Here is a 288,358-nt window from a genome sequence, read left to right on the forward strand (position 1 = left end):
TGGATGGATGTGGGGGCTGAAGACAGCTTGTATATTGAATATTATATAAAACACAAATTCCTCTATTTCAGATGCAATGGTTCAGATCAATGCCAAGAAGAAGAGACTGGGAGAAGAAATAAGAAGGATGTGGGTTTTGCTTTTAAGGAAAGAAGAGGTTGGAATACATTTAAAGAAGAACAGAGGAAGGATCAAATTTAGATTTATGAGCAGTGCTACACATATTGAGAAGGAACCCTTAGATTAAAAGCTGAAAAGGAAAAAGTTATGCAGTGCAACAAACTGCACCTTGATGGGGGTGTGAACCTAAACTGTGCCTTTAAGCTGTCTGATAATAACTGTAATCAACATGCTCACCAAAGGGCAGTATTTGGTTCTGCATTTTTATTTCATTGTATTACAGTTCAGATGTAGAAATTAAAAAATAGCCTTCTCTTTTGAAGATGAAAAAATCATATTCCTTATTTTCTGAACCATACAGATGCTCTATTTTTGCTACATTTGCATCAAGCTTTGCATATAAAAAAATAATTATTTCCATGACTCATCTTGAAGGAAAAAATATTCTCAGTACAACTTACACCTGCTTTCTCTCACAGTTTTTGGGCTATAAAAAATTGGCCCACCTTAAGCAAAATTCTTGAGTTCTGGGCTGGGTTGTTGCTTACTAGTAAACTAAACAAGAGTTTTGTGTATTTACCACTCCTAAATATTAGGCTGAGGGACTTCAGCTTGAATATTCAAAAAAGCTGATAAATCTTTCAATGCTTCTGCTTTCCATCCTGCAGGCAATAGTATTTACTCATCCTTGTAAAGTGTTTTGAGGTCTTATATCTATGACAGTGCGAGTGGTAGTTATGCAGAGAGAACAAAAGGCGTGGAAGCACTATATTTCATTTTTAGAAAAATAATGGATTCTGACTTTATTTGCATAGCCATATAATTTATTTCTTTACACATTGTCTGCCAGAGATCCCTGTATAATATTGTCAAATAATGATCTAAAGACACTATGGATTATTATTTTGGTATATATGCAATGTTCAATGTAAAGTGGTTTCATGCAGAGAACTGAAATGAGACACAGATGATTCATTTACACATTTATTTACTATTCTGCTTATTCTGTCAGACTGAAATGGAGAACAATGCATTTATTTTACAGACATTTGACATAAACTAAACAGGTATTTTGATGTTGAACAATTGTACAGACTACAACATGCATATTAATATGTTGATTGGTGCAGAAATATTTAGTTGATCAGCAAAATCTAGTATAATGAAAAATAATAATCACATTTCCTTTTTTATGAAGTTAAAATGCAGCTGATATGGAGACATTGATACAAATACCATTAAATGTGAGAAGTTATTATTCTAATGGGATAACATGGTTAGCTGAAAAAGCTATTGTCAAACAGTCTTATCTACAGAAAGAAATTAAATAAAATGTTTCTAACAGATACAATAATAATGAAACGAAGTATGTTTGATGCAATTACCATTGCAAAATGCCCTATATTTCCCTACCCCACCCCCAAATACAAACAATGAAAGAAGCAAAAGCAGCATATTCTCCCACAAAATGTCTGGGGCATTTTGTAAAGGCAGATGAATGACATTAGACAAGATTTATCACATATGCTTGTATCTCCTAGTGACAGTTCTTTTAAAGAAAGATATGCTGTTAACATAGCATTTTATGATGAAATGCTGCGAATTCTGTAAAATTGAACAATAGTGAAGACACTGCTATTGCGCCAAGAGAACCTGAAAAAATACTGTTGTGCTTTTTTTCTTGCAGCATTCAGAGCATTCACAGAGGAATACAAAGTAAAGTTCATTAAACTCAATAGAACTAATAATAGTCATGCTACTGTACCTACGAAACTAACACAGTAATAACTTATGAATTACTACATATTTTTAGTTGTTATTTACAGTGTTCTTAAAGCAATAGGCTATGTAGTCAACTCTCAGGTTCTTTGTACACTAATCCCCCCATGTTTCAGTTTATCAGCATGGCTACCTTTTATCTTTTGAAAGAGTTACATAGCTAAAACTCTGAATAATTCTTTGTAAATTTAGAGGTATAAATCCAGAACTCTGCATCCTAGCAGAAGTGCCCATGATTGTCCCCAACTACTTTTTTTTTCCTATTTTTGTTTTGCAACATGTGTTAGAAACTGTTCTTTTTGCCTAAAGCTATAATATATTCCTCCATCCTTCGGTTTTATACAGGCAGAATTCTCACTGGCTTTGTGCTTAAGGGCTTCAAGAACAGGCATAAATGTTTCATATTCTGAACTTCCACTGAGAGATGCTATCTGAGCAAAACTTAGAGCCAAAATATCAGTATAAAACAGCTGTTCCTCACCTTGCAATTGTTAGAGAAGTAAAATAAGGAATAGGCTTTTTGGTTTTTTGCATTACTTTTTACGAGATTTTTCCTAGAGATCAGAGCAACTAAGCACATGAAGATCAAAAATCGCTCACCCGCCCCCAGTTTAAATCAGTTTCAGCAGATGATCCAAATGGAAAGATTGTAGATGGGCAAAAAAAATTCAAGCTGGGTATATATCCTCCATCACTGCTTAGCCATGTGCACCACTGTTTGCTCTTATTCATATTGGTATGGATTAAAAGTCACTTTGTTGAGTGAAATAGAGCTACTTGCAGTCAGTTTAATCATTCCTGATTTAATGATTTTTGGAGTGAGACTGGAATTAGGGCTGTCTGCGAAGTCTTAATCAAATGTAGCACCAACTTTAGAGTAAATTGACTGTAGTAATATGAAACACTCAAGAGTGAGGTCCAAGTTGCAAACCACAAGTATCCAAGGATTATCAAGAGCTTCTTGTTTAGCTGATTCCACCTGGACTACGTTGGATAATAGATTGGGGACAATTTCATCTTTATAAATGGACATATGTTGTTCTTTCTGTGCCGCATTGCTGATGGCAATAGCACAGTTAAGGACTAGATGTACTGGAAGTAGTAGCTGTGCTAGAGATAGGCTATGTCTACATTAGCAGGTAGTACAACACAATAGAAGCAGATCTGTTGAGGAAAACAGTTTCTGCTGAGGATGGGACATATACACTGTATGTTTCAGGGATACTGTTCTGGACTAGCTTAGTCTGGTCCCAAGTCCTGAGTGCTCAGTACTGGTTGTAGCACATGAGATACCTTCATGGAACAAGTCTGCTAGTCTAGTTTCTTCCAAAATTAATCTAGTTTGCGTAGTCCAAGGTTACTCTGTGATGTGAACCAAATCACAGAAAGTGGGGATGACTGAGAGATTCACTTGAAAAGAACTTTCCTGATTCCTGCTAAGATGCCAGTGTAGACATAGCCATAGACTTCCAGATTTAGAAACATATAGATACAGATGTTTGAACAGCCCAGCCCCTTTGACAATGAATTATTTTTGCTGTACTACTGATAGTCTCTCGTTACGAAATACTTAATGAAAGTACTTCAGGTTCATTTTGCTACAATAAATTTGAAAGATAATGTAACACAAGACACAGCTTTTAAGTTTTCTTATATAGCAAAATTTTCCTTCTAGTAAGTGTGCTTTGTTCTTGCTGAAGTTAAAAATGGATTTAAATGCTAATTTGAGGCCAAAATTTAACGTAATGAAATTAATTACCCAGACTGCTCTTAGGTTCAAGTTTTATATTAAGCACAGTCAATGTCCAGTGTAATGGTGTCACCATTGTGTTTGGTTCATAGGTTTAATCAGGAAAATCTTATCTTCTGAATTAAAAGTTAGTTAATACCATGTTCTTTAGCTACTTTTAACTAAAAAGAGCAGTACTACTCCTGCTACTTCCTAATTCTACAATGGGATCCATCTGGATCTGTGTTAGACATCATAAAAGAGAGTTAAATAGCAATCAACAAAAATATAGGTCTATACATAGGGTACCACTGCTGTTTTGGAAGAAATCTCAATTGCAGCTAAAGGGTAATATTGCTTAAATATCATAACACATTTCCAAACAGTATTATTTAAACCTGCAACAGGAGAAATACAAAGACAAGTTATGTTACTCCATGTGTAGATGTTATATGGTATGTAATTACTGAACAAGAAACCATCACCTGATAGAAAAAAATGTCATCAATGCCTGCCAGTCATCTAACCTTTCTTAATTAAGGAAACTGATAGAGCAGCTGGGAAAGATTTGGCTCTCACCCGATGTGTTTTAGAATATGAAAGCATTTCAGCTGGAGTTTAAACTGAGTACTGCTAAATAATAACAATTTATTGGACAAGAGACAAATATCCATACTTCTACTGATGGCTCTCTCAGTAGCATTTAACAGTCAAATAGAAACTGCTTTTAACAAAGCTCTTGCGAAAACACTGAACAAATGCACTGAAACATCTTACAGGATGACAGAGACACTGGAGGAGTCACAGCATTTCAAAATCAGAAAACTTGTGAAGTTGTGAGATGGTATGGCTGCAACAATAACACAGAAATGACTCTCGGTTCTTCTAGCTCCTCAGTTCAAATGCCAGAGTTAGTAACTATCTGGCCATTTACACCAGACTATCAAAATAATTTCCTGATAAACAAGACACCTGTATCATCTTGTTTGGTGGGCTGCCTTCTAACTGCTCCCAAGTGGCAGAGGAGGTTGGTGTTTCAGAAGGCAAGGGGAAGAGATCCAAAGATCAACAATGACGGGAGCATACAGTATCTTGTTTTTCAGGAAACTATTCTGGAGAACAATTACAGATCAGATGCTCCTGTAGCAGACAAGTAGGTAGTAACATCACTGAGCATCTCTGGAGAGACCTGTTGGATCTTTGGAAAAAGCAGATGCAGTAGGGCAGGAATTATATCTTTGCAACTGGTATTTTTGCCTCATTAAGTGTGAACAAGGACTACACTATACATGTTTTATTATATCTCTAGTTTATACAGTATATATATATGTTTATAGTGCCTTGTTTACTTGCAGTTTTTCCTGCCTTTCTTCCCCCTTTGCTGTATTTGCATTTCCTGCTGAATCTGTGCTGGCTACTATGAAAAAACACATTTCTTGCATTTTTTGCTTTTAAAATGTTTTCTGCATGATCAAAATAATAAATTTTGTTTTCTGTCCAAATGATTCCAAAATTACATGAATGAAAAAATAGTCTGTTCAGCCTTGTACATTTTCACCAGGTTAACCTCCAACTACTGTATTTGCAAAAGCACCTGAAAAAAAACAACAGGCCTTTGTACCGAACTGCTGTTTAAAAGGAAGGGGTTGAAGGACTTAATTAAATAATTAAAGGGAACAGAAACCTCAGTGTTCAAGAGGCTTTACTTGCCATATTCCATGGCATTTTCTTAAGAATTCTGATTCTTGTATTCAGGGATTTTCCATGTCCAATTTAGCCTGTTTCTAGATATAACTGATTTCTGTGTATTTTTTCACTATATAATTCTGAGTCTAGTTGGAAGGAACCTTGTTTCAGACTGGTCTAAAGAAATATAAGCAAGCTTCGGCTGCATGTACGAGAATAGGCCTACTTTTAAAACAAGCAGTTGTTTTTCACTTACAGGAGTAAGCAAGGAATAAAAATATAATACCAGATGTTATCTATTATGAAAAGACTCAAGAAACCAATTGTCATTTTGATCTATGTATGTTATAATCAAAAATACTATTTTCTATATGCACTTTTGGTTATGTAATATTGTATTAAAAAGAAACAGCTCTTCAAGTCAGTTGCTGTAGTGTTGGATCAGATATCACCTCTTTAACATCATTAATGTTTGAATTTTGAGACCAATTTTGAAGTGAGGACACAGTGCATTAGATTGCTGCATTCGCACAGAGGCTCCTATGTTGTAGACAAGCATTAAAAGGCCTTTTGTGTTTTTATTTAAAAAAGTGTATTTTATATAAATTCTGTAGTGCAATAACTTCCTACTCCATGTTACATTCTTTACATTATATGATTCCCCTGTAAACAGCTTTCCTGTATGTACTTACTTTGCAGTTTGTGCGATACATTATTCCCCCCCACCCTCTATTTGGAGTAATGTGACTATTTACTCAAAAATTCTTCTGATTATTATGTGAAAATCATTTAAATGTGTACATTTGGTTTCATCACTGAAAATTAATTAAAACTTTGATTCAGGATTCTGTTAGTTAGTATAAAATATAAAAAATAGATTGTTTAATTTCAAAGTTACCTCCCTGAACAATTCTCATTTTCCAGTGATACAAAGAGTCAGACTCCTCTCGGGTGCACAGGGGAGCAGCTTCATCTTAAGACTCCTTAAGTTGTTTTGAAATTCCAGAACTTTTTGGCTCCAGAACTCAAAAAAGTCTCCCCTTCCTGTACTGAAGGGATGAATGGGTCCAAAATGGCTTTGAGATTTTAGAAAAACAGAAAAATATTTTCAAGTAGTTTTGCATAATTTACCACATAGCAATTCAAATTCATTATGAACAAAGTGATTCTGGTCTGCACTTCTTATACATGCTATACTGGAATAAAAGCTAGGTCCAGTCCTGCACCTCTGCTCAAGTAAATATTTTGATTAGGAGTTATGCATGAGCTAGATATTCAGGAGTGGATCCTATGTGTTCAGTGAAGACTGGCAACATCAACTATCCAAACCTGTGATTCAGCATAGTCAAAACTATGCAACAAATCAATCAAATTATAACAAAAGCACTTCTAAAGCTTGATGCTTTTGCCTCCAAGATTTCTAAAATTACAATATCTGTTAATAAAGAAAATTGCATTTGTTTTGCTTGTACAATTTCAAAATATCTATGCTTCTCTGAAATCATTTAAAATAGAGCAGTCAATAAGGGTCTGGTCTTCACTTACCTGACTAATACAGTTAAAGCTCCTGTTGGCTTTACTGGGAGAAAGTCCTGCTGACCTCATTTACCTTTCATTCAGTCCCGATTTCTGGCAAACTCCCATCGGAGGAATTTGTCTGCACAAGGACTGAGGTTTTGATTTTACCACTACTGAATTTTTAGTGTTTTAAATGGGGCAGAATCCAGTTTGCATGAAGTACTGATTTAGCTCGAGAGCTTTAGGAATCAAATCTCTGCTCCTGCAATGAATTCCCTGTGGCTGGACTCCTGCCTTTCTACAAAGTGCCACAGATCTGAGAGGGCTTTTAGAAAGAGCAAGGGTCAGCTGGAGCAAGAGCACATAGTAGGAACAGGAAAGAAACCTCATTCTTGCCAGGACAACACAATTATCTTGAATGGGAGTTTTCTGTGGATCCAAAATATAGGATCAGGTCCCATTTGGACTTTATTTGGTCTTCATTAGTTCACTAGGATCTAAAGGCAGATCAAATAGGCCCATGTGATTTCATAAAGCTGCACATAGAAAATACAGACCAACACTTTAGGCATATAAAAATTCACTGGCATTTAGTTTGAGTCACTGAAAATATCTAGCAAGAAAAAATAAAAATCAATATAGAAGATTAATGACTATAAAATACTGAAGAGCTAAGTTTTGGAACAGTGAGACATAACATGATTGAAAAATGTTAAGCAGAATGTCATAGGTAAAATCATATGTAGCAACAAGTTGCAATGAACTGCAACTAAAGACAAAAAAAAATTTTTTTTTTGAGAATTAATGACCAGACATTGTTCTGAAGAAATAACCTTATACTTCCAATGTTTCAGATAGCTAAAGAAACACCTCAGTGTCATCTGGTAACAAAAAACCACCCTTAGAAAAAAATCCTTTTTTTAGACTAAGGGATTATGTTGTGCTCATTATTTGGTTCAGCCACTGGAATCCACGTTTTGGGGCTTTTCAAACTTGCCTCTTTTCTATGGGCCAGACTTGAGCAATGTCTGTGGAATCAGCCCTGCCATTTCAAGCAGAAGTCAATGTTGCTATAAAAATAACTGTTCTTTTACTTTAAATGCATTATGCACCTGGTTTTTTACTCATTTCAGTGACAGAAAATGACACATAAGTGTAAATTATCCTAGGTCCACTGTGGGGAGTAGAGACATAGTGTTATAAACCAGTGTTGGTCTAAAGTGTTTTTAAGGCTTCTGTTACTGTTGTCTCACAGACTTTACAATGCTTATTACAGTTCTGATCTGGAAGCAGCATTTTCTCAGTCTCATGCATGGGGAACTGTGAGGCAGCAAGCCTGTGGAGCAGCGGGGAACTGATACTAGAATTTCTGAACACCTCGTCAGCCTTTCAACCTCTGGCCATCAGCTGGGAGACTGGACTACTGCTCTTACAAAGCTGTTGTAAGGCAGTATCCAATTTTGACAGAAATCAGAGGACAGTAAATATATATATATATATATACATATATTCTGTTTTTCTAAAAGAAAGGCCATTTTATAGGGCATGCTTGTGTAGTTGCATATTTTTGCCTATGACTGGGATTAATGAATTGGATAAACCTTTTATGAGTCAAGAAATTAAAAAAGATTTCTAGGAATTTTTTTTTTTATAGCACAGGAAGCTACTGGTGCTAGGTATAAAATTAATAGCTTTGTTCAGACAGTGGTTAGATGGGTACTTAGTACTGAAGGCTTTGGTTCAGCATCTTTCTTTCACAGAGCTGATATATGGCTGGAGAGTATCAGAGAAACGGAAGATACTTTTGCAGGGGTATGTGGAGCTACTGACATTTCCTTATATTTGAGTATTCTTCCTTCACTAATACAAGGGTGGAATGGCCTCGGCTTTCAGAATAGCTTGGAATATGGGTTGAGGCAAAGTTGCTGAGTCAGGTAATATCTTCTACCAGTCCAGAAGTTTGAGTTGAGAAACACAAGCTTCTGGGCACTGAAGACCTGGGACAAATCTTAGTATGTGCCTGAAGGACTGTCTGTTTTTTCCAACTATATCAGTTGTGATAATAAAAGGTATTACCTCTCCGTACAAAAGCTTTCCTCTTTTATGTCTTTACACTGTAATGGCTACAACAACGCTACCATTATTGACATATGGGCACTGCATGTAAAGAAAAGGGGATTTATAGCTGGAGAGGAAGGAGAGTTATCAAGAATTCACAAAGATCATGTAGAAGCAAATATTGTTAAGTCATAGGAAAAAAAGAATGTGGGGAATATTTCTTTTAATATCAAGTTAAAAGAAATATATTAGAAGAGAGATTTTTTGAACATGTCTATATAGCCATTTGGCACTATTTATGGCCACAGAAATAAGTCTGTTTTTTTTTTTTTATTTATTTTAAAATGGAACATTTTTCCTTGTTATGAAATGTTGGCAGTATTCTATAAAAATATCGAATGCTTCAAGTTCTGGTCATTAAGTCTTTGCTTTTCCTCACAGGATCATTAATTAAACTGACAAATGCAATAAGTAAAGTTATGCAAATAAAAAAGAAAACCCTACTGTGATTTACAGCACAGATAAATTAAAGTACTGTAGTCCCTTATTTAACAGATATACCCATGAGCTTTTTAACAGAAAGCAAGTATGTGAGATGCTTTAAGTAGAAGTTGCAATTTTGCAACATAAGTCTGTACAAAACCTCCAGGCAGCATGCTGTGAAGGAAGTACCTGTGTCCCAGGAAACTCTTTTTCCATAAATCCTTGTTAACAGTAGCTTTCCCCCCAACCCCAAACTATTTACAAATATATGCATTTTGCAAGCTCAAAGCACCTTGTTTCACATCATTATGAATGCATGCATTGACATTTCATCCTTTCATGTGCAAATTCTAAAATTCATTGTAACCAAGAAAACAAAAAAGTTAAAAGAGTTCAAAATCTGTCTACAATCATAAGTGAAAGGATCAAGAATGTCAGATGTTGCAGAACACGGGCTCCAAATAGAGCTCTCTTTATTTTATTCACTGTTCTTGGGTCATTTTTTTCCTGTTTTTTAAATTTGTTACAAAAGAAGTCTTTTTAAATTAAACAGTATTTAAACTAAACAACTCTTCATGCCATGCAAAAATAATATTTTATGCACTTTTTTTGAGGCTTCCCACATTTTAGTTCATAGGCATTGCTAACTGTGGTTTAAGAAAAAGTATTTTTATTGCTTTTGTAACTAGTCACATGCTAGTTTCACGTGTGGGACAGTAACCAGTTTCTCCTGGATTTGAATGAATTTCTGGGGCAAACAAATGGTTTTCCATTTTGTGACCTTCTTGGTTACTGTCTTTCTTTACCTCACCCACAGCATGGTAAATGTCTTGAGTACAGTTGTGACTCATGCTTTTGGGTGAAGAAGAGCTGACCTGTGGCTCCTCTGTTAAATGGCTGCCATCACTGTGTTTATCTCCATAGCAATTTGTCTTGATATCCGTTTGCTTTTCGTGTTTTATACCATGTAACTCCATAAACTCTTCTTCTTCTCCAGTGTCTATTTCAGTGAAGCTCCTCCTCTCTTTTGAAGGGAAAGTGAAAACCTTTTGTTTGGGAAACAGAGGGGATGATTTCTTAGAAGGTCCCTGACAAAGCACTGATGCATCAGCACCAAGTAAAGGTCGTTCTCCTTGGGGTGAATTTTCTTCTAGAAGAATGGTGCTGATGTGCTGAGGGGTGGACTGTGCAAAGTCTGCTCCTGCCGTTACTGGCAAAGGCCTTGCAGTGCTTGGTGGAGTTTGTGGAGCACTACCTCGATTGTCTTTGAAATTAACTTTAAGGGATCTAGATTTTAATGGATTGCTACCTTTCAGAGAACTTTTGGGGCTTTCCATGGCAGTGTCGAAATGCAAGTTACCATGTAAAACAGTTTGGGATCCACTGCCATCACTGATTACAGCTCTGTCAATTGGATTACAGTCAAAGGTGATATCAGTTGGAGAAAACATTTTATCTTTTGTGAATGGTATAAACTGAGAACTTTTTATTCTTTGGTTATCTTCTACGTTAACAGAATCAGATGGAAATCTCATTTGCAAGTGATGAGAGCCAGGGAACAGAGAAAGTGGGGACCTCTCTGTTTCTGTGAAGTCAGTTGCACAGCTGGCAAAACTATCGATACTAGATGTGCTTCTCATGTCTGTTATTATGTCTGTAGGTCCAGCTGGCAATTGATCTCTCTGACCTGTAACTTCTTCCATTTCTATTTCTTCTTCATACACAGGTGGTTTTTCTGACTGGTCTTGGTAACCAGCATTAAGATTAGGCTGAGACTGAGTTTTAGTAATTTCATTATACAACATCTCCAGTTTCTGGGCGCTCAGGTGTTGTGGGCTGGAGGATGCTGCGGCATTGTTTAATTGCTCATGAGAGTCTTGTTGACTAACTTCTTGGTATTTGTTCTCATAAGACTTGTTTGAGCTTGTTTCAGACATTGTCCTTCTGGCCCATTTCCACCGGCTTGGGGACAGGTGGTTGTCATCGGGTGTCTCCTTTGGATTGGCTGGTTCTCCAGGCTTACCTGAATCTACTGCTACATCAATCATTTCCATACTGCGAGCAAAGGCATCTTTCAGGTTCATGGAGACAATACTGCCATTTCTTTTAGCTCGCTCTAGTGCTTCTCTCCTTTTAATCGCCTTCTCCTGTCGTTTCTGCTCCTTGTAAAACTCTGAGAAATTATTCACAATAATTGGTATGGGCAGAGCTATGACCAGCACTCCAGCAATACAGCACAGTCCTCCAACTATTTTTCCTAATAAAGTCTTAGGATAAATGTCACCATATCCCACAGTAGTCATAGTGATTGTGGCCCACCAAAATGATGCAGGGATACTGGTAAATTTTGTAGCATCCTCATCCTTTTCAGCAAAGAATACAAGACTTGAAAATATCATTATTCCCATGGCTAAAAATAATATCAACAAGCCCAATTCATTGTAACTCCGTCTGAGAGTAAAACCTAAAGATTGAAGGCCTGTTGAATGTCTGGCGAGTTTAAGAATCCTTAGTATCCTCATAATACGAAATATCTGAACTACACGTCTGACGTTTTGGAACTGCAGTACACTTTTATTGGACTCCGTGAGGAAAATGGTGACATAATACGGCAAAATTGCCAGTAAATCAATAACATTTAATGGGCCTTTGAAGAACTTCCACTTGTTTGGTGAGGATAGAAAGCGCAAAAGGTACTCCATGGTAAACCAAGCAATACACACAGCTTCAACATGTGCTAGCTGAGGGTTGTCATTTGGCTGCCCAAATTCATCTATTTCTTGAAGCTCTGGCAGTGTGTTAAGAGACAAAGCAATAGTGGACAGTACGATGAACAGAATGGATACGATGGCCAAAATCTGTAAAACAAAATAAACAATGGTCTGATTAGAAAACTGTCCTGGACACTGATACAAGTGTAGTTGGGACCTTTCGTATTTTGAAGTATCCCAAACAGCAACTATCTCTCCTACCAGTGCTGCTTCCTATGTGAGTCTTTATTACGGGAATAAGGTGCATTTATTTCTCCTGCTAAGTGAATCATGGACCAACTCATTCTCCACACAGCCCAATGAGAAGACATGCTCTGGTGAATATGTTCTACTTAGGGCATTATACATCTCTTTAAAGCTTCTGCTACCCACAACAGAAAAAGAAACCAATCTTAGTAAAGTGTTTGCTAAGATGAGGAAGGAGAATGATGGTAATAACACTGCACACGTGGGCAGGGCTGAACAATGAAATTTTTTAATGGCCTGTAGCTAGAACAAAAGTCAGACAAAAGGAAATGCTATTGTAGAGCAATGACTACCTTCCAAACTGTGAAAGTTGGTTATATCAGGTTTCACTGTAAGGCTTGAAGCTTAAATGAAGTATGCAAATAAAGTACTCCTCTTTACTGAAATTACTGTGAAATAACTAATGCATGCCTGAGTTCTCTAATATACTCAATAATATAATTACACTTTCAAAATTCAAAGAACAAATAAACACATACTATGCATGGCATAGATCTGAACTGTAGAGCTTGCATCTTCTGTCAGTCAAACTAATTGCCTCCTCATTTTAGCCCGCATCAGAAAGTAAATAATAGTATAGGAAAAGCTGTATAATGCAAAGACACAATTACACAACAAACATTGTTCTGAGAAAATAAAATCATGACAACATATCTGCCTGGTTGTCATCAGTTGAACTGGTTTTAAATTAGGAAATACTGACTTTCCAAAATCTTTCATAGGAAATTTATTTTATGCCTCAATGTTCACCAGAAAATAAAAGATCCCATTTGAAAAAGAGATGAGTTGATATATAGCACCCCTTCTTATGCTGTGTGACAACAGTAAAACTCCATGCAAGACAGGTCATTTTATAGGTCTTGAATACATAACCTTCTTGTCCAGAATTGCTACCCAGGGAGTTGTAGTGACAATAACTCTCTATCTGTCTGTTCAGGCCATTTCTTCACACACAAATCTAAACACTGCCAGCTGTTTTAATAAAGTGCACAGAGTAGCAGGCCTGAAATTTTTAGTGTGTTAGGTATATCAACTACAAGCGTGAGTGTATTACTGGTGAAAAAATTTCAGAGCAAAGGAAAGTATTTTGGCTTCTTCTAATGTAAGAATGTGAAGCTTTTATTTGCCTGGGACTTAGGTGTGTAATTAAAGGTGTGCATCATTCCAAACACAGTCTGTTTTAATTACTGCAATTGATTAGATTTTACACGTCATTAGGCAAAAAATGGTAGGTGATTACTAGAAAGAACAATAGCAACTATGAGAAGAAGAAGAAGAAGAAAATAAAGAGATTCCCTGTTCTAAGTCTACATAAAGAACACTTTGCAGATAGTATTATGCTGGTAAATCCTCATAAAACAGATGCAGCTTATACTAGTGGAAGTGTGGTGTTTATAAGAAAGGCCTGTAGCAATCTGCTAGGCTAGCTGACTAACTTGATCACACAAAAAATCCAACTCTTGTTAAACTTCAAAAATATTTCCTTATAAATTGCCAAATATTTCTAAAAGAATGTCCTCCCCTATGTGCTGAGTATGAGACCTTTGATCCTATTCCTGATGAAATGAATAGCAAAACTTCCCTTGAGTTAATGATGCAATTGTAATACGCTGCAATAGGGTTCAAGTAGCTCCTTGCAGTTCTGCAACAACTATCATTGCAAAAACATTTCTGAGATAACTGACATGCCAGTGGAACTGTTGTATAAAGCAGAGAAGTACACGTTAGGTTCACAGTCAAGTTTAGCTGCTCAGGGAAAGTTCAGCTGAACCATGTCTAACAGCCTATGTAGGATATTTGATTAATTTACAAAAAACTATATTAGCAATGTTGCTTCCTTAATTTTTGGTCCAGAGTAGGATCTAGAACATTTAAGCAACAAGCAGTAATACAGGCTGGCTACTCTTCAAATCTCTCAGCTCTGTAGGCATTGAATTTTATCAGGCAGTTACATATTCTTCTCTTTCTGCACCTAAAATGATTAAATATTTTTAAAATAAATTACTCTGGTAAACTTTGGTCTGACTTTAGAAAAACAAAGCAGACAAAATAGCCATTGTTCAACTTTTTAAATAGTAAACAGACAACAGTTTCTGCAGAACTGAAATAAGTCCCTGGGCTGTAGCTGACATAATATGGCAAAATCGCCATACTGGCAATTTTCAATTGAATTGCCAGTATGGTAATTTTGCCATATTATGTTTCCATTCCTGATCCTGTAGCTACCTGTTCCCAGGTAGCTGTAGCTACCCACATACTCTCTGAAGTGCTTGCTTTTGGGAAATAGGTGTTTAGCTCTAGATTTGGACAGATAGATACCTGAAGTTGGTCTAAGTTCCTCAGAGAAACCTGGGAGTTACTGACTGCTGTAACCAGCAGGCCATGCTGTGTCTTCCATAGAAGTGTTTTAACCTGTCTTCCTGAAGTTGATCTGCTGGGCAGCCAGTAATGCAAGAATTATGAAGCCAGATAGAAACAGCAGAAAGAGCATGATGCTTGTTTGACAGCCAGGTTATGCAGATAGGCAAGAGTCCATAAATTTAGGAACGGTAACAGCCCTTTAAGCAGGAAGAAGAATCCTAGGACTCCATCTTCACTTCCAAGCTCAGTGTCCAGACTTCAAATTAGCATCTAGCCATGTCTTTCCATTATGAAGCCATGATTTGCATTTCTGGCTGTCTAGTGACTCAGCTACAAGGTGCAGGGTACTTTTAACCCAGTGCTTCATAACTGGGACCTTGGAAATGATAATTCATTCTCTTTTGGCCTAAGTAGAATGTAAAATACACATATCTTGTTTCTGAGTTGTCTGGTTTAACACAGGGGGAAAGATGTGCTTTACAATCTCCTGTTCCACTTTACTACCTTCCTCAGAAGAAGGCAGGAACACAGAATTTCCCTATTTATCTCTAATGTTTTCTATACTGTCAACTGAAGGAATAGATACCTAGCATAAACTGACTGGACTACCCTCAGATGTGTGCTCTAAACAGTCAATGGGGCAAGTTTGGGCTGATGGGACTGACTCACTCATTTTTTAGTGACTAGTGTGTCCATTAGGCTTTCAAATGGCACTGACTCACTTTCATCCCTACTCATGTTTTCTATTTGGTCTGCATGGTAAAAATCAACCATCATGTTTTGCATCACTTATGGGAGAGAAGAAAAAGGAGTAAAAGGAACAGAAGCCAATACTTGCTTTTGAATGCCTTTTGTAGGAGAGAAATACATAATAATAGGGACAAGATTGTCCCTATGCGGATACTGTCTTCCTCTATCTATGGATAGAGATCATTCTGCCAGTGCTAATTGTCTGGCAACCACACTTAGTCTGTATCAGGATTAAAACAATCTTGAATATTCACTTAGACTGAAAGTGAGTGAGCAGACACAAGTCAAGAAAATGTTGTTGCAAAAAGAAAATGGAAACATGCAGAGGCTATATTACGGCCTCTGTATTATAGGTACTTTTCTGGCTGGCCTTGTAAAAGTGTATTTAAATTCATGAAAATTTTCATCTATCCCAGGTAATATGCCCACAAATATGGCAGATATGTTCATAGGCTTGATGCGAAGCTTGTGGAAATCAGTTTAAATCAGCTGCACCCTTTATTATCAACAGTCTTCAGCTTGTGGTGTTGTCTGCAACTGAACCAAATGAAGGTTTTAGCTCAATAGCCACCTTGCACATCTGCCTAGATCTGTATGTGTCCTGTTGTTGACGTCTGGGGCTATCTAAAAGAGAAACTGTTTGGAACAGTAAAGGCAGCACTACAAATTGAGTTCAACAGTGCAAGGACAAGCACATTTTTACATTTGTACAAACTGGACAAGTACAAGGACATTTTATCAGACAATCATAGCACTTAACAGTGCAGCAACATGGCACTGCCTTCAGCAGCTGCCACCACTGTTCCTTGTTAGACTCTGCAGAACGATGTCATGAGGCAGCATCTCCTTCTCTGGTCTCTTCACTGCCTCCCTTCATTATCTCCTTGGGATGTCCTGGTTATGAGCATCACCTCTTGCTTTTGCCCCATGGTTCTGCCTTGTGCTGCTCTGCAGGGGACAGCATTCAGCCCATGCTTGCTTGCTGGCAGTTCTGCACTCCAGATGTGTATGTGTGTCACAGTTCATATCATGGACAATCTGGCACACTTAGAATCTGTTACTTTGAATCTGAGGTTTCAACAGGTAACACTGAAAATGTTCATCAAACAGACAAGACAATTTGCTACTGATAGCAGAATATGGCCCTTATGAGCTAATGCCCTTCAAAATTGCCCAACAAAAGGTCTTTGGCCAGGGGACATTAAGAAGGGAGAAGAGTAGGGAAAAACCCTACTTGTATTTGATCCAAATAGGAATGTAATGGCAATCCTTAAGCATGCAAATTCTAACCAATTTTCATAGATCTATAACACTGAAAATTATGTAAGAATAGATGTATAGTACATCTCTGCAAATACTCCATTTCTTAAATAATGGAAGAATTTGTTGCTAGTTACAAAAATTAGACTTATATGCCAATTTAAGCTTATCCTAAAAGTATTACTGAGAAATAAACATGACATCACCCTTCAGTCAGACTATGTGCTTGGCCAGGCTATGTACCCCCTTCCCCCCGCTCCCTTTATCACTATCAGAATTGAGTCAGTGCTTGCAATAGTGAAGACAGAATTACACCATACAGTTCGAAAGACCTTTATATCATTCAGCCATAAACTTTCAAAATGGGCATCTCTTGTAATTATGTTACAGTGCCTGCAAACCATCATTACAAATGGAAATTTGCCACTGTTAACGGCCCTTCTTCCCTTCCAGATTACACTTTGCATCTCTTTTTACTTCTCTAGCATAATCTCTGACTGCAGACTCCTGGTACAGGTCTAACAGCTCAACATAGCATAAAATATGTAGTTTTTGAAAAATAAGATGAAGGAGAGGGGAGTAATTTAACAGAATAACATAAATTTAATCCAGTTTACAGCTTTATTGCAACTGCCCTTTCAGGAACACATGTGATAATGGCTCTGACAGTATGTGTAGTCACTGAACAGCTTCTTTCCGCTACTCTTGATCTCTTTTCTTGATGACATTATTTAGAATTCTGACCTTTCATTTCCACTTTTCCCTAGATCATTACTATTAATTTTTTTAAGGACTCTATTTGAATTTTCTGCACTGATCTTTCAGAGATACTTATTAAGCCTGACATTAACCTTCATGTGTGAAGGCTAAGCTCTTCATGTTGTACTTATCTGGGGCCTAAGTGGTGCACAGATTTTCCTTTTTGTCTTTTTGCACTGGGATGAATATCACCTTAAAAGCTTAGCGTAGAAATGCTCATTTAGGGTTTTTTCACTAACTTAATGACTAGCTCCACAGATACTCCCTATCTTGTCCTTAAAGAAATTGTGCAGACTTGCTAGACATAAGAAGTGGCCATCTATTCTCTTCTCCCTCTCTCATCAGTAGATGAGTAGCCACTGCTCCATCTTCAGCTCAGCTTGACAGACCCAAGTTCCCGTTAAGCTAGTGAACTCAAGTACTTCTGGATGTTTATTCAGGGAACCATGAAGTCCAGTGGGGGCTCCACCCAAGGAGTCACTTCTTAAATGGCCTATGTCCAGGGGTGTGCTGTCATATCAAGATCACTTAGATTGGGAGCCAATGTGTCGGAGTGAAGTTGGAGGCAGGTAGTCCAAGGGACTGCCTTTGCTTCTGCAAAGCAAGGTCTTTCAGGTCTGTGTCTGAGGAGACTGAGGGGAGGTGATGATGTGCTGCATACCAAGAAAAACATGGATGGGATGCTACTGATGATAGCAGTCAAGCAGAAGGAGGAAATAACAGGCAGCTTAGGAACTGGCTGAGATTTCACCACCAGGTCACCCAAACTTCTTCCAGCACAGCTACATCTGAGCTAGGTACCTTAAAATTAGCTCCTGTTGGTCTGCCTGAGCTGAGAGACTACTACTATCCTTCACTTCAGAACTTCTGTCACGAAACCTTTGTGCATAACAGATATCCTTCCTGCTTTACAGCCCTGCACAAACTCCATTTTTTTCACAAAACCTTCCCATGTCTACTCATCTACTTTTAACTGACCTTCCTGTCTTGTAGACTAATATTTGCCTAAAAAGACCTGGATCCTCGGGAGGCAGGGTAAACCTGTTTAGGATAGGACCCTACATCCCTTGAGAGCAGCCTGGCATACCTATAGTTTAAAAGTAACAGTAATGAGATACATCTCTCCTGCACTCTATGGTAGGTGAATTACTGCCTTTTGTATTTATGCCAGTACGATAACAGCAATAGAATACATCTCTCCTGCACTGTGGTGGACACACTGCATTTACTTAATGTCTTGATTATTCATTTAGGGAAGGATGATCTTGGGATTTAAACTATCTAGACTTTCAGCCTCAAGATTCAGTAGATTGTGGGTTGGAGCATCCGCTTGTAGCCAGAGTAGTTTGGTATAAGGCATTATTCCTGCGGATAATAAGAACCCTGAGAATGTGCACTGAGTCTGTAGGAAGTTGAACACAGGGGCCATTATAATCTGTCAGTGGGATGTTAGTACATACTAGAAAATCAAGTACAACATCCCTAAAATTTATAGGACATATTTACCAAATATTGTGACCAGAGAGTGATGACACAGATCTTGGAGTCTGGACATATTGGAGACAAGTGCTAAGCAATGGATTGTGACTGTGACTATTAGATGCATCTTCATTGGTCAGCACATGCCTGAAGAAACCTTCTGTAAGTAATTATCAGCAAGAGATGAGGATGATACTGGGGGATCTTGTTAGCCTGAGTGAAGAGGCGAGACCTTAAGTAATGACAGAATAAGGTAGTCTTTGTGGCCTCAGAGGAGGCACATTTATTCAGTTCAGGCTGAATGGAGACAACCCTGAATGAAGTTTATTTAGCACAAAACTAATCTGTGTTACATTGGACTTGTTAACATGGATTAAAATCCCTATCAAGTCAATTCTAATGTTTTTTTGTTGAATGGCAAAAGGCTATCTCAGCTGGAGACATGAAATCAATTATTTCATGATCAGTAGCAAACTGCTTATTAATACCTAATGTAGAAGAAATGGCGGGACAGTCTAATAACCCTTCAAAATCAGTGGAAGTGAATGGGAATTGCTTCAGTTATTTCACTAGAATTTGGAAAAGCCCATGAATCTGTCTGTCACATTATTGATAGAAGTGGAGCTAGTACTAGCTCGTAATTATAATGTAACTAGTTTAATCAATTCAGTCACTTAATATAATGTAGTTTACAGTGAAAAATGAAAATAGTATATTTAGCTAACACTTTATTTTTTGTATAAGTATGGAATGGGTTTAATTACACATTACGATAAACACAAAAGTTAGCTTCAAGAGTCATGTGAAAGCCTTTATGTAAAAGATACTTTCTTGTCTGTCAGAAAAATAACATCTGACCTGCCTAAATGTTATTTTCAGTTCAAACAATTCCTCAGAGTTTATGAGAAAAATCTTCCATATTTATCATACAGTAAATGAGTTGTCTTTAATAAAATTCCTGTCTGTCCTCATTCAGAAGTTTCCTAAACTTTTTGATGATCACACTTGGCGTGTTATGTTTAGGTTGTGTTTTGTACCGTCCATCTGATTTTCAGAAGGAGGGAAAGATGATTATTATTACTGCCAAGAATGTACAGGACTCTTCAAAATTTCCATGTAAGCCATGGTGAAGAGCTTACAATTCCACCTATTTTGCAGAATAGACTGTAGGTAAGATCTGTTCTGCATTCCTTGCACGTACAAAATAAAAACGACATTATCAGGAAATTCAGTTTATTTTTTTAAAAAATCAGGCTATTTCCAGCTAATAATTATGCTCTTAGTCAAATACGAACTAGTTCAGATTAAAAGAGAGCAGCAGTGGCAGCTTTAGCCTGTGATGTCGCCTGGAAACCTCGCCATTGCGTCAGGCGGTGAAGGGCGCCGGCCGGGGGGGGGGCCGCGGAGCTGTCCGCCGGCGCGGTGCTGAAGGAGACACGTTGGACAAGGGTTGATCTATCATGACGCACTCACATAGTTCTGTTATCATCTCAAACAGATGAAGATATGAAGTTAAATAAATGAGGATATGAAAAGACAAACCTTTTATAAAGATAATACTGCCACAATAAAGATAATACTGCCATATTACTTTTTTTTTTCTGAGACAGAATACCATTAAAGTAGGCTGGAAAAGATCTCCAGAGGTCAGAGATTTATATTTACTGATTGCCATTAAATACGTTATTAAAAATGGCTAGCAAAATATAGTGGAGATAAACAATCAGGAACAATGAAAATTAAACAAAAACAATTGTTAAGCTCTAACTACTTATAATATGGGCTGTTGAATAGGTATAATGAGAATCAACGCACCTGATGCACAGATTCGTTTTGACGTTATTGGTTTTGATATCATGACCTGTTGTTCCTTTTTATCATTCAGCTTAAAACAGAAAGCTGGATGCAGCTGACTTCAAAAAGTACTATGAAAAAAAGTTGAAATTCATTTTCTTGGTTCTGACTGTTCATATTTTCTATTAATTTTAATGGTTGTTTACAGCTGAGATCTCAGATTATTAACCTGGACTGTGCACTCGAGTCTAATTTGCTGGCATTCATGTTAAGATTATCGTTAAACTATTCTCATTCTATCATCTTTGCCTATCATTGACTGAGAATGTCTTTTAGAAATATAATACAATGAGTAAGGATGACCTCCCACCTGAAGCCTACTGTTAGCTATCAAAGAGATTTGCTACTCAGCCTTATTTTAAATTATGACAAGCACAAAAGTCAGACATCATAATCCTCACTGACACTTTTAAAATAACTTTCCTGTCTTGGCTTCATGTCAATTTCCAGATATATTTCAGAACTGCAGCACTATATAAAACATCTACATCAACATATAGTTTTATGTGTAGAGCTTATGCCAATATTTCCCACACTTGTGGAATCAGAGAAATTGTTAGAGAAATGAATATAGTTTGTTGCTTTCTCTTATGCAAACAAATCATGTGTAGTTACAGGCCTGCTTATCTTATACTATCTATCTTCCGATAGATATGTTTAGATATATCTTATGTTTATGCTATTTAAAATATTAGCTATAGTTCCAGCAGAAATATATGGACCATTCCTATCACATCACATGATTTAGAATGCTATCAAATTCTAGCAGACATTGCATTATTAGTTACACTCATTTTATGCTTCAAAGATTTTGTCCATAACCAAGGGAACTATGGACTTACTTAAAATAAATAAGAAAAATAAATAAAAAAGAGATAAATTGAAGACAATAGATAGACCTGCTTATCAGACTTTTAGTTCTTTGCATTTCCTGGAGGAAAATTAATCCTGTGCAATGGGAGACATCACCATCTACACATCTTCTATTTATAACCCAGAGGGCACAATTCACAATGGAGTTTTCAGCTCTTTGAGTTAATAAAATGTATTATAAATACATCTAAAAAAAGAGCATTGATTTAACTTTAGGGCCAATTCCTGATATATAGTATTTTTATTTTATGCCTAAACCATTATTGTTCTAAACCATTAAGTGATACTCAATTCCATACAATTAATATTTTCAATCTTTTTGGTATGTTTTATTAAAAAGATGTTTTACAATAGCTTTAATTATTCTATTAAGGACAAAACAACCCTACAAAAGCATTCTGATAGCATAGTCATCAAATAATATGATGATCACTCGATAATCCCTTCATAGCTTCCCTATGGAACTCCTCAAACTCCTAATGACATTTTAAAGTACTTTTTCTGTCTATGGTTCACTGCATATTGCTTTTGATTAAGTTTTTAATTCTACAATATCTTTTCTTAAATAAAGCCCTTAGTTAAATACAGTGCTAGGAAATGTTAATTCTAAAGGATGGGAAAATGTGCAGCAGCTTAACTAAGATATTAGTCTAAATTCAATCACTAAAGAAACAAAATTGGTTTGGCCAGATGTAGATGTACTGTAAAAATTCCCCACCAGTTTCAGTACCATAAAGACATTTTATTCAGAGGCAAAAATGACAGCTACAGCAAGGGGAGGAGAAGAAACCAAGTAGTTATTAAGCCAAAGTATTCTGCAAACATAAAGTAAAAGGTAACATTCATAGGCTATGTCTACACTGCAGACTGAGGTGAAATGTAGCCATGTTTAGACTAGTTCTAAATAAACCAGCAATACCAAAGTAGTGCCAGCATGGAAGTTGTCTTTCTTACATATAATATTTAAGCAGCTTAAGTATCAGCATCATCAGAAATCAAACAGAGAACTCAAGTAAGTGCTGTCTGGAATAACACTATAGCAGAAAGCAGTTTGCCCTCTATAAACATGAATAAACTCATGGAATTCAACCTTTGATTAACCCCACCATGGTCCAAAGCAGCTGAAGAGCTGATTAAATTAGCTGGTGAGAGTTAGCCTAACACAAATCACCTGCGGAAGCTGGATGATAGATCTTTTGTAATATTCTTGCGTTACCCTTGTCCCTCTTGGAAAGGATGTAGTTCAAGAAAAATGGGTTTTGCCACTGGTGGCCAAAATGACACTTCAGAGCAATAGGCAGCTTTGTAGAAACAGGATATTTTAAGTAAAGCCTAAACCAGCCACAGATTCAGAGAGCCTCTGACAGTGCAATAAATATTCCTGCACTTCCTGATCCTATCCAATAACATAAGCAGGGTACAGTCAGATCTTATTGCTATTACTGGTAGTGAATTGAGTATTTATTACCTTTTAATCTTTCAATCTCAACAGTTCCTGGAACTCCAAATATTCAGGAAAACATGGAGTCAGATTCTTTGTAAGCTTATGCACAGGATAGCCAACCTTTATTCAGAACTTGGAGCTTTGGACTGGAGTGCTCCTGTTTTGGACTTCTTTTAACCCCAGGGATGCACTGCTGGTAGAGCTTCCAGGACAAGACTAATGGGATGAATCTGGAAACAGATCTCTGTATTTTGAGTAGACTTCCTTACCCTCTTTTTCAAGCTTGTCTTTGATGTGCTGGAATATTTGTTTTCTCCAGTGACTTTGAAAGCTATGCTGCTAGGATTTTTATTTCCTGCTATGACTATGTAGCCAAAATTTGCAAAGGTAGGCATTATTTCAAAAACAGTCCTTTGGCCTGTTTGAGTATAAGCAATGAGGTAAGTATTCTAGTCTCAGAAAAGCTTTCTAGAACCATACAGAGCTGGTTCTTACAGCAACCAGCACGACAGTCAGGGATGATAGAGCCCAAATGATGTCTGGTAGCACAGGAAAGACTGACTTACTCCCTAAACTATTCACATTCTCTTATATAGGCTGAATGTACCTGAGGCTGCAGGAAGTTAGTATTAAGTTAGTGCTATGTATTTGTGATTCTTTTGTAGGGTCTGTAGAGGCTTTACTGGATAATCACACTCTGTTCTTACACTAGTCAATGTTTTGATTTTGCTAATTGTAAAATTATGTTTGAAACTAGACAATTTAGTTAAGCCAGTTAGAACTTGGTATTTTGCAAATGTGTAATAAACATTTCCGAGATAAAAAATGACCTAGACATGGGATAAAATGCAAGGATTGGCTCTGTGATGAACCATAATATGAGCAACAGAGTTCAGATCCAGGATTTTGGTTAGAAACTTTTCCTTAAGTTAGATATCTCTCCAGAATTACTTCTGTAACTTCATCTATAATACTCCAGTTTTGAGCCTTTGCTGAGGTGTGATGTGCTCTGTAACACATTCACAGTGCACCTGTGTCCTTCAAACAAATTTAAATGTCCTCAGATCACATTTAGAAAAGTCAAATCATAACTGAATGAAGATCTGATGCACAAAATATATTATCTATTATTAAAATATTACATACATAATATTAAAAGGTACTGTTCGTCCTGCTGTGAGCTCAAATGAACAACATACTAGATAAAAGATGCCTATAAATTATGTGAACCTTCCTAATTTAGGTCCATATTTTAGACTCAGTTTTTAGCAGGAACATCTTGAACAGTTCAAGAAATGTCCATTCTCTCCTAAACTGTGGAGTGACCAGAAGCAGGACTGAATGTACAGTAGTCTATAGAAAGGACTGGTCTTGTCTGGTTGCTTATAAATGACTATTATGTTTCAAGAACTCCTAGTCTGCCTGTGTTACAGGGCCTGTTTTTTGTCTCAGCAAATCAAAGGAAATTTTGCTATTGTCTTCAACCAGAGTGAACACGTGGATCTTGAATCTACTGGTAAGCTTTATCAGGAGTGTGCTGATCACCAAAGGAAAAAGGCTGCCTATGTAAAGAAAAGCAGATTTTGGACCTCAGTAGTGGAGTGAGGAAGTAAAGGAAAGAAGTCTTACAAGCCTTAACGCAGTGTTTCACAAAATGATTTAAAGATATTTTCCTATTTTAACCAGTAGATGTCTCTGTTTTATCATGCAGCTGTTGATAATGACGTAACGTTCCTATTGTAACAATATATATTTAGTAAAAAACATTTTTTTCTCTCATGGAATGAGTATATATGAATGTAATAATGCCTATTTAACACTCTTTGCATTGCCCGCAGATTTCCTGACCAACTGCAGCCCCTGAAAACTTCAGTGAGAGCTCCAGTTACTCTGCACCTTTGAAAATCATCCTTATGGAAGTATCCCATAGGATTTTAAAAGTACTAGAAGAGAAACTGATAGGGTTCCATGGGCATTTATCTTAAAATTCAATAACTTAATACAGCATTCTTTGTCACATGGAAAGGCATTCTGAAGCAGCTTACAGAGCAGTAGGGAAATACTCAATTTCTGCTCAATGCCTCAGGAAAATTCCATGATGTGATAGATCTCTGCTCCATCAATGTGTAAAATAGCATCATTTCTGTATCTATATCTATCAAGAGTAATAATGTAGAAGATTTTAAACATTTAAACCCAACTGAAATATATCAATGTGATGCAGTTCTGTTCAGACATTGGTATTTTCCTCATCATTTCAGAAACACAGAAGAAGATATTTATAAATAGCCATGCTAAAATCTTTACAGAAGAGATCAGCATTTTTTGAATTATATTCAAAATACATTATTTTAAATAGATATAAAAGTAAGCTATATTGTTTCAGACATTATTACCTCTCGAATTTCAGTAATTGCCTAAGAATGTCATAGATGTCTATGAATTGTTTCATGGTTTTATCCTTGCCTGTCCTATGGCAATAGTCCATAAATTTGATATCAGGACCTAGTTTCTTCATTCTGTTTTCCTGGGGATCTTTACGTTGGGGGCCCTGGTTTAGCCCATCAGAGAGACAAAAGCCAATGGCAAATCTAAGCTGGATCTGCACTGACTGCAGCAGAACTTTTTGACTGCGGGTTGTTCCATGCAGGCCATGTGCCTCCTCAGTTGAAATCCCTGCAGAAACTGTTAGGATTTATGATTGTGCCTCTAAATAATGAAATTGCATAAGCATATTACCTTACAGGAGAAAAATGCTCCCTAGTTTAGGTGAGAGCTGTGCCCACAGGAACAAAATCAATGTGTTGGGGCTTATTTTTTTGCCATTGAGACCCAGGTCTGTATCGGAAGCAGAATTTCTCCAGATGGAGACAGCTCTGCATCACGGAAAAATGATGTGTTGCTGAATTCTCCTGTGTGATCACGATTTTACACAGCCGTAGGTCAGCTGCTTTTTAGTCCCATTTACACTCCAAATGCACTGTGATGAGAGGGGTGAAAGGCCATTTCTTGATAACCACACAAGACAAGGAAGTGTCATCAGTCTCGTGTCATCAGTCCTATGCCATTAGTCCCGTGTCATTAGTCCCAATTCCTCACAGTATGGCCATTTCTAGGAGCCAAGCACAATATGAAGCATTAGCAGGGAATATAACGCTAAGGCCTGAAATGACTTATTACAGGCACAACTGTTCCCCAGATGCATGGGCAACGAGGAGTTGATTGCAGAGAGGGAAATCAATGTTGAGTAGCTGCAAAAGAAGGACCAAAACATCTGCTGAATCTTCCTGATTGCCAGTCTTACTGCCAGGCCACAGAAACACCAGAGAGTGCAGCTATGCAGCAGAATATCTACATCTCAATCAAGCTCAAGCCAAGAAATGAACATGAAAACAAATTTTTCAGGTGCTACAGTTGTAATGCAGCTATTTGAAGCAAAACTATGTACAATAAAATTCATCCTCAAAAAATCCTTGAACATGGAACAAATACATTATACTCTGGCTATGCCTCAAGAAGTATCTTTCATAGGTGACAATTTCATAATGTATATATCTTTTCTTTTAACTGCCAGCATCTGGCAATTTATGATAAACACTTAGAATGGTTCATTGGAATGGAGGCCTTAGGGGTATTTACACTGCTTATCTCTACACAGAAATTATGCAGAGGCCTACTTCCACTTCCTGAAAGCTCTATGAAAAAAAACACCGGCAGCACCAAGAGAAAACAAAGAATTTACTGTAAGGATAGTGGGATCCTATATTTTGCAACATCTTTATGATGGGAGAGAGAACTGCTTGAGAAAGCCATAAAGACAGAATTTGTGTATTTAGAAGTACTAATTAAAACATAGCAAATCTTTCTGAAAAATCTTTTACTGTGGATAAAAATATCACAAAACCATGTGACTTCTAGTAGCTGATAGAGAATCATAGCAGTACTCAAGATTCACCGTGTAAAAGCGCAAGGAATATATGTAATATCACTATATACTGTTATGTGTGATTTCTCTGAGATATAAACATACAGTTGTATTCTTTCTAAAGGATTATTTATTACTGCTCTTGCAGATCATGATTACTTCTGCTTTTTTCTGGGTCCTTCATACCCAATGATTTTTCTGTAAATAAAGTAATGAGGAACACATTTATGGGAAAATACCTGTTTGACTATACCTGTAAGAAAACAGACATTGATATATTTCACTGCTACTAATAGAGACATGGCAACAGCACTGCAGCTGTGGTTTGTTTTTTGCAAAATGATTTATCTTACTAGTCATGGAAGTGCATATTCCTATAATTGTCCCATGCTCTTTTGAAGGATAAGAGGTGGGAGGGAGGTGATTTGTTGCCTTCAGTACAATAAGCTTAACATTATGACAGAAAAGTTAATGTTACTCTGAAAGCAAATAAATGGCAATGCTGCTTTGCTGTCATACCAGATGCAGAAATCCATGTGATGTGGAGTTTAAGGAGTCAAAGCATGGCAGTAACTGAGGTGCTATTCAAAATTTGGGATCTGAGTTGTAAACTGACAGCATCTAAGAAAACACTCCTCGTTTCTGAGCTCCTGTGTATCTTTACCTGACAGACCCCATAATATCTCAGCTGCTTCCTTAATTGTAATATTTCAAGATGAATCTAGTTTGATATGAGACTGCGATCATTTAGAAATACAGGGTATATTAAGTCACAGTGATTCAGGGAAAAATAACATCCCGCATCAGCCAGGTTAGGTAACATCATGGTCTGTGTGTACATTTATGCTCAAATAACTGAGCTCCCCTTTTCCTTTCCAAATCATCGTTCTCTTCCAGGCTCTTACTGGAGGCAGGTAATCACCCCTCTCTGAGATTAAACCAACGTTCTCAAAGATATACTCAGGAGAGCAGTATGGCCAAAACACTGAAGTCTAAAGCAGGTACAAGGATGTTTAGACCAGTTTCACACAGACTCCTCCTCTGCACAGACCCCTTTTGCTGGAGGGGCCCCCACTGACACTTGCACTTCCAGAGCACTTTGGGCTGAGCCACAGCAGACATCTTCTTCCATGCCACAAACACAGTTTCTAATGTACATATTATAGCTTGACTCTGACACTGAAGCTGATTTATGAGAGAGAGCACTCATAGCAACTGTGTGATGTTACTGTGCATATTTAATGCATCAGTTGGGGGATGCATACTATATGTAACTCAACAAGATAAAAAGCAATTTCTATGGATTTTTATCAGCAGGAGGCTTGTTTCAGAGCAGCATGGTTTGGATAAGAAATTCCCCTAAAGGCATGAGAAATCATAAAAGAGGAGTACAGTTTCCAAATCTCTCTCAGTGGAAATCAGAGATCCAAACAGTAAAATGGTGCCAGTAGAGAAAGTGAGTAACAGATGCACTTTCAATTTCTGATCCTTCTTCTTACACTTAGTCTTTCAATACAAGGAACAGCATTGCTAATACAAAAAGATGCAAAAAAAATTATATTAAAAGTGTTAAACATAAGCAATGTTAGTAGGGTCACTGACTAGCTGGACAGCAAATCTGGAAGCTGGGATGAATGAGATATGTTTTATTTATTTATTTATTTCCACATCAGAGGAAAAGATGGCTTGACTGAAATATCTTCTCAAATAGAAAAATCCACAGTCCCCTCTCCAGTACAAACTATTGTTCTTTTATTAAATTTCATTTAGTTCTAATTCTGTAGTTGGAAAGAAAAGCAATATTTATTTTGGAGTACCCAATTACTTTTGAATTTGACAAATGACTTAAATTATTTGCTTATCAGATTTAGTTTAAGAATGCACTGTATATTTTTTTCCAGAGGCCCCTGCATTTGCTAAACAGATTCATCAATTCTGTATTAATGTGTAAGTCAGTCTTGGTAAGAATTACTAAAGCAGAAGCATCATATTAACCTCTTGGTACCAGAAGTTGGGATTAGCATATTATCACTTAAGCAACATAAACTTTGGTCCATTGGTCACAAGAGATTAAACGGTAGTATGTTGTGCCTGCTGTGAATGAATTTACTATACCTGGTCATAGGTATGTTCTGCAGAGCACAAATCCTCATCCAGATTCACAGAATTCAGCTGAAATATCCCCACTAGCATCAGTGAGCTTTGGCTGATAAAGTAGCTATTAGGAATCAAAATCCTACCTGAATCTTAATCAGTCCTAAAGAGTGAGACCATAGCTGTTTCTTAAGTTTCCTTTCTGTGTACTCTGTACAGTAAGTACTGGCTCTTGCACCAGGTGCTAAATTTCAAGTTATTTAGATGCACTGAAGCATGGAAATTAGAGAAAGATAGACCTACTAAGGCACGTGGTACACTGCTCTGACATTGCCACAGGAATTATATGCCTTTTGTTGACGGACAATGCTGGAATTGGCTAAAAATAGCTCAAACAAGAATATATTTTTGTGGCTGCAACATTCCCACCATAACAGATACTTTTCTGACCAAAAATTTTTGCATCGAGTTATCCTTCAAAATCTGATTGCCACAGTAACTTTAGCTCTAGCAGCCGCATCGCTTTAAAGTAAAATCTTGTAAAAACACTTTAAAAGGTAATTTGGTAGAATTATAGGGCCAGATTTTGAGCTAGCAGTACAGTTTGTTTAAATGACTTTGAACAGGTCTTTGTCAGTGAGGTACTGGGCCTCAAACAGTTATCATTTATTTTTCTTGAAATAGTATTTAGATGTCACAAGGTAGAAAAGAATCAGCAAATACGTCAGCATAGACATCTTATATAAAACATCTACATTTTCTGTGATTTATTAAACATGTCACAAGTTTCATGGGAACAAAGTTATGGAAAGAATTAGTTATTCTTTATTATTGTAGCCTTAAGCTTTGATGACCTGTGAGTTATCAGAACCTACAGTTAGGTTCTGGAATTGAAAAACAGGTCCCAGAAGTTAGCTTTTCTAGATAAGGGAGGTTTAATTTTCAAGAGAGTCAAAAGCAAAGAGCTCCTGGGGAGGACTGGAATATCATGTTTAATGCCTCATTTTCTGAAATATTGTGTAAAACCTTTATGTAATGAGCACAGTAAGTAGTAACGGAAAGATGGGAAGGTGGGAACACTACCTTTGCTGGTCAAAGCTTAGTATATGATCTACTGTCTATGCTTTTTATATGCATACCTTCAGAGGGAATACCTTTATGAATTCTCAGCAGTGTGTACCACTAAGTGCCTCTTTACATGTTTATGAAAGATAATTTATTATTTTCAATGACCATTTAGATTTATGTATGGTTTATATATGTAAGGCCTCTTTGCAACTATCAGAATGGTAACAAAATGGCCTTAGATTAAATGAAAATTATGTTATCACATTAATAATCACTTTCGTTTCCTCACAATGAAATAAATGCAATCATCAAAGATAAAGGAAAAGCTTGAGATGGATAAAACACTGGTCCACAGTTTGCTCAGCTCAGTTGGTGGAGGTGAGTTATGCTGATTCTGTTCACTTTTTCACACATCTCTAAAAAATAGTGGATAACATTTCCAGCAAACGGTTGACTGTTCCTTCCCTTCCCTCCTGAAAGGCACTTGTTTGCAGAAATTCTGCCAAAATTATGAAAACATGAATAATGCATTTATTTTATATACATTCCATGGGAGAAAGAAGCTATAAGTAGCCCATTTGAAGAAAAGCCTATTAACAAACTGGAAATGAAAAAACTCCACCCTTTTCCTCTGCTCTGATACCTGCACTAGCCAGCCAAGCTGGAAGATTGACATTATTAGTTATTCCTAATGGTGCATCTTTTCACTGCATAGATCATTAAAATTCCTATTAATCAGTTTATAAGCTACCGCTTCAGAAATGTGCAGGCAGACATAATCTGTGTGTGCATGTGAGTATCTATCTTAACTACAGTATCTATAGACGCAGACACCTTAATGACCTTAATGCAATCAGGAAAGGAACTTCTGAATCCTTTCAATATAAATGCCTTATTAATGGCTTTTACAGCTGATCTGCAGAATGCTGAGTGGAAACATATGAGAACAGCTGATATTACGCTGATAGACAAGAGGTCAAATACCTACAGAGGCATGTATGTTACTGCTGAAAGCTTAAGCAATTGCTTGCATACATGGTTATTTATAGTGTTGAGTAGTGAACCAAGGGTTTTGGTAGCTGATCCACCTCTCAGATACATAAAGCAAACTGAATGCCAAACTGAGGGGACAACAGATGCCCATAAAGCTTGTCTGGTTCAGAGATGTCATTTGAATAAAGTTTATTAAATATTAATGGCCACTTAAGCAGATTTCCTCCGCTACTTTCTCTCTGGAACATTCACCAAATCCCAAATGATCTGGGCTGCATTACCGTCCATGAAATATGCTGCTGCTACTTCAAGGTCTAGAGAAGGTAACATCTCAAGCCAAGTTCTTCCATGAAGAACTATCTTCTTTATATAACCTCACAACTGTGGAAGTTAACTCTCACTTGGAGCAGGAAGGACTATCCTCAGCAGCTGTAGAACAGGAAAGGCTGGTCTTAACAATCAAGACATCATGTGAAAAATGAAACTAGCTCCTGATCATCAGAGATACTGGTTAGATAGACGTTTTAGCTCATGCATTGCTTCCATTGGTTTCCCTGTAGCACATTTTTAGGGTTGATTATCCTACTTGAAAAATGGTTCTTGGAGGCAAACATAAGCTGCTTGGTTATTAACAAAAAAATGATAAAATATCGTGCTAGTTTATGAATAGAAGTAAAATGACTTTGCTTGGTCCAGGGGTTCTTAAATGTAGAACATTTAGCTGCCACAAATGATGCATAAATAGTGCCTGGGAAGCCAATAGCTTTCTTCTGAGTAGAAATTCAACTGGAAACTGCTGCTGCTGCTGCTCCCACCATTACCATAGAGATGGTACATGAGAAAAGTAAAGTTGGGAACTGCTGGAAGCCTTTGTGTTTTGCAATGCATGAAACTATGCAATTCAGAACAATGGGCAGTATCTTTCCAAAACACATTCAGAAGTCTATGCAGTGTAGAAACAAGAACATATAGCTAGCCACTTCTCATAGCAGATTTTATGGTAACCACTAGTAACAAGTGGTTAATACATTCCCCCAGTGTGAGCTTAATTTTGAAAGACATCTGTTTGCAACTGTATGTGAAAATATTTTGCAGTGATAGGGAGCATTTGAATCACAAGAAAGAGGATGGAGTATTGGCTGTGACTACCTGCAATTACCATTTCAATTCTGTATTACAAAGATTTTACTCCAGATCTACACAGCTATTCATATATTCATGTGTGTACAGATGAGGAGGACAAAGATATCCGCTCAGACTACTTACCTCTCATAGTCTATCAAAGATACTTAGAGTAATCCAAGAAGCATGAAATGTACATCTAAAACATCAGAATAGTGTCTTGAGATTACAGATTCTGCAGCAAAGTCACCAAATCTCAGATTTAGTCTTACACAAAACTGCCATCTACAAATCCCTAGATTTCATGAGAGCAGCAGATGGTGAAAATACATTTCTAACGCATTTCTGTTCTATGCAGTGGGATGAATTCTTTTTGCCCTTCTCATAAGTGTCCTTCCAGAATGATTCTAATATTATTTCCAAAACCCAAAACTAGTTATAGAGTTTTTTTCTTCATTTTCTTTTTGTTTTGAAGTGATGAACAAGTAAAGCACCACCTGTCAGTATTTATGTATACATATATGTATACACACACATACACACACACATATATATGTATTTATGTACACTTATACAGAGAAAGAGCCCCATTAAAGACTTTCGAATTTCTATTATTGAAAGAAAAAGGCGTAATTTAGTAGCATTTAGAGTTTTGGGCTACATTGTTGGCATGGTGCTAAATGCAATTTACTAAGCCCTTCATGCAATGTTTTATTATGCAAAAAATTGCAGATGTGCCAAAAGTAACAAAGCGGATTGGTCCAGAAGATTTAATGAATTTATGTCAGCTATGGGAGCTTGAGTCAAACATCACATTCCTGGAGCTTAATTTGGATTCCTAGTGCTTTTTAAAGTAATTAAGAGCACCCAGTTAGCAGATAGATTGGATCTGGGCTGGAAATTTCCAAAATATTGGAAATTTTCCAATACTCTATTGGAAAATACAGTTTTGTTACATGTCTTTTCTGCATTGTGTCAAGTTGGGTTCCCTTCTTTTTTATTGAATATTGTGTTGCCCAAGTACGTATGCTATTAGTGCTCAGACCTGCACTTTCAGTTTCTTCAATGTTCCCAGTCCCCACTGTTTTCTGCAAGAATCCCACCTATGGGAGAATGGCAAGAAGTAAAAACAGCTCAAAAATAACAGTGAAAATGCATCTCTTCCATGTTAAAAATTCAGTCTCTAGGGATTTCAGGTAGATATTTACATAATAGATATATATACACTGTGATTCTTTGTTTAGCCAATAACGATGAAATACGTAGAACCCTTCCCCCACCCCCAGAATCTTTCGTGTTTTTTTGAAAAATCACAGTATTTCCTCCTTTGCTCACTAGGCTGATCTCATATCACCAGTCCTCTGTGTGAGGAAAATACAGCTGAAATACCCTAACACTTTCGGTTCTTCTCCTAATTCAGTAATACAGAAATATTTTTAATATCATATTATAGTGTGACATACCCATTTAGAAAGTCAAAACATTATTAGAATTGAGAGAAAGAAGAAAGGAAGAAAATCATTACTAGATCTCACCACTGTTTTTTACAGAAAATCAAAGTAAAAGGGTCTTGGGACGGTTGTATCTTATATTTAGCCACCTCATATTGGTATGTCAAAATTAGGAGTATCTACAGTGTTTTGAATGATGCCCCGAGGTACTTCCCCAGTCCTTTAACATTCATCATGTATCATAAATACTGATAACTAGAACAGGTGGGTAAACAGTTACTGAGGAAAATTTTGAGTGAAATGAAAGAAATATTTTCTCTACACATCTTCTTTTGCTTTAATGGTAAAAAATAATTTCTTTGGAAACTGTACATGTCCCAGATATCCATTCCCATGTGAATTTTTTCATTCAGAGGGAAAGCTTTTTAAAAAAATTCCAAACAGTAAATCTCTGACCATCTCCATTGGATACTAAAAATTAAGCCTTAAGTACCTTCACAAAACAATGACATACTCCTGGAGGTATATGCACTGAATCATTGACTGTGGAGATCTGAATCACATGTTGGAATGGCCAAAGTTTGCCTTCCCAATTTAACTACCACTTTGCCTCAACTTAAGTGGATGAATCTGGGCATGAAAGTTTAATAGATCCATCAGAATGGCCATGTGTTTCAGTGCACAACAAAGTATTACACAAATCTTTAAAAAGAAGACTGGTTCAGTATATCCAGCACATTACATTCTAGGGCATTTGCACATGCTCAGGCATGGAGGTACCACCACAGTCACAAAGGAGTGTCTGTCTTCTCTCTATAGCAAATTTAGGATGATCTCATTTTGAAAACACTTTTTAATTAGTCCATCACAATTAAGGGTGTGAAGTTTAGGTGGAATGAATCTGAATTCTGATGTCCATGACATTCCCAATTGTTCAAATATTCATTATTGCATATGATATATAAAAAGAATATGTTAAATAATAAGCACAGAACATTAACCTTCTCTTAGCTTGTAGATGATCCACAGGGGAAGAATATAATTAATCTTTCTAATTGCAAGGAGATCTCGTATTATTCAATGGGGTACCCACAGGCTAGATATGTGTAATCAATTCAATTGCCACATTCTCCCTAAAGTAAAGTTGAAAAAACGCTCACTTAGCTATGTCAGAACTAAGATTTTACAGAACCACAGAATGGATGAAGCTGGAAGGACCTCTGGAGATCATCTTGTCCAAACTCCCTACTCAAAGCAGAGTCAGCTAGAGCAGGTCCTTTGCTGGACCTGCTCTGCATGTCCAAGTCTCTCTTGTACTGAGGATGCCAGAATTGGACCCAGGACTCCAGATGTGTCTCACCAGGGCTGAGTAGAGGGGAAGGATCACATCACTTGACCTGCTGACAATGATCTACCTAATGCAGTCCAAGAAGCTGTTGGCCTTATTTGCTGCAAGGGCGTACTGCTGGCTCATGTCCCGCTCACAGTCCACCAGGATCCCCAGGTCCTTTTCAGCAAAGCTGCTTTCCAGCTGTTTGGCCCCCAGCCTGTCTTGGTGCATGGGGTTATTCCTCCCCAGGTGCAGAGCCTTGCATTCACCTTTGCTGAACTTCATGAGGTTCCTCTCTACCCATTTCTCCAGGCTGTTGAGGTACCTCTGAATGGCAGCACAATCATGTGGTGGATCAACCACTCTTTCCAATTTTGTATCATCTGCAAACTTGTTGAAGGTCTACTCTGTCCCATCATCCAGGTCATTTAGGAAGGTGTTAAACAATATTGGGCCAAGTATCAACACCTGGAGTACACCACTAGTGACTGGCCTCCAGCTAGGCTTTGTGCTGCTGATCACAACCCTCTGAGCCTGGCAGTTCAGCCAATTTTCAGTCCACCTCATTGTCCATTTATTTAGTCTTTATTTCATTAGTCTGTCTATGAAAATGTTATAAGAAAAGCTTGTGTTGAAAGCTTTGCTGAAGTGAAGGTAAACAAACAACTCCTGCACTCCCCTTATCTACCAAGCTAGTCATCTCAGTGTTGAAGGCTGTCAGGTTGGACAGGCATGATTCCCCATTCATAAATCCATGCTGACTCCTCCCAATCACATACTCATCCTTAATATGTTTGAAAATGCTTTCCAGTATGATTTGTTCCATCACCTTCCCAGGGACTGAGGTGAGGCGAATCAGCCTGTAGCTTCTCCTCCTTTTCCTTCTTGAAGATAGGGGTGAGATTTGCTTTCTTCCAGTCCTCAGGAACTTTCCACTCTCACCATGACCTTTCAAAGACTATTGAGAGGGGCCTGGCAATTGGCCAGCTCCCTCAGCACTTGTGGGTGCATCTCATTAGGCCCCTCTTCTCGCCAGGGCCCTATTCCATGAGATTCTTCCAGGCAGATCCAAGAAGAGGCCAAAGTCTGCTCTCCTGAAGTCCAGGGCTGTGATCCTGTTATTTGCCTTGTTCCTGCCTCTGAGGATCCTGAACTCCACCATTTCATGGTCACTGCAGCCAAGGCTGCCCCCAGCCTTCACATCGATGACCAGTTCTTCCTTATTTGTAAATATGAGGTCCAGCACAGTGTCTCTCCTTGTCAGCTACTCGATCACCTGTGTCAGGAAGTAGTCATCGATGCCCTCCAGAAATCTCGATTGCTTATGTCTTACTGTGCTGTCCTTCCAGCAGATGCTGGGTGGTTTTCTCTTTTCCACAGAAAAGATTTAGCACTACCAGGCCAGGTCTGAACTGGAGGTATGCCCATGTCTACTACAGTAGAGCTAAAACAAGTGTGGCAAAGATACCTGCCTTCTGTGCTGGCTCCAGCTGCAGCTTGAGTACTTCTGATGTGAACTACACAATCCTATACTAGCATGTACTTGGTTGGAAAAGCCATAGTTTTTCCTACCAGCAGAGACTTGCATGTAGAACTCTTAAGCATTACACTGAAGATGCAGGGCTAGCAACCCCATGCTACACACAGCAACTTTGGAGGATTGGTTCTTTGGTAAACTTAAACCCATGCTACCATGTCTCCAATGTTATTATCTCTGAACTAACCATATTAAAACTAGCAATATCCATACATGTTGCGATCATTTCCACTACTTTTCAAAATTCCCTCAAAAGCAGGTAAAAGCTGGAAAATGGGATCATAAATAAATAACACATGGAAAGCAGTTACCATTTTTTTTTGTTTTTATTATAGTGCTGAAAAACTTCCACTCTGAAGAGCAGTTTTATGCTCCATGTAGAAGAACATCTTGTTATCACAAAGTACTGAGGGTCATACCTTACGACTTGCTAGATATGGCAGAAATCATTTTTAGATTTAGAAAGAAAAAAGCCATAGCATAATTATCATAACTATAAATTGTATCTGAAGATGACTTTTTTTTTGTCAAGTAATAATAAAGTTAGGAATTCAGATGCACTTTGAAAGAAAAAAAAATTACCAGATGAGACAAATAGGTATTGAAAGGATTTCCTGGAACTGAGAAAGGCCACAATGACAATAACAATGAAATAGAACTATAATACAAAAGACTACTCAGGATATATCTAGCTTTTGAAATTTTCTGAGACTGTTTTATATTTTTCCATGATGCACTAGGCTGAGTGCTAACAAAATTCTTTTTGTTACTGACACCTTTCACTCACTGTAGTTATCTCAAAACTGATGAGAAGAATATATTACATCAGACAATGAAAAGTATATTTACTAACATATATATTCCAAAGATTTGTTCTGAGCTTTTCTAAGTTTAAACAAGAGACTGAAGTCCTACCATAAAAAAAAAGAATCCCTTGCATGCTTACTTTTCTTAAGTTTTCTTGATATGGTGGGAAGTAAATCACAGATGGACAAACCTCAAAAAGATTTTGAGGCCATATTCAGAAGAACACTGAGAAAGTTACCAGCCACCTGAAAATCTACTTAATGCAAACTTTTCCAGTATGCAGACCTGCAGCAGGGCTCAAACTGCTTTTTCAGTAAGGTTGCCTGAGTGGGGAAGGTGCAAAAGGAAGAAATTTGGTACCAGGCTTCTGCACCGTCACAGACAGCTTTTCCATTTTCGTCCTGCTGTCCAGCAATAGTGGCTAATGCCAGCGGATAACAGCTATTAATGGAGCCTGGGCTGTGCAGAGGGCTTGACTGCAGTTGCTAAAGGGCAGAGAAGATCATGAGCTGGGAACAGATGAGGTTCAAAAGAGAAAACACTCAGAAGAGATGTGCTGGGGCAGAGTGGGACATCTTTGAACAATATGTTAATTTTCTTTGAGATACAGGCAAAAGTGACCTGCTGGAAAAATGGACTTGATTAAAGTACACTCTGAAGCAGCATTAAAAGCTGCCTGCTTACCACTGTGTTCACTAAACAGCTCCTTTAAGCAATTTCTGGTCAGAAAAATAAATATATGGCATTTCTCAACTGTCATTGGTGGAGTATGTTATTTTCCTACAGCATTTGGACTTATAAATGAGCTTGCTTGCCATTGGCTGGAACATACACTTCATTTTATGAGCCTTTGAATATATTTACATTGCAGGACTGTCATTCTACAGCATAAACCTAGAGCCCCAAGGTCATTAATCATCTGATATGAAAGATACAGAGTTACTGGAATAGAACATTGTCACCAGACAAATTACAGTATATTTCTGACCTTGTATCTTAAATATTTATCATTGATGTAAGTAGATTTGTGGGACTGCTCATTTTCAGAACTTGAAAAAAGCTGCAATGAAGAGAAATTTGCCACTTGTTCTATGGATAAACAGAACACTTGAAGAGCCATCAGTCCAGCACCTTCCGAAAACAATAAATTCACTTTCAAAAGGAAAAACTCTTTCACCTTCAGTTGTAGATTTAATTTATCATCATTGTAGACATATGTTTGGGCCAAGTGTTGATTTAAAAGCAAATTCTTAGTGACACAATTTGGCAGTCAAAAACGTAAAAAATCATCTTTACAAAATATAATTCTGTTCTTCCCTTGGAAATCTATGTCATTATGCTCACATCCATTTCCAGACTTTATTAAGGAGTGAGGTAGAGAAATCCCATCAAATCAATTAGAACTATTCTGAGGACAGATCTGTCAGAGTCTTCATTCATCCTGATTCTGACTCTGTTTCACACATCTCAATGAAAATACCCTCACTGGGCCACTTCTGTTGCTTCTCTCAAGAGCTAGACGTGTCTCTCAGTTTCATGTCCTAAAGTACACGTCAGTTATGAAAGGCAATTACATCAGGAGACAAAGCAGAGCAGAAGTCAGTGCCCATGGCAAGGGAGTAGTAAAAGGAAATTTGGAAAGGATAACACTTTTTGCAAGGGATGGCCTGCAAGAAAGCCAAGACTAAGCTGAGGAAAGAGTCACGTGAATCCTGTGAGATTTTCTCTCTCCATCTTCTACTCTCCCTGAGTGGAATGGCACAAAGCATCCTCATGGGCTTGGTGGCTATTCAGACTACTATTTGAGGCACACTGTTAACATTTTGCAAAAGAGACATGCTTAGAAAAGCTTTCTTGTTAGCATTAAAAGGTTGAGCACAATTGTTTAAGGCTTTTACACATACAGACACAGACACAGGTTCTGCTCTCAATTACATTGGAGGTTGCAGCACAGAGGCTGTGGATATTACCAGAAGAACTTGGTCCCTTGTAATAATTTGTTTGTACAATGAGATGAAACAGCTTTTGTTAAGTGAGAGCTGCTTGTGCTCAACACCTCTGAAAAATATGGGTCCATAATATGTCACATCAAGCCATGCTAAAAGAATGCAGATAGGAGAACAGGATGGGAAGGGGGAAGAGTACCAGAAAGTGGTGTTGGGCAGTCAGTGAACAAGGTGAGAAGGGCAGAGTGTGTGTGCATGTCTGTCTGGGTGACTTGGTGAGACTAGTGATGAGACCAGGAGCAAGAACTGGAGGGCACAAATATTTGGCATTTCTTTTAGGTCAGAGGGTTAAAATATCAAACAGCTAATTGCTTTCTAAAACTTTTTGTTTTTAATTCTATTCTCAGTTGTGATTAAAAGCCCAAATAAACACCCCTAATTGGGAATTTATCTTTATGCCTTTGCCTAAAGAGAGGGTCTCTCTATGCATCAGCACTGTGCATGCACAGCTCACAGTCCTGCAATGGCAGCTGGCAATTTTGCAAGACCTGTGCACAGGTGGCATTTAATACAACCCCACATTCCTATGTAGCTCTGGAATGAAAGTTTTACTGGCTACAAATATAACAATGCAGGAGAGAGAAATTGCAATGGCGTATTAATACACACACCAAAAGAGACATTTACTGTGACTTATGCGTAACTGATAGAAGCACATTCTGTTTTGACAACCCAGACAAATCAAATGTATCTTCCTAAGTCACATAGCTTGTGATTCAAAGGCACAATTGCATAATGTAATATTAACACTATCAAAGTAGTATTATAGGGAGGATGGACATGCACAGTCAATACGAGACAATTACTTAGTTTCACAGAACATCTTTGCCACTCAATAGCACGTAATTTAATGGGTTCAAAACTCTCTTCCAGGCCTGCACTAAGCACAAATGCAGCAGAAACTAGTTGTCAGCCTGATAAGTTGTTTTTAACTTCTTATAGAATCAGGTCATAGCCAACTTGCTTTGAAGTCAGTGCATGAAACATGGGCAACTGACCAAACTCCCATTGACCATACCATGGCTAGGATCTCTCCAAATGGGAATCTGATTTCAGCAGGATCTGGACCAGGCTCTTAGATGGCAAAAAGATCATTGTCTAAAACAGAGAGAGAGGATCGCATGTGTACTATGAACTGCATACTGTGAATAGTGGGATAATGCACTGGATGATGATGATTTATCAGATAATAATTTGAAGAAGGTGTTTCAGTTGTTGCAGAAACATCATCCTCTATAATGTAGCATACAAATTCCCACCTTGATGCCTCTTGAGTACTCCCTTTGATTGTTCCCTATAATGCTGAGTATTATTCACAAACCCTAGCACATTAGTTCATCTGCTTTTGTATGTGTTTGTGTAAAAAAGCAACCAGTAAGTTATATATACTGTGCTCTGACATCAGCAAAACTCTTGTCCTCCTGTGCTCTCTTCTCCTTTGCTTTATTACGACTTTAAGGTGCTATACTCCATAACAATGTTAACCTCTTCAGATCAGCAGCTTACCATTTCCTTTGTCATGTAAAACTCCATGCATATTCCTGGAGCTGTACAAATGATAAATAAAAATCACCTAGTCCATAGTAGGTGTGCAGTAGAAACTCCCTATGCTAAATTTTCTCAAATCATAATCTGATCCTAGTTACTCATTATTGATAACAGCCAGTGATTAAGCCAAAACCTAGATAAGCTTTGTAGAAGGACATATTTTATGCAGTTGAAATTAAATCACAAATAACTCCATTTACAGGTTTGGGATAACTGAAAATTTTATTCATACAAAAAACTTGCTTTACTTCTCTTGTTTTACCTCTACACTTTTAGGTTCTGGCTTTTGAACTGTTTTTATTCATACTCATGTCTGTGTTTATTTTAATAGCCTAGGATCTAATGCATGACATTCAATTAAGTAATAATCTATTAAAGCCTAAAAATGATTCTCTTCTAAAATGCTCTTGAAGAAACATCAGACAGGTTGTCATCCTGTACTAGGAAAGAATGAGTAAGGGCTAAAAGTGGCTTCACATCCTTACTATATATAGAAATCCTATTACAATTAACCTTAACTGTCCTTTGCTTCCCTGTAGTAGTTTCCTCTCTGTGTCCTCCGTACCTCCACAGGTAAACACAGTAAGATGTCAGGGTTTGTCTATGACTACAGAAAGCAGAGGAAATCCCAGCCCACTTTCAGTACACAGTTAATTTCCCAGCAAAAGTATACTATCCTCATCACCTTTGTTTCACAGTTTGTATGTGCAGTAACAGTTCTCTATGCTATACCTGTTTTCCCATTTTGTCAATTGAGCTATTGTTCAGAGCATTTTCCATTAACAGACACTATATTTGGAATACAAAATCTTCAGAAAGGACTTGGGCAACATTAACACCTTCAGAAATTAAATCTGTGAAGAATTTATGGCCTGCATAAGGAATGAAGGTAGATTTTAGTGAAGGAATGACAGCACATGCCACAGATGGATAATAGTTATAATAATCATCAGTGCATCTAATCACATTTTTAACAGTTCTTTAAAAACCTTCTTTGTTGCCAAAATTTTTTCTTCCCCTCACTGTAAGTGCAGAGCCTGTCCCTTTCCTTCCCAAGATTAATGGTCATTTAACTGCTCATGGCTGAGCAAGGATCATTAAAGCAATATTCTCTAATCATCCACAACATTGCCAGTCTCTCCTTATTCTAAGCATATAATTTTGTGGAAACAGGATCAGAGATTAATTGAGTCAATTAGCAGATAGATTTGCAGACAGTTTGGGGGAACTGAAATTTCCCACTTACTGTATTGATTTGTGTGCAAAATGGCATCTAATTTTCTACACTTCTAGGACTGGCAGGCATCCACTCTCTTCCTATTCCATCTTAATGGCCAAGGAAACGTCATGTGATCTTTGCCAAAAAAATACATTTTTCTTACCTTCCTTCTGAATCTAGTCATTCTATTTCGGTACTTTGGGGTTTGTTTAATATATTTTTCAAAAATCAAGATATGAAACTAAAATATATGTGTGGCCAATCTTAATTCTAAGACATTAGCTGTAAATCAGCAGGTTCTGTTGGTTTTCCAACTGGCAATAGGCCAAGTTCTATATTAAGTGATACCCTGTGATTTTCTGGTGAATCATTGCTTTTCTCAGAAGAGGATTAACTAACATAAAATTCCCCAGAATGTATATATACTCCAGAAGTTTTATCTTATATACAAGATTATCCCTCAAAGAAAATATGCTGTTCTTTTTCCAAGTTTCCCTCTGCTATCTCTCTCCAGAACTGCTCTCTGTTATTGTTTATTTCAAGGCAGAACTCACAATTGATGGACAGCTTTCTGCCATCAGCAGGGATCGAGACGTGGTACTGGGTTTCTAAGCATCCAGGAAAGCACAACTACCACCTCCTTGGAGTGCTTAGATATATGTAAGAAGAATTTCATGAAGCTAAACTGCCACTCTAAGGGTGAAAACTGCAGCAGAGAAAGTCCTTTCTGTCTGATCTATTGTCTTCCATCCTAATAGTGCTTAGTACTTCCCAATCATTAATGGTAGAAAGCTCTCATTACATCTTTACAGGATGTAGCAGAAATCAATCATTTAATCTGTACGTCTGTTTGTGAAAATAAATGATTGGGGGAGGTTTCGCTTGGCAGACTAAAAAGTTCTGTGGTTAGCTCCAAAAGCAGTGTGGCTGCGTGTTCAAGGGGTTGATCCTCCTAGACTGGGTGGGGCCTTCATCCTACTGAACCTCTTCCTCTTGGCCAGTGCTTCCACAGCTGAGTGAGAGTGGTCGTTGCAGAAGTTCAGGGATCCACAAGCACAGCTGGCACCTCAGCATCATCCTTGGTTTGAACTGGAAATCACGCCCTGAAAGTGCTGGCAAGCTGGCACAGCAGCATGTTAAACTGGTCCTGCTGAACTCTGTGGCCTCCTTTATTGTCTCCTCCCTTCTTCAGCCACATGTCCAAGACACCCTGCTTGCTGCTTGTCATGCCAGGCAAGCCCTGCTGTTTGCTTTCTCTCTCCATCAGGAATCTGCTGCTCTTTTTCCCCTCCTCTGAGGTCCTGTCGCCTTTTCCTGGTGGAATTCATGGGCTCCCCTTGGCACTAATGTTACCACCATCTGACATATAAGGAATAGTTGCTACCTCCCTCTATTTTAATTCTTGCCTTTGCTCTCCTCACTTCCTCTACTCTCCCACATGCTTTATGGATAATGCCCTGGCTTGCTTTGCTGTCACCTAACCAGCCACTGCAGGAAAGCTGAAGGACCCTTCTCCAGCTCTCCATAATACAGCCACGGCTGTCCAGGGACTCTGTTTCGTTTGGCAAGGTGAGACCTTGTCACACCAGGGAAGACTCAGTGCAGGCCCATCACAGCCAAACGATGTTCTGCTCTTACGCAGGCAGAAGGTGTACACTTACTGATGACTGTCTGCGTTTCTGCAAACTCGTTTGAAGCTGAAATCTCAGGAAAATGACTTTTGACACAGCTCTTCCTGTAGGCAGCAGAATATTGTGAAAACCAGCTTCTTATGTAAATGAGTAAAGCAGTAGGCGTTCATGTGTGAAGAAGCACCACACTACTCTGTTTGTTCCTGTCTTAAAATAGATGCTAGTGAAGAAGAAAGCAAGGAAGGAGAAGAACAAACTTCAGAGGCTGAACCAGACAGCATTTGAGTCACTGAGAAGTGGCTGACTGATTTGAATGAACTTTCATTGGGATGGAGGAACCTCCACTACAAAATTGAAACACACCTCCTAAGCAATTCAGCATAATCATCTGCTACAGCTAGCAACAGACACTACATTTCGTTAAGTGACCAAACTCCACTTACACCAGGGCAGATTCTTTCTTCCCACCGTTCCTACTAGGATGATGTTCTGTCAGAACATTACAGCTCTGATGGAAATGTTCTAATCGCCAGTCTAAATTCACTAACAACCAGTTCATACCGACTTGTTCTTGTGCCAATATGGTCTGTTAGTTAAAGTAATGGTTTCCCTCCCTGGCATTTACTGTTCTTCTGTACTTACAGACAGTCTTCAATTTGGAAGGTCAAGCCAGCCTTTTTAATGCTAAGCAAGTCCTTTAGTCTCTTGCAATAAAATAGCCTATTTCTCTGATTATAATGGTTACCCTTCTTTGCCCTTATTTCAATTATTCTTACTTGAGAAAGGAATCACATCCTCAGCATCCAACTTTTTTGTCCTGTTCAGGTATCTGGACTCTGAACAGAAATTTAGAGTTTTAATTTTCTTGTTTAGTAAGGTTCCTTAACAGCCTTATTATCCACCTCCTCAGTTTTCCATTGGCAGGTACTACTATGCAGCAGAGCTGAGAAAGAACAGAGCTAATTGCTTGAAAGACAGAAAACACAAATAAAGCAAGATAATGTGAGTTGGTTCATTAGTGAGTTTCCCCCTCATTTCCAAAGTGCAATTCAAGGCTCTAGGCTGGTTGTGCACGTAAGTCTTTCACTCCTGAGTATTACTGAGTGGAGGTGGTGGGAAATGTGCTATTGTAAGAAAGCACAGCTTTCATTTGCTTAGTGGGTATAACAGATTCTCAGCTACTTTGCATAATCAGATTTGCTTCTTTAGCTAAATCATGGTATCATGTTAGCTTGAAAAAATATGTGCAACCTTGTTTCTAACCCCAGCAGTTTTCTGTCCTTTTCTCATCTGCTACAAAATATTACATGCTTGTGCTTTTCATTTCAGACCTTGGATAGGAAAACATCTTCTGTGCTGGTATCTTTGAAAGCAGCATCTGTAGCTTACTCTGTTTTGTCTCCTGTTATTGGTGCTTATTATCGCCTGTCCTTTTGCCCCATGCCAGGCAGATATTCTTGAAGGGTGATAAAGCACTGTAAGAGCAGCAGTAGGGAAATGGGAAACTTTCATTTAGATGACTAACTCTGAGTCAGGTGCAGCAAAAGTTACAGTGCAGATTGACCCTGAAGTTGCCATAGGACAGATAGGTGACTAGCCACCTATTAAAAATTGCCATTTTAAATTAAATATTTAATGAATGAATTTAAGAAATACTTATGTTTAAGCCTCTGACTTTCCCAAAAGAGAATCAGCTATTGTATGAAGAAGCTATCTGAAGCCTTAACACTGTATTGAACAACAACAAAAAGCAAGCCTCTTCAAAAATTATATATCTTGTAATGGAAATAAGTGTTCTAATCATTGTAAGCTCCCATGCCCATGTTATGTTTATCAAAACACAAACAAAAAAGTTAAGTTTGCTTTTCAGCAAAGCTCATTATTTTACATAGGATTAAAGGTTCTAAGGATCAGGAATGCTAAATTCTATTTTGTATAATATTAATGTCGCAGTATACATCCAATATTACAAGCAATGAGGAGAAGATCCTTTAGTAAAAAAATTTCAGTGTATGAATAAGTGTTCCAAATGAAGTGCAAATTCCCCTCAGCAGCCCCTTTAAAATACTCACACCTTCCAAAACACTAGCAAAGTCCATAAGCCTCAGAGGTTTATAGCTGTCTCTTGAAGGGTTATTCATCTTTTATCTCTAAGTTAATCTTTGCCATTGTGTCTCAATGTTAATGGAGCCCCAATTGAGTAAAGCGCTTGAGCACATATCTGGTGTGAGTCAGATGCATAAGTCCCTCTGGAATCAACGACATGTAACCTTTTCTCCGAAGTGAAATCCACTGAAGAGTTTTACGCAGTTGGACTGTGTGTGAGAGTGAATATTAGTGAGCATTAGTGGTTAATTAGAGCACATGGCCAGACCCTTTTGGTTCAGGTGCAGAAAGCACCTGCAGTTGGATTTAGGTAGACATTAGTCACAGGAATCCAAAATGATTAAAAAAATACACTGCTTAACAAACCACGTGAAGGTGACTAAAACCTCAGTTTCTTCCTTTCCAAATGAAAGCCTCTTTGGAGAAACCGCATATGGGCAGCATGACCCTGTGTGAACTGCTCCACGCTAAGCTGCCTCTAAAGAAACTAGACAGACCGAAGTCTGAGACCTCCAATCCAAAGTCGGATCTGAACTTCAGGATAAGTGTTGCAACACGCCCTGCAGTCCCGCCTCTCTGGCTGTCCAGATCGAGACCTACTGGAGTTTTATTTCTGGTGGAAATGAGGCCACAGGAGAGGTGTGAGGTAGTGGGAGGCAAGGCTGCATGCATCCCGTTCTCACCCTGGTACACAGTCAGGATGCAGCTGGGACGCACACCCAAACCTGAGAGCAGGGGAGTGCTTTTGCATCCCACGGCTGAGTTGTTGTCTGAGGTCCCCGGCTGCTAGGCAGCTTTTCTTTAGTCTAACAAGAGACATCTCCTCTGAGATACAAGCCATTTAGAGGAGCAGAGGTACATCACCAAGTGAGAACTCCCTTTTTAAGGGCCTCCTGTTTACAAACTGATGAAATGGTTTGGGGTAGCTTGTCATAGCACTGATTTTCTAAACTTAAACAGCTACTTAATAACTCAAGTAATTTAAAATTCAACTGCACTTATTCACCCATCTTAAAAAATATACTACTAAACACACTGCTATGTAAATGAGAGGACTAATTAACATATTGGACCACAGACAGCCATTCTCCTAAGAGCTGTGTATTTAGATACAAATGATTACTCAGTAATGAAACAGCAGCAGTAATGATGAAGCCAGTAATGATGAAGCCATTTCCTCAGTTCTAATTACATGGGTTCCAAAAAGGTGTAAGCTATGTTCCTTGAAAAGCTAATTATTGTAGCAAGAGCACTTTCTGCATTACAAATAACGTAATCCCTACAGCAATAACTGAGCTGAAGTAAATGTGACAATGTTCTTCCCACAGGGATAAACATTTGCTCCAGAATTGTTAACCTTTCAAGTACTGGGAAAGCTTACTCTGCCTCCTGAAAATAAATACATTTTAATAAGCAGTCCGGATTTTTCAAGGTTCTTGTCCTCTCTCTGTGTAGTTATTCATTACAATGACCTTTTTAATCCCTTCTAGTTCTTCCAGAAGACATGGCTTTTGATTTTCTACCTATAGTTATTTATTACCTTTAAAGCACTTTAATAAATATTAATATGCTTTATAAAGGGGATTTTAAAAATGAAGTCAAATGTACTAAAACTGCAACAGACACTGGTATGAATAGAAGTTCTTCATATAACACTGATGCAGTAATAACAATTAATAAAATACAAGTGAAGTACATTGCTGTGTTACAGTCTATTGACTAAAAGTAAAGGAAATGCTCACAGAAAGCTCAAAGGCTCACCAAAGCTGAAACAGAATCAGACCAAGAAATAAATATTGTTCAAAGAGGTATGGCAGGGTATAAAGAGGAATCCGGCACCTGTGGTCTAAGCCCTCTATTTAGAGACACATTGCACAAGACTGGGCAAATTGTAAGACAAGTGAACAAACTGTTACTTTCCAAATGCTGCTCAAAGGTGAGATGCTTCATCTGGTAGACATGTTTCAGGTCATATGGAAGACACTGACAAACGAAAGTCTACAGAAAGCAAAGAAGGAATTAGATAACGTTACTAAAATGAGGCATAATAGATTTTTTTATAAAGATATCCTCCATCTTTCAGCTCACAGGCCCTAGCCCAGGCACTCAAGGGACTGGATGAAGTGCCACTATGTAAACAGTGCTGTCGGCTAAGAAATAGCCCAGCAGCTTCTTCCAAAGGGTGAGGTAGGTTATATATACCTTACCACCACGCTTGAATACTTTAAAGAGGTGCCAGCCAGGCAAAAGGGTGAAATGCAGTCACCACAGAGAGGAAGAGAAACATTTTCTAGTGGTGCGAGCTCGGCATGGAAAATAAACTATGTTCACCCTTTACACTAGCTGCCATCCACCAGGGCGTCTAAGGGTTATTCTGATTCCCCCCAACACTCTTTCTCTGTCGTTTTGGCAATGCCAGATGACGTCTCTCCATTTCCCAGACTGCAGAGCACAGATATTCATAGATATTCTTTTATCTACGTCACAGAGATGTCGAAAGCACTAATTAATAAAAGTGTTTAGCAAATATTTTGAAGGTGAGGAGCACAAGGGTCCCTAATTCACCCTGATAGCTACAGCTGTTTTTGTCTGATCAGTTTGTATTGCAAAATGTGAGTTGGACTGCTCTAAAATAAACAAAACTGCTCATCTGCAGCTTTGCTTCCTGAGATACTCTCTATATTCTTCATCTTCCTCACCTCTTCCTGAGACTAGCAGCAACACAGGTGGAAATGGAGGGAAGAGGCAAAGTCTCTGTGGCTTCAGGAGACACTGCCAGTGCCTCTAATTTCATCCTCACATCCTACAGTTAGGGAGATAAGTGTACTTCATCTCCCATGTACCTACGTGGAGATGCCTACACATCCTAGCAAGGTCAAGGAGAATTGTCAAGCTCAGTTGTTTATAAGCAGGGAGCTGCATCTGGGGATTTTCCTCTTTCTAATATCTGCTTCCTTTGTTTCTCAGCCTTGCATTTGGAAGAAACCTAACAATCTTGGATCTAAGTATGACAGTCATAGATACTGTCTTGTACCTTAAAGGGCTAGCTTATCTTAACTTGTCAACAGATGAGTGTAACTAGTTTAAGACAAATCTGAACACAACCAGAGGAGGGGTATTTTCTATAAGCAAGTATGCTATAGATTTAAGCTAATACTGAAGCTTCTTGTGACAAATGCACACCATCCCACTGCAGATAAGGGAAGGGGAAGGAGCAAGATGGTCCTCCTGTTTGTTAAAGAACACATTCCCATGGCAAAGCACAGTCATCCAAAGTAGCTCTACTGTATGAGTTACCCACTAAACAGTGGCCATAATACATTGCAAAGGGGTAAGTTCTAATAGGACCAGAATGGTAACTGGCTTTAAATATTTAAGTTTCAACCAACAGATTGATGAAGATAGCTTATATTCATTGGAAGTGAAGATTTTATAGTATCTAATTTGAGTACTTAACATTGTAAAGAGGATTGATAGAACTAATCCAAACTCTTCACATACAATTAAAGAACATGAAAATGAGAGGACATAGGATTTATAAATTATGAAATTATGAATAAGATGACAGCTTTATGCCTAGGGTAATAAGCACAAGAAATACTTAATGAGTCCTTCAACCAAAGCAATACTGAGAAAGGACCAGCTAAGTTTCAAACAAAAAGGACCAAAGGGTATGAGGGACACATAATAGGATAATGAAAACTGTAGAGAAACAAGAGCTCGGTGATCTCTTGTTCCTTTATGTCCTTACGGGTCCATTTGAGTAATCTGACATAACTGCCCATGATAAAGAAAAGAAGCAGCAGTTTGCTGAGAGTTTATAGCCTTTTCATAACATTGGCATAGCATTTTGTTTTGTTTACTATAGCAATTAGACAAATGTAAATCTTGAACTGAGACGGATAAGAAACTGAAACTTTCATTTAGTTTTCTCTTTTATGACCTAATTCCTATTTCTTAACTGAAAATTAATAAAAAAATAAAGAAAATAGAACACTTTAATTGCTTCACAATGCATTCAGTGCAGAAGAAAGCATATCTCCTGGTCTAGGTAATAGCTTTCTGGGAACTAATGAATACTCAAGATTCAGTCTGGTAATAATCCAGCATAGGAATATGGCAAGGAAAGAAAATACTAAGGGCAATGTGGAAATCAGGGACCTGAGACAAAAGCAGAGGGAATTTTAAAAGTGATGAATACGTTAGTGGAATGGCAGATGCAGGCCCCCTGTAGGAACAAACTCTCACTGGTCAAATTTCAAAATGTATTTTAAAAACACTTTACTTAAAACAATGAGTCTATGAGTAAAAACATACTTTGATGTGTTTGAAGCTTCACTTAACAAGCTGTTTAGTTAAGACACTGCAAGCTTTTAGGAGACGAGGTCTATGAGCGACAGTCCAGCCTCATCATTCAAGCCTTTGTCACTGACAGGCCCTGACTACAGAAATGCCTTATACTTCAATTTAGCCTGAAGGATGTTGTCTAGGGCAGAACGTGAAAGCATATATCCTCAGCATTGCGCGCCACAGCAAACATGTCAAGCCTGGCCACGGTGCTTTACACTGCTCCCGGAGAAATGCAGAACCACGCTGAAGGTCACCTTCAAGGCATCTCAAGCTGAAATTGAGTATTTAAAAGACTGACTAAGGCACAAGGACCTTTGATGACAAATCCTTTCTTCTGGTGCAAAGGAATAATATGGCTAAAGGTCTTCTCTACACAGAATAGGGCTGGCACATTCAGACATTAAGATGAAAGAGTATCAGACACCTCCAACTCCAAATAGAAATCACGTTTCTTTCACTTTGGCTTCTTCTCTGGGTATTAATGCCTTTTAGTTAATGTATATAAGTTTTCAAAACAAAACTCAACAGTACTCACTTCTATCCCTTGGGAAAGGATAGGAGAACAAACACTGCCTGTCAGGTATTAGGTACACTGCCTAATTCAAGATAATAAGGTATTTCAATACAATGATAAACATAGTCTGAAAACCTACAGACAGCAGTTTAAGATTTAAAACTCTTGGAAGAAAATAATGTACAAATGTATTGGGATAGAGGAGAAGTGCAGAGAGGGAAGAAAAAGAGTGAAAGAAGGGATTAAGGCAAGCATTTTTAAATAGCTTCCCTGTCCTTCTCCAACCTTGTGCTTTCTCCATTCATTAGCCTTTATTTTAATTGATGAAAGAAGCATTTGTTTGAGCAGAACATAGAATGGGAGAAGCAAAAAAATGTGTCCTTGATTTATACTCTCAGTTGCAAAAGATCACCTACTCCTGTCTTCTGTTTTTCAGTGTCAATTACCAAGAATAAGTGGGTAGTTTTTTGCCCTCTGGTTGGACTCTTCTATTAAAAATGGTTTATTCATTTCTTAATGCAGAGCCAGGTATCTCTGAACACTGAGCAATTCCGTATTATTCTTCAATGTATTTTATTACTAGAGCAAGGCAGATTGGTGGTCCTACATTACATGCCAGCAAAGTCTACAAATCCAGTGACAATTAGTCCACATGAATCCTGAAATGAATCCAGCCACCTCTTGAAGAAGACCAAAAAAGCAGTTATTATCAGAAGAAAATAGGAAGACTCTGTAGACTGCTACACGGCAGAGTGCCTAAGCTGCTCAAGCAGCTCTCCTGCAGTGAAGGTTAAGATGGGGCTCATCTTGGTGGGATAGCTAAGAGGAAAGGAAATCATAATGATCCTACAACCCCTTTTCCATGGTACTTACAGGAGGACCAGCCTTGGTAATTAAGGAGAAGGCAATTATCCCCACCCAGAGCTACTGGTGGAATTCTGTGAGAGCCAAATTCCTTCCAAAAACCCAGCTTCTGCATGGCCATCCAACAGCGTGCCCAGCTGCTGAGACCTCCAAACCTGTGGAATGGAGCTTTTAGCAGAAGATCGTAACATGCTTTAATCCTCTGCTATGAGAGTGGGTAAGATGATCTTGGAGTTTAGCCAATGCTAACTTCGAAACTGATATTATTATTATCAATAGGGAAATGACAGGGAATGCACACAAGATTTATTGTAGGTCATTAATTCACTTACATGTTACTAGGTACAAAGGTACTCAACACTTTTTAGGAAAAGACCAGTATCTCACTATTTGGGAAGATCTATGGCATTACACTGCATCTCTGAAGACTGCCAGATGAAAATCTAAAGTGATGAATATTCCCCAACAAGAATTTATCACCTTAGAGCAACAGTTACTCAACAAGAAATGATGAAAAGAGAGGAAATTATACCAATTCATGAAGTAACTTCTTTGGAGGAACTTGTGATTTTTCAGAGGTTTAGACAGGGATCCTGCAAAAATTCTAACTTCTAATTCCTACCAGATTATGATAAAAATCAGATAGATGAAAGCTTTCCACAATGGCTGTAATGCAAGAACAGCTTCTCTTCTGATGATCTCACATTTTAACTTCAAGTTAATACTATACAAGACAGAAAAAAGGTTTCCACCAGACTTAAGTAACCTTTCATTATACTTTTAGGTTGAATGAGATGAGGGTCTAGTTGTAGCAGAGATTTAAATCCATTCTGGCTAACATTAACCAGGTTTGCTAAATCTTTCAGCCCAAAGCTTTCAGAAAAGTATCAGCAGAACTGAGGGGGAACAAAGGCAATAGAAATAGTTCATTCACATAATTTTTAAGTGTTTTGTTTTTTGCTTGAGATGCTGGAAAAACATGAAAAGTTCTGGAAGGAGAAAGAATGGATTGTGGTATTGCTGGAAAATAATTATTTCTGTTATTATACCATATTATATTTTTATATATATAATAATTATATTTCCCCCTTGCAATTTTAGCATATAAATACTTTCTATTATAGCAGCCACTTCTCTGCCAAGAACTTTTCCTCAGATAACTGAGCTGATCATTTCAGAGTGGTATTCATCTGGACATTTTCTACTCTTTGGCTTTTTTGGAAGAGCCAACAAGCCACAGAAGCAGCTGCAGCACAGATCCTTCGGCCCCATTGCCTTTCCAGCCCAGCCTGCCCTCGGTGCCATGCTGCCTCCACCTCTGCTCGCTCCCGGCTCGTCAGCCACCGCTGCCGTCTCCCCAGGAAAACCCCGCAGCATCCCCACTAGCACCAGCTGCTGGGGAACCACGCACATTCAGGCAATCTGTTCCACTACCAGAGATGATGATTCATTTAAAAGCACAGGAGTGAGAGTCAATTAGTATTATATTAGTGGTGACATTAAAGTGAAAGTCTTCTGGAGAGGGAACACTAGGAGAGAGAGACATTTTTGTCTGATGTTTTGCAGTTTCTGAGACTATTTCTAGATAAAAATAAGTGATTCACTCTAAGCATTTTTGTCACTGTTATTTAAAGGGAATTATCATGCCTTGGCATTAGCTCTGAGGTGTACTTCACAATGTTTATTATAATAAATCTATACGTTCCTCTTGGAACTTATAGATCCATAGAAAGGGCAAGCAGATGGAGGTCCATGTGCTGCTTTGTGGTATGTCCAGTATTACCTACTGTAACTACCAGTTACGTACTGTACCTACTACTGAAATCCTGAAGCTTTAAATGTCTCCTTTGTCTTACAAAATCTTGCAAGATTAAGGTCAACATTTAGAAATCAACATCCAATGTGAAGCATCCTATGAGGGCCAAGTGAAAGATAAAAGAATTGGCCCAAGTCCTCAAAGATGGACTTTAAGTATATTTCTCTTTGGTTACAACAATTTGTAAAATTTCAAGTTACAGGTGTTTTTCTGTACCTTGGTTACTACTTCATAGGACAATAATATATTATTTAACATGAAAAAAATGACATGATTCACTTGATCATTTCAGAGCATGTGGGATTTGCACTCAAATTATCTCTAATGCACTGTGACAACAAATACTTGTTTCATTTTTTAAAAACTTCTGCATCTTAGAGTTGGGGTACACTGTAAATGACCTGGGTGGAAATGCACAAAGAAGCAGAAAATTTCAGGAGAATCTCTAAGAGAATTTTCATTGGTATCCCTTACAAATGCAATTGTGAGTGGGAGACATAACTTGCTCACACATGTTTGTAAACATCACAAGGCCCTTATCTACATCCTTCTGTGCCTAAATATTTTTATGTATTAAACTTAAGCATTTTACAAATAAATCTGGTCTAAATACATTGGTCAGATTTCTTGTTTGCCAAAAAATGCAGCAATGGGACTCTTGAAATACTCAGTTTCCAGTGACTGTCATTGATATTTAGGTTTCTAATTCACTTGGGCTTAGCGGAAAATCTACATCCTCTTTCTAAGTCCTCCAGAGATAACAGAAAATGTTGCTTAAGGAAGTTTTATCATCAGTTCATTAGAGCCTTGTGACTGAGGGTCTTAAGTTGAATATGTGATGTATTTTACCCTTAAAAAGACTACCCCAATATTAACAGAATTTTCTAAACATCTTTAAGGAATATCACTTCTGGAACTATTATCTCTTTATTGAAGGCAAAGCCCAAGAGTGTTTAAAATGAGGCCAATTTTGTGACATTAAGAAAGATCAGTATCAGCTATATTAAGGGTAAGACTATGATGCTAGTAATATACTATATTAGCTACTTGAGAAGGAATAATAGAATTAACAAGGCTTCCTCTTCACTGAGCCTAATTATGTCAATATAATATAATTTGATTAAAGTTCCTATTTTTTAATCTTATGAGCCAGAGACTGGCTGAGTGAATAGAATTTGGAAGAAAAAATTTCAGTGTGATATATGTGTCATAAAGGGGATACATTGAAGCCAACAGGAGCTTCATAAAAGGCTAAACTGAAAAGTATGATCCAACTTTGAATGAAGATCCTGTCCCTCTTCACTAGTAAACATGAGCTGGATTCTGCCATGCAGCAGGGAATAACATTGAGAGTATTACAGAAATCATGAAAAAGAAGTAGAGCAAAGAATCAGTCACTTACTAAATGTTCATTTCAGTTTTCGTTTAAGCATGAACACGATTAAGACATAATTATCAGAAGAAACAACTAGAAATGGAAAACAGATTTTGAAACCCCTCAGCACTCTCCTGCCCTCCCCGCACCAAAAAATGCTCTGGGACTGGAAGTCAGCTATAAGCAAAAGTTACAAATTAGAACTGATTTTTATCAAGTGAATGTTCATTAAGATATACTGGAGAAATCACCAGAATAACTCCATCCCCAGAATACACATTTCAGCAAAATGCCGGAGGTCTAATACAATGCAGAAGTGTATGAGTTTGTAAGTCCTTTGTGGATTTTCTTATGTCTTTCACAAAGGTTCAGATATAATTTGGTGGAACTGCAAAAGCCAAAAGTAATCTGCAAGTCTAACATTTTGAAGGCAGTAAAGTCCATAGAGTATATCATTTTCAAACTTGAAAGCATAAATACCATATTTTCAATCCTCCATTAAAAGTACTGATTTCAGAGATACAAAACACTTTCATCTTGCCCTTGAAGTTAAGAGGCCTCAGCAGCTCTGAAATTCAGAAGAGGGGATTTTGTCTTGGGCTTTCAGAAGCTGAAGTATACAAATAGTGAACATTTTAAATGTAGATTCAGAAAAAGATCTTAGCATGGCTGGAGTTGAAACCCATTTATTTTAAATCCCATTTCAGAAACACTGTTCTCTCATTTCAAGAGAGAACATAAGACTGTTCTCTCATTTAGAAAAAAAGGGGATTTAGAAGCGAGTATATCATGGATATTCCACAGGAACAGTTACGGAAAGTTTTCCAGGTAGGTCAGCTTTTGGGCCTCACAGTCTTGAAACTGCTGCTTTGAACAGCAAAGATAACCAAATGTTTCAGGATGTTTGATGTAAAGATGCAATTTTTGATATGAGTCAAATATATAGGAATCTCAGCTTTCATTAGCTTTTTAACCTTCACAGTTGCAAAGAACAGCTTGGAAATGTGACAGTTGGAGCCTGATTCAGTGACCTAAGCACAGCCATCCAGATGCCCTACAGGACCCTGACTGGCCTCTAGCTACTGCTCCAGAAGGGCACAGGTCTTCTGTTGCTCCAGTGTCACATCTGCGAGACTCATGCAGATGCTCTGGATCCCTGAGGGCATCTCAAATGATATGAGACGTCTATATGTAGGCAACCGAATGGAGTCCTCTGTGTGACAATAATACAAGCAAGGAGATCCAGAGCAGATTCCTCAAATCCCTGATCATTTTAAAATTGTTATAATTACGGGAAGCTCACCAGTGATTTCAGAATTCTTCAGCTGGCAATACTGGAATGTGCAAAGTGATTTTTCAAATGTCTGCAATTAATTAAGTAGTGGAAGTATTCAGCAGTCTTCCCTCTGATGAGTGCTTATGGAGAGGACAGTATTTTGGTGCAATCCTTCCACTAGCAGGCTGCTTGGGAAACTGCAGTATTTCATGAAAATTTTGGACTGACTGCTTCAAAACCTTGACAATATGTTTAGTCTGCATAAATGAGGCAAAACATATTTTGTTTTGTTCAGCATGCTCTGAACTTTCACAGTTACATAATTATCTGCTCAGATGGTCCCACAGTCTTATTTTGACTGAAAGGGAAATTGGAAATGTTGATAAAATAAACCCAGACTGGAAGCTTGGCAGCTCTGCCATTTGTTAGAGAGAAAGAGACCCGGGTTCAGGACTTTTTTTAGCATGGGATATTTATCACTGCAAACCTTTCACTGACACAGTGAGAGCTAGCTACTGTGAGGATATAAGAAATAGTTGGGTTATGCTTTTCTGGCATTCTCCTGAAAATAGACATTATGAGAGGGCTGAGTTGCGTCCTGTGGGGTATTCTGAGACACTGGCATTTCATGTTGCCCAGCATCTGAATCAAAATCTTCAATCTGACTTTTGAAATAAAATATCCCAGAGTGTTTCATTACAAAACTTTAAACTCTCAAAAAGTCTCATTTTCCCTTTCCTGGTACACCTTGTATGTAAAATGATGATGATAGATTTCCTATGTAAAGCACTTAGACACTGCTAATGCTACGGGCTGTTTAAGAGACAGGTATGATATGAGTCAAAATAAACAGATAAAAATAAAATAGAACCAAAATATTCAGATGATTTCCTGTCAAATATTTTGACAAACTCAATCCATGCCCATGAAATCGATTTCAGTGTTGTCCTCTGGGGACCTGTTCTGCTGGGAATCCTCTGCAAATTACCAGCACTCGCTTTTTCTGCACAAGCCCATACGTTAAGGTATGGTTGTAAAGGAAACAAAAGCTTTTCCTCTCCAGCTCTTTGTCTTAAGACCAGGTTACTGCAAAAGTGTCTCGTTTCATATCAGCCAAAACAAATATGGTCTACGAGTACAACCGCTTTGCCTCTGTAGCCATTTATACCCTGGCAAAGAGTGCACTCTGCCTCTAAAACTCTGGTTGTAAAAGCATTATCTTACATCTGTTGTCCCCAGGTCTAAATGACATCACAGCGTCCAAGGCAGCTGGGGCTCACACCATTAATTTTTTATGTGTTCACCTATGTGTCTAGTCCTGCTTCTTACAGTTTCACTGATGGTCTCTTGGCAGACAATTTATTCACAGGAAAAATCCAAACCGCCTGCTACTGAAGCAGCAATACTGAGGTAGGCTTCAGGCAAGTTTACAAGGGAATGCAAACACTGTGTTTTTCCTTGCAAATATACAGTGGTAAAACTGCTTAATATTAATAGAAGTAGGAAGTGCAATTCGATACCAAATTCTTAACTCTCAGAATTCCTGAAGAAATGTATTGCTTTTGATTCCTTTTATCTTAAATTTCACAGTGGAACTTTCCTGCTTACTCCAAATTTTGCCCATTTAATATTTTCTTCCTGACATGCTTATCACAGAGGTGGAATAAAACTGCCAGGGCCCTGAGGGGTGCTCCAAGCCCTTCCTGCCCCTGCCCACCCCCAGCCTCCATCTCAGTCCAGCCCGGGGCGATGACGGCTGCAGCGGTGTTGGCTCCAGCCCTGCCACAGGTCCTGCCCCTCAGGACTGACTCTGGCTTTGACAAAACCAGGCACATTTTGTGCTTTAGAGTGCACTTATCATCCCACAGTACCTGCCAGTAGCTTCCACCCTTCCACAAACCATTATTTTATAGACCTGTGCATTTAATATTAATCTGAAGCATCATGAAAATTCTATTTTATTTGCTCTTAAAAGATTTTCAGAAATCAAAATTGGAGTATTTTCCAACGTGTGCATCTAGAACCATACAGTTTCTTTACCAATGGTCAAAATTAACCTCGAAGACTAGAATGGAAGCATTTTAGTATGAAGAATTCTGTGCTGAGAAAGCATTAACTACTTCATGCTGCTCAATACCTATATTCCTTTTCCAGTATCACAACTAGAACAGTAGGACCATACTTCCTTGCAGATATCCAGTGCTTGGAGGATCATAATTTCAGTGGACTAAGAAGCCCAAGAAATATTTATCTGGTCCAGCGCAACCTGCAAACTGGCCTTAGTGACTTTTTTTATAAACTAAGATGTTCCACAGATCTAGATGAGGTGCTTCTGGATTAAAAGCTGAAGGAGATGATCTTTTTACTACATGGGGCTGGTTTTAAGGAATAAAGGCTCAGCGAAGTGTGTACCCTACATCATGTGAAGCAGTTACTGACACGAGGCTGCACACTCAGGCTGGGAACATAGGTGCCCCAGGACATTTTGGTGCAGTTGAAGGAAATACAGGCTGTTTCCATAGTATAGCAAATTTCTCTGCAACCAGTACCGCCTACAATTACCAGATCCACCAGCCCTCTGGTAGACTTGTCTGAGACCCCAAGCAGGAGTCAGGAAAAGTTAATGGGCCTTAAGATGCTTCAAATGAAGTTTTTTGGGCTCAGATTTGCTTCACTGGCAAGTCCCTGATCAAAGCTCTTTCTCACACAAATGTAGTACCTCAAGGAGTCTCTGCTGGGGCAGTGCCCATCCTCCCCTTTATCCTCGGCCAGCTTTATGCTCTTAGGGGACATCATTAATCTGGAGAATGAGGCTCTGTCCACTCTGAGAAGCTTTTCTGTCAGTGGGACATAGACACCAGGGCTGCAGGAACACACTGGGCCAGGCCTTCGCAGAGCACTGCCTTCTTCTCTGAACAGGAAAGAGTTAGCTTTAAAATGCAATCTGTCTCGATACTGCATAATGCTCTTGATAAACACGACTTCTTCCAAGTTTTTAGAGCCTGGGGCAGTCAGCAAGGCCCCAGCTGATAAGTGTTACTTGAATGAAAAGGCATTTTTTTGTTATGCTCCTGGCAATTAAATAATGATGTGCACAAATCTCTGGCAGCCAGATCCTACAGATTTTCAAATACAGTTTTCAAATGGCAAGATAAAAATAGGTCAAATCACTGATTTTCGGCCCAGAATCATATCCCACTAGGATAAAGCTCATTTGCTTATAACTCTTCCGTGACACTGGAAAATTTTCTGTTTGATTTTGAAAAGGGTATTAGAAAAAAAAACACAAATTCATGAGCTGAAGTACAATATAGACATATAGACTCTGATATATGGCATGACTGATGAGCCATTGTGTATTGTAATAATGCCTCAGGGCCTCGGAAGGAATAAGGTCCCCTGGTGTCACAGGCAGTGAGCATGTAGAGAAACAACCGCATCATCTCAAAGATTTTGCAGTCAGAAAAGGAGTTTTTCAATAAAATCACTGTTTCACATCTTGATGAGTTGGGCCTAAGAAGTGCCTCAGGTGGGGTGAGAGAGGAATAACTTATAACTTAGGTTCTAGTGTTATAATTACATTATAAATGCCAATCATGACACAGAATGTTATGCAGGGAACTTCTAACATATACCCAGTTGCTGGAACTGGAAAAACTCTTCTTGATGAGCAGTTCAAATTCTTTAGCAGTTTTAAACTTTTAATATTAATCATAATGTTAATGTTAATAACTTTCACGTTAATATCAGCATTCTGTATTTTAGGGATCTAAATACAGCAATTTCCTGGGGCTCTGACAATGTGAGATATTAGTCTTTCCTAACTGGTGTACTGAATGTGACTTTCTCTGGGAGCAGTATGAATCATGGATTTAATGTATGTACTTTCTTTAGTGTAAAATCTCTCCATGGTTTACAACCTGTCTTCTTAGACTCATGATCCACATTTAATGTGGTTATAATAAGGAGTTATGCAATATCTCTTATGGTGGCACACTATGATACCAAGGGAAAGGGTAGTTACATGTTACAGGGGAAAGGCAGTAGTTCCTCTTTGTAACATGATATTAATGAAAATGAAAAGCAAATGCCATCTCTACAGCACTGTCATTTTAAATTTCGGAGCCATGAGCTTTCTAGTACAATGAAGAATAAACATCCTTTAATAGGCAAAGCATAACACACAGATCTTGCTGATACATTTTTAAAGTGGTTAAAAGGAGTGGTCAGCAACTTTGAAAATGCAAAATCATTTAAAACAATAATTTAAACAGAAGTGCTTCGCTCATTTGTTTAAAATTTCCATTCCTAAGAAATCATGTCTCATTTCCCAGATTAGAAAAGATATACATTTCCCATGGTGAAAACTGGGAAAAAGATGACCAAATCTCTGCCTTACATAAAAGGCTATTGCCTATCTCAGGGAAGAGCAGACAGTATACTTACTACAATAATGTGCTGTTCTCAAAGAGGGGAAAGGAACTCATCTGTGGCATGCATAACATGCCTGTGGAAAACAGTAATCCCTTTTAATGCATAATCTTCAGAAAAATGGTTTAGAGTTAAGGAGGGAGACCTAAATTTAACCAGAATGGGGAAATTAATCAATTTTGGATAAGTTTAGGTCTTCCTTCATGTAATCTAGTAGCAGGATGGTGAGACAGCAGTCTTACGAAAGGACATGGACTACTCAGGTAATGAGTTTGTGACCACAACTTGACCTCAAATGCCATCTACATAAGTGACATTCACTCCTGGACGCTGGTTTCTGTAACACCAAAATTAATACAACAAATCTCAGCTCCAACGTTCCCTTCACAGATCTTAACCCAGGGTGGTGTAGGGCTTCTCACCTTTCGTTTCCGGGGTGGGCCACCCCTTCCCCAGTGCCGTGCCTGTGCTGCAGGGCATCAGTGGGGCTCATGGCCTGCATGCCTGCCCCAGAAGTGGCCAGAGGGCCCTCAGTGATCCTCAGCACAGAATGACCATTGACCCATTACATGACCCTGCCACAAAAAGCCTATGGCCACCAGCTCTGGAACCACACGGCCTCCTCCCTATTTGTTCCAAGTAGAGAGGAGTGTCTCCGTCCTGCCATATCCTTTTTTTTTTCCAGAATCTGACCCATCTTCACTGAGTATTTATGGCAATAATAAGAGCAGACATCAGCGGCTTTGTCCAGATGCTTTCTGGATGACAAACATACAGGACTCCCACCGACAGGAGAGGCTGTTCTCAGTAGTCTAGAGTAGAGGTGCAGCTCCTCAGCTAGTGTCAAGAACACTAACCAAGAAGGTCTCAAATCCCAGGCCCCACAGCCGGGATGACTAGCAGCATTTCAGGGGCCCCTGCACAAAGCTCTATGTCAGAGGACTGAGCAGTACAGGGAGTGCACTCATTGCTCTGGTGAACATATGGACAAAATCTAGATAACAGTCTAGATTTGCTGGGGCAGGACGCACACTAATTAATGCCAGGAATACATTTATTACTGTGTAGGTACACAAGATGGCATTCTAGTATCCTGGCTATGCTCCAAGACTCCTAAGGTCTGTGGGTGATTACAATACACAGAGCACTGCGATCCTAACCGCAGGTGTTATAAATTATCCTGTTGTATAGTTAGATTAATATTTTCTCTATGTTTTATATTCTATGTATAATTATATGAAAAAATTTTATCTTATACAAGCATTTTATTTGTACAAAGACAGAAGGAAAGAATCAGAAAATCAGTATCGAGAATGAAGTTATTTTTCATATCATTAATTTTTCCACATTTATCTATCACCAGATTTAATCTATTAGTTATATCTATTAGTTATAGTCTATTAGCTATGAGTTATTTTAACACATTCAATACATCAGATCATATAGTAGAGGCATTTTTATTATCAGAAAAACTTAACCTACTTTATTTTTTATCTATTTCATGTAGCTCCAAATGTATATATATTTAATAATTAAAATTATCCATATTTTAGCTTTCCTGGATAAGTTTATACACTGCACAGATGTAGCTGTTTCTTTAGTTCTCTCAAAGTAAAATAATCTAAGCAAGGAAGCTGAAAAACACTTTTACTTCAAAATAGGGGTGAGTCAAGTTAGATATTTGAAATATTATTTTAGTGTTATCAAAACCTGAATCTAGATCTGGATTTTTGAAAAAGATCAAACCTGAACAAACCTGATCTACCTAAAATCCTGATCTAGAACTGAGTTTTGAGTTCTGAGCCAGTTTCTAGAAATCTCTATTCCTCATTGCCAGAAGTCAATCACAGATTTCCCTTTCTTTTAAAATGGTCTTTTTTGAGACAGAGAGAGAGAGAGAGGGGGGGGGGAAGCACAAAGTGCTTTTCTTCCTTTCTTCCTACAAAATCACTACAGACATTTCAAAAAATAGTTTAGGTGGAACTACATTAGCATGCAAAGCTTTTTTTTATCATAATCATTATCCTTTCCATAAAATACAGTGCTTTGTATCCTTCTGAGTCATACTATGTGAAGTTTGCAGGACATAATAGTGCTACATCAGTCATAACCTCAATACAAACCTAGGAATTCAGTTTGATCTAAATTGCCTAGTCTAATAACATAGCCAGTGGCATTTTGCCTGAGCTACACCAGGAAATATGTATTCTTTATGATTCAATAACAAACTGTTTTTTCCTCTTCTTTTGTCACTGATGGGGTAAAGTCCTCGACAAATAGTCTAGAAAGCAGTCTCCAAAGTACTTCTACGATGGAGTTTGGACAGATGTATCTGTGGAATAAATTCAAGATCTAGTGAAAAGCTTACAAATCCAGTAGATTTCTGGCTTCATATAAAAATCTTTCTGTTCGTAGATGAGGTCCAGTATACCTTCAAAAATATGGAGGCTTTGTCTGTAGGCAGAAAATGTTTATGAAGGGAGGGCCTGAGAGAACATGATCTGGAGAAATAAGGCAAGTTGGAGAAAGTAGGAGGTCTTGGATAATGAGATAGCTGACCACCTAACTGAGGAATGAAGCTGAAAATACAAATGTTCAGCTTGAAGTCAGCCACCAATTATGAATGGTTTGAGCTTTACTATATTTTCTCAACTAAGGCATTGGTCTGTTTCACGTGAATCCCTATCAAAGTCTCCTTAAGCAGCTGGGGGGGTCTAAAATGATCAAAAGAAGCCCAACAATGAGAAACAAGGACTCTCTATCCCATTAAAAGTATACAGTGCCTTCATTTCTACCCTGTGACTTAATACATCTTTGAACATATCACCCTTGGCTTTTCCAATGCTGATTTTAAGTTTTAATTTAATCTAGATTTCATTAAACTTTTAAAGCAATTGACTGCAAATATTCTTACTATCAATAGTAAAAGAAGTAAAACATATTTGAACCGGTGATAACGGGGTCCTGTTATGTTATGCCATGCAACAACAGAGAATAGTAAACAATGTGTTCTATGAACTATCTATGGATCTACGCCATCTCTATCACATTAATCACTTGCTTTGAGCAAAGAGGTTGTTTTTACCTCTTCCTTCCACTGCAAAAAGTAACAATTCTTATAGTGTGTTTTCCTGTTGCAACTAATTTTTAATGTCACTATACTACTGCCATCAGAAGTGCTCTGGGGGTGCCATTAGCCTGATGCTGCTAAGAAATCTTGATCAGTCTCCCTTATTTCAAATTATACAATTGATTAATGCTCAGAAAAACAGGCATTCTTTGTTTTCCAAAACTTTTTATGAGAAGGCACTTTGCTACCAATACATGAGACCTGGGTGTACTGAAATGAATGGGAATCCTGGCTAAATAAGGAGTATTAGCTGGCTCAAAATGTCTCTGCAGTGTCTGCAAAGCAGACTCCTTGTACCTACAGAGTCTCTTTGAATGCCATTACCCCAACGAATGAGCTAACAAAACATGGCTCTGCAAAACCAAAGGCAAGCCTGGTAAAGCAGGATGTTTTGGGGCAGAGCAGCCGTGTGCTGCATGAGCGCCCCAGCACTCACAGCTGTTGGAATAGGTTTTCAGGCTTTAATCATAAGCTTAATGCCTGCTTCCTCTGGAAGATCACTGGGACTTTGCATGATTTCATCCAAAACCAGAAACACCTAACCCAAACACCTCTTTAGTTAGAGGTATAATAACTTTCTTACATGTTCTTTTAGGCAGACAAAATGGAAGTTTCAGCTCATGGGCTTTGGAAGGAAGCACAACCACCTGTGGAGAAGAGCAAATCCAGGGAGAAGTGGCCCCTCCAGCTATTAAGCCCAACTGGTCTTCTAGCCCAGTAAATGCTTGGTGACTGGCACATTATTGCTACTAGATTCCTAGCAAAAAAACAAAGCCAAAACCAACAACAAAAAACAACTGCTCACTGTTAAATCACATTTTGTCTTGGGACAGCTTATTCTGGGATATTACAGGCACGAAGCCTACATGAATGCATTACATGATGATGGAAAAGTGGTGGTACTGTGGCTAAAGATGTGGCACAAAGTTTTTTGGGAAAAATGATACCTTTTATTAGATCAAGTTTGAAAAAAAGGACAAGTATTTGAGTGCAAAAATCCTTTTTCTGATGGCTTGACCTTCTTTTCAGCATCTAAGAACTGCTGGGAAGTATCTGCCTAAGGATGATCACTGTTTCTCAGCATTTGATCATCTTGTCCTGTACCAGTTGTGGTCATATGATAGTTATTTCTACAGAACATTTAGCAATGCATCATATTTTAAAGATAAATATAAGAATAAACTTTTAATGAAAAGATACAATCTTACAAACTTTTTACAGCTTACAAGCCCTACATCTGCATACATGTTTGAAGAACAGTATGTTTGTCATCTTCAACCTGAGAAAATTGGCATTGATAGGAGCTGGGGTCTGAAACGCTGATCCTGAAGTACTGTATATCTTGCAGAATTAAACCTTAAGATCCAGAAAAACTAGTGAATAAAAGAAAAAAATCATTCACAGCCAAAGGGAGTTTTGCCATTTATCCTGATACTACCAAGACTTCAACCAGATTGCCACTGTTCTTATTAGGTCTAAAGGATATTTTTTTAATGCTCCATTCTTGTCTTATCTCAGTTAGTGGTACTGAAGGATCATGAAGAGAATAAAAGAAGAAAAGTGGGAAGATAGTCTTTTTTGGAACGGGTCAATGATGAGTTTGGGTCAACTGTCATAATGAATGATGTCATGTATATCTCACTTAGCAACATAACACAAATAAAAATACTGTTCCACTGAGTGCAAAATACTGCAAATTGTGTAGATAAAGAGTTTTTAATGACTAAGTTCACTTGGTGCAGAGTCTTAGAAATGTTCCAGTAAATGTTGTTTACATCATGAAAAGTGCACATTAAGTACAGCACAGTTTACCATTCTGTAATCGCTCACTGCACTTACTGGAACACTATTAGAGAAGAATTTTGAAGAGATGCAAATCCTGTTGTAATTACTTCACATGAAAGAGAAAATTTATATCAACATCCAGTAAAAAGGGATATTTTTGCAACAAAGTAATATTAAAGGAAGTGGCCTAGAATTTCTTTTGTCCTGTGTTTGAATATAATAAGCTACTATTTAATTCCAGGTTAAATCTGGAATTGTAGCTACACAAAAACTGAAATGTTTCATTTTGCTTGACCTTCAATTCGCTGTTATAGAGCTATTGATAAACACTTATTGCACTTTTTTCAGTAGGAAAAAACCTCCACATACATACAAACAGATGCATTTTGGTAAGAATAAGAAACATGGAGAATAAAAGTCAAATTTTGAGTCTCTTCACTATGGCAGTACTCTTTAGCTAGTAATGGTTCTGTCAATTTTACACATCTTGTTGCACCCGGACTATGATAGTGTAGTGTGTCCAAATCTGCTTCCTTTGGAAATCAGGAACATTTTATTGTGACTTCAAATGGATCCATGACATCTTCCATTCTGCAAATGTTATGTGCATCCTGTATACAGCGTGGTTTGTATAACTTTAATACATTGTTTCAGTAGAGTTTCTGCTGATGAAATCTATTGTAAAAATCCATTAATTTCAGCAATGGCATGGTCAAAGTTCTAATTATACCCTTGACTATTATACAGTGACTTTATAATTGCACAGTGATAAATATAGCAGCAGCATCTGAAATGTTTGATTTAGACAGATGTAAACCATTTTGTTCTCATTTCTATTTCTTAGCTTTATAATATATGGTGTAAAATGTAAAAAATATGAACAAATTGATTTTGAAACAGAAAATGTTCCATTACTAGAAGGTTAAAAAGCGGGGGTTTTTTTTGATAAATGTATATTTTTCAATAGAAAGATGTTCTGTCTGCAATATCCTAATCAGCTCCAGTGGTAGATAAAAAACACAAAAATTGCATGGCAATTTTGCTCAGTACCAATGGAAAATTTATGTATTTATTTTTCTTTTTTATATTCGCTATTATAATGTTTACAAGTTTTCCAAACTCATCTCATAAAATTAGTTTGCTCAATCATAAAAATATAATATAGTACTCTAATTTATTTACTGTATTCAGCAGATCAAAGACTAGTACTCTTGATTTTTTCTGTGGGAATTTAGCATGGTGTGATTGTTTTACAGTTTCTAGAATACTGAAGTAAATCAGATCAAATATTTAATCCTAGTTATATTTCTCCCAGTAAAATATCTGCAAGTTTATCAGTGTCTTTGTCTTGGTTCATTATCACAAGCCCCATCTTGTGTTTCAATGTTTAAAATTCTTTCCAATGTCCTGGCTCTTCTGATCCTGGTTTTCAAAATTTGCTGTTAGTCTATTTTCAGGTAACCTTGTTATCTAGTGATCACAGGTTGCCTTGGTATGAATTTTCTCCATTTCCCTGCCAAGCGTGTTTATCCTTAGGCAACACTTCACCAGTGTTCATTGCCACTTTGTCAGAAATTTGCAAATGCCCATTCAAGCACTAAAAAGACTGAAGTCCAAAGACTAAAATTTTGAATGAAAGTTTCTCAACTAACTTAAAGTTAGCAGTACTGTGCCTACCCTGGCTACACAAAAGAAACTGAGAATTAACACTCTTTTAATTGCTAATGTGTTTAGACGTTTTCTAACTGTCCGTTCACAGCCTGTGAAAGGAGCTGCAGCTCCACTCCGTCCCCTTGGCCACTGCTGACTGCAGACTCATCCACCCTTCGAAGTCAATCAGCTAACAGAGTAACTAACAGCAGTGCCCATAAGCCCCAGTAACTTTGCAACAGTACACTAGTGCCATTTATTTTGGACCTTGAAATGATGAGCAATATACACACCAGCTTGAAATGTCTCCATTCGAGAGCAGACAATCTAAGCCATAAAAGCAATTTTTGTATATCAAAATGTCTGTGCGGAGAGCCATGGCTGCAGCACGGATGTCACCTCTATGCCTCTGGGTGACTTGGCCATCACCACAATCCTCTTAAGAGCAAACTCAAATGTTAATTCATTTTATACTGGACTGTTGTAAAGTCCAGTAGGTTCAGAAAATACAACTTTGTATTGATTTTCTATTCATTTTAAAAGGCTGTATCAGGAGTATTAGCATTATACCTTCTTTAAGCCAATGACATACTAGTTTTTATAGACTGCTTCTACCCCTAACATAAAGAGCAAGATCACATAAAGAGCACGACCATTAGTTCTACGCTACAGAAGAGATTGTAGTCAATATTTTGACTGGGCCTGTGAGAATAACACAAATGAGATTATACAAAAAGCAAAGATGTCTCTTGTCAAAGAAGTAGTTTTGTAAAGCAATCCTCAGCAAGTTAAATCCTTCTGGAAGAAAAAGAAGTTGCAAGAATTGGCTGGGGTGAATGCTTAGCAGCATTCATAAATTAGCTGACGCTTAAAAATGTTACTCATTATGCTCTATTTATCAGCTTGTAAAGGCTCTCATTTTAATTTATAATAACATTCCTCCTCAGTCATCACCCTCTGCCTCCTTTCATTAGATTAAAAAACTCAGTTTTGTATGCCCTGTCCTTCCACAGGGAAGCAGAAATTTATTTTTCTCATCACCCTTTTAACTACAATATTAATTACAATTTTTACATGTGCATTCTTGCCAAGATCCTGCTGACTTTTAGTAGCATAATAATTTATTGGACAACTCCCCACCTCTCGTGGTGGGTAATCCAAGGATGTGCTCATAAACAGTGAACTGCATCTTGATTTTTCTTCCTGACAATGTGGAATATTGAAACCAATTTCTAAGATAAAAATGCCATCCAGTTTGATTCATCAAGCGGAATAAAGACCTCTTGCTGAGAAAGCGGATCCATGAATGCGGGTTAACTGTGACCTGTGCTCCTCTACAGTCCTTGGAACATCTGGCCATATGGGCTGTAAGCAGATTAATCCAGTGCTTTGCACTCTCCTCCTTTAAACAGCTTAAAGGTTGCTGTTTAAATAGCACGGCATGCAATTTTTTAAAAAAAGATCAGCAAATATCTAAAATAACTGGGACCAGATGAACAACCCCTCTCCACAGGAAATTTTCAAGGGACATGAAGAAGCATATATTTGAAAATTACTTGATTTGGTTGTGTTTTTTAATTTTAACTTGACATATCTAAATTTAATCTTTCCCAAAGTTGTCAAATCCTATCTAGCTTACATGATTGAACAAGACATACAACTTCCACTATTCCTGTTTCTGACAGTAGCAATAGACACTTTTAAAGTCTGGCTAACCAGAGAGCTACGGGAAGGTGGGACCTGCAGTAACACCAGCTTGCTCAGATGAAAGCTTTATGTAAAGATGAAGCATTTCTTATAGGATGCTGGTATCAATGTGATGACTTGTAAGTTCAGCTATAGCTTCGAAAAGCTGCAGAGTCCACCCTCCCAGCACTGGCCACCCAGCTGAGGCGTGTTAGTGCCCAGAGCTACGTAAGCATCTCACTTGACATGTCCTTTGCAGAGCAGGGATAACAGGCATTTGCTGATGCTTCTAGCTGCAGGAGCAACCACAACCAGATCTTACTGACAGTCAAAAGGTGATGTGGAGAACACTGATGAGAGATATCTTGACCACTTATTTCACTATGGTACAATAAATATTTGGTCAAATAACTTCTATTTTAATTCAACTTTCTTAAAATTTGTGTTTTCTTCTTTTTCCACTGAAAATGGCAAGGTACCCAGAGGTGGAATCTTGATCATTTCTGAAAACAGGGAAAGAACATACATTTTATTTCTTTTAAAATTAAAGGTCTCCTACAGAAATAATTATTTTATAAGCAAGCCAGGTTGGGGGTAAGGTCCAATAAATATGAAGTCAATACCAGTCACTTCTTATCTCCATCCCAGTTTCTGCGATTTTATTTGGTAAATGGAGGAGCTATAAAAGCCCTCACCAGACCATCAGTTTGTGTGACACTGTACTTTCAGGTTGTGCATTGCATCTGCTTTCATGTTTTGCTATTGATTTTTCCCAGGCATTTCATCTCCCCCCCCCCCCCCTTTTTTTTTCATCTTTATTATACTAGCAATTTAGTTTCAGATGTCTACATTTTATGTGTGTAGCTGAATCAGTCCTGGCCTTAGCATCTAGAGGCAGCACTGTAATGTCTCCGAATGGGTTTGAGGAAGTTGTCTTCTTCACAGATGGTGGTGATCATTTCTGCTCTGCAGAGAGGGTGAAGTCTTATCTTCATTTGCATAGCTACTAACTTTAACGTTGTCCATAAAGATTATTTTTGAGACTAAATCCTGTCAGTTGCCAGCAACTCTGCTGATACACTTTGTTACAGTACTGGAAAACAGCTTGTAAAGTTAGAAACCTTATTAACATGCAGAGCAGCATATCACCTATTACTCTGCATTCCTAGCTAATGAGGAAATTATTAGCAGACAGCACTAAATTAAGAAAAGGAATGATACTTTGATTTAGTTATTGAACTGGCTCTATTACGGAAGACTCTGTCATTGAGCTGACAATCCCTGCTCCTCATTCTGTTGTGCATTTCCTAACAGGGGACCTGAATGAGAGCTGAGTGCCAAAGTGTCCATCTAAAGCTGATTACTGGAGCATTACCGCAGCTAAGGCAGTGTTTTAGGGACTAGATCTCTCCTCTTGCTGAGGTTGCCTGCAATGTGTATACCAAAAAGCCAGCTTGCATCAGAGAACTTGCTGCAGTTCAGAAACTTTTGGCCTGATCCTGCTGATGGTGATGCTGCTCCAGTCACTTCAGGTCAGATGAGTTTGTGATCCTTGTCTGTTGATAATTAACTTTTCACAAAATTAACTTCGTGAAATATTAGAGAATCAAGCAATTCTTTCTTTCAAATAAAACATGCACTATTGACATACGAATTCTCTCGTTCCTTACAATTTGATTATGATTATTCCTAGAGCCTAATGGAAAATATTTTTCCTGACCTTTAAAACTTTTAAAAATTTACATTTTTCCCATTCCATTTGGGTTAAAAATAAACCATTTCCAATGAAAGTCTAAATGTCAGGACGACCTAAGTGTTTGGGATTTTCATCTAAAATGGAAAATAATCTCAGCCGAACTTCCTTTGACTCCCAATTGTGCCAGGGACTTCTATTTTACCAGCTCAGCTGGGATTCATGACTACTAGATTACTGACTCCATATCTTTTGCTGTGCCCTAGTAACTATTCAATTATTTAAACATGGAATAGCTCCAACAGATGCTATTGCAAGAGACACACTCTGTAATGGAGCAGCCAGGGCATTCATCTGGGACATGGAAAACCAAGGGTCAAGTCCTCGTGCCACAGAGTTTTAGAATCTCTCTACAAAGAATAATAGGAGAACAACTATACCACTGGCTCAGGATATAACGGGGAACATAAGTTCAAATGCCTATTCTGAATCCTATATCCTATCCCTGGAATGGAATTAATTCTCTCTCTTGTTATTGGGAAAATATTTCATCTGTTGAATTCTGGCAGACGCAAGCTCTTAGATCTTGAATGGCTACATCCTTAGAAGCATTGCAGATCTCCAAATTCAGTAATGCAAAGGTCTGGTTGGCAATGTTAGAGACGTTCTTTTAATTATGGTATTTAAAACAGGCATTTTATGGCAATACAGAAGTTTTACTGAAATGATAAGGTATTAAAGCAAAGTTCGAAGTGGTTGCCAATAGTTCATTTTTCCAGCAGCTTAGAAGGAGGCTCCACAGGGCAAGTCAAAGAGGGAATTGCCTTGGAGCTGGGTCTCAAACCCAACATTTTGTTGGGGAAGGGACTCCTCAGTGGATACAAGTCAAGTCCAGCAGAGGTCCACGTAGGTTGGTGGAGCTTTGTGGCTTGACAGCTGTTGTGAACCCAGCACATAATCTCTTGTCAACTAAAATCAACACCCTTGAAAGTCTGCCTTAGTAGAAGTAACTTTGATCAATGTGATAGTGAGGGAAAGGTATTTGCCTCTAGCTCATGATGTAACTGCTACCATATTTCCAAGGTTGCTAGGAGACAAATTATTTTGTGGTGTAACTCCCCTCACTTTGACAGAGTTGCATCACATTGATATTAGATCTGTAGGCTTCCTATGGCTCTCCTAAAATGGGTTGGAGGAACGACAGCGGTGCTGGATTGAACTGGCCCTGCTCCCACTCCTGCCCATACAGCAGCCCTGACTGCAGCAGAAGCCGTGGGCAGCACTCAGAAGTTACGGGCCATCTGTGCAGCTGTTTCCTGCCCTGGCGCAATAGGGCTGCACCAGCCTTGCCACATCTGAGGACCTCGAAATCTGCATGAATTTAGCAGAGCAGGTGGATGGAAAGCATGGGCTTATTCCATAAGAAAAGCAGTGATGCACAACAGTTGGTCCTGATTTCTTCTTTTTGAAATTCAGTGATTTTGTGGTATGAATGATTTTCTGAGTTCTGCTAAGATAATGTCTTTGAACAAAGTGATATGCTACAATAATTTATATAACACTGTAAATTACATATTTCGACTGTCTATCCATTTTATGTCTGTGCCCACTGACTTCTCTCATAAAACAGTGAAATAAAACTTCACCCTCTTTTCAGATGCATCTCCAGCTGCCTGACTGATTTCTTAAAAGCGAGCAAAAGTAGCGTAGGTGACAGGCAAGACAGGCCAGCTTAGGCACTCCCAAATCATATTTACCTTCCATCACTGCCTTTTCTTCTCTGATTCATCTATAATGAATATCCTCCTCCTTTCATTAGATTCGGTTACTGTTTCTTTGTACACAGTAACATAATCCATGTGGTTTAAAAGCGCAATCATCTCCCTACCTCTATTCCTTTCCCCTTACCATTAGTATAATTAAGATGAAAGTTTGCCCATGAGACCTACAGATAGAGCTCCCAGTAATAAGGTGTCAGAGGAGGTTAAAAGTGAGAGAGACCTTTAAGGAAGAAAGAAACGTACCACAACAGCTGTTCAGCCAATGTGCCTGAGTTTTGTGGGGTCAGAGGAGCTGCTGCCACACAGTTGCATGGAAAGAACCGAATGGGATGCTCAAAAACAGAGTGAGTGCATTTGACTAGGCAGGACGCCTTCCCTGAGCCACCTTTTGCCTGTTGCTTCCAGACATGGAAGTAGGGCCATCTTCTACAGGCCACATCGCAGTGGACTCTCTAGTACTACCGCTGCTGCCAACAATTTTCAGGCCAGCACTACAGCAATTACGTGACTTCCTTACCATCCTCAAAAAGATCACTGCAAGGTATCCAGGTGCCGTAAGAAAGGTGGAAAATGATTTTGGCAAGAGGCAAATATATGACTTCTATGCTCTTTAAAATAAACCATTCACCCCCCATAGTGACTTCTCTTTTCCAGGATTATTTTTACAGCTATGGATTTCTCTCATTTCTTCCCCAAGTGAGTCTTCAAAGTAAGATTTTAGTTCTAAGACATATGGAAATCAAACAAATCAAGATTCATATAAGCTAGTGTCCTCTGGTTAACCTGTCATGTGTGGAAAGCAGCTTAATCGTCAGATTCTGGAGCACATCCAGTCTATAAAAACACATGGACTCAGAGGAACTGACTGGGAGACAGACTGAGCCACAATTGGCAGGAGGTGTTGCAGCTGCTCAGCAACACCCGCAAAGAAACCTGGGCATAGCAAAAACTTTCCAAGTCTGTGGTGTGCATCTCCCTCAGGTGCTGGTTTGGTTAGGTTCTGCTTGTAAAGGAGAAAGCCTTACAATAAAAAGAGCAACTCTGTGTGCTCTGGAGATGACGAATTGTCATAGCCTGTTGAACTGGCTTTAATTAATGGTAAAGTGCAACCTTCAGGTCTTGTCTCTGACACTGAGGGTTAGACATGGCAGAAGAGCACTTGAACACATGCTCTGGTGTTTGTTTTTGTCAAAAGTGCTCTTTTTTATATTGGAGGGAAAGAGAAAGCTTCTGACTGATTTTTTTTCAATTTCCTTTTGTTTCTACAACAAAATCCAATATGAACAGTGAGCATCATTTTAAAATTATTTAATAGCAACATACTATACCAAAGTAATGAAGTGCTCCCTTCTTGGCATAATACTGCCTGCTATTTGACTGTATTTTATAGGGTAATAGCTGCCACTGCGCTGTTGTTATAAATGAAACAATATTCTCTTCTGCTTGTAACAGATAGAGGGGACAACACTCCCTCACTCTATTTCTACTGTGCCAGAACAAACCAAAATGCTGCTGTGCATGTCAGAGGAACACGCCAGAGATGAGGCTACGAAATCCTTCGTAATACAGCAGTACATGAGTCCTCTGAACCCGTCCTGCTCTGCACCCTGGCGTGGAAGTGGGGCGCAGATCAGAGCTCACAGCCCAGGCAATACAGAGCGCGCCAGATAAGAGCACTTGAAAGCCAAGAGCACTGGCACCACGAGTGAGATCGGCTCTGCCAGCTGTGCAGCTTGTCAGGGGATCTTGCCCGAGATGCGGGCAGTCAGGCACCGGAGTGGGAGCCAGGGGCCAAACAATGTGAGCCAAAGCTGGGAGTCAAAACCACTACCGGGGATGCACCGGTCCAGAAAGCCAGGAGGAAGCAAGGACTGGACATCCTGTCTGCAGACGGGACCAGGGCTAGGATCAAAGAACAGGAATGGGGGGGAAGGATGAGGAACAAGGACCCAGCATCAAGACTGGTACTCAGCGACAGCCAAGAGAAACTGAACAGATAAAACCTGTCCTGGGGATGGCATCCTCTGCCAACTGAGTGGGGCAAACAATTTAGCATGTTGGACTTAGCAGACCTTTTAGCTCAGAGTTGTGCTGCCAGGCTATTAGCTCAAGCAGAGCCTGACACAGGCTGATACCTGGCCTGGAGCATGTGCTACTTTAGCAGAGCGCTAATGTGGTAGCGAGGGAGGAGGAATAGATCTTGAACAACTTAGTTTTCCTCTGCTAACTCTGCCCTTGCATACAGATAGTTGGAACTTGCAATGTTTTGGCCGAAAATTCCGATTTTTTTGGAATGCTAAAGCATGTTTTCATAAAGAGTAATTACCTCATGAGTTTAGGAACACAATCAGAAAACTGGAAGGAGGCCGAGGGTAAAACGCAAACGGCCAGAGGGTTCTGTAAACACACAGATCTGGCTGGACTTGGGCTGTGAACAAGCCAGCCAACACCGCCACGACCTCCAGTTTCTGCTGTCCTTTCCGCAGTTGTTCAGTATGGTTAGCATGACCACTTGTCCCATCTTAAATGAAGCTTCAATGCAATGAGGCCTTAAATGAGGCCATATCACAATTAGCTTTCAGAAGAATAAACTGGTGTTTATTTTGGTGGACAACATCATACAAACAGATTAGGACCACTCTTAAAAGAACTCACTCAGACACACCTACATTTGTCCTCTCTTGACATCTAACAAAGCTCTCAGACCCCTTTCAACCCTGGTCCCATTAAAAATATTATCTTGCAGGAGGAACACAGGAAAAGAAAGATGCCTCCTAAAGTTCATTACAGAAATCCTGCATAAAACGCCACATTTTGTTTTTATGTAGGATTTTAATGTAGCGGAAAATGGCTGAATTACATAAGCTCTACTATAATATTTTTCACATTGCATGGAAACACAAGTACAAAACAGCACATTTGTTATTCATGACATGAATCTCCATAAAACCCCAGCCTTGTAAAATGTAATGTCAGGAAAAATCTGATTAAATGGTGCTGCCCTCCCTCAGGGAAAACCTAGTTCAATTAGAAGAAATTGTGTTAGTCTGCATTTCCTACGCCATTTCATCTTATTTATCATTTCAATAACTTTCCTCATGTTAGACTAAAAAGGATGCAAAAGTCAGGGAGTGGCAGGTGAACATATTATTTAAAAATATATGTATTTATTATACTTATTTCTTCAGAATTAATACTATCCAGTTCTCTAGTTTCGGAGCTTAAGTATGTTATTTGAGTTTAGTTCTGTCATCTTGACATTTATAATGATCTAAATATAATGCTAAGTCATTCTCTGGCTTACTTGGAGCTAACTGCTTTGACTAGCGGTAATACATTTGGTCAAGAATAGCCCTTGGATTGGGAGGCTCAAGGCTACTTTGAAACTACATTTAAGTTGTCTCAAGTAGTAAGCAAGGAATGTGGCTCTTAATTAATAAAAGTCTTGGTGATTCTTCACATTAATTTGCATCAGTACTCATAACTTTGATTTATGAAGACAGTTGCTGCATTTTGAGTGATTAGATGATTACTAAGAAGATATTTTAAGATTATCAGCTATAACAGATATTTTGTCTTTTCCTGCCTGTTATTTGAGTTTGTGTCTATTACACAGCTGTGAATTTCAGTGATTATGTTCTTATTATTCAAGTGAATATCATTGCTACTCTGTTAGTCAACATACAACAATGGCCTTAAAAAACACTAGCTTGACAGTTGACTCCTTAAAGTAATGAGGTTCATGGTTTATTTTCTATTGCATATGTTAGACTGCATGGAAATATGTTGCACTGTATGACGCCTATGACATCTGCTATGGTTAACAGATATCAATGAGGCTGCACATCTGATTCAATTCACTGGGCCCATTGCAAAATTGTGAAGGCTAACTCAAGGAAACTCTCATCAACCACTTCACTTCCTACCTGCTGAAGGAAGCCAGGGAAAGATAGCGGAGCAGCTCAGTCAGTCATCATATGAGTGCAACAGTCTCATTTAGTCTGCCCTTCCCAATTACATGGTGCTTTCTACTTCAAACTTTGTCCGTTTTACTGCTGATCTTTTTGGTTGCCTTCCATGTAGTATGATCAACCAACTGTAGAGGGACAAGGCCCAGCATTACTTATATTTATGTAAGATCTGCTCTGCAGCTTTAGGTGAGAATTTAGGTGAGAATAAACAACTCAGGGCAGTGATTTTGATTACTGGAATTGTTTCTTGATTTGATGAATTTTTGATAGATTTTCAGTTTCTTCTCATGCCTTTTTGAACACCAGGGAAGGACCTTATGAAATAGACATCTTTTTAAAAGGTTGAGATGTAGTTTAATCAAACAATTCTCTTTCCAGATGATTTTTCAATAAATAGAAAACTGAAAAAAAAAAAAGAGACTAATATAACACACTCACTTTTTCTATCCACAGATTGGTAAACCTAGGAATTCAGTAAGAAAACAAAAGAAATTTATCATTCCTCATTTCTGGGTTTTGCAAAATTAAATTAATCACACACAAAATATGGTGTTTAACAGGATATCACAATGCAAAGTGCAGAGTATTAATCCTTATACTTTCAATAATACTGTTTGTTCAAGCTTTGATTAAGTGGAGTGTAATAAGAACATTGTCATTCTAGATGTTGAGTACCACAGATGAAACTTAACCTAAGGGAAACTTTAAGGACTAGAAAAAGCAATTTTTTGCTGAAAGCACATCCAGATTCAGTGTCAAAATGGATAAATGGAAAAAGTCCATAGCTAAGTGATGAAAAATAAAAAAAAGAAACAGAAGAATTTCAGGACGGGTGCAAACCCATTTCTACATCGAAGGTGTCTAATAATGATGTGGCAAAGTCAGAAGCATTTAACCCATTTGTTCTGTTTCCACAAAGAAGCAGAATGAAGTATTGCAGGAGCATGTTGAAGTACTTTCTAGTACTTTCCAGAATAGTATCAAACAGCACGTATAGGGGTTAAATATTTTTCAATCATTAGCCCTGGAAAACTTGCATCCAGCAGTCTTTGTAGAGATGTTTAAGAGATATAAGCTTAACCACAGCAATTTTAAAGATATATCCAAAGCCTGGAAGTGAGCCTAAGTGAGTAATATTCAGTGGATGACCTGAGCATCTATACAGATATAAATCCTGGAAAAAAATTAATATGGACTTCAACAGATAAGGAATTAAATGATAGGGAATCAATAAAGCTAGTCAGCATGGCTGTATATCAAACAAGTGCAGCACATGACCAGAGGAGGATTAGAGGAGTATTTTGTTACATTTTTAAAGCAAACAATGAAGGAGGAAATAGTTATTTTGGGTGGAGGAGGAGTTAACTCACTTCAAATATAGGAGATGGGAAATATGTTGTTCAGTTGTGGGAAAGCAGCACAGTTATGGGGATAGCAAGGAACTATTTGAAACATTGGAATAGGCATTGCTGAACAGTGCAACCAAGTGATGAAACATTTTCCTCATGGCAGGTTTGCAACTGAAGATCCTTATTTCTTCTGGAACTCCGTAGGGTTTTTGAAGATCACAGCGCTCATCTGCCTTTGATCAAAACTGTTACTCAGTACTCAGTGACCTACAGTTTGCTTAAAATGCTGATTCTATAACTAGGCAGTACCTCAACTCCAAAAAAACACTGTTTTTATATCTCATTAGCAAGTTATTTGGCATGATAGGAAAGAATCAGTAGATCAAAGACTTGGTGCTGAGGCTCCTGCATCCTTGCTAGCTGTAGTTCAGGGAATTTATTTTGAACTAGAGTTTTTCTGGTTCCTTGGACTGAAGCCCCCACCATGCAGATGGCCCAAAGCTGTTCAAAGGCCCAGTCACTGTTTTGTATTCTCCTCTTGGAGCTAGCATGCATTTGGTGAGCACCTGGTGGGGAGCTTCCAGTTTAGTTTCCTCCACAAGAAATCTAGTTTATGTGTACCAAAATTGTTTTGCAAACCAAACCAAAACATACTGAATGGAGACAATAAGGGGATTTGCATCAAAACAATCAAAGCCCTACTACTGATGTAAATATTCACCCAGAACAACAGAATCAGGCCAAAGAGTTCCTTGCTCTGCCACCATCCAGGTCTCATCTGCACTGGTTCAGACCAAACCCTCCTCTATGTTTAAGATGGAAAATTCATAATGCAAACAAATTGCTGCAAGAAAAAAAAAAAACCTTACATCACTGTATCTCACTACTAAAGTTCTCCAGAGGATTAACACTCATTTTGCCAGTGTTAGAAAGTTACAGTTAGCACCTTGTCAGCTGGTAGGCTGATTAAGCAGTTGTGAAGGTGTCACATCTTATTCCTCAGGTAATCTAAATGAAGGGGAGAGCAAAAGCTACAAATCATTTTCGATGGCAGACAGCTACAGTACTTGAGTTGGGTCACTGCTGGAATGCTTTACCAGCTGAGAAAAAAACAGCAGAGTATGAAAGAATAAAAAGCAGGAACTTATGCAACTTCTTCAGGGCTAAAACGATATCTCATATCTAGGGGCTCTTGGCATCAAGTATCCTTAGTTACCCATGGAAACTAGGCTTGCGTGAGTCAAAATGCACAGCTGAATAAAGGTAAATACAATTGAAATCTTTTATTTGAACTGATGCAGAAAATCATCTTCCAGTGTGCTCTTTTTTGGAAAACTGAAAAGAATATTTAAGAACTGTAATAATTTTGGGCCATTTACGATGAAAGTAAGGGAAATAAAGAAATTCTGGACTGCTTTCATAACAAGATTCAATTGCCTTTCAAACACCGAGGAGTGTGTAGTCATGCAATCCATTCATGCTGCCAATATGCTCTGTAAATCAGGTTGAACAACAATGATCAGGGCATCTCCCTGGCGAATGGGAGACTCCTGTTCAAATTTTGTCTCACCAATTCAGAGCAGTAATTGGAATTTAGATCTCTCCTTCCCGAAGACAAGGCTCCAGCCATCAGACCATATGTGTAGCATAGGCAACAAGTAATCTCCCTCAGTCCTTCTGGACGAAGCTGCCTAATTTTGGCTAAATCATTGCCAATCAAGCTAAACCGAGTCTCCATTATAATGGGGAGAAAGAATAATGGTAAGTCTGTAGTTTGTGTCCTACTAGGGAGGGGCCACCACATTTCCAGTTCAAACTAGAAGGTTTTGATTCATTTTGCTAACAGCTTTTAATGAAAATAAGCTTCCAGCGATGAAAACAAAGCTTTTGTTTTAGGGAATGTTTATTGTTTCTTCCACATCCTCTGACTTGTCTGTAAGGGACATGGATGCAGCTTCTTCACCCGCATTTCTGTAAGAAAAACAGGTTCATGACCTTTCTGGAAGTACATCAGATACATGCATGCAAAATAGAATATGCAAATTACAAATTGTACATCTATAAGATAACTGCTTGATAAAGACGGGGAAGCCTCCTCAGAAGAATGCAACACGCTTGGGTAAATTATGCTGAGTTGTAGTAATTTATATAGAAATGCCTATGTAGGTGTGTACATATAGATACACACACGCACGAATCACAATCCCAGTTCTACCAAGGTGAATATGCAAATCTGATCTTATTACTCACAGTTATGTTAATAAAACCAAACTAAAGAAATTCATGTCGTTTCACATTTTCTATCTTCTGTGCATCTTGAATAGTCTCAAAACTCAAGTGACTTTTCATACTTGCACCATTGGCTCCCAAGTGAGAGACATCCTTTCACCCTTCCACCTCAGTAGTTCTCATTTCCCCTTGCATGTCCTTGGCACCTTGCTATGTCTTGGCACATGAGGAGCATATTATATTGGACAATTTGTCAGTCCTATGGGCAAAAAGTTCTAACACAGAAAAATCTTCCAAAAGTCTGTTCTGTAGCTTGAAAGCAACTTTCTGGATGAGGAATGAAGACTTCTTTTGTATGTGCTAGCACCTTCCATTTTAGACTCTGTAAATCATGATATATTTATTACTGATAAAGGTCAAATCACCCTGTGGATACTATATCTAAAGAAAATAACCTTAGGTGTGACCTAGCCTTGATATTTCACATTTAGTACCATATTCTTTTTATACTCAATGATCTGACATATTTTTCTTCAACTATATGGAATTTAATGCTACAAGTATTGCCAAGTTATTTTAAAGAGATTTATAAAGACAGCTCATAACATCCTCAGAGGCTGAAAACCTGTTATACCCGCAGGAGGGAAAAAAAAGAGAGCCTGAAAACCATTTTCTGGAAGGGACTAATGGCTAAGAGCATAAGGAGAACCTGAGTACAATTTCGACGATATTTACAAGAATGTATTTTTCATTTAGCTCTTGGAAAAGGCTCTCACATGGGTCAAATGTGTCCTGGCAATTTGTCAGGAAAATGCAATTTGAGTTTGAAGCACTTTATATTAAGGTTTCCAGAGTCTCAGTTTTGGCCTAAAGCGGAAGGTTTCATTTCAGTAACTGCAGATCTGATTAGATACTTCCTTTCTTAAAACAGTAATGTCTCTGACTTGGTGACTACAATCCCAAAGTGATATAAAAATCAGCTGCTGAATGTCAATACTAGAGCAGCTACCTTCTAAGCAGTGTAGGAACATAATCACGAGGACAGCATGACGCAGAACAACGGGTGAAAAACAGTGCTTTCTGGATATCTGCCTTGTCTACATTCAAGAAAGGATAGAAGAAAAAGTAAAGATGAGAGAATCACTCATTAAACACAGACTTTTACTCTGTGACCCCTCATTGTGGCCTAGGCCATTTTGCTCAGTTTTGGATTAGTCTCTGATGGCATCTGAGCATGAATAACCTACGCCAGCTGCTCAGAAGAGCTCCCCACTGAACAGACTGTACTAAGTAATGACCAGAAACAGCTAACAAAGCTGGTGGCACATTGGGCTGGATTAAATCCAGAAGCATTTAAATGCTGACAGGAGAATCTTAAAAAAATCCTCCTCGCAGAGATGATCAAACTCTTTACAAGCTGCCTGACAGTTGGTGGTACAACTACTAGCCCTGTATACACATTTGCTTGCGAAACAGCTGCTTTACAGTCACAGGGAGGATGTTGTCCAGGGAGTAGACAAGACTACTTACTCTCTACTCAGAGTAATTTTGGGGAACTCTTCTGAACAACACAGACTGTTGATGTACATCGATGACAGCATGAAGAATTTCCTACATAAACTCATAGCTGTATTTTACAAGCATCCAACACAAATTAGGCGCCATTGGTTTTTTTCTAAGTCAAAAGAAATATAACGTAAACCTGGTTTGAAGAAAGAGCAGCTAATAAAATATAGTGTCTATTCAGACAGAACAGCATGTGACTTATGTTTCTTTTTGGTTTCAGCAACAAGAGCAAATGAGGATAAAGTCTCCATGAGACTTTATATGTTTTAATTTCCATGTAACAATCTTTATCAAATTGAAAATAATTTTTCACCACCTTTGAAAATTATAGCTGTCTGTCTAAACCTCAGATAATCAAGTCCTTAGGAAAAAAATAACAATGCAGTAGGCAGGACATAAAACTGTTATATAGCTAAGGACAACACATTTAAAATGCTATTGTTTAGGATAAAGACAATCTTTGTTAAAAAGGAAGAAATATGTCTCTGCATGTTGCTATCCTACTGGTGAAGAAAAGAAACATTACTCCAAGTTTCAATCAGGCACTGCTAGTAAATATATCATTCCATGAAATATTGCAATTACATAGAACAATGACTTTCATAAAAGTCATTTTAGATTGGTCAATTTTAGTAATTTATACCTTCCATCACCATAAACAAATGAGATGAAGAACTCATTTTGTGGTTGCTAGATGAAAGAAGATACAAGACTACAGAAAGTAATTGCCTGGATCAATATTTTATTTATTTTTTCCTCATCTATAAAATGGGCCTGTTGGTGCATGTGTAAAAACACTAAAAGGGAACAACACGGCGCTTTGACTACCCAATGCTGACAAATGCTGTGTTATAAAAGGATTCTATAAATATCTATATACTTCCAAGTGGTTAACTGATAACGTACCAATAGAAAGCGCTAAGAATAAGCTGCAGATTTTCTGTGTTTTGTCAAATCAATAAAACTCCTGCTTGCACCCTGCAAATGGCTTCTTATTTGCAGTCCTCTACCTGGAACTCTTCTTATGCACTGTATAGAAATTAAAAGCTTGCCCAAGCTCACCCACAGGTCACACTTAGAAAACAAAGGCCTTCTATGGGTTCCTGAAAGTTCAACAGCTCAACTTCTAATCAATACACTGCTTAAGGTCAGGAATTCTTTAAAGCTTGTTGAGCTGTTGAGATGCAGGGAGTCACTCAAACAGAAAAGAATTAATATGTAATAAAAAAATTAAGATTTCTCATAGAATGAAGGAGGATTAATGCAAGATTTGTGGAAAGACCTAGAAATTTGTCCTTAATAACACTCTCATGTGAGTATCACTTTCCACAGTACTGATATCTTTCTAGGCTTAATGCAGTCTAACACGCCTGTTTTGAACGAAATAGACCAACATCACAGAACTGATTAGAGAGGAAAGAAAGAAAAATATTATATCATTCAGATAAAACTACAGAGACAATTACATAGATAGAATGCAGAAAAGCCAGTTGATGAATATCGGATAACTGGTCTGAGAAATTCTACAATATTTTTGAAAACTTTTTGACATTTATCTGCCCAGCTTAGAGACCTAGCTGAGTCACTCACAAATATATTTCTGAATATATTCTTCAATGTGTTCCATGACATTTTAAGTAAAATGTACAATGAATATATTTGTCCATTTCTTACATAACTCGAGTAATTAACCAAAACTGGGACTTGGCCAGCATATGGCAGCTAACAAATTTACTCTTACAAAAAATGTCATGGCATTTTTAATGACCCAAGAATTATAATACAGTTTCCACTCAATACTTCCCGGACTCATGGCAGGAGGCTAATTGAACCCACACAGAGAGAACATGGCCTAGTGAATGAACGCAAGTATTGTCCATGATTAGTTCTTGGTAATGTCCATCCAAGTTGCAATACAACTACCTTAATGTGTGAGAGTTGGTGGGACCTCAGCACGAAGTGGCAGCAAGAAACATGTGCCAGAATAGGAAATACCAAATGTGGAAGCTAGGTATGCCTGCACACTCATACACCCTTCCTTACTGGAAGAATTTCATAAATGTAAAGATAACATGCAGTAAAAGCTTAGGAAATACTAGAATTAATGTTTTCTACTTAACATTTGTCCTTAACTTATTCTTCTTCCCTCAAGCATTATAATAGTTTTTAATGACTTGAGCACATACTATTTTTTCCATATGCTTCATATCTCAGTCAATGCATGCATTAAATAGCACTTCATGTTCTGTTTTCTCCTTGTTCAATATATTGTGTACACTTAAGTAGAGAAACTCCCTTTTGAATATACAAGACATCCTCCTGGGTTGTTCTGGGGTACTCACAGAACCACCTGTTGATTTGCAAACTTAATTTATGAATTTTCTCAATCTGTACAGTGAAGGGATAGATATCAGCACCATTTTACAGTTGTGGAATGGAGGCAAATAGAGATTAAAGTTAAAAGTACCTACTTTAAAAAGGTAAAAGGTTTAGTAACTTGTTTGGAGATACCCTAGGACCGATGTTTCAGCACAGACAACATTGGTACAGTGACTAATATATTCTGTGAACAGCTCCATTAAGTTCAGCTGTGGCTAGCATTGTCCATGCTTCTCCAAATTAGAGCTATGCTGTTCTCAGGCACTCACTGACATACAGAGGAACCCACACTTAGTGACTGTGCAAAGTCTGGTTTATGTGACTAGAGCAGCAATGCATAGGAAGCAGTGGGAACTAAGGAAAGAAGCCTATTTCCTTGGACCAGAGTTGTCTTAAGCATGAGAGTATCCTATCTCCTCTAGCAGTCCCCTGTCCCATACACAGCCCATCTCATAGCTTTTCTGATGACAGAAACAGTGATACACAAACAGCAGACTTCTTAAAGACACTTAGTACTCCATTTGAGTACCTGGCACTAACACTCCCTTATGATGGTCCAAGATGATCCACTTTGAGATATCATGAAATTTGGAGCACTAGTTTGAAAAAACTGCAAACTCTTTTTCATTAAAAAATAAAATAAAAGGACTTTGAACAAAGTATTCTAAATCGTGTAATAGATACAATTAATACAGCACCTGACTATCTGATTAAGTGGACAGTGCATAGAGGAAGGGAACAATCTAATTTATGCAACTACTTTTCAAAGTGGCAGTCATCTGCACTAAGGGGATATGTGTAAGTAAGGGATACGTGGTTCATACATCTATTTTGACAGATCTCATTAGATTCCTAATATGATCTCCCACATGTGTGGAAGCAAGCCTCACTCAGGTGGATTCATTAATTCAGAGAATCTGAACTGACATGTTCACCTCAAAATTTATGAAGACATGAACCAGCTGATGTTTACCAGTGACCCCTAGAAATTTCCCGATTTCAAAAGCAAAAACTTTTTAAACTTTCTCATCTAAGCTGAGTATAACATAAAGGTTATCTTTTAAAATAACTTAGAATTGTTGATAACTGCTAGCAGCGTGGTTTTCTGTCTCACAAAGCATCAGTAGAACTGTTTCCTGAGCCTCATCCTTCCCTAACATTAACAGCATAAATCAAAATATAAGCTCAAGAATCACATTCACAGTCTTGGTACTGCAGCTTAACCTAATTTTTTATGTGATACCTTCCTGGGAACATTATGTTTTTCTAAATATACTGGCAGCTTATTAGACCTATCAGGTAAATGAGCTTCTTTTACCCTATGAGATGAATATTGTTCTGGAAGTAAATCAGTAGAAAGCCTTGTATAGACACCAGTGAAGATACTAGAGTACTGCTCTTTTTTTTCTGCTGCAGCATTTTATTCTGAAATCAATGCAACAACTTTCATAGCTAATGGACTGTGCTGGTAAGCATCCCTCCGTTGCTGCAAAAATCTGCACTTAAGTCACTCCAAATAGGGCTGGTAAGAGCAAGCGAGGTAGTATGTTTGTCAAAGGCAACTCTTATTCCAATTGAGACTGTATTCTGGTGCTGACAGCTGAAGGCTAACATTCTGATTAATCCATTTTCCTTTCATTATAAACACTTCCTTTTTCCCCTGAAGGTTTACCCAATCACTCTAGAAAACCGACGGCCCTTGGCAATACTGATTATTCTGATAATATGCAAGAGGGCTTGACTTCTAATTTCTCCCTGAATTTTCAGACCTGTCTGGACTGTGCTGAATGAGGGAGAAAAAGCACATGGTTTCAGCAAGCCAATGACTGATGTATTTACAATGATGGGCAGTTCTATTTTATTATCTGTTTTTTAGGTCTCTGCACATGCAAACAAATAACTTAAGTGGGAGTTTGGCATGTGTAATGAATTTAGAAAGGCTTCCAAAATAGGAATAGGATGTGTGGGTAGCAACAGTGTGATAAATAGCCAGCTTTTTTTAAAAAACTATCTGCAGAGAAAGAACAGAGATAGGAATGAGCAAACCAAATTTGGATCCAGATTCATTTCCAGTCACCAGCAGAATGAAGATATTCCAATGTAAAGTTTATTTCTGACTTCTGTACACCAAAAAGCTGGACGTACACCTTACATACTGATAGAAAGTTTCCACTCTTTCCTCTGAATTTAAGAGGCATTTTTTAGAATATTTCATTTGAATTTTAATTATTCACTGCAGGACACAGGAAGGCAGACTCCTATTCTGCAAATGGCAGGTGGGTGTAGAATTTGTAAAGGGAAACTCTAGAAGTGCTGCTAAATCTTCCCTGAATTATAATCATATTTTGTTAATATTTACTAATATCTAGATTACTGTCTTTTTCTGGGGCTTGTTCTCTTGGTTTTTGCTGCTGAAAAAACACTGTGCAGTGAAACCGTTTGTTAATCCTGGAAATACATTCTTGAGGAAAATAAATTCGGGCAAATGCTGATTATCAGAAGAAAATAAGAAGCGACATAAATTGGCTTGAGACAGAGTAGGAGACAGAATTATAATCTCCGATATGCTGAGCACAGACTATAATTACTGGGCTGTTGGGCAAAAAGAATACTTCCATCTCTAGTACTCTTCAGACTCCAGCTGTTTTTCCACAGGCTTTACAAGCACAAGAAAACCCATGCTCCGTTTTTCACAGAAATAAGAGTTTCCTTCAGCCAGAAATGAATGGAATCAGGGACTTTGTCTGGCTGGAAAAATCTGAAAAGTCTGTCTCTCCTATTGATTTGACTGGTATTTGGGTTTGATTTGGACACTGAACAACAGCAAACAATTCTATTATTCACATTGCTTTAGTGAACAACAATTAGATCTGATTAAGGAAATGCCTCCCTTGTTTAATGCCGTAATAGCTAGGGAGGTGAGATCAATGCTAACCATGTCAAACTAGCATTTTTCTGCTGATAAATGATGTTAAGAGGCAGGGGCAAAAAGGCATGTTAACGTAGCTGATCCGATCACAGGCCTTGGTGAAGCTCCCTGCACTGTGTCACACAGATGTGCCCCCCAAGTTGCATTCTGACACTCATGTGCACTTACTCTCCAAGCAATACCTTTCTCCAAAAGCAACTTCATTCATTTTGGTAAAATATTCCACAATGTGAGTCAATCTTTTGCACTCTGTCCCTTAACGAGATAGCTGCTTAAAGCAAGAATTTGATTATTTGGAACTAAGACTTTTTGCCAAGAGTGTATGATTCTGCTCATTTACATAACAAATTGGCATGTCCAATCTAAGGACACATTATCACACCCACTGAGCAGTTTTCTTTTAAGTCTACTATGAACTACTTGGTAATATTTTTAAAATAATGATGCTGTGAAATAGAATAGGCTTTAATTTTACACAGGCCAGAGGGACATCTGAAATCTCTCTAAAGTCAATGCTTTGCACAAACATATATTGGTTTCAATATAGCTTATGGAAATATAGCCTCATATGAACTTTGGTTAACAGACAGATGGGAATATTTGGGATCTGCACATTTGGGGTCTATCTGCCAAAATACAAATTACAATGAGGAGTGTGGCAACTGCTCACAAGGAGTTTAGGAAGCAGGGATTATCTTTCCCAGTTATATATCCTTGGGAAGGCTGGAAAAAGCACTAATGTGCTGTCTAGACATTTATACAGGAAGCTGATTTCATTTGTATGAAAGTGAGTTATATAAACTAATTATCCTGTGTCTTACATGAAACATCTTTGACTGTCATATATTATATTGAGATGAACATATTAAGAGGCATAAGCTCTATACAGCAAAGCCTGAAAAGTCACATATAACTTAGTTTTCATAAATAAGAGCGGCACAACAGTCTTTCCAGTGTACTGTGATTTTCTTCAGGAAGCAAATCCATTAGAAAAAGAAAGCTTTCGAATGCAATGACAAGGGAGCACAGTCTGGTCACGATATACAGGGCTGGGACATCAAGCCGTGTGGGAGACAGCGTAATCGTGAAGGGAGGGATCCATCTCACCTAATGTCAGCTGTGGGGAGTGAGGCAGATGAAAGCTGGAGCTTGTCCTCTAGGCTACGCTTACAGTCCATGGAGAGGGCACCTGTTTGAGATACCTGGCGTGGGGTTGGGTCGGTGACCTCCGGAGCCCCTTGTCTCTCACTGTGTTATCGGGCGGCCACAGACATCCAGCTTAAGATGCCTTGGTCTTAGGCTGCTGAAGTGAGGTGGGCTGAATCCCATATTTCTCTCATAGAATACTGATGTCAGAGGTGAACCAAGGGTTTAACATTTGGATCTGGAGCCTAAGTTTTTCCCCAAACCAGGACTATTTGGTGCCTGTGGTTTTGTTCTATCCAGTACAGACAGAGAATCTCACAGGTGTTTAGACTGGTACTAAGCTCAGTCTGGACAAACTGAGATACAAAGCACAGTTGATATGATTGATCGAACCTGAAGGCAGCTGAAAACACAGCAGAAACTAACACACGGTTTGCGGCTTTGCTCTTCCAATAGCCAATATTATACACAAAATATGACACAAGAACAATGGCATCAACCTGCAGACAATAAATTTTCCTTATTTTCAGCATGAGGTGTTCAAGACTGAATATCTCATATTTACCTGACACTTTGTAGCACAATTTTGAATCCACCAAATTACTGGAAAAATAATAAAAAGGTCTTCAGATAGTTGCTTAGATCATGCTGGACTACTCACATACAGCAGAACTAAATGAGAACATGATGAAGATGTTTAATTTAAATGTTAGATATAATTTTCCACAGGAACTTGCTGGAATCGCAGTCTCATCTAGACTTCCTTAAACAGTCCCACTTTGGTGTGCTCAAAATTTGCACCTGAAACCAAACAGGTTGAAAGCTTCCTTAAAAAAGCAAAGAATCAACAGCACTCAGAGATGCTGTGGTTCAGACGGATAGCAGTGCAGGATACATAATGTTACACCACCAGCTTGAATTATTAAATAATCATCAATGCATATACAAAATATAAGATTATATCCTACAATACTGGTTATGCTAAGTATAAATCAGGTATTAGTATTCCCAAATAGAAAGCTCTGTGCCTTAAAAGAAGAGTAAATGCATACATTTTACTAAAAAATATTTGGGAGCATATTGACCAGCCTTAGTAAAATTACAGAGCTTCACCTGTAATGTTAAGAAAGCTACCTCCTCAAAATGTTAATTCTTCTCTTACATTTTCCACTTTCCTTTCCTGCAAATCAAGTTAATCCAACTATAAATAGTATAAAATATAATGAATAACTGCTGTGAGGTCAGAAGTGGGTCAAAGATGGATAAAGGACTAATCTGAAGGCCAACGGCCAGTGTATTTCAGATACAGAGGTTTAAAGGTGAAGTAGCTCCATAAACTGTAAATGGAATTTAGCAGGCTTGGGCTAGTGTGACTGACATCATATTCTGGCCATCACAGCCTGAATCCAGTTTGGTGCTATGGGTGTCCACCTGTGTTAGAAAAAACACTGCAGTGAAAACACATGTCCTATGGGAATTGATTTATTGTCATCATCCACAAGAAATACATTAATTCATCCAATTTACTGAATTAGTTTGAAGCAGGTTCATTGATTTTCCTTAGTTTTCTGGGCTAGATAGTAGTATCATTTCATTATAGTATGCCACAGAAGTATATCCAGGTATCATGGAGCTATACAAAGACTGGTGTCATCTAATATTATTCTCCAATTCCAAATAATTGCGACACCTATTTTTAAAACAATGACAAGATGTACAGCTGTACAGTATCAGGAATTCCTAATGTGGTTCATCTACAAAGTCCTAGATACCTGCTGGTGAAACGTAGTAAACATAAAAATTTTATTAGGCACAGACAGAGGTTAGAATCCTTCTTTCCAACAAAGTTACTACAGCCCAGTATTAGCTGCCTTGCAAATGTGATAGATCTCCTTCTCAGTTTGCTGGTTTTTTCCCTCCCATTTTGTACTAGATATTCACGCTTAGGATAGTAACAGTAAATACGATGCAAGTACAATACTGCTGGGTCCGCGCATAGGACTAGCCATAGCAGGTTATTCTACTCTAAGCCAGTTGCTGCAGATTGATCCTAAGAAAGAGCATAAAGGAAAAACTGGTAAAACGCTAAAAATCCAATCTGATGCTCCAGTACACGTTCAAATATCTGTACTTTAATGACTTCAATTATGGAGGAAATGAGTGCATTAGAGCTAATGCAGCCCTGGCTAACATAGTCTCTTCTTCCTCAAAAAGGCATTCAATTGACTTTCAGGACTGCAAGATTTTTACATTATTTGATGTCCTGTGCTTTACCTTACAAATGATTGTAGTGGATCTTCTTCCTCTAATAAATGACTACCTTAAGTTTTGTAACTATCATAAGAAAATTTCATAAATTTACCTACTTTTCAGCCTTTCCCTGCCATTTATCAGGCTGAACTGCAATCACATTGGGGGCCACATCTGGAGCAGGCTATTTCTTCTGCTTGGTTTTAAAACCCAGGTTTTTAGAGTCTTACCCATCTGACTGAAGTCACTGGTAACTGATGATGATAATTGGCTCTGAAACTGTCACCAGACTTCAGCACATAAGTATTTGAACTTTATGTGACAGAAGTACTACTGCAGAGCTGCGGCCTGACACTATCCCTTGGCTAAGACAGTCCTTTCTGGCATCTCTGCTATCAGCTGTCAATCAGGAACACTCTTTCTTTTCACAGCTGAGAAGTTCCCCGACATTTGGAAGGTCCTTCTAGCATCAACAGTGAGTAGCCAAAGGTAAAGCAGTAGGTGCTACTGCTTGTCCAGAACATGAAGACGAGACAGTTCTGTGGCAGAATATATCCAAAAGGCCAGGTGCCGGCCTTTTGGATATATTCTTCCCAGAAGAATATTCTTCCCAGAAGGTAGTAAACTTCCCAGGAAAGTTTAGTAATATAGTACTATCAGACACAAAAAAGGTGTCTTCAGGTCTACTGCTGGCTCCTTTCTGGCCAGCTTGGAGGAATGTGTGGAGGTCTATCTGCTCCAACCTGAGTAGCCAGCCTGACCTCTGTGGGACTGAGTTTCCTCTGTCCAAGCTGTGAGGAGAGGGAACCAGGATTTTATCAGCAATTTGATAGGCTTCACATTACTGGACTGGTTCCTTAGCTGGTAAAAATCAGCATTAACCAAGCTGATATTTTTTCTGGTTGACTTACATCAGCTGAGTATGTATTTTTTGTTGTATTTTGCAGTGTTGAAATGTCTGACCTAAAAGGATTAAAGGATTTGCTATCTTGGTATCTCATTCAGTTTGATTTGCTGCAGGGTTCTGACAAAGTCACAGAAACGCTTTCCTTTGATCATTAGAGAGATAAGAGCAACTTTAATTTTAAAAATTAAGATGAAAATATAAACAATACAATTAGTTCTGAGAATGTGTATAGTGCCACGGACCATTTCTCCTGAATTCCTATTTAGGATTTTGGATTTGCTAAAGGTGAACGAGCCCAGGTGCACTGGCTAAAGTCCATTTGACTAATTACATTCTGCTCATATGAAATTCTCCTTTTAGTGGAGTAATGTACTCACTTCTCATCCTGACACATTGTACAGTGGTGGTGCCTATTATTTCAAAGCTGCACCCAGCCTCAGAGACAGCTGCACTTCGGCGATAGCTGAAACAGCCCTTGTGCCTATAGCTTGTACTCTCTTTCAGACTCTGCCCCACTTCACAGAACCGACTCACATACGATACACGTTGTTTAAAGGTGCTTACCCTCTTCTGCAAAAAGCTTTGAGAGGCACAGAAGAAAAAGCGAATCACCTAAGTGATGCTAATTCCTTATGTGACTGTTAGAATGAGAATGAGAGAGCATTCAGGAAGGAAAAGAGATCAAGATTATAATGGCCAGCTTCTGTGTCCAGAGACATCACTATAAGGCCACTTTGAAAAGTTACCTCAAAAAGAAAAGAACAGCTCACATCTGCCCCAGCCATCACTCAGTGAGATGTGCACAGAACCTTAAAATACATTATTTTTCCCAGAGACAACAAATTTCCCTCAGTACTTTTCCATGATGTCCACTGTGCCACCTGGAGTAGTAGAAGGTGGCATCCTTACAGCCCAGCCTACCCCTGTGTTAGGCAAACTATGTCAAGAAGAAGTACGCCTAACTAATATTTGAGTACCTGTGGGGACAGTCAAAGGGTAAAAAGAGACTATGATATAAGAATGATCTTATTCATCACTATTCTCTCTTTTTCAGTCTCCACTTTGATTTGTCACTCTCCCTTCCCTTTTTCTTTGATCAGCCAGAGCCTTCTGTCTCAATGCTATCATTTCTTAACTTCATTTTATTGCCAAGGGTGGTTGGCTTCTAAATCCCTTAAGTGTCTTAGGATGTACAGTCACAGTGTGTGGAAAGAGCCATTTTTGTTTCCCTGCGGAAGCAGTAGCACGGCGCTCGGGTGTCCGACTGCCATACCGTTTAAAACAACGGTATGCCTCTATCATCCTTTTCGAATTAGTGTCCTCCCCTTTTCAATGTTCTGTTTCTTCTTTCTTTTGTCTTAAGTCATCTCTGAACTTGGTTCAACATTTTGAAAATTATACCAACACAGAACCAAATGCTATTCTGGTACTAAACTGGCTGCTAGTAAATTGTGACATACTCAGTTTTTACTTCATTAGTACTTTGCTAGACAAGCTATTATTAACTGAAGCAAGGACTTGGGGGAGACATACAGGATCTCCAACACTGTTTTTGCTTTTTTTATCTTCTCCCACTCCATCTTTGAGAAGGTTTATATTATCAAAAGTTGTGGTTTTTGAAGGAAAAGGAAACAAATTAATTTGGAGTGGTGCCCCAGCAGAGATGTCCATTTGTCAAGATTTGGTCTGCTGATACAGTTCTTCAACAAATTCTAATACAGAGCACGAAATTCAGATAAATGCCACGATGGGGCAACAAAAGCTTTTATGATAATAAGGCACAGCAAAAGGTGTTCCTACACAAAAAACATAAGCACATATATTTATTTTATTACCATTCAACATATGGGAGGAAAAAAATAAACCCAACAGTGTATTTGCCAAAAGGAAAAGGACCAAATTGGTTAGAGGGGGAAAATTACTTTCCAACTTCTGAGAAGATTTTTACAATTAAGAAAGACATGTGAAATTAAATTAAACAAAGTACAAAAATGCATAGTTGTGCTCTTTTTACCATCGTTGTTTATTTCTCCTAATGGTCCTGTTTATTTCTTTGCTGCCTCTTTCGATCTGACTCTCTCAAGTTGCCACCCCTTTCTCTGGTTTTCATTGTAATCTCACATTTGGCCAAAGGACAGAGGAACTGAACAAAGCTGTTGATATGTAAATAACAGCTTTGACGATAGAAGCATCAGATTGTTCCTAAAAAGAAAAACTGCAGTCACTTTTTTTTTTTTTGACCAGATTAAAAAAATCCTGGTGTATAATTCAAATACTGCCTGAAATCAAAGATTCCCTTATCTCTGAAGGATAAACATTTCAGTTACACCAGGCATTTCTAGAGTGCTGTGGAAATTGCATTAAGAGCGCAAGAAGCTACATTCTAAATGTTGCTGGCAAAATCGATAATTTCAACCCTATTTAGGTTTCCATGTATGTCATTATGAGCACCTTTGATAGGAAATTTTAAGAGACAGGATGATATTCCCCTACAAAGAAACAGCTGAAGCGGGAGGCCAGATCCAGATGCCTCAGCTCCTGCTAGGTGGTATCTGAATCCATGCGTGGTTCCTCTGATCCCAGCGAGACTCCCCTCAGAGCACAGAATTTACAATGAACAGTGAAGTCAATGGGCAGTAACTTCTAACTTATTGGCTTTGAATAGCTTCCTTTTGTCTGGGATTGTGAATATTCCCATGCTCCTATGTCTGTCTCCCATGGCAAAAATGTGGCCTTGGTTTCTTGCCCTAACTTGCCAGGTGCAACCTGGCAGCTAGATACTCCCACACTTCTCTGTGCCCTGACTCTGCCAAAACCATCTGTGTTTGCTTTCTTGCTGTCTCTCTCCTGTAGCCCTTTTTTTGTTGTTTATGAGTCTCCGTCTTTCTATCTCACCATGTTTTTTGTGATAAACTGCACCCCTTTTCTTTCTGACCCTGTACATTCTTGTGCTGGAAGACTGCAAAAATCTTTTAATTATTTTCCTATTAAGAATAACATATTGAAAACTAACCCTACCTTGTTGCTCACCATGACAATGCTGTAGTCTAGCACTGCTAGGAGAGCCACTAAGAACAAACAAGTAAGAAAAATCAGACTTTAAGTAATATAGAACTTTTTTTCCCTCTACATCTGCATCTTCATGAACAAATCAAGTCATACAGCCTACTTGCCAGATATGAAACTGCAATCTTATGTCCCTATTAATTCTGAATTAGTGCCAATTTCATCAAGCAACATGAGCTATTTATTTTCATTTACCTTTTGTCTGTCAGGCACCTCGACTGTTTATATTACTAGTAATGATCACCCATCATTTATCATCAAGCAGAACTGCAACTCTTTGGAAAGCAGAAGTCACCATTTCTTAGCCAGTTTTCAGTACATGGACAGAATCAACAACAGACTAAACTACCTCATCAAAGGGTCAGAAGAGGGAAGCTGGGCTGTTATTACTGACAGAGGACAACACATATTCTGTGAACTACTTGGACCTCACTTGATATCCCCATGGTTTCCTCCAAAAGGTGAAAATTTAGCCGTTTTTGAGCACCGAGAAAGGCATCTCTGGCACACACTTTCACCAATGTTATGTAACTCTTAAAAAACAGATGGCTGCAAAAGTCGATGCACTCGCTTTCCAATGGGGGTCAGTGCAGACAAATGTTTGTTCCCTGCTGGCCACTCCTAATATGAGGTAATGACTGTAATTCCCATGCCTGGACTGTGCTCTACTCCTCCAAGACTCTGAGGTAGGTATGAAAGAGCAAATAGCCTGTTATTATTGACAAGGTTTTAATGTCAACACACAGTTGCTCCTCCTGCTGTTGGATGCGATGATTTAAAAATAGGACACCTTACCTAGTTTGGATAGTTCAAATAATGATTTTTGAACCATGTTCTTTTTTACTTACAGGGAGAATCAACAGTGCTCTCCCAGAAGCCACCAGACTTTTTCCCTTCTACAGGAACTCAGTGTTTTCTCTCTGTCATATCCTCTAGAGCAGGTACTGTACCACTACTAGCATCCAAGACAGTTTTGCTTCTGCCATGCAGTGCAGAGATTCGTAATTCACTGCAGACTTCTTTGACCCTCTGTGTTCACCTACTGCAGCAGGTCAGGAGGACACTCCATCCCAATGCAGGGGACAACACAAGGTGGAAACTACCATGCACATATTCTGCAGGAGACTGTTTGGAACAGAGCATCAGATTACAAAAGAAGATGTTTATGTCTGAAGTTGCTGCAAAACCACGTGCTAAAGTACTAGGCTGAATCAGTGCCTGAAATGAATTCTCCATTCAAAGCAATTTAGCAACTCTCTAGTGGGGTGCTGGGTTTTCTCATCTTGTCCTTGTGCTATAAGAATGCCCTTGGCTACTGCCAAGCAGTTCAGAAAGGAGCAAACAGCTTCTCACCATATTCATTTGAATGAAACCAAAATTAAATGTTATTCTTCTCATCTCAAAAATCCCTGGTGGTGCCCAAGTCCACGATAAGAATGAAGAGTGTGGAGTCTATGCTTTTCAGGGTAGATCAGAGTGAAAAAAGAGGGAGATTTGAGAGATTTCAACATACTCACTCTCTTCAAGCCTAAGCTGAGTTAAAATAAGCTTAAATCTCTGGACTTTAAACTCATCCACTCCTAGAATATACATATATTTTAATGGCATATAAGAGCAATAATCCCATTTACCTTTGAGTAAACTAGAAGATTAAAGCTTCTGTCAATCTGCTGAGCAAACAGTGAGGCTGCAGCATCACACATGCCCTCTGTATATTCCAAGGCAAACAGAGCTTGCTTTTAATTAAAGCGCAATTTGGACAAATAACTTACTAAGCCAGTTATTAGTCAAGTGTTAGTCTGCCCCTAGAAACTAGACAAATTAACCTGAAAAAAACAGTGGATTAATGAAACAGAAACTGTACATCCTCAGGCAGAGACTGTATCTTTTCTATGTTTGTGCCAGGCACAGTACAAAAGAATCTCAGTCCTGATGGGGCTTTCCATGCTACTATGAGATTAACATTTACCACTACTCTGAATATCATTTTATAATTATTTATTTTGATTCACCTCAAATATCTTTCTTTTACGGAGGCTGAGGTTTGGATTATAAAACACTAGCACCATCATGATGTTCCCATGTTCAGAGTATACAGTGGTTTGCATTGAAGGTTCTCAAAATACTTATGATAGATTCATCGTAATACTTAAAGTGTTTTTAGCTGTTTATCTGCAATTGCACATCTGTAAGATTTTTGGCCTTAACTAGACAGATTTTTTGGTGCATCTATCATTCTTTTATTCAGAGAATAACATAAGTGATTCTAAACACTATCCTTGAGCTTTGCACTTAATTTTTGATTAGGAATTCTTACAAGGATCAAAAATTTGGCTTACTCTTATTTATTTAATCTTATTCGCTTAAGTGCAAAAAATGGGAGCAGGCCCACTAGCATCACTTAACATTTGAAGACAGTCATTTGTGAACCTTGCTATTAAAATGGCCCTGATAGTAGGAAGCAACTATAATTTGGCTATGAATCATAGAGCTATTCACAGAAGGCTCTTACCAAAGACAAAGGCCCTGCTGTCCATTATAAACCTTTGAATTGCCTTCAGATAAATGCAGCTTGTCCTTCGATTTAAAGCTACTCATCACATTCCAACCAGCAGCCTCCATTGTTCACCCTAATGAAAATGCACTCTGTAATGGAGAAGCTGTCTAATTCGTTACAGCAGAGATTATTTTTTCAACCAACTGCTTTGTGCTGAAAACCACAAAATCCCCAAAGCAAGCAGAAACAGATTTTTCTATACAATATTTAACCTTCATTTGCAAATGGCAAAAACTCCTTTTTCTTTAAAAATAAGTAAATAATAACAGGGTTCCTTTTGTGTGTTTAGCAGAAAGAAGATAAATCTCAGAGAGCTTTCCTCTATACCATTCTTAAAAAGAATCTCTTCTTTCTGAGTTTTATGTATCTACAGAGGCTTTAAACAAGAGGAGGCAATTTCTTTGGCTTCATTTATCTTCCTTCCAGCTCCTTTCAGTTAATATTTGTCTAATATTTGTTAATTGCTAGTAAAGATGCTGTTTCAGGTAATGCATTTAATTTACCTACTGAGTGTGAAACCATAAGATGCAAAGTGTATCTATGTATATGCCACTGTACAGTAGCAACAGAAGCTTTGGGCTACAAGCTGCTAAAAATAACTTGCTCTGCGCTACAACTCAGGTATGAGACATTCAGACCATTCATAAGAACTGTAATTAAAAGCATTAGATGGGATGGAAATATCCCCTTCTATCTCTGGAAATTCCTTTTAGACGAGTCTGTGCAGTGGTAGAGTTTTCCTCCTGCTTTGCTCATTTTGTTTTGCATGAAAGGCACACTATCTCTTTTGATTTCTTTACTGGGAACCAGCCTTTCTAGGGTTTAAACAGAAGTGGGCATCATTTTAATTGCAGACAGATAGCAAAGAAAAAGGAAAGACAACTTTTCAAGGCAAAATGATGTTAGACTGTTGGCATGTTTCTTAACAAGGCAATCAAAACAGTAGCCTTCCTAATAAAATTACTTTAGCATTTATGTAAAATCTGGGCTCCTGTATACATTTAGTTAGCATATTTTGCTTCACATAGTCCCTAGGAGCAAGACTGATCTACTTACTAAAGGGTATTTGCTTGACAAGTAGTTTCACTGAAGTCGAAGAGATTGATCATGCAAGCAAATCTCTTCTATTTGGCCTCACAATAAATGCTGTAAAGTGGAAGTCAGACGAACAACCGAAACTTTGCGTGATGTTCTTTCTGGAAAAACTGACCTTTAGGAAAGCAAGTGAAGTGAAAACCAGTAACTCATATCACACACTCTTACAGCCTCAAAGCTGACAAAAGTGGCTCTGAAAGACTGAATAGTTGCATTTTGACAGCAGCAGATTTCCCTGTTTCCTTCTTTCTCAAAAAGCACCCCAAAACGTACTCTGTGAACACAAAGCTGGCACAGCCACTGATTTGCAGCAGCTTTGGCTACTTAGTTTTCAAGGAGACATGAACAGATCCTGGACATTTTCCTGCATTTCAATGAGCATGAACGTACATGTGCAAGAGGAGGTGGTTGTTATGCAACAGCTATAGGGAGAGGGAGCAGCCTGGAGCACGTCAGGGAAGCTGTCGGCCTCGGGAGCGTGCAGAGGGCTAACGGAGAGCTTAGGCACAGCTTCCCACGCACTTGCACACAGACTAACAGTACTGCCAAGACAAGCAGGCAGAGAACCACGTTGCAGTCTGAATTACAGTCCGGTTCTTTGCACTGGAAGGAAGAGATTTGCATCAGCTCCATCCTTACACAAGTTATTTCCCCCAGTGCTCAGGCTCTTCTTTACCTGCTTTACCTATTGTTTGGCTTCTCTCCCTGCCTCATGTGGGAGAGAGAGCACCAGCGTGATGTTGGCGGCTGGCTTTCTACTGTTTTGCTTCATAGGATATGCACTGTGTAAAGGGAGAAGGGATGCCCCAAGCTAATAAGCAGAAACATATGCATAGGCTCAGCTGGCCCACTAATACCAATGATTTACACAAGGAGTAAGAGTGCTAATAAAAAAAAGAAGTTTTTCTTCCAGTTAGAACAAACTGAACAATATCTTTTTTCCACTTTGTCCTGCAAATAAAACAAAACAATTTGCTTATCAAACTATTTTTGCATCAGAACATCTCTTTGATCTGCAACAAAATGTTTCATTTTTTGGCACACATACAAGGAGCAAAAGGGAGTTAAGGGCTAGCTGTACCTCTATCATTGCTTCCTTCTTACAGAATAGCCAATGACCAGGATAATTCTGGGAACTGGAAATCCAGGCTCAAATCCCAGCTCTGCCTAAAGGGGTTTGAATCTGCATCTCCTGCAAAATGACCTAGTCATCATGCTATGCAGTTCTCTCCCTGCAGTCATCATGCTATGCAGTTCTCTCCCTGGACAGTTGATGTTTAGTATTACTAAAAATATGTTTCAGAGCTGTAAATATCAAGGGAAACACACACTGGGATATTTTTTTCCCAAAGGTAAGACTCTGCGCTGAGGTGAGAGAATTGTAGTTCAAATCAGTGTAGGCAGCAGGAGAATCTGAATCTAGTTCACCCATGGTTTGCTTGACTACATTAATCATTGGACTCTGAAAAAGCAAGAAGGGACCTTATCTGTTTCTCTGTCTAGATATGTATGATCCTGAACAGCCTAAACATGTTTGCAGCCGAAACTATTCAGCAAATCTGATCTGAGTCCATGTAAATTTTGGGCTGTATGAAACTATGTTTGGCAAATTTTCTATTTGTACAACTCTTGAATTTAAATCCTGTTTTGCTATGCTGTTGTGCAGGAACAATAATTTACAAGAAATCATTCAAAAATAACCAGTATATTTATTCATACTTTTGAATAAGAAAACCGAACACATTTTACATGTAAAATATTTCCTGTGTTAGATTGATACTCACAGTGCTGTTTTCTACCCAAGTTTCTCCATACTAATTAGCCCCCAGTATATTCAGCATATTCAGACATATACAGGATGATAGTGATTTAGTACAACCACGAAATTATTCATGCAAAAACATATGTTGCACTAACACTGCCAAAATGTTTATAAGCAATATGTCCATAAAAAAAAAAGAGAGAGAAGGATGATCTCCAATTCAAAAACAAGACATCTTGTAAAATTATCATTAATAAATGTGGCATAAAACATAGTAGTATGCTAATGAAAATTGCTGATGACATGAAAACAGGAGGCACTGTCCATCAGATAAGGATCAAAATATCACCCTGCAGGAAAGAACCGAATGTTGCTAAATAACAGGGATTGGACAAATGGAATAAGCCAAAGCTGAAGGTTATGTTCACAGGTTATCTATACTGCTAAATAAAAAAGGGCCAGATACTAGGCCCTGGTCTTAAAGCCAAATGACAGCTATTTACTCAATTGACACCACTTAATTCCTCTCTATAGGTATCTGTCTTGGAAAGAGTGAGCAGGTGTGGGCTGCAACAGAGGCAGGGAGCAAGGCAGCTCTAAGCAACAACCGTACCAAATCACTTCCCCCAATCCCTCAGGAAAACAGGAAGTTTCCTTGGTTTTTTTTATGTGATTAGCAGCACCAGCTAAATTATTCTCTTTTTATAGTAGCTCAGGCTGAAATATCCCTCCTATTTGTGTGACTGTGCTGCAGAAATGGGGCCGCGCTGTTCTAAGCATGATTTAGATGTATACCAAGAGACAGACCCTGTTCAAAAGTCTGATTTATACAGACAAGAAAGAAACAGCGGGTGGAACAAGCGGCACTAAGCAATGAAGTTCCACATCCAAGCCTGCATCGTAAGTCAGTGGGAGAACCAGGAGCACAGGTCTGTGTGGCATTAGGCCAGGGAGCTCCGCTCCGAACCCATCTTTTGTGGTGATCACGATGCTATTATAGGACAGTCTCCTATGGATGGTACTGTATAGTCATGAGCTTCCTGATCACAAACTGTTCTTAGGCAGCCATAATGTTTTCATTACCTTCAAGAGAAAAAAAACACAGACAGAGGTCACCTCTTCTTGATGGCTATTATGCAGGCAGGGGCCATGGCTGAGAACATTTTTTCTAAATTCCTTTTTGATCCATCTTTTTCAAGAACTTTTAAGGTCAGCAGAGAGCAACACATGCAGCACGCAGATTTAGTGGGCAGCTTAGTCAAGTGACCTCAGAAAGGGAACAAAGTGTGCTGCTCTTTCAATCAGCATCTTTTAAAATCTCTGTTAACTAACACTGAGATATTTGCTTTGACACAGGAGTTTGCTGCAAGAGTTTCCATGGTAATTCTCAGCCTTTCCACTGTGGGGACAATTTCAGGTAGACCCTGCGAGCAAGAGGGCTTAAGGATATCCTCCCCCTGACTTCAGTGGCAAAATGTCAGAGTGATGTTTAATAGAGAAATTTCCTCCATGTGTTTAAGTGACACTATAGCAGGAAGGAATCTGGCCCCACAGTTTATGGTTTTTTTGCTGTCCAAACTATTTGCTGCACAGACCGCAGGAAGAGCTGCCTGCTGTCCCCAGGAGCAGATGGGGAAGCGGGTGCTCAGTACCCTCTGCAGGATGTGAGCCTTATAGTGCCATGTGGTGCTAAACGCAAGGGGTACAAATGTTCCTTCCAGCTGGCAAACATCCCCCCAGACTCGGTGCTGACGAGGCTAAAGACAGGGAAGCCGCAGGACCCTGTTTCTCCCACAATGGTGCTTGTAGCTTGGTTGCAGCTCCGGGAGCAGTAGCTGGCTGCTGGCTCCAGCTGTGGGCTCCAGCCCATCGTCTGCAGGCCTCCGGGGACCGAGGGAAACCACTGCCTTCCTCCATGGATGGCAGGAAGGTGTCAGGCCATTTGAGCAAAACCCTTTTTTCTTATAGCTGCACCATGAAAACTCATGTTCGCCTTTGTGAACATCTGAACAGCATTTTCTAGTGTTGTTCCTTGAAATGTTTCTTCAGTACAGACAGCACCTGGGCACTGGTTTGTGCAACTAGTCTGGTTATACTTTAGACACATTTTTAACCTTTCAGTGATTTACTTCCCTGCAATTGTCGAAGAATCACCAATATGATTCTCTTACCTATAAATATTATGTATATAATACTATTGCAAAGTAAATATTGCACTTATTTTAAAAAGCATTACATACCACATATATGTTATATATAATATTATATATCAGTGAGCATACATCTATGTACATATATACACCTGTATACATCTATATCAAAAAGATTATAGAACAGACTGTGGATGGAAAAAATCTTGTTTGCTTTAATAATGAAGCAAGCAAACACTTCCTCTACTAATATCTATGACTCAGGGTGGCACAGGAATAAAGATCCTCCTTAATAAGTCTGCAAATGTTAATGATATGAACCATCTCTCTGCACCATTGAGCAATCTTATAGCAGAGTGCCATCATGACATATAACACTCCCAAATTTCTATCAGCCTATTTCATACTGAACTTGCTTATCTGTCCATCAGTTGATGGTGTGTAATACTTGCTCTTTCTCTTTTATTCTCTTGTTTAGAATTCAGTGAAAGAAACTCAGAACAAAAGGCCAGGGTCAAGTGTGCACAAATATTGGATGCACGCTGCAGAGAACAGTTCCATTTCGGTATCGTCAAAGCTGCTGCCAGTTCACACAAAAGGACTTTGCAGGATGCTTATTACCCCCAGCCCAAGCAGGCTTTACACATGCAACTTCCTAACTCTGCCAGGTCCAAACCACAGTTCAGTGTGATGGGATGGTTCTTGATTAGGCTATTTGCAACCTCCATCCATTGGCTTGATCCTCAGGCTTGCCATGCAATATATAGAGAGGCAGCAATTCACACAAATGCCCCCCCGAAGCGAGATCTGTTCTGACACGTTTACCAACCTGAGCACAACTATAGTGTCGTCAAACAGAAGCGGCTAATTACTTTGATGCTAAAGAACCAGATCCACATCGCCCCAGCTGCGTTGGCATGAGCAGCCCCAGCTTGGCTCCCCACAGCCCCCCAGGGTTGCCCAAGGCCGGTCCCACAGCCACGGGCTGCTCAGCAAGCTGGTCCCTGGGGAAGGTGCCCAGCTCAGCGGCACGAGAGCTGCCCCAGCAGCCCATCAGGGATCTGTGGCAGATGAGAGCAAGGAGAGAGATTTCTGAGGACTGAAATTTCTCTGAGATTCTTCCTTCTCATTTCTTTAATTCTATTAGGAGTGGATGAACTGTAATTTGCTTCTGCCCTTCACAGACTGTCTTAAGTAATCCATTTATCTGAAATATAATCAAATATGTCAGCCATCAGGGCTTTATGGCTCTCAAACAGCTTGCTCTGGTTTCTTTTTCATTCATAAGGTAAATACCTTAATTTGCTTTCTGGAAACACAGACAATTTTTTTTTGTTATTCATCTCTAGCCATGAGCTACCACATATTACATAAATATTGAGTCTTAAAGTCCTTTCTGAGAGAAATCTCTTGTAGGCTTTAGTGCAAGCTCTGTGTAACTCCTACAGAAATATTAATGTACTTGGAGATGAGTTTTACTTCTGTTTCTAGGTCCTCCTATTTAATTTAACTACTTATGTAAAATGAAAATGAAACTTGCAATGATCTTCAAGTGAAACCTTACCATCACGTCAAGATAGAGAGTAGCTGTTTAATATAGAGCTGAAGCAATAGAAGGAAACAGGGAAATGAAAGTTCAACATGCACTTGAAAGATAATTACAGCTGGAGAAAGGATGTGAGGAAAAGCATTCGTCAGGAAGTTATGCACTAAGAAGACCTATTACAGACAAAATGAGTTGCTCCTGTTCTTTTTTTCCTGCTCAGAAAGCGACAAGAATATTTCAAGTTTTGAGACATACCATAATTTTTTACCAGAACTATTTTGACTAATAACTTTTCAATCTACATAATTCTTTTTCTTGTTTGGGAAATATTCTATTTTAGTTTTGCTTTGTTCTCCTTTGTGTTTCCAAGACTATAAAGAAATAGAACAATGAATTTAGTTAACTTATCATGTATGATTTTCTCCAGAGACAAATGACAGGCACCAAGAATAAACACATCAAATTTTTGTCCTTAATCACACTGCTTTTAATCCTTTTATCTTTCCATTTATTTACTGCCTGTTTAGATTTTGCAAATGTTTAGGATAGGAATATGGTTTTCCTTCTCTATGTTAACTTCATACTGAAAGAATAATTAAAACTATTACCCAGATGACTGAGTTTAATTAGAACAGTCTCATCAAATGGGGAAGATGGGGCAGAAACTACTGGGTAAAGTTTTCATATAACATCACCCTGGTGGAGGTAAGTGCTAATAACGAGAACCTCAATTCCCTGCTCCTACCCCCTCTTTCTGTGGTTGTTCACCTCTCTGAAGGAACTCAGAAACCAAGACAACCTCTACGTGGGAGAACACCTGGGGATGTACCAAAGGATGAAGAGGACTGGGTCTCTGACTACCTGTGCTGGGCTGTTGAATGAGGCACTTCTGAGGAGCAACTGTGCAAGAGCGCTGTTTGGGGTTGCAGTAAATTATGCAGGGTAGGATATATTCCTGAAGACATTAAACCTGTCTGCCCAGTTGTGCAAATCAAAAACTGGTCAAAGTCTCTTTATATTTCATTCAGTCACATTAATCTTCTTCTTGCCAAGTTGTATTGCATTCCGAAAATGTATACATATTAACAGTCAAATTGTTGTTGGATTTTATCTTGCACTGTATTAGCTTGTAGCCTTTTAGAGCTTTATGAAGACTGACATTGATTTAACATGTATATGTGTGTAGCTGGATGTATGAAGGTTTATATTTAAAAGCGATCTTTTACCATGCTGTTTAAAGAGATAAAAAAAGTGTGAGTATGTGTTCACTTGAACATATTTATGTGTTTGTATTTAAGTGTATGCAATGTGTTCACAAGCAGAAGTGGAAGATACAATTATTTCAAAAAGCCAAAACATGCACCAAAAAGCCAATACGTGCCTTTCAGTGGCCATTTCCATTTTGTTTTGTAACTGCATATTAAGCAGTAAAGCATGGTCACAACACCGGGTGGAAAAATCACATTTACTTTAAAGTCATTTTAACCTGAAAAAAATATCAAATACTGCTTTGGAATGATAGGAAGATTCAGGGGAGCATCATACGGCTATCATGGTAAGAATATAGATAAAAAGGAAGACTGAGAGGAGAATGGTATGAATAGCAAAAAATTCTCCCTTTCTCAAGATTCTAGTTTTTGTCTGTAAGAGGTATGGTTCACTGAATCCATGGGACTGGGAGAGCCACAAATAACTCCCTGAGGAAAAAGAGAAAGGAAAATAAGACGAAAAAGGCTTTGGAGGAAGGAAAAAAAAAAAAAAAAAAAAAAAGCTGTCCCCCAAATATCATGAGCCTGAACAGTTCCATGTGTAAATATCATATTTTTTGTTCAAGATTATCTGCATTTTCGTGAGGGATTTCATGCTTAGGCATGGTATGCTTTTCTGTCCAGATTTCTAAGGGCTCAGTCAACAAGTTATTAGATAGAACTTCTTTTAGGTTCAAACACATCTTTCTGGAGATAAAAACAATCTTGTGTAAACTTTTCAAATAAGGCTGATGAAAATACACAGCCTTATTTAATTGTGGACTATTTCTAATATACGATACCATAGGATTTAATGAATAAATACAGAACAGTTTCTTTCCTGAAACTGTAATTTCAGGGCTCTGTTTTGTCTTTGAACACAACACATGATTAATCCCAGTGTAGGATTTACAAAATCCGCTTTTATCCATAGGATAGATTTGAAAAAGAGGAAGCAAAATGTGACGTGTGCTAAACTTATCAGCTCTCACAATTAATCAACTTTATTCATTGATCTAGTCAAGTGAAACAGTTTGGCAGATAAGTATGGGAATTGTTTCTGCAATTTTCAATACTAATGCATATCAAGCACAGAAAGCTTTAGAACAAAGAGGCCAGTGTGATTTATTTGTAATCCCTTTAGTTGCTTTTTTATTTGTTCTTTCAGATTGCAGAGACTAAAAGAATATGATACCTACCCAAATCCTTGGATTATTTCCATGCAGAAGATTTGACCTTAATGCTCTATCTACATATGCAATAAAATCAGATGGGTTCTAGTGATCCCTGTACAGTCATTCATTCTTTATACAGTCTACGTATGTGAAGCACGCAAGTGTAGTAACTTATGCCTGCTGTTCTATGCCTGCACATGACTGGGCTCACGTTAGCCTTTAATAAAAGAAGAGTGTGTGGCATGTTCTCAGTTTATCCTGGGAGCATGTTGCAGGGGAGGAAGCTGGCCAAGGTCCCCCTCACTGCCCTCTGTGTGTCTCCGCTGTGTTTGATCTCAGCATCTGCCTCCAGATATATTTCAATTAAAACTAAGCGAGGAAGGGATGTTAGATTCTCACATCATATATTCTTCAGTAAATAGGGAAAGAAATTTCAATATCCCATTGGGAACAAAGCCTCAAGCCCAGTGTATGCCTAAATGAGCCTTTGTCTGCTCGTATCACAACCTCACTGGCCTTTCGTTCCTCGTGTCATCATTTTGACATTTTAGAGCCCTGAGCGGGAAACCTCAGGCTGAGATCTCTGATGAGATCACACTGAGGAAATACACATTCCCAGTTACTATTGACATTTCTCTCATCTATTTGGAGTTGAGTACTAGGGGCTCTAAAATGAATTTCATGCAGAATAGAGTCTGAGCTTTTGAAGGAGGAAAGATAACATAAAATAGATAGCTGGAAATATGTAGAAGGAATGACATTTTTATTTTTGTATAACATTAAAGGTGAGGATGCAAATAAAAATACTTTATAAATGCTAATATTCAGTGATGGGAGACCCTCATCAGAGATTTGACTTTAAAACATAATGTTAGAAGAAGCAAAGACCCTCAAGCCTGAAGCAGTCTGAATCCTAGGAAAGACAGACATAACCTCTTAATGTCTTCTGCATATAAGAAGCACTCATATAACGAAGGTGCTATTCTATGTTTAGAGTACACTTTTCACCAGTGGACCTTCAACTATTTTACAAAGGAAATCAGCATCCCTGCTTATGTTTCATAGGCAATATGAGGGACCAGAAAATGAAATGATTTGCTGAAAGTCACTTCAGTTGGGCAGTGGCAAAATCGGGCCTGGAAGGCAGGTCTCCTCAGACCCAGTCTAAGATCTGACTATCAAGGCAGAAGTACGGCCCAGACTTCAGTCACAGTTTTGTTATGGGCTGAACCTTTAACATCAGTTATGTCCTGAAGTGTTTCATTTTTGTCTAATTTGGCTGTAGGCTCTTAGCATGCAGCAAAACGCAATTCCAAATTACATCCTCAGACACTAGGTACGACTATTATCAGAAAACAGGGCTATTCCACTGAACACAAGGAGTCTTTTGCAATCTAATTCACTGATGAATGCAACTGAAAAATCCCTGATTTTCCTTCTAGCTTCTTAGTCTGCCTAAATCCAAATGCCAGCTCTTCCTAAGGACTGTAAGGAGTAGTGGCTTTAGGTTTTTTCCTACCACTGACTGAAAAATCTCGAGTTAATGAAAAAAAGATGGAATGCAATACTAAAAGGCCTAAGCCAAACCCCCTTGGATTCCAGATCTTACACAACTGCTTTACAGCTCTACTGTGTCCCCTCTGCTTGTGACATTATGATAATATTTATTAACACTACCTCCTGCTCCCTTCTGTTGTTCTTGTCATCCTATAACCTAATATACAAAGATGCACTGAAAAATAAATGAAGTACTTAGGATTGCTTGGCTACAAGACTGAATAGTAAATACTTCTGGGTAAGAATAAAATGAATGGCTGATAGCCAGACCAATAGTTGCCTGGCAGATTAACAGTTACTCATATTTATTTCTGATTAGGGATATGTCAAAATACTCAGAACAACTCCAGATGCAAAAGCTTGTCAAGGGCATCACTAATATCAGTTACAAGGTGAATACTGTCAACATTTTCTGAAATAGTGGATTAAGAGTCAGGGGATAAAAATATCTGGGAGGAAAGTCAGAAATGATGGCCAACTTTGCATCAGGTTCTATAGTTTCAACATTCCTGATCAATTCCAGCCATTCTAAGTTACCCTGATCTCTGGAAAACCTTATGTTCCAGAGATCTTTTGTCCAAACTTGAATCCCAAATCCTTTTGTTTTCTCCTTCCAAGTTAAAAGCAGCTTTCAAGAACAGTAACTAGCCAGAACCAAGAAACATTGCACTTTGAACTCCATTGCTCAGAAATGTTATGTCAAAGCTTAAATATTTTTATTCTTACACTTACTCATATTAGTATATTGGGCCTTGTGCTTTTTTGAATTACACAAGGTGACAGAAATCTTGCGCATAGCACAGTTCTTTTTTTCCCCATCATTTGAATCAGCATTTATACATGCTCATAGAGTATTGCTAGATTGGGGCCTGGATCTTGGCTACGGATGGTGAAGGCAGAAGGTTTCTTTTTAGATTCTATGCCTCAGATTATTATTCTCTCTACACTAGATAAAACATAGAATCTTTCCAAGGTTATCCACCAAAACGAAAAAAAAAGTATTTGTTGTAAAAAACAAAAATAGTAAGCTAAATAGCAGGAAGTAGTGCATCAGCCAGAAAAATATCATTCCTTATAATCAGACAAAATATTCAGTGATCAGAAAGCCACACGTGCTTAGGTAGATAGAAGTGAAGAAAGACATGGTTCCATAAAGACAGAAACTGCTCAAATTTAATTCAATATTTATTCAATATTTTTCCACTCTCTGACAGCTATTACTCTTGCAAGTGATTAAACATGGAATAGCTGCTGCGTAGGTCACTGTAAATCTAAACAGAATTGGCAGAGGTCATTTAAAATAATTGGTACAAGTATTATGAAGAGTTGATATTGCAGCAGAACAAGTACTTGCCATTGATTTAAAGGAAAGCCCTGTTGTGTTGTATTATCTTGGACTTAATGCTTTTCCAGTCAAGCTCTGGGCATCTCCTATAGTTACTCACAAGGTTTCTTATGAAGCCCAATAGCAATGCACCACTTTAAATAATTCAGAAGTGGCTACTTCACCTCTTCCATTGCACGGGGTTTTAATATAGGCATATATATTATATAATACTACTGGACAAGGCCCCAGCAATCGAAACTAGTCTCATTAACCTCCCTCAATAAATACTGCTGGTGTGTCCCAAAAACGTGTAGTTCTCTTCTGTACAAACAGACACAGTGAGGAAATGTCACCTTGCTCTCTTCTGAGGGAGAGGAACACACACCAGTCTGTTTAATCTTTGCTATACATATAGGTGGATTAAGGTTGAGGGACAGTAGCTTGGGCTCTTTCTGGAATAGATTTACCTGCTGAATTTTTTTCTGAAGCAGCAGAAGTGAGGGTGTCGATTCTGGGCCTGGTGCAATTGTTATTAAAATCAGTGAAAAGGCTCATTTTTCATGAAAGTTATGTTAGAGGCTATTGGAAGGTGATTGGCACATGAGTACGTGAAACTCCTTTTGTCTTGTAATTTGGGGTATCTGAGCAATAATTTGGGGCTGAGCAATAATGACCGTGCAAGAATCCTGCACGGCTTCCGGACAGGCTGCTCTGGCTCCTGCGGCTGCGGTCAGAGCTGGGCCTTGAAGCTCGCATGGGCATACCTACCTCTGGGGCAGGTGTAGTTTGGTACCACAGCAAGACTTGACCTATACTTTTGGCCTAAACAACCTTCCCTGCCTGCCTCACGCTCTCCTGCTTAGGTCTGGAGCTCAGTCTTTAACTGCTACAGGGCTCCCTGAGAAGGGTTGTCGAGACCAGAATAGTAGTCAGCAAACAATGGTGTCAGCATGGTAGCTGCTGTCTGATTTTTCTGTGTCTGTTAATATTAAATATTAAAATAATTGGTACTAGTATTAATATTATTGTGAGACTGTGTTGCTCAGAAATGAGACCAGACTATTTCTTTTGCTGCTTTGCATTTGGTAAATCATGCAGATAAAATTCTGTTACCTGAGAAACTACATGTGCAACTTTGGGAGAACTGGAAAACTCACAAAAAAATTGTTTTTACTAAGGTGATTGAGTTCCCTCCAGCCAATGCTTGTGATGGTCTGCTCTCTAAGCTGGTGTTTCACTACAGAAATCTAAGCTAGATGACTGGCTAAAGTATTTAGATCACATAACTGAAAGAGTTACTAAATGATATCCAGCACTAGGCCCAGGAAAGGGAGGCAGCTGCTTCTGAACAGAGCAGAGAAATATTTTACTATCTAAAAACAGATCTAAGTGTCTTGTAAAAGGGAAAAATAAAATGGTTACTGGATATCATGAAATAACTCAGGAAAACAAATCAGAGCACTGATAGCAGACTTAGAAATATGTCAAAAATACCGAATAATAAATGAGTACTTTTATAAAATCTTTAAATCAGTGCCACCTTTAACTATCATCTGTGAAAACAACAGATACTTATAAAAACACTCCTACTCAAGACTACTTTCAGGGCTCATGAATGGTGCCATCTAGGGAAATTCAGTTATACAATACATACTGCTAATGTTATTTATCACATTCTTTTCCCCAGTATTCAAACAAATAAATAAATCCCAGAAATTCCAGTATGTTAGTATTCAAACATACTAAATCAAGTTAATCTGTTCTATAACCTCACTGACATCTCAGGGTTACATCAGAGACACTGTAGACTACATTGCAGCATATAAGGGCTTTTATAATTCAGTGGTAAGCATCCTTCTTAAAAATTCTCCTAAAGCACCAACATCAAAATCAAGAGGTGAAACTGACCCAGAACAAAACTTCAGGCTATAAAAATAAATCAACAATATAATTATTTGGGGGAACAACTGCAATTAGGAATGATTAAATTCAAGGACAGAGTAATGCATCTTATGACTTTGCTAAAATTCAGAGATATGACTAGCTTGATTTACTTTTTATGTTTGATTAGGTCATCAGATAAATAGCATAATTAGGAATAATAATAAAAACCCTGAAGTTCAGAAGAGACACCAGCCAGCTTTCTCTCACAAAGAGAAAACATATGTGCCTTTGAGCAACCCACAACATAAAATGTATTTCAGGTGCCATATGTTATCTTTCTCTTTGAATCCCATTGCAGAACCCATATCCTCTCAAAACTTTTTGTCACCAGTTCCTCTTTGCATCAGTCATACTCACACATTTTTCATTTCTAAATTTGCATTTTGGAGGCCTTTTTTTTTTTTTTTTTGTGAGACATGACAGGGTCATAAAACCAATTCCAATGAGCTATACCAAATTAACAGATGAAATGGTCTGTTAGGTTTGTTTTCACCACCATCATCATTAAGTACAAGGCTGGCTCATTGTGGGAAGACAATGTTTAATCATCCTCCAAATTTTGCAGATGGATTTATGCCTGTGCACATCCTCCTCTGTGATGCTCAATAGCCAGGCACATTCTGTTCCAACAGTCTGTAAACAGGACCCAGTTCAGCAGCCTGCTCTGATTTTGCAAAGCATTTCAGCATGTGTTTATGTCATGTTGGTGTCAGAGGAGTTTAAACCCACACTTAAAACTAATAAACCCACATGCAGGCAGAGATTGGGCTTGTGCACGGGCTTTGGTGCTTTTCTGAGCTGGAGCCCCAGTTCACCATGAGCGACAGAGGGCTATATCTAGACACCTAGATGAAGCAATCCTGATGAGTGCATCTTGGTTAGCCAGTGCTAGCGCTGCACATAAGAGGAGGATAAGAATGAAAAACACAAGAATTCTCAGAGTATCAAAAAGCAGGAATGAATGGCGAACAGCCATTTCCTTCACAAAATTAGAGGAAATCCTAAGCAGAATTAAAAATTGGTATATCAGCCAATGCTTACTACTTTCTTGTCACATTCCTGGCAACAACTTGGGATTAAATTACACTTCAGAGAATCTTATCTTGGTCTAATTTCCAAGCATAATTATTTCCCTCCCAAATGGGTGACAAGTGGAGGTGACATTGCAGAACTTTGATGTTGCTTCCCTTGGATGAAACAAATGAGCAATAACATCCAGGATTTTGCCAGTGAGACTGAATACCAGCCTTGCCCTTCTGCTTCTTGGCTGAGGAAATCATGAAAAGCATAACCTGGCTTCTCACAAAGAGCAGCCACAGTGATGCTACATCCAGCACTGAAGCTAGTTTTTGAGTTTTTCATTTCCTGGTAGATTTAAATAGGTTCTTCAGGAAAACATATCATGACTCACTGGATCAAATTGTTGGCTAGTATAATTCTGCTAATGCCACAGAGGTATAGAGTGCACAAAGTTACTATGATATATTTGACTGTGTCATTTATTCAAAACTTTAATTTTAAAGCGGCCAGTGGCTGGATGAATCAAAGGGGGAGCATCAAGATGAAGAAGCCTGTTCTCTCTCCAACACTGTATACCCAGCATTGATGAGGTTTAGCGCATGGGTATCAAGAAGAGAGCATCAACTGCTAAATATCATGACAGAAAGAGGATATTTGCTATATGGTTACTATGGGCTAGAAATAAGGGACCAGAAATCCCAAGCCGTCCAGAGAAGAGAAAGCAAACTACAATAATGAGGCAAGAGACTCAGGTCCAGTAGTGCATCAATTACTTTTTAGGTCAGTGAGGTCTAGGCAAAGTGTTCATATGAAATATTGGGGAAAAAGATGTTCTTGGGCCATGCATTATGCAACAGATTTCTCAAATGTTTTATATTTGAGAAAGCTATTCACTGAAAGTTAATGCTTTCTTAAAAAAAACCCATGAAGATATACCATTAGGCACTTTGTGGGTTCAGAAAGAAGAGCTGATAAAAGTTGAGCTAATAGCAATGCGTGGTGATTGAAAAAAAAATCAAATAGGGAAATATAGTGACTAAAGGTAGATATCTTCTCTCTGAGAACTCAAACATACTTAGTTGAGCATCTACTGTGAAAAACAGTGAATCACAGGAAGTACAATAAGATTCACTTGTTTGGGGGTATTAACCAAGAAATAAAAACTGCAACCGCCATTTTTTATCCACTATCAAAGGTTGTTTCATAATCAGGGCTACAATATTGGAGCTCAGTGGAAACCAGCAGTGTAGAACAGGCTGTCATTGGTGGCAGTAAAAAAAATATGGAGAACTGTGGATCAAAGAACAAACCTTTTCCGCAAATGAAAAATGTATGAAAAACATTCAGTGGAGAAGACCAAATAAATGATACGCTACTATTTGTATCCTTTGAGGACAGCAGATACGGAATGTCCCAATGTAATCACAGAAATCCTAGATGAATGACAATAAGATGATACAGACAACTCTGACACTGGTACTGTTAATTAGACTTCTAGTTCTACAGTCTTGCATAAACTTAGTGACAGAGCTGTGAGCCAAAGCACCTTTCTCCTCAAATGAGTATTATGAAGAGAACAAGTTGTTATTCTCCATTCTCTCCAAGTTTTTTAATATAATCTCCCATGTATTAAAAAAGGGAACACTTTCAAGTGGGTTATGTTTCAACACTCCTGCTTCCAAGTAACACATTTTGGGGACTTTCTCCACAAAGATAAAATTAAAGACAATTATTTTAACTTTCTTCCACTGAACAGTCTACTTTCAGCTTCCTGTCTCATCTCTTTCCCTGTATTCTTTAAGAAGAGACTAGATACATTTTATTCAGACTATAAAACTTTACAGAGCCTGTAGGTTTTCTTATTTTGCATTTAAGAGACTTGCACATTCATAGTCATGCTCTAAATACAAATCAGCCAATACATAAATAATGATGCATTATTATTTTATTACCATTAATAAATAATAGTAACAACAAGAAATTTTGCCTGAGTCAGAACTCCACGGTTTGATTCCAAGACAGGAGCTTACATTTTGAGTAGGAACAGAAGCAGTAATGATGGGATGCTACTGACCAGCATCCCAATGAACAATATGAGAAGCATCCGTTTCATAGTGATAAGCCCATTTTTGTCAGGAGGTTGATGCAGTAAAGAAGTTATTTGATGCAGGAAAGCCATGGGCCTATGTGAGTATAGCTGTGCAGTCGCTTCACTGTTGTGGACATGCAGAAAAAGCATGACTACAATTTATACAGAAACAAACAAACTCTTCTACTCCCCCTCTCTCTCTTCCCTGGGAAAAGATGGTCATTTAAGTAGACTAAAAGTGGACTTTTTCATGCTGAGGGCAAACTCACAGCAGTCAGAGACTAGTTAATAACACAGCAAACTGAGGAAAAGGTCTTTTTATTCAGTTATGGAAAAAAGGATGGGATGGGCAACTTCCATCTGGCTGTGAGTAAATAACAAAAAAGATTAGTGGCCAAAGCACAAGCTAGGAGCTGAAAAGAGGATTAATCTGATGTTTTTCTGCAAGAGGGCTTTTTCTTCAAGCTCTAGAAAAGATACATTAAGAGTAAGGTAAGCTTTTATTTCTAACATAGCCAGAAGAAGGTTTCACAGCCAAGAATTCATTTCTCATTGTGTTTTCTTTTCCTAGAATCTGCCTACGGAGTGAGTTAGCATCTCTTCAGTACATAGCACCGACTAGTGCTTTGCAAAACAAGTACCAGGTTATCTGTCAGGAACAATAACCAGAGTTATTTCTGAACAACCACCATATTTAATCATGAGATTTGGAGGCGTACCTACTGTCGTATCAGGGCAAGGAGAGCGCTGCCAACTCCACAACTGCTCCAGCTGGCAGTGGTACTGTTCAGGGGAGGCACAGGCAGAACTTGCTGTACTTAATGTATTAAGGTATTGTCAGGTTTTGCATACAAACCCAGAGGGTGAGGTGCTGCTAAAATGGCTCAGCAATGCACGTACCTGCAGCCCTGCTGGGTCAAACAGTGAGTCACCTGTGTCTTCACGTCTGTCCAGAATGAAGCACAGGCATCTCACATCTCCCTTGGCGGGGGAGCTGCAAAGGTGATTACCCACGTGTGGGAATAGTGGGGCACCCTGGGGCAGATTTCCTGGTGCAAACTGCTGAAGGGTTTGTGTAAGTGAACCAGGCCACTGGTTTGGGTATAAGCAAGGAGGTAAAATGGTACAGAGTGGGCTGGATTTGAAATCCTGGGGAAAATGTGATGACTTAGAGGGTGATGGTCGTAAGTCAGATGTAGCTGCACAAGTGCGTGCCAAGGCAACCTCTAGGTGTTTCAAGAGAAAAGCCTTTCATTTAACCCCCAAACAAGTTTGCTTTGCAAGAGGCTACTCAGCAGGCTATGTCCAGAGAGCTCAGATTCTGCCTGGGGTGCTTCTTTATGCTTAATGTTAACAGCAAAATGGCAGACGATCACATATGTGATAGTCCTCAAGGACTGGGCATGACTCAGGAAACAGACAGTGAAAGTCAGTCTCCCACCTCAGCCCTCTCTCAGCATGGAGTGGTTTGGGCTCGAAAGCATTCAATGTGAAATGAGCTTTGCGGAAAAGGAGTCAGCTTTCCACTGGAGAGATGTTCCCTTCCCCAAATCCACTCCAATTTGGTCAGATTCCACACAGAGAATGACCTCTGAAGACAATTCTTTTTGTCCCTGCAGGACACAGCATGTCAAGGCTGCTATCTAGCAGCCCTGATGAAGATATGCCATGTATACAGGACTCCACATAAGACGACTGATTCAGGCATGTTCCCAGGCACATGCATAGCAAAGTGCTCAAAAATGAACGAAAAGAAAAAGGACTTAAAATAACATGACTGCAGAAGATTGAGCTCTGGGAGTTTTGAACTGAATTCCAAATGCTCTGTGAGTCGGGATATGTTGGTGCAGGGCCATTGTTTGCTGACAAGTACAGACAATGCACTTGCACAGAATGAATTTGTTCTCTGCATACCAAGAGCTTTTTTAATAAAAAGAAAGAAAATAGAACACACTGGGGAGCTTAGAGGAAACTTAGAGGGGTTTCAAAACATCATGTTTACATTATCATGTTTGCATAAATTCATACCAAAGACATCAAAATGGGAGTAACAGGAAAAACTGATGTAGGAAGGAAAAGGAGTACCGATAAAATTAAGTAGATTCTAAAACAGTACACTGACCTTGGAGATTTTCCACATAATAAGTACAGAGGTTTAATGCAACAAACTATAGTGCACTAATTTCATACTGTCCACAAAGGAAAAAAGTAAAAACATGCATCCAATAAAATGATCATATCACTGGTGACATAAAACTTAAGTAGCAACTATGTCTACATTAGAGGACGTGATTTAGCAAAATCAGGCACAAAAGCTGGAGAGCAGTCCTAAAATGTTGACTCGCAATTGCAAAACAGAGTGCAGGGTCAACTAATTAAACATGTTATAATGTTTATAAGGTTAAACTACAGTGAAGTGTCAAGACTGTAAAAAGTGACTGCACTGTCTGATTATGGCAGAAACCAAGTCATCACTACTGTGCTGCTGTCCTTTAGCAGTTTATACGAGCAAATATCACACTCATATCTCAAAGAGGCATACGGGCTGGGAGCTGCCCTTATTTCACAACAATAAACAATAATTCTCTTCAGACAGCTTTTTCAATGCTTCCTTGGAGAAAATGACAGGTCAAGTTTGAAACAGTTCTAAATATAACACTATGGAAAAAATAAAGTGTGTGGGGGGGAATAAAAGCATACTTTGGTATGGTATGGTTGACTCTCTATTACATTTTTGCCAGGGCTATTAGCAGTGTTAGATCTCCAAGCGGTTTCTCAGAAGAAACCCTCCTGCATACCACAGCTCCAGTACCGTCATGACAACCTGTCACCAAAATGCTGAGGGACGTGTAAGCAAAGGTATCCTTTCAACCAGTCTTCATGGTTCAACCTTCCTACGCTGTTCCGTATTGTCACCAGAGACACTCAGATTTGAATCCCTGCACTCATCCAATCTGAAACAGACATTGATAATTAATTTCCACCACGGGATATAAACCCTTTCAAACCTATTTTTAGCAACTTCATTATAACATTTTGATAGACCACGTGATCTTTAGGCAGCTGAAATAGCCATGATTCTTCCAACTCAGCTGAACTGCAGTCATTTGCCCCGATGAGCAATGTGGCAGGGCATCTTCCTCCCGCGTGCCTTTCACTGCCTCCTGTGTGACTGATGCTGTCAGGCACAAGAATGTTCCTCATGTGCTTCAAGTAAAATTGAAGGGATTTTACAGAGAATTTCAGCTAACCTCCCACACTAAGCTGTGAATTCTGAAATAAGCTCAACTACAAATCAAGGGAAATCCAATGGGGAGTCTGTTAAATAAACAGGAGGTGGGTTTGTGGTTTGGTGCTTTTTTGGTAAACAGCTTCTATTGGTTTCTGCAAGTCAACTATCACAATAACACATGAGGTTCTTCTAAGAGGAGCTAGCTAGACTTTTTAGGTTGTTTTTTTTCAGACTGATTATTTGTGAATATTGCAAGTTATTAGCCTAGTTCTCCGAGAAATTTGTCATCCTCTCTTACAAAAACATTAAAAGATGTTACATGTAATAACACATTATGCTAACAATCCCAGGCTGACCACTTTCCGAGCATGGCTTTCTTTTCTTAACACGAACTGAATTTTATAAATGTGGCCATTTTCATTCTTTAAAATGCAAGGGTCCCACTGTTTCCAAAGAATATATATTCTAAGTCTTCCAAAGCTTAATGCCAGAAATATTCCACCAGGGTCCTGTACTGACTTAACAGTATTTAACCATTTCCTGTCATTTCTGACTTTTCTTTAGTGCAGTAAAAATTCTGCTTTCATTCAGGAAGTCTCCTCCATTTGTTTTGATGTGATTTATTTAAACATTATAAAAGATGGAGTACCAATAGTAAAGGAATAAGATAGTCTGGGCCAGATTCTGGTCTCTTTACTCACAGGAGTAAGTCCACTGGTATTAAAGCAGCTAACACGGACAAAGCAGATGTTAGACCAGGACCTAGACTTCAGTGTTTCTCAGAAAGCCTCTCATGGCATCTAGGACTCCCTGTCTCCACCAGAGCTTCTTCAGATGTGTCCTTCTGAGGAGGTTTTAACCTACTGAGGATGAAGTTCTGTGCATTTAAATAGATAAAGGAATTTTGTGTCATATTTGAAATGCTTATTTACGACAAGGCTCCAGCTACAGATTCCTCTTCCAGTATTGAGGATTTTTGTTTCTCCTTTCAACCCTTAATAGTGTCTAATAGGGCTTTGAACTTTCCTGAGTCTTTTCTCCCTAGAAAGCCCTCTCTCTTGGAGCCCGTGTGAAACGGCTTGCCCTAGATCATTCGGCTCAGACGTACTACTGCTGTCATCACCGGAGCTTGCGTTAGGTCCAACAAAATGTCATTTCAGTTGATGTCAATAAAAGCAAAAGGTTAACAGGTAGTCAGGAAATGGGAAGCCTGCTTCCCTTCCAAATACAAACTATAGCTCAAGAACTGGCTTGCATCCAGGCTAACTCTCATTTCTTCCAAACTAATCTTCCCAATCGCAGTATGAAGCCATTCTGTTCACAGCTCCCAAGGGTTTCATTACATGACAAGATCCTTTTTCTAAAATTATAAATGCAATCGTAAGTCCAGCAATCAGAGCTGGTCACGCTGTTCTGACTCCCCCTGTATATTTACTTGTGTATATACTGGGTATACTGTCTCCTCAGAGAAGCAGATCTTTTTGAGACTCCTTTTAACAGAGGACTGCCAACATCTTCCCATGTTTACTGAAGTGTTTGGAGGCTTTCCAATGTGGGTGGCAGTTCAATTGTGCTAGCTAGTGAGTCTTTTCCAGAACTTGGCAACGCTGTTACTAACATGCAGTGGTATGGAAGAAACATTAGTTAAATGTAATTCAGAAGCACTGTAAATACTGTACCATGCTGTTTGTAAACACGCCTCAACAGGTAGAAAGTTTGGACTGGGTGTGTGCTTGCCGGACTCACTGCTCCAGCAAACCTGGAGAAATTATTCTGGGAAGTAACACTGGTGACTAGCGAGAAGGTTTCTTCTCTGTGAATAGGCCTCTTTCATCCCACAACTCCCCTCAGTCTCCCACCAGCCCTCTGACGACTTCTAGGTCACCAGAACTAACGGTTTCTCTTTCATCTGTTCTCCGTGCCCTCTCCTCCCCTTCCCAGGCTTTTTCTACTCTCTAATCTCCTCCAATTCTGGCCTTTTTGCCCCCTTTTCCCACCACAAGGTGCCTCGGCCACCTCACCACCAGCTGCTCCCTCTGCTCCTGCTCTCATGTCCTGCCTCTTGTGGGAGTCCTGGCTGAAATTCACCTCACCTGGCCTCGACTGACCCACAGGGGTCTGACCCACACTGGTTACCCCTGCACCCTCTACTGGCAATGGCAGGGGAGGCATTTCCAGAGCTGGAGGTGTTCAAGGAAAGATCAGAAGTCTGTCAAAAGCAAAGCAGGTGTATTTGATTTGGTACCCCGGGGATGCGCTAAGTGCTCTCTTCATGTCTCTTCTACTTTATTACTCTCTGACTCACAGCTAAACACCTGCTTAGTAACTGCACTGTCCTTCTACAAATGTCTCTTTACAAACCTCATTCATCATAATCCAGGAAGAGAAGAGATCAGTGCTTATTGAACAAAATTATGCCGTAATTAGTTGTACTCTCTTCCTGTATCTATCTTGAGGCACATTAACACATACTGTTTGGATCATCTTTTTCTTACCAGCTCAGTGACTGTACTGACACACGACAGTACAAAAAACATTCAAGAAAGACATCCGTGAGCAAGACTGTAGTTTACCTCCAAGTCAGGCACATACATTGCTCAAAGCAGGATAAAAAGTGCATTGAAGAAGCAAATCAGCTCCTTGTTTCAAACCACTGCCCAAATGCTCTCAGAAGTGCTTGCTGTTCTGCAGACAAGCCCAGCTCATGATAGCAAAGATGTATTTATCTATTTTTCTTTTTCACAGTCTCCTAACTATTAGGTTAGAGAAAAGAAAATGTAGTTGTCTAACATGATGTCTGAGTTCAAACCTGTTGCTAGGCTACTTTTTGTATGAGCTATTTGTGGGAAGTTTAGGAAAAGGTAATTTTTGCAAAAAAATTACATTTGTTTTCTAATTATAATTCTCTTCTTGGAAAATGCTGTAGTAATAGTAGTGCTGTAGCAGTGAAGGACATCTGCGCCCTCAAGTACGTCCAGTTTTTCCAGCTATCATCATCTGGTATGACGCAAGACATGATGTCTTCCTACAATTCTGCCTGCTCTTAAAAGAGTTTTTATTTTTTCAAACATATCTCCAAAACACTTCACCAAAAATGGAGTTGAGGAGAAAAATGTTATAATTCACTGAAAGTTTTTTACCACTGATAATACGCTAGGACGCAAGCTTTCTTAGGACAGCTTTTATACTGAGACAGACAAAACAAAGGCTGAACTACTCACAAATAATGATCTTAACTGACATTTCTTACAACACTAAAAGCTCCACGACTCTTACCGTGGGTTCTGGGAACAGCTAGGGCTTTTTTACTTGGCTAAGCTCCACAGAAGGCTGCCAGGTGGGATACAGTGAACCAAATCATCCCCCAGCTGTCTTTTCCCGTTGCATGCCAGAGCCACCTTCGTCCTGCGGTGGGCTCCGGCAGAGCGGGCGCCGCTCCCTGCCATTGGCCGCCAGGGAGCTTGTGAGGCATCTCTGCTACTTGGTCTCTCTCCAGTAGAAGTGCTGTGATCAGAACCCCAGTCTGGGGCTTATCCTGATTCTTCTCACCATATGGCTGTGCCAAGCCTAGTTCCCTCATCGAATCTTTTGCTACAGAAAATATCCAGTCTTCTGGTGTTATTATTGTTTCCACTACCCCAGCCCTCTTTCATAAACATAAGAAATGATCTGGAGGGAGGGTTGCTCAGCCTGCTGACCCGCAGTGCTTACTTGGAGGAAATGTGTTATTTCCCCTCCATACTGGTCAATACATATTTTCAGGAGAGAGGTTTCCCTCAAATGTCTTTGTTTTCTTTTTCTGTCTGTCCATCACCTCTGACACAGTACCTGGGATGAGTGAAAACTGTAAATGCTAAAGTGATGCTTTTATAGGAATTCCAGATGAAGACGAAATCAGTAGTTTAGATCCATCTTCTGTGAAAAGCTAGGTGGAGCAGTAAGAGAGTTGTTTTGGGACTGACACATCTGATAAGTTGGGCTACATGAAGCAAAGTGTGTGCAAACACTGTTAATACCATCCCTGATGGCTGTTAGCAATGGATTATCTTCCATAATTCGTTTGTTACGGTGTGTGAACACATCCTGTGTATTTGTGCTTACCTTAAGCTTTTTTTTAATATTCATTTCTCTTCATAAAAGCTTGTGGCTATGTGCAGTATTAGAGTGGGCTACTTTGGCATTAAAAAAGTGAGCAGATCATTCAAAGGAAGACCTTGATAAACAGAGCAATTTTGGTCCTGAACTGAGGCACTTTTGGGCACAATTATGCATTTGGACACACATGGCCGCTGCTTCTCTGCTCGAGGCCCCAGCTGGCCAGGTGGGATCCAGGCAGCGCTGGCTGCATGGCACCAGGGTGGTCAACCCTTCCCCACATCAGCAGACCTGAGTCCATGTCGAAGATCAGGACTTCCTTCTAAAGCGCCAACATCAGAAAACTGAGCTGCATGTAACAGCCTTTCATTTGCCTTCTGCACTGATTAGTTCATTAAAATGCTCAATGTTTAGATTTGATACAGGGATGCAAATGGCATAATGATGGCTTTGAGTTTGCTAGTGATTATGGCCAGCCTAAGAAATAAATAGACTGGATTAATGTTAATGGTAAGCCCATAAAAAAACTGTCAAAAGTTGTTTCAGAACAAATGCCAAGAAGGATCAGAGTGAAAAACAGAAATCTGAATGGGAATGAAAAGAGCGGAGGACATTGATAGGGCTCATGCGCTGTGTTACTCTGCTTGCACAACCACTGGAAACAAAGAAGCTGACAAGCAAATTAAGATGTACGAAAACAGCAGCTGCAGCATTTGAAAAGTGTCATCATCTGAAATACCTGGACACCAAGCCTCAGCATGAAGGGAAGGCTGAGGAAAGCTGTTGCTCCCTTTTGCCAACATCATGACTGGTGTGAGATATTGAAATCTTTTATGTTTTATATATATTTTTTCACCAAACAACTATAGTGACAGAATCACTTAAATCCAACTGAATTCTGGGTTCTACTTTGTATCATTCAATTTTCTATACTGTTTATTTTATACTGTTTATGCCACCAAGTGCAGCATAAAGGTTAATAAAATCAGACAATGTCACCTGTCCACAGAACCAGTTACCAGATATCAGAATGTTAACTAAGACTTGCAATAAAGAAAATATGGCCTAGTTTTCTAGAAAATGAAGCAAAATTAAATATACCTTTGCGTCTGCTAAAAAGCAATACTTTACACCAGGGAGGACTGAATATACCTACTATAGAAGTAGTACAATCTTATAAGTCTAAAAAAGCCTGCCTATCTGCAGAGTGGTTTCTATATCAAGATTAGAGCCTTTTATGTTTGCCTTAGAAATATTTCCTAAGGTTTAGATGGGTTGAACAGGTATTTTATTTTACTACCCTTTTTTTTTTTTTTTTTTTTTAACCTCTCCCTACCTGTTGTTCTCTGGCTTTCTCTTTCCAAAATGTGTGCATTTTTATATCTAGCAACAGCCACATATCAGCAATCTGAGAGCTAGATTTTGTCATGGGACACAATCCGTAACACAATCAGTAATACAATACAAGCCAGTACAGGGCTGCTCAGCTTCAGCAGAGTCCCTTGAAAACTGCTTCAACTCCAACCAGTCCCTAGCTATGTGTTTCAGCAAGTAAGTAGGGCTTGCTTGACCAAATAAAGACTAACATCTCTGTGCCTGCAACCACTTTTGCAGGAGGATCATATTTAATGGGTCGGCTTTCATGCTTAGAATGAAACGTGTTTATGTGCTTGCAGGTTTGGATCTTAGGATCTGATCCTGCAAATCTTTACACACGTATTCTCACTATAATCAGTAAGGTTACCTCCTGATATGTGAATCTCCACAAACATGGTCCCTAGAAAAAAAGACATGATAACAAATGCTGACAGCTTTTGGAATGGAATAACAATGTGGAAGGGTATTTTTAAGAGCTCGCGACTAAAGGGTAGATTTTTAAGAGGTCACGACTAAAGGGTACAGTATTTGATGTACAACAGAACAAACAAGTAAATATCTAAGTCATGCAGAGGATTAAATTCCATCAAAAATCAGGGGGAACTGGACTGTTATTTCACTTGCGTGATTCTGAAAGTGATAATATAATAAAGTATATGGCATTTCAATTGAACCAAAACCCATCAGATTTTCTTCTGCTGTCAGTGCCTTCAGAAGCAATGTAACAACACAGTGCTAAACAATAAATACTACTGGAATATTGAAGGCAACATAAGAATAAAGATGATGATGATTTTACAAATTGCATGTAGCTCAGAGAAGCACCACTTTTTGAAAATGAATGAGAATCATTAAGAATTTATTTTAGCTTGTGTAATCTGCAGGTTAATAGTAAAGAGCTGCTTAAAATGCTTATGCTGACAAAAATATGAGCACCTATGACATCTGACTGCTGCTGGGTGATTCTCCATGTTCAGAGATGGAATTACCACAATTATATCATGGAAGATCCCTTTGTTCTGGCAAAAGGATAGCAGTTTTCAGGTAGCAAGCCGTTCTTACTCTTCTTCTAAACCTGATTAATAATAAATGGTAATAATTTTGCCTAAACTGGAAAAACATTAAGAACAAAAGTTACATTCTGTTCATGCCAGATCAATGTATATGAAAGTTTTGATGCCTGCTTAATGCCTTTGGAATGACCCCCTGTTTTTGACTACAGAAGATTATGATCCTCAAAGGGACAGAATATACCAACTGAGCAGACTAAACCAAAGATGTGCACACAGAAACAGTCTGTTGCAACAGATGCAAATAGCATCCACATACATACAAAAAGCTTTATTCAGGTTTCTCATATCGGTGTTAACTTCATTAAATCCTAAATATAGCCTTGCAAAAACTTTATTCTTACAGGAAAATAAACAATACTATGTGTGCTCTATTATGGGCACTGGTAGGATGGTGCACTGATACAATCTAAGAGAGACTGGTGTGGCCTTTGAAACTTATTCTGTTGTAAAGATCCTAAAACAAATCATTAATTGATGAAATAGTTATCTGAAGAAAGATAGAAACTAATAAACAGTTATTTAACCCTTAAAACACTGGCACTTCCAGGCTTCTGGCAAAATCAGTGCTTTGGAAAACCCGTGTTGACATCTACACTACATACTTACTCTCCAAAGGGTTACTGTAAGTATTATTAAGCAAAACTGTCAGCTTGAATGATTGCAGCTTTAACAAACAGGTTCTCCTTGGCAGCTGGGAAGCCCTATATTTCATGCCAAGATGACATCTGCCATTTATAATCTCTTGAAAAAGACAAAGAATCTCCACTACAGTGCTGTAAACTCATTACTTTTATCTTTTACTCTTATATCCTGCACTTTGAGCTTCAAAGATATTTGCCTTTAATATATACAGAAAGGACCACGTCTAGAAATGACAAAGATAGACCTTGGCAAGGTGACAGTGACATTTGGTGCTTGCTCTTTTGCTACCACTTGCTGCATTTTTAGCCACACAAAATTCTCAGGATTCAGCTGCATAGGAAGTGATGTCTTGCAGCCAACAAAATGGCACAGTGAATACTGCCTTAATATATTGACAATATACCCACAATCTAACAAACTCTGACAATACATGCGATAGTGTTGCTTTCCATTTGATTTTCATCGATCAAAAATATCTCACAAAATACCTAATCTGTCAGCAAGCCACTTTAGCAGAAAAAGGAGATAAAAGGGGTACCCGGTCTTATCCATATCTCTTCATAAAAATAAGTGTTATTCTATATCGTGTCAGCAGGAAGTGGAAGAAAAGGAAACACTTCTTTTAAAATACCGTATGTATTGATATCTGCATTCACAACAGCTCTGGAGGCTTCTGCACTGCAGGTGGGACATTACTCAAATACAAATTAGAGAGGCCTCGGCTGCCTTCTGTCACTCCCTCACCTACCATTAGGTATAAGCCCACTTAATGCATACAGCCCCTCACCTGTAGTCTCTGTATCACCTCCTGTTCTCAGTGCAGAGCTGCCTTGGCTGTATAGAGGGCTAAGCAAAATCTTTCTGCCACTTTTCTGCCATGCACAGACTTTCCTTTACCTGCCTAGAGGCAGCACAGTTATTCTGAAGAATCATCTGGTTCCCTGTATGCTACAGACATATATGATAAACTCATGCCACTGTCCTAAGAAGACTCAATATCAGACCACAACAAATAAATGTATGTTAGAAATCCATACATGATGCATATTTCTGTGTAACCTTGCCGAATAACTGTTGGTGAAATCTATTGTTTTATCCTGGATTTCTCTATAGCTGTTTGGCTGAAGTTTTCTCCACATCTTGCTTTGATATGTTGTGCAAGATTTCTTTGCAATTAAAAATCTTTCCATGGTTTACCTAAGGGCTCCTTATAATGTGATGGTGTATGAAGTTTTGTGCCTTTATACAAAAAGCTATGGCAGTTCGTTAACTGTGTGACTTTCCCTGCCGGTTGGATCCCCGCACTCCGAAGGGCTGTTACAGAAGTGGTTCTCACCACTGCTTCACTGTCTTCTTCCATAGGGGGGTTTCTGCAGCAAGAAAATTAGAAGTATGAATGAACAAGCCCAGCATTCATTGCAGCAACGTGTTATGTACCTACATATCTGAAACAGATGGGCGCCAGGAAGAAGTGGTATATGAGCTCAGATCCTGGACGCTCTCAGATTAGGGGCTTGCTTCCAGCAGAGGTTTAGGTTTGGGTCTGCGTCTCACTGAGAGGTAAACAGTCACCACAGAGACAGCTGTGACTGCTTTGTTTTTATTCAGTTCAGTGGCTGCTTTTAACAGAAAGTGTATTAGCTAATTTGCAAAAAGCAGGGGTAATCTTTCTTCTAGTGACTGTGATTTTGTTTTGAAATTACCATGGAAAGAAGTCTCAGACTGACTTTTTCTCCAGGGTTTTTAATTTAATTATAAGATCTGAGACCCACTGAACTTTCCTGTAGCTTCCATACAAATGATAATTCATTTCTATTCTTATTTGCTCTCTCAACAACACTGGGTATGTGTGTGTGTGAGTGGGAGATCTATAGTTGCTGGAAGCTTGTACACAGCCTGAATTCTCATAAAATAATAACAACAAATGAAAAATGCAATAAAAAACATGACAAGGCTTTTACTAGCTAAATCTAATTTATAATCCAAAAGCTTCCTTTAATATAAAATGTCATCGCAGTAAAGACATGGTTATAAAGCTAATAGCAAATGCAATGAAAGGAAAGAGAATCCAGAGCCACATTGTTTATATCTAGCCAGTCACTTATTCTCTCCACAGAATTACAGTACAGCATAAAATTAATATTTATCCTAGCTTTGCTCATGTTATTTGGAAAATTAAAATATAAGAAAATTTAAGAGGTGGATTATTGGCTTATTTTTTGTGGAAGTTCACACTGCTGTTAACAAGGAGAGGGATTCATCCTGGCACCACATCACATCCTGTATAGCTTTCATAGCCATATAAAGTCAGGAGCCACGTCTTGAAAAGAATGTGGGTGCCCTAAACAGGATTTTGACAAATTTCAGTTCTCTAAATCCAGAACTGCAATGCAAAAATTTCCCTTTCATGGACTGTTCAGGTACGTGTACTTGCTAGACACCTTTCCCTTCAGGCACATATCCAGTACCCTCTCTTTTTGAGCAATGAAGCATCTGGCTGCTAAGCCCTGCAGTGGCACAGAAAGCAAGCAAGATATAGAAACAACACCGAATAGCAGCCCTAAGCTCCCCCAGAGGGATCAGATCACCCAGCACAGTGACTGGCTTGTGCTGAAGTGCAGTCAGAAGGGTAGGTTGCCCTCCCTCCTGTATCAATGCCTAATGGGTAGAGCACCGTCCCTGGGAGGGAAGAGCTGTGTTCAACATCTCTCTCATGTGAAAAGCACTCTGGTCTGTGTCTCCCACTGTGCTGGACTGGAGGTGCTGCTGATGGGCTTACATGGATGAAGTGCTCTCTGCTCTAGCTGAACAGATCACGATACCTACATCTCTGACTCCGTGACCATTCCCTAGGCTAGGCTACAATTCTAAGATACATCTCCTAGGATTATTTTACAAGGAAAAAGGAAACAAACCTTTTTTTTCTTTTCTTTTTTAAAGAGTAGGGACAGACCCTCTCCTCAGGAGAGAGGCCTGGACTCTGGCTCCTCAGCAGAGCCTGAGGTTGTCCTGACTCAGACACCGGAGAGGAGTATGACTGATGCATCCAGGGTTTCCTACTGCTGAGTCCTGAATCATCCCCCGTTGGATATGTGTGCACCTTGCACTGCTTTTCCAGGTGTTTCACTCCCTCCACCAACTCAGGGACCTAATTCTGGTTTTTGGAGTCTGCTTACTGGACTACGCTGAGTACCAGCCTTCTAAAAATGAGAGGCGGCACCATCTGCTATGGAGGCAATCTCCTTGGAGTATTCAAGAGGCTTCAGAGTTTGTGGGTCATGGCTAGAAGTTATGTAACTGGTTTGTGCCTCAGTTTCTCATCTGTGGAAAGAGGCTACAATTATTTCTTTCCTCCTACTTTTTTTTCTGCTTTATCTATTATGTCCCATACTGTGAGGCTTTTACTCAGAGAAGTGAACTGTGGTACTCTATAAATACCTCTGACTTTACAGAAACTACCCATCAGACTCCTCACTGAGGTAAGGCAGAGTTACAGAGTTACAAAGTAACTTTTTCCTAAAAGCAAAAATGCTTTCTCTCTCTTTCACTAAGCTGCTCCTACGTAGACATGTTCTTTATTTATTAAAGTAATGATCCTCTCAACCAAAGGCTGAATGAGAATTAAACAAAAGCCCTAGTCCTAAACTATTTCAGATATAAACTCTATGGTAATGAAAAGACACATTTCAAAGTTGAGAGAAGAATATCTTGATTCAGAGGTAAACATCAAGCTATCATTTTTGCTTTGGACTTCAGAATAAACAATATGAACCATGAGATTCTACTCCCCAACTGCTTCTTTTAGCCTCTTGTCATAGATATTCCAAGTTGATGGAAGCAGATGTTCATTTTTACACAGATAGCACCAGAAGTCAAATAAAGTTTCACATATACTTCTTGTCTGCAGGAAAAAAAATTCTGATTTGTTCTGTAAACAGAATTGTATTTTATTGCAATGTTTTCCTGTTGGATAACAACACATCAGGTACATGTAAGGTTAAAAGCTATCTGTGCAAGAAATATCTGGGAATAAGATGAGGCTAGAAAAATGATCTTATGACACCAGCTGACCTTTTGAGCGCTCCTGTGGAAGCACTTTGGGAAATTAGCAATGAATTTCAGGAAATGACATTACGAAGTGGAGTCGCAGAAAGATAACAAACAAGAGAGAACACTGTATTTTAAAGCCATTGACTGCCATTATTTTTGGTAAGTTAGCTGCAATAATCTTCAATAAAAGGTGCCCTGAACAACAAATGTGAAGAATTGGATGGTACATGGAGTATATGTAATAGGGAGGGGGTGGAGATGCAATTATCAATAACTACTCTAAGACTGCACAGAATGCAGAGCGTAGGCTATTTGGGCTTTTTGCCATGATTCTGAGTTAGCAGTAAAGTTTTGCTAGTAAACCATGACAACCACTGTTTTTATTAGGCTTAGGAACGGAAATGTATCAGTTTGCCACTCAGCTAAAGGATGCAGAGCACTTGAAAATCTGGGATGCTGTGGCAGCCTGAGGGTGGGATGAAATGGCTGTAATGAAGAGTTGGCGCTAGAGGAAAGAAGGATTTTTAACAGACATGCTGAGTTGTATGAGTGAGACTCACTCATGTGGTTCCACCTCAGTCTCTGACCTTGTAACATCTGCAACACATAGTCTGGCAGCATACCACAATTGCCTCCCTTCTCCTCGGGGCATCTACGCGCAAACACAACTGACATGGACCATGTGGCCTGGGGGGGCAAGCGTTTGCACCACTGCAGAGGTGCACGCAGCTTCCAGTGGGATGCCACATTCAGAGAGACCAGAGTTGAAGGCATTCCTCTCACCAGTTCCCTGGGACACGATCCCATGAAACAGGGATGTTGGAGGGCCCTGACTTGTAATCCAAAGCATGGGCAGCTCCAGCTCACATCTTCCACATTTCCTCCCTTCACCCAACACCACCAAGGGAACTCAACAGGACCAAGGAAACGCAGGCACCAACCTAGGCACTCAACCTGTTTGTTGGATAACTGAAAGCACTTGCAGAGTTTTTACCCTTCCTGAGTAGGGCAACCTAAACCATTTTCACTTTTTATTTGCTAGACACGTATGTATTCTTGCCTCTTATGAAGAAAGCCAGATTTTCAAAAGAAAAAAACTACTGACAGTAAATAGCAGTGTTAAACACTTCTCACTGAATTGCATATGAATTAGAAAGTACAGTAACCAGTCCCACATGAAAAACTCAGTAAACCATATCATGATGGGTGTTTAATTAGTATATATCCAGCTCATTACTGTCCAGGAACAGACCCTTTTCAATTGGCATGTGTTGATGAGGACAGAAATTCACCAATTAAATGACTCTTCCAATTGGAATCTCAAGAAAATTAGCCACCAACAGCAAGCTAATGACCAGGCAACATGTCATTTGGGGGGGGGGGGGGGGGAAGGTGATCAAAGATGATGTAATCATTTCTAAAAACAATAGTGAAATCTTAAAAATTTCTGCAAAGCTGGAGTGAATGGCTCAACTTGGACAAAAGACAAAACATTTCTCCCATTCACTCTTTTCCAGAAAATCTGATAATTCTTTCAAATCACTAGACGGAATTTACCCTTGCAGCAGGGGATAGTGAAACACTCACTAGCTCCATTTCCGAATATGCTAGCACTTCCCAAGGGAAGGAGGTAGATACTCTCAATCTGTATTTCTGCAATTCTCCAGACAGGGAAGTGTCAGATAAGCTGATCTAACAGCTTGCTATCACTAAAGGGGAGTCCCAGTGCTCTCTTTTCCCATTTCTTCTACTCCTGATTGCATGCTTCTGCTGTTATACAAGGTCTGGTACTCACTTGACCTTACTGTAAGCTGGTTTCATTCATTACTTCAGGAGGAAGCAAGAATAACAGGGCAAAAGAAAATGAATAGTTTTCTTCCAGGCTGGGAAGTTAAATTAGCTCTCAGTCAGGTCTTATGAGAGCTATACAAGAGAAGCAGGACTGTGTGGCTGGGAGCAGGGACATCAGGAGCAGAAGACGGTCAGAGAGATGGAATTGCCCCTTTCAGCAGCATTGAGCCATCAGATCAGACACCATCAGGCCTCCAGCTACACGTTCACTTTCTCTTTAGCCAACTGCTCTGTTTCTGCAGTGCTGCCAGACTGAAAACCTGCAGCAATTACCGACTTCAAGTATTCACACTGGCCAGGGGACTGCTAACTACTTTTAACTGTTGGCAGTAGTTCAAGAGCCAGTAATTCCAGGGCAGGGGATTGAGTATAAATATTTGAATCTGCAGTTGCAGATGGCTTTCACTCCTCCGTTCTGGTAGGGGTAAACCGCTGCTCACTCGGGTGGTCACACGTATGCACCAAAACAGGTCTGTATTTAAGCTTGACAAGCATGCTGTATATCACTTGCTCAAACACATATGGCTCTAAGGGAATGAGAAGAGCTCTGGCATTCAGCATTGCCAAAACAGCCGCTTTTATTTCATGAATTGCTTGAAATAAGCAATTCAAAGGCAAGCCATGCACAAAGTGATAAAACATTGTAAAAATGACTTAAAGCACATCTGATTCATTCAGTTGCTTTATGGGGCCAGGGAAGCTATATGAAGCCAAGTCAGGGGTTCATGCCACAGAAATGATGAAATGACATAGCTTTGGAAGAACCTGGCATTCAGAAGAATAACATGCATCATCTACACACCTGTAGGTAATGCAACAAGTGGCAATGACTCCAGTTATTCTTAAGCACCCTTGCACTTTTTATCAGGATGGCAGTTACAGACATCCATTTGCGTGTACCCATACTTCAAAATTTGTGAGGTGTTCAGTGTGAAGTGCTCATAATTGACTTTTTGCCAAATAAAATCTGCACTGATATTGAGAGCATTGTGTACACAAACCTAATTCAGGTGTTTCCTTAGATTACAGTGGGATCCATCTTATCTCATATTAGAAAAAGAACAGATATCCAATTTGAAAAGATAACTCCAGCTATTTTCATTAATTAATTGGTTAAGGGTGTGGGTAAAATTTTAAAGTGTCATTAAGGATATGACTTTCATCCCAGAAGTTAGGAGTACAATTCCACAAGTACAACTGGGGGACCAAAGTCAAAATGAAGCAAACTATATATATTTTTAAGAAAAGATAAATACAACAACAACTTCATATTATGAAGACACAAAATAAGGGCTGCCACACAGCAAAGTTTCACGAGATCTAAGAATGCCTTGCATTTAATATTAAATAAGTTCAGGCCCATTCTGACATGTAAGATCCTTTGGTTCACCAAAGCCATTCAAGTGAAAAGTATAGTGGCTCCTATGATATATTCCACCCAGGACAAACATATAAGTGTAATACAGCAAACTGCTCTTAATCAGGATGTGCGTAATCAGGATGGTGCCTCATTAGGATATGTCCCAGAGAACCTGTTTAGCTTAATGATAGTGAATGGTAACAACAACTGCTTAACTGGGATAGTATTAGCAAAAATACATGCAGATTGTGTCAAGGGGTTAAGTGGTGTTTAACTAAGTGTGAAATTCTAAGCTCATGTCCTTTAATAAAGAAGTTGTAAAATAATAATTAAAAGAAGAAATGGAAATGAACTGTAATGAATAAAATTCATAGACTACTGTTTATAGCCAGCACTAGAATGCTATGCATGCAAAAAAATCTACTTCAGAAAAATACCTCCTTTTTCTTCCTTCAGCTGTTGGTGAGCAGACTGCTATTTTTCAACTGTTTTCATTATTTAAAGTAATTGATCAAATAATTTTGGAAAATAACTTTATATCTGAGGCTTATCTGAAGCAGCTCATTGCAAGGCTCAACTATTCTAAGTGTGAATTATTTTACCTTGATAAATAAGCCACATAATAGCCTGCCGGTCTTTGGCTGCATGGGCATAACACAGAATTGGGTTCACATGTGAGAAAAGCCAAGATATGAATTTGGAATTCATTGGCTGGTGAAGTTCTCCAATGTTGGCTTAAGAATTAAAGTTTTGTGAATATTCTTTGGTAAATCCATTTGCCAAAGCCTCTTGTGACAAGCAACGAGCAAAGCGCACTGGCAGGCATTGTATTTAACAGTTCCATGGCACTTCATAGAAGACTATTTCTAGGAGTAACTCAAGGGTCATTGCTGCCTCACGACCAAGATACTGGCTAGGCTCAAGGCAAGGGAGAGCAGTCTGTGAGGATCAACCTGTACCTGCCCTCTGCCCTCCTCCCCTGCACGTGGTAGGCACACACAGCAGGGCGACTTGTAGCTGCTCCCTCTCCCACCACCCATAGGTGCAAGGGATATTGCCCCCGGTATAAACCCGGACCTGGGCACACTGCTAACCCAGGCCACCTGCAGAGCTGGGAGAAAGTCAGAAATGACCTGTGACTGCCACGTCTGGAGCACCGACCCAGTGTGCTGCCTTGCACACCAGGCTCCCAGGAAAGCTGCAACGGAGCCTTCCATTCTAGCTAACATAATATTTATGCGATTTGGCATCCTTTAGACTTCTGCTTTTGCAGCTGCTTCAAATCAGGACAGCTTAATGAGAGACAACAAATGGCTGAGTGATGCCCTCATTAATGAAAATATAGTATGCTGTTCTCACAGGGAGATGCTTCCCTTTGGTATTTGGGGAAAAGGTGGCATTTAAGATCAGGTTGCTGGGCTGCTAAGTCAGAGCCTCTAAAGGATCACCCCAAAACATCTCAGATTAATATTATGGGGCTGTGTAAGGGACAGCATGCAAAGTATGTGGCCCAAATATTTCATTGCTGAAGATTGCTGCTCAGCCTGTATGACTGCTCCCATCCACTTTAACAGTGTTTAATGTCATAGAGTTAGTTGTATAGCATAATATAGAATCAATTCACATAGGTGAAAGCATATTTTTTGAGGCAAAGCTCTGTATCTGCTGGGGTTTATTTACTGGTGTAGCTACAGTGTTCAAGGACACATGTCCCTGAGCATCACAGGTACAAGAGTACCTTAGCAGAGGCTAAACTGTAGCCAGGCATCTGTCATGAGACATTGCTGCTTCTCCCTAGCTGAATGACTAAATGCGTCTATGCAAAATCAAGGCTTTAGCAAATTACCTTTTAAACACCAACATAAATATATTCACAGTGGTTTTTTTCACTCCATGAACATTCTTGGTAAATAACATTTCTGGTAAAAAGCAGATAAGGAGACTGTGAATGCTGCTGATGAAAACAAAAGTGGTTTGTTTGTTTGTTTTGAATGAATTTTGAAAGTATGTTTTCTAGTATTTTACATTTCCAAGTCATCACCATTAGCAAAGTAAATTGCAGCATTATTTATTGATTGATAGGGAACAGAAGGATATTTACTAGGATGGGTCCAAAAATGCACAGAATCTGTAGCAGAAAATTCATCTTCATTGATGAATTTGCAAGTCTGTGGCAATACAAAGAAAATGTTGGTTGTTGTGCATCATTCTTATTTTTTATCCTTAAGTGGAAAAAATATGGATGAGGTAAAACTGTTTCATCCCAAATCTATCCAGTTCCAAATTACTTCATCTGAACTTTCTGCTTAGATTGAAATATAATGAAATGATGTATCAATGATAAATGATACATAAATTATATCAAATTACATTGATATATCATTGAATATATTTTGATTCTGATATATCACCAATATTGCACTGTTTTGACATTATCAAGAAGTGATATAATATTGCTGTTTTTATTCTTTTGCTTGTTTTTAATTTTTGTTCAGCAAGAAATTGTTTTCTTTTTGCCTTTCATTCTGGCTCAGAGCTTGAGAAATCACACTTGATTCATCTGATTGCCTCTTCAAACTGCATGGCAGTGGAGTTGTTTCTGATTTACCATGTGGAAAACCAAGTCTGAACTTGCTAAAGAGACATGATCAAAAGGTCCATCTGTGGAATTACTTCTCATGCAGCAGGAGTTCTGGATGTATCTCATTCATCACTGGGCATTATTTTTCCCCCTGTGCTCTGACACCCTGGATTTGACTTTGCTCCAGACTGAGATATGTAGATATGGAGCCTCAGACACAACAGCTGTCTCTTTGGCTAGGGGCTGTATGGACTAGGACTAATTGCTCTGGAGTCTCCAGCTCCCAGCATTAGCTAGGATAGCAGATGTCACAAACGTGGGAGCTCATCCAGGAAGGAAATGCATTTAATATGCAAAAATATAAATTGTGTATGTGAAAAGTAATACAGATAATTGAACATTACTGCACAAAATAATTCACAGCAAGCAAACCTGTGAATCCATGTGAATCCAATAGCTACTTCTCCTGTAGTTAAAGCATTTTATCAGCCTGACTGAGACAAGAGCACTGCCAGTTTTCTTGCTGTTATCATATGTAGAGCATCTTCAAATTCATGTGGATATTTTCCAGCACACCACTATGGGCATACTGAATAAGATGTGTCAGCTATAAGACATCAGCTATGGTACAACTGAACATTGCCAAGTTACACTTCTAAGCACAAAAGCTCAGCAAACAGATTCATTCTGTCTGATTCTTGGCTGTATTTTACAAGAACAAGACTTCTTAAGCCTCTGGTGGGATAAATACAGTAGCTCACAATCAAACTATGGTGAACCCTGAGGATTATTCAAGCATTCAGTCTATTTTCTCGTGACATTTCCTATAGTAATGAGCATTCCCAATGAAGTAAACCAGAAATATGTCTCTCTGCATATACATTTCTGAGGAATATCCCAAAGCATTTCTGGATTGCATAGGGAAAAAAAAAAAAGCAGAGACGGGGATGACGGAAAGGCGTATACATCACAGCTGTGCAAACTCCAAAGCCTCATAATCTACAAGGGTTCTCCTTTACGCTGGTAATCTTTGTTATGTGTTGGCTGAGTTGCTCAATCCTTGGATAAGCCAGCCCTAAGAATGAGACGGCGGGTGCAGTCCCCGTGCAGGCGCTGCGGCGGCTGCTGAGCAGAGAAGTGATTGGTTCAACAGCCGACTCAGAAAGTCTGATTAAGTGATCTACCGTTGGTGAAGTCCTTCAGTGACCTGCCGGCTATTTCTGTGTTTAAGTCATTCGTGAAACAGCCCCAGCATGTAATGCGCTTGCTGACGCATGCACACGCTAACTGGACAAGGTGGCCGCTGGCTTTTATCTTACAGCTAGGAAAGAAGCCCACACACACCTATGTCCTTTTGTTTGTTTCTAATCCCAGTATTGAAAACTGTACGTTAGAGTGTAATAGGAGCGTCATTAAAATGAGAAACAAGGAAAAAGAAGAGAAATAAAAAGAAAAAGAAATTCCAAAACAGTTTTCAGATTCTCTGATTAGCTTGAAATCATTTCCTTCCCATAGCAAAATTGTCAACCCATTTGAAAGATTCAGATTAGCTTTGAACATCGTGCTTGGTCTGTCTGATTTCTGGCTGCATTCTTGTGTACATTTAATGGAAACAGACTGACAAAAAATAACCTGTAAAGCAGCTGAGGTGCCCATATTTCTATGAGGGAGATGTCCTAGGAAGGACAAGTCAAAAAAATTAATCAATGACAACTTCTGTCAGTCCCATACTGAACCAATTGTCCTTTCACTCGTAGAAATCTGACTCTCTTGCACTACTGATGATCCAGTAACTTGTACTGTTTCATCTTTTCTGTGTGGAGTATTTATCTATTTCAATATCTGAGCTGGAGTTCTATTAGACATAATTAAACCAAGACCTGCATATACAGAGTAATTCTTTAATGAAAATTCCCACAGCTGAAAGTACTAACACAAATTTTTCCTTTGGAGAAGGAGAAAATGAATGCATTTCTTGAGTGTGTTTAATTATGTAATGAGGTTAACATGATTCATAAAAAGAAGTGTACTTTTGCATATCTGTATAAGTCATTAGCACAATCAGAAAGGCTTCCCAGCAAAGACGAGCAGGCTTATTTTCACTCTCCATTGCATTCTTGTGCATGGTTCCTATTCTCTGTGGCTTACACAGTTTAACAAAAATGACACTTCCCACTGGTAACTAAGTTGGGGGTAACATTACGACAGCGATACCAGAAGCACATGTTGACCACACTATGCTGACGCCCCTGATGTTTAAACTCACCAGAACCACTGCCCATGATCAGCAGCAGTAATGGAAATGGTTATGACTGCAGTAGTGGTTGGCCTGTGCATCCACTATTACATACTGGAAATCCTTTCTCGCAGGATGATCTGGTGGGCAAATAGTGAAACAGCACACTGGAGAAAACCTTGATCTCTACTGCCATTTTTCTTTGACATGCTGTAGCTGTGGCTTTTTGTCTTTTAATAGAGATATTAAGTTTGTTATATGATTTTGGTAAGTCTCCTTTGACCTTCGGGGCGGGGAGGGGAATTCTTTACTAAACATCTCCTATTTCATGGTGTCTAAACTCAGGCGGATATTGGATTTGGTGACTTTCTAGGAATTGGAAATAGGGGAAGACCCTTTATTTCTTGGTAACTGCCATTGTCAAGATGGGTTACCAATTGAATGCCTTTTCAGTCGATTTCCAAGCACTGTTAGATAGCTGGGGACATGTAGAGGATATTATAGGTGCAAAATCAGAGGGTGGTTGAACATTTGATTCTAAAATTTTAACTTCAAGCACTAAAACAAAAAAATGACTATATGTTGCTATCCTACTAAGAGAATAAAAGGCTTCTTTTTGTTGCCATTCTGCACCCATACGGAGAGGAAGGAACTGTCTCTTTATTAGAGTATTGAGAATACTATTCTTGTAGCAATCATATGGCCAACTTGAAATAAAGCAAACACACTATCATTATTGAGCATATGTTAGGATGAAAGCATCAATTCAAATCTGACAGTCCCTCTCTCAGATCTTCTCATTTACAGGTGCTTAAACCCGACAGACACGGGCAATACTTACGCAACCAGGGCTGTGAGAAACCTGCTTACAGAAGATACCTGAGATGCTTCTCCTGACATCTCGCCCCACTCAGACTAATATGGGAATGGACTTCCGTGTATAAAATCAGCAGCAGCCTTTCAGAAAGGCAAGACTATCATGGAGCCTGTTTTTTTGCCAGCCACTTGGAAAGGGATGGCAGGAGATGTTCTCTGGAACTTTTTGGCAACTGGGACCCAGTTCAGCCTTCACTGAGGTCAATTAAAGGGCACTGAGGGACACAACTGGCAGTAAACCATGTCTCAGTGGAACTGAAGAGAGTGGCCATTACTAGCAAGACGGCAGTAAGATATCTTGTAGGACACCTAGAAGGACTGGATGGAAACTACATCTTGTCCTAGAGCCTGTTAGTGACATTTGTACCGAGACTTACCAGACATCTAACAATAATTTCATACTAGGGTAAGTTCTAGCCATTCTGGAAAGCGGCATGACAGTTGGTAGCGAGTGAGTAAAGAAACTAACATATTCAGCCTCTGCTTCTCTGTGTTTCATTCAACAGAGTGAAGCTCAGCAGCTTATTTCAAGCACTAAATGTAAAAATGAAAGGAGATATAGCATGAGCTACAATACAGTAAAGTGCTTCTCTCTGTCTCACAGACATAGACACCCCATCCTCCTTCCTGGAGGATGTCATGGAGGGAGCAGGTGCCTGCAGCCAGGCTTCCTTGATTCTGCGTGCTCTCTTATATAATGCCTGGGGCTACAAAATGCCTTCCAAGTAAGCTCCTCTGCAAAGGTAATTATTGCCAGTATTGCTCCTAAAAATTTCTGTACGGACTCCAGTTCTAATGACAGATGATATGTTCCCCCAAAAAACCAAAACATGTTACCCACAGTGTCACTCCAACACCTGACCCACACAGTAATACATGACACAACCAGATCAATTTTCCATGGAGTGCACCTTGAAGAATTAATTAGATACACAAATTCCATTAACGATCTCTTAAATGACTTGCATTCCTGATTTCCTGCACACAAATGGAAAATGTATTCAAGATAGTGATTCACTATTATGTCTTCTGGCATTTATTGTAGTGCCATTAATCATGCTCGGTTTCATTTTCACATGGCTATAAAATGTAACTCTATATGCTCCTACAGTAGTTCAGTGTTAATTAATATCCACTTCATGACAAGTACTCCTTTGACTACTGTAGTGATCTGAAGGTAGATCACTCAGAAAGATCAGTCAAAAATGAGGGAAGGGTTAGGTGCCAGGCTGTAAAAGGCTGGAAGTGGTATTTCTAGCAACCAGTATTGAAACAGATGAATGCTTTCATGTTTTTCTCCTACCTAACTCTGCAATTTTGTACTCACCATCTGTACAAGATACCCCAAACCAGTGTTTGAGCTCTAGTTTGTGATGCACTGTCTTTGGGCACTGTCATCTCATAACACTTTTAACCATGCTGCAAACAGTTGTACCATGAACTCGGCTAGTGGATATAGAAACAAATCCCTGCCTTCTCCTACATCTAGAGTCTACACATATTTCTCCTTGTTAAATGATCCCAGGTCTTTGAGGCTACAAGGAGCTGAAGGAGTCAGAGCTGAGTAAAAAAGATGTTTATTCATTTTACATAGCTTTTGTCCTCTCAAGAGTAGGCATCCATTATCTAGGCTTCTCTGTAGTCAGTGAAGATACCTCAAAGGGCATTTCAACTCTATTTTAGAACAAATGCTCCTTTGCAGAGAACTACTGAAAATCAGGTGCCATATTCTTTTCCTTACTCCTGCACCCAAAAAGGCACACGTGTCTCAAGTTTTTGGCTTCATTATGCCTTGTTCTTTTGAAAATGAAATAACTTCTATTCCTAGGCTAGTTAAGAATCATTTACAACATAATGTGAATGAAAAATCTTTCTTCAGGAAAATAAAATTTAAAAAAGCCTTTCCTAGATTTTCAGTTTAATTGTGCTAACATAGAAAGAGCATTTGTAGTTTTTCCTTACTGAAGATCAGGGATTAGTGAATTCTTGACAGGATATGAGGCTGACCCTGAGGCAATTTCATAAGCATTTTCACAGCATTTCGTCCTGCCTAATGGTGACAAGATGGACAACATGTCAAAAGGAGAGACAAAATGCAGAAGGATCAAAACTCCAGAATGTCAGTGCATTAAAAACAAGTAGCCCTGTGTGCACTGGAATGAATGAAGACCGGTATCCCACAGATGTGTGTTCTACTGTTTCCCGGGCGTGACTGCATGAGTCTTATTTCATAAGCTAAGGCAGAAAAATTAACATATGAGGAATTCAAGGGTATCAGAAGCATGGGAAGGAAAGATCTCATCTCATCCCATCTTATACTAAAAAGAGAGTATGTACTTAGCATGTACCAGGATATTACAATCAAGGGACCTGAGTCTAAATAACTTCAAATGTCTAGCTCGTGCAGAAGAAAAGATTAATCTGATTTAGGAGAAGAGGCAGCTTTTGGACTAGAACTTTGCCAAGAAAGCCAACTTTGAAATGCACTTGAGGGTCCATAAGAAAACCAATGGTAAAAACAGTCTAAAATGTTGACCCCTTCTCATCTTTCACACTAACCTGTATCCAAGGCTGAAATGAAATTTAGATTCCTTCTTCTACAGCAAACTCCTTTAAGGCAGATTCACTGTCATATGAGAATATACTAGATTACATTGGTTGAAGTAAGCATTACCTGAGAAATGACTCCTTATGCTATTGAAGTCTAGTACATTAGTAGAGGAAATTTTAAAAGGAAAAACATTCTTTATTTGCAACTTGAGAAAGATGCAGTATGCGATTATGTCTTGTTGGGCAAACTCTACTACTTTGTCGGGCAGATTAATAAAATTAATGAATGAAGGGAATGTGGCAGACGCTACTTGAATTTCAGCGATGCATTTCAGAGTCTCTCAAAACAAGACTTACCTTCCTAATTAGTCCAAATTACCTTGGATATAAACATTATCAGGAGGATTGAAAACTGTCTGAAAGAACATAAACAAAAGGTGATGATGAATGACAATGTATCAAGTAGTGAGAAAGTGTCTGATGAGGATCACAGGAATCAGAACAAGGCATAGCACTACTAAATTTCTCCATTAGAGGAAGGAAATCATATGTTAATGCAATTTGTACATAATGCAAAATGGAGTGGAGTGAAGTATCCAAGTATTGACAATAAAGTAAGATGAGGTCTTCAAAAGATTAGAAATATGAAGAGAATGCAAGTGAATTATGATTTACTCCGGTACAATGCAGACTCACGAACGCTTAAGAACATATTTTAAGGCTTGTCTATATGTGACAATTTGCCTATACAGCTATGTCAAATAATTATATTGGTAAAACTATGAGGATGCCTCCTTTATGCAGACATTCCACTCTGGAATAAAAATTATTTTTTTGTTTTCAAATACAGTAATTATGCTGAAATAAAGTCATTTTATTCCAGGAAAGCAGGTTCCCAAGGGAAATTATGCTAGCATAACTGGATGCAGATGTGATGTGGACTGGAATGGGTGGGAAGCTTATGCAGTGGCTCTGTTATCAGAGTGTATGCTACACCAGAAGTCCATTGCAACACCCCAAATGAACTTGTTTTCAGTGGAATCAGTGTTCTCCTTAGTGTCGCTGGCAGATCTTCTTCGTCTAGAAAGCCCTCAAAACCCAGCAGGAGAGAAAGCAAGAATGCTAAAGGACCTGGAAAAACCATAAGCAATAGTTCAAACATATTTTTGCAAGCAAAATTGTAGCAAAATTGGGTTGCAGGTGCAAAGGAATTGCCCTCGGTGACAGGGAAGTGGCCTGGTGTTGCCTTTATGTAACACCACGGTGCGAGCATCCCAGGGATGCCGCCTTGAGCTTTGTTCACTGTCAGAAAAATCCTGCGTGACAGGAGGACCTTCGGGAAGAAGTGATGGAAAGCGCTGACTCACAAAGAAAGACTAGAAGAGTTAAATGTGTAGCCGGCTAAAAGCAAGCTGAGTGGCAAACCTTGTAGTACTCTATAAATATACAACTCTGGAGATGAGTTTCTTGGAGTGACACTAGAAATCATAGCATGAAGTTAAGAAAAGAAACATTTAGAGTAAGAGCCAAATAAAACTTCCTGACAAGGAACAACATTAGCCTTGGCAACCCCAAAGGGAACTGGGAGAGATGAAAACTCACTTAATATGTGGGATATCATGTAATTTGATTTTCCTGACAAGAAAGATAGGTGAATTCACAGTAGGAACCATACCACGTAGAAGGCAAACCCCACAATATTCAGGTCTTACTGTGTGGGCTCTGAAGGGGTCAAGAAAGTGAGCCAGACAACAGAAAATGGAGCACAGAAAGGCGGCAGAGAACCGAGGGACCACAGGGGAGGAAGACTAGGAAATGCGAAAATACAGGGAATGTATTTACATAAATGCGAACGGTTATGTGGTCACAGCAGCAAAAATGCCCCCGAGGGGGGCATGATGGTCCTGGAGCAAAACATCATACAAACGAGTTTAATTCCCTCTGCCTCGCACTATTTAATGCCGACAACCTATTGCGGAGACAGTTCTGTGATGTTTAAATCAATGGAAAAGAGCCAAAGCTTAGACACTAACAGCTCTTTCTTAATTGAAAAGCCAGGCTGACCCTTAAGACAGCATTGCTGCTGTCATGGGATAAACTGTGAGCACAAAGTCCTGCTGCCGCTCCTCAGCCTTACCGTATGACAGACAGGCAAAGAGGGGAAGCCCTTTGCTATGACAGACGCAAAACTAACGGATTACATCTACCTGGATGGTAAAGTGATACTTTGCTCAACTTGTCTGGTTAATATTCCACATTGCAGCATGGAAACTGTTCTCAAAATAGGTTTCTAATTTCTGTACAGATTAAATGCAACCAAGCTACTTTACTTGCTGATAATTTATCTAATACCTCTTAGCTGTGCCGTCGCATTCACTACAATGAGTTGGACAAGGAGATATCAGCTGTCCTGTAGAAATTCAGAGAATTACTAATAAAGGAGCAGCTTGCATGGATTAGATATACATTAGTATTGCTCTTCCAAGCTGGCACCTCTAAATCCTTTTTCTTAGCTGTCTCAGCTGCATCCTGCCCTGCCTGTCAGCATCCATCTAGTGTTTGTTAAATTCTTTTGCCACATCATATCTTAGCTTAGCCCCTCGGAGGAGAAGGAGCAAAATATGTTCTGAAAGATCACAGTTCATATCACTGTGAGCAAAAAGGAAGGTCTAGGTCCAGCCTTCCCCAGCAGCTAGCTGAAATCTTAGCAAAAGTGAATACAACAGAGATCACTAGGAAAATCTCTACCAGAAAGAGCAGAGAAGTAGTTTTACATCACACGTTCATTTCACACACATTTTATATCACAAAGTGTTCCCTTTATACTCACAGATCAGAACAGCGTATGCTTTGAAATTCTCTCAGGATATACAGGTATTTCTGCAAGGAGAAATGTTCTTGCCTTTAGGTTTAAACTCTGCAGAACAGAAATACTTCCTTGGTAGTTTATAATCTCAGATATATCTGTTTAAATGGGAATTTGTAACACTTACTTCAAAGGAGTTACTCCTGATCTACCCAGCAGCAACTGGGCCCAGAAACAAGTCGTAAAGAAGTCAGAAAATTAAAGGTGTACAAGTCAGAGAGAGAGAGTCAATAGATATTAATTTGCATTTCATATGTTACAAAATAAGGAGCAATTCCAAAATGGAATTACTTTTCTCAATAGCTCAAGTATGTGCTTCATGTCCCTACCACTGAGAAACACAAACTAGAAAAGAAAATCCAAACAAGCAGATACTTCTGGTTTGTTTTGTGAAATGTGTACATCTTGTACACTCTTAAACAAACAAGTTCCTAATTCTAAAAATCAAGTATTAACACAAAAAAATACACTAATAAACAAATTCCATTTGTTGTTAGAATTCAATGTCCAGAAATCCATTACAAAGGTCCTTCCCTACAATAAGCTAATTCAGCTAATGATCCTCCACTTCATTTATCATGGAAATTTTCTATTTAGTCAGTACGTTATTTTTTGTCAGAAGTGACAGAAGTTAACATGCTTTAGTGTCACAGAAGTAGCTAGGGATGCTACAAAGTCCCTTTCTTGTGTAAGCAAGGCAGACACAGTTAGAGAAGGGATGTGAATCCTGCAGACTATGAGAACTCAGTGTGGCTTATAATTATCTGTCAGTTGTAAGTGGCTGAACATATTTTCTCATAATGCTTTTTAACTGTTTCATCCTATTTATTATGGTGGTCTTCATTGTTCTAGGCATTTCACAAAATGAGCAAAGACATTCTCTCAGTGAGCATTCCTTGCTTTTTAGGAAACAGTGATTATTTCAAGTTAGGATAGTGTTACTGGTGATTTAAAGAAACATGAGTATTGATAGGCAAAGCCCACTTCTACAGCAATGAACAGAAGATGCGATGGTCTGGTGATAAATTCTGCTTACTGTATGCCTGCCTGTTTAGAGAATAATGAAAGAAATATTAGAGGGTCAAACATGTGGCTAGGAGCTATCACATCCTATGAATAGATGCCTGTTAGCAGAGTCTGGTAGTTCATTCATTTTGAATAAGACTGTAAATTAAGGAAATAGGGAGGTGTGGAAGGAGTGGATTAAAAAATTAACAAAAAAGCCTTTGGTTTGCTAATACCATGATCTGTTACATCCCTCCACCTGTGCAAAATGTGTGGGTGTTCTAGAAAAAAAACTGAAAGGGTGGGGTGTTAAAATGATTTACACTGAGATTCCTGTGCAGCGTGGATGATCTCTGTGTTTCCCAAACTGCAACTTTTCCGAACACCTCTGCTCTTCCACAGACTTAAGCCAGACATATTTATCACCAGTCAGACAAGAAGCAATTTAAATAGCCTGACTGAAAATGGAAATAAAGGTTTTATCATGCTTGAAAAATGCCATTTACTTTAAAGTGAGGTATTCTACTTTGTGAACTCTAATTTGAGTAATACTAGAAAACGGTAGCTGACAGAGGATTCTGCTGGTTTGTATTCAGAGAAACTTGGGCAAAACAAAATCCACCTTTTGAGAATTCACAAGAAAGGCAAATTACATCTGAGATTTTTTTGAAAGAAAAATAAAAAATGATTCCAAGGTTTTATTTTTAGTTTTACTCCAAGAATGGAACTTGCTTTTGCTAAGCTCTAAGTATTGACTGCTACACATTTAAAAAAATGATCAAGGGAGGCTGGTTCTGAGAGGTACAACACCTGACAAAGTTAACTGAAAAGTGAATATACTTAATAGACAAAAGAATGGCTTTAAGTGCAAACTCCTGAAATAATAGCATATAATTCACATATCTTTCTAAGTTGTTGGAACTGTTCCTCATTTTAACTGTCTGCATACTCAAGCATGGAGACACACACCAAAAAATGCTAAGTAGTTCATCCCTAACTACAGTGCCAGTTTCTATGCAGGAAAAGACCACTAGAAAACTCCTTTTGGCTTTGAACACAGCATATATTGATGTGAAGTGACTGAGAGCAACACAACTGGCTAAAACAACAGTAGCACCAGCAGCCTCTGTGCTGCAACAAGTTCCCACAAGCACTTCTACTTCTGCCATGTATGTTTACCTGCATGTCCTGTACAACAGCCCATCAGGAAGACAAGAAAGGGGAGTGAAAAACAGTTGCATACCGCTGCAGTGCAGAGACAAACCAAACTGACCCATAACTTCTCCCTACTAAAAAGCAATCAACATATGAAAGATCGGTCAAAGTGCTGAAGCTCTTGCTTCAGAACAAGTGTACCTTCCTATTAATAAAGAAATCTATTGCTAATCACTATCTGCCATGCTTCTACGTCAGGTAATTCAGAATTCCTGTCTGGCTGGTGTTTGGGAAGTTTCATTACAGGCCTTTCATATTTCGGGTGCCTCATTATCTGTGGAGGAGTTTCTTACACTACTGGCAGCCATTCCAGCTTGTCTCTAACTGTGAGACTACTCACAACATCAAGGAGGGAAAAGGAAAAATTAAAAATCCACTCAGCAAAAGTCAACCATGATAACTTGAACAAGCTTCAGAATATTCTTTTTCTCTCAGCCTATCCTGAAGAAAAAGCAAAGAAAGAGTCATTTGAGATGTGGGCTGTGTGTGGGAAAGCCTGGTGCCGAGGGCTCTAACTGGCTAGTTGGGGAGAATGGGAAATGCAAGAGGGTATCTACAACAAAAATACAGGAAGAATCAAATGGAGAGATACTTCCATTAGAAGAAAAACTAAAAAGTAAAAGCAAATGATAATTCCATTTCTTCTCCTCCTCTCCCCTTTCTCTGGCCTGGGGTTTGAAAATGCTGTCAGCCCCACAAATAGGTTTGACTTCCCTGCTCTATGAATTGGATCTAAAGCCTCCCAAAGTCAGTGATTTCAATGGGTTGTGCTGAGTTAAAAGGGCTCTAGGCTCCAATGACCTTGTTTTGTGGGGAAATCCTTTCTGATATCACAAGTTATCAGAAAAGTAGAAGGAATGGAGCCAAAGAGGCTAGAGTCCTCTTTGCTCCTGCTATATGGCAGGGAGTAAGCATCGTTCCCCTTAGTCCTGACAGTACAGACCAAGATCCAAGAAGATCCACTCCTTAGCGTTACTATAAACTACATTCCCAGGCACTGTGAGGCACCCTTATCACAGGGATGCCAGGTAAAACAGCCTCAGTGTAAATGCAAATCATGTTCATTTTCTTCCTTTCTTTTTCCAAGTTCATAAACTCCTGGTAAGATCCATTCAGTGAAAAGGAGACAAGAAAACAGATATCCCAGTATAGCACTTATGAATACTTTTTAAAAGAGAAGTATTTTCATTTATACTGACTTCATGATTTTGTTTCCCATGATAGCTGTTTTAGGCTTGCTGCATCTTGTCTCCAAAATATTCTTAATAGGAAAAGTCAGAGAATATTCACATTTTAATTAATAAATATTCCAATAAACTGAAGTTTACTATTGGAGAAAACTAGCGAAGAATTGTCTGCTATTTAAATTAATAGTACCAAGCAATTCTTTTTGCTGTGGCTTTTCTACAAAAAATTTACTGGGTAAAAGTATTTTTTGTCATGCAAATCTTTCTGAACTAATATTATACAAATGTGTTCACAAAAGACTGCAAGTGCTTTTCAGAACAGTAATAAGCTTTAAGTGGTTTATATCAGAAGTGGTTTTTCCAAGCTTGGAAACCACTGAAAGGAGAAACAATGCTCAGAAAAAGTTCAGTTCAGCAAGATTGCAATTTGAACATAATGGGTCTAATTCTCATCACTTTCTTCTGCTATGTCAGCATAAGGATTCCTTAGCATTACTATAAACTACATTCCCAGGCACTGTAAGGCACCCTTATCACAGGGATGCCAGGTAAAACAGCCTCAATGTGAATGCAAATCATATTCATTTTCTTCCTTTCTTTTTCCACATTCATAAATTCCCAGTAAGATCCATTGAGGAATGGAGAACAAGGAGACAAGAAAATGGATATCCCAGTACAGCACTTGTGAATACTTCTGTTCCAAAGAGGGAAATGGAGGTAAAATTGGTAGAGGAAGGGAATGCCAGGCTTCAATGGTGGGAAGAGGAATCCTTCTTGAGAAAAGTCAGCTTACAATATTTATTGGTAAAAATATCTCAGAGGACTAGTGAGTCCTGATGTAGGATATACGAATGCAAATTGTGTAACTCCAGCCACGCATCAGAAACCCTGTGAGATACTACGTAAAGTAGACTTTAGAAACTCAGAAGGCTCCGAAAGCTCTGAGAACCCCCTGAACATCGAGGAGGACTGAACAGCTGTAAAAGGCAGTAGCTGTCAGATCTGGAGGATTTTGTAACTCAGCAGGAGCTTGCAGCACGGAGACGTGCCCTTCTCCAGGGACCACGCTTGTGTCAACCTTGCTGTGTGCCATTAAAAATGAGCCAATATACTGCCACTGGAATCTGGGCTGAAAGGTTTATAATGAATAAGCAAGCTAGCAACTTTTAGGCTAATCCTGTATTGTCCTCACTCTCCAAATGTGAAACAAGAAGGTAAGCAATTATTCTGGCTCACCAAATGCAGTTGCAACCTGGAGGAAAGGAAAAGTGGGGTTAACATCAGGGGGGAAACCAAGTTCCAGAAAAATCTCTCCAACTTTTGTTCAAATGACTAACCAGAGAAAAGTGACTTGAAGAATTTAAGTAGATCTTAAATCACATTCATTTTATTTCTAGCTGTGCATACTTCCAGTTATTCCTGCATGAAACTTTAACTGACGTTCCTCAGGTCCTGCTGGGGAGTGAAAACCGTACAAAACTTCACCTCTTCTCCTCCCAGAGTTTCCATCACCGGCTGTTACTCAGAGCAAACCTGGAAATCACTGGGGACAGAACTGCAATGAAACTAATAGAATTAGTTACAATTCCAGGATCAAGCCTGTTTTGGTAGAGAAGGAAACCTATCTAAAGGAGCAGATAATCTCCACTTACAATACTGGAAGCAGGACATGTACCGGAACTTAAGTATGTCTGATATCACCAATATTGTAATAGTCTGCTCAGATCTAGCTTTCAAACAGACACATATTTTTCCAGTTAATTAAATCATCTTGCAAATTGACCTCAAACCCTCCCCAAAAATGTAAGATCAGTTCCAGAAATTCACTATGCAGTTGAAAAAAAAAAAAAAGATATCAAAAAGCATAGATTGGCCTTCTCACTTCTGTTCATTTGGGCCATGCTTTTAAGGCTCTCCCACAAACATAAGAACTAGAAATTCACTTAAAAAAATTGCAGGAGACATTCTAACTATCACTTGTTTCTGAGATTTTCACATGGAGTTTCATAGGGTCTGTAATAAACTGTGAAGACGTGGAAGCTCTGAACACAGCGTGACATCTGGATTTCCCTGAACTCCCCTCATAAGTCTATAGATGCCTGGGCTTATTCCTTAAACGTGTAATATGCAAGAACTCCAAGGGTCTGCGTGTTGATTAGTTAGTTACTCTTTCAAAAATGCATGCTTTCATTGTGCAAGGCAGTAAAGCGCATAGAAGAAATCACTACTCACATAACTGCAAATTAGGCAAGGGAGAACAATCCACTGCTGAAGTTCTGCACTACACAATATAATGTATATTTTCAAAAAATTACCTCAGCAAACACTGTCAATTTGCAAAGGCACATCATTTAAAGGTGAAGTTAAATGTTTTTAGCCAAAAAGTTTGTAAGAAATGTTTCACAAGGACAAACATTAGCTGAGAATACATGCAGGGTTAAAAGTTCAACTTTAAAGAGCATACATGTAATTTTATATAATGGCCACAATTTCATATACAGTAATAATAACCAGACTATCAAATGGCAATCTACCATTTGCATTTGCAGTAATTAGGAATACAACATAATCATAGTAACTAGCCTTGTTATTGTCTCTATGTTTAGCTGAAAAATTAAGCCTGTAATTCTGTATGTTAAAACAAACTATGTGGAAATCAGTACTTTATTTACTCATCTATCATGACTTCAGTTCAGGGACCAACTGTGTTTTTCTTTTACAATACCTGATGTTGCCATTTACACTAAAACAATGCAAAATGACTGACTTGAAATATTTTTGCCTGTCGTAATATATTGCAAGAGAAACCCAGAACCCAGTAAGTGTTTTTTCAGAAGATAATTAAGCTTTTTATATATATACTTGGAGGACTGCCATTCATGTACATTTGGGGAAACACAGTAGCCACTACAGAATAGAATTTCTTCACACATTCAGTCATATTACTTCTCAGTTATTAAAGACGATAAAATATCATGTCAGAGTGAGCTCATAGGAGACCATATATTTGATGCAAATTTCGTCACAGTCAAGGGAAATGTTGCCACTGGGCTTGAGGAAGCTTTGGACCAGATTTTATGGCATGCATACACTGTTTCTAAACCTATGGGTCTGATTGAGGCTGCAGTTGACTGTTCACTGACAGACACCTCCGTTTCAGCATTGCAGCAAGGTCCGCGCATGGCTACGTGGATGCACGTAGCACTTGCATTTTCCCTGTGCTTGGGAAGCCTGAGCAGTGGGGCTTTGGGAAGAAATCCTCGCTGTCGGCGGCCTGAAATCAGGTAGAAAGCCCTGCCTCGAGGCACTGCAGAGTACGTGCTGGACAAGCCGTGGCTGGGCCACCCCTGGCACGTGTAGGGCAGCCCTGTAATCCCAGCAAACTGAAACCATGGGCTCACGTCTCCTGACCGTGCCGGCACGCACCTCAGCTCCCTCCGTAAGGATGGTCTTGCATCCAAGGAGGAGACCTCTGAGAAGCCCACTGTCAAACACAGAATCAAGCCAATGCTGATGTTTGCATTATAGACACGATGCAGATGCTGCGCTGGCAGGCAAAGTGGCAGTGAGCAGGCTTGCTTCAAATTCTTAAATATGGTAAGATCCTGCCTTTTAAAAATAAGAGCATGATATGTGTTAAGTGGGAAGAAAAAGATATATTTTCCTTTTCTTCTGTTTTGTTCCGCTCTACACACTTCTGTAACACCCCCTCTGTATTAGTAGGTTCTTTTTTCCTTTTGACAACGGTCACCTCCTGGGTCCATAATGTAAGTTTATTAAAAAACTGAAATTAAAAGGGTCATAAATATTCAGTTTTCTTTCCAGTTATAATACAGAGCAGCTGAACTTGACATTAAAGGGCCATCCAAAACCTGCTATTGATTTTTATATAGTAGAAAGGAGTTCTGCACTCAGGGGGATGGCAGTAGGACCATGGAAATGTAAGTGTGACATTGAAAGGATTTTGCTATTTCCCATAGAACATTAAGCAGCTTTGGAAACTGATCTGACTTTTCTTAAAATGTTTTCTTAATCTTCTGCCAGATTTTGTAAATTTCACATTTTTTGCAGCTTTTGCAGAACTTTTAGCAGCACTTCAATATTTTTTTCAGAAGTTAGAAAAATTCTGATTTCCACTGAATCTGAGAGTTTTATTTAAAATATGACCAGCCTTTTTAGTAAGACTGCAATAGTTTTAAATAAAATTTTACTCAAGAGCTACTAAAAACAAACTCTGAAAGAGCTCTGACATTTTGTGTTTCCTGTTTGCTCTTTATAAGTGTTTCGGCCAGCTCTAGTATAGTGTTTAAGTCACTGAGTACTGTAAAGATTCATTAATGAATGCTTTAATATGGCCAGATACAAAGAATTACATAAAGTGCAACAATTGTAATGTAGAAGTCATATCAATGATTTCCTTTCTCCTATTCTTTTTTCATCTCTTTCTTGAATCTTTAGGTTTTTTGAGACTCTCTCTTGTGACATTGTTGCATATGTCTCATTGTAGAGAGGTGTCTGAGGCTGTCCAAAAATATGACTTTACACTTAAAAATTTGGTGAGGTCACATCACAAGATGCTGTACAGTACTTCCTGAGATGCCTTCTGTGCAGACTGGGCCAGGTCCACAATTTTTAGCATGAGTTGTATAAGCCTGGAGGAGAGAGTGTTTTAATCTTTTTAGCATCAAGGCTTCAATGACGTGCTCAGAGATGGCTAGAGCAAGATTAAAATATTCACCCTCCATGAGCTGCAAATACCCTGCAGCCATAGGGTGATCCCATACAGGTCCCTTGGGCTGTGAAGAGGGAAAAGATACTTGAGCAGTTGCAATATGCCCAGCCTGGACAAGGGCTGCTGAAATGCAGCCAGGAGCAGCTTCCACCTCTCACTCTTCCTGTGTGCCAACAGCCAACTTCATGCTCCGAGGTCCCCACATCGGGCTGCAGGTGAGGAAGAAAAGCTCTTCAGTCCCCAGACCTGGGCCCAGTTGGAAAGGTCTCCATGCTGCTGCCTGCTCACTGGCTGGTTAAAATACTGGCTATCAATAGCTCACTTTTGCAACATTAATTGTTTCCACGCCTACATGAAAGTATGTCTACATTGAGTCCATATAAATCTGACGTGCTAATGTCCCAGTGCCTCTGGACTTTGATATGATATATCTAGAATAATGACAAAATGATGAATAGCTGCATGTTGCAATTCAAACTTTTATTACAAATAAATTAAAAATAATACCCTCATATAGTCCATTTCTTTACATTGCCTGTTTTGGCTTGTATTTCTTCTAAACAGCTCTCTTTACTATGCAAAAAGGCCAGTTCTATATGGTATTTTAAAGGAGGTCACATATACTTTGAGGAGACACCGGGGAAGTGAGTTATAAATACACATGTGTATTTGGTTTAATTAGGTTTAAAAATATTTACTCAGGTTGAAGACCTCTTAAAATGTATATTTGATTGTTTTCCTTAATGGAAAATACCCTTCTAAATTGGATTGCAGTTGTCTGTGGCATATAAAGAGAAAATGAACACATTTGTAAGGCAGGTTGAAAGAAGGCTAAGGGAAACAGAGATTTCTGAGGACTCAATACGGCTTTAGTTTAACAAGATAATGTAGCTGATAGTTAGAAGACACATTTCAGTTATGACTAGAGAAATATATAGCACTTAGAAATGCTGAAAATTGCAAATTTTTTATGGGCGTTATGCAATTACTATCCTAAAACACATCTTTCACTTTGACTGCATTATTTACTAGTCTGGTTGTAAATTCTCAAATCTCTTTTTGTGTGAATTATATTTAAAACTTGCAAACTTAATTTGTCTCTAACATCAGAATCACTTTACCAATGGTAAAGATGTATGGATCCCCATCTATGAAGTCTTGCCTACCACCTTTTTGTCATGGTGATTACTCTGAAGTCTATGTATATAGAAAATATGCTATCAGAATTGGACTGGAGGTCCTCAGCACATATTTAAGTACCCCCGACTGGGTACTCCAATTTTGGAAATTGAGTTATCTTGTCCAAACACGGTGCTTCACAGTTCTGGGGTTCAGCATCTCAGCCACATAATCATGGTGAGTTGGGTCATGCCTCGAAAGGCAGGCTGAGGAGAGGACATGCAGAGCCAGCCAACTTGAGATATACATATAGGCTTGTCTCTACTCAGGCTCCTCTCTGTAGCTGTAGTGTTAGAGTCAATGGGCATTTAATTATATTGTCATGTTTACCATATAATATAAGTTTCATTATGAAGGAAACTGCCTAACTAAGCAATACTCCCTGGAGTAGTACTGGTATCCAGTTTTCAGATAACAATGGGTTTCACTTCCCTGCCCAGGTCAAGAAGATGCAAACTCACTTTTATCTCAACAGCGTGCCCCATATGCACCATAAAGAACTGAAGATATTCTAGACAGACCCTCTCCTTCCGTAAGCACGCTCAGCAGACGTGCCTCCTTACGCCGTGGAAAATGGCGAAGCTGAGGGGGGAGCAATATGCCGACCTCCCTCTGCCACGGCATTTCTGTCCATGCAGAGGTGTCCAAGATTCGGCACCCCAAGACTACCCGGACAAGCAGGGAAGCAGTGAATAAGTTTCTGCTCTTCTTGGGCGAGGTGGTTGTTGAAGGGTCAGCTTTCCAGACTCCAAGGGCACTAAACTTCCATTTCTGGCCCTAAAATAAGTGCTCTTGCATCATTTGCCTCATCTGTCCCAAAGCAGAAAGGATGAACATTTGTATTTATGTGCATGTTGGATGTGCTTAAGGATATGCAGTTTCCTAAAGTAAGGAGATACACACACACACACACACACACACACACACACACATATTGCATATTTAAATTTATAAATTTTAAAATTATAAATATTTTAAATGTCTAACACATGGATTTATATATTAAATAGTTTATATACACTTACATACATGTATATGAACATACCTTTTTATGTGTATAAAATTTTGTTATACTGCCTTCCAGTCAAGTGGAAAAGGTATTGAGTATTTTGTCAGGATTTTTCTAATCTCTACTAAAGTATGTATTCCTGACAGGCTATGTCTCTCTCTGTACTACATTTGAAGCCTATACAGTGCTTTAGGCATCAAATAAATACAAGGATTATGAGGTCAGAAGATAAGAAGCAAGAGCTGGCAATATACGCAAGCAATGATGCTATTTTTTTTTCTTATTTTGGCTAACATTTCTCCTCAGCAAATATGTTTTTCCTAAAGCTTCTAATTTGTAATATTTTTAAGTCTAATTACTTCATACTGTGACCTGTCATATCAAGAATTTCTTTACCTATAAAACAAACAGTAATGCTTAAGAGCAAGAAGATATCACTGCTTCTTAAAAGCTAAAAGACAACTTAAATTTCTTCCTGTAATTTGCACATGGGTCACAGCTCAAGGGCTATCATGTTCAGAGCACATTTTTACATAATTTTCATTAAAATACAGGACTTAAACAGATTAGAGTATTTTGAAATAGGGCAAAACCCGTTTTGCAAAGCTGGGTGCCCTATGAATGATGGAACTGAACTGGGAATCCAACAGGCTCACCGACGGAAATGAATCAAACCCCTTCGGGAACACCGCACACACGGGCACCTGGGGCAGACCAGCAGCTAACTGCCCGGGAAGCAGCGGCGCAGGAAACCTCCGCGCTTCCCTTCGTCCCCGAGGTGGCTGGAATACATCAGAAAGTACCAAGTGCTGATGCTGGCATGCATATACTCATATAAATAGGACAGTGACTTCAGCAGAACTACTTGTGCGAGCAAGAGTTCACGTGTGAGAACAGAGATACCTTATCCAGGCCCGAAGGCAACCTCACAATACTCTGTACTGTGCTGGCAGCTTTTATCTCAGGTTTCCAAACTCACGTACTTACAACACTCTTATTATATCAGCTACTTACTATACTCGGCACCTATGAATAAAATCATAGCTGATACCTCTTCACTCACTGTGAACAGCCTGTTACTAAATTGTGAGAATGCAAATCTCAGATACCAAGTGCCGAGTAATAAAGAGGGCAGTTTTGCAGAGAACATTCACAAACATGGAAACTAAGTCATGAACAGAGTGAACAATTTCCTAAGGCCAAACGATGAGTCAAAGAAAGGGTCAAGAAAAGTTTCCAGAGTCCTGAGTATGTACTACTTGAACTAGCAATGAACAGTACTCTGTTGTGATACCAATGGCCAGTATTTCAGTTTGCAAGCTTGAATTTAAATGCATATCTTTTTGTATGGCTGTGACCAGAATCCCAAAGATACAAACACACTATCTTTCACTGGCAGTTGATATCTATATAGGCAGTTAGATATCTATATTGTTTAGCTGAGCTAGGCCTTCGTATTTTATAGCTTAATTTTTGCCACAGCGGGGCTCGTTTCTGGACTTGTTTTGGGGACAACTGGCTATTCACAGCTCCTGGATAGGCCGTTACTAACAGGTGGGGTGGGAGTCTCATAGGTAAACTGGATTTGTTGACTCCATCTCCACTATCAGGATTTGAAAGGATTCCTTGAAAAATACCACGTTTCCATGAGAATACACTTTTACCCTGGGAGACAAGGGAAAGAAAGGGAGTAGGGAAAACATGGGGTAGAGGGAGGTGCGTGTGCACAGTTGTTTCAGAGGGAAGACATAGTCATCAGAAATACTTTTAGACTGTCAAGTCACAGTGTCTAATGTGTTGTGCCACAATTGGGTTGGTATTTTCATTATTCTTTTATGTAGCGTTCTCCGTACTCCCTACATACTCTGCTGCAGGCAGCAATTGCCTTGTAGCAGAAACCCAACTCCAGGAAGGGGGTGGCGACAGCAAGTCTTGCAAGCTTGAACCGACTGGCACTGTGCAAAGGGTTTTCCCAGAGATGAGACCAGACAGAGTGACCACCTACTATACACTTGCCCACTATAGAAGTCTATTTATAAATTCAAACTTGGGCAGGGAAAGGCTTGAAGCAGTTCAGCAAATGTGAGGTGTTCAAGAGAACGGGTGCTTGGCAGACAGGAACTGAATAGGCTGAAAAAAACACATAGAAATTAATGAAGGCAACTGGTTTTAAAAATCCATTTGAGATGGTATCTGAATTTCTAATTTACCTAATCCAGTCTGATACCTGCATCTAATAATAATAAAAGTGCATTTATAAAGTCCTTCTCTGACACAACCCTGGAAGGTTAAACCTCTCTAAATCATGAGAAATGCACAGTACTCCCTTGTTCGGTGCCGAATCAAATGGAAGTTGGGAGTTTCAACTTTGATGTCACATTGATATTTTTTATGGTTCCTTCAAACCTAAAAGTATAGGACATCTGGATGGCCAACACACCATGAGGATCACAACCACTGGCAAATCTTGCACAGATCCTGGTGAGGAGGTGCTGCAGATTTCCTCACAGTTCTGCTGTTTCCAATTTTAAATACACATCTCCACCACACACTCTTTTTAAGGAAGCATTTCTCAAACTCCTGCTGGAGTTTAGATCTAAAATGCTGTGAACTGATTAAAAACATCATGTAGTTGTTTTTAAAATTGCATGCTGTTGCCAGAGGAATGGCTGCATGATGAGACAATCATTCCCTTTATGTAAAAGTAAAAATTATCAAGAATTACTTGTGCTGAGTACAAGGTACTTCCTGAAATTTGTGAGATTGTCTACTGCATACAAAGAAACATTTCTTCTTTGAATTAATACATACAAATTCCATTTTGGGGAGCTAACAGTAGCGTAACCAGCAACAACAGACTCTTCCTGTACCTGCATGATGGGGACAGGACACGCCTGAATCCTTCTGAGGACATCTGCCTCCCTCAGACATCCCACCAAGCCCTTCCCCTGCAGCAGGGAAAGTCTGGAAATCAGAAAATGGAAAGACTGGATGGCCTCCAGCTTCATCTACTGATATGATAGAGCTGCTGTGCACTGTGGAGACAGGAGAGAAGAAAACTGGAAGAAGAGAGGGGACAAGATATAAATGTCAGGGAAATTACGGAAAGAATAAATCAAACTGAGCACAAGGTTGGGAGACGAGAACAAAAGGGTATGGAAGCTCTTGGAGAAAGTCAAGGAGAGGAAGACTTGTAGTGCCGGAGAGAAGACACGAAACTGGGCCAGCAATGGAGATTACGATCTGAAGAAAAAGGAAAAAGATGGAAGCATCAGGAGATAAAGACAGGAAATAAGAGGAAAAAATAGGGTAAAATTATGGTGACAAAACCCTGCTACTCAGAACATGCCTTCATGCCTCCTCAGCATGCAACTGCTTTCTGAGAGCGTGCTAGACATAATTTGCCATGAACGATAGATTTCAGAAGAACTTTAGATTTCAATATGCACTGTGAAATGTTCCCTGCTCAGCCATTCCTGTAGAGTGGGGGAAATGGCAGGAAATCACTGCAAACAACAGTGAGTGTTATTTTGAGGGAGACATAATGCCTTGTTTGGTTTGACATCCAAAACAGATATAACTGCTACAAAAGCATTTAAATGCTAATCTGTCATTTACAGCAGGTAAACAAAAACTAACACGCATAAAATCTGTGACGCTTGTGAGCGAGTGCTCTAGAAGCCTGAAATACTGCTTAATTTAGAGAAGACAGACATCTCTTCATAGGCAGAATTTATACCTAAAAAATATGAATGTTGAAATTGAAATTTAGGTACTCAAGCCTCTATTTCCTGATGCTGAATGTGGATCATACAGCTAGAAACACAGAGGGGAGTGATTTTGCATTTGCAGTGTATTTCTCACAGGTGAAAATGAAGGCAAATATTTTCTGGGAGCAGTTTATACCTGCTAAGAGAAAAGCCTCAGTGCCTCAGTCCTACCGAAATGTATCCCACATGTGACCAAATTCAATAGATTACACAGAGATCCTACATTCATCACACTTTTGCCTTTCATACATCCTCATGTCCACATTATAAAGAAATAATAACTATATTATATATAATATAATAATAGTAATGAGGTAAGGAAGTAAAGGGCAACTCTAGATGAGGCTGGAAAAAAATGTTTCCTCAATTACAGGCCATCCTGTTTTCTAAGACAGTCCCCTGAACAACCTAGAAAAGCTTGGAGAATATTCCTTAAATTTCAGTGACTGCCAGCATCCTCAAAAGTGTCATGTACAACCAGGGATTACTGGGAATGACATTACTTTCAAGTGGCTCATCAATCTGCAGTGTGATGGAAAGAAAGGATAGGTTTCTGTATACTCTGGAGTAAATCTCCTTACAACTCTAGTGTCAGCCTCCAGCCATACTGCAGAGCAGCAGGTCTAGGGCCGCAGGCATCATCTTTCTATATATACAATCAATGGACCTGAGATGTTAATATCATCATTTTTGTCTGGGGTTGCAAGGAGGTCTCTATGAATTCATCATCTCCTTAAAGCTTGTGAAAAAAAAAGATAGGCAGAGTCATTTATTTTACTGTACCAAAGAACTCAACAACTTTGAAGTCCATACTCAGAAAACATTTCCATTAACTTCCATCACCACAGCTTTTAAATAAGGTGTATATGGATACACAGGCAAAGAGGGAAAAAACACATATTCTATTGTACACAAGTGGAGCTTGGGAAGGAGACATGCAATTTAAGATTCATCTAGTATCTTAAAGTTTACTTGAAAACTGTATCAATCTAGCTATCCTTCCTGCCTTTCTCCTGTAAAGTTTTTAATGATTCTGTTCTAAGTTTGTGATGAGCTCCACCTATATGCTTGCTTCTTTTTTACCTTTTTGTTAAGCCTGTCTGTATGTAGAACTCTTCAACATGCATATGCAAATAATGAAGAAAATATCTACCACGGACTCACATAAATAGTCTCGAGCAAACTGCCAAAATGACAGGAACAGAAAAATATCCAGTTGCCTACCTCTTTTCCTTATAACATGGTGTGGTTTATCATATGAATCTGCTTTCATGGCTTATATCACCCAAGTCTCAGAGCGCCTCACAAATGCTAAGGAACTTGCACAGAAAACATGCTTGTGAAACTATTTTAACTTCCATCTGATGAGTGGATATCCAAAATACACAAAAATAAAATGTAGGGCGGTTAAGAGGACATATTTTACTGATTTATTTGGATATGTTCTTGACATGGTCAAGGTATTTGTGGCAGAACTGGTTTTAGTCTTGGGCCTTCACCTTGTAACACTCCTTTGTCTTTCCCCTATATACACTCTTCTGTAATACAGGAAAAAAGCTATGCATGCTCTTTGTATGAACAGCAATATTTGTTGTAATATTAACATCCTCTGCTTTACAAGTATGCAATATATAACCCAGGAACAGAAATGTGAAAATTCTCTTGTGCTGATGCCTTTCAGAAGCCCTTCAAATGGGTGATCATTTCCACTATGCCATAGGAAGATGCTGGTTCATGGGAAGTCTCATTCTGTATGTTACTTGTGCAATGCTCATTGTTGGTTTTGTGACTGAAAAACAGTGAAGAAGTGAAGGCTGGACTTTGCCTTCTCTGCACAGAGCACGCTCCAAAATGCACACTAAAGAGATTTGTTGAGAAATCTGAAATTGTATTTGATAAATCTAGAACCAGACCACCACTTCCTTTCCTTGAAAGACTTATCCATGGGAGAAAATGTAGCCACTCATTTGACAATCATCATCAAAATTTGATGTCCTTTGTGAGGCTCTCTTTGTGTTTATGTCACCCATCTGAAAGCGCTGATATGATAAAAGTCTGCAGGAACACCAAGAAAGTTTCCCGCTCAATTTCAAGTACACAGCTTCCAAGCCTGCAGTTTTGTCCTAAAACTATTGTGCAGTATAAAGAAGAAAAGCCAATATTCAATTTTGTTTTGAGAATCTGTGAAACTACTATACTGATTCAAAATGTTTAATGTTGCCTGTGTGTGCTTTGACATTGCTCTTTCAACTGACAAACATAATCTTATAGTGTGTCTAAGCTTCTCCAGATAGTTCTTACAAGCTTTACTTTTGTTGTCAATATCCTGCCTTGGGTTTCATGACCTAGGTACAGTGAATACTTCAGGACATCCAGCACATGGCATCAGACATCTTGATGACACCAAACCTTGCACACTGCTATTTAATGACCTCTTGCATTATTTTTGGCTGTTGACTTTCTAAACCCATCAAAGCAGATTACAGCCACTTATAGTGTTCATGTCTTCTGAGTCCTCTGCGCAGCTTAATTCAGCAAGGAAATCACCTTATCTGACAGATATTCACTGTACACCAAAATCTCTCTAAAATACATCATAATCCTTCAGATGGACTAAGAAAGGAGCCATTTTCAAGGATAAATTACCTAATCTGTTTTACGCATCTTTTTAGTTCTTATTTGCATAAAGGGCCAGATTTTACTCCTTCCTCATTCTGTTCTGTGAGCAACTCACTGATGTCAATGGAGTAAAATACGAGTACAGATGGCAGAGTATCACTTTTACTTATATAGCTCTTCTTTAAAGCCCCACATTTGCAACATTGCTCCAAAGCAATATGACATATTAATGTACAGAAATTCAGCCCAATCAACACAGGTACACATAGATCTCAGACAATTCTTAATGGTTTTGCATGCCTATGCCTGGGATAAAATTTGCAGGGATCAATGCAGTTTTGTTTGTCTTATTTTAGACAGACACTTTTTTCACTGGAATTGTGATTTCAGCAGGATTTGCTGGTGAAGAAAAGTTAGCAGGAATAAATATATACATTAAGGTGATCAATTAGCAGTCAAGTCAATGCTCTACTGCTGCTTCAGGATTAGCTCAGAATATGTGATCAGTATTAGATGGGGCAGTGCAGGGGGTGGGGTGGGGAATACAAGAATTTTTTTTTCAGCCATTTTGCTTGGACATATCTTTTCTCTGGATGAATAATATGTAACCAACACTTGATCTTTGCGAAGAGAAGCTGAGGCTAAAGAAAATGAAAACTTCTTTAAGCAGCGGTTGATGTTCTGCATTAGCAAAGAGGTTAATATGAGCAGTATATTTAGTTGTTTTGTTTTCTCCTCTCAGAAGGATGACATGCTGCATTTATGCAGGAAAATTTACTGCTACCTGACTAAAATTAGACAGTCCACATTTATGCTTTGAGTTTATGTCATTATCCTGGAATGGCGTGGGAGTTTAAACCCATAATCTCTGCATATACAGAGAAAGGATGAGGACTATTCTGAATAAATGAGACAGCCTCAGAAATTCAGGTCTTAGCACTTGACTCATTTTTTAATGAACTCAAAACTTGGGTGCTGGAAAGCAAAAGTGGGGAGGAGGGGAATGACTAGTAATCAAGTATACCATATGTGTGTTTAATGCATCTGCCAGTTTGCTGTTTAACCACTCTGGAGTCTTGTAATACTATTAGCTAAAGCAGACGTGTGAATATGGTTATCAGACATCACTGACGGACTAAAAGACATACTGTAGCAGTAAGTCTCAGCACTCCAGTTTACACTGTACACTGCAGCCCTGAGACATGATTTAACTCCAGCTAGTCATACTTTACAGATGGCCAGCTACTTAATAGATAAAAAAACACTGCTAGACGTAACAACTCTTGATGGATTTTCTGATTTTCCTGAACTTCTGAATGCTTTACTGTGTTGACAAATGGCACGAGTTGGGGATTTTTTTCAAAGTGAGCTCAAAGCCCTGAGCCTTTGTGGTCAACAACAGGCAGACTCCTCATAGGGGAGAAAGGCAACAGCAGCTCTCAGTAATGACACCAATTCTCGGTAATGATTCGTGTAGCTGTCAGACAACGATGGTTTAGTTTCTAGCCCCTCAGACCTGTATGTGTCCATGGTAGCCTTGCATATTGCAACATACTGCATATTGTCTCTGCTTCCTACAGTATAGTGCAAACTCAAGGAGGCAAGAAGCAAATACCTAACCCAACCCCAGGATCACTGTTACTTTCTTTGCTTCCTACTCCACTATACTCAGATGCGCTTTGTCTTACCAGAACTGAGCTCTTACACTGAGCTTATGTTATAAAAGTGGGTGCAAGACAATATTAAAATGCAATGGAAAAAACTTCCATTTCCTTCAGATGCCTATTTCACATCAATCTGAAAAATTAGAGTATTTCCTCACTTATCTGACATATCTGTCTGTCTGGAAATCTGATATTCTATGTTCCAGATCTATCAGAAGCATGCTATTGTTTTGGATTGTAACACAAAGCCATGATGAGGATATCCCTCAAAGGGCCTTATGAGTGACTTGGTGAATCAGGAGCCCATTGAAAAATACCTACTCTTTTGATTTGCTGAAACTTCTGTGCTAAATTATTAAGTGAGAATAAGAAAAACTTCAGAAATTCATGAGAGGATGGATCACATGTTATAAAAGGAAAAGCAACCATTATCCCAGATAGCATATAATCAGAAACCATTCATCTAAAATCCAGAATACAACAAAGCTCAATTATCAGGCCAATTTTGGAGTTGTAAAGTCTTAGTTTCTCCTTATCCTATATTATTTCTCCATTATCTTTCAGTTAGTATAAAGCCAGAGTAGACCACAGATATCACTCTTACTCGTTTTTCTTTTAAATTATTAACTAAAAAGGCAGGACAACAATCGTTTATCATCTCTATAATCATGTGTGTGCATGTTTGTGCATGGGTAAATATGTGTGTATGTACTCATGACAATGTCTTTTCAGTCAAATTAACAAGGCAAGCCCTTCAGGGCTAATTAGTTTTTATTGCACAAAACCTTGGCAAACTGTCCCAATTTCCTCCCATTTAACAGTTTGGACTTGAATTGGCTCCATTTCTGTACAACTCAAAATCTAGCTTAATTGTTTTCAGCCTTAATAAGAATGCTAATCCACAGTGAAGAGTATTTTGCTCCCTCAGTGCCTTGGACCCATCTTTGACGGTGGAGTTGGGTCAAGATTAGAACAGAGGGCTTGAGTTTAATGGCCAGTCTTTATCTCGTCAAAGCAGCTGGGAATAAGACAACTTGCAAACCTTAGTAATTTGTAGGATTTACCTAGAAGTATGAACAAGATATCGTTGTTGGGCTACTACTGATGCTAAAACAATTACCATTCTTTCCTTATGCCAGTTGTCCTTAAATCTCAGTCCATTGTTCTGCCTTTTCTCATAAAGAAATGTTTTTGTTTCTCAGTCTAGGACTCAATATGAGAAGCAGACCAAGGTCTTCTAGTTAGAGTAGACTGTTTCTTCTACACATCTTATACTGCCAGTTCAATAAATGGTACATGTATTAAGTGCTGTGAATACATCTGATCTAAACTATCTCATGGCTAATAAAATAAAGTTATAGCAATGTGATTCATTCAAGAAAAATATAGAACACTGTCTGTTCCTATGTTGCTCAACAGAAACAGTAATAGAAAAGTTTATGCAGACTAGCAAATTATTCTCACAGCAGAAGACATATTTAGAGACTCTGAATTAAAAATCAGCACATATGCTTTTATTCCTGGAAGCGTCACATCCACAGTATTGGCAATTTGGGACCCAGTGCAACAGATTCTTAAGCAGCTTCCACCCTTCTGGAGTACTGGCTTAATTCTCCACAGACAAATATGATGTAAATATGAAACACTTGGCTTGAGCTCTAAACAGTCAAAAGTGATTTGCTGGCTATCCGACTAGCATTTCAGCAGGCTCAGAACCACCTTATTATTCCTGTCAGCAAGCTCTCACATGGTTAATGCCAAAAGCTTCTGCTCCACTCCCAGTGCTGTGGCAACTGCCAGTGAGATACTCAGAGAAAGCAAAGCTGAACAGAAAAAATCAATTAAATACAGCAGTTTAATTTCAGATAAAGTGCACAAATGAAGGTTAAGAAAAGCTGAGCATTTATGACCAGATTCTGCATCACTGAATCAAAGTCAACCACCTGAGGGGACATAGGACTTTTGAGTAGTCAGAGTGCTGCATCAATGGTGACAGGTAGCTTTGAGAACAGCCGTAATTAGAAATAACATTGTCAAAGTAAGCCGCTTACATGCTGCATGCATGATGTAACTTCTGGGTAATAAGCAATGATAAGAAAATAGCATTTTTTCACTTCCATTGCCAATTCAGGCTTTGATCTACAGAAATAGCCTACTAGCTACTTCTGGGTTGGGCAGATTCATTTCCTAAGTTGATCACACAACGTAAAGCTTGGATAATACATTCCTGATGAAAATGAAGCATTGGAAAAATGATCAGAGAATAAGGTCTCCAGTCTTAGCAAAGGACCCAGACCATTCACGTATATGAGGATATATCTGGGCAATTTTCTTCTTAAGCATAACATTTACATTATGATTTACATTGTCACAGTGTCTTTGAACCTGCTCTGTTTTTCCCCAGTCTGATAAAAGTTTTTGACTTGTTTTCCTTTTTCATTTCTGTGATTACATAGAAGACCACTTAACATTACTATTCTATTTCTGACTCAGCTGTTTGCAATTTCAAACACACTTATCTTATCAACAGATGAATTACAAAATCTGTCACAACTGTATGAACCTGCCAACAGAAGACAGTCTGACCTGAGTGAGATTTCCAGGACTTAGAAGAAAGGTTGTTTCATTATTTGCTCATTTAAGAAGGGACAATCATGAGACAAAAAAGTGCTGTATCTCATCTTTTCACCAAACCAATCAGTGTTCTTAAATGCTGTATTTCAACAGACAACTTAGTTATGTACATGCTTAAGTTCCAAACAAGTAATATGCACAATATATAATCCATAAATAACATAATGTGGTAAAAAGAACAAGAGATTCCCTATTCCTACCACAGACCATGTCATGATGAGTTTTTATATTCTCTCTCACATTTTCAAAGAAATAACTATGACAGTTTCCAAGAGGTGATATTTTATATGCACGTCACCAAATTTATTCCTTTGTTGGTACCCTGCAATGGAGCAGCTCTATGGAAGGAGCATGCCTACTTGTGATTAGCTGCAGACCTCTTGAGAGGCTAAGAACATGGAATGAAATAATAAGGCTTTTTTTTCCCCCCCTTCCAATATCTGGCTAAATTTCCGTGGAAGGCACTTGGTTTTCTGCTGCACACCGAGTAAAACATGGTAGCCTATTACGCAAGGGATATCCACTGAGACAAATTAAACTCCCATTTCTTTCAGCACTAATTGGGGATAGTTTCCAAAGGATCCTCAAAGCTTTGTGCCAAATTCAGCTCTTTCTTAGCAGTATTTTGAGGAAGTTGCAGCTTCTATCCAAACAGAAGAGGGTGGGAGAAGCTATGCAGACAACTGACCGTGTAGCTTCATGAGATGAGTGAGCTGCGCAGTCTCCTGAACTACTGAAGTGACCACAGGGCAGGACACCGAGACCTGCTTCGTTCTCCCTTTCTCTTACCTATGGCAAAGACAGGCCTGCTGCTGTTACGCTTTTGAGAGCTGCATTTTGTGATGCATTTATGACCAGATTTTGCATCACTGAATCAAAGTCAACTGTCTAAGGGGACAGAGAACCTCGCTCTAATCTTTTGAGTATTTCTAGTGCTGCCTCAGCTGTGACAGGTAGCTTTGAGAACAGCCTTAATTAGAAATAAAATTGTAGCTAACTGAGCCTTGAGCCCCTGCTGACCTCCTGTTTTCACTATGGAAGAGGGCTGAAGACAAGGAGATTCCCAACTCGTGTGTCCCAGTCTGGATGCTGAAGACATAGGGGTGAATCTTTAGCTCTCTTGTAGCAGTGCTCTTTGCAGGACTGGGATTTTAGGAATCAGTTCGGCTCCCAGTAACAGATTTTTTCTTTCAACAATGTTGAGGAGTAATCCTACTAAGCTAACATTTTCAAAAATAAATGGAACACCTCAAAAGTAAAGCTCAGTATTTAAATGATTTAGACACCTAAGTAAAATTCAATTAATGTAAAGTAGTTTGGTACAAATTTAGATTACAGAGCAGTTCAGCTGTACTCCTTCCAATCTACTTTTTTTTTTTTTATGAGGTTTGTTTTTAAACTTGGAAAAGACATTCCTCCACAGACTGCTGTTTCAGCAACAACTGAAAAGCTGGAGTAACAGGATCTCAGTCCAGAATAACTTGAAGTTCCCAAGCACTTAAGGAAAAATATTACAAGACAGGACACCCTGGAGCTTATGTCAAAAACATCTCTTAAGGAAGTGCTTATTTTTTGTTGTTTTCTTTCCCTCCCCATAAAATAAGTTCTGGAAACGCTGCTGACGAGGATAATATCTAAATATATAGATATAGATACGCACACACAAATATACATTTACATATGTACGAAAGACTTCTTGAAGTCTTTGTAAACGAACAGGGGTATGTTCACCTCCAGCTATAAGTAAGTTTATAAGGCTCTCAGACTTATTTTTCTAGAATATTTTTCTGACTATGGAATATAGGAAAAGGCCCATTAAATATAAAAAAGAGAGAGCACAGTAAAGACCCAAGAGGAAATCAATTTTAGAGTAGAAAAATCCCTAACTTTGTGAATGGAGCACTCAGGATTCAATCAAAAATACGTCAAAAATTTCTCATCTAAAGGCCTGGCTCTCGTTGTTGCTCAGATCTCTCTAGAGCAATCTGGCACTGTCAAAGGCAATATGAAAGCAGGGTCACATAACCTATAGTATGGTCTTATGTTAGGGATGGAGCGATGCTTTCTGGTGTGGTTGCTTTGACAGCAGGACCTAGTGGGAAGACACATCTCATTTCAAGGCTTCCCTCCTAGACTGGTGCTCCATGGGCCATGTGTGAGAGGTGGATTCGGTCATTGCTTCAGCCACCCACAGTAGCAGGGGTGCAGAACAGGAACCACGTCACTGTTCTGCTTCTGGGTTAGTTGTAGAAAACCTTTCATGCTTTCTATAGCTCTTTTGTCTACTGAAAATTACAAATAAAATCTCAGAGGTTTTTTTTTTTGGTTTTATACAATCTCTCTAGGTATTATGAGATTGTAAAATATTAGTGAATGGGATTACTTCCTAACACATGACCTGCTTACACCTGAAATGTTCTTTTGATTCTCCTCCTATTTGCACAAGTCTGTTAGCCTACAGAGCCACATACCATATAATTTCCCTCACATGGATCACCTTCCTCCCTTTTGTTAAAGAAACCAAACCACTGCATATTATGTCAAATGACATTTCTTAACTGCCACAAGACATAGAAAAAAGCCTGCTCTTTTATGTTTTAGATTGTTACCTTGATCTCTGTATCATTTCATTGTGCTAAAATACTTAGGTCTATGGGGTAATAAATATTCCTTTGCTAACCCTTCTAAAAACCTCTATGGATACACAGTGACTAAAATTTGCTCCAAAGACATTCGATTCTAAAGCACGAATAACTGAGAGTTTACTTTTCTTAAGCAGATTTCCCAATCATATACTACCTTTACTCCACTAGCTTAGTGTATAATGATGTCCTGTAACAACTGCTGTGTTTCAGTATTTCTACACTGCTGGAATAGAATTTTTAAGAAATCAGTGGCAAGAAAGACAATGTCAAACTCAAAAGTCCAGATGCAAAAAATACAAGCTCAACTGATAATGTTCAAGCATAGCCATATTCATACTCACAGGATTTAATCTGTTCTACATCCAGTACAAAAACCCATGAATTTCATTGATGAAACAGTTTTAAAAAATGTGGGGTTTACCTCCTGGCATGAGGAGCAGGGGAGAATCGCTGGACTGTAATATTTTCTCTACTCTTGGACTCATTTGTTATGGTTGTCAACTTTTATCCAGTCACCCATCTGTCTGAGAAACTGCAGGGACTGAAGCAAAAAGGGTAATTGTCTTCCAAATGAATCTCGGTTTTTAGCTAACCCCTAATGAAATCAGCATCCATAGAACAGAATGAGCACTACTGCATGGTATGACAAGGAAAACTTCCCCATCAGCCTTTCGTGAAAGCAGCTCTGACATAAGACACTTCCTAACATGTGCCCGCTTCATATTTTCTTTCCATAAGAACTGTTATGACTAATGAGGGCTCCTTTCTTTGCTATTTGTCAATGATTTGTACTGGCATTCAAAAGAAAATCAGTCTCCTTTATTTCTCAATGCAAACATTTTATGACCTGAGAAAGCCTAGTAGCTAAATGCTTTCAAGCCACAAAAAATGAAAACACAACAGACTCAAATGATCAAAACCTGGCTTTACCAAAGAAAAACAATGATATCTCATGTAGCTCCGACAATGTAGCAGAGATGCTAACCAGCTGGCAGGGAGCAAAGCTGTATTGTCTCTTGCATTGTTTGAAAGTGGCCCCAGCTGTGCTTTATTACTGGCCCAGGAACAAGCACAGCTACTGTGATCTGCTGGGGCAGCGCACTTCTCTTCACGTTTCCCTTGGGTGTCTTTTTCTAACTATGTTTCTGTTAATTACCTTCACCTCTGAGCTGTGCAGGGCAACTGCTTCCCCTTCGGACTGCAGAGTGACAAAAAGCCCCTGCGGCTGCACTTTGGTGGATCACCTATTTGGGTGTGAGCAGCACGAGTGCTCAGATTCAATAAATAAACTCAAGCAACCAAAATAGCACTGTTATCCAGAAATGAGCAAACACACGCAAAACTCGGCTCAGAGGCTGCTTGACCTTGATGTATGTAAAACTCACTCAGCAATGCCCTCTCAGGCTGAAAAATCCTAGCACACTGAGGTGGTAGTACATGAAATAAGAGGAAGACACATAAGAACATACATGAGAATGGCTATACTGGGACAGAGCAAAGGCCCAGGTAGTCCTTTATCAGGTGCCTCAAAGTGCCCAGTAACAGGGTAAGAGTACAAAAAAGGAAGAGTTCAGAGAGAGATTTTCCTTAGTAGGTACACCCAGCTTCCAGCAATCTGCAATTGGAGACTTCTCAAGCTGGAGGTTACATCTGTCTTGCTGTGTGTAACACCATTCAATGGATCTTTCCTTGTGTTTATGTTCTTTTCTATTTGTAATAGAAACCTTTCTTTAGTTTGCTGATTTTCCATTCCAGGTTGTAGGTTTAATTGTTTTATCAGTGGTAAAAAATTGCACCAAGTCTTTTTTTTCTGCCATATTTACTCCTTTAGAGCTGATTCCAGCAATTTGCCTCAGCTTTGTGTAATTTTCCATTTTGAAATTAAGCATTTCTGTAGCAGATACTTTTTATGTTTGATCTTAAAATGACGACGAATTTCCAAACAATATTAACAGCTTTGCTGTGGTTATATTTTGAAATGTGCATTTATGGGGTCTAAGCATCTGTTCTTTGTAACACACCTTATCATATGGTTTTTGCCTTTGCAGCCTCTTTGATTTCCTTCCTCTTTGATTTCCTTCAGCTATTCACAATCCCATCCTCATCCAGATCAAGCAGTGGGTAGTACAGCTGTAGGATTTCATTCTCTCTGTTTATATCTGTGATTTCAGTCCACTGGGATTCTGGGTTCCTTCTGGTAGAGTGAACTCTCTGAACTCTGTACGGGAACTTTCCTCCAATGCTGGGACTTACTCTGCTGTTCATATATACTTTGTAGACTGGTATTAAGGTTGATGAGTTTCCTTCCATCAAGTCTCTGAAATACTTGCTCTGCTAATATCCTCAAATAAAACTAGGCATTTCACTTGAGCTGCCATACTTTTTTTTGTAGATTTACATAATCTGTGTAGAACCTTTATGTTATATTAGTCTGTCTGTTTTTTACATATCTTGCTTAAACAGGACCTTGTCAACACTGGTTTTTGCTATTTCTTTAAATTTGATTACCTTTGTCTTATTTTTAACTAAAGAGAGAGCTTTTTTTACTTTCTCTCTAATGGAATACCCTGATTTTGTGTGCTTCTTTACCTGCCATATTTTCTCTATTTTTTGTTTAAAATTTTTTTCTATTATGACCTCAATTCATTTGTTTGTGGTATAAAGAAATGAGCAAATGCAACACTAGGTGAACATATCATCCAAATTTACCTACGACATCTGTTCCTCAATTCTGTTTCTGAGTATGCCCAGCTTTGCCTCTCTCTGAGCAATTAAACAACTAGCTACCCTCATCTGTTTTCAGAAGCCGGACAGGGTGGCACTTACTTTCTCTGAGAGGATGACAACTGGCTGGAAGGAAATTGGTCATTGCTGTTCAGGCATTACCTATATTCCAAGCAAAGGACAAAAAGTAGCAGTTGTTGAAACCCACATATTTCACATACTTCTTTCACTAAGTTTCAAAGATTGTTGTTTAGCTTGTATTGAAGTGTGAGAAATCAGAAAAAGGCAAAGAGAAAATGAAGGAGAGTTAGTTAACTCCATTCACAACCGCTTTGACGAGTGATATATGTTCGCTCAGGAGAACATCAGGCATTACAGACCCTGGAGAAGCCCAGCTAAGTGTGCTGTAACAGCAGCTTATCACTGTAATCATATCTCTGACACTTTGTGCTGCTCAGCTCCATTTGCTGCATCCACATGTTTTTCCTCCCTCCTTCCCATCACATACTCAGGCTATGAGTTTTCGGAGAAAGGTGTGGTGTACGCTGTGATTCTCTGCTGGCTTCTGGGGTTACTGGGAGCTGCTGTAATGAAGATTAATCATGAGTCACAGCCAAAAGGAAACAAATGGCCCACATTCTCATTTCAGATCACAGTTGTATAATAGGTCTGGCAAGTGACTTACTGCTGTGAATCTCAGCATCACTGTCTTAGTTGGGGATATGAAAAAGCCCTAGCCCTTCCCTAATCCATCTACAGTTAACTTGGTTGCTTCTCTTTCAAAAACTGTTGAACAAAAAATTTGAAGATGCAGATCCAATACAACAGAACTTGGTGCTGAAATCCCCAAAATACCACAGAGCATACCAGCAGGTCCATAAGGCACAGCAATGCTGTGGCTGCTTTAGCAGGGCACTGCATCCAAATTAACAAGCCTTGCATCTTACCAAGGTGAGTTAACATGAGAGTACTACCAAATGGTGACACACTACTTCCAGTTCCAGAGTTAGATCAGCTGGAATTAGCTTAGAAATTTTGGCCCTACATTCCATTTCAAAATGGAGAAATGCCCTAAAAATGCTATGGAAAACTGTTTATTGTTTTATCTCAACGTTTTTCTCTCTGTCAGTCACATGGAAATGATGCTAGTTGTGCTACTGCTGTAATTTCACTGCTTGGCAAATTTGTTTTCCTTATTTTACAGTCCCACATCTTGACCTGGCATTACGCAGCACTCACTCTCAGTGCGTAATGAAGCTACATCAGCCTCTGTAGTGAATGTTAAATTGCTTTAGCATTTTCTGTATTCACAGCTGTCCATTGGTTAGTAAAAACATTCCCAGCAACACAGCAAATGCATCTTGGACCTTGGTTAAACTCTGAAGGCTTGCACTCTCACTAGCAAGTCACATTTGCACTTCCAAAACCAGTAGGCAAAAGGGCCAGTTTTATTGCTCATGTTTTATTATCAAATGCATCTCTGGAGAAAGGAATAGCTGGCAGTTCTGGGCCCTTCTGACGGGTAGTTCTGACAATAACAATACTTCAGTTTTCCATTTGGAACCATAGGTTATAGGAAGCATTGCTGGAAATATTTAAGGAAGCAGGGGAAGCAAGAAGAGCTTCATATAATCTTGCTACTTTCTCTCTCTCATCAGAATGAGTTTCAGCTTTGCTATAAAAATATATCTTTATATTTCCATAAACAGGTACCATCAAGCTGTCACACCTAAATATGACTATAACAGTTTGGGTCCAGTAAAGTGTCTAGAAAGCGACAGGAGGACCTTCATGCTGGAAATTCTTACATCACTGCCAAATCTGGCATTTAAAATACTCAGTTCATGACATCCTGGAGAGACAAACGGTCAGAGTCTCTGACCTCCCTTCAGGAAAGGAGCATTCAAGCGTTCTCCCCACAGACTGTGCAACCCAGACCAGGCCCCATTAAAGTAAGTGTCTGTGTGGAGGCAACTCAAAATTGCCATGAATGGAGGCCAGGTTGCCATAATAGACTCCAAAAGGTTGCTGTCCTTCTGGAAAGAATACTTTAGCCAAAAACAAAGCACTGACCTTAATGCAAAGGATAACTGAGTGAAGGTCTGTGAACTGCAGCAGTCCAAGGACTAGAGACTTCTGATCGCCTGCTACTGAACCGCAACGCCTCTCAGGCAAAGGTTCAGCCTACCTTGGCAGCTTAGTATTTCTCAAGTATTTTCTCCATCACTGACTACTATTTTTTTTCCCATTTACCTTCTTCTTATTTTCCTTCTAGGACACTCAGACATACCCCTCATCAAATCCAGGTGAATTCATTCCTGCAGAGGTATTTTCACTGTGGTCCTTTCTGATTGTAAAATACATCTCTCAGTATAGCAATTATTTGATTCCATCTGATGACCTGTAAGTCTTTTATCATGCAACTCATTTCAGATTGTTCAAAATACTATAGGACATACTGTTCTTCTGAATCCAAAAGAAGCTGACCGCACTGATTATAAATTCAGTGTGTCCAAAGTATAGTGGAAGAGTACTCAGGTTGCAGCCTCTCAGAGGAGATTCTTCACATCTGCTTACCGAACAAAGGGAACTTTCAAGTGCAAAGACCAGGACAGAATTAAGAATCAACGGCTATGGATAAATATCTAAAATCTCGATCTGCCTGTAGACACTTTTACTCTTTAATCTCCGCTTTCAGCATTCCTTTTTCTTTGTGCACCCACAAAGTCTTTTTTATTGACTTTATATTAAATATTAATTCACTTTTCAAGCTACACTGTAGAAATCTGATCAAAGGCAAATGGTTACTATGATAAGTAGCAGTTAAATTCTGTAAGTATAGTTTAATCTATACATTTTCTTTTAAACAATGGCACTGAACTAAACATGTCAGAAGAGTCTGAGATCAACTGATATGTACACCATTACACATATACATCCACTGCATAATGGCTAAAATAGCATATTTCCCATTAAAATAAATAGAAACAAGACATCTGAGTCCCTTAGGCTTGTAAGCTTGAAAATCTCCGCCAACATTATTAAATGAGAACATTATCTAATTAGTAATGGTATGGAAGGACAAACTCTTATTGTCTTAAGGCTGAAATATCTAACTCCAGATTTCCACAGCAAGGAAAGATGGTCCAGATGTTGGGGGCTGGGTAGCACATGAGAGATTTGGATCCAGGTCTCTACTTTGTCATGGACCTTCTGCATGACCTCAGAGTAGCTTCTTTGTATTTCTGTTCCACATTTGTATAAAAAAGCTTCTCTGCTCTGTAAAACTACTCTAAGTCTCAATTCACTCAATATTAAAAGGCACTCGGTACTAAAACAACGACTACAGGGACAGATGACAGCATACATCTATTTGTCTGCATTTAACTTGTAAGAAAGGCTCATGACCTGTATTCCCAAATACTGTAAAATGTTGATTTTTCTTTAATAGATGTGTTTTCACCACAGCGGTGAGCTTGTGATGCTAAATCTTGGAAAGGAGTGATTTACACAACAGAAGAACTAACAATATCACAATATCTTTTTCTCAAGCAAAACGTATACGCCTCAATGGGGAACTCTTGGTTTGGACTAGTCTGGTGGCATGCTTATATGACCTAGCACAGCTGCAAAACACCTCGCTTCATGCAATAACTATTTTATGCATGTGCCTAACATTTATGCATTAACTGTCAGTAAACAGGAGGGAGCAGTTGTCCCCTGCTTAGCTTAAAATTCTGGCCTACAAAGTTGGAGAAAACACTGATTAGCATTCACAGAATAAATAATCTTACTCACAGGAAGACTGCTTTTCAGACCTTCTCTTTCATTACATAGCTGTCACTATCCTTATATTTTGTGCTATGAATTAAGACAAGGCAAACTCGAGAACCATCAGATGACATCATATGACAATCGCCTTCTCTTTTTGACCAAAAGGCCTGACAATAGAACCAAAAAGTTACATAACATATCCAGCTATATTATTTACTTAAAATGTTCTGTATTCCAGGATCCTTCATGTAATGTATTTGTTGCTAAGGAAATCAATATAGTTTGCTTTCACTCAGAAGCACAAGTTTTGTCTGTTGCCAACTTTCATTTCTTGCTACTGCACTGAGCAAAGTAGGACTAGTCAGAGGAAGAGACAGCCAAGGGTTTACCACCAGTAAGTCAGCGCTCTTCCTTTAGGCAAAGGGAAGTGTTTTGCTTTCAAGAAAATTCAACAAAATAGCAAAGCAAAAGCGGGTTTTCATCTGTGGCACAGTATGCCTCTACAGTATATGCTGCTGTGTGAATAAATTCCAACTTAAGTTAAATAACTGTGAGGTAATTACAATAAGCTTGTTAGAATTGTAATTCCCCGAAAATACTCCCCAGAAATGCTTAAGCTATACAGAACCTTGAGGTTTACCTTGAAAAGTAATCTAGCCATTACCTCCGCACAACATCTGAATGAATGCCCACTGTGCTAATTTACAAACCAGGTCTGGGCAGTCTGTGTGAGAGCTGGAGTTCATTTGTGTTTCCTTTAGCTGTGAATTCTTGGTCTACTTGTAGAACCCATCAGTGCAGTATTTTACAGCACAATTGTTGAAATTCTTTTATTTTCACTCTTATAAAGAGATTTAATTATAACAAGGGTATTACGATGGTCTTTGATATAAAATAAAATAAAGTAGCTTTGCAGAGCAGACACCATTACAACAAAGTCCTAACAAGGAAACAGATTCAAATATCATGAATTCAGAAAAAAATGTATTAGGATTCTAATTTAGAATTATACTGGATTACAGATTAAAACTAAATGATGACACTTCAGAATACAAATGATCATTGCCTTTGAGGAAACTATATTAAAATATGATACTACATCTTTTGCTAGCCCCAAAGAAGCACCTCAATTTCTACAACCCTGTATGCTATGACACAAAAAAAGAAGACATAGTTTCTTCAATAGCCCAAAAGTTACACAGAGCTTGTACTGCATTTCTGGCCTATTCTAGTCCCTGGGAAACTAAGCATTAGGCAAGAGTCCATGGGAAAGATGGCAATAAATGTTTGCCTGGTCAAGGTAGGTACGATTTGATTTATGCCTGTAAACATAACAAAAAGAGGTAACATAACAAAAATATAACGAGCTTTATAACTTTCTTAAGAGCCTAACTTACTCTCCAATCTGCAGGAATCAGTAAGGTGAAAGTAAAGATTTTTTTCAGAAGAATTGAGTAATACTGCCATTGCAAAATGGTAGGTGCTCAAAACTTACTACGCCTCAGGATTTCAGCATATAAAGACACCTGGTCACTATTTCTCTCTTTGCTTCCTGCCTTGGCCTCAGTCTTCTCATCTGCTGATCACTTCTAGCCGTGGGGAAATTATCTGATGACTTGGATTGTCCATTCCATTTTTCCTGAACCCATATTATGTGGAATAATGCCAGCCCTACAGTTCAAACATTAGGTTACTTATATAGGAAATATAGTTTCCCAAATTACATACGATATCCCAACCAACATGTATCTTGCTGAAGATATAATCTTCTGTGCCTTGACACCAGACCATCCAGGCAGGGCATTGACACTGCCCCATCCCCAGCAGCCCGTCTCCGAAGCGGATTGCGGCTCAGCTGTCCCCAAAGCAAGACCCCAAGCACAGCCTGTGGTCAGAGGGCTAGGATGGAGAAAAAGAAAGCATACTTGTTGGCACAACCACTACTACAGACTTTGAGGGGATGGGGAAGAAAAGACTACTTTTGCTGTTCAGACACAATCTGCCTCCTTGTTTTACTTCTTTTTGATCCATTATCTCACTCCAGGTTTTTTTAGAGTGCTGTAAATCTCCTTTAACAGCAACTCTGTTTCAAAATAGTACCTTTAAGGCTAGGAAATCTACCTCATCTGTGACAACTCACCAGACAATGAATGCCAAAGTATTTGACATCATTGTACAAATTTATCAGGCTTTTTTGTCCACTAAAAAATGTATCTTCTTTCTTCCTTTTGCACTGGATCAATGCTAACAGCAGTGCCCACTAGAGTTAATGGGTGTTAGCATTCCTGCTATAAACAGCTCAGAGGACCTTCAGTACCTAAGGTTTCACCCCAGAGAAATTTTAAAACAGCAGTTACATAATAATATTAAAAAATATATATTTTAGCAAAAAATAGTAAAACAATTGTGAAAGTTTTCCATTTAGACCTCCAGAAAACAGAGACCCAGAACTGTGAATTTTTGCTCAACTCCCTTCTTCATGTATGTATAACTAGGAAAGGAAAACTGTACTTTATTCATACAAGCATGGCAATTGAAAAGTGGAAGTTTCGTTAAAAACCTACATCCTCTTTTTGAGTTTTATTCAGATATGTCTGTATAGGTTCAGTGCCATTTCTGCACCCAAATTTGTCTAAGACAGTAGTGGAGGAAGTGCAGGAGAGAACTGCTTCTTTAATCAATAGTCACCAAATTAGAACAAGAAATGATTAATAGGTATATTGCTGAACGCAAACTGGTCTGTCACAGGTATTCCCTGGTTAGTGCCTACTTTTGAAGGATTTTTCCTCCTACACAGAATACTCTTAAATTCAGCCTAGTTCCTCACTCATAATATTCCTTTTTCTATAACTGGAATATAGGGAAAAGTTCAGGATTTTGTAGGTTTTCTTACTATCTTTCCTTTTAAAGAGGGAGGGGAAAAGGGCATCGAACAGAATTATAGTCCTGCCTCATGCTTGCAGTGACTGACATGGACTCTCCTTCAGCTTGCACGCTGCCTTTCAGCTTGATTTCACAAGCAGAAGACATCTGTGCCTGAGCAGCACGGTTTGCAGCTGCACGTCCCCTGCCAGAGAAGCCCTGAGGGAGGATGCATCTATGAAAGATGGGCAGCAAAAAAAATCTATTAGCAACTGTGCTCTGTTAACCACTTCCCTGTCGCAAACAGCCTTCTTTTCAGGAACGCAGCTTAGGTAAGGGTTAGTGTTTGTTTTTATATCAAATCTGGAAAGAAACAGATGATGCTGGTGTTAAAAATACTGACGTTACATTAATGTAAATCCATATTGCTGGAAGAAAACAGATGATGCTGGTGTTATAAATACTGAAGTTACATTAATGTGAAACCACATTGCTGGAAGGTAAGTATCAGACACATTATCAGATATTCAATGCAGTAATGGATATTTCCAAGATTAGTCTTATGTTTTCAATTTCATACCCCACAAACCAAAATCTTTATTTTCAAATAATGACAGAAATCAGCCTAAGAGGAAAGGGAACTGTTGATTCAGACATACCAGCTCTCTTCAAAAGAAGCTGATTTGCTTTCACAAAAGATAAATATTTCAGGGAGCTTATCCTCCATATAGATGTCATTAACATGAGTGACATAATATCGTAACAAGAATTGTCCTGCCTTTGTATCACTGCTACTGTTAGTACTGAGAACGCTTTCTGAAGAATGCGGTCTAAATCTTGCCTCTTCTGTTCATAGCATACTTATGAAACACAATGCCTTTTAGTCCCAGATCTCTCATCTGATTAGCTACTCTACACAAAGACTTCCTCTTCAACATACTCATTTCATCCAAAAGTACACATACAAGTACAAAACAAACTGTATTAGCTCTTCCTGAACTCAGCTACTGAAAAACTAAGAGGAATTATACACCATCTCATTATTATTGTAGCACCTAGTGTGTTGGGTTAATTTCCCACATGTAGTTTAGCATGAAATCCATGCAATTCAACCTCATCATCAGGCAGTAGAATATACCAGTCTACAATTCAGAGTACAATAAACAAATGCCAGGTCCACTGAGGCAAGTGACCTGATGGTCAAATTTGACTGGCAAACATACTGATCAATATTTGTGATAAGAAACTAAATGCAAATAGCAATTAACAAAGTGCTAGCTGTAGGTCTGTGATACAGGGGTGAATTTTCCCACTTCAGAATGGCAGAACTAAACCACAATAAATGTAAGTGATTTGAACAAGATCACAAGGCAATAGTCCTAAGGCTGCTTGAAAGTTGCTGTTGGATTCTTTTTTTTTTTTAGTTAAACAAGTTGTTCTCCACGAGAATTATCATTTTTTTCTCATTTATTGTTTTGTCAGAATTTGACATCTTCATTTTCCTCTCGGGGTGAGATTCCTCACTTCATTTCTTGTGGTGCACCTGCTTCCTCTTGCTAAAATACAGTAATGAGAGAAACCAGGAAACTCAGTGCATCAGAGTAAAATGGGAGCAGGGCACATATCCACTACTACCACAGCTGGCAGAGGGAAAATACCTCTAGTGAAAATATTTCAGTTATGAGTTCTCACTAGAATGTCCTAATATTCAGCTAAGGGAGGGGGCGGGGGAAATATTTTTCCCCAGTAACTGCATGTCATCCTTCCCTTAACCATGAAACCTATAAACTGGTACATGAAAAGAAAGTGCAAACATTTACATTGATCTCTCCAATATTTCCTAACAGGCCACTGCAGTGGCCTTTTAACTCAACTTGCAAACATTTTATCTTTTCTTTTACTATTTTGAATAATCCACTTTTTAAAGCCAACTTAAAAAACATTTTCAAGACCCAAAGAAAATATACTACTTAGCATTCAGTTCACAGGATTCAGTTTGTACACCTTCTAAAATGATTGTTTAGCTCTGTTCAGCTTTGTTTCTTAGATCATTTATTTACCTTTGACAGGATAAGCAACAGAAATGTACTGACCTCCCATTCTCTTTCCTCTCAAAAGTAAACTGGGCTTTTCCCAGGTTATAATGTCTTTCACAATGAATCCAACGCTAGCACAAAGCCACACAACTCACTTTTACTCTGTCCTCATACTTCAAGCCTTCATGTATCACTTCTTAAAGTAAAAGAAAACAAATCTAGATTTCTAAACCTATCTGGAGAAGCCTCCTCATTCTTTCCACCACACAAGTCATTCATCAAGTTGACCTGTAGGACCTTCAGCCTTGCAGCTTATCTTCTGAGGAACAAGCTCTTGGAGCTGGTACTGCAGATCAGCCAGACACAATCGAACATAGCAAACTACACTGCAAAGACATGTGGATACATAATAGATTATAAAATAATCCAGAAAATCTTGAATTGTAAGATGAAAAAACTGCCTGCATCCCACCTTTGTACACACTTAAATTTCTGTACCTAACTTTCCATTACAAAAAAGTAATTCCATGATCTTCCAGGCCATTTCTGATTACTACTTTGTGACAATAACCATAAAACAATGTCTGTCTGCACAGTAGTTAACTCAAAGAGACCCCAAGCCATACTGGGACCTATAAGAACTTCTGAAATATGACTAAAAATATAATAACCATGTCGGATTCATTCTCAGCATAGTGTAGTTGCAGCTAAACCAAACTCTTGGGTTATGTGTCTGTAGTTACACATTATCAAAGCAACAGACTACTCCAGGCCTTAACTTGTGAAGCTGCTAAGCATATACACATAATATGCCAAAGGGAAGGTGTGAAAAGAAACACATGCTCAGTACTATTATTACATAATTACATACTTACATGCTTACATTATTACATGCTCAGAATTATTAAGGATTCTGCCAGGGCACAGTGAAAAACAGTAAAGGTGTCTCAAAACAGCTCCAGGTTTTTGGTCCTCGGTTTACATCATGAGTAGCACCTTTCCATCCACAGAGCTTTAAGTTGGTTTCTAGCCTTTTGAGTTGCAGATTCAAAAATGGCTAGTTATAACTCATGCCACAATATTGCAAGTACTTGCCACTCTTGCAATTACTTTATGTATTGCCAGTAGAGAGACTAAACTGTACCATGCTGGCCCATGGGTTAGCTAAGTACAGAAGACACTTTTGACCAGATGTACCCAGAACTTACACTATGGCTAAGTTATTTGTTCCTGCTACTTAAATTCTAAACAAGGCTGGAGGGTTCAATCAAACAGTATAGGCCATATTTTTATATTAGATGTTTTGCACTTTGGTGTTAAACACAGTAGGAATGATATAAAGCTCTTTGAGTTCCATGTCAATTTTTTGACAGAACTCAGGGCCTGTAGCTACATCTTCATATGCTATAATCAGACAAATTCTATATTTGCACAGAATTTCAACCAAGACACTTTTGGAAGAATTTTTTCAAGTTGCATTTAAGTTCACGGAAGAGTTTATACCAAAATTTTTAAAGGATAACATACAAAAATATAAAGGCTCTGTGAAAACAAATGAAATGGAAATACATTTGTTCAGAAAACAAACCTGTAGCATATATTAGATGATCTGTCTGCAAAATAATTACTGTAACTACTTTAATTTAGAAAAATCCATTATTCTCCCAGAAAGCTCCCAAAAAGCCAAACACACTGCTACTTACTTCAGTAAAGCAGAACAGAGAGATGACCTGAGGAGTCTCCAGTAAGCAATCCTAAAGGAGATTTCTGTGCTTGGGAAATAAAACACGATTTTTTAAACAAAACTTAATGCCTCTGTCGTTTGTCACAGACACCTGGCTGATTGAAGAAGTCCAAAAAATAGCATCATCTCAGGATTTCACTGAAAATACTACCTCAAATTATAAGTTGTCACAAAGTATGTCACTTGCAATGGGGCATTCTGCAAGGGACCAATGACACCGAAACTATCACTGCAACTTGGCTGCCCTTGGGATACTTCTGGCACATGCCCATACTTGAGCTATTTAAAGCAATATCTTACCCCTGTGGTTGCATCAGGAGGGACCCAATGAAAGATGAGTAAAAACACTGAATCCTGGGTAACAAATACGCTCTAGCATTCTGCAACAAAAGTCATTACTCCCTTGGAGAAAAAGGATCTTCTTTTAAGAGCTGTTTTGTGAAAACTTTGCTGCTGTGGGACTTTTATTTAACTTACTTTTTAGAGGCTGGAACAGAAAAGCTTAGATAATCCTGGAAGGTTTTTATTTTAGCCCAGCCAAGTGCCAGTTTTTAGCTAGGAGCTTAGTGGAACATATTTCCCACAAGCACCATGCAAAAAATGTTCTTAGTGAGAAATTAATCTGAACCTCAAAGATCAGAGAGGATTGGCCCAACCTCAGAGGTTCACTTTATAATTCAGATCAGAATTTCCTCAGACTTCAGGTTTGCACCCTGTATTCTGGCTCCTGCATTTCTCCAGACATCGGAACAAGTCATCTATCACTATTTATAACAGCTAGCTACAAGATGACTAAAATACTCAGCAAATATGATTCAGGCAGTTTGTAGGTGCTTAAGTACCCAGAAGAACCCACTGCCCTGCTTGTCTCCGCCACCTCACACATTTTCTCATTGTGCAATACTTTGAGTTTAAAAAGAACCTTGGTTGAAACTTACTTTGACAAACAGATTTGTCAATATAATATATACTTACACATTGCGCATGTTTGACTAAAAGTTCCAGTAACCACTAATACACTTCAGGGAAATGAGAGCTAGTTTGTTAATATGTAGACCTAACCGTTACAGAGTTTAAGTGTGCTTTTCAAAGTTAACTTGCCCCTTTCCATTGTTGCTCACAAATACAGAAGACATGCTTCAGGTATGGTATTTGAGGTATATATATTCCCTCACTCATAATGTCATAATATACATGTGGAAAGTATACTGTACATTTAACCAAACAACTCCAAAAGCAGGGCTTTTTTCTGGGTCCCAGCCAACGTAAATCGAATATACTCTAATGGAATTACCCTGGCTTATTCCACCTAAGAACCTGGCCTTATTGTACGCATCTCCAAAGCCAGAATTACCAATGCATATGAAGAACAGACTGTGGTCTCCTCATAAAAAGACTCCACTGGGACTCCACTTTGAAACAGTTGTGCCAGTGTCACATGCCTGTTTTCAATATTCCTGAGAGTAAGTACTCCCTCAGAGGAGCTGGGGTTCAATCCTATGTGTCAAGTATTCACATAACCCCAACGAACAGAAGACTCATGAGTTTACTGTATGTCATGACAAATACCATGCTTTTTTTGAAAAAAGTAACATGCGAGAATCTCTTTGGCTTTCTGGTCACCTGGGAGCTGTCTTATGCTCTTCTTCATCTTGCAACAGAATGTGAGAGCTAAACAGAAAGGCCAGCCTGCAGGACATCACATGGACTTCTTACGCTTTCAGCTTTACAAAAGCAGGATGAAGTCTGTTTGCCCACAGAATAAATACAGGTCTGTGCTTCCAACAGGTTTGGTTTGAATAAGCCTTCAAATAACATCACCTTCATACCATTTATTAGTGTATCTCATTCTCATCTGATTGTTTCCAAGTATCCTACATGAAAGAAGACAATATACCGGCAACTGCTTATGAAAATACGCAAGGGAAATGCAGCGTTTTTTGCACAGGTGATCTGCCTCTCGGTGAAGTGAAAGGCACAACACTCTGGCCTGTCCACTCAGGCAGGACACAGCTTAAGTGACATGTCACAGATGAAAAGTCAGCTCACCAGATGCTGCTGACTTCACTTAGGGGCATGTCATAGTGCACAGAATATTACCATCCTAACTGGAAATATTGCAATACATATTTTATAAGGTACATGCAACTGATGCTGGACTATACTCAATTTATCGCAATAGCTATCAGAAATATCAGAACATCAGGTTATAAAGAGTGGTAAAAAAAGCAATCAGCATAGAGTTACATTCTGTTCTTAACATAAGAAGCTCATATGGGGCTGGGGTAAATCAGAATAATGCTCTGTCACCTATTACAGAAAAGGGCCTGCTTTGGAGAATAGGATGTTCTCATGCAGATTGTACTCTCTAGTATTTCACTGTAATCCTGTATATGCTAAATCCTAGCACATTTATCTGTGCTACAGCAAGCTGCTGTTCGATTCTGTGAACGATGACACCAACACAAACACACTCTAGTCATTCCTTTAAAACTTTATTTTAGAAAATAATGCCAAACAAATCTTACTTCCAAATATGGGGAATGGATTTCCCCCAAATTAAATATAATTATTCTTGCCTTTTTTTTCCCTTTCACAAGCCTCCTCATCAGTACTCTTTAATTTTCTTCAGCGTATCAATAAAACAAGAGTCAATGAAGCCCTTTCTCACAGCTCCAGGTAGGAAAGATTCTTTTTCTCTGTTCACGTAATGAATGGGGATATTCCCTGGTGCCACGCTTTGAAGCCAGTGATGGATTGTCTGAATATGACTCACTGTATCTTTGCCTCTGGCACTGCTTCCATAATTTAAGTATTCGATTTACAGAGAATTAAGTGTAAATAATAAACAGGTTAGTTTAAGGACATTTTACTTACTTTATTCCAGTAATAGTTTTTAATAGGTTCTACTTTAAAGTCAGACCTTTCAGCATGCCACAGATAACATCACACAGCTAGAAGGAACCCTTATGTAACGGAGGTATTGAACACCTCTGGAGCAAGACAGATCAGATCGTAGCCATATTCCCATGATACTTAGGCTGACCAAAATTGCTGAAACAGGAGTTATAAGATACTTTATATAAGAAGTAAAGAAGGTAAATAATCTTTTAGTGACCAACTCAACAGTCAACATACACAAACTCTTAAAACAAAATCAATTAACTACCGCCAATCTACTGTGTTCCTTGATACAATATCTATTGAAAAAACATTATATTCACTTAACTTTCAAGGCATTGAAACACTTTAGTTATTAAATATGAATGACCAGGATCAACTACAAACTCTTTGTCTTACAGTCACATTGACTGACTTTATGGGTTGGCACAAAAAAGGAGTTCTTCCTAAGAGCAAAGTGGTATAATAATTGTCCTGGCCAGAAATGAAAGTGAGATGGAGATACGTGTTTTCTACCAGTGACCATCCTCTATGCTTTTCCATAACTTCAGTTCTAGCAGCTGTTTGTCTTTAAAGTAGTTGGGAGTATACAAGCTATAACATTCCTAGTAGTATATTCAGATGAAGGCTCATAACAGATTTTCCAAAAATTAAGAGGTCAACAAAAGTTCATCCTACCTATCAGCTAGAAAATACCACTTATTTTGAACAAATGATCAGGCTCTGAGGTTTACAAACACTTGTGGGAATTCAAATAGTACAAAAGCCATCCTTCACACTTTAAGAAAGGCATAATCTTAATTCTCTGTCATCTTCATCCTTGGTCTACAATCAGACCAGAAAGCACACAAAATGTAACATTGTGTAGGGAGAAACATGTAACAGAACCAGGAGTACAGAGCACATGTAAGCCTAAACTGAAGTAAAGACAGAAGCAGGAAATGTGATTTGTTCATGTAACATAACAAAGGATGTAAAAATAAGAAAAAATATTTATTTCACGTGGACACTGCATCTGATATACCTAGTGGAAACATTCGCTTGACAACAGACTCTTTTCTTATGTGTCTGAACTCTTCTTTGCACTACATACAACCAGCTAACACTTTTCCTAACGTCCTCTGAGCATATATGGTGTGTTCTCCAACCCAAGAAGAATCAGTGGTGTACCACTAATTAGGGTTGGCCACTGAACGAACTCTGTGTGCAGCAGTTTAGGGGTTAATTTATGATGCCTTGCAAAGGAATGCAGGAATGTTTTATGTGACATTCAGCTCTCTTCTAAAGTCATGGATAAGAAGTTATTAATTCTCACTTATCCTAAGATCAGCCATCAGCTACTCTAGGAAGTCTAAATAGAAATAAGAGTCAGTGCAAATTATATGTAAAACAGACTTGTGGAAAATACAAATCAGGTCCCAAATGTATAACAGCTGTGTCTTCCCTTAGCAAGTCAGTGTGGCAAGCCTAGCCATAACGCTAATGGTAGTGAGATAAATATCAGTGGCCTGAATCCCCCTCTCATGCCTTCTTTTTTTTTTCTGAAGTTTTTTTTTATTACATACGGGGTTAGTTAGTGAATGCAGTACAAAAACTCCTCATGCTTTCCAGTTGGGCTGGGGATAATTATACTTTCTGTAATCGACAATCCACTAGTTAGCTGATACGCTTTTCACAAAGGAGGAATACTCATGTTACAGTCAGTAATGCAAAGCGAATAAAAAAAGGAATCAACGAAACACAAAATAAAATAAGGAGATGAGCCATGAAATAAGGAAAGATGAGCCATTAAGCAAGACAAACAATTAACAGAGAACGCTTTCAACTCCATCAGGTTTCAGATAAGTTTAAAGAAGGTAAACCCCATGCTGCAAGGTGACAATGACCAGTATTTTCCCTGTGTATATACATCAACAGAGGTTATGCAAAAATCAGGGATAAAGTGTGACTGACTAGCAATTTTTTAATGACTTAACTATTTATACTACCTTTTATATTTGATCATATTCACACTGGGCTTTGAAGGAAATATTCATGTGAGAAAGAACTACTTGCACATGAAAGATCTGTAGAATCAATCCTAAACAATTACTCTTCAGTTAATTTCAAAGGACAAACCTGTGATATAAAATACCAAAGCACAGAAAATGAAAAATCTGAGTGATATTTATTGACAACTTCACTGTAAGGTATTTAATATACTCTTATATGCCCCATTAATAGTGAAAGATGATTGAGTCAGTTTCAAATATCTTTAGGCAGAAACAGGCTCTCCATTTCTCCTAGATATTCCACTTATTTCTGACCTCATTCATTCTGTATTTATAGTAGCTCATCTGCCCTTGAAACATTCCATATTTATTTAGGATTTAGTTCAAGTGAGTTTCATCAATATAAAACAAGAGTGAGGAGAGAATCAGGCTCTTTAATTCTATAAACATGACTATAAATGTAGGAGGTCAAGAAATAACTCTTGGAGAGAAAAATTAAAATTACGGTTTCGTTTGATTCATAGTGATTCCAAAGTACAGCTCCACTGATTTTTTCAGTTGCACTGCACAGAACATCATACCACATGTGTAGTGATCAAGGCCTCAGCTCTGTTAACTCCATACTTAATATCCCAGCTTAGCAAGGTATGGACCTGTACCTGTACTGTATGGACCTACACAATCCCAATGAAGTCAACCTATGTACACTGAACTCATTGCTCATACCACTATTTGAGGACTTTCAGACCACTGATAGCTTTGTCAGTGCTGCTACTGCTCTAGTAAAGCTGTTTGAGGTCCAGAAATTGTCATTAAAAGGCCAAATCATGCCTTTTTACCTCCCAAGAAAAATCTCCAAAAAAGATTCAGAAAGAACATCTCAAAGAGGAGGCAATTCTGTCTGGAAAACGAATGCATTTATCCTGACCCTACTTTGGAGAAAGTCTATTCTGTTTCAGACTGTTCTGCCATAAAGTTTCAAAATGTGTTTTTGTTTTGGTTCTGCTTCACTATGCATTGGTAAAATAATAACTTTTTTCAAATGGAGTTTTCACAAAATACTAGTTACACAAAAGGTATAATTAAATACTTAGTCTAAAAACTCTGATGTCTTTCTGGAATTAAAGAATGTAAGAGGGACTTTACCAAACTCTTTGGTTTGGTAAAGGAATTGCTCTAGGATGTGCAATACACAAAATTACTCTTTCTAATTCACAGCACTGTTTCTCATCTCATATCACTTTGCATGTCTGAACTTGCCCAACTTGTGAACACTTCTCATCTTAATCAGATTTTAAAAGTTTATTAATGAGAACACAGGAAAATGGAGCCAAATCCTTCATTCCTCATTTAAAACCTCTACTGAATTCACAGAGCAATTTGCTGGAGTGAAGACTAAGCAAGAACTGTCACACCTAGAAGATATTAACTGGTGACTGAGAAGAAGTGCACACCTGCACTTGCTAAAATTGAAAAAAACACAATACATACTGAAAGGCACCCCAGGTACACTACATTGTGCAGCAGTACTTGATATGTCATATTCCTTTCTTACTTACTAACCATAGTTTTTATTTCATGTCATACAACCACCTTGTTCCTTCCTATTTATTGTCACAAATACTGTGAAATACCTGCTGTTCAGTGTGCTCTGCAAGTGTCCCACCTTGCTGTAAATGAAGTCAATGGCAGGCCTTCACATCAAAAAGAGCAGGATTTGTCTTGAGGTGCTTAATCCAAAGTGGGACTCCCACTTTAATGCAGTAAACTCTGGATCAGACCTAGAAGGGATCTTACAGGATCAGTAAGTGGCAAGACACACTCACATCCCCCAAAAACAAACCTGAACGTTTATCTCACATTCCTAATCTTTTCCGTGAAAGGGATTAAAAAGCAATCTGTCCCTGCCAACAGCTTAGGTGCTATGCTGTACGTAAGTGTCTGAACAGGCATCTGCAGAGTAGCTGGGTACATTGCTCTGTTTTCATCTGTTTCGTTAGAAGTTGGAAAGATTGCAAAACGTTCGAGTTCTCAGCTTTGCTATCGTATTTCCCTGTTTTGTTCTCAGCTTTCCATTCTAAAAATCCCCTAATTATTTCCTTCCTAGGAATCATTTCACCCTTAAACTAGAAGACAAACAAGCTGCTCCTTGCCAAGCAGACACCACGGCTGCACGTGTTGGCTGGCAGGCAATGCTGCAGGAGTGGCAGCCCTAGGCCCCTCGTCCCTGGGAACTCTGTGTGCCACCTCAGTGATGCAGCTGAGCATTTTTATTTCTACAGAGGAAAGAAGGTTCTGCCTCTTGTTTCCGGGCAAACTACCAATTTGCTGCATAATGAAACAAAAGGACAGAAATCTGAAAATGGCATTATCCACACACTTTAAGATAAGGAACTTGCCACAAAACCTAACACATTCTGTGATGACACCAAAGTGAAAGTACATCAGACCAATTCCCACTATACTTGGCTTTATATGAAGCTCTGCTTGTTTGCTTATATTCCAAAACTCTAAATGTGCTGCAACAATTTTTGCTCTCCTTTATGCTATGCATCCTTTATGCTATGCAACCACGTTATTGTCTTCTTTGAGATGCCGTGGGCATAATTTTGGCCCATAACTATATTTACACATGGAGGATCATTAGAAATATGAGTTCATATTATATTGTCACTTCCTACTGCTAGGATCACAGAAATCATATGAAATGGCAATAATTAGACAGAATATAATTTAAATAATAAAAAACTAGCTATCCATTGCAACATGGAATTCCCTGTAACAAGAAAGCACACACCTGTAACATTCAATCAAACCAGGAGAAGAAGGAAAAGAGAAATAAAATGGTAAAAAATAAATATTTAGAAAACTTGTGAAATGAAAAAAACAGCCACCTTTGTTTTCAACACCTGAGAAGAAATCTGGCCTGAGTGGCCAAACAGGGATTTTCTTAAAAGCTCAGAGTTGGCCTAACTATTTCCAAGTAAATCCATGATGGGATTTCCATGCAATGCATGAAAAGAGTTAGGTCAATGGAAAGAACTCACGTAAGTTTAACTCTTCTATATTTACACGTTTATCTACCAAGCAAAAGAATGATCAAGTGCTGATTGCAGCCATAGTCAAAGAACTTAAGAATTAGTATTTTAGTTTTGCCCTATACATCTGTTTCATGTTATTGTCTTGATTTCCAACTTAAAATAGTATTTGAAAAACGTTAATTAAACATGTGTCTTAAGCCCTATGGGCAACAGACTTCATTTCTAAAAAGAAAATTAGAAAAGATCCTACAAGCAAACATTCGAGTTTTCGCTCCCCTCAAATCACATCTCCACTCCCCTCAAATCTGTTTAGTAAGTATGGCATAGGATGTGATGAGGAACCGCGTATCGTCGGGTGGTCTCCTAGTTCACACATGGCATGTCTCACCTATGTGGCTCCATGAGGGGCTCAATCACTGCCCCTCACTCTGCACTGCGAGCGGGGAAGCTGGACCCATTGCTGAGCTGCTGTTTTGTACCACAGTTGTCCTTCCGTGTCTGGGAGGAGGTGAGGTCTGTTACAGATCACATCACCAATGTTTTGAACAGTGTTGTACTGAGGATGTGCAGGACTGAGAAACTGGTCCCTGACTTCTGCAGACTGCATGGCAGCTGTGTCACAAAAGTGCTTGGAGGGGAGCTGATGGATGCTAGCTTGTACCAGGGGATCATAGTGTGTAACACGGCCTCCCTGAACCCTTTTTGGCACAACTTAATGCCCATCTGCTTCCCCTCTGCTCCTTCTCCTGGAGAGGAACATATGGCCCAGAATATGGATCTCAGAAACAGAAAATGTATTCAGATAGTTTTCTAAAATATTCTGAATACCCTCCTTTATTTTGCCTGTCAGCTTTTACTCCAGTTCTGAACCTTATATTCTGGCACCTTAAATAAAATTCTGGCAAAAGTCAGTCTTTGCATAATCAGTTTTGCAGTCCACAGTGAAAAGCAAAAATAAAAAAAAGCTGTGTATTTTGTATCATCTCAGTAGTAAGAAATTGTTATTGTAAAAAAATTCTTAACAGGATTTCTTTTTTGTTCAGAACACCTATAAATTCCACCATTATATATTGATCCTTACCTTAGTCCTTAGAAGGGTGGCATCCAATAAAAAAATTAACGACAGAAGAAAATAAAGCCACAGTTAAGCTTAACATGATCATCAAAATACTGAACACTGCAGAAAAACTTACTTCAACAATTTTCTTCATACTGAGCATGATACTTCAACACTTTTACACAGAGCACTAATTCATGATTGCAAAAGCATATTGTAAGAGATAACATTCTGCAATCCTTGATGAGGATAAAACCATGACAGGAAGCAACTGTTAACAATATCTGATAACTAATTCAGCAAACCTTATGAGATAGTGATATCACACCTATACAATGCCTGTAATACAATAAGAATCAATACCAATACTCCAAAACATGCGTGGACTTAATATTTCTCATAACCAAATGCCTTTCTAACAAGGAAGTAAGTAATGTTCTGTAGCCATATTTTTGTAATTCATATTATGTAGTTCATATTTTTGTCAAAGAGTTAAATATGAAGTCCATTAACAATCACACAGATATGTATGTTTCTGTTTATACACAACAAATCTGAAACGTAGCGCTTGCCTAAAATCAACCGAAATCACCAGGTTTCCTTCTGCTGATTTCAGTGTGTTTTTTATTCCATTGGGTATATTCACTTCATATGTAGATTCTTAGGTTCTTGTGTTTTCTAATTATTTTAGTGAAAGTGATTGAATCATGCATGTCAAATATATGCGTCATGTACACCATTTTCTAATGTCTTTGTGTTAAACATATTGTTCACCCTACCTTTGCTGCCACAGATGAGTTGGGTTTCTCCAGCAAGTCCCAGAGTTTCTTCCTTTTCTCTGGGCAGCAGGTATTATCAAACTCTTCCCCTTCTCTCTCTCGCATGGTCTCTGCCTCTCTCCTCAGCTCCTCATTCATCTGCTCTTTCTTTTGATGGTATCTTGCCTGGCAGCAAGATTCTAGATATATCTCATCAATCCCCCAGTAATCGAGCTCTTGGCCAAAAGAAAGAGCGCACATTTCTTCCATCATATGTAGTTTCCCTGTCCTGTAGAAATTCAAAATGGAAGTGAAAGCCCCTGGATGTCGATCAAAAAAATATTCATTTTCATTTAGATTATAGTCATCACATACTTCCAGCAGAGATTCATGAGTATTGCAGTCTCTGAGCTTTCCTAGTCGTGTCCTTGGAAGTCTGTCCAAAGTCCTCCACAGCACTTCATGGTTAAGTCCACCTACATTTATTTTAACTCTCCGTGAGCAGGCTTTGCTCCTAATGATCTCCACTGGTTCTGGAGGCAGAGAAAGGGTGGACCTTGAAGACTTTTTGTTCATCCCTGGTGGAGCCTTCTCAGCCATTTTGAAAAGGATGCAGTTGTAAAGCCAGAGTCTTTACAAGAATGAGCTTGGAAACTACAAATACTTGGGAAGAGTCCTCTTCAGACAGACAGACCCATTCCTGAAGCTGGAAAAGACAAAAAAATTAGAATCTTGCAATGAACAACATATTCCCCAAACTATTTTCTTGTAAGATTCTCTCTCCCCACTTCCACTCTTTCATATGCAGATGAAAACCTAATGATGGTAATTTGCTCACTCTAAAGTGAGACTCTTTTGTGGTAGTGCAAGGAACCATTGGAACAACTGGTACGGCTAGGAGCATTATATTTAAGCAAAGAAAAAAAAATCACTGGAACTTCTGAATTCATGAAAATCAAATGTGACAGTTTGTACATAAGGCTTTTTTTTTGTTGTTCTTTTTTATCAGTTTCTGATACAGCCATGTCAGCTAAACCTTATTACTTACTAATTCATTTGTGAAGTAGACTAATGGAAAGATTGTAGGGATATCCACAAAGACAAAGTGCAACCAGGGCTACCTTCCATTTATTGAAAATTTCAAATTTGGGAGATTTGCTCTGAACCTGAATGAAACAATTAGAGCATATCAAAATCTCCCGTGAAACAAGCTACTTGCCTCTGCATCCCATTCCAGATCTCGTTTTACTATATTATTTCACAAACACTGCTGACCAAACAATTCAACCTGCCTTCATGACAAGTCAAATTTTCTAGCACCAGACACTGCTGATTTCTTTACAAATAGATCAAAATAATTCTAATTCTTCTGCAGCCAGCTGAAAAGTCATATGTGTTACATAAGCAAGGGTTGTGCATACCATTTCCTGGCTCCTCAGAAAGGCTCTTCGCTGTCCCATTTGTTTACCTATTAAGTTGCTGCAGGAACATGATTGCGTGACAGCAACCAGCAATCTTGGTTTTAATAATCCGCAAGATCAACCTCACTCACTGTGCCATGTGCTTCAATCAACTCTTAAAGTGCAGCTGTTCATTATCAAATTTGGAATACCGGTATCAAACAGGAAGGAAACCCACCCACTATCTCTAATATGGTCAATTATTTGACACAGTGTTTAAATAATACCCTAGCAACGTAAAAGGATCCAAATGGAGGAATATTAAGAAAGCTTAGACAGGCTTCTCTTTTGATGCAGTAAAGTTCCCCTTAGTAATTTCCACCATTTGAGTACGGACCTTCTCCTCATCCCATTCTCGATAACTAAACATTCAACAGTCTACGCTTTCTTTGGAAGTGAAATACTGTCAATCAATTTTTTTTTAATAGCCTCTGCTGTGAAAAAGATCAAGAATATGATCCTGTCCACAGAGTAAGCATGAAGGTTGTGACAAGATGTGACTGTTACCCATAAATACGTCAGGGTAAATGCCAGGGATGGAGAACTATTTGTATTAGACCATGAAGGTACAAGAACAAATGGCTATAAACCTACCATGAAAGAAAAGTGGAAATATCAGATGAGAATTAGAAGACCACTAAGACCAGATCCTTACCAAAGCAGTGAGGATCCAGAATAGTCCTCTACTAAAAGTATGCAGGAAAAACAAAGAATTATTTCAAGATGGAGTCTGACATGCTTACGACAGGGTTGCCTATATTCCTAATATAAAATTAAAAATACTAGACCTCATTACACCTGAACTTCAAAAGGTTTCCTCCACCACAGATGAAGTAATAATAAAGCTCATTCCCCTAAGATACAGGTATTGACAGACTTCCAAAACATCAGGGAAAAGGAAAGGTCCCTATAAAATTACCCATCAGAGTAATAATTAATTTATATAGACACTGACAGATTTTTTATTGAGTGTAGAACTCACTGTCTTGTTAACCCCCATACTGGCAACTACCCAAAACACCACCTTGTTAGCAATTTCGCTGCCAAGCTCAACCTATTTCAAAAACACAGGGACCAAAAGATTGTGCCTCTTCTCATTCTGCCTCCAGTCCTGCACTGCAAATCTCACTCCTCATCTCCCAGTGCAACTCGGAGCAGCTCTGTGCCTATTTACATAAGAGTTTAAGCCTGTAACATTTACCTTCATTCACGAAAAAGATAATCTGATAACTTCACTTGCAAAAATAAATCTCATATCACAATGAAGCTGGCTGGCATGAATTAACCCCACAATCCTTGCATGAGAGTTCACTGAGAACGAAAATGTAGCAATTGCCCTGGCGCACCTTAGTGGAAGGGAGGACTCAGTGCTTTGGTGCAAGGTCTGTTTACTTAAGCATCTCCTAAACTTCTGGGATGCATTTATCAACCTTCTGAAATAGAGATAATCCCATAAATACTAATCAGTTACGAGTGGATATTTATCCTCAGAAGAAATATTTACAACCTTTTATGAAAAAAATCCTTTCAGATTTTAATACACAACAGCGATTCACCTTTATAGTCTGTCTTACATAATAAAACACATCATTTAAGAAATTCGTAGCAACGTTCTGTCATTCTCCATGAAATCAGTCACGTCTTCAAGCAGTATCTAGAAGTTCACTAGTTTATTCACGATTGAATTCCAGGGATTCCTTCTCTTTTCTTGTTAATGTGTTCCCTAGTATTAGCAATATTGAGTAAAACACAATAGAAATCAAGCAGCTGATCTGATTAATCTTAGGTTAACCATACCTTCATTTGCTTTTCTGATTACAAAAACTAAATATATGCAAGACCACACACTGTTTTAGCTTTTATGCAGTGTAATTACTACACAGAATCGTTAAACAATGCAAAATTATAATGTCACCAATACTGGCCTAAAGCTGATAAAACATTTTTTGATTTGACAGTATAATTATTGGTTGCATCTTCCTACTTCAGGAAATGCGGCTTTTCTAAAAAGCTTTAAAAATCCTGGTTAATTGTGGTCATGCTGAAGTCAGCAGTGATAAGTTTAGTGTATGGAGGACTGGGTCCAAGACGCTATGCACAAAGTCCACCTTTACTACTGTTTGTACCAGCATTCAGAATATGTGGCACTTTGAAAAGATCAAAAATAAAAAGCATCTTCCCAAATGAAAAATTCTGAAAAGTGAGGGTTGTATTTGCCTTTTTTACAGTACTTCTTTCACTGAAATACATACAAGCAATGAACTAAGTAGTGCTTAAAAAAACTTTTTAGTCTGCTTCATGAGATGCTTTCTTTACATCTTCTGTTTTCTGCTAATAATTTTTTTTAAATACCATACTGTGCAGCTTTTTCCCATCTCTAACTGTGCCTACAACACAAAGGTAATCAATAACCTCTACTTTAACTACATAACATTTTAAACTTTATAATCTGCTTTATAAATTTCACAAAAGATCACCACAGATCTTTCGTTATAACAAAACTACACAATCAAGGTTACCTTTTCAATTCCTTAAATGACTGTTCTGGCCATCAGCTACTGCAACAAAATTCTTCAGATACTGCAATTTTTGTGCTGAAAAGGTTTAAAACATTTTTCCTTTTAGTTTATTGCCTCAACCTTTTGGCTGTGTGTGATTCCACCATACTACTTTCGCACTTGGGAAAGTGAGAAATGCAGCTATTCCTCACCAGGACCTGCATCAGAAATGCAATGCCAGTCTATTGCTCTACAGTTTAGCAATCAGTAGAGAAAGACACAAATTCTAGCCACAAATATATAATATAGATATAGAGAAACTCTCCACAAAACAGTTTTGTTTCCTTGTAATGATAAAATGCCTTTGCAGGAAAATACCTATAATAGCGAATAAAGCCCTCCCAAAACCAAAGTCAGTTCTTTGCATTAAATAAATGTTAAAGCTGTAAAGACTACTAGTCCAAAAGTTAGGAAAAGCCAGAACAAAGGTTAGGTTTCTCCCCTCCACCACATGCATGCAGTTTTTAATGGTGTGAATGGGTCATTTTTTACCATTTCTTTTTATCTTTCTCATTCAGTATTTGGCCTCTGATGTTTACCATGTCGACTGCAAACTCAACATGACATTCAAAGAGATGAATTTTCCTCAGGGTGCTCTCACTATCTTATCCGAGTGCTTCCAGGCTATCCGAGAATTTATCTTCTCAACATCAGTATGAGGATACTATTACCATTATTTTATAATGAAGAAATGAAGGTCACAGATGCCAGAAGCGTCCAATAATTTTGACTACTCAAATTGAGATCCTGGGGGTTTTTTTTCAGTCCTTAGCATTTTTGTCACATTTGATGGGTATGTCCCTGCCAGCAGACTAAAGACTGCCAGGGAACACACTTAGGCAGCAGCACTCAATTGCCTCTGCTGTGAAATCGTTAGAGCGCTGCCCAGCATGGCTCAACTAGGACTCTCCCAAATAATCTGCGGGCACGGCTGGAGCGTGAGCATGCTTCAAGGTCTGCTCCCAATAAGCAGTTTGTATGCAGCCATCTGCTGTGAGGTTTCAAAGCACAGGCAGAGGTCACGGCGCCAGCTGGCCTGAGCGGCAGTGAGCGGCACCGGGCACCTTCCAGGGACCACCGAGGTGGACCCACATATGCAGAGCATCACTCCAAACCCACTCCCTTCCAGTCAGAGGAATTCAATATTTCCAAAAACTCAGCCCTATACAGCTCACAGCCTGGTGCCCAGAATCAGGAGAACAATAATTTGTTAATACTTCCAAAAAAACTGGTAAAATAGAGTGGTCGAGTAATGAGCAGTAGCTCTGTAACAGAGGTACAGCTGGAATCCAGCTCCCCAGGCAACTTGCAGATGCTTTAACCAGTCTCTGCCACACGACCCGCACTGCAGAAGGTGAGGGTGCTACGCTTCTCCAGCACGCGTCCTCTTGGGAACCGTCCTCCACAAGCACTTAAGGCATCAGGAAAGCCCTGAGGAAAAACGTAAGCGGTACATAGGGAGAGGCTATATCATAAAGCTGCTGGGAAAGGAAACAAACCTTCCTTGTTATAACTTCTGAGAAGTGGACTTCTTTGATCTTAACCATGCTCACTAATTTTTGTCAGAAAATAACCATTAGTCAAAATTTGTCAAGCTGTTTGCAAGGAAAGATCAGATTAATTCATTTCCTGGTTTTGAAAACAAATGGAAAAAGTTTTCAGAATTTGTTGAAAGTCCCCCAATGTTTTTTAAATGAAATCTGCATTTGGGGGTCTAAATATATTGATAACAATTACAATTTTTAAAAAAATAAGAAAGATCGGGATCAAAATGAGACATTTTGAAAATATTAAACAAAACATTTTGATCGATCCTACCCATTATATTTTTTTTTCTGGTCTGGAAAATCTGAGATCAAACTTTTGTTCAGACTCCAAGCAAAAAGGAACACTGAAATCCAGAAAACTCTGGGGAGATAACCATTGCTTTGAGTAGTTCGGCTATGAACAATTACTTATTAAGGTCTAATACAAATCAGATCTGCAGTTTTTATATAATACAGATTATTAACAGTTTCTGGAACAACTAGCTTTAGCTTTCTAAAAAGCCTTAGAAAGCCTGCACCTCACCAAGACAGACACCTCAGTGTCTGACTCCCATTACACCTGCTCAGAGCCAATAATCTGGGATAGAACAAATTAGTGAAGACAACATACAGCAACTTAGTTATAAGTTATATAAAGTTATATTAGTTATAAGTTAGTTATAAAACTAACACATTTCTAATGAGTATGTGCAAACAAATTTTAGAGCCCTATAAGCAGGCATATTTGATTGTATTATCTTGAGGATTCTGCTTTTTCCAACTTCTGCTTTGCTGTAATAGCTCTGCTACCACATCACAACTATCAAATTTCTCTTCTTTGCTTCCAAGTAGGAAGAGCTGCAACGTCTTAATGAAACAGCTGTGGGATCTTTATTAATAGTGTTTCCTTAATTTCAATCTTTAAAAAAATGGCTGAGCTGACTTTGCTAAAACTCTGAAGAAAAACACCCCACTAGAATAAGGTATTTGTTATTTCCATTTCCCATCCTTATAAAAGTCACATCTCACACAGCTAAAATTTTGGCAAAGTTGTAAACAGCTAAAAGCTGAAAAGTGTCAGGAAACGTGAACAGACCGTATTCTTAAGCATCATGGGTATTTCCCAGATATGTATCCAAATGCAGGAACACACACAAGCAGGCACAGGACAGAAAAAGCAGTTAAGCCTTGATTGTCTAAATTACCTTTGATAGCAGTGTCTGCACTTAGGCTTAAGCCCTCACAACCAAGCGGCTCACCACTTGAGGCCCAGAGACCCAAGGAAGCAAAACCGGAGTCTGAGCCCGTCTCCTCTGTGACAGGGTTTCCTTGTGCAAATAGGCTGGCTCATGCCAGACCACAACCCTGGCGAGAGCATCGCTGGTGGACGGAGAAGCAGTAAGGAAGTTGGGGCTCAAGGGGAGATCTTCCACAAGCTACAACGAAATTGTAGCTGTGGCCTCGAGAACTCTGCTTATAGCTACTGATGGGCTGACCTATGGATTGAAAGACTTCACTCTGAGAATAATTCTGCAAAACCAGCTGTGGGGCATTATTATGGCTAGTCTAAAATGATGATTATTTCCATTTCATAACTGATCTCACAGATGATTTACTTCTGCTATCCAAACAGTCACTGCCTGAAGTCTCAGAGATCTGCATGGAACACTTGAGAAAGTAGGTCCTGTTATAAACAAACCTTTCAAATCAGGTATATCAGCCTGTTTACTCGTTCCATGTTCTCACCCTCTTGAGCACAGAAGTGTCTCTTAGATGGATGTACTGAACTTCACCAAGGAGCAGCACACTCAGAAGCTCTACACATTGCTTAACAACCTTGGGTAAAAGAAGCCATACAAAAATAGTTAAGGAGCCAGAAGACAATGAAAAGAGGGAGAGTGTAATTGATAAAATGTTTGTAAAACTTTGCAATTACAAAAGCGTGGAAGTTTTGACTCATCTGAGTTTTCTAAATACCCCAATAGCACTTGCAATTACTCACTGAAATTTTCCTCCAGTAAAGCTTTGTAGATGGGCCCTACGCTCCACTACAGGTGATGTGGACGACTTTAAACAAAAAGGCTGAACTCCCTTGACAGCATTCAGTGTAATTTCTCTGCAAGATTTTTACAGAATTTGGGCCTCAGGTGGCCTTTTCGAGTAGCACCTCACTGTAACTCTGAAGTTAAGAGTTGGACCACCCTCTTACATACTTAACTGAGGTCTCAAGAGTGTGATGAATGACCTGGCAGTCTATCATCCAGAGCTGCCAGGCTTTGGTTTCTTGTAGAGTCAACAGAGACAAGAAGTTATGATGAGCAAATCAGGCAATCTGAATATGTCCCTAAACCCCTTGGGCTGCTTTTTGATTCCCCTGAACTCTTAGACTCCGTATCACTGATGAAAGTTTGCTGTCACAACTGAGTATCGCATCTACCCTTACTCTATCCTTTTTCTCTCTGCCCCGTGCCCCCAAACACATACACTAACAGGTCTCATCTTTTCATGGATTCCTTAGGCATTTGGCTCATACTGTATTAAAAATTCTAGTGAAGGTTGTGCACAGGAGTGCCAGTGCCCTCTTTCTGCTCCCGGGGCATTTGATATACTGTAATATGGCTTCACAGACTGTCCCAGTGCTGAATCAAGATCGCCACTTTGCTGTTTGTGCTTTTGACAAGTGTGGCTGCATGATCCTTACAAAGCAATCTTGATGCATTCCTGCTCAGTTTACTAAAACTTGCATTTTCATTGCAGCTAGGTTGAAGCATCTCTTGTTTAGGGTGCAATCGTCTGTGGTGTCTGCACTTTACTATTTATGTTTACAATTAGTTGCTAAGGGCTGAGTTATTGCTTTTGCCAAAAACACTGTCTTTCACTGAACATTTAGCATTCCCTGGAAATTTAAGAGCAGATGAGCTGCCACAGAGAAGTACAAGGCCGAATGGCAGATCATTTTCTTTAATTTCAAACAAGCGGATATTACAGAAATGTGATTATGTAAGATCAGGGCTAAATCAGACTATATATTTATATTGTGCCTAGCACACTGGATCCATAGTTTTGGTCCATGCTTCTATACAATTCTTTGAGGATATACAGGCTAATAATTTTAGTAAACACATTAATATGAATATGCTAAAGCTTAGAACGGAGACTTGTGCATCCACAACTTGATTTTTTTTCCCTAATTCCATTGCAGTGCACTAAAATGCTGGAGATTCTTAACACACCGTTTGTTCTCAAGAGACACTACTGTAACTAGCTGTCCTAAAACAGTGGGGCTATTCTAAAGATGTTATCTTCCATAATCCTTCAATCTTCCACCACTCCCTAGCAATGACAGTGCTGCCAACTAATTGAAAGCATGGATGAACCTCACTGATGTCTTTGTTTTCCTGAACAAAAGCTTGCACAGTGGAATATCAAACTATTATTCTAGGCTTCTAGGCAGGGAAGTATTATATGTATTATATACACAGGGAATGATGTCCAAGGCAACAAGACACGTTGAGGAGGGTCCAATTTTATTCCTTTTTGAATGAAGCCACATCTAAAACTATGGCTGTGCTACTTTGTCCAGATTCTGTATCTGAAACCTACTATAGTGTTTGAATTTACTAATGGATGATTAATATGCAACCACACCATCCCAAGGTTACAATTAAGGAAAGCATGGTAATATTCTCAAGTGACTTATTGGGAACTTTAAACATTTGGATTCAATTTCTGTCCCTGCCAAAGATTTCATGTGGAAGAGTCCCTCACCAGACAGTTCCTGAATTCACGCAAGGAACATGGTAGTCCCAGACCTACCTTGTCAACAGAGACATGGCAAAGATTTCAGTGTGAGATGGGTTGATTTACTCAAGAGATGCTTCCATCTCTTCTGGTCTCTATTCAGTGGTTCTCCAATGAGACTACAGCCTTAGTTCCTATCTCTGGTGCTTCACTGAAGCACTGAAGCTAGCAGGAATGAATTGGCTGTAATTTCTGTGTGATTCAACTCTGACAAGTGCCTTTGTACACAGCTGGAAATGTCCACAAGGTCATAGCATCAGCAAGTCTTCACAAAAAAGCTTTTATCATTAAAAATTAAGACAAATGTCAGCGGAGGCTTGATTCTGAGGAATCAAACTCTTCAACATTTTGATGTCTTAAAATGTCTCATGGCATGTCTCAGAAATCCCCAACCCTAGCCCTAAAAGTTTTCCTGTGGGGCCTATGGCAACCTGTCATTTTACTTTGCCCATCTGAGAGAAGAGGTCATCTAAAAAGTAGAAAACTTGATTCCAAACCTTATCTACAGTGGTATGACTCCACATACTGCACAAAGGTACAGTTGGTTTGGGGATGGGATAGGAAATGATGTTCAGTTTAACACCGTAGTGAAGAGGCTTTGCTTCTTTTTCATGCTGATGCTTAGTCCTACCACAAGTGGAGACAGCATGAGTTCTGGAAAACAGAATGTCAAGCTTAGAGGCAACTGATAGAAGAAGTACTCATATTCTGACCCCCAAATTGACCTGGGAATAAAAAAAAAAAAGTGAGCACTCTCTATCATGCACAATAGTAAACTACCATTGCTATAAGGCATTATGAAGTTAAGATGGGCTCAAAGGAATCTTTTTTTATAAAACTGCCACACAAATGAATTTATTTACCTATATTGAGTCAAAATGTATTTTTAAGAACCACAAAATCCTCTTTAAAATGTGCTTGATCATAGCCATTAGTTCAGGATTTCTAATATTAAACATGCAAGATCCATGTTCAAAGAAGGGTGTGGGAAGCTCTAAGTCACTATCAACAAGGTTCTTCATGGTCAGAAGGGAACATCTCAGAGACACTTTGAACTCCCACCCAGGCCAAATGCACAGTCAGGACCAAAAGGGGGACAACTCTGCCTGGAAAACTCTTCTTAAAAGAGGCATTTAAGAAGAGTCCTTCACAAGAACTGGGCAAGGTCCACTCTTTTCAAAATGCACCTGGAGGTGGGGTAGCACCCTTTCTGTGGAATTGCACAGCTATTAAACACTCAACCAGGGAAAATGAGGCCTCTCCTGGGATGTCAGTGCCTGTGGAGTCAAACCTGTGGTTTATATACTTTGTAGACTCTTGCTCCAAGCGGTAAAACCCAGGATGGCTGAAGAGACAAAGGCCACACTCCCCATTCCTACTGAGAGAGAAGGGAAGGAGCAACATGTCTTGAAAGGGAGCAAACCTGAATCTGTCTGTAAGCAGACAGGTGTGAGCAATCCTTTTGCTGCAGGAAATCTTAGATTCTGAGAGAGGAAATATTTGTTTGAATTATGTTAATCTAAGAAAGGCCTAAAATCTAGATTTCCCACTTCTAGCCGAGTACCCTAACCACAAGGCTACTGAACAAAAGCTACATTGCTACTACTAGGTGAGCTGTAAGTGTACTCACTTTCAGAGCGGCCAAACATTCCCATCCCTTCTCCAAGGGACACAGAAGATACTCAACACTGCTAGAGCTACTTTTACCAAAATACCTAAATGGGAATTGAAGTGATTAACTTTAGGTAGCCAGGCTTCTCCTGAAAATAAATTTGAGCACAATGCCTACCTAGTTAAGAAGTTTACACTATGTCAGCAGTAATTAGAATGGAAAAAGCATGGGATGGAAATATTCTGGATAGCAAGACCTTCTAGATGGCATGACTGTCGAGGTAGATCAACTTTGTGTGCTATTAATCTCAGCAACCACTGGATGAGCACGTACAATATTGTCACTCATAGCTTTGTGATTTCAAGGCTAATTAGTCCAGCTTTTGTTTTTTTGTTTTTTTGCTTTTTTGGGGTTTTTTTTGCTTTTTTTGCTTTTTTGTTTTGAGTATGCTTAAATACATTAAGTGGGATTCTTCCAGCTGCCGCAGAATGGCAACACTTTCTGCGCAAACTGTCCCATGATCTCTCTGCTACATTCATATCTACACTAAAAGTATGGCTGCAAATTATGGTGGTATTATTCAGTCAGGTGAGAATACACCTAGTTATGGTGAGGTCGTCAACCTTGCAGATAAACCCCAAACCTCACACTTTAAAGGAGCAAAAGGCACAACTGAAACCTCTGTGGAAACAGCACTATGGCCTCATTTTGAGCAGCTGAGTTTGGTTATTATTTTATCGTTATATACTCAAAATGCAGCTAATTTTCTAACAGATAACTACTGATGAGGTACTGTGACAATCTATTTTATGAACTGCCTTGAGATGTCTTATTAATGCTCTGAGGCAAATTTATTCTGTATTTGGACTGCACTGCAATAATTGATTTCTATTCCTTAACTTGTTAGGCAATCAGGGGGAGAAGCTCATCTCCAGTGTCATCAAAGAAGATTACGTTTGAGAGCTTTGTTCAGTTAATTATCAGCACAGCTTTGCATTCATTTCCTCGTTACATGGTTTTACCTAAAGAGCTGGTGTTTATTTCCTAACAAGCTAATACCACATACAGTGGCAGCATGAAGAATATGCTGCAATAGCAGGCGGGACTTACCAGGGAGACTAGCACTGACCAGCGTAGAGGATTGTCCTCTATCATGTGCCAGTGCTGTGATTACAGAGCTGCTCAGCCTCTCCGTCTAGACTCGGACTGTATCTGCCCTTGTGCAGTTTCACAATATACTGTGGTCCCACTGTCATGGTATTATGAGAGGCAAACTGGTAGACTTCCATTGCTCCTTGTAATGACTATAGCTGCGGCTTATCATATCCTATTCCTGAATACTCTGAACTGCATTATGCCAGCACGACATATATTATTTATTAGCTAACAGACTGTTGGTTCTGATTCTCTCACTGCTGCCAGCAGTGATGCTACTGATTGCCCTTTACAGCCATCAGGAGGAGGAGTAGGGCCATAGAGAAGTCAGACATCCAAGTCACAGCTGATCTGCCATTATGGCTAAATACAGGTTTCCTGCATTAGCCACAAATAAACTAAACTTCCCACAGATTTTAGTGGCCTAAGACATTTTGACTACTGCTTCCAAGATGCCGCTTGGTGTGGTCACCGTAATCCATGGAACCAGAGCGTTCAAAATAATGTTCATTAATTAATGATTATGCAGTGAAAAGTCTTCATACTTTTAGTGCTGGTCACAAAAGGTAGCAATACAACTCCTCAGTTCTCTTCTGCCTTGGAAAAAAGTGATGCACTGCACAGCATACGACAGAACTCTAACTTTGGGAGGGTGCTGCTGTGTGACAGGCACTGAAGTTTTAATAAATGTTGTCATTCAGTATCAGCAAGGTGAGAAAGCAGAATAGCCTTTGCTGTCCTTCCACCTTTAATCGAGAATGTAGTCAGTTCAAGCTTAATAAATTCTAAGTGTCTTGACTGATGCATATTATATTTAAAGCTTTTATGGTTTATGGTGACCTGGGAAGCAATACTGGGACTATGTTCCTATCTGTATCTACCCAAGACAAGAAAATTACAAGTTTCGTTCAACAAAAAATTGTTCAGTTTCTTTGTTTGCTTTTTGTATTTAAACATATGGTTTAATATGGATTTTTTTACTTAGATTTTATTTGAACACCACTAAACAATCTATTTATTATAACATGCAGTATTTTATCTAAAAAAGTTTAACATACAGGCAAAAAAATCAAGATAATTAAATTCCTTCCAAATCCTTTCTATATAGTCGGAGAATTATAGATGAAGAAACTTAGAAATCCAAGGAATTGAATAAAAATGTACATTTACAATAGGAAAAAAACCTAGCTTATAATGTCCCAAGCAATATATTTTCACAGCTTCCCATGGAACACTGTTGTACACCTTCAGAGATCTCAGACTCTGCAATTAAAAAATGGAAAGATTAAGTTGATTTACAGTTACAGTTAGAAACCAGATACCCATTTCTACCTGCTGAAATGCTGAAAACCAGATGTCCCAAAGCTTTACTGTAAAATCCAAGAAATTAAATTCCCAGTGCATGCTGCACTCCAGCAATAAGCATGAGAGGAAGATACCCACTACTCATGCGAAATCAAAAATATTTTCTCTCATGGTGTTCACATCCTGATAAGAGTACAAACAATGTGACCCAACAAAAGGTAAAAAGCAGCCTATTTCTACTATTTCTATTGTACATCTAAGTTTACTATATTCAGACACCTACTAGGTAAAAAAAAACCCTTATTTCCAAAAATAAAAAAAATCTCCTGTAACTATATTATAGAAAAAACAAAAGTCCACTCAGACGAGATTACATGCCATGATTTCACTCTGCAGAGCTGTGGGCATACTGTTGCTGGGTCAAAAAGTATTATGGAATAGCATAATGAGTTAATAAAAATGACCCCTGAAAATACCCAAATATTGCATTTCTAGAATGCACATATGTCTAAATGGACAAAGCTAAATTAAAGTGGCTAGCAACTTTAAGCGGCTCCCTTTCTGGCTCCCTGATTTCTCCTCTGGATTCTGACTGTCAGGAGTAGCAGGTCTGTACTTTGCAGCGCCAAACACCTTCAGAGGGGTCTGGAGGGGGATCCCACAACATTGCAGTGCTCTCAGTCACTGCCTGCTTTACCAGATACCTCCTGCCTCACTCATTATGACTACTTTCCTCTAAACCATACAGAGTTGAGACCAGACAGCCCCTCCCCAGTGTGTTGTTTATATAAGAACAAAATACAGAGTAAAACAGTGACGGAAATGTCCTCCACCAGATAGCTTTAGAAATAGTAGTGCCTGGAAAAATATGTTACCTGCGCATGTTCTGACATGAAGCTCAAGGAATCAAATAAGATTGAGATTTTCTTATAAAAATCACAACAGCAAGCTGTTTGGCGAAATCCCAAAAGCCGGCAAGGAAGCTATTGCAAACCTCGGCTCCTTGCGTTGCCCTGAATGGCAAGCCAGAATTTGCCAATTAACGTGCACTTAGAAAAAAGGCTGAGCATGAATAAATAAACACATCGTTAAGGCAACAGGACATTTCAAAATGCTGAAGCCAATGGAAATGCTCAAAATGAAGAGTGCCACTCCAAACATCACTTACTCCTCATCTTGAGCTGAAGATGTTTTCGTTTTTACTGTCTGCATATGTTTGAATAAGGCCAACCTGCTGAGCCCCAGTGACAGCATCCAGCTGAGAAAGGAGGAGGCTAGAGCGATCTGAACACAGTTTTGAAAGCTGCATGTGGAAGTATCAATAAAAAAGCAGAAGTCAAGGCAGCTGCAAGTTCCAGCAAGGCTGCGGTAGGAGACGGTTTACCAGCTCTGCTCAGAACAGAAAAGGCAGCAGCAAAAGAACCAGCAATAAACTTTTTCTGCACGGCACTGATCTCTCTGACCAAGATTTCTAGAGCTTTCATAGTAAATCTCAGGTGATCATATGGCAAACAGATCTCACAAGCAGCATGTACTGACTGTATCTTGCTATCACGAAAGTTTCTAGGAAAACGCCCCTGGAGGAGGATCCCACCCCAGGCTTGGCATGTTCAGTTTTCTCAGCTCCTGCCCAGCCTCTCAGGCTCGGTGCTGGTTCTGCACTAACTCTCCAGCTCAGCAAAGTTGGAGAACTCTTACTGTTTATAAAGCACAACCTCAGCAGACAAGCTTTTCCTATTCCCCAACCTGTCCAGCCTTGCTGCTATTCTTCCTCCTCTAAACCAACCCCGGCAGCTCTTCAGAGCTACGGGATGGGATAATCGACTGAAATCTTTCTCTTAGGTGTCCCTTCGGTCACAAGATCCTGATGACTTCGTATTTGCTGAGGAATGTTGCCTCCATCTGATGCTACTGACACCTCCTTTTTTTACACAAACATTTGAAAAGTGATAATTCTGGCAGTGATGCTAGAGATGGTTTCATCTGTGATGAATTAAAATGTCCAAGAAACTGCAAATATACTGCTTATTTATATCTTAATCATTATGTAACTTGAGTTGAACGAAGTCCAAGACCTACTATAAATGGACAGTACCTACATAGGGTATAAACATAAGTCTACCTTCACCCAGGCATTGAAATACCGATACAAGAAACGTACTGAATGGTTTACAGAAAGCGTGCAGCGAACATGCCCATTTGTAGAGACACTTAGGTATTTAAATCTGTGGGAATGATGGTATGCTCTGTATCTATAGAGAGAACATATGCCAACGTATTTTAGACTAGCACGGTGCCACAGTTTTTCGGCTTTTATGGAGGGGGGTTTTCAGTCACTAGGTACACGGGGTAATTCAAATGACAGCTATCCACCGAGAACGCTGACGTTTTGTATCATCAGGTTCCCACAAGCACTATGAGCATCGGAAACAGCCGATGAGCCTTTATCATACAGCTCACCCACGGCGGGAGGCAGAACACTACAAAATGCCGTCTTTCCCCCCCTTTTAGAAGCTCGGAAGAGACAGAAGCACAAGCCGCGATTTCCGAAGTGCTCCAGCGTGGGGGCTACGCTACTCTCCCTCCCATTCACCCAGCCGGCCGGGGAGAAACCCGCCGAGCCGGGGCGACCGTGCCCGCTGCGCGGGAGCCCCCGCGCCGCGGAGCCGCCGCAGCGGAGCGCTGCGCGCCGGCGGCGGCCGCGGCCCCGGCTCCGGCACAGCCGCGCTCCGGTCCGGCCGGGCGCCCCGCAGCCCGCCGGGGGCCAGCGGCAGTTTTCGCCTCCTGTGCAACTCCCACCAGTGGGAGCGGCATGGATGAGTCAGTCTCAGAGAAGAGAGGAGAAACCACGCGCGGCTCGGCGGGGAAGGCGAGCTGCCCCTCCGCTTACCTTGCTCGGCGGGAGCCCGCGCGGGCCGGGCAGGGATTCCCCGCCTCCTCCCGGCGCTGCTCGCGGGTTCCCCTCGCACCGCGCTGCTGCCAAAGCCGCGGCCAGAGGTTTGTTTTGGTGGCGCTCCTCCGCGGGGAGGGCTCTGCTCTACCTTCCCGGCGCCACATCACCGCCCCCCCGGCGCGCAGGGGGCTGGGGGTGGAAAAGCCGCGCCGCCGGCATCGCCCTCCTACCCCCGAAAACGCGAGCCCGCACGGCGAGCGGCGCCGCGAGCGGCCGGGGCGGCGGCAGGCGGCGGCGGGGGATAAGAGCGCGGCCCGCGCTGCCCTCGCCCCGCCGTAATCCCCCGCGGCCGCATGCGAGGTGGCGGCGCGGCCGCCCGTGTCTGCGGCTGTGCGCGGCGGCGGCGGCGGCGGCGGCGGGGGGCGGCGGGCTCGGCCGCTCCCGGCCGGGGCACGCGGGGCGCCCCCCGCGCCGCCCCCGCGCCGCCCCCCGCGCCGCCCCGCGCATCGCCTGGCGCGCGCACACGCGCGCACCGCCGCGCCCGCACGCCCGCGCTGCCCCCTCCGCGGCGCGGGACGCACACGCGCGCGCACCCCCAGCGCGCACGGACCCCTCTGGGGCGACGGTGCGCCCCGCAGTAACCCCCGGGCGGGCAGCGCACGCACACACACTCCCCCCAGGCAAGGACTTCCCCAGCACCACCCGCACACACACACCGGCCTCGCGGGGTGATTTACCCCCCACACACACCCTTCCCGCTAACCTCGCTCAGACAAGGGGGCTTCCGCACCAATACCCCCAAACAAGGTGTGCACACACACTCACACCCTCACACCCCCACACAATGACCTCCCTTCCCAGGCGTGGAATATACACACACACCCACTCACCCCTCCTGCACACCACTACCCCAACAGCAAATGCACGCACGCACACACACACACACACACACACACCCCGGACCCCTCGTGGGGCAGGGAGTCGCACACTGCTGTCCTCAGGTTTTATCCTCCAGTCGTGCTAGTGTAGCAGGTTGCTGTCAAGACTTCTGCAACCGCTGCTGCCTCTTCTTCTTTCCCAAAGGGCTTAATAGTCCCTTTTTATTGCTTTTTAATGGAAAGTCCTTTATCATTCCTGATAATGTGAGGAAGTCTCTCTCCCTCACTCCGTGATGCCCCTCTATATTCTAGGTATTGGATTAAAAAGCCGTTCTTCTTTTCAAGCTCTCCTCTCTTGCTTGCGTTTCATAGCAGTTCTTCTGTAGCTTTGCCCTCCGCATCGTGTCGCTCAGGTTTCGTCTCTCCCGATAGCTCGGACATTCTCCTTTGTCTGTGCACATTTTACTGCTGGGATGAAGGCTTTCCCACATAGTGTTTCACAGCTTCTTTTTCTTTTTTTTCTAATTCAAAGACCTCCTAATTCTTTTGAAAGCCATCCAAGAATCAGATTGGGCAGTATTACCATCATGGTTTCATTACAACCAGCTAAAAATTAGCTTAAACTCTGAATGCTCATTTACTGCATTATTTTCCCCCTCTTTTATTTGCTTCCTTGCCTAGAGGCTTGGGAATATACAGATGTGTGATTTTTTTAAAAATCAACCATCCTTTCCAGGCCTAGCTTCTGAAATTTTCTGAATGAGTATCACAGTTTGAGACAGGCTAACAATGGTAGTCCTGAGTGGTGCTGATTTCGAGATTAGCTTTCTATGGAAATGATTATTTATGTTGTAACCTCCAGCAAAATGCACTTTGCCTGAAATTTGGGCATCTGCGAGGTGGACATCCATGCCTATACTAGTCACCCTAGTCTCCCTTTATAGTCAATAAGAGAAATTCATTTCTTTATCTTATATGTAGTAAACAAAGCTCCATAATTGCCCATTTCTCTCCCCAACTACAAATAAAGTCCAGGCACCATTTAAAATGTAGTTGTCTATATATTCTGTATGTTCCACCTCTCGCGCGCGTGTGTCTATGCGTCTGTATGCGCCACATTACTCATTTTTGAGCCTGCTGATCAGTTTGTACTGAATATGATAGATGGGTTAAAATCTCAAAGACAATTAAATTCCTACAAGTTTGGGAAAAGAAGGCAGTCAGGTGGAGAGGCTTTTTATGTATCCCTATGTGTCCTAACCATGGCAAAGATTGCATTTGGAGTTCATGTGTTGTTCGATACCTGAAAATCCACACAGAAATGCATCAGTGAGAAAGCTTCAGCTGGGGCTTGTATCTTCTTAGACATCACGGTCCCTAAAGCACACAGTGCAGACGCATAGGAAACCAGGCTTCATTCATTTGGATGCTCACGAAAGAATTGGTTCTCAGAAGTTTTGGTGCTCCTCTATTGTTTTTCATGATACAGTGAGCGATTTTGAAAGCTGTAGGTGTTTTATAGAGGCAGACTATATTTTCATGAGATTTTAGTCTTGGTTTTTTGGTGTTTTTGGTAAAGGGACACTATCTCTTATTTTTCTTTCATGCACACCCCCAGACACTAGTAGGAGGTGCTTACGGGTAAAACTGACAGAAAGTGCAGTTGACAAGAGAGGTCCTACAGTTTTGTATGCTGGTATGCATGCGGTATAGACACGATTCCAAAATAAACAATTTCTCTGCTTTCACAATGGAGGAATTATTTTAGAATAAAAATTACTTTGTTGAGCATGGTGAGTCCACAATAAAAATAACTTTATTCTAGAAAATAATTTCTCAGATAAAAATGTATTACCATACCGAGATACATATGTTTATTTCAATAAAGCTACATTATTCAATTTTCTTTCATAAGCAAATATTAACTGTTTTTGGCTCACTGCTTTTCTAGGCTTGGAGCTTTTCTGTTCACACACATTCATCTTCTGCTCTTACACTGATGTGTTTGGGAGCTGAAGAGAAATCTCTGAGGGTCCTCTATTTACAAGAAAAAAAAAGCAATATATATGGCCATGCTGAAGACTAGTCTCTTCCAAATAGTGTGGGAAAGATTTACTTCAGAGGAGGTTTATTTCTGTTGATAAGATAAAGGGAAGAAAGACACAGCCTGCATGAAAGAGAAATCTCTTTCCTACCAAGTTTTCTATTGCAGGATTTTTCTCCCTCATTACACCTACGTTCTTCAGAGCATCTTTAATCAAAGACTAGTCTCATAAACGTGCTGGGCCTCTTCACATCTTGGCTTGCATACACTAGCCCACTGGTGCGCTATGAGCCAGTGCTTCCCACGCTCCTTCCAGAAGTGAGAGAAAAGGGGGGATAGAGGAAGGCATGGATGGAGGGAGATGGGCAGACATTTGGAATGACATAGCTAAATCTTGACATGTAGCAGGAGGATCATTCAAAATCACAACCTAACTGTTACAAGAAATGATCATTTTCTTCAGTGGTGACCATCTTGACCACCCACGCTAGTGAACTCGTATGGCCCACAGTTTTGCTTCCTTTTGGAGACATAAGAGTGGACGTGTGGCTGTCAGGACCCGACCAGCCTCACCTGGGGCCTCCTAGCCCCTGTCTCTGCCCTGGAAATACCTCAGACCAGCACTGTATGTAGCTTGTCTCCTAGGTGGCCCCACATATGCACGCTGAAGTTTGTCTCCAGTCTCATCTCTGTCCCTGTCTCCTTTGTCTCCAGGGGCTGGGGCCCCTGGTTGGACATGGACCTGGTTCATCTACAGGCCTTTTCTGGCCTGGAGATGGACCCTGCTACCGGCACCCAACCGCACCAGCGGATTGCAGAATGGTGCCCCACCAGTGAGGGCGCTGCCCGTGCTGTGGTCACCGGTGGCTCCTGCTTGCCTTCCCACTGCACTGGGAGCAGGATTTCCACTGCCTGACAGTAGAAATCTCTGAACGGTTGCAAAGACCTTCCATGTATGCAGAAGCTTTCAGGAACAGAAGTCTTATCTTCGCTGTGGAAAAGAGCACCTTTCCCTGTGGAGAAGGGAATGATCCTGCTATGGGCTGGCTTCATTTTTCACTTGTCGGAACAGGTATCATAATAAGCACTGGCAATAGGAGAGCTGCTGTCATCAGCATCAAAGTTGGCTTGTCTGTCTGAATGGTTCCTCATTTTCTTGAACGTAATCGCCATAGTTATTGCAATGCCAAAATGTAATGCCAGGTCACCTGGAAATGTCTCCTAATTTCACAGTGATGAGTCCAACAAAGGGAAACAAGGAAAAGGTTCTGCTCTAGGAAGAAAGCAAACCCCCTCCCACTATCCTTTCTGTCATCCAAGACCTCCGGAAGAAAATAAGTCAAACAAAAGCAGCTTCTGGGCCAAGTCTGATATTCTTCTAAAATAAATCACATCAGAAATAGCATCTGGCAATAGCATAGCCCGCCACAGCTCAGACCAAGTCATGAAATAGCTTTCCTTGCTTCCTGCTGGGTATTTTTTTTCTCTTTTTCAGGTTTTGGTTTCCCTTTATCAGATTTTTCCAGCTCAGAAGAACATGTTTTCCATTCCTCTCACCATAGAACAGAGTCCAACACACTTTCTCCAGGTCTCATTTATGCTATCGGGGGGCTCTTAGAAGGGGCTCTAACTCTTCTATAGGATGCCCTGGGACAGCATTGTCTCACTGGTGTTTAAAGGCTACTTTTTAGAAATGCCTAAGGCTGGTGTGTTGCACACATAGGCAATAGAGGCAGTTTTTTCCTCCCTAGCTCAGTAAGTGGAAACTTACAGGGCTGGGTATCACAAAAGACAGAAGCAGAATTGAGCAAGAGCATGGCTAGGAAGGACAGATCATGGGCAAGATGCCATTGTCAAATTAGCCACAACTTAGATGGTTTTTGAGGGTTTTTTTGGCTGTTTGTAAAAATTGATTTTTTGTTCCTTTCTTCTCTATGTGGAAATTTATTTATTTATTTTTTTTTTACTCTGGACAAAGCTGGACAAGAAAATAGAAATTGCTGTCAAGGCTAAAATCAATTGTAGACACAAAACACAGAAAACAAATTTATACAAAATAAAGGCATGTCAATATGATTTCAGTTGAATCAGAGTTGTGGAAACTGATTTATTTCAAATTTGGGCATCAACTTGTATGTAAAAGTCTAGAAGATAAGGTTTACTGGCTGAGGGTTTTTTTTGTCAAGCAGACAGGATGCCTGCTGAATTACTCCTGGAGCTCCAATCTGTAAGATTTGGATATAATGTTCTCCTTTGTACAGTATAAGATGATTATGATTTCCACAAACTCAGTGTTTTACTAAACTTCTGTAATGCTTTGCTTATGTGTTGATGAAAGATGGTCTTTTTTAAAGTAATCTGCACAGATTTTTTTTTAACATGAGCTGCATGTCAACCCTCTCTGTCAATTAAAATGTTATCCAGTGTTATTCACAGACCTTTAAACTGAGATCCCTAATTTTGGCCCCATGCCAGGCCATGACCTGGGAAATGATTCAGTTTTGGTCATGAGTCCCAGGTAGGGTACGTCCCAGGTTTTAACTTGCTCTCACTACTGCCTTCTAGAAGTTGCAGTGGCTTGGTCCAAGTTTATGACAAAAGAGCAGTCTAATAAATCCCGGTCCTGTCACTCTAAAGACCTGGTATTTCCTGATTATGTTATATAGGGAGAGCCAGGGGATACTTATTGGCCAGTGGTATACATAGCATGAGGCTTGTCTAGATGATCTGCTGTTGCTAGCTTTGAACTCCGCAAGTATGCAAAAATATGTTTCCTTAAATACCATCTCTGAGAACGTTGCATTTGTTCCTAGGAAATGTCCACTGCCTCTTTTAAAGTCATTCACTGCTGCAATGAGTAGCACTGAGCAAACAGGTCTGAGGGGGGTTGTTCCCTTGGAGGTAGCGCCACAGAAATGGGGACTCTCCGTTCCTGCCTGCAGTGCTCCTTCACTGGCTCCCAGGCAGGCTGTTATGGAAGACATCGTTTTTGAGTTCCTTTTAATGTTTGCCGTACCTGACGGGGGGGGGGGGGGGTTATGTAACAGACAGCTCATTGTCTGCCTTTCCCAAGTCTGAAGAAATGAGATTCAGAATTTTTAGACTTTTTGCTTCAGATTATTTCTGCTCTATGTCAAATATGATTTAATGATAGATTAATTAAAACTCATCTGTCACAATAACTTATGCATAAGCAGGAGACATTTTCTGTGCAATTTAAGGCTAAAGAAAAAACAGAAGCTGAGGAAAAGAATTTGAAGAGGGAATGTTCAGCAGCCTTCCAGAATCACTGCCTAAATAACTCTCTATATTAGCAAGGGAGAATGAAACGTCCAGGACTACAGGGAGTAGAGGATTTTGAAATGGGAAGATGCCAGTTGCAGAGAGAGAAGGATCAGACTGTGATTAGTTCTGAGAGGTATGAAGCTTCTAATTATAAGGGCAATCCCCACACTCCTCCCCTGCAGCCTGATAGAAGAGGATAGAGACACGAAGCTGAAAGATAGGGCCTGACATCTGGGAGGTGAGCTGCCTCCATATTTCTCATCCTAACAGGCTCTTTGGGGAACTATGGGGAAAATTAATTTTCTCAAAACACAGGTTATCCCTTTCCCTGTGCAGGGCAATTCTGCAGGTATCTGGCACTGAGCTATGTACAAATAATGCAGTCCTGCTCTGATATTATACAAGGGAATTGAAGAAACAGCAGAATGGTGACTGAGCTTCCCAGAAATTAAGATTGAAGCTGCTGTTGACAAATCTGATAAATTTATGCTGCTGATAAATATGCGTAATTTGTTGAAAACTTATTATATTCACAAGTGGAGTATTAGGCCTTGGAACTCTAACTCACATCATTATTTTCCCTTTCCACTTGTCTCCTGTGGATTAAAACTCAAGACTGAGATACAAAAAAACCTATGGATGTTACCTTTTTTTAACAAAATATCTCGATACCACTGGCAAATCCTGACCCTAAATTAAGCCCATCGTTCTTCATTTATAAATAACACTTTCCACAGAACATAGTTCTGCTCCCAGTCTGCATTATAACACAACTAGTAATCTAAAAAAACTCTTAAAATATTTTCAGTTATTTTTTAGGGCATATGCAGATCGTTCTTTTTTTTTTTTTTCCTGTGGGATTATATACTAATCTGATTGAGTAATAGGGTAATTTAATCGGGGTCTTTTTTGGCCCTCATACCCAACAGTTCCCTACTGTCCATTTATCCTTCGTGATGTCTTGAACACAATACAGCGCTGATGCGTAAATGGAGCACTTAGCCCAAGTGGAACCTCATTGAAGCCAAACAATGATGTGGTTGTTACCAGGTGATGGTTTTAACTTGTAAACTCTTTTTGAGAAAGAGCCATGAATTTTCTTAAAGCTCCTTGAAAAGCAGAATTTCCCGTTCGTGAAAACTCTAGCTTTTTCAAACTGGAGTGGAAGCAGCTCAACTAACAAAAAAGTCAGCTTCCCTTGAAAGCTGCAGAGGCACCCCGGAATCGGGGTGCTGGGAGAGCCCTGCCCAGACACAGGCACTATAAGTTCAGGCCAGTTTTTTCAGGCTTCAAGCCCTCACTGTTCAAGCTTGAACACCTGGGGAGTGCGGGCTCTCGCTGGCTTACACCTCACTGGAGCAAACTGGAGCAAAGCCCTGATCGCGTGGAAGCTTCCCAAGTTGCCAGGGTCTTGCCTGTCAGACATCTGAAGGTATACAGTGGTCTGCCCTAGCAGGAGGGGCTCTAGAGTCCTACCAGGTGGACTGCCTCTGGGCTGCAGCCCTGGAGAGGCAGGCTCTTGAGCACTTCAGTGATCTTTGTATCAGGTGGTTCTCGAAGACCAACAGGTGCCTGGTCGCAAGGCAGCCCTGCCAGGAGGCAGGGTTTGTTCGGAGCAAGCAAACCTGAGGACAGTGGCCCTCTGGAGTTTGATTAGTACCTTGGGGTGCTACTGAAGTCAAGGAAATCTGACTTTTAAAACTACTTGTTGAGTCCTCAAGCTTTCCTGCAGTGTATCAAATCTCAATTGGCAGGTTACATGCTATCATCTCTTTTAAAATATTTCATTAGACATTTTTATAATTACTGTACTGTAAATTCCAATGCAATAGGATAAATGGCATTAAGTTTAACAAACCCTTTCTTAGAGAAGTAAACTTGTGTGTTCACATTTTCCTAAATTGGCTAGGACACATTTCTCATTGTTCCCATTTAAAAAAAAAAATAAAAGCTCTTATTCTTAAATTGTTTATGTAAGTCCCATGAAAAAAATCAGTGGTAGAATGCAGAAAATACTGCATACATACCATACAGAAACACACTCTTCTGGGGACTATGAACTTATATGGTAACTTCAGCATGGAAGCTGATTAAGGTGGGAAGCAGAGTTATGGAACTTCATGTTCTTTACTTTATGTAAAGTAGGTTGTTTTAGCTCTTGTTTTATGTGGTCATGCCCTTTATCTCTATTCACCTTCAATTGTGTTTGAAATGCATTCCCACAAAATCTGTCACTTCATTCTCCTGAAATACTCCGTATCTTCTGCTGTTCATTGTTTCAGGTCCCCTTGTTCCTCGTAGCATGTGCTGTGGGTCATCCTGAATATATACACTAAATGGCCAGTGTTTCTACTAAACTCAAAAAAATAAGGTTAAAGGTGTACTGTGCTCAGCAGAGGCCCTAAAGTAGGTTCCTCTCCTCTCCTACCACTAATTTGCATACAACTCGGTGTTTTGAAATTAGCTAATGGATTTAGAAGTGGTGAGAAATAGTGGAGATAAAAACAGACCTGAAAGGCAGAGGCACAGATTTTGCCTTAGGAAGCTAGGCTAAACTGTCATGCAGACCTGAGCAAGTAAAAGAGTTCAGTGGAACCTGTTGGTCGCTGCTATCTGAATATTCACTTGTATTGCTGCAAAGTGACTTTGAAAAAGTTAGGCAATCCTGCAAAATTGCATTTGAAAAATATTATAGTCACTTTGCAGGGCTGTAGATGACTGCTTATGTTGCAACTAGCAGGAAATCAGACCCCACATTTTGTTTGTGACTTATCTAGAAATAGGCTTAGGTGATTATTATTAATTTACTTACTATTTGAAATCATGTGTGAATGGCTTAGGCAAATATCCCAGCTTATGAATTGTTTGATTGGTGCACAGCTTTTGCTTTAAAATGTTCTTTATTCATATTTTACTCTTTGCATAGTGTTCTGAGATCATGGCAGTTCACTGGGTTGCATGATGTTATTTCACTCTCTTGCCAGGCAATTCTCAGACCTTCCAAAGACTCAAGTTGGTACCACGATCCCAGTCAAGTAACAACTCTGCCACTTTTCTACCTATCTCTTTGAATCTCTGTTATTGATCATGCAATACTTTGCCTTGCGAACCATTGTCTTTACCCTATTTTTCCACATTCATCAATTTTCCACCACCCATTTTCTGTCGAAAACTGCCCTGAGCCATCCTGTCATACTGCTAAAGTGCACCCAATCAGCTGTAGCTTACATCATGAAACTGCCTTAATTTACGGATGATACATGAATATCTGCATGTTTATGTTTTTTGCCATGTATTTTAGCAGATGCATCTTTTCTTTCAGTAGAGTATTTTTGTAGAAATAACTGCTGCAAATGCAGATACAGTAGTCTGCAGTACCATACTTCTGATCTTTCAGTAATAAATCACAGTACTTAGATGTCACGCATGCAAGTAGAAATGCATGGGGCATCTTGTATGTGGCTATGAAGCATGATCCCTCTTATCTTTGTTCTGCATTCACGCTATTGAGAACTCACGGTGGTATCAGAAGATACCACAACTTGTGATTTTATTTTTGAAAATATCTGCACCAATAAGATGTATCATGAGTTGAAAGCCACTGCTGGCTTGACCTACCCACAGAATGTGTTGTGGAGTGACAAACACAAGCCATGGGGGGAGAGAGATCTTTTTTCTGTTTTCTTGTCATTATTATTTCCTGGCTGTTATAGTGAATACTTTCTCTCTTCTATTCTCAAAGACAGATGCTCTTGGACTTGAATTTTGCAGGCAAATGCAAGGTTCTGACAATAGATGGTTTTCCTGTGCAAACTAGATGAATGTCATCTTCAGACTGCCGAATGTTTGTGACTCCAACCAAGAAGCCATTAGGTCATGAACCGGTGGAATCATGTTAGGATATCTGGGGCGGGCCCCTAGCGTAAACTCTCAAATGGCCATTTTTATCTCTCAATGAATTATAAATGTAGATAATTTGACCATTATTCAAAGGAATTCTTGCCATCATTTAAAGGTGCAACCATCCGTTTTAGGATCGTGTGTCACAGGCAACCGTGCTTTCCAGACTACTTTGCAACTTAAAGCTATGCATAAACTGAAGACAAATCAATAATTTTATTATTTCTCTGGTAGGAAGGTATTTTCATCTCTTCTTTTGCATATGTGAGGAACTGACTTTCCCTGAACCGAAGGATAAATCCAAGCAGGCCAAGGAGCGGAGAAGTAAGATCTATTTCTAATTCTCACTTACAGCACTGTAAGCCAGAGGTAATTTTAAAGGCCATACTTGTTGAAAGCAGAGGTAGATTAGCTGAAGTCAATATCTGCAATACTGGACTTGTGGTTGGATGCCTGAATGAGTACACAGTCCTTTTCTCCTCTGAGTTCCTGGTTATTTGCCATGACTAGGAGCAGCATTTGAACCTCTTTAAAATGAGAATGCTTCCCAGAAAATACTTTATCTCTTTCAGTTATTACTGGTGAAAATGCCTAATGGTTCTAATCATCTGAATATTTTAAGCAGGTTCACTCAGAGTAATGCAGATATGCATTATTCTATTTAGCTCCTTTTAGCAGAATAATCCTTTAGTGAGTGAAAAGCCCCAAGGCAGCAGCTGGGTTCAATTTTATAAGAAAATCTTGTGGTTTTCATCAGGTAGTGAAAAAAAATTCCATAACTGTGAAAAAAACTGCAGTGTGAGCTATTAGGCATGAGAAAATTTGCCTTGGAGAAGCCCTTATAAATATCCCAGTCACATAAAAAACTTCTTATGAACCTTACAATTTAGATTCAATATTAACTATTAGACACAGATCTGTAGGAAATCGGGTTTCATCAGGTCTCGTGTTTGAAGAATTGTTTGCTACATTCTCCCTGCCTACAAACGTGTTCACCACCATTTCTGCTTTTCTTTTTAATGCAAGACAGAAATGCATTCTGTTGTCTCTAGAAGAGCAGTTGCATATCTGATTTGGCAGGTATAGAGGGGGTTGGACTGAGAGCTACAAGACAGCTTGGACTGGGCCATTGGAGAGACAGGGTCCAGCATGAGGGATCCGTCACGTCCCCAGACCTGTTACAGCACCTGCACTGTACCTGTTACAGCCCACCTAAGATGGGGCTGGATTGTTTTTCCTTTTCTAATTGCACAGAGCATCTCATGTCCACTTGAAATATAGCTACATAGTGCAGCAAAATAGTAGGAGCACTATAGCCACAATACTGAGATGCATTAGCATGGCTGGACTGCTTTCAGTATGAAGAATGGTTCTGGTATTTTATACACTGTATAGCTATAATCCAGGGTGGTTGTGGGGTATGGTACTTCTTAGGGATAAGTATGAGACTTAAAGGTATAATCTTACCAAATCATAGTTTAAATGATAGTGCATTTATCTTTTGATTTAATAACTGCTTTTCAGTGAGCAAGAGTGCCCTCAGCATAATATGCTACTGCTCATCTACCAGAGAGACTGTTGCACTGTAACTGAGGATGCCACCAATGCTAGTCTGATTGGAAAGCTGTCATGTTGACTCCCAGGACATGGTCACGGGCGTTAGAGAGACCACCGAAGGAGAGAGGACATGTGTGTAGCATGATGAGTCACAGGTGCCTTGAAGTTTTTGGACAAGTTACATAAATGCATGTATTTTTTGCCAACTCTAGCTTAATCTAGAGACCAGAGGCATGGAGGTTTCTGCTGCTAGAAGTCACTCTGGCATGCTCACATGTGTGTATACTGAAGTTGTAGAGTGTACTACACAGACACAACTGAGAATTGAGCTCAATATGTTTAGTGGCATACATGGGCAAACATTAAGCTGTTCTGTGAGTACTAAATTAAAAGAAAGTGCCCATGTGGACACCTACTTTCTGGAGATTTTTTTGTTGTATGAAATGGTTGATATATATAAATATGAACTTCTGATGTATGAAATGCTTTATGATATATAAAATGGTTGGGTATCATAGGAAGGACTGAACCAGGCCTGTGATCTTTCTAAGTAATTTGTAAGTGTGTCCTAAACCATTAGGGCTTTAAAATTCCTTTTATGTTCATGAAAGGAGGTATAATAGTGCCACATAAAATTTTTAGATTTTTGGACCTTTTATAAGATCTGGATTTTGATTCCTCCTATTGCATTTAACTAGCTGAAGAATGGATGCACAGGGCAAGACAAGAAAAAGAGGCTTAGCTATGGAAAGTTTAATTTGTGGAATGAACCTTTCTAACCCGAAAGCAGAATAATTTAGTTAACTCTGCTCTCAGTGCTGCAGTCCTACATGTCAATCTACATACAACTATGAGCACACTCTGCCACATGGCTGGTACTGATAAAGATTTGTTAGCGAAACAGAATCTAAAGATTTAAGACCAGTAATGAACCATTTCTACCACCCTCTTTCATATCCACCTGTTGGAGGTTATCAGGAAATTAGCCTGTCCTTAAAATAAAAAAAGGAGCCACAACAAATAATCCTCCAAGCATCTCCAGAAGGTTCCCTTTTTCTCACTGATATATGGAAGAGGTATTTGCGCATCATTCCATTTGCATATGTTGACAGGAGTCAGGTATTCTTACGTGTCCTTGGGGAATTTGCTTTGTTGCTTTATTTTGGCTTGAACTGGGGTGGGAGAGTGGAAGGATTTATCAGTGCTTTACATAAGGCAGAAGCCATCATACATGTGCCCTTTCTGATGCTGTTCTTGTTACCTTCATGTGTTGTCTAGATGCCATAGCCGTTGCAGCAGGCCTAAAGCTTAAACTTCGTGGTGTGTATGTGTGTGTTAAACATTTTACTGAACAATTCCTTGGGAAGAGTTACACACATTTTCTCTCCCTCTCTCTCAATTTAAAGCCCTGAAATCAGATTGCAGATGGTCAGCTGAATTTGCACAGACCAGAATCGTGTGCATATATGCTCATGGTTCATTTTCTTACGATTAGGGAGCAGTTCTTCCTGGGTTCACTTTACAGCACTCCAGATGCTGTCTAAGTATGAGACACACGGACATCAAAATGCAAGATGTATTTATTGCATTACTCAAATCACATCATAAATTGGTGGGAATTATGGATGCACAGTAGGTCTGGAAATCAGTCTCTCTGTATCAAAAAATAATAAAAAATTGTGTAATTCCCAGGAGGGAGGCTGCAGAAAAGAAGATATTTTGCCATGGGCTTTTCACCTTTTCCCTTTGAAAACAAAATGAACTTGAAATGTTTCATAAATTAGACTTGTTCCTAGTTACAATGAATGTTTGTTCTTTTCCAAAGAACAAATGTTGTCCCTATAATAAAATTCAGTACATCAAGTGAATGACTGATTGTTTAGTGAAATACAGCATGGCATTGATTGAAGCTGCCCATTAGGTCAAGACACCAAACATACCTTTGTGGCTCTGTACTAGAAGCACTGTCAAACTTATGAAGCTTGCTAGTTCAAGATAAGCATTATCCTTAACTCATGCCATAGTGATGTTAATGGTTTGTGAAATCACACAGCGATCAGAGCCACGTTGGAAGACATAGACACAAAAGGACCATGTTCTTGTTGATACGTATCCAATTCTTCCAATGGAAGTACACCAAATTTGAAATTGACTTGATGCTTACTGTAAAATATTGAGAGAAACTAGCTGATCTGTCAGCTTTTTTCTTATCTTTTAAAGCATCCCAGAAACCTAACCATTAGTGGATCTAAACACGAGAGCCATCAAACTATTTTGTGGTTTAACTATGTATCCTTATATGAAGAAAAACTAAATGCATAGCAATTCAGTTTCTTTCAAAGTGTGGGAGATTTTTGAGCTTAAATTTCTAAAAATGGATTCATAAATTCAGACTGTGATCAGGGACCTCAAAATGCAGGCCTTGTTTAAGCAATCCTGTATACAAAGTGTCTTCTTGTAGTAAATCTTCTTGACTGAGTCATTAAGAAGCCAAATGTTCAGGGTCAGATTCCCTTCATGCTAATGCCAACGAAGTGCCAGCTCCCCTGCTGGGGGGAGAATTTATCTGATGGATGACAGGTTGTACTATCACCACCTTTCCTCCCTTGTTGTTCTCATAGAGAAAAGTCAGCTTTAAATTCAACTTGGGGGTCCAGGACACTGAATAGACACCCTGCCTTTCTCACCAGCTGGCCATAACGATCCATCTGCCGGCCGTGCTTATGCCCTGGGAGTGTTTTGGCAAGCCGGCGTCCCCCAGCAGATATCCCATCAATAATGGCCTAGTAATAATGTTCTCACAATCTTCCAAGCCAGTCAGAAGGGATTTCTGCTCCCCAACTTTTACAGTTGGTACAAGCATAACTTTGCCATGAGCCCTCTGGTAATCAGATTGGACCTTTCTGTATTATTTACTGCATTTCTGCTACTTGTTTGTGGCTGAAAACAGTGATGCAGAATTGCAACACAGTAACCTCTGAATGCCAAATTCAATCACCGTGGTTGTTATAAAGCTGATTTTGCAAGTCAGATATGCAAATTCCATACAGCTAATGTGACCAGAACACATACCTCTTGGTAGCTATTTGTTCATTTCATAAATAAATACTGTTTTCAGGCTTCAGAAGCATTTTGCTTCCCTCAGGGGAGAGCACTACCATTAAATGCAACTCTGTTTCTTCTTTCCGGAATTTGTAATCCTTTGAGGAAAAACATATTATAAACCAAAGGAAATAATGAGTCTTCTTTGTACATGAAACAAACTAAATTATCTTCTCATAATTACTGAATTTAAAGTCGTTTTGAGTAGGAACTTTCTTTCCCACCTGCTAATACTGCATGGAGGGTCCAATGTTCTATTAATTGCAATTTGTGATAGATTAAATAAAACTTACATGCAGTGGGAGAAATAAGCTACACACAGGATTCTTTTGTTTGTAGATGTCTGAAGCTGCTTGGAGATGAAACTGTCCCTTACATATTTGTAGAAGTGCCAAGCACAGGTGATCCCCCAAACTTAGTTTGAATGTCTGAACATATCTTCGATAAGTGTTTGACAATGCTGCTGTTTTCTAGGGATAGTCCATATCCAGAACACTTAGACAAGTAATGTCATATTTTTGTTTTCACCCTTCTCACTCCTTATCATCTTCTCATTTGCATAGCTCACCAACAAAAGGTGTTGCTATTCATTAGTATAGTCTGAAGAGCAGTTTGCTAAGGAAGATCTTGCAGGTCTTCAAAATACTTGATTTCCTCTTGCAAATCAGAAATGCAAATATTTGCATGAAAATATTTGTCTGGAGACAGATGCAGTTCCCTAGCACCTAGCTTTGATACATCATCTCCGGCCCTTGCTGTTCGTGAAGTACAAGGAGTGTCATGGGAGATACTACAATCTAAACAAACAGTAACAAGAGAAATCTATATGGAAGCAGCACGGTAATTAAGACCCGGTGATTTCTGACATTCCCTTGAGTGATTCGTGGGTTGGAATAATGACACCATTTTCCACGTGCAACTGAACAGCAGCCATCAATGAAACCACAGATTGAAAATGTCATTGCACCACTCATTTGGACCCTGTAGGTTATATAATGTGATGAAAGGGCATTTCTAGCTGCGGAAGAATTTTTCTTGAGCTGAATGCCTTTCTACGTTTCAACTATTTCTTTAGTCATCCCCACCACCACACACACATTGTGGTTAGTAACAAATAGCTCCATCCTATTGTTACTCAAGCAGGCCATAAGCTTAAATAATACTGTTATTTACACCTGTTTCTTCTTTTCATGGTTGTCACTACCACAAATAGTTTTCTTATTTTAACACATGCATGCTTTAAGCATTTTGAAGCCACAGCCAGGACGAGCTATGAAAATGAACCCTCGCCAAGTAATTTCATCACCACCGGATGTCATGGTGGTAGCAAAACATCATCCACTACACCTTGCTGTTTATGTTTTTCAGGGCTTTATCTGGCTTGTACAGAAGTCATTGTTAATATGCCCATTAACACTGAGGGGGTAAACGGACACTCCAAATTAGTATCAAAATGTGACTTCAGAAGGAAAAATCTGATGTCTTGGTTATATAAAAGTTCCTCCAATTGGCACTGGGAAGAAGAAATGGTAGAAGTGCTAGTGATTAGCAGATCTGGAAGATTCCTAGTTCTTAATGATGGATAATAGAATCCCAGAAGAAGAAATGAAAAGATATTGGAAATTAATGGATTTGAATAGCAAGTAAATATATTATCTATGACATGTATAAAAGACACAGAAGTATTTTATGAAGCACTTTGTTTCTAAGTGTGTTTTATTTAATTCCAGATCTCAAAGTGAGGGCTAAGGCACTGCAGAATGTGCTATGTGATTCAGAAACAAAAAGACCTTAGAAGTCCAACTTTACTAGAGGTTTTTGAAGGAGCAATCCTGCATTGATTCATAATTAATATAATAATAATGATTCGCTGTCTCTTAATTAGTGAGCAGGGCTCTGCAACCTTCGGTTGCATTACCAGAAAAGAGCTCGTCTGTGTCCCTCCTAAAGCTCAGACACTCAGAAAAACAGTTGATTACTGTCTCCCTTCAGAATAAGCAGGATTTTAGTTCCGAAAATGAGCCGTGCTTGCCATTCCATCTGTACCTTCTTCCCAGATCCATTCAATGCCTAATAAGCTTATACATACACCAGAAGACATGGAAAATTTTATGCATAATATTTATTAATAAATATGAACTCAAATACATCTTTAACAGCATTTTTGAGGCAATATCAACTTTTCAGCATTTTAAAATCTTTTGAAATGTACAAAATAATGCTTAATTTTGAAAATGTTACTATAAAGCCATAGGGGAGTTATAGTTCAAATGAATGGTCCATACCTATACTCTGTGCCATAGTAATGAGATTTCCTTGATAGACTACACTTCTCATAAAGGAGTCCAGTTTCCCCCCTTGCTGAATTACTCGAGTGAATTAGGGAAAGCCTATTTTCACAGGGCATCATGGGAGCTGGTTTGTCTCACTTTCCAACAGATTAGACAAATGAGAAGTCAAATTTATAAATATATTTTTTCATTGACTTGTTGACTTTTGTTTAGAATTTTTCCAGTTTTGTCCAAAAGTCCCAATTTTCCAGCAGAAAATCATGAAAGATGAAGTTCAGTAAAAGAACTTTTTCTCTAAACTTGTCAGTGGAAATTTTGGATTGACTTTAATGTTCACCTTATCATGGATCATGTTCTGTGAGAGAACTTTAAAAGTACTACTTCTTTTGATGGTAGATAATTAATCTTTTGAGCTAATGGACATAATTCATCCCTAAAATACACAAATTCAATTCTAGTAGCTTCAGATTTTCATTTACTGAAAGTAGACTTGGATTTGGCTCATTATTCTTTTCAAGTAAAGAAGAGAATAATGCCCTATGTTGTGATATGACATTATATCAAATTATTTCTAGCTATCAACACTGAGGTCAGCTGCATCCACAGGGATTTGTCACAATGTTTATTAAACAGTAATATTTTTGTCAACAGATGGATTTTATGCTGCTGATATCCTGACAAACCACTAGAATGGATCTGAAGATTCCCAGCCATAACACAATCCTATTTTAACCTCGGCTATTTTTAAAAACCCAGTTAAAAAATATGACAAGCATTGGTGCTTAATGCAAATGCCTAGCAATGTGTGTTACCTGGTAACCAAATGGATGGTATGTTGGAGAGGGAAGTGACAACAGCAAATGAACATATGCCAAATCAGTTTCTAGCGGATATAAAGATGGTCACCATGGATTTTGCCACATTTAAAGAAAAGATCAGCATGACCTGGTATCAGTTCATGAGAGAGGAAAACAGGATTTTCCTTTTACATGCTCTTTTAAGAGTGAAGGACATTAATAGTCTCTGATATGAGAAAGTGCTAGAACTACCACTTTTGTGTGTCTGTGAGGAAGAAAAATTTCCAAAAATGGGGAAGAAAATGTACAGCATTTCCACAATAAAACAGACTTGGAAAAGTGAACTGTAGCATCACAGCAATTCTCAAGCTGGTCACAGTGTAAGGTTCCCAGGAGACTGGCAATCTACGTTGTGCTCAGTTGGCCAAAACAGAGAACTATTTCTTGGAAAGATCAGGAAGGACTTCTTACATTTCTTTTTTTTCAATGGGTTCAAAGACATTTCTTTGGCCTGGCCTTTTCTTAAAAGTAATAGGCAAATGTGACAATGGAAGCTTCTCATGTCAAAGATAGACACAAGGTATTTTTTTTGCTTGGGAGAGGCAATCTAAGAGCTCTATCCCACAGTAGTTCACTGGGTGTCATATTCCAAGGCTAAAATAAAAGCTTAAGGTAGAGATCGTAATATCAAAAATGGATTTCTTCCCTGGAAACAGGAAAAGCAAACAATTTTTTTAAAGAAAATTTGTTTTAAAATATTTTTCAAAGAACTATCATTAGAATTTGAAACGAAAAATGAAATAAGTAGAAAACAAAAGGATGTAGGTAGGAAATAAAATGTTGGAGCATCATAAAAATATTTCTATTTAGGGAAGCATCAGTGCATGGTTTTTTTTTTTCTCAGTGATATACAGGACAACCACAGTTTATGCTGCCTTTGAAGTGTTTGGGTTTGCAAAGCAATCTTAAAATAACTTCCAAAAATGGCTGTTTATCTGAAGCTATTCTTGGCTGATGCCTTATGTTGCATCATTTTAGACTAACACAGTGAGTAGAAGTGTCAAAGGCCTAGGTGAAGGAAAGAAAACAACGAGTGTTAGACGGTCTGCCATACCTTTACAGAAGTGATGTGCAATTCTGGACTTGTGCAGTTCATTTCTTAAATCTGCATTAAGTGGCATATTCTACATTTTCATTATGAGCTGCAGAATCCAGGGCTTTCCTAGTTCTATAGTAGTTTTCAAATTGTCTTTGTTACTGGGCAACAAACTGCAAATAGCCAACCCGGCAATATTTTTCGTCTATGAAACATCAGTCTTTAGAAGGGTAAATGAAGTCCAGCTGTTAGCAGAGAAGGCACTAAATTGGATGACTAGTACAATTAGTGATAATTAGAAAAAGGCCAAAGCCTGGAAGAAGAAACAGTGTCCTGTTTCCCAAGGAAATGCCTCTTCACAATGGATTCTTTCTGGTTCGCTCTCAAGGCCATGGGAGCACAGTTTGTGCTTGTTCAAACCACAGCTGGTGCAGCTTATTTCATTAAGATCCATATCTATCTGTTCTGCAGTTATTTTCCAGATTTGTCAGACTGGCCCATTTATTAATATATCTCAAATACCTAATCAAAAAGCTTTTAAGAATGTTTACATGCAAAGATGAGGAATAAATTATTCAGTATCTGAAATCTAATCATACACAAATTTCTGGAAAGTACTTAACTATGTGCTTATATCCTTCTTCAGGAAAGCAGTAGGCATTCAACAAAGAGAGCTGAGGCTTGTGCCGTCCAGCTCTGCAGTACTTACCAGGATGGCCCCAGCCCCAGGAAAAGTTTTCATACTGCTAAACTGATAAATTTTGGACACATTGTGCTGGGGAGACACAGGCTGCAAAGCCACAGCATTAGATGTTGTGGTACCTAAATCAGCATACAGGAAACACCAAAGAAAGGCATAAGTCTGAAACTGTCTCTGGCATGAGTTTAAGCACGTTCCTCAAGGCTGAAATGGGAGCTCGTTTCCTCTGTTTAGCTCCCTTGGCTTGGTTTTCTCCTTCCCTGGCCTATCCATGTATTTCATTATAGATAGTAACTGGATAAAACTCAGAAAAAATACAGAGGAGGGTCTTGGATGCTATTATTCCTTCCTTCCTCTGAGTGCTCTCCATTTTCACTGCCCTGCTGTCCCCATCTGGCTTCCCTTCCAGCCTCCCGAATCTTGAAGAGCCCTCCTTTTCCGGCTGCCCTGTGACCAGCTGCTGAAGAGCCCTCTCGAGCATGGGTTAAGTGGCTGGAGCCTCCTATAACCAGATTTTCTTGAATGTTGGCCTAGATGGCACCTCAGGTGCCTTAATGATTCACTAAATGTCTGTAAAGGTATATATGCTTGATAATACTTACGCACTTAAAATCAATTTTGTGTCTAGATTAACCCTTTTATCAGCTCCTATTTTGTGACTGGCTTTAACAGGAAGTTAAAAGTGAAGTTCTCCTTGATTTTGGTTTTAGGAAGCAGGTCTGAATCAAGGACCTGCCCAAAGTGAGAGTCTGATAATGGAAAAGCATATTAAAAAGTAATCAGAATGAAAAAGTAGGTGTTGTTTTTACTCTAAAATTTGGAAGATTAGCACTGGTTTGCTATGTTGAGTATGTTCCGCTAATACCATGATGGCTATCCTACAAATTTTTGAAATAATAAGCAGAGAATATTTGCAAAACCATTTTTCTCTGGAATCTTTAAGCAGAGATCTTGACCTGGTAACTGTACAGGGAAGATTTATGTTCATGCAGCACAACAGTTTCTAAACATGTTCCCGAAGTTATTTAAGGAAACAGTGCTACTCCTCCACCATGGTATCTTCCTATAGATTCAGCCTGATCTTATCAGCATACAGAGTTTTTCTTTCTTTTTCTTTTTTTTCTTTTTCTTTTTTTTTTTTTGGTCATTGCAAATTAAATGAATGGAATTGCTTAATATTTATGTTAATGAGGACACCCAGCACCAAACTTCTGTTGGAACCTTTGGCCACAGGGATATGTTTCTAGCAATGTGTCATCTCCACTTTAGCTCTCAGTTACATTGATGGCATTACTCAAGTGACAAAAATAGCAAGATTATTGCTCATGTATGTATGTATTGGAGTTATTTGCATGAGATTGACAGGGAATGCCTGCCTGTCCTTAAAAACAAACCAAAAAAGGAAAATATCATATGATGTTGCAAAATGGCACGTGAATTACCTCACTTTCTCATCTCGGTCTGTCTCTCACTACGACTCATGTTATAGACACACTGGAATATGCTGAAGCTTGAAATGCATCTACCACTTACAGCCAGAGGACTCTTTTAAGCTTGCTAATCCCTTGGAAAAATAGCTCTTTCCTTTTACCAGTGGACACTATCAATTCAAAACAGACCCAACATTTAGATTTTAGAAATGAAGACATACATACATGTGCATACATACATATGTTCATGTGTTTGTATGTTTAAACAGGTTGTGTGTGTGTGTGTGTGTGTGTGTGTGTGTGTGTGTGTGTGTTTATACATATATGCACACTTATATACAGAAATAAAAAGGTGATATTTCTAAAAAATGATGTGCCTCTGAAGAAAAAACTTGCAACCAAGCATTATGGAGCTGCCAGCAGGAAAGTGAAACTAACTATACAGAGTTAAATTAGTCTACCTAATTTTGATGATCTAAGGTGAGAGGAAAGAAGGAGAATAAAAAAAGCAGCAGGAATTGAGATATAAAATGTGATTTTTAAATACTTACCAGTTAAATAATGCTGGGGTTACCATTATTATCGCATAGTCCTGCCTTCCAAAAGGTTGAGTATCTTCTGTGAGACATTTACAAGATAGGATTTTTAATGTCTAGCTATAAAGGGAAAAGAATCTAACAAATTTCAAGCATTAGCAGAGTTGGGTGCCTGCCTACATGCGTGTGTATGGGCGCATGTGCGTGTGTATGAGGAAGAAAAGCAGGAATCTCAGACAATCTGAATGACGTGGCCAAAAGGAAGAGATAGTTGTCTAATCTTTGTTTACTGTCAGGCCACTACTCTTAAAATTTGCCAATAGTCTTTTGAGGTTTAAGCTAAAGGAGTCACTTTTTATAGATTGCCGTAAGGGCGGCAGGCTTGCCGGTTTCCCTGTGAGCTCTATTTCAGTTGAGGTCATGAGAAATCCCAGCCAGCAGTGAGCATTAATGAGAGGCTTGTTGGATGTTTATGGTACTGGGCTTGCAGCAACTGAGGAGGACGCAGAAGGTATAAGCAAGGGAGTGATTTATTGGCTTCTACGACACGTTCCCCTGTGGTTCATTTCTGAGTATTCCTCTGATTCTTGTCATTTCAGCTGAGATCTCATTGTACAATATAAAGATCATGGACATTTGACCACCAAAAGAAAAACTCTTCTGTCTTTCTTTTGCCTTTTGGATAAGTGAGACGCACAGAAGAAATAATTACCCTGGGTCAATGCTTCTGTCTCCTACTAATCATAGTCTCTGGAAGGCTGTTAAGAGCACTGAAAACTAAATATAAGATTTTCTCCGGGTTTTCTCTGTAATTGTATCTTCTCAGACATAGTGATTTTAAGGGCATGACATCTTAGGTGCAAGACAGGAAAATGATAACACACATGGTCAGGTTCTGGAAATTTATTAGTTGAATATTTTCTTTCATGCCATCTGGTACATGAGATTTAAGCATATATATCAATTTATTTTGTCCTTGCTAAAGTCCACATTTCTAATAGCAACTGGAGCAGTACTGAAGCCAAAGATTTGGCAAGATTAAAAAATGTAGTGGATGGTTATGCAGGCAGCAAGAATAGACAATTATAAAAGCAAACACTTAAAAAATATAAAGTTTTTTTAGATGCATAAAACCCTCAGGTTTTATAGTTTAATTGCAACAATTTTTATCAAAAGATTTGATACATTTTGTTAGAATGAATTCTGACTGCGGAATGTCCATATTACAGTATCCTCCACTGCTTTCATCTATCTATCCCTCTCTCCCAACAATACATTTACCTCTCTTAATGGCTTGATCTAGCAGTCTGCTGAGATTATTTCAAGTGTAGATTTTCATGGGGGAAGGGACACTTAGTACCCTTGACACCAAGTATTAAAACAACCAAGATATAAACATTCAAAAATGACACTGGCAAGGACAGACACAGCCTGCTCCATGCACTTTTCCAAAGTAAATATGACTTTCTCTTCATCTGCATTGATAATCTTAGCAGTAATGCTTTGGTAATGTGGCAGGATATGGCAATTGTGATTTTAAAAAGATAGCAGTGCTCTGTTACTCACTTTTTGACACTGACCAGGATAACCTGCTTCAAATGGTTGTAGAATAACATATTAATAGTATGCATATTTTCCTGGTCTGCTGTTAGCAATATAAAGTTTTGATCCTTCACCTGGGAGCATCTAATGCAATTATGATCATTCCTATTTATACACTTATCTAATGCTACTCTTTGAACTCATTGTCATTTTGCGACAATGTGCCCTGCAGGTCACAAACCGCAAGCTATCAAGTTAACCCAGCCTGTTATGAAACCTTAGAGCTTCTTGGACTGGGTCAGGAGAACATGGCTTTGCATGTTGAATAAACTACAGTTTATTTTCATCCATTTAAAATCTATTTCTTTTCAATTTTGGTGGCTGTCTTCTCTTGTATATGCTCTTGTAAAAGGGTCATGACCTTAGCGTACAATTATGAAAGGAATCATTTAGCAAAGTGATTTGTTTTAAAGGAAAAAAGGAATCTTTTAAAGTCATTTAAGAGTCTTAAGCTCTTCAATGTACATTGCTAGAAAACTGTACTTGAGTGTGGGTTAATCATTTTGCTGGCTCAAATGTATTTATATCACTGGACAGTCACATTTGGAAACAACGACCAGAGGAAACTATGACAGTTAATTATGTCCTGTCTCTCATCACTGACATATTAAATACTTTTGCTGATCACTACAATTTTCACATTAAAGTCAGCATCACCTTCTGGAGCAATTACCTTTAATTTTACCTTGCTGGAAATATTGTTGGGATTGGAGAGATTAAATTTTATATAATTAGATACATTATATAATTAGATGTATTATGATGATGGTTTAAAGTAATAAAGACATCTTACTAATTTGTGATTAAGGAGTTCTTTAAATGATTTATTTTTAAACATGTCTCTATTTTTCCTGACCAAACTGATAGATCAATGCTGATAAAAGCAGTCACACAATTTCATAAAGTTTTAGCTCCAACTTTAATGAAAAAGCATTGCCATAAATTCAGTATTATTACAGCATGAATATCTGATTTCTTAATGAACTGGTCTTTTCATTTCCATATGATCTAACAGGAACAATTTCCAACGAAAACTGTTCCTAAGAGATTCATGCATTATTTTTCCTTCATTCTCACATAAATAGTACTGGAAAGTTTAGAAATCTGTCCAGTGGCTGATTTTCCTCCAGAACTCTGGCTATTGGATACTACTTGGTGTCATGATAGTGTCATGTGTTTGTCCCAGTCATATGTGGTTCAATTAACATTCTCTAAACATAAAAAGATTACATTTTACTGCTAATTTAAATTCAAATTAAACTGGCTCATGTATGTATGAACACATGAATTATAAAGAATTTTTGAAACCAGGTTAACCCCCAAGCCGCGTAGTTAATTCACCAGTTCTGACAGGTTTTTTTTATCGTTATTGTTGCTGTTGTACTTTGCAAGGCAATTTGGTTCTGTATCATCAAGATCCAGTATAAATCCTTGTCCAAGAGCAGCTGCCTTATATTAAAATTCAATATTATAAAAGTCAATGCTATAGATGATAGATACAATAAATACTATAAATGCAGTACTATAAAATGGTGGGAGCTGTCTCTTAGCCCCTCACTGAGTAACCATTTTGCTTTAGCAGCCCTGAAAAGACAGACCTAGTAACTTGGACTGAAGCCTATTCTGGTTTTGCTGCCATGTATTGAAGATGCTTTTTGGGCTGGGTTAGCATTCATAATGTGGTGATAAGTCAGATCAGAATTTCCCCTAGAGTTAAATCAAAACATTGTTTTCAGCAAGCTGTTTTTCACTACTCAAAAAACAAAGCCAGTAAACATGAGCCAGCTGATGCCCAGCACCAGGCCGGCGCTCAGGACAGCTCCTGGGGCCGCCCAGCTCCTCCGCGTGCCCGGCGGCCTCAGGGCAGCCAGGGCGCAGGTGGGCTCTGAGCACATTGTGGCTGCTGGTGGTCTTTAGGGAATGCTGATATTCAGGATACGCTTCATTTCCTTTGTCTTAATGGCCAGACATGTGTGAGAATCCAAAATAGCCAGTTGACACAGATTTGGTTCTTTTGTTTCCGGTTAATATCCCATAACCAGCTCGCTGTTTCAGTTCTTTTGAACAGATTCCACTTTATTCGAATGGAAAGGATTCCAGTCGCATACAGAAAATTCAGTATTTGCAAACACAGCGGATATTCATATTCTGGTTCTCTAGGGTGTGATCTGTAGCACACTGAAATTAATGAGAATGTGATTCAAATCAGGGTGTGATCGCCACAGCTGCCATCTTGGGTTACCTTTTAGCTTTTAGAAAATAAGCTGGCCTCTTTAGATCTCCAGAAACTGAATATTTTACATGAATATCTATTTTAAGCATGATATTAAAAAGGCAAGTCTAGACAATATTGAATAGAAACAGACCTTTACATATGCCATAAAGGAAAATGGGAGCTGTCTCCTAAGGCTAAAGCTAACTATTAAATATGACATCTGAAAAAAATCTCCATTAAAATGAAATTGTGCAGTGGACTGCATTATTAATACTGAAACTAAATATGAACAAATAAGACAAGGAATTGAATGAATAAATAATCCATCTTAAAAGGTCATTTTAATAGTTCAGAACATCTCTACAGGATAATTTGGGAAGGAGAAAATATTTTGTTTTCAAGCTGTGTTGAAATAAAAACCTATTGAAGGCTATATGGAAGATAAATTTATGTGAAAGTATAATGCTGGAATGTAAGGTAGAGTGGTAACAGGTTTGAACACCTTAAAACTATAGATTCAAGGCTGGCAAAGTGAACAAGCACCTTTTATCTCTGAAAGTTAGCTCAATTAAATACCACACAACTCTTCAGATGAGACTTCCAAGACTTGAATTCTGAAATTGTGAACATGATTTTGGTGCTCTACTTCACCGTCCCTGACTGCAAGTGCATATTTTTGTTGTTGAATATTTTTTATTGCTTTTTCAGTAGGAAAAATAATTTTACAAACACAATTAGAATCACCTTCACAAATAACTGGTGTACAGATATTTGTCTACTGGATACCTAACATGTGAGGCAGAGATGAGTATAATTCTGTGATTAAGCACACAGTATACTGTCAAACCTTTCTGAATAGATCTTCCATGTGCCTAAGCATAAGAACATTTCTAAATGGTCACATAGTTGTTTGGTGAATCTAAGTTGTAGGATGGAATGGAAGAGCTGGGCAGAAAACAACATTTTAGCAGTTTTTTTGAAGATATGAAAACTATCTAGAATTCAGACTGATGATAGTCAAATCAGCATATCTCCGGTTAGGGAATACCATGAAGCTGAAAACACTTTTTGAGACACTCTGTTGTATCTCTATAAAGATTACTCATTCACAGCTCTACTCTCCGTTTCTCATTTGCTACCACCCTTGGGTTGGTTATAGGACCTTACCAAGGAATTATGGGCTGTGTTCCTTTCAGTGAAGGTAGCCTGATTTACGTCGTATGTTTTGGGGGCACATGATATGCTATGCTGTACCTACACAGACATCCATCAGCCTTACTGGATTGAACTACTGCTTCCAGTGGCGAATGAACCTTGCATTGCTTTGGACATCTGTTGGGCATCTGGAAATCCCAGGCCAAGGGCTGTAGCACACGCGCAGAGCAATTCTACCTTGCGCACTCAGGGCATCTGCCGAGTCCTGGACTACTGTGCATGCCACACTGCAATTTATGTTTGCAGTAACTGCGGTATATCCAAGGCATATGGGACTGCCTGTTCAAACAGAAAATAATGTGCAAGAGCTAACATTTTTGGACTATTCAACGCCATTAGATGTGTATCAGTACAAAGATGTACCTGAGCTGTATGTAGAGATTACTCCTCTGAAGAGTCTGCTCTCTCTTTGGGTTTGGTGGGACCGTGATCACACTGTTAAACAACTTTGATGTCCCAGTATTAGCTAAAGACTGATGTAAAATTTTTTAGGGAAATATTCTTCCCCATGTTACAGGCTGCCCTCACAGTACCCTCTAAATTAATTTTACCGCATGCAGAACATACAAATATTGAAGACTTGGTTTCTTTTGAATCTTGGCTCCCTAGGTATGGCATAATAGTCTATTCACTCCTGTCTCTTCATAAAACTCTCCATTCAGTTCAATTGCCAAAGGCCCAAAGCAACTACCACTCTGAAAAAATATTTCTGAATATTTTACTGATTTTTCTGCCAACTTTAGTCCTAGAGGACTGGATCAGTGAGTCTAGCTCAGTCTGAACTTTGGAAAGTTCACATCAGTTTGGATAAGGAACTGGAATCAGGTCCTGATTTGATATAAATTGTTCTATAGATCTAAAAACATGCCTTATGGATCTTTTCAGTGCAACCCCAAACGTCTGAACATGTAGAGATTCTCCCATAATTGATCACAACTGGTTGCACAACAATGAATTGTAACATTACATTGGAACATTCTTAAAACAGTCCAGATGGCTGTAAATTGGGAAAGCTGGTGTTGACTGCTGGCATTGGAAGTGAATATTTGACTTTAGGACAGGACTTTAACCTATTAAATTCATGCATTAAATAGGAGTAAACTCACTCAGACCTTTATGTATGTTGGTAGGCTCACAAACTCATTAATGTTTACAGAGTACTTTTGAGATTTTTTGCAAGAAAATACTATAGAATTCTCATATGTTATATTAGTATAATAATATCTTAAGCAATTTCAGGTTCTTGAAAACCTAAAATAGTCGATGAAGATGAATGAGCTGATTAAACAAAGGAAAGCTTAATATAGCTCTGTGGTGAACATCACCAGTAATGGAAGAGGAAATGCACAGAAGTACATGACATTTTAACTGAATGTTCACAAAATACATATTTTTAAAAGGTTATTGTGCCTGAACATGCCAAAGTTCCTTGCAATTTTTTAATAGCTTTTGAATAGGCCCCTAACAAAGTGGGGTTATTGCAAGATGCTGTAAGAAGAGACAGCAATTTTATAAAGTTATTTGGGGTCCCCAGTGAAGACTACCCACCATCCTAGAGATAGAAGAAAGGACAAAACAGGCTGCGGAAAACACCAGGATAATGAATAGAACATTCTAGATTTTTAAGCCCCAAAGAAATTGGCCTGTTTGGGCAGGCTTAGGAAGCAGTGAACTATCACTCAGAACTTATTTCCAGGGGGTTTTAGGTGATACCTTCATTTTTTCGTTCCAGGCTAACAGAACTATTTGAAGAGATAATACTTTTAAGCCTGAAGGATTGCTGAATTAAAAAGGAAAAACACACGCGCATGAACCCCACTCTCATTTCTGAGTTGTCATCACAGCGATTGCAGATGATTTAGTGCTTGCAGCTGAGGCTGGCTAGAGATAAGCAATAGAAGCAGATAAGTGGACCTAGGACAGATCTCTGTAGGACAACCTGAAGAGGGAGGAGGCAGCTCATGCACACATTGGAGTGTGCAGACACTGAATCCAGCGGATATACAAGGAGGAAAAGATATCAGGCACAGAGTACCTGGTTGTGGCAAACACAGATGACAATTCCCAGAGGACGGGCTATCATCCTTTAGTTATAAAGGGGTTTTTGAGCTTTTGGTGATAGTGCAGTGCAAAACAGAGAGTGTAGGACAGAGCTGGAGGAAAGAACACTGGCCTGCAACAGTGAACAACGCTGCTCAATAACCTCTGAGATGTGGCTTCCACTAGTTGCTCTAACGTCATTACGTATTGTGACTCTCATCTTTATAACTAACATGGTAAGCCTTGGGGGAGAAAAATAGTAAGTTTTATCAAATTATACTTTTTTGTACTTTAAAAAATTTTGATACCATGCCCATATCTATAGCATCTTAGTGCTTTTTGATGCCAAAGGACAACCTGTTGATAGAAGCCTATTTGTGTAAATAGTCTCTGTTTTCCACGGAAATATTTGTGACTGAGAAACAAACAAATAAGGAAATAAATAATAATGATCAAAACATCCTCTTTGCAACAAAATCTGTGCCTTATGATGATTTCCTTCTTATGGCTTTGATTCAGATCCTTTTTTTTTTTTTTTTTTGAGTTTTCAAAGGTTTTGCCAATATGAACTCCACTTTAGTAACTGCTAAAGGGCCTGTCTGTGGAAAGTATATGGTTCTACCAAGTATTACAGATTTCCTTTTTTTTGAATGTTTTCTGACTGTGAGACTATGTTGTTATGTTATGTACAACATCTTATACCTACAAATGAGTCACACTCCGCTTTTCTTTTATGCCCTTAATAATTTATGGTTACTGGGATTCTTCCAGTTTCCATTGGTGCAAATTAAAACAGAATTTGACCTAATGGGCCATATCCCTAGTGTAATTCCACTTAGCTGAATGGCTTAGCTTAAGGGTGAATTTAACCTTGAATATAGAACCATTTGCTTTTTATAGAGAGATGAATTTTGAAAAGATGTTACCATTATCAGGCTTTCTTTTCATTACAGCAGAGACAGTAGCTGAGATTTCTCTACGAATATCAGAAATAACAACAATTTTACTTGTTCCTACTTCAGTGCATTTCAACTTTAAAACAGCTTTACAGTTCTGAGAAGGAGGTTTTTTCATAATCTGATTTATAGTGATCCCAGGCACTTGTCTGAAAGAAAAAGCAGGGGGAAAAAGGAAACAGAATCTAAAGGGCAAAATCGACTAGGATTCAGTTCTATTTATAGACAGGAACACCATAATATGATGCCTTCATTGGCACTTTTCTCCATGCCAAAATGACATTATGACCAGCTACAAGGTTTGAAATGAATTATAAAACATTCAAGGGAAATTAGCCTTTACCGATCCATTCAACTAGATCAATTGCTACAGCATTTTATTTCTATGAGGTGATATATACAGTGGATTATTTGCATAGGACCAGGCTGTTAATGACATTGCCTATCATTTTTAACAAGGATGTGCCAAGATAAACTTCTGCCATATGTTACAAAACGAATAAGAGTACTAGTAAAACACACTTGCTTGCCATTCTTCATTTTCCATGTGCTGTACAAAGCATAAATTAAGAATTCTTACAATACCTTTGTGCAGAAGGTAAATACCTATTATGCTAATCCATGAAAAGATTGTAGATACTATGTGTATTCTTAAGGTGTGACATCGTCAACACCTAGTGGATCCTTAACACATTTCTCTTTCCCTCACCCCAAAATAAGTTTATCTATATTGTTACTCAGCCAACGTTTCAAAAGCATAGGAAAACACATAAAAATACAGAAATATAAAAGCCTTCCAAAGCTTCACATTTGGCTATCATGAAACCCTCACTGCAACCCTCCAAAACCTAGCTCAAAAATACTGAAGTATTTTTTCCTGAAAACAAAAAGAGAGTGGATGTAATACAGATTATCTACACAGAAAATATAATTAATGCATTCATAAATGTACACACATATGGTTTTGTTGTTATTGTTTTTATTAATATTAGCATTCTGTTTTAACCATTTCCAAACTGCAGAGTGAATTTTCAAAGCAAATTTTATTTGCAAAATACGCTTTCTTGGCATTGTCTAGCTTTTCCATTCGGAAAGGGCAGACAATAGAAAAAAGAGGCAGAGGCAAGAAAAATAAATCTTCCACTAAGTAGTATTTTCAAATGGTGTAGTTGGTCAGTATTTTTTGTGATGCAACAGGAAAAGTCAATATATACCTGAAAATCCAGGCTACAATGTTTTCCCCTCTTTCTATATAACAAAGGCACAAAGGTAACTGAGAGCACCTAAGTACAGAGTCTGCCATAATGGCACCAAGGAGCTTTCATATATAAGAATAAGATGTGAGTCCAGATGGAGACTGAACACTTCATTGGCTGGACTAAGACAAACATTATTAGATGTAGAAACAAACTTTTGTATCTTCTCCCAGCTTTTTTTACCCAAGATTTGTAAAGTATGAACACCTTTTTTCTTCCATGAACTGGTTCTCCGTACATCCCATCATAAGGAGATTTGCAAAGGAAAAAATCTGCAATGTAATAAAGTTTCGGTGGGTATGTATTTCGGCTAGATGGGGAGTCTACTTGTTTCTAAAAAGAAAGTATCCCAAAGTTATGTATCTCTTTTTTTGATGGTGCTTCATGTTATGATGGCCAGTTTAATTCTACCATCCACCAACAGATGCTTTACAAATACAGCGCTTCTTCTGGACTTCATAGGTATTTTTTCCCTTTACAGGCTCAGAACTCTGCTTCTGGTGTAGCTTTGATTGTTGTCATTTTTTTTATTTGTGTTTGAAAGAGTGGTTGTCAAAGGTTGGGAATTTTCAACAGTTCTTAGGAACTGCCAAATTTTTGTTCCATCTGCCCACATCTGCAACATCTTTCCATACGCCATTTGGATCCTTTAGATGGAGAATCCTCCATCCTAAATAGGATTATTTCTCCTGACATATTATTTATCTGCATTGTCCTAGGGGAACAGTTTTGGAACTGATCCACTAGTTACTTTTATAAGTAAGACTAAGACATTCAAATGCCTTTGACTGTATGTACACCATCTATGTTAACTACACTGTAAGTGGTGCCTGGTCCCTGGACCAAGTGGGCTCATATTGGCATACACTGCCAGTATGTAGGGCCAGCTGGAAGCAGGCTATACTATTCTCAGAATTATTGTGTAAGTTTTTCTGCAGCAAATAGCTGCAAGGTTTCTATAGTAGAAACCAGAGTCTTCATTTCTTCTGTCTCCTGTGTTGCTCTCCTCTGTCTCTGTGCCATGATGCATAAAGAACTTTCCAGTCTTTCATCGATGTTTTGGGGTCATGGTACTGAGATTACAGTGCTTGTAAGCAAGAGTCAGGAAGGAAAAATAGGATACATGAGGATGTGAGTTATAACTGGAGGACTGTATGAGGCAAGGGAGCCAAGTCTTGTACAATTTTCATTTTTACTGTCTGCAGGTGGAGCTCAGTCTGTCCTTACCTGCTGCACAGATTAAAGCCCAGGTATGAACTAGCATGCACAAACTGTAAGTGATAAGGCATTAGTGCTCTGGAATGAAATGGGGATCCTATCAGCTTGATAGCATCAGCACAGTCATAACAGCATTCCTACTGGATCAGTCTGAAGGGTCAAGTGCAGTACCCCCTTTGACACTGGACTAAAGTGGATGCTGGGAGAAAGCGGGGCAGCATATACTTCTCCAAGTACTCTCAGCAGCTCAGAGACTCCATCATGGAAGATGAAGTCTCCGTATATTCAGAGCCCTCAGTGGAATCCTCTGCCGTGAAGTTGCCCATGAACATGGGTAAATTTTAAACATCTTCAGCTTCCAGGAACAAGGAAATGCATAGCTTAACTGCTTTTCATCGTGTGAACAACAGCCTCCTTTTGTTTATTAGGGACCTGCTCCCTTCTAGCATCATTTAAGGTCCACTGGCTCTTGGGCTGGAGTAGACAGTGAACAATTGTTTTCTCCTCTTGTCCCTGCTATTTTGCAGATCTCTGTCATACAGCCTTTAGTCAACTTTTCTCCAGACTGAGGAGATTTGGCTTGTTTAGTCATTCCTCACATGCAAAATGATTCCTTTGACCATTCTTTCTGCTTTTATCTGAAGTTTTCCATTGCTGTAGAACATTTCTGGAGATGGAAGACCCAACCAAACTGTCCATTGAGCGTGAGCTGTGGTACTGTGTGCCGTATCCGTTCTATGCACCATCCCTCACTAATACACAGTATGTCAGCGTAGAAACCTTAGACTGGGCTCCTGTCATTGTGAGCCCCTTATTCTGTGTTGCTCTGCTTTTGGGTAGCTTTCATGAGCAAATTCAGGTCTAACTTATTACAGTCATTTTCCCTGAAGGCAGCAAGCCTGTGGATTGTTATGATCAGGTCCTAGTCTGGCGAAAAAAAAGGACAACGTTTTTAACAACTAAGAGATGGAGGAAGGAATTTTTGCAAACTAATACGCAATTCAACAAAATGAATGTGAAAGAACATTACATACAATCAAAACAGGATGGTGCTGCTTCACATCCACTTGGCACAGATTTAAATGACTGTAGAAGAGGGAAAGCAGTGAGGATCACATGCCTGGAGATTTTGGGTTGGACCCACTTCTATATAAATATGCTAACAAGGTAACTTGAGAGATCATGGGCAGAAAGCCTATTGGCCTCTGGTTTAGATCTTGGGGCTTCTTGCCTGCAATTTTATCTGGGATTTCTCTCCAGAGTTTGTGGAAGAAAGCAAAATACGATGTATCGAAGAAGAAAAGATACCCAGAGTAGTAATAAAGGAAACACAGAAGATTATTTTATAAAATCTTTCAACCTAGTGACATATCTTATATAACCTTGTGAGTGTGATGCTCTTAATGTGAGAGCTGTTTGAAGTCTCTTGTGATAAGAGTGATAAAGCACTAAAGCTTACTAGACAAAAAACAATGTGTTCTAAGTTAATCTCCACAGAAAACAGCCGGAGAAGTGCAGACAGCTACCTGACTGTCTTACATATCTAATAAGGCTTTTCACGTGGTGGAATACATCGCACTCATGAATAAGTTGCTAAATATGTTCATGCCGTATGAAAGTCACTAACAGAGCACTTAGAACATCACAGCCATTCCAGCATGTGAAGTAATTTGTGGGAACTTTAGCTGATAAAAGAAATTTCAATTGGCTCGTATTTATAGAAGATAATATACTTTCAGCATTTCAGATAGAGCAGAGGATTTGCTAGAATTGCATGAAATACTCCAGAGGAAAAAAAAAAAAAGAAGTATAAAAATAAAAGAGACTGCTTTCCTTGTGTTTTTCAGAGGCATGTCCTGAAAATGGAAGCTATGTCTAAGGATATTGTTCTGGAAGAGGAAACACAATTCATATATATTAAGACTTGGATTTTTTTCTATTTCCCTTTAGAATACAAATATATTCAAATCTTTTTGCCATCTTCATGCCTAGCATGGCGTACACATTGACCATTTGTATTCTTTAAGGGATACAGCATGATTTTCTAGTTACAGCATAAAACGCAGCAACGCTTCATTTGTCAAACTTTAAGGCACATATTCATGAAAGAAATGCATCAAGATTTAGGGATGGATTAATGGATGGATTAATACTTCTGCTGCAAGGGTGCTGGAAGTGCAATCAGCTCCCTAAACAAGTCTGTACAGGACCCAGATGTTTGACTCTAGTTCCATACAACTTAATAGCCAAGCTCTAACACTGAAAGCAACCTTATGGGAAAAAGGAGGTGTTTCATATGGTGTGTTCAACATTAGTGTCAGCTGGCTGGAAGCATCTACCCAGTACATAATCTTGCATAGATTCTGGTGGTAAAGCAGGCATCTGCCCAGGTGATGAAAAAGTCATGGAAATATCTCCAAAGAAAAGGAGAAAGGCAATTCTCGATGCGAAACCCTGCAGCCTCCCACAGGCTATAGAGCTTCCCCCTTTCCCTTTAGGGAGGGACAACTTCTATCTTCCTCAAGCTTTCTCTGGACACTTTCTCCTGAGAGCTTCTATGGGCTCTCTCAATCTATATCCGTATGTAAAAAATAATCAATAAAAATTGGTACGAAAGAATTAAAGGATTATCTCAACTGAACAGAAGCAAAATAAGAAAGGCAGCAGTAGGCTCAGACTAAATAGTTAATATATGGAAGCAGAGAAGGCTACAGCTCTGACAGCAGAAAGCAAGGAAGGGAGCCATTTGAAAGTAATCAATAACTATAAAGCAAGGAGCTGAAGAAGCCATGGAGAAAGAGAAGTGTGAGGACACTTCCTATTAGAAGCTATAGCTATAGGTACCCTGGAGACAGGGACCATCCATCAACAAGTCATTATTAGGAATGAGAAACAAGATTTTTTTACATGTAACCTGCTCCAAAAAAAAAGTCACTTGAAGTTTCTCATTACAGAATGTGATTTATGTGGTAGCAGAAATAATTTGCAAATGGACAGGAAGTTTCTAAGAACTAGAACTTTATCTTCTACTCACGAAAAAGACTGTAATCTCTGATTACACTGAGGCACTGCTGGTAACTGAAATAGGGGAAGGTCCCGGGGAATCATTTTTACATTGGTTTTAAATAAACCTCTCAAATGCTATGTAGTAAACCTCTCTCTCAAATGGGCATCTCTTCAGGGTAGGAAAGAGTTCAGCTGAAACTGTGAAGTAAATCAAACCAGGGTTATTAGCGTATAATGAATGGTATATGAGAACTGAATTAGGTGAGAAAAAAAAGAATTACACAGAGCAAAATGGGCATGTACTGTACTACTAACAACTGTATAGCTAGGGAGCTTATATAAATTATAATGTATTGGATTTCAGACAAGGCCACCAGATTTACCCAGCACAACACTGATGAATTCAGAAGGAAATGAGAAATACTACTGCAGTGCAAAAAGCAATGCAATCCAACCTATGCAGAACTTGCCCTTGCATAGAGCTGATTGTGTTACTTACTTAGATTAGGATTTTCAAAGAGTAAGCCCTGTGCCATGATCCCATTGAAAGTAACTTCCATAAAGGCCTCTGACAATGCAAACTCCAACAGTTAATACAACTTTATTTAACAAAACCCTTTCATAATGTATCTTTTCCCTGCTGAGTTCGGGTTGCAAAATCCTGATCTGATTGTATTACAGTATCTGCTTTCAAACCTGTTTTCATAGTTGATGAAAGGAAAAGCACTAATATTACACAAGTGGAAACAGCAGGTAGAGTTCTTCCATTGCCAATTTTTAATTCATTTGTGTTTGGCCAGAATCAGTATAATAAATATCCTACAAGAATGACTGTGCTGGATAGAACTTTCTTATTTAATTCACAGGGCTTGATTTGGAGTTATGGGAGATTACAGCAACGACCCTGATCAATCATCTAATTTTTTTGATATTAAGAATGAATGTACCAAGGTTCACAATCTGAAGAGTTTTATAAAGTAAATAAAGTCAATGATGCAACTAAAATTAAAAGAGATCCCGCATTCTAGATTTAAAGAACCCTGAAAACTGCCCCTAGCCTGAAGAGATCACAAGCAAGCAATGGAGAAATGCTATGTCTCTGTACATTTCTGCCTTTCTGATTGACATCTCAGAGCTCTGAGAAATTAAACAAATGTGATGCATTCAGTGAAGGAGCAGCAGAGTTATATCCACAGTAGGGAGTATGTGTTTCCAAACTAGTGTTGCTTGTGTTTTTACTTTATAGATGATCATTATGTGCACACACAAAAGACATGGGCACTTTTTCTTTTTTACAGAAGACCTGTGTGCAACCTGGGCATTTTTCAGATTTTCTGTGAAATGGATACTGTTATTAGATGTCTTAACTTTAGCTGAGCTTTGGGTGCCAAAACAATCATTTAGATATTAAAAGACTCCTCTACCAGGGGAGGAGCTTGGTACATGTGTGTTGCATGATCAATAGGCCACGAATAGGAGAAAACATACAGAAGTGTCCTCTGCATCCCAAAGGTGGCTCTCCCACCATCCCAGTTGATGAGATGTCCTAGCCAGAGGGATAGCTATGCACAAAGACGAGGGTAGAAAGTAACTGTGATTCTTGATACACAGTCACTGGAACATGACAGAAAGCTGCAGAGCCTGTAAACCTCCTCTGATAAGCCAACAAATGCTATGATGCTAGACAGTCCTATTCACTGAATGATGCTGATGGCTAATCTCAGAATACTGCACAGCCCGCCCAGCTCTTCTCCTGAGCAACGCAGTCTGCCACTCCAATGGTCACGCAGTGCTGATCTCCTCTAGGAAATGCTCTGCATTTTGCAGGATCTTTCCTGTAGAAAGTAAATCCATAGCTCTCACATAGACAGTACTTTTGGAGATTATTTTTATAGAAAAAATCTGTTTTGATCTGTTTTGATCAAACTGAATTTTGTTGTATGATGCTATGAAATCACAGAAGGACTGCATTTTTCTCAAAACTGTTACTCTTCATCCTTCAAAGGTCACCTTACAGAAATATTATAGTACTCTGTTATAAATGGCCTAACCTGCTTTTTCCGGGTCATTTCAATGAAGCTTAATGAGAGTCTCACTTCAGCTATACCTGACCACACAAAGCTGTCTATCTGGATTTATTGTTCAGCTTATTTTGGCATGCAGGATTCACTCAGAAGGAAGGAGGTTCTTGCCTTTTTATCAGCTTTCCTAAATCACAAAACCACTATTAAACTGCAAAAGGTTAATGAAGTCCAGACATGTCTGTCAGATTTCAAAGTGGGAAAAAATGTCAATTGCTGTTACTTAAAAATGTCATTAGCACATCTGTTTAATTATGTATGAGGGGCATGGTTAACAGCCATTTGGCTGCCATAATTTGAGCAAAGGAAGATTTTTTTAAAAATAAGGCTTCAAGTGTCTGACTAACCACATTTCCTCTTCTTGCCCCACTTCCATGCACACATGCAAACACACACGTATGGTGTGATTGTTATTGGTGAGATCGAGTTAGAAAGAAATACACAGAAAAGCTGAAAAAAATAAAAGAGTCATAAAGGAAAAAAAAAAAAGAGGAATGAACTGAAGAATGTGAAGAAGAGTATAGGGAAAAGATCCAAGGAGATTAAAGAGAAAACGTTAGCAGCAGAGATTAGTTATCCCCTTCTATAGCTTCTCAGTGTGATTTTTAAAGATATTTCTCTACTCTGCTGCTGAAAGAAGGGGAGTACGGGGGAGACATAGTTTCAATTCCTTATTTTGCTAGAGCCTGGGTTGATTAGTTCCTCTTATGCACTAGAAAGAATGCTCTGTCCCCTGTAACTAAGCAAAGGTTGAAAACTTTAAAACGTATCGAAGTTAAAATAGAAGGAGCTGCCTGGAGATGTACTTTTTATTAAATGCTGCTTTAGCATCCTGAATCTAACTTCTGCGCTACACCCAGCTGATGTTTCCCAGTATAACTCTTTTACTTGCTTATGCTTTTACCAAAGTCAAAAGAGATAAAATGAATAAGGCTCAAAATGCAAACTGCCTAGCCCAGATCCTACTAAACAGGATAATAACCATGGCCTGACAGGGTTTTCTGGGTTGCGAAATCCATGCACAATCATGGTTACTGCTTGGGGAGGTAGCCATGGTCAGCTCCGAGTGTCACAGGTACACTGCTGCCTGTGGAGCTCTATCAGTGCAGCCCACTTTGGGCTATAGCATACACACAGTCCTAATGTATTTTCTGGAATGGGCAATAGGGGATAATCTGCCGCATTGGTAGCTGTCTATAGCTCCTGAGTTGTGGTGACTTGCAAACAGTTCAAGCGCGACTCCTGTGCCAGGAGGCTATGCCGTCCTGTGTTGCTCTAAGCCCTGCTGCAAGGTGTGAGGAACCAGGCAGGCTGCTGAGACAGATTTCATCAAGCCAGCCTCTGCCTCAGGGGCTTGTCCAGTCTTGGCCCACATCAGAGTGCCACATGCCCTGGAGGGTTAGGAAGTTGGCTACAGATGCTGGTTAGGGAGAGTAATGTTCTCTGTGAGTTATCATAATTTTCACTTAAGCTAATAGAATTGCCTATGGTCATTTTTCTACAGACTCAATATTGGAATAGTTCAAAGAATACTTTGTTTTGTGGAGGAGAGGATGGGGGAGTTTTGTTCCAAAGGTTATTTCCGTTTGCCTCACTGAAGAGAAATCATGGAATCTACTCTTTCTCTTTTTAATCCTTCTGTTTTAGAAAACCTGGGTCACTGCAGAGTCAGGCTATTCTCCAGTGACAGCTGGCAAGCAGGACCACCATGTGATACTACCTGGCCTGTTTTCTGTTAGTGATCTGAAACCCGGGGGGGGGGGGGGGGGGGGTGTAATAGGAGTTGACCATTGGAACATTTTTTTTGTAACTAAAGAGAGACATTACAGTTTTGCTATTGTATATACCTACTCAATTTCACTGGGTATAATATATATTGTCCTGTTTTTCTCTGTTCCAGGTATTAATTTTCCCCCTTTATCAGTTATGTTTTGCTAAGGACAAATTTTATGGTATAAGATAGCACAGTGTAGTGTAGTGTAGTGTAGTACAACATTATTTTAAAAGCCTTTGTTCTCCAGCTATTCCCCCCGGCATCTCTTAACCTTTAATACAACTTTAATAGTAAAAAAATGCATATTTTATACTCATGCAAAATCGTATTTTATCTCCTGAAACAAATTTGATGGTGTGCCTACAAGTGGGTATTCTCCTTGGGCAGAATGTTTGACTCTTTGAAGACACTGATTTCCATGAGGTTAATAACTGAATCTTTGTAAAAATGAGTTTGTAATCTGAGAGATTAATATAGGGAACATGTAAATGTCTTAGAGAAAGGTACAAAGAATGACATTTACCAGAATACCAGATTTCAGCAAAGAGAATAGGAGCAATAACCGTCAGACTCTCATTCCTCTTTTTCACTAATATTATGTTTTCTACTGCTCAGTAACAAATCTCATGGACTTATATAACAATCAGTATGGACCTTGACATGGTGGCAATGTTTAAAATGAATTATATTCCCTTTGTTAAAAGCATTAGTTCAGGCTTTCGATGTTTCAAGGATTTTTTTCCTTGTCTCTTCTAGAAAAGTTCAATTGTTAATTTGATTGCACATTAAGGAGAGAAATTTCCACTTGTGTTATTCTCATCATTGTATTTGTTCTCACCTCTCGTATCTTCTGGGAAATCTACATCACATGGTAACTGGAGCAGTGCTTGTTCAATAAGAAACAGTCTTTCTGAGATCCCACAATCAAAGCATACTAAGGAGTGGTATGCTGAGAGTTCCCTTCTTCCCATCTTCAGTTGCTATATTTGTCTTCTTAAGTCCTTTGGATATCAACATAGTAGAAGTAAAAACTGAAGATTACAGAAATAAGCTTTTCACTTTGTCAATTCAACTGGTGTATGATAACATGCATAGGGTGGGTGCAAGTCCTTTTCTTTCTTTCAGTGCTCCGGTTTGGGGAAGAAAATGTTCCTGCTTTGGGTAATAACTATTTTGAGCTCTGGCACAGAACTCAGATTCTTAAGAGATCATTTATATTACAAAAGCTCACTCTGTACTTCCTCAGTGCTTGGAGGCACATTTCAGCTTCCAAACCAAAATCTTTTTATGGGTTTTGAAAACAAATTAGGGGTTTTACTTCAGCTTTTTAAGATGAAAAAAAGGATATGAAAGCCAAAGGCAAATTAATATTCCATTCTATCTGAAAAAAAAAGAAATTTGGTCCATCCTTCTCTATGTTTCAGACTGTTCTCTGAAATATATTTGACCCTCACACAGTGCCTGTGTAAAAGGGATTGTATTTCTTAAAGCCAAATGGGAAAATGATTCATAACATCCTATTCGAAATGACAACTGGGCTGATGGCCTAGCTAACTACATATCTATTTCCAAATGTGCTAAATTTAAATAGATGCAATCAGAGTACATACATGATGTTACATGATGGCTAGACAGTTTAGATGCATTCTTGCCATAGAAGAGTCTAGCACGTAAGGCTGGGTTTATTCACATAATTTAGACCTTTTCTTGCTTAGCATTGTTGTGTAGAGGTTCAATCCAGTTGCTGGCCAGGGAGCAATCTCAAGGAAGCCAATGAAAAATTTACTTAGAAATCAAGGGCAAAATACAGTATACGTCTCTTCATATAATGACAGGGCTTTCTGTTTTATTGCCTGAATGAAGAATTTTGATCTCCAGTATTGATTTCGTGAATTTTAACATATTTTATTTTCCCTTCCATAAAAGATGATGTAGCGCTCTGTTTTACTTGGTACGTTATCAAGGTGGAAGTCTATTTGTCCTTCTTAAATAACCAAAGGAAAGAATGAACCTCTTGTATTACAGATAAATATAGTTCGATGGGACAAAAATAGGAGAAAGAAAATCAGTTTGGAAGTATTTTAAGACATCCTTTCTTTTCTGATATTAGTGTTTGAGTCCTATTATTTTAATTGACTTAAATAATTGATGTGTATCCAGTTTGATGCTTTGAATTACGTTTTTAAAGTCCCTTTCTCATGCTCTTACATGCTTTCAGTTTTTGCAAAATGGACTTGACTTTTCCAGTGAGTGCTCTGTTCTCAGCAACAGTGAGCTATGCTTACCTTGGGAAACTGCCCTTTTCTGAGCCATCAAGGCTTGCTGCTCTGCAGGATGTGACTGAAGATATGAAGAGGATTGGGCTTCTGCAAAGGGAGATGTAGGAGCAACACAAGAAAAGGCAGGCAAACCAGCCAGCAGCGATTACTTAATAACCTGGGAAAAGCTGCTCTGCAAGGAAGTTTCTCCGGGAAGCCCTTTCAGGAGAATCAGATCTAGGAGTGTGATGGATAACTTGTCTCCAATCTATGTTTAGGGGAAATGAAAGCGTACAGATGAATTTAGCACAAATTTTCTAGGAGCAAATTTAGCCTCTCTAATTGAACTGAATGATCACCTCATAGCTTTAATTTTGTCCCCCTTCATTCTGGCAGTAGTTCCTTATTCTGAGTTTCCCGTGAGATTCAGTAGGAATTCCCTCAATATGGCTTTCTGTGTGAATCTGGATGGCACAAGCAGCTCTATTTCGCATATGGCAAGGGAAACGCCATATACAGTTTTGTATTTTTGCATGCAAAAATTCAGAATAAATGCCTTTTACCAACTAGGAGACAGCTACCACTAGAATTATTTAGGTATTAAATACCAAATTTAAAATAAGGAATAGCTTTTCTTTTTTATATCTATATAGAGAGAGATACATACTTTTGGCAATTACCCAGGAGTGATTTGAATAATACAAAAAACTGCGTTCTTTGGGGAAAACCTTTTCTGCTGTTTTCATTTGCCATGCTTATTGTCTAAGTAGCTCCTACCCACCATTCTCACGCATCTAAAAGTCTGCTCTCATGCAAACCAGGTAACTGCTTGCGCAAAACAGCACATTAGATGCCTGAGGATCCTGCTAAAACAGGCTCTGTACTTCCAGCTGAGCCAGACTTAAAGGCATGTGAATTTGGTTTCTAGTATTATTACTTTATTGACTTTCACTGGGAACTGTCCATCAGAACAATAGTGCCTGAATGACAGCAGGGGGCTGGCGGTGGTGGCTGGTCTGAGAACGCCGGCAAAGCTTTTGCCTGAGGAGACAGGAAACACAAACTCCATGAGTTAAAAAAAAATTATTGCCGGTATGCACCAGGCATTGCAACACCCATACCTTAGAAATCTGCTAATGATTCAAAGTCATGGCAGGAGGGAAGTGACAGTAATTGCTCAGGCTGTATCTCCGAACCTGTCACAAACCTGTTTTTCCCCTCTCTATTTCTGTCTCAGTTATCTGTGTGGGATTCCCTCCCCCACAGTCCTTGCTGCTGCTGGTGGTTAGGGAGGAAATACAAGCGGAGACACCTTTGTGTGAGAGATGGATGCAGCTGTAAATGTGTCACTGTTGAACCATCTGCACATGACTCATAACTGCTCAACTTTGGGGAAGTTTCGAAAGAAAACTCTTGGTGCAATTAATAAATAAAAGGTTTTTCTTTTTATGCTACTCCCCTCTCCTTGTTTGTGTGCTCCACAGTGCTGCTTATTCCACATTTCAGGGACAAAAGGCATGCTGAGGTGTTCGTGCCATCTGTAGATAGCAATGTGTGTGAAGTAATTTGAATAAAAATTTCCCGGTTTTGTTAGGATTTTAATATATAGGGTTTTTGCTTTCGCTTGTTAATTTGCAGGTCACCTGAATTGTTTCTATCTCAGTTTTGGAATGTAAAATGAATTAAATGTAAAAGGTCACCTTGATCATGAAGCCATCTTTTAGTATTTTAGAAGTGCAAATTTTAGAAATATGTTCAGCAGTTTAGCTTTTTATTATTATCATTATTATTTTAAATTTAGGCACAGATGCGGTGCAGCCAGCTGCTTTGCAAATGTCCTTTTGGTATTTGGACAAGGTACTCAAATACTAACTAGTGCAAACCCACTTTTTTAAGATTTCTGGGCCCTTGGAGAACAGGATGTTATTCAGTTTACACTGTGTGGTTGCTACATGTAGAGACATGTTTCTGGAGGACTAGGAAAAGACTAGGTGGAGAATAAAAGAAGATTTTCTTGTACCAGGTCTGCTCCAGATCTGTGTGGGTATGACTATAAAAATCCTGGATCTCATCTGCATATTGATATCAGGCCAAGATGGCTACATGGGCCCATGACTTCAAGCAACATTACACTTCACACCGTTCTCCAAATCTGAAAGACAAACCTGTGTTCATCTATTTTCTTTATGTCCCACCAGTGTCCTCTTTGGCCTAAAGCTGTCCTCTGCTGTTGGGATGGTCCATCTGTGATACTAGTTCATGCACTGATAACAGCAAAAATGTAATTGCACATCTGTGCATCAGGTGACCATGAACTGGTCTGCATGATCTGCACAAATACATGAAGACATATCCCATCTAGTGTTAGATGAAAACATTTAGATTGGTAGCAATATTGTTTTGTGCTTTCTATATGATCAGTGGAGAGGAATAATCATCCTGGCCACTCTGGTCTTAGTGTCTGAATGCCCTGCAGAAATACTTTTCTCTCTCCATTGCCAGGCTCTTCATTGCTAGGAATTGAGGTACCTCGGAGAAATGTCTCAAGTTAGCAGAATAAACCTGAGCCAGGTTTGTTACCTGTGTGGCTGAAATCCAAAACACCATATCTTTGTTGCTGTTGTCACTTGAGAGACTTGTATGAATGACAACACGAGTATATGAACCCTTTCTGCAATTCTGCCTTCCTCTTTCAATGTAGACATTGGGGATTTCAAAGTGTAGAAATGTAGCACAAATGTTGCACAAAGAAGTGCAACAAAGCAAAAAGCTACAGGCAAGCAAACAAATAGGGAGGCTTAATGTGGGTTAAGCAATGTCCCCTACCATCCTGCTATGAAAAAAAGTCTTTCAAGAGGAGTTACTTCAAGAATCTGGAGGCCAATTTGTTCATAAAATCTGAGAAACTGTTCCGAATGTGAATGCTAGTGAAAGCATTCCGCAGTGCTTTCGGAAATTTTTAGGAAATTTTTAGTGACTGATGTCTGAGAATTACAAGTGTCAATTTCTACATGGCAGAAAAAGACACAGAAATAACTACTCCTGTATTTCAAATAAGGTATCTTTTTCTTCCCTTAAAAATTCATTTCGCACAGTTCTCATTCTCACTTCACTGGAAATGATTCTCTGAGGTACTGCAGCAGAGGAATGAAAAGAATGGGGTGCAAACTGTACGAAATGAAAGTTATAACATTTAAATGAAGTCATGCTAGATACCTTCTCTGCTCAGTCATTCTATTGCGGCTCTACAAGAGCGCTGGAGACACATTGCTCTTACACTACAATACGTTACTGCATATGACAAGTCATCTGAATAAATGGAATTTTGTCCAAAGATGTGTGTTTGAATGAGAAATAGCGTGATATTAACTGTTTCTTTGGCACATTACACTGCTTGCTGCATGCTTCTCATGTTGCATGTGTTAGAGAGTTGCTGAATCTGGCAGCCCAATAAGAGGTGAAGCTGCTGCGACTCTGTGCCCCAGATCTGACCAAGAGCAAGGCTGAGCTCGTATTCCCAGCAGGCACCCACACAAACATACATATGCAACATGTATATACATATATACATGGTGGGCTACACAGATCAAAAAGGACAGATACACTCAGCGCTCACACAAATACCACCGACAGCCTCATCCTGCTTCCCTCGCTGGCTAATCAGGAGGGAGGTCTGCTAGCAAGATATACATATATATAGGTAAGTACAGTGTGGATCCCGCTAGCAGCGGGGCTTAGACCCTCAGTTCACCCAGCAACTGTCTCTGGATCCCCATTCTTCCCAGTTGCTGGCACCTGGACATAAAAGCCCTAAGGCCACAGCCCTGCTCCAGCAGTGAGTACAGACCCCCTTGCTCACACCAACACCAACACGCAGACACATATCACTGGGCTTGGACACACAGCCCATCCAGCAGCTGGACCTGGATCCTCACTCTCCCCCATTGCCTTCTGCACGCACACACACACACATGCACACACATATGCAGAATAGAGTCCCTCACCAAGGAAAACAGTTAGAAATGGAATTTAACAAGAGGATAGGATGGACTGCCATCATTAGGCACAGGGAACAGTCAGACTTGTTTGCGTGTGACTGACCCCTTTCATCCTCTTCTCTACTTTCCCATTTGTTCCTCCCCAAATCGCGCTGATCCCACCCTTTCCCCAATCTCCCTTAAGCCTCCCGTAATGAGACTTTTGCAGTCCCGGAATGCTCTTCCCGGCATCCCCAGATAAGTCCCCTAGCCCTGGCAGCAGTCCCCTTGGCTGGTGCATGCAGTGCTCCAGGGACCTTCTGCATTGCCCGCTCGGGCAGGTGCCACCCCAGCCACGGGGCTGAGGCCCTCCTGGGACGGCCCCGCAAGGGATCAGGCAGCGGCTGCCTCTCTCTGACCAGGCTGCTGGGGCTCCCTCATCTGCTGCTGTGCCTCTGCGCTCCTTTGTGTGTGTGGAGATGTCATGTAACCTACCGGCATGCAAACAAAAATATGAGTTTAATAAGTGTAAAGCACTAAGTGGTAGCATTCTTATGGAAGACTGCTGATTTGTCCCAATACTGGCCTGAATTAGGAAAATTAGATCTCATCTTTTCTGGATATACACATTTCCCAAGAAGAAGGATTTCTGAACTCCACTCAGCTCTGAATACATAGCAAGTGCCAGCAAATGTGGTGACTATACATCCGGCACCTCTCACATTGCCTGGCTTCCAGCAGCTGAGATAATTACTGGGCTGCATAGCAGAAATGGGTGTCCTTTCCCAGATGATCATGCACCTGCACGAAGCAGTCACGTGCAGTTGTGCTGGGCAGGCGTTAGACGCTGGGAGGGCCCTTGCTGGCAGGCATCTCCTTGGTGGTGGTGCAGAGCCTCCACATCTCGCTGCGTATCCCTGCACACCAGGCTCTGCCAAGCTGCACAGACCTGCACAGCAGAAGAGGCATCAGTGATAACAGGGCAGTGCATGAGAGGCAGGGACTGCGCCAAAAGAGGCGGAAAAATGAGTTTCAGCAGTTTTCATGTCAGATCTGACAGGTCTTCCAACCCTTGGATATGGACCTGAAATCTCAGGGGGCTGGCACCTAATACGTAAATTTGATTCTACTTCTGTTTCAGATAACAACATTTCTGCTATTGTCTCTGGGTGTATAAGACCCTGCCTCTCTGTGGGATGGAAAGCTGCCCGTTCTCAGTGCTCTGCCAATTTTATTAGGCTCCAAGTGCCAACTAAACCTTAGGTCAGGTAGCTGGTAAATGCCACCATTTCTTTATCGGAAACCCTTTCTTCTGCGACTGAAATGCCACACTGTTGTCACAAGCCTGTTGTTGCTTCTTTATGTATGTTGACATCCAAGTTCATTAAGCAATCAGCCAGCTTTTACCCTTTACCTCTCATTTATTCAGGCATCATTCTGGCAAGTATGTCAATACATGAGGAGTCAAATAGACCGTGCTAAGGAGAACTGATCAAATAATGAAAAAATAGCTTGGGAGACTGTTCACTGAACAGGAATCTGAGATCTGATTAGCCTGTATCTGATCTTCTATTATTCATTGCTTGTATATGCTCCCACAAATGAAAATGTGTTATATAGAAATATTTTAAGAAAGCAAATTGTAGGCTTTTACTTGTAACTACTAACATCAAGGAATTGTTCTGTCATCCATCTTGCGTTAAAGCAGAGGTAAGCTGTTAACAACAGGTTTTTGTAGCAATATCTACTGCTTCAGAGGCTAAAGGCTCTACCCATATTTCAGAGGCATTATCTTTTCTTTAAATTCTGATGCACATCATATGATGCATATCTTATTCAGCCAGCACAAGGAAGCCACTTTCCAGCACTGCTGGCTGGCACACCTTCAGTCATACCTCCAGTGAGAAGCCAGTCAAGCCACTTTTTAAGTGACAAACCACAAAGCAGAAGTGCTTTGATTAAATTCGGCTTTGATTAAATACTTGAATACTCACTGTGATCAATTTATGAATAATCCAAGGATCAAAGAGAATCATGAATATGATTGGTTGAGCCATTCTAAGTAATGAATATATGTGTATAAAGCAGGATCAATGACAGTTTGTGAACAGAGGAAAGGATTCTGTCAACTAATTGGTCATACTGACTAATGTGATCAGATCCAGTCATGAACCAGAAGAGATAGTGCTGTTTCAAAATAGAAAACTTTTCCTTTTCTGCAAGATCTGAGAGACATCTAAAGAAGTTCCAGTAAAAAACACATTTAAAACAAGCCCATGAAGAATATGTCAGTACTGCTAACAATACTGGTAGCTGATGAGAATTTTACCCCTGAAAAGGGAGAATAGCCAGAGACTCCAGGAAGCCCATTAAGGCATAGTTTCTGGCACAGGCAAGCGTGCAAACAACAGCTCATGAGGTCTGAAATCACAGCAGGTATCTCTGCATGATATCAGACACCACCGAAGGTATAATACTTCCGGATGAAAGCATATAACTGCAGAAGAAATATGTTCCAAGATAAATCCCTGTAGGACTTACTTTGAAATGACTTTGCACACAAAATGTTGCATGCATTTGGTCACTGAAACAAAAGCCTGAGGTCAGATGTCTAAGATGCCTTTGGGAAGTGCAACAGCATGAGGTTAGGAAGTAAAAGTAAATCACTGGTCAGCAGATATAAACAGATTGCTTTGGACCAGGCCATGGCTCTATTACAAGCCTGGAAGGAACTCCAGGTTTTTTTGCATGCTTTGTCTTTTCAAAATGTGGGTTCAAAGTCTGCAATCTTAATTTTGTCAGAAATGAAAAACTCTCCGGATAAACATAGGCAAAGTTGCTGTTTCTAGAGATTGTGAGTATTAGTTTCTATTTGATTTCTATAATTTTTTTGAGACTTTGAACATTTATTCACACCTTCAAACCAAAGCTAATTGTACCCTGACAAAGCTTTTCATTGAAGAGAAGGATAAAGAGCTTTTCATGCTCCTGTTTGTCTCCACAGATGCAGCTTTCACTAGGTCAAGCCACTTTCACTAGGATCTTTACAAACAGATTTTCACTGGGGTCTTCTGGATGCTACTGCAACCCTTCTCTTAACGAATTCTGCCCTGTGCTTGGCCCATACATTTGCAAGCAGTCTCGTTTTGTTGTGCTACTTTTTAGTAATCATTGGCAAAAGTAGAAGGCAAGAGTCAGGAGAAGTGACATATTCTTTCCTTCAACCCTCAAGGAAATTAGGATAGCTTCGACTCACTGATATGTTAAAAACTCTTCAGGAGAGAAAGGGTGCCAGACGCTGTGCTTAAGAGCCTTCTAGCAGTTTCAAATGTAAGTGAACAATCAGAGGAAACATAGGAAAAGGAGCTGATGGGGGAGCAGCAGAGCACAGGGAGCTCTGCTAATTCTGTGAGCATCTGTGGGAAAAATTCCTGGAAGAAGATGCAAGAATATGGTTAAAATGAAGAGCAGTTCTTCTAGACCTACCCTGCTCACACTGGAGTTATATTTATATGCAAATAATAAGACAAACATTATGGTGGTCCTCAGGCTTTTTTCCTGCCTCTCTCTTCCATGCACATTGTCATGGCAGCTGAAGCCTTGTCTGCAAAACATAACTTGACCTACATAAGACAGGAAATTAATTATGCCATTATAACTGGAATTTGTATTCTATGTTCACTACGTATTAGTAAAAGAATCACACCCTTAATACACACGGAGTGGTTAGAACCTGCTTTTCTAGTTAGAAAACTAGAAGGAAAAAAGTGAACAGAAAAGACCTCCTGGATTTCAGTAATGGGCATGTGACTTATTTTCCATATACTGGGAAGTATAGAAATGGATTTGATATGCTGGGGCCTCAGAAGTTCCTCACAAAATATACTTGTTCCCTATGTGAGATTTATCCAATTTGCTTTTGTCTGCTTTAGGTTCAACTTTAAAAATGCACCTCAATCCTCCCTTCCTGGGAAGAGCCTGAGGAACACGGGAACATGACTATTTTTGCGTTCACAAAGACATAAAGCATCATTCTAGCTGGGAAAAGCAGAATTCAAGATGTGCTGACATATGCAAATCACAGCAACTCTATTGTCTGTGTGATTCCAAAGTCTCTGTTAACAACTTTTGACTTTCAAAGGTTTAGGATATTTTATCAGATTAAGAATTATCTCCACCTAGTGAAGTATTTACAGTAGAAAAAGTTTGCTGGAGTACAGACATACTTTCTTTGAGTTTGCTATATGCTATAATAATTACAACACAACTGAGTGTGTCAGGCCAGCTCTAATTAATTTTCTGTGTTCCCTGTTATGTGACTTTCACATTCTACTTCTATTTGAAGAAAGAGATGTTGAAAAAACATCTCTGTTTTTTCAAATAGAAAATCAGTTTAAATTAAAGTTAAAGTTATATGACAACACTTTAAAACTATACCTTAAAAATACATGCATATATGCTAACTTTTAATGAAGACTTACAGTATACCAGTTGCTAGTGCAGCTTTTTAGTGACTCTGTACCAGCTCCAGGTTTCAATTCGCTTTGAAAGATTATTTCTGCAGTTTCAAATCTGTATCAATCAATAAATTGCAATTGCCATCTCCAGAGCACAGCTCAAACAAGTTTTGATTCATTAACTGGATTTCTTTCCTTCTAAAATTTGCAACAAATTTCACTTTTTTTTTCTTCTTTTTTTTTTTTTTTTTTTTTTTGCCTCTTCATCTGCACTGATAACCAGGATGATAACATGATTGCAGATGCTTTTTGAAATCTGCTGATCAGGCTTGACTTTGCCTCGCTGCCTCTGCTTTGCATTTCTTTCCAACAGTTTTTAGTCTATGTAGACAGATGATTAAATTGTGAAAACAGTCTTTAGGACTGTACAGGAAAAGCATGTAGCCAGACAAATATTGGCCTAGCAGTATTCATAGTGACAAGCCTTATTACTGAATATGAATTAGTATCATGAGAGTGAATTACATTATTTTTTTACTGAGGTTTTTTGAGATATTTCCTTAGCGATCATATTTTACCTACAGTTTGAGGATGCTGACATCTGAAACCAGATAAATGACCTAACTGATCCACTTTTTTGTAATTAATTTGTATAAACGTTCTGGAATCAAAGCAGTCTCTGGTTATTCTTAGCCGTATAATGTCATATTTGTATTAGCTTCAATCCTAAGGTCCACTTATGTACAATGTACAAACATGTGAGAAGAATAAAATGAATTTCTGAGAGAGGAGGGACTGGGAATTAGGGATTTAAAAATTTAATATATCCAGTTCTAATATAGAGCAGAGCCACCCAAAGAGTAAAACACATTCTTGTTTCTACAGCACAAAAACAGGAGGGACAGAAGCATTATTAATTTAGGTAGGGCATTAAATTTGGGAAGAAAATGGAAACTATCGATCTGCTAATAATATTTTGCCTTAGGAATTCTTTGGGCATAGACTGCAATTACACGCCTAGTATTTCAGTCTGGTACAATATTCTTTGCTAATAGGAATTCCCCTGGATGAAATGAAAGAACAACAATAACAAATATAAGATTTGTTCACTAAGTCTGAGTGCTATATTTGCTATCTTGCTGCAACTCTGAGAAAGTCCAGCCATGACTTAGTGCGTGGCATCTTAGGTGAAAGGTAGTAATGGCCAAAATCCAAAGAAATCCGAAAGGCAGAGTCCAGTATGACTGCTGTGTTATATACCTTAAATGCCCTGTCTGTTTTACTGAAATGAGATGAGTGGATTTTCTTCCCAGTTTGGGAGCTAGCAACATGTAAAACAATTTTATGAAATATCAATTTTTGTGTTAAAATGTAAGGTGAATTATTTGAGATGGTTTTGTAAATCAAAAAAGAAGGCATTGTCCAAAAGTCCTAACTGTTTAACACATTACTTGAAATATAGAGACATCTGTAAAATAGTGTCTCTTTTGTGAGAAGTTTGAGAATACACACAGTGAGAGTGATATCAGCAGTATTATTGTGGAAGAAGAAAAGCTGAGATAGTCAAATATGTCTAAACTGGCCTAATCAGTTTAGCAGAAATTTATCTATCTGACTCTCATTTCCTTGCACATTTCATCTATCTATATCTATACTACGTGCTAATCGTTGAGTGTACTGGCCCTTACACCATCCAATGACAAACCTCACAGCAGAGAAATACCAGTATCCTTACCTAAGAAAGAGGAACAGAAGCCTAGAAAAATGAATAAGCATGTTCGAACCTCCTAAATTCTACCTAATCTTAGCATAGACTGACAACGTTCCAGGCTCAAACAGGATTGTTAATAAGCTGGCATCCGTCAGCTCAGCTCTCATCACTGACTGCATCTAAGGTCTTAACTTCCAGAAAACCCAAGGCACGAAGTATAAGCTTTAAACATCAATGGAAGAGATAAATACTCTGTGTTGAGTGGAGAAGACAAGTTCCTCGGGTACTAACACAGACATTGGAAAGACTCTATATAGTAACAATTTAGAAATTTGTATTCCCAAGAGCCATTCTGGAAAATACTGCCAAATCCGTTCAAGTCCCACAAATGCGCTGGGTGCTAAGCTGACTATGGCACTCCAAAGCTCATGGTAATGTAGGAATCAGGTGTTCTGATGTCTAAGGTGAGTTTGCTAGGCTATCTCAGATGGCAGTGGTGGCAGCCATTTGCAGCCTTTTGGCTGTGGGAGATCTCATCAGGACACAGGATACTTTGGTTCTTAGTTGTAGCGTGGAGGCAAGGCAAAAAGGGTGGGGTTATGAAATGCTTGTTCAGTCTGGGGTACTGTGCATCTGTATGGCAGATTCATGAAGGCAAAATACAAGTAAACTACTTTGTAGCTTAGAGAAGGGAAGGTGGAAGGGTTTCAGTTTCTTCCAACTTAATTCTATTTTTAATTTTGTGGGACAAATTGTAGTATGTAACAGTAAACAAGCTCTGTTCTGTTCTGCTCGATTCTATTCTATTCTATTCTGTTCTATTCTATTCCGTTCCATTCCATTCCATCCCATTCCATTCCCTATAGTGCCCTCATCAGCATAAGCTTTGACCAAAGAAGTGTATCATCATTGATAAAGCTACTTACATATGTCTCCTTTTCTCTCAGCTGCTCCCTAAGGAAGAACTTCTTACTGTTTGGTGTTTTGTTTTATAGTGCACTTTCTTTTAATACATGTTTATGTAACTAAATTCACAGACTGGGGCCTTTATAGATGCCCATATCTCTCTTGTATAGTTTGTGTATACCGAAGTCACACAACAAATATCAACTGTACAAGTGCTGTCATTCAAAATGTTAACACATTTAGCCTACTGATATCCACTGATGTCTACCACTTCAGGTACTAACAGCTGTCACTCTCTAAAAGAGCATATTGAACCATGAGGAGCTAAGCTGACACTTGGATAAAAAGTCAGGCTAATTGCAGCTGCCTGCAGGAGCATTAGAGGCAGCTAACACTGGCACTCCAGCTCTTCTGTTATTCCAGGAACTTACTATGTTTTTGAAAGTGATGGTGAACGGCAGGCCCAACAGCTCATTATTGAAATGAAACACAGATTATCTTTGTCTCACGTGCTTATACATGAAAAGTTTGCTATTCTTCAGTCTTGTACCTACAGAATGATACAGTACTCAGCTAGATAATTTTTAATTCAGTGCCTGTAGTTTGTAGATATCTCATTCCATCAGCAGTAATCACTCATTAATCTTGATTACTTTTAGCCTGTTTTGGCTGCTGCCGATTGAATCAGTGCCTTTAGATTATTTACTGAAATACTAAAGCTAATCTATATAATAGGGAGAGTTAGCTAATGTTAAAGAGGCTTTTATATAAATATCAATATTGCAGAAGCTCTGGCTTCAAGGTCGATTTAAGTTATGGGGCGAAAGGACTGAAAAGGGCAGCAGCCAGCACTGAAGGAAGATCGGTGGGGGACCAAAGACAGCGAAACTGAAGTTCAGTGTGAGTCGTTCAAGCTGTGAGACAGACAGTGCTAACTGCGACAGGAACCACAGGCTCTCACTGCCAAAAGGTGTGTAAAGACCATACAGAGGTTTCAGTCCAAGGACAAGTTTAAGCTGCATTGTGCTGAAACAAGCTGCAGAGGGAAGAGGGACTTTTAAAAGACTTCCTGCGTTTCCCGGCCATGGGGGCATCTGAAGCCTGACAGAGCTCTTGATATAAGAGGGGGCAGCTGTCATACCCAAGAGGTCACCGGATGGAGGAAGACTGTTACAGTGTAGGCTGTATAGCCTCATAATTTCTAGGCCTCCTCACATTTTTAACAGGCACCAAAAGTCAACTGGTCAACAGGGAAAATGTTCCACACCAGGGAGATTTCCAGTGTATTAACTTTAGGATGTTCTTGAGTTCTTTGCTATCACTAAGGCACAATTTATAGAAAACACACAGCAAAAATTAAAAAGTGAGATGAAAACCATCACACTGCTTTTAAGCATGTTAGAAGTGTACTGAGCACTGCTGCCCTATGGGAGAAGGTAGTACAAGCATGACCACATAGCAGAACCTGTAGTTACCAGAGGGGTATTGAGCAGATGAAGCACGCAGCCCTGCAGTGTAGCATAACAGAACTGCAGCTCAGAAGGAGAAATGCTTTTGGCAAAAAGAAATGTCTTTCAAAATGGGCAAGCCACCTACCTTCCACTCGAGTCCTATTATATTTAGCTGACCTTGGTTGTCATTAGTCACATAATAAATTAAATTATAAACATAGCTAAATCTCTATTTGAAATGGATTGTATCTATATACGGCTCAAGAAGCGATCCATTTTCTTCCCTCATGATATATGTGTCAGTTCATCAATTTGGAGATTGCTCTAATGCAGTTTGGATATGGATTTGAAACCGGAGACCAGCGGAAGTTTCGTTTCAGGGAATACCACACTCTTTTCTGCTTGGCTTCTCATGCCCAGAAAGGTAATAAATTGGATGGATACAATCTCTCATATGTAGTTTCCTTGCCATTTCTCCATACCCAGGCTGAGTGCCTAGCAGCTACCTCTGCCAGAGCCTCTTCCCTTGGCAGTCCTGGTTAATCTGGGAAACAGTGGCTGATTTGCACCCAGGGTGTAATGTGCAGAGTGGGCCAAAGGTGGAAGTGTTAATCTGCAACTCTCCTTCAGGTGACCTGCCCGCAACTGAGCAGTCCCCACCTTCATGTTCTTGTGGCTGCCGTTGCTGGAAAATGGAGTGAACTGAGTGTTTCTCCCATTTAAATAAAAACTTAATTATTTGTACCATTTATGTGTATCATTTTGCATGCCTAACTCAGAGCCTTGTAGTAGGTGGCTTTTAAGTAGCTTTCTAAATTATTCTTAGCAGTCATTGCTTCTCATTTGAAATATTAGTCAAAAGAATCTAACAACACAACTGCAGGAGAAAATATAGCCCCCTGTGTTTCAGGCTTTTTAAAGTAGTTGTATGTTAGTCTAGATGTTTAAAATTATTTGAGCGGGTAGAGCTTCACGTAAGTAAAACAGTCATTGAAACGTCTTTAGTATCTGAATTGCTTTATTGCCATCAAGTGGTTTAAGCGAGCATTTCACTGCATCACAATTAGTTTGATAACCCAGAACAACTGAAGTTACCATGTCAACCAAAAATTAAGAAAGGTGGGTTGAAAATGCATATGAAACTTGTATAGTAGTTTTTCTTTGGAATGATACTCAGTGGTTTGAGGAAAATGTAATTTTTGCACTCCAGCAACAGTGATTATAAATTACTGCTATCAAAGCAGTGCCGGTCGAGAAAATGTCATTCATTTATTCTAGCTCTCACTTTCTTGGCAAAGCACAATTTATTTCCAAGTGAATGTTATAGATAAATGTTGTTATCCAGCATAGTAACTAAGTCAACAATTTTTTTGAAATATCACAGTGTTTTGCTCGGTATCTGATTTCTGCTAAGGCAATGCTGATGCCATTTGTTTTTAAGGAATACCTTCTTTTCTACTGATACCTAAGAATTAATCTTAGTCTTATTTCCAGTCTTCTATGATTCTCATTATGTTAACGAGTTATGCTTCTTGAAGCACCATATCATCACCATTTGTTTGTATGGCCTTACGTAGCTTTAGGTACAGAAGAGCTTTGCTCAGTCTTTCACAGAAGTGAAAAGATTCGTATTTCCAAATTGTTAAAGCCTGTTTGAAAAGCAACAAAAAGGCCTGTCTACTTGTTGTTTTTGCTGGCTGGTTTTTAGCTCACCAGTGGAATTTCTGCTGCAGTATATTAATAACATTCAATGGTAAGGTATCGCTTTCATTATCTCCACATTTTCCCTAAATACAGCAAAATGATGACTGCTGGGATTTGGCTACAGATGGAGGAGTCAAACTTACACGAGATGAGACTTACAGGAAAAAACAAAGTTCTTAGTATAATCCAGCTTTAGACTTTATGTAAGTAACTCAGAGACCTAACTTAAAATTCCCTGTTTATTTGTAGCCTGACAAAGAATGAAACAAAGAAGAAAAGATAAAATGATGTGCCTATAATTCTTATGAGGCTATTTTTCTAGTGATATAATAAAGGATCAGATGATGATTTCAAAAGCTGAATACCTGCATTGGCTTAAGGCTGGATAACTAATCCATACAGCAATATTTTATTTAATACTTAGCTGTTTTTATGCTCCTAAACTGGATACTAACAGATTCCATGCAAAAAAAAAAAAAAAAAAAATCATATTTCATTGGCAATGAACTGCATTGGTCTGTAGAGTGCTTGCAAATAGCTATTTGTGAATATTTGAGATCTGATGTGTATTGTTAAATTTGAACAAGAAAAGCAAGTTTGCAGTTACAGTTTCTGATATCTGGCAGATTGAATAGATTCGCATCTTAGAATCAGGTTTCCAACGTGAGTAAGCCAATTTACAGGACCTAATGAATTCCCAAGAGTGGGCACTAATAATTATTTAAAATATTTTTTTCTCTGCAGATACTTCCCAAAGTCATACTGTTCTGTTTGCCAGAAAATGAAATGAAGTGACACAGACAGATGGGTAACTCTTTGAATTCCATATGTAAGCAAATTTTAGCCAAAAATATTTTCTTTCAGTAAACGCTGGTTTTCTCTTTTCTCTGTGGCTAGCATGAGTATTACCTCAAGCAGTCTTGCCTGGACTAGATGGGCTGTGTATAAATGATGCAGCATTGTCGTATCCTGAGACTGTAGCAGTGCTGCCTTCTGAGCACTGACTAACTCAAGAGAAAAAGCAAATGTACTTTTTACTTTGTTTCAAAAGAGCCCATTATTTTCTTAGCAAATTGAATAATGGGAGAGAGAGGTACGTTTTTTAAATCCTGAAGCTAGATACAGGGCAATATATTCTGGGGCTCTGTTTTTGGACAAAAATTTTATTCCACCAAGTGAAGCACATAGGTAACCTGTAATAGAGCATTAAGACTGTCCCTCACTTCTTGTCACAGTCATTTGGTACATTTTTATGGCATTGTTCGAATTAAGTTTAATTACATGTATTTACCTATGATAGGTCTGTATATATATAAATACATATATTCACAGGCTATGCATAAAAATATACATGGTCTGGAGGAGAACCAAGCCTAAATTAAAGCAATATGGAGCTCCACAGAGATTCCAATAGGTGTCCTCTAACTATGGCACCCATTTCATGCCAGGGCGATGTCCTTCTTTGAGTTGCAACAGGGTTTTAACATGAAATAAGTAAATAATACCTTTTAGAACTGCTCCATAAGTTAGCTATAGGCTCAGTCAAGCACTGATGGCCCTGCACTTGTAACAAGCTTTCATTTGCACCCGAGAGTGCTAGCCATTTTCTGGGCATATAGACTGAGTCTCTGATCTCGCATGGTTTTAAAAGCTGGGGAAGCCTCTTTCTAAGCTAGTTCTCTACACATATTCTTACTTACATTGAGTGGCTTATACAGCTTTATTTATCTCTCCTTAGAGTAACTCGTATTATAAAATATGTCTTAAAACACAGAAGAACATTTCAAGAGCTAATGAGTGCAGTAGGAAATGTAGAGATTAAATATATCTAAAGGTTAGACTTCTATAAACAGCAGAAAAGGGCATGATACTTGCATATTGAAAAGACAGTTATATAGAGAAGGCTGACCAGTTACTTATGATTAATCTCCCACTACTCAATAAAAGTAGGTGGATTTTCCATTAAATCAAAAGGTAACATTTAAAATAAAAAAGGCAAATGAACAAAGTGTATAATCAAACCCAAGGGATTCACCGCTAGAGAATACAGAATTATAGAAAGCAGAAGACCTTAAAAGTCCTCTATGTCCATTCTCAGAGAAGGATCAGCTATACCTACAAGACAGAACTGAGGTAGTGATTTTAGTAAGATTCAAGGGGGAACAGACATTTTTCTGTTTAATAAAAATACTCACAATTATGTTAGTTTTTTTGGAAGACCAGCAGGCACTTTTATGTTGAATGCTGCACTAGCAAATGCTAATTTCCATGTTTTCCATTTTGATTTCTAAAGCAATGAAACTGGACAGCTGAAGGGAGGAGTTGAAAGGCAAGATTAGTTAAAAAGATAAATGAGGCAGCTCGACGGATAGATAAGCAGACTGTTTTAATAAGAAAATTAACATCTACAAAGAATGACAAGAATTTTTCACTCAGTTAAAAATGCATGCAGAATCGAAAGAACTGCCTCCTGCTCCATATCATCATGGAGCATCAGTGCAGGGAATGAGACCTTCACTGAACAAGGTGTACTTCATCACATGGCTAAGTGCTGACTTGTGATTAATGTCACTGTCATCAGTAAGACTGCTCATATGCCTGAAATTACATATGCACTTATCTACATTGCAAAACAGGTTGTCAGTCAGAGGGGTGGAATGACCAAGGGATTTTGTGTTTATTGCTGAGAAGCAGTGTAGCCTTTCTGGAGGTCGAAGCAGACAGTTCAGTAGAGACAAAGTATAGAGGGTAGGATAATAGAAACAAAGACTGGGAGTAAGGGAGGATAGAAATAAAAACTTAATTTTGGAAGTAGTTAGAAGAAAGAAGTAGCTGGATTGTAGCAGACTGGTAGCCTGCCATGCTTCCCTCCTGAATGACAGGTAGAGTAGGCATGGTGGAGATAGTGATAGAGAGGCAGAGGATTGTACAGTGCTCGAGAGAAAAGATAAATTAAGTTTTGGCTACAATCTAGTTATACTGATGAATCAAACTGGGCTGCAGTGCTGGGCAGAAGGCTAAACCAGGAATGCATAATTATAATATTATGCTATATAAAATTAAATAACCCTTTATGTTTCAGGACTTTATATTAATTTATTTGCATCTCCAAACTGCCCCAGAAATTAAATGCGCAAGAGGAGGTTCAAATAATATGGAAACTTTCCTCCAAGGTTTTCAGTGTATTGCTTTATAAAGGTTTATGCAAAACACAGAATAGTTTTGTGAGGCCTGTGAATTACAGCTGGATGCACAGAATCAATATAGCATAGCTAGATTTGTTCTTCTAATCAGTCTATATTGTTTTCTTTTCTCTGGTGGTCAAATATGGGACACAGATCTTGCAAATGTGCTAAAAAGACACAGAATGTCTTGATTCTATTTATGTAGTCATTTAAAAACTCCAAGAAGCATTGATGCTACATATAATTAGAAATATACATTATACAGTTTCCTATTATGAGTATAACAAAAAAATTCCAATAAAAGTAGTAATAGTAGTAGGTAGCCTAATGCAATGTGGGAGCAATTTCTTTTGAATATTTAATGATTTTTAACTTCATTTTACCAAATCAGCTTTTCTAATGTCTGCCTATAAGAGGCTCTGGAAGGGAAAGGAGATTTGGATCAAAGATGAAATTTACCTCGCAACTGAGTAGCCACCAGGGACTTGTCAGTGTGGGGCTGTTATATAATATTCCCAAAGTATTGAAAAGACAAAAAGATAATAACTAAGATAATTTTTCACTGTCCAGAAGTGTTCATAATCATTTACACTAGGGCAAAGTAATTACCTTACATCTTTTGTGGCAGCAATGGCTCTAGAACATGGAGACCAATGGACAATCAAGTCCGTCATTACAAGCACTCTGTAATAATCTGGCACAAATTCTGCTGAAAGCTAGCCTGTTGCATAGTTCTGCACATATACTTCGCAAAGAAAGTGAAATATGAAGCAAAAATAAGAATTCCAGTTAAAGAATTACCATAAAGAAAAGAGTTGCCTTAAAAAAAGCCCCAATTTATACTGAATCACCCAAATATGTCAAGACCAAATCAAGCTTGCTATAATTTACATGTGTTTTACATCGAAATACGCTCTGGCAATCATTTATACCTATACTAAAATGAAGTAGTGAACTTAAATATTGACATCGAATGTAGTGACATTTGGTCCAGCCTTCAAGTCCTCAGGCTGACAAAATTCTCAGTGAAAGACCTGGGACTGCTTTTTGACTGAGTTCTATAAACAGGCAGTTTCTAGGACTGGAGTTCTTGGAGGGATATCAGGGCCTTATTTTTTATTTCACCCATTTCTTAATTTTGGGAAGTCTCTCCTTGGATTAAAGATCTAATACATAGGGTAAACGGACAGATTGCAATGGACGAACTTCATCAGGGAAAAAAATGCCTTCTTTCCTTTTCTTTTTTGTTTTTTTTTAAGGGAGGTTTTATCATATTGCAAATATTCTTCCAGACGGATGCAGAGTTTCTTGAGAGGTAATCTGATGATCCCTGCTCTGGCTTTCCTCTTTTAAATACAGCTCAACTGATGAGTCAGCTGTTCCATAGTCTCTTTTGCCATCTGTTTTGATTTAGAATTTAGTTTAAATTACAAGTATGATTTTGGTCCATTTTTTCCTTTTTCCTTCTGTTTTTAAAGGAATATCCTTCTAGTAGGAAACAAAGACAAAGAGAGGACAATTTGGTTAGCAACTGTCAATAAAAGGTGTAATGACTACTGCATCTGTCTTTCTCATGTGGCTTCAGAGGAGTATTTGACTAGTTTTGACTTCATAGAGAGTATTTATTGGGGTTGTTTTGCTAGCTCAGCTGGACAGCTGTATTATAGATGAGAGAATATTGAATGAATTCACAATTTCTGAGAAATCAAACATTCAGGGAATCCATCTAATGGGCAGGCACTAGTTCTAGAAAACCCGTGTAGTTAAAGAATGTATCTCTTTAAGGAAAAGCAACTGTTCTTACAGTACTGAACAAAACCAGCATGATGAATTTCATGACAAGGGCTGGTTGTCACTATGCCACTGATGGTTGGCAACCTACCCCAAGAAGAGACCTCCGTGAGGCTTCATGCACATGTTTCAGGCACAACGCCTTTTGAAAGCACAGATCCGTGGTTGTGCACTAATGGCACGAAGCATTTGTGTTCGCATTGCTGCATGCAGAATCAGCAGGTGGCGTAGAAAAGTGCCGTACCATCAGTGTTTCTTGTTCTGTGAAGTGATTTCTATCCCTGAGTTCAAGCGAAGGGTTTTTGTCTTTTTCCCTTTGCAGCGTGCATCAGTGAACAGAATAAACTTAAGCTGTATACTTGTGCTTGCAAACTCAGAATTTATATCATATCTTTGGGAAGAACTTCAGCCACCACCTGGAGAAACTCCACACTTGGTAAGGAGCTAGTACCCATTTCAATTTTGAAAAAGGGACATATACATTTGTGAAATTATGAAGCCAAATAGTGGAAAATCCATTTGTTCAGATCTCACAAGCATCATTTGTGTTTCCAAAACATAATATGCATTTAAGGCTCACAGCCATGATGTGTCTCTCATACCTGAAGCCCAGCTTTTGTTTAACTAACAGGTATTTATGCTAGAATATCTTTGCAATTAAAAAAAATGAGTAACATGGGTAGGGATAAGAATCAGAATCTCAAAAAACTGATCAGTGATGCTATTGCCTATTTCTCCACAATACTGTCACATATATTTTGGAACTGGAAAGACAAAGACTAAGAACATGCATGTATTTCTGTTTCCTTTCCTACTCATTTCTTTGCTGATAATTTCTATTAATGTTATTTGCAAGAAGCACTATTTAGATGAATATTCTGAAAACTGGCAAATCTCAAAAGTATCTATTCTAACTGAACAAGTGCATTAATTAGTATATGTAACTACTATGATGTTTTAATGATTTGGAACAACTTAGAACTGTAAATTCAGGAACATGACAAGAAGATGATGTTGCAACACTGATTTTCACAGCCATGTATCTTCTAGAAGTAGTGTAAGCTTGTTTGTAGTACTTTTTATTTTGGAAATAGATGAAAGAAGAAACAGCAGTATTAACTAAAGATCACCCAAGAGATAAAGAACATCATACCCACTATGTGTAAATGAAAAAAATACTGACTGATAGTTAACAAATTTTTATATACAGCACATCATTATTTATGGATGATTTACTGTTCTATCAGTTGCTAAGCATCTAGTTGGCAGCAGATGAAAAAGAAGTCTGCGGTTGATTCTGGCACCAAAATGTAACGTTACTCAGCAACATAGTTATGAGCATTGAAAATACCGCATATGGAAAAACCTACAAGCGGCTCTTTGGGGGTGCAAGTGATTAAAATTCCATATACTTCATTGTGTAAGGTCAGCCGTAAACACTCATTAGACTTGAGTCAATGTCATATATCTCAGCTGCTCAGCTCTTGCTTCTTGGAGTTTCTTCTCTTATTCCTCTGAACTAGAAACTTTAAAATATTCTTCTGATTATGTCGCGGTAAAGCTCAAATACAGATCCCAAAATCTTCATGCTCTGCTGGCTCACTCTTTTAAACCCAGACAACAGTGGTCCAGCCTAAAACATGAAACAGAGTGAACAGTTACACCAGACAAGGCTATTTTTATCTCAGTCACATAGATTTTTGTGTATAGAATGTGTCTCTTTGATCATCTTTTAAAAACAGGATCTGCTATCTAAGGAGATGGCTGTAGATGTAGAAGGGATATGATAAAGGGGTTTTTTTGTGTTTAGAAAGTGAGAAGAAAAAAGTGCACGGTGGCAAAGAAAATAATTCCTTATATCTTATATCTTATACCCTTAAGGCGAAAAACTCCAGCTGATTTTAGTAGTGCTAGGATTTTTACGTCTACTGCACTTCCAGATGTAGACCACCTGTGGACTATGTTTCAGTGCAGCAACCAGTGGCGTTAGAGAACACTAAAAAGCATGCTGCAACCCCAAGTCTCAGAGCGGGGTGTCACAGCACCACGGGGTGCCCTGCCTTTCCGGGGGATGGACAGTCCTTGCGGGATCAGGACGTGGTGGGTGCCCACAGGTGTCAGCCGCAGGGTGGCCGCCCCGTGGGCAGGACCCACTTCAGCCACCACGCTGCACCAGCACCAGGAGGCAGAGCTCAGCTCTCCGTCCCCTGGGCACAAGCTGCCTGGGGACTTTTGCATACAGAAAAAAAAAAAAGAGAGAGAGAGAAGGAGGGGCTACCTATGGGAAATACCTGGGAAACGGGTAGCTGAGGTTTCTGCTTGCCTCCCTTTTTATTTTTTTCTTTTGCTTTTTTCTTTGGAGAGATATTTCCACACTCTTGTCCTGGCATGGCTTGGATGCTTCCAAAACTGCCTGAGCCATGTGGTCCGGTGACTGACTCTGTCATTACCTTGTATCATGTCACTGCTTACTTGGTAAATCAGCTATAAATATTACATTCTCACCTGAGAATTCCTTTCATTTTGGATATTAATCTCTACATGGAGTGGTTTTAAAGCTGGAGAAAGAGATATTTCTTTTTGCTCTATGTTAAAAGAAAACAAGCTAAAATTCATTGATGAGAAGAAGAATGTTGAGGGCATCTGTAAAGGATTTCCTAAGCCAAGGCAGAGTTCCTGCTCCACCACAGACACCTTGTGTGACACTGCCTACTTCCAGTATTCCTCGTTTCCACCCCGCTAAAAAGAAGGTAACAGCACTTCCTTATTATTTACACAGACAAACACATGGAAGAGTACAAGATGCAGCCATGTCACAATAATGAGATTCACAGAAGAAGGAGAGGAAGATACATCCTTCATGACATCTGTTAATCAATAAAAAAACCCCAGTCTTTCAATGGCGTGTAAATTTAAGGTAGGTTTTTGTTTAATTTAAGCAAACAACAGTTAATGTCCATGTTTAAACAGGATTAGTTCTAGCTTCAGTAATGTTAGTTGTTGTAATTAAATGCTTGTTTAAATTAGCCCAAATTAGTTGCAAGCCACCGCTTTTATTTGTGGGGGTCCTAGTGTGAGTGTTGACTTTGTCTGCATGTATCCAGGATCTGTGGATGATGAGTAGACTGAAAAACATGTGTAAAAAGTGTAGTCAAGTCAGAGGCTAAGGGTACTGAATTCGTTCCAAGCCTCCGGCCACAGTACCAGGACGAAGGCAGGTTTAGCTCTGATGTAACTGGTAGGGAATGGGCTGCGACACAGGAGTGGATCCAGGATCCCGTTAAAAAAGGTAGATACATGCACAACAGTAGCAGGTGTGATGGGAAAAGTGAGCTGAGCCCCTCTGGCCCCCAAGAAAGCCATAGCTATAGGAATAGGGGAAGTGACATGCCACTATTTATTAGTGCAATATTCTGCCTCTGGCAATGGCCAATACTGTTTGCTTTGGGGAAGGAATCCTGTAATAGGTGATCACAGTGCTGCAAAGAAAGTTCTTAGATCTGTTGCCATCCTGAAGCTGATCGTTTTATAAACCTTTCTTATAATATGCAATACTGCAATAGTATTATGCTAGTATACATATTCATTGCATACTGTGGGTTATTCTTCTAGCATTTCAATTAACATTTACAATTTGGTAATAGAGTGTCATAACACTGGACAATAATCACCATGTACGGCTGGATTTGATTTTAAACTTTTTGCACAGGGCATAAAGTTTCTTCATGATCACATGAATATCCAGGTGTTTCCAGCTCATTTAAAGGATGCTGATCTCCAAAAGAGGAATATATCCAATATCGTCACATCGGTTAAACAGCTAATACATTTTATAGCTCCATTAGCTTAAAGTGAATTTACCCTGGTATCAGGGAAGTACATAGCCTGGATACCAATGAAGCTTCAGACTTGCATCTCCTCCTTTCTCCTCTCTCTCATAAAACCTGCACAAATGGTTAAAGGAAACGTACATTCATTTCTCTTTTCAACATGTGGGAGCTAACAGTCATTTCCAAATTCCAGATTTCAAATTTCTGGTAATTTCCTTCAGGTTTAAGCTAAGGAGTAGATTTGATGGGGGTGAAGAAACGGAGGCCTCTTTCCACCCCTCCAGGTGATTCTTATCCAGAACGGAATGAGAAGTTCAAAGCTCCCAGAACTCTGAAACCAAGGTGCTCGAGTGGTCCTAGTCTTGGTGGTGGTGGTAGTGGTGGGACAGAACTGGGTCCCTGTCCCTCCTCTGCCTCCAGCATTGGGTTAATAAAGCGCAGGACCTGCCTTTGCTCGCTCCTCTCACTGCGACGTGGGCTCTGGGAGTGCCCTCTGGGCCCTGAGACCCGGCAGGCTGCGAGGCTGAAAGCAGTCATGTCTGTTCCTTCAGCTGCCCACGGTTTTCAGCACACTGATTTCGGCAGGGACACCATCTTTCTGCCTATTTCTATTTTAAGTGTCCCGGTACTCTGGTTTTAGACCTGGCCCATGGTCTTCTGGGCTGCAGAGGAGAAATCCCCATGCCACGAACGGCCCTTCTCGCCCCACAGCTCCCGAGCTCACCCTGCAGCACGGGGCTGGTGGGAGGCTGGCAAGAGGCTCCCCTGTGACCTGCCCTTCTCCCTGCATCTGCACCCACACGCGTGTTATGTGCTCTTAAATATTTGTTTCCCAAATTGACATCAACAAAGTGATACCAGCCAAAAAACACTGCAGTACACACTTCAAAATAACTTGGAGGACATTACTAAGAACTTCAGTAAAGCTTTTCTTGTTAAGTACAAGGAAAGGAAGAGATAGTAGGAGAATAACTGAAGAATAGGGAAAAAGAATGACAAAGCCCCCAGGCTTTTTCTAATATGTAATTAACTAAGAGACACTTTTTCCATAATATTCTCCTACTGCATAATAAATTGTGAAAATACTGCCATCATCTGGATGATTTAAAAATATGGTTTTCTTGCTACTGTTGTGCAAAATATTTGAGACAGTAACGGAGCAGATTTCTACCTAAAAAAAAAAAAATGTCAAACCACAGTGATGAATAAACAACCAGTTTCAGGAAGACAGTACTGCTCCTGTACCTGTGACACCCTATGCAGGTAATGAGGCAGTATGCTTTAATACAGCAATTGATAGAGCAGGTTTGTGGGAAGATAAGCTTCAAGAAGCTGATGTGTCCAAAGAATTTCTGCTTTTTTAATGATGTCCATCAGTCAGTTATAAGTTAGTACTTTCCCCTACAGATCTTGTCTGTTTTTGAGAGACATTCACAAAGCTTCATAGTTTTCCTCTGAATGTAAACTTTCTTCAAAGTCATGTGGTTTTGCACTCAGAATAATCTTTAGATGTCATGTCTTCTGTACTCCTTTTCTTCCTCTATTTCTTGCATCTAATGATAGCCAAACTTGTAGGTGTACATGCCTTAAAAATTACTAGCATTTAAATATTGTCAGATGTTGTGTGAGATTTGAAAGACAACAGTTTTCAAATATTTTTACATTTTGTGCAAAGCTTGATTCTGCTTATTATTTCCATATTTACATTTTGTGCAAAGCTTGATTCTGCTTATTATTTCCATATCCAGTAAGATATAATAGTTCAATTAAATTTGAAATTTTAATAAGCCTCTATGCATGTAATTTGAAAAGTTTGTTAAATGAACTGAACCTTCATTGACTTTTTTAAGCTAACAAGGACATAAATTAATTAGAGAAGGGAAATCTACTTTATTTTTGTCCATTAGAGAAAAGCACAACCATATATATATGAAATAATAATCACACTTATTAATTCCTTAACATTTAAAATTAATCTAAATGTACACAGTGAAAAGACAAATAAAACCAGGAAACACTGTATTTTATTTTCATTCTTAATAATCCAGAAAATCTGTGGCTCTCTGAGGAGAACTGTGAAAACATCCAGGGAATATTGAACAGACAAACTGCATAGTTTCAGAGCAAATCCTTTTGCAAAGTGACTAGATTACCACAGCATCTCGAGACTGTCAGCAATCCACATAAGACATAAACTTTCTAAGGTCTCTCTAAAACATCAGGTTGTTAACTGAATTTGTCTTCCTATATCTGTACCTGATTGTACAACATATTCCTTAATACTGCTTATGGAAATTATGAGACTAGAAGGGAGAGAGAGCAACTTAATTTGAAAAGTCCATGGTTTTTGTGTGATGAAACCTGAGAAAGCGATTACTGCCATCGATCCTCATATGGAGATACTGCGATTTGGAGATACTCCCCTACTATTTTAAAAAGAATCTCCTTACAAATCTATATACACTGAAGTATAAAGTCTGAAATACACAATCCCTCCAAATCTTTAGAACAACTAAGGGATAACCAGTAGCTAAAAGGCAGTAAATACAAACCAATATCTTTTTTTAAATGACGATTATCGAATCCAGTCCAAAATTACCCTATGGAAGTTATCATCACAACGTATCACTCAGGCAAGGACAAAAATAGTATGGATAGTGTCTATATAAACTTGTGTAAGCCCAGATAAGATAACCATTATAAAGTATATAACCTCTCTTGTCCTAGAGCTGGTTGATCAAACACCACCAAAGTCTGCAAGGCAAATATTGGAAACTGCATTTAGTTGTGTTCATAGACATATTATTGACAAAAGTCAGAAGCAGAAACACAGGATAAACATTGGAAGTGGATTTTAGAAATTAGTTTGCAAAATGTTGGCTTGTCTTTAGAAAATGATGTGAACTTGCAAAAGCCTTTCTCTAAGATAAGATAACTGGTCAAGTGAAATACTGTGAAAGGGATGCTGGAAAAAATCTGGTCCTGGGTTGTTACAATACAGCAGCTGCACATGGGGGAGTAGCCAGGACACAGCATCGAAGCAATGAGGCAGGGTCTGGTGGTGGTTTGAAAAAGAGCAAACAACTCCTTTCTTCTTGTTGAAAACTGTTAAAACAAATTTTGTGTTCATCTATTCAAGGAGCATCTCTTTTCTGACAGATGTGATAAATATTTTCATTTTGGGTGATAAATCATTGTTTTGTGTTTCAAGACTCAAATTCCTTGTTGTTAGGGTTATTTTAAGGATCTTCAATGCCTCTTTTTCTGTTTCTGCCTAGCCATCACCACCTGTGGATTTCAGCCACCCAAACTGGGAAGAAGAACAGGGAAAGGCAAGATTGACCTGCCTTTCCTCCCAGGCACCCGCAGCAGGACTGGTCGCCTTTGCAAGAAAAAAGGGAGACGCACTGCTGTAGAGGAGATGCTGCCATGCACCCAGGGGACCTCTGATCCTCTTCTGGGTGAGGAGGAAGGGTGCTGCTGCCACAGTAATGCAGTGAACTCAGGATGCAGCACTTTTCTGTACCATCAGAGAAAAAAGTGGCCTTCAGCAGCGATCCATGCAAATGAATTTTGTAAATGTTTGTATTAAAAATATATTCTGAGATTTTTTCTTATAAAAAGTACATGTTTTTTAAAACAAGAGAGCAAACCCCTATCAGTTTGAGATGGCCATCTTTTCAGTTTATTAGGCTCTTTTAAAATGAAAGTGGCTGAGTTATCAGCATATTCATGACTGATTACATAGTCATACCTGCTTTCTTTTATTAGTTCTTTATGGTACCTCTGTGTTTGACAGCAAGTCCCATGATTTAATAACTCGCTTCAAGAGGACCAAAACAGAAATGCTTGAGCTATGTCTGTAGGCGGGATTCAGCAATCCCAGAATCACATGGAGTCTGAGCTATGCTCCCGTATCTGTGATTTAAAGATAGGACTGTTTGCTTGCTGAATATAATCCTGAGTCTCTTGGTAACTTGTCAATGCAGTTCAATGCAGTACTGCTAACCTTAGATGCTTTGCGTCTTAAGAAGACAGTGCTATATGTACGTTCAGGCACCCTAATGACAAAAACTGAAATTTTCCAAATATGTTGGAGGAGACCAGTATAAGGGCCAGAAGGCTTTATTTCCCCTATAGCTCATTCATTTACCCACAGTGTAGTAGCTAAGAAATTCAACATCTAAACCCCACAGATTTACTGTAAGCAAATGTTGCCAGTTTGGAAAGAAAATGAGCTAAAAATTTCCAGTGAAATGAGACTTGTCAGAAAACATCAATTCATTGACAGGGAAATATTTGAAAAAAAAATACTGTTTTTTGACAGCTTTCTTGGATGCCTAACTGCTGGGTCTTGGCAGCCTTGCCGTGTAAATTGTAATGGTGGTGGGGACTCAGGGAGCTAGCATGTGTTGTTCTGCCCCATAGGCCTCCCTGCACTGCTTAGGATGCCCTTGGTACCCTGAGCTGCTGAGGATCCTTAAAAGGCAGGTGAGGTTTCCAGGCTCAATGTTATTAAAAAAAAAAAAAAACTTTAAAAAGTGGTTTTAAAACAAATTGGGGGTTTTCCTTTTTACAGAAAATGTCATCATTCACTATCTATATTCATCACTGCTTGCTCTTTCCCTTCCAAAACCCCAAAATGGGGGTCAACTCTGTGCCCTCCCTTCATTCCCTTGCAGCAATGGTGGCAGCTGCCACCCTCCCAGCTCCTTCCCCCATTCACTGTGGTCAGCTGGACTCTCGTGTAGGAGCACTTAGGTTGGATGTGAAGGTGGGAGATGTCTAATAGTGAACCAGATGGTCTTATCAGTGAGTTTCTGAGAGGACAGAATTATTGATACAGCTGAGAAAAGCACTGTTACCTCGACAGACAGAAAAATCATTCTCATAGTATTTTTTCAAGTAAGAGTGTGTTACTTCACCACTAAGGAGAAGAGAGGTGAAAGTACATTGCTAAATTAACATATTGTTTGTAATGCTATTCTTCTTTTTCCATAGTTAAGTAGGATGGGCAATAAATAGTGCATTATAACCTAAATCATCACAGGAACAATACATCTGCAGAAATCTAAGCAAACTGTCAAGTGGCATTATACGTTTTTCTTGATCTGTAACTAGTTCCAGCTTATCACTAAAGCCTGTATGGCCCAAATAAAAGTGTTTTTGTTTAAAGGGAGGAATGTTCCTTGGTGATTATCCTCTGCTTACTGAAACAGGATATTTTGTGTAAACTGTGGCTGACATTTGTGAGCAACTGGCAGTTCCAGGAATCATGAGGAGAACATTCAGATCATCTTTGAATTTGCTGCAATACTGTGCCTTCATGGCGAAACTGCAAAACTACTGTTCCACAGACAGAGGTAAAATCATGCTGGGAGTATTTCATTGCTGTTAGAAGCAAGTCTTTAGGTAGTCTTAAGGGAGTGTGAGTTGTGCCAAAGTCCTGGAAGGAAATTTATTGTGTGAAAGTTTGCTTTCAGAGAGCCTGTTTAAGCATTTCAGTCAGTCCTCTGGCTTCAGGAGCTTCACCTTTGGAGCCTGCAGGCAAAGACCCCTGGTTTTACTGGGAGGAAAGCAGCAGAAGCAAAAAGTGTTGATAGCAAGAAAAGGTAGTTTCTAAAGGAAGGGAATCACTTGAGGCTGTGAAGAGAAGAAAAGCTAAAGGGAGGTGGGAAACAAGTAGGGATGAATAAGGAATCAACAAGTAGGGGACAGTCTTGGGCTCCAGTTCATTAAAGCAATCAACTCTGCTCCAAAGTTACTCACAGAAGTTGCAGCAAAAGCAACCCTGTCTCTGGCATCCTTCCTAAATATTTTTCTGTCTGTTTCAACCCACTTCTCCAGACCTTACTAAGGAATAAGCTGAATAGATAATCTTACTTAATGAAAGTGTGCCTTCACTGCAGAAGAGTGGTTTGACTGTTCCGTGTGCTGAATCCTGAAAACTGCTAAGCAAACTTCATTTGAATATAGTCAGAACACATGTACATATTTTAATGGACTGAATTAAAGGCTTCCTGCAAAGGCAAATGGGTTGTACCTCCCTTCTGCTTAGCTTACTTAAAATATTCCAGCAAAGAAAAATCTGACTTTATTCCACAGATCTGTATGGTTCTGTCTTTGTCTTGTTAGGGCCATTTAGAGCGTCCAGAATGAACTTTTTCAGCTACCTCACTTGGTGTTTGAGTACAACTGACTATTACTTCACAGGATCAACAAGTTCTTCCTTTAAAGGTGGGTTCAAATTGACAATGGACCCAAAAGCCTATTTATTTAGAACACACTAAAATTCATTTGGAAGTTAATGCAGTGCTTTGAGCAAAAGGAGTCTTGTAAAGTTTGGTACTTGAGAAGTCTTATTTCTGCTCTTCAGAGAGTATGTGATTTTATCGATGAGTTTGTGTCCTTGAAAATAATACTCATTTTAAAAGCTAATCAAACCCAATGCCTTTGAATATCATCCTATAACTTTCTCAAAACCTTATTGCTGTTTCTCTTTCCCACCACCATTATTCTGCATAATAGAGAAGAAGAGAAGATAAAAGCAATAGGGACAGGTGCATCAACCGGCTAAAGAAACTGGGTATTTCTGTACCATGCTTTCTCTCTCAGCACGTACGTCACATTTCTTAGTGTGGTAATCCTATTAATACACAAATGGGCATGATTTGACAGCCTAGAAGGGACATATCATGTAGACCCAATATGTGCATAATTTCCAGATATGGGCTGTATAATAGATTTAATAAATCAGTAATAATTGTTAAATAACAACATTAGAAATTTATGCCGTGTTTTATTTTTACAGTTCTCTGAACTCATTAAACATCAGTGATGTCAACTTCACTTTCGAATTCTCATTCTTCAGTGTTTGGATTAGCAGGTAGGATAAGTGTTTAAAAAGGCCCTTTTTTTCCTATCAGAGCACTAAAAAATGTCAGGAGTTCATGTTTATAACTCTATCACTTCTGATGCCACAAGTGAGCTATACTGAAGTCGACTGCATTTTTAGGAACCCAGCTGAAAACAGAATATGATCCTAAATGTTCGCATTGTTTAAGAATATTGCCCCTTGAATTGCACTCAGAGTTTTCTGCAGAAACAAGACTTATTGGTTAGACATAACCTCAGGTATCTTCTGAGGACTAGGAATTAAAAATAAGGAGCCAAATTCCCTTATATAAAATGATGCATTTCTGTTTAAATTAATAAAGTTGTGCCAGTTCTTACTCATAGTTAACTGGTCTGTATCTTACAACTATTTGATAATCATTTAGGATATCTTTAAAGAATATGTTCATTCTTGTAACAGAAAATTAACAGAAAAACATATACCTCCAATATGCCAGTCAGGTGTCTGGTGTTTTTTTTTTTCTCTTTAAAATCCTAAAAGTACCCCAGCAAAAGAACAGGATATTCTTTACTGCTGGATAGAATTTCATCCAAGTCCAGGCTAGATAGTGAATGTAAGTCACATTTACTTGAACATTTGTTAGAAATATGTGAAGGAATGAGCTGGTGGTCATCTCCTCCTCCTGCTTGACAGATGTTGTTTACAAATCAGCAGTAAAAGGGACTGTGTTGGCAACATATTTAACAGGAAGGCAAAATAGTAAATGAGTATGGAGGTATTTTAGGGCAATCTGAAGGCAGTCGCGGCGCTAATGGAGGAAGCTGCATTTTTGAGTTCATTTTAGCTGTAGAACAGATAAATATTGAAACTGACTCCAAAGTATTTGTGAGTTTACTCTCCATGCATATTTTCTATGAATATTTTTAGTGGTATCCCAATATTATCCAGACAGTGTGTATGCAGACAGGTCCAAAGAGATGGACGGGAAAGGGAATTAAATAAGGATGCTGTTAATTCTTCCAAAGGTTTTATTAGCAGATTGCATTTTCTCCTCATTATGAATGATGAAGAAAGTTGTATTAGGGGAAATAACACAATATTAAGGGAGGAAGAAAGAAGAAAAACATAAGAAAATATAATGAAAAATCTTTCAGAAAAATGAATGAGGTGGAGCTAGGTGCAGGATATAATGCAAAAGACAGACCTACACAGTACCGCATTGGTTCATGGACAACAGACTGAATATACTGGTAGGATATTTGAAGTTACAAAACTAGTATGAATGAAAGAATCATTAGGCAGATATTTTGCTCAACGTACCCCAAAGCTAACACTGCTATTTCACACCATAATAACACAGAGGAAATCAAACACTTAAAAATCCCAATACACTTAAAAATCACAATACAGATAGTCTCTTCAGATTTCTTCTGTATGAAAAAAGTACTTAATTTTTCAATGTAAAATCTTCTTTGTTATAATGATGATTGACTTAAAATGCTTCTGGAGTATTGAACGGAAATAGAAAATTAAACACAGGATCTCCCTACCATAAACCATATATTTTTGTATTAAAGAAACTTTCAAAATCATAAAAGGATGATAATGTCAACTCTCATTGAAGCCAAATACAATGTAAGTAAATTACATTTTGATGCTGAAAATCAGTCTTTGTCATGATTCCAATTATTTACAGAATAAGTATGTTTTGCCATTGAGCAAAGCAGGGATCATGCTGACCAAGTTTATAATTTGGTTTTTCTCCTCTGTACTCAGAAGTTCAGAAACCACTTATTTCTTATACCATGGAGGAAAACAGCCCTTTCAGCTCATAACTGTCACCCCTTACTTTCTACCATATGGATGTTATTGTTGCTTGTGGTAAGAATTATATTTCTAAGTGGTCAATAATGTTTTTTTTTTGTTGTTGTTGAGTGGCAGGCTAAACATTTTCAACATATCTCACTTTAAAACATTTTAAAATTGAAGCAAAGTTCTGTAATACAGAAAGTATTCTGCTCTGTAAGGAGTCACCGGCAATAAAAGAAAGACATTTCAAACTGCACACTAAAATGAACTAATCTCAGTATTGCCTTAGAGAACTGAGGTTTTGTTTAATGGCATAGGTCCAGGGTTTCAGCCACAATTAGAAGTGTCTTCCTGACTTTCATGACAGATGTAAACTACTTTAGGAAAAAATTCTCTTCGAGGGGGAGAGTAAAAAGGTTTAGAAAGAAACGTACTGCAGAATCCACAGAATATTGTCTGTTGGCAAAATGAAAGAGGGTCGATAAACCAAAGGGTTTAGGCACTTCAGTGCATCCCATGTCCCAGAGAAGGATCCTCAAAGTGCCTGTCTCACAGGTAGGTGCCTGAAAGTCCATAGCAGATAACATAGTCCCTTACATACTTTCTGAGGCAGCTACATTTCTGTTCATCCACATGCCCCCAAATCTATCTTGTTGTCACGCTCTGAGCTTCTCAGTCATGTCTCCCACACCAGTTTCCTTGGTATATTCAGTTCAAACGTCTGCCAATCTGCTGGGGGGACGCAGTCCGGGAGGCGTGCTTGGGGCATTCTCCATGCTTGCTACCTTGAGTTTATTACAAAATACTGCTGTCATATCTCATCTGATTTGAAGCAGTACTTCTCTAGCTTTTACTGTAAACATTAAACAAATTGTTTTAAATAACAGCTTTTTGATTTGCTCACCTGTGTAGGATGTGAGACTTGCATTTAGTTCTTTGTTGGCGCAGAAGATGTCCAGATCTGCATTTCACACTTCATGACACTGTGCTCAAACTGCTAAACAAGAGGGTAGTTAGGATGCCAGCATTCTCCTTGTTGAAGCTATGCCAGCAGAGAATGTAAATTCTTGAGGCCAGCGGGAGTATGACTGTTAGCTTTAGTGAAGTCCTCTGGGGGAAAGATAGATTCTCCTTCTAGCTTCCAGGGTTTTAGTGTGTGTTATGATAAGCAACAATTAGATAAACAGCAGAACTCATCCAAAAAATAAAGAAACCTTCTCCCCACATCAGCTGAAATTCTTATGAGAAGTTTTCTCTCTCTCCTGAGCCTAAAGTCTTATGAGAAAGGAAGATACCAGTAATTGTGATTATTAGCTTTAAAGAAGCAAGCACCTTCCCATATTTAGACACATTGTCTCAGAAGAGAAGGTTATTGCATGGTTGAAGCATCCAAAATATAGCCTTGAGGAAGCAGTGTAAGTACCAGAGAGAAGAATGAGCTGAGTTTCAGTATTTGATAGGACATGCCTCCACAGTTTCAGGAACCTTCACACTATGTATTATGAGGGCCGGTCTTGACTCGCTACTGTCTGTACTGAAATTTCAATCTGCATGACATTCTCATTAATGGGAATTCTGATCCAAGAGTTTTAAGGCCAAAGTGGTTCAATCCACTAAAGCACTAAATGCTAAAATGTTACTGTCAGTGCTTCAGCTCAAAATTTATATCCTAAAAGCCTGCTGTCTGGTCCTGGAAGAGTATAGGGTCTTTGGTCAAAAAAGATGATAGTCGAAAAAGAGCCCAGATGGTGCAACAGTCCTGGAAGACTCCTTAAGCTAAGTTTTATCCACCTAGCTTTTGCTAAGCAGCTCAGTCTGGTATGTGTCCTTAGGGCAGGCTGGGCCTGCACAAAAAGACAGCAGCTACAATGGCTGTGGCCCAGATTCAATGGCCCAGGTGTCAGAGGCTTTTGCATTATGTCTTTATCCAGAATCTGCAAGGCCTAATGGCAGTGTTCTTCCTCTCAGTGGATCTGAACCAGCTCTTTCTAATTCTCCAGGAGGAATTCAACTTGTTGGCTGCCGGATATTCTGGAAATAAACCAGTCCCTCACATTTCAAATGGGTACTTAAGCAGTTAGCAAATTTTCGCAACAGATTTGCCTCCTTTTCATCATGAGAAATGCTAATAACAGCACCTAATCCCCATATCCATTGTGCAGAGAATCTGCTTTGCACCTCTTGTGGGAAGGCACTGGAAATGTAGATATTACTCCTTATGACTTTTATTCTATAGCATGATTTTCCTCCTATGTTACTCAGTGTAGATTAGAAATATCAATAGGGATGTATAAATCAAAAGGAAATGCTGTCACTTCAGAAACTGTAGGATACCTCTAGCCAACTTTTCCAAAGACTCTCGTCTATCCTAACCAAGTGCCAGAAGGTAAGCTACTCTGGAAATTCTGGCACTCTGAGGGTGAAAGGATTTAAAGGAGTCTAAGGCACTTATTAAAACTAAAAGAAGTCAAGCACAAAAGAGAAGGTCATAGTGTGAAGGTAGTCATTGAGGTCAAAAGAAGTCAGAAGCTGGTAGGAAAGAACTCTTTTCTCAGTCCCTGAGGAAGCACGTAAATTCTTCTGCTAGGTAATAGATCCACACTTAGGCACTTTACGTCATCTACTCGTCTGCAGTTTTGCCATCTCCTAACCTTTGTACACTTGGTACATTGTAAACCTCCCTGCAATAATAATCCACTGCGGGTGATCTATCATCATGAAGTTATTGAAACTGATTCTACTTAGGCATCTTGAAAAGCCAGGCATGTTTAAAAAGGCATATGTCATAAAAACTAGTAAAACGAAAACACTGGGGATGCTGAAATGCTTCAGGTTTGAGGTAATAGCTGTTTTTATTCAGATATGACTATAGATTAAATCTGTGGCTTAACATATGTTTTCATTCTCAGCACATTTCATAAGATCGGATTGTTAGTCAATTAGACTATATTGAAGTTTTGTGGAGGTTATAGAGGCGAGAGGAGGTATGGAAATGAATATAGGCCCTGAGATTTAATCTGCATTTCTGAGGAGGATCCTCCAGAAGGAAAGAAGAAAGTAGTAATTGTACCTGCTTAGGACTCATCTGCACAATGGCGGCCAGCAATTCAGGCATGCACACAGATCCACACTTAGGGCTTTCCTGTCTGGGGTGGTTCATCACATTACTGGACGTTTGCAGGGAGCAAATGACTTGCCTGTGTCCGGCTTACTGTGGGTGGAGCAGGCACCTTATTAACTGCATCGTACATGCCCTATAAATCAATGAAAGATATTTTAAAGGTAGCTCCTTTTAGTAAGATTTCATGGTATTTCTTTTAAGATTTGGGGGGTTTTCCCACTCTTCAGCCTGAAAGTGTTCAGTCTTCATTTCCACAGTGAGGAAGAGGAAAGAAGGGTAAGTATGGGTACGATGAATCCACATTTACTGCAGAAATAGCAGCTTAGATCCTTGGATATTACAATAAATGAACTACAGGAGACATGTTTCTGTTTTTGTCTTTTCACTAGCAGCAGTGTAAGCTGTGTCTAACCAAAGTCAATGAGGTTTTGACAAGTCTTGTATGGATGTTCCAGTCCGATAGAAATGTTGTTCCATACTTGCACTTTACAACCTATGTTCTTCATATGGATATGACTTTTGCTATGCTAGAATGCACATGGAGATTATCAAAAAGATATAGAGATCCTCAAGTGTATTTTTAGCTCTACTTTGGGTATTATATCTGATCTTGTTTTTATACAAGGGCAAGTAAATATAAGGCTTTTCATACTGAACAGCTGTTCTGTCCTCATTGTCTTTATGATTTATTGTCCTACCGTCAGGCCTGTTCTGGATTTCATTCCTATACTGCTTTGCTTTTATTCTCTGCTTTTTTTCTGAAATACACATTGAAGCTAATTCCAAGCGTTCATCACAGGATCAGCTATTGATTTTGGAAAGGCTTTAAATTTCATCTGAGATGAGTCAGGTATGTGAGGACTGTGAAGAGTGCTCAGAGTCTAGATCTATGGAGATGAAAACATGGAAGGAGATTTAAAACCTAAATAGAAAGCTGAATTAAAAGGTGGCATCCTGTAACTGTGTTACTGCCTCTACAAATATGTCCTCTGACTCAGTTCCACTCAAATGTGTACAAAGCATTGGTCAGTCTCCTGGAAATGATCTGTCAAAGCAACATATAGTAAAAGGAGCACAAGAACATTTAGTGCCTTTCTTATTCTACAATAATCCATTAGTGCATCACACCTGTCACTAATGTAAATATTATAGTCTCACTGTAAATTAAATAGACATTTTAAAGTATAAATATGAGAAGAGATAAAATATGCAACCAGATGTGTAGAGCAGTGACTTATTTTCCTGATTTGGAGGCTGACTATCAAACAACAGATGTTTACCCTTCTTTGTTTTTTATAGTTACTTTGAAAAAAGTAAATGAAATTGATAAAAGAATAGCTTGATTGTCTGAGCGCTGCACTGAGAGCTAATACTGATGTTAAAATGTCTATTTCCTTCCATAGCCTAATGCAAACCATTTCTCTTCTCTGCCTCTGATAGGCAATCTGTAAAGCAGGGACAACAACAGTTACCTATTTTACTATGATATAAGAATTATTTGATATTTGCAGGTTACTTTGAATTGGAAATTAGTCAGGCTTCAATATAACTCCACGTAAAATGCAGAGTGTAAAATCAAAGAAAATAAAAGCTTTCCACTGCTGTAATTTCTAGGGTGAGCCTGTGTCCTGCTTCCACTCATGTTCATAATGGAATTGTTATTTTCTCTTTTCATTTGATAGCCCCTGGTCTCTTTTGTTCAGGAATAGTCATGTTTCCCAAGTTCTTCTGCACTTTAATCTACAACAGAATGATGAATTCAGCTACCTGAGAAATAGTATATAGGTACATTTTTTCCCATATCAAATTGATAAAAATAGTATTAACTATTCTTGTGAACAAGTGAACCCAGTTTTTGGCCATACTATACAAAGCATTTTTTCAGTTTTGCCTTTTACATCTGTTAATGGATTTGTGAAGGAATTAACAGGAAATTCAGAAGCCTCTTTCTTTTAAACCAAAAAAAGTGACTTTTTTGCAAGATCGAAGCAGGATATTTTCCATTTTGAAGTGGGAAGGGAGGCTCTCTACACTCACAGTGATCATCTCCCAGATTTCGACATGGACACGATGGAGATCCAAGAAATGATGAATATGATGTGATGAATATTTTCATCACAGGATCAAAGTGTTCTGCCTTATCCTTACTGCTTTTGGATTTCCCAGTGCAAATTTTCTCACTGAATACTGACTTTGGAATACAAGAATCTGTATGATCACAGAATTCTTTAGACGAGCAGTTGTGCCAGACATATGCTCATCTTCAGAGGGTAGTTCTTAGAATGCCAGTGACTGTGTGTCATCTGCGGGTTCCTAAAGTTCCCTTAACTCCAATAACATAGGGACCTTCCCACAGTGGAGATGGTGGAGGTCAGGGTGTAACGGTTTAGTGCTCCACACACCTACCTACCCAATTCACAGCCAGCTTGGTTATCTGCAGGACAGTGCTTTTGCACTTCAGTTGCTCTTTTAACACTGGTTCTGCAGATTACCTACCTCTGTGTTTAATTTTGTACTTTGCTGAAACTGGGTCATGGCATTTGACACCAGACCGTTAATGGATGGATTTGATACTTTTTTGCTTGGAACTTTATATTAGAAATTTACAATGAGGAAAAAAAAAGTTTCAGAATGTATGGGGAAAAAAGAAGTACTTACAGCACTTCCATGCCACTCTTCACATGCCACTGTGAGAAACGCATTTAAATAATGTCTACCCAAATCATAATACACATGACAGTTGTATGACAAGGGGTGAGTATTCCTCATAGTTCTTGGTAGTGGGGAGTTTCATGACTTCAAAGCAATTGCAGCTAAAGCCTTTTCAGTTACATTGATAACCAGTTGTTCACAACCGTTATCTAAACACACCAGCAGCTTGCACAAATAAGAAATGACTCAGGTATACCTATTCATCCTAGTTGCAAATGCATTGTATTTTTCCGTCCAAAGTCTGCATGAGCCCTGTGTCAGTAATGACAGTCTTGATAGTACTGGAAAATGACATTCTCTTCTAAATTATAGAACATGTACGAAAGATGACAAGCCATAGTGTCCTAGGTAATAGTCTAATTTTCAGTAAAACAAGATTTAATGGACAGAGCTACTCTCAAGTTACTGCAGAAAGTATAATGAATGTTACATTTGGCCCCATAAATACCTCAACATTAGTATTTAAATTGCTAAAATTACTTAGAATACCTAGTGGGAAAAACATTGTAACATAAAACTAAATTCTCAGCTACTTTGAAATGCAGAATGATCAACCTGGAAGAAAATGGAGTAAGAAAGTGTTTTGAATCTACTTATGCTGAAGGCTCAATTGGTTTTTGAGAAAATACATAAAAATGATAAAAAAGTTAATAATGGAAGTTCTGTGGCTTATGCTTTATGGTTGGCTGAATAATGTATGAGACAAAGGCCCAGCTCTACAAAATATTAGGCACCTAAATCCATTGAAATCACTTTGAAGTCAGTACAAAGTTAGGTGCAAATTGTCTTCATAGATTCGGGATTCAGTGATGAAGAACTCTGTGTCATTTGTGAGTCAGGAGATTAAAGCCCTATGTGCAGCTGTGAGACAAAAAGAAAACTTTCTGCCACAAATCACAGATGATACATGGTTTATTTGCGCAACATTGAGAGTACTTTCTAGTTCTTGCTTATATTCCTTAATACAGGGTAAACTTTGCTTACCTATACTGTGCAGGGAACTTCTAGAGGAAGTTGCTGACTACATTTGTGTTTTGAGTTTCAAAATACATCTACGTCACTTATTGGCAAAACAGTGGGAGGACCTTGTCCTTTCAGAAAAACTTTTTGGATAAGTGGACATACAATGAAGGAAAAAAACTTTTAACCAAACAAAACAAAGGATAAAACACATACAAGAGAGCTGGTATGTTCAGACCGTCCAAGACCTTGAGATGCTTAAGCAGTGTGCTAGTGATAAGTAGAGAAGTAAAGATTTGTTCCATTCATATATACTCCACAGCAAATTCTTAGTCCGTCCTGGCCCAGTACTGCTTACACAGAATAACAAGCAAAAAATTAATTACTTTTGAAATACCTTATTTGATCACTTCCTTTCTGTGTGTACCCCAGATGCACAATGTATCTATGAAGAAAAGGAAGTATTATATGTTATTTCTACAGTTTACTGCAAATCTAAGCTGTTTATATCACCACCAGGTGTGATGCGCTTACATACTGAGGGCAAAAGAGGAAAAAGTGGTTGTTGTTAAGTGGTTTTGATGTTTCAAGATGCAGTGTATTTACATCAATCTCATTTCAATCACAACCTGTCCATGTTGAATGTTTGAACTGAAAGGCAGTGGTTTAAGTGTAATGTAAGTACGTAACTCTTCATCTTCTCAGTTCCCATTCTTCTGCGGACTTCCATTTTCACACTTGTGGCTGTGTGAATCCCACAAGCTCTTTATTAGTCTCTTCTCTGCTTTTATCTGTGACTTTACAGAAATCTATAAAGAGCAAGGTGGCAAAGGAACTACCCTTGGGATAAGGAGCCATGGGACAGGAGCTCCTTAGCAATCATTTAAACTGTACACTGCTTTGTCACTGGCACTTTGTTTCTGTGCGAGTATTTCTGATTTCCTAATGTGTCCTGTCTGGGACAGAGCAGGCACAGGCTTTCCCTGAAAAACAAGAAAGACATAATGAGAGAATGACTGATCAGGAGGGACCTGCAAATGTTTGATGCTTCTGGGGGAGTAAGGACAGATTTCAAAAGGAAGAAAAAATACGTCATGACAAGAGAGACAAAGAGGCCCCTCCATAAGGTTTTCTAAGAAGCTAAGCTTGCTTAAGTAGCCACTGTGGGGTGACATACTTTAAACACCATCCATATGCAAAAGCATGCCTTGGCTTTCTGCTTGTCTATTCTGAACATCCTCCTCAGTTAATAGGCCAGTGTCTGATCTTCTGAGTTAATATACTATCTGAGTCAATATACAGATTCCCTGGGTGTGGAAGCGAGTTATTTAATTGCTTTTGTACAGGATCCATATGCTGCCGTCCAATTTGCTCCTCCTACAAGGCCAGTTGTTTGTTCCCTGAAATTCTGGGTGCCTATCATCAGCAATTGACTCAAATGACTTTAAAGCAGTATCTTCGAAAGCAACAGAGCAACTTCTAATTGTCAAATAAGTTCATTTTCCTGTGCAATATCTAACACAAAAACTCTATATACTCTTTCTCACAGTTTAAGTTTTTTTATATATATATATATTTTATATATATATATATATATATATATATATATGTAATTCAGATAGAAATCAGTTAATTCCTGTATCTTGGAAAGACTATGAAAAGGGGAAATTAGTCCATGCGAAGTTTCAGTCTACCATGACTAGATTATTCCTTGTACTCATATTAGCTCCATGCTACACTTTTGTGTTTATCATTAGAGAAGATAACATTCAAAAGATCACAGAAGCATAGGATATGTAGAAGTTATGAAATAGTTCATAAATGGATAAAAACCACAAAGGATTTATAATCATTAGGAAAATATATGATGATGTTAACAGGAAGTCCATTACAATAAGCAAGAAAAAGGTACTCAAGTGTAAAAGGGCACAAAGGCCTCTGGAGAAGAATAAAAATAAGTGGTTATGACACTACAGCCAGCAAGCACTACAATCCTATTTCGGCAGATGTGTGACTGTTTCTATCACCTAAGGATCTCATTATTGAATCTGTATTGCATCTTCATTTGGATGACTATGTAAGTATGATCCCGACTCCCATGGGCAGAATGACCTAAATATAGAGCTGTTTACCTTCTGTTTTTATGTAAACAATCACGTATGAAGTATCCAAGTGTCCTTTCTGGCCTCAGACTCAGTTACATCAAACTCACTCAGTCATATGCAGTTACAGCAAGGTTTCCCAAGTTTTTTTTGCTAGACATTGCTACCTGCAGCAGCAGTAACAGGCACTATCAGTGATGGCAGCAGCCACAGTTCTGGGCTCTGTGACATGCTATATGTCATTTTTAAGGGGCTGGAGTCCTACTAGTTCTACACATACCATGATTTGTATTACATTATCTAACAAAGGTGCTAAGGCTACAGCACACACAGATTGTTGTATGCTTGAAATTAGGAGATGGAAACATGCAGTGTCTGAACAAGTCTCTCAGAAGATACCATACATTTTAATGGATCCAGATCTTGCTTATCCATTTTCCAGCCATGTCACAGAGACGCCGTTGCATCCAAATTACAACCAAGCCTCAGAGGAAGGATCCTAGACCAGCACCAATCATCAGAACACTAGACCAAGCACAAGCGACAGAGCTACATTCCCTGTAATGATAATAGGGTAATACTTACATATGCCACAGCGCAGGATACCAGTGTGGTGAATTCTGCACACCCTTTTCTGAAGTAGAGGCATGTGAACAACTAGTTAGTTTCATTGCAGTCTAAACATAGCCCCACCTTTGCCATCAGTCATGGGCAGCTGCAATAAATTACTGTGCCATTCCACACATACTTGAGCTATGCTCTAAAACCAGTTCTACGCAGCTTTCAGAGTCGCTTTTCTTTAGTGATCAGAACTGACCATTTTTGAGTTCCATCGGGCACCTCTGTTATCTTGTGCTTGCACTATTAAGGCCCTCTGCTACACCCTCACCCCCCCTCTTTTTTTTTTCAGCAGCCTTCAAATTGCAGCTTCCTGATAACATAACTAACGTTTTGTTAGCACAACCTAGTCACACATAATCCTTGTTCTAGGGTCATTGAATAGTTCAGTCTACAAAAATATTGGTCCATTAGAGGAGAGAGAGTGTATGAAGGAAAGAGAAAATGCTTTAGTAACCACTTGTTATTAATAACTATTGGTTACAGCAATATCGCTGGTACCTCATCAAAGAGCATTAAGCGATCGTAATTATTGACTTTAAGGGAAAACTCAGTTTCATTCTGTACCAGCAATACTATGTATGACTATCCTCGTGGAGGCCATCGAGGCTTAGACTAAGCAGAACATAACTATATATTCAGGGTGTAGTTAGTGGGGGGACAATA

At 39.0% G+C, this 288,358-nt stretch overlaps 1 protein-coding gene across 1 annotated transcript; it reads right to left on the reverse strand.

Annotated features, from left to right (window-relative positions):
- Nucleotides 1–1,091: 1,091 nt before the first annotated feature.
- Nucleotides 1,092–205,609, reverse strand: KCNB2 (potassium voltage-gated channel subfamily B member 2). The gene is made up of 3 exons (XM_064507398.1): nucleotides 205,263–205,609; nucleotides 188,977–189,661; nucleotides 1,092–12,231 (listed from the first exon to the last, which is right to left on the reverse strand). The coding sequence occupies exons 2-3, from the start codon at nucleotides 189,553–189,555 to the stop codon at nucleotides 10,063–10,065; spliced, it is 2,748 nt and encodes a 915-aa protein (XP_064363468.1). The 5' UTR covers nucleotides 189,556–189,661; nucleotides 205,263–205,609; the 3' UTR covers nucleotides 1,092–10,062.
- Nucleotides 205,610–288,358: the final 82,749 nt, after the last annotated feature.

Source organism: Dromaius novaehollandiae, chromosome 2 (assembly GCF_036370855.1).
Source record: "Dromaius novaehollandiae isolate bDroNov1 chromosome 2, bDroNov1.hap1, whole genome shotgun sequence".
Lineage (NCBI taxonomy): Eukaryota > Metazoa > Chordata > Aves > Casuariiformes > Dromaiidae > Dromaius > Dromaius novaehollandiae.

Coding starts and splice junctions, on each gene's coding strand:
- KCNB2 (XM_064507398.1), bottom strand. CDS start 189,555: ATGGCTGAGAAGGCTCCACCAGGGATGAACAAAAAGTCTTCAAGGTCC. Junction 12,232..188,976: donor ACTCATCTGTGGCAGCAAAG/GTAGGGTGAACA, acceptor TTTGTTTTACAG/ATTTTGGCCATCGTATCCAT.